The sequence below is a fragment of the Ochotona curzoniae genome, unplaced genomic scaffold, assembly GCF_017591425.1.
Source record: "Ochotona curzoniae isolate NIBS_2020 unplaced genomic scaffold, NIBS_Ocur_1.0 contig_2723, whole genome shotgun sequence".
In the NCBI taxonomy this organism is placed as follows: Eukaryota; Metazoa; Chordata; class Mammalia; order Lagomorpha; family Ochotonidae; genus Ochotona; species Ochotona curzoniae.
In genome coordinates, this window is record NW_024465573.1 from 23395880 (window position 1) to 23684237 (window position 288358).

At 43.4% G+C, this 288358-nt stretch overlaps 6 protein-coding genes and 2 pseudogenes across 8 annotated transcripts; 4 read left to right on the top strand and 4 right to left on the bottom strand.

Moving 5' to 3' along the window:
- Positions 1 to 1517: 1517 nt before the first annotated feature.
- Positions 1518 to 3926, bottom strand: APOA4 (apolipoprotein A4). The gene is made up of 3 exons (XM_040977282.1): positions 3770 to 3926; positions 3299 to 3425; positions 1518 to 2665 (listed from the first exon to the last, which is right to left on the bottom strand). Exons 1-3 carry the CDS (start codon positions 3816 to 3818, stop codon positions 1675 to 1677), a joined length of 1167 nt encoding a protein of 388 aa, XP_040833216.1. The 5' UTR covers positions 3819 to 3926; the 3' UTR covers positions 1518 to 1674.
- Positions 3927 to 9045: 5119 nt separating this feature from the next.
- On the top strand, positions 9046 to 10621 carry APOC3 (apolipoprotein C3). 2 transcript variants are annotated; one of them, XM_040977283.1, is made up of 4 exons: positions 9046 to 9212; positions 9646 to 9716; positions 9867 to 9990; positions 10315 to 10621. In XM_040977283.1, the coding sequence occupies exons 2-4, from the start codon at positions 9662 to 9664 to the stop codon at positions 10436 to 10438; spliced, it is 303 nt and encodes a 100-aa protein (XP_040833217.1). In that variant the 5' UTR covers positions 9046 to 9212; positions 9646 to 9661; the 3' UTR covers positions 10439 to 10621. The 2 variants fall into 2 exon arrangements, with proteins under 2 accessions (XP_040833217.1, XP_040833220.1); XM_040977286.1 differs by having other exon boundaries at positions 9649 to 9716.
- Positions 10622 to 13458: 2837 nt separating this feature from the next.
- APOA1 (apolipoprotein A1) lies at positions 13459 to 14911 on the bottom strand. The gene is made up of 3 exons (XM_040977287.1): positions 14869 to 14911; positions 14572 to 14725; positions 13459 to 14062 (listed from the first exon to the last, which is right to left on the bottom strand). The coding sequence occupies exons 1-3, from the start codon at positions 14909 to 14911 to the stop codon at positions 13468 to 13470; spliced, it is 792 nt and encodes a 263-aa protein (XP_040833221.1). The 3' UTR covers positions 13459 to 13467.
- Positions 14912 to 20002: 5091 nt separating this feature from the next.
- On the bottom strand, positions 20003 to 234002 carry SIK3 (SIK family kinase 3). 2 transcript variants are annotated; one of them, XM_040976992.1, is made up of 25 exons: positions 233689 to 234002; positions 116075 to 116191; positions 112920 to 112983; positions 94064 to 94225; positions 72604 to 72728; positions 71959 to 72082; positions 53535 to 53653; positions 52882 to 52992; positions 52486 to 52629; positions 52049 to 52126; positions 51828 to 51937; positions 49770 to 49923; positions 49362 to 49517; positions 46267 to 46337; positions 43931 to 44074; positions 40090 to 40240; positions 39253 to 39378; positions 38894 to 38979; positions 38399 to 38508; positions 37094 to 37433; positions 35570 to 36474; positions 24784 to 24947; positions 24347 to 24479; positions 22431 to 22594; positions 20003 to 21745 (listed from the first exon to the last, which is right to left on the bottom strand). In XM_040976992.1, the coding sequence occupies exons 1-24, from the start codon at positions 233962 to 233964 to the stop codon at positions 22446 to 22448; spliced, it is 4119 nt and encodes a 1372-aa protein (XP_040832926.1). In that variant the 5' UTR covers positions 233965 to 234002; the 3' UTR covers positions 20003 to 21745; positions 22431 to 22445. The 2 variants fall into 2 exon arrangements, with proteins under 2 accessions (XP_040832926.1, XP_040832927.1); XM_040976993.1 differs by lacking the exon at positions 52486 to 52629 and having other exon boundaries at positions 35570 to 36294; positions 233689 to 233857.
- On the top strand, positions 70659 to 71452 carry LOC121154132 (nascent polypeptide-associated complex subunit alpha-like). The gene has a single exon (XM_040976994.1). It carries the CDS (start codon positions 70694 to 70696, stop codon positions 71339 to 71341), a length of 648 nt encoding a protein of 215 aa, XP_040832928.1. The 5' UTR covers positions 70659 to 70693; the 3' UTR covers positions 71342 to 71452.
- A 6170-nt stretch (positions 234003 to 240172) lies between the features above and the next one.
- LOC121154134 (60S ribosomal protein L21-like) lies at positions 240173 to 240958 on the top strand. The gene is made up of 2 exons (XM_040976995.1): positions 240173 to 240470; positions 240638 to 240958. The coding sequence occupies exons 1-2, from the start codon at positions 240173 to 240175 to the stop codon at positions 240820 to 240822; spliced, it is 483 nt and encodes a 160-aa protein (XP_040832929.1). The 3' UTR covers positions 240823 to 240958.
- A 27525-nt stretch (positions 240959 to 268483) lies between these two features.
- Positions 268484 to 268972, bottom strand: LOC121153986 (annotated as a pseudogene).
- On the top strand, positions 268941 to 272894 carry LOC121153987 (annotated as a pseudogene).
- Positions 272895 to 288358: the final 15464 nt, after the last annotated feature.

Here is a 288358-nt window from a genome sequence, read left to right on the forward strand (position 1 = left end):
TCAAACCCCCGGAACAGACTTCTGGGCTGAGGATTGACCTTGACCCTGTCTTCCAAAGGAGGCTCAGTTACCTACCACAAATCTCTCAGGAGTCAGCCAGGAAGCCAGGATTCAAATCCAGATCTGATGGGCACCTTGGGGTAGCAGATTGGGCCGCCCAAGAGGGCACCGGATCGATCCCGGCTGCTCTGCTTTCAATCCAGCTCCCTGCCAATGTACCTGACAGCCTAGGTGCTTGGGGCCTTTGACAACTTCATGGGGGCCCCAAATGGGATTTCTGGCTCCTAACCTCACTCTGGTCCAACCCCAGTCATTGTGACCATTTGGGGAGTGCAGCAGCAGTTAGAAAATAGATCTCTTTCTTGCTTTCTTGTGCGTGCTCTCTTTTTCTCTTTCTCGGTAATTTCCACCTTTTAAATAAATAAATAAGTAAATCTTCCTTTTTTTTTTCTTTAAAAAAAAGCAGGTCTGTCTAATTCCCAAGCATCATATATCCTTCCCTATAGACAGATGTTTAATAAGCAGGTGGCTTGATGAGCAGGTGCTGGGTCTGGCACTAGGGGCCAGCATGAGAGAGACCTGGGCCAGACTCTCCTACAGGGATATCACCCTGCAAGCACCTTGGGAGGAAGGGAGAATGCCCCAGGGGCCTGCCCTGTACCACCTGCCTCCCCCCACCAGCCCATTCCCAACTTCTTCCAGGAAAGCCTGAAGACCTGTGTTCCACTCTGGGGGAGAAACGGGTGACCCCTGGAAACCTGGAGTCATGGTCAGTAGCCAAGAGGTTGAGTCCTGAGGGGGGGGGGGGGGAGGCTTGATCTGTCTCTTTTCCCAGGTGCCTCCTGTGGGAGGCAGGTGATCCAGTGTCTCTGAGAATGCACAGTGGGACAAGGGTAGGTGGGGAGTGTGTGCTGCTCTAGAAGCTGCCACTGCCCACAGCCGTTGCCAGGTGCCTAGCAGGAGGTTTCTGGGCAGAACACTCCAGGGTCCTGTAGGTTCTGGCACCTGTCCACCCCTCTTGCCTAGACTCATTTATGCTCGGAAGTCTCATTGCTGAGCACCAGAGAACATGGATCCAGCAGCCCAGACATTTCTGAACTGTGAAGTGGGTGGGGCTAAACTACACTTGATGTAACTAAAGGCTCAGAACTTCATAGATAAGGAGTGACAGTGTCCTCCCCGCTGGATGGTGAGTTGTCCAACACCATGTCTTGCTCACCTCTGGGCATCCCTTCTGTGGGAAGGCACAGGGTCAGACATATGGCTTTACAAAAGCCATGTGCTTGTTGTCCAGTGCCTCAAACAGCCATTGGCACGTGGAGGGAAAAGGGTTTCAGTGATTATTTCTTAGGTAAAGGAGCACCAGTGTTACCTACTCTGTCTTTGGATAGTGTATGTCCAATCCCCCATCCCCTCCCCAGCACCATTTCCCCCAGCCTCCAGGTTCCCCCAGAGCTTTGCCAAACATTGGTCTTCTGCCCATTTCAGGACACAAGGATTCCCGCAGCAGCCCAGGCTAGTGTTCCAGGAGCTTTATTGAATGAGAGGGGTCATCACCCGCCACAGGACATGTGCCCTCAAGCTCATACAAGAAGTGCTTTGGGACAGATGGACAGACAGGTGGCAGGGCAGGGCAGGTGCTGGGAGGGCCAGTGCTAGGGGCCCAGTGGTAGCTCAGCTCTCTACGGGGGCAGCGGGCAGAACCTGCACCTGTTCCTGCTGGGGGAGGAGGGGGAGCAGGGCTGGGATCTGGCTCTCTTTCTCCTTCAAGGTGCTGAAGAAGGAGTAGACCTTGTCTCTCAGTTCCTTCTCCAAGAAACTCAGGTGGCTTTCCGCTTCCCCCGCATAGGGGCCCAGCTTCTGCCGGAGCTGCTCCACCTGCTGCACCAAGACCTTGTTGAAGGTCTCCCCGTAGGGCTCCACATTGCGACGGAACTCCTCCACCTGCCTGTCCAGGTGGCCACTCAGCTCCGCCAGCGACTTCTGCAGGCCCTCGCTGTCGCCGGGCAGTTTGCTGCGCACATTCTCTGCCACGGGTGCCAGCTTCTGCCGCAGCTCCTCGGCACTGGCGGAGATCTTGGCCTTGAGCTCCTCGGCGTTCTTCTTCATCTGGAAGGCCAGGCCCTCGAGTTGGTGGTTGAGCTTCTCCTGCACGTCTTGCGCGTAAGGGGCCAGGCTGCGCCGCAGGTCCTCCACGCTCTGGTCAATCTTGGCTTTGAGGTCGTCAGCGTAGGGCATGAGGTGTCCCTTAATCTCTTCCACGTTCTGGTTGATCTTGGCCTTGAGCTCGTCGGTGTAGGGCGTCAAGGAGACCTGCAGGTTGTCGGCATTCTCCTGGAACACGCGCTGCATGCGTTGTGCGTAAGGGACCAGCTGGCGCCGCAGCTGCTCGGCCTGATTGTTGACCTTGGTGCGTAGTTCGGTGGCGTAGGGCCCCAGGCGCTCCTGCAGTTGCTGCATGTTGTCTCCGATGGTCTGGCTCACCTCCTGGGCGTGGGGCAGCAGCCGGGCACGCAGATCCTCCAGCTCCTTCTGAATCTCCTCCTTCATCTTCGCGGAGTCCTGGGTCAGGCGCTGCTGCAGCTCTGTGGCAAAGGGCACCAGCTTTTTCTGCAGGTCTTCCGTGTATGCGTTCACCTCCCCGAGTTTGTCCTGGAAGAGGGTGCTGCAGACGAAAGGCGTAAGAGGGCCGGGTTTAGACTTGGCGGTGGGCCCAGGGCCCAAGAGCCCAGGCCGCTGGCACTGCGGCCAGAGACAGGCAAGCAAGCAGGGGCTCTGGCTTCCCCCTCCTTTTCCTGTGGCCTGCCCCCAAGTGGATCATGTCGTCAGAGAATGGCGGCAATGAACTACAGCAAGGAATGAGCCTGGACCCATCTCTGATCACATGACTTCCAGTACTGTGTAAAGTGTTAGGATTAGACTTTGAGGTCCTTCCCAGCTCGGGAGTGCTGCGACCTGGGATCCCACTGTGTGGCAGAAGCTTTAGGCCAACGGATAGGCTCCCTAAGTGTGTGCCCAGACACTGCCTTACTTTCCCCACCTCCTCTCCTTTCACAGTGTCTCTCCTTCTGGAGGTATCAGTACCCAGCTCAGGTGACATCTGCCTCGTGTCCCTTCCCCACTTAACCTTGAGCTTCAGTGTAGGGCAGGTGCCATCTTGCAACACTCTGGGAGGAGACCTTTGGGATTATCCAGTCTGGCCTCCCTGCTTCCCTGTGTGGCTACCCAGTCCAGTGCACAGTGTGACCTTTAAGAAGCCCCCACTCCTCCTCCTCTGTCCCCCAGTGCTGCCTCTTACTTGAGCTGCTGGGTGAGCTCTGACTTCTGCAGCTGTTCCACAGCCTCCTTGGCATTGTTGCTCAGCTGGGTGAAGTAATCCCACATCACAGTGGCCACCTGGTCCGCATTGACCTCCGCCTGGGCGCCTGGGTAGGGAGCAGAAAACAGCTGGAGCTGGGGAGCCGGCCAGCCTCCCTCCGGGGCCCTCCACGCTGGCTCCAGGCTGCAGGCTGGTTGTTGATAGGGAAAGTCCCATCCGATGTCTCCCTCCTCGGACTTCATTCATGGCAAATCTCAGGCACAGGGGATCGTGCAGCAAAGCTGGTAACTCTACTGCTAGGAAACTGATGAGCCAGCTGGTGCCTGGGCAGCCCCAAGTCTACCTGCAGCTGGGGGTAGTGACTACATTCCTGGGCCTGACCCAGCCTCCCTACTCTGCCCACCCATCATAGTCCATCCAGAAGTCCCTTCAAAGACAGTTCCTACTTACTGGTGAAAGCCACCAGGGCCAGGGTCAGGGCTACAGCCTTCAGGAACATGCTGGGCTCCTCACTGGGCAGCAAGGCTCTTGCTCTGTGTTGGATCTTTCCTAGAATCAGAGGGAGCCCGAGGCGAGGGCCTTGGACTGTGCACCTGTGCCGCTGAGCTGATTGACTGGAGTTCAGAGCCAGCCAACCCTTAAAAGCCCCTGCAGGTGACTCCCCGCCTCCCTTCCCTGGTGTGACTCCACGCTGGAAGGTGACGCGTTCCCAGGAGGCCCCTTGGACTTTAGTGACTCCTCGGCGACGTGGAAGCTGACGGCAGACTGGGGCTTAGGCAGGAGCAGCCAGAGTAGTCCTGCGGCTCTGCCCCACCCAGCATGCAAGGGCAGGAAAGGGCAGCTGATGGTTACAGGGGCTACATGGTCTTTGTAGCCCCCTTGGGCCAGGGTGACAACTCTGACTCTGTGCCAGCCTGGATACAGGATAAAGTCCACATCTCTGTCTGCCCAAGTGGAGAAAAACTCCCTTCCCCAACCCCACACCTGCCACCAACCCTGACTCCATACCAAGGGAACTAGATGCTGGACTGTGCCCGCACCTGGCTGCAGTTGGGGCAGTGAGTTTGGATCTAGGTACAGCCGGGAGGTAGGGCCCCCTTTGGGTAAGGGTGCCACGCTATGCCACCATGAGCCTCAGCTTCTCCTCTGTACAGTGGAGTGATTTGGCACACTAAATGAGATATTGCTTATGAATGGGATCATAGAGTGCTGAAAAATTAGCTGTTTTTATTATGCTTATCACTGCTTGCTTTAGACATGGAGTGTACTAGAGGAACAGTAGCAGAGTAAGATCCCAGCTGCTGACAATTGCCAAGGGGATTCAAGGTGAGTGACAGCCTGAGGTCTGATGGCTACCCACTGGCATCAGCCACACCCTCTGCCCGGGCAGAAACAGCCAGCTCATGTGGTCTGGCAGTCCCTGGGGGCCCTCCTTGCCTAGGCATGGAGGGGGAAGAGCTGGTGCCCGAGGTTTCCTTCTTGGACTTCTAGTAGTGTCCCCAGTTGAGGCTACGTGCACAAGCTGAAAGGATCACGCCCTGCGGTCAGCTCAGGTCACTCTGCAGGAGTGCATGCTTGTCTGACAGCTCATTGTTCTGGGCTTCGGTTACATGATCACATGACAACCAGCAGTGTGGTCCCCAGCTGTGCTGACCCTGACTCACTGCCTCATCCTTTATCAGATCCTGCAGGTGGCTCACTGTCTCACCAGCTTAAAGATGGCTAAAAGGTCTCAGCCCCCTTGCTACCGGGTGTCCGCCCTGCCCTGTGCTTGGCTGCCTCTGGGGTCCGTAAGCTCACTCCCGTCTCAGCAGCCCAGACAATGTCTCAGGGGCTGTTGCGTTCAGACTCCCTGGGTCCACACCTGTGTGGTGTCCTGGTAGCCTCTGTGGGACATGACGCAGCCCCGTTTCATGGGCTCTGAAGACGACGGGATGCCATATGTGTGATGCTTGCAACCGGGCCTGGCCAGGCCGTAGTAGGTGTTCATTACATGGTGAGTTTCACACCAGAAAGGCTTACTACCCTGCTGTACCACTGACTCACCAATCTTTAAGATTTATTTATTTTTATTTGAAAGACAGAGTTAAGCAAGAAAGGAAGAGAGGGAGAATAAGGAGAGAGTAAGAGAGAGACAGGAGAGAGAGACTGATTTTCCATCTGCTGGTTCACTCCTCAAATGGCTGCCATGGCCAGAGCTGGGTTGATACAAAGCCAGGAGCTTCTTCTGGGTCTCCCACATGGATGCAGGAGCCCAAGGCTTTGGGCCATCCTCTGCTGCTTTCCCAGACCATAAGCAGGGGACTGGATCAGGAGTGGAACTGCCAGGATTTGAACTGATACCCTTATGGAATGGCAGTGCCAACAGGTAGAGGTTTAACTTGCTATGCCCTGGCACCAGGCCCAACTCATCCATCTCACTCTCACTCCACAGTCCAGCCTGGGGTGGCAGCAAAGGCCGGTTCTGAATGCCAGGCTCCTTCCCCAGGGCCTGGGCTGAGGAGAATGAGTCACAGGGGACACCTCAGCTGTAGTTTGACCTCCCGGGACCTTGCAGTCTGAGCAGCAGGTGCTCTCAGCATGGACAGACATTCCAACTAGCTGACCCACCCAGGCACAGCCACCCCAGGGGAGCACCTGCATCGTGTGCGCATGCCCGAGACTGTCTGCCAGGCGGTGAGCCGAATGGCAAAGAATGCCCCTTGCTTGCACCATGTCTGGGCCCAGAGCTCAGGCCAAGAGAAAAAGCCTGACCTGCACCTACGCTTGCCCTAAGGCCAGGGATACTGGGCATGGTGGGGCCGGGTTGCCATTCTCTGAGCCTCTAACTCTTTGGCTGACCAATAATGCCTGGGGGGCGCTGATTGAAGACCACCTGTAGCTTCCCCTGTCCTTCTACCCAAGGGACCAAGCAGGGGTGCCCAGCCCAGGCCTAGCAGAGGACAGGCTCAGTCAGAGGACAGGCAGGCTTGTTCCCCCAAACAGCCTGTGCTGTCACAGGAAAGGGACTGGGTAAGACACAGGAGTAGGCAGTGTCGGGGGGCAAAGCAGACAAGGGCTTGTGGTGGCTGCCTGACCACGTGGTTGGTGGGGGGCAGGACACCACAGCGGCTGGCTTGTGACCTGAGGATCCCTGCCTATAAGCAGATCAGCCCCATCCCTGGGGACAATTTGCAGCCCTGACTGGCCAAGCCCCTTTTTGCTCCTCTGTCCACTGCTTTACACCTATAGCAGGGTCTGCAGGCCAGTAGTAGCTGCCTCTGTGGGGGGGAGTCATGGAGGAGCAGGGGCAGCCACTGGGAGGGTACCCAGCCCAGCCCAGGGCTGCTGACTGTGACATCCACATTTACAAGGTACCAAGTCGGTGGAAAGAGTGAGGTCCTGGGCCTTGTGGCTGCCTGCTGGATCCCAGCTGTGTAGGCCTGTGCCCTGGGCTTCTCCAACCATTGCCCAGGAGACAGGAGACCAGTTACTCCCGACACTCCCCATGGATGGAAAAAGCACTAGAGAACCTGGGGCCCAGTGGCCCAACAGCCCATTCTGGCACCTACCCGGCACAGCTCCCTGCTGTGCCCCTCACCCCCAAGGGCTAAGGAGCAGGCTGCAGCAGGAGAGAAGGTGGGCCCAGTGGGTCCCTGCCTTCCCCAGAGCCCCAGACCCTCAGGGCTCTCTCAGTCACACACCTGCCCTGCCTGGCCCAGCTCAGAGGTGCAGGTGCCTGGGAGTCCCTAAGGGTCTGGGGCCCCGAGTGTTGGAAGAGCTGGGTTCAGGTCCCCATCTGTCATTTATTTTATTTTTATTTGAAAGGCAGAGTTTACCGAGAGAAGGACATCTGGAACCAGAGATCTTTGGCTCCCCAAGTGGTCACAATGGCTGGAGTTGAGCCAATCTTAAACCAGGAGCTTATTCTGGGTCTTCCACATGAGGGTAGGGGCCCAAGGACTTGGGTCTTCCTAAGCTGTTTTCCCAGGCCATAAGCAGGGAGCTGCATTAGAAATGGAGCAACTGGGGCTCAAACTGGCACTTAAGTGGGTTACCAGCACTACAGGAGGAGGCTTGACCTACTATGTCATGGGGGCCAGCCCCAGAGCTTCAGTTTTCTTACCTATGCATACAGGCCTATATAGTCTACTGGATTCTAAGTGTGTTCTTAAAAAAGAAAAAAAAAAAAAGAATATTCTCATCTTCTTGAAAGGCAGAGTGACAAGTAGCAAGTGGAGGATGGGGAGTTATCTGGTCCATTCCCAAATGCCTCCAGCAGTTGGCTGGGCTTAGCTGTGTGGGCTGAAGCTTAGAGCCTGGACCTCTACCCTGGTCTCCCACAGGGGTAGGAAAGAAAGCACTCAAGCTATCCATCACCTACCACCTCACAGGATTTACTAGCAGGACGCTGGATGGGATGCAGAGTAGCGGGAACCTGAACCAGATATTCAGATCTGGGATGTGGGCATCCCCAAGCCTTGGTTTGACCAGCTGTGCTACCATGCTCTGCTCCTGATCATTTGCATTTTAACAGACATAGGCTAGTCTGAGGAGTGAATGTCTGATGCAGACAATTCAAGTGTCTGCCCCAGATAAAGAATGCCAAGGTGTGAGGCCAGGCCTCTGGCTGCAGGGACTCCGGCCTTCAGATAGGATGGGAATGGGGTGCAGCATACCGGAGAATAGAAGAAAGATTTGCCCGGTCCTCTCCTGGACCAGCCTCTCGGTCTACAGCTTGCGTATTCCTCACCACAACTCTCACAAATCCATGTTCTGTCCCCATTTGACAGCAGACAAAGTTGAGGCTGGCTCTGGCCTTGGGTCACATGAGTAAGGCCAAGGTGATATTTCAGCGTAGGATTTCTTGGCTCCAAAGTCCCAGCATCCGGAAGCTCGAAGCCCCAGTCCCTCGGTGCCAGTGTGAGCCCAGCAGGCAGGTTGGCTCCGAGAAGGGCTGGTGGCCTCTCCTGGCCAATGGCTGCCCTGCAGAACTCACCAGCCTGACCTCCCCACCCCTTGTTCCTTCCGGGCGCCCACACAGCTGGAGCTGAGAGGGGAGGGCTCCTGGTTCGAGGGGAGGGCTGGGGGAGAGTGGGTGGCAGGTATGAGCTGAGCTCCTCTCCCGGGACTGTTATCAGTGGGTCCAGAGGGCAAGGTGAGATGTGACGGGGGAGGGGGATGGAGGCCTTGGGTTCACAGTGGCCTTTGCTCTTCTCTTGCCAACCCCTGACCTGACCCGGGGGGGGGGGCAGGGGGTGGTGGTAACAGGGCAAGCAGTACCTGTAGTGGCTGCCTCAAGGCAGATGTGCTGGGTAGGGTGGTAAGCTGGTGGCAGGCAGGGGGCAGTAGCCGTATTATCACCCCTTATCCCCTTGGCTATACACCTTTCGCTGGATACCCACCAAAGCCTGCGCAGTCCCCCACCCCACGTCCGCCTTCCCACCCAGGCTGTTTGCCAGGTTCAAGGGACATTGGGGGGAAGGGCCAGAAAATTCAAAGTATGAACGGCTGAGATGCGCTCCAGGTCTCGGACTTGGTCCTCTTTGCCTACCTCTAACTCCCTAGCCTTTCCCTGAGTGTGTGTATTTTGGGGGGCAGGAGAGAAGCCGGTCAGACAGAAAGGAATAGGATCTTCCCCAGGCCAACATCCACCTGCTGAGCCCACCTGTGTTGCCCACAGGGCTAGTGGCACCAAGCAGCGTGGGCACATTCACTCAAGGATTTCTCAATTTTCCTGGCAGTTGGACACTCCAAACCTTCCTGGCTCAGGCCCCAGCCACCTCCGCTGGTCAGCAGGTGACCTTTGCCCGGCTAGCTGGGCCCTCAGTGCCCAGTGTCCTAGGGACATATAAACCAGAGCCACAGCCTGGGGCCTGACAGCTTTGTTCCTCCCTGAAGGCAGCGGCTCCAGGTAATGCCCCTGGGCAGGAGGAGGCCAGAGAGAGGGACTGGAGGCTCCCTGGTCACCAAGCCTGGTAGAACAGCCTGCAGGAGCTAAGGAAGCTGCCAGATCCGATGAACAGCCCCCTGCCATGGCATCCTGGGGGAAACTGAGGCATGGGAAGGGGTAACCAGTTGTGTGAAGCCAGGCAGAGGGTCGGGGCAGAGCTAGATCTGGAGCTGCTTGCATGCCCACCTGCTTTCCTTGGGCTCTACGTGCTGAGGGCTCTAGACACCCAGAGCGGAAACCTGAGGCCAGGAGAGGAACTGCCTGCCACTCAATCACACAGCATGCTAGCAGCAGGGCCGGGGCTGGTCTCCTGAGGGGCCACAGCTTGCCAGAAAAGGGTCCACAAGTCGTGGGGGAGGGGCTGGCAGTACCCCATGGGATGCTTTCCTTCCAGCAGGAACACAGGTGCCATGCGTCCCTGGGTGCTGTTGGCTGTGGCCCTCGTGGTGCTCCTGGCTTCTGCCCGTAAGCCCTCATGTGGGGGACTGGGCTGGGGGTGGTGTGGAGAGAGGCTATGATGGGGAGGAGGGATCCCAGGCCTTGGGGATGACCAGGCAGGAACTGAGGGCTGAGCCCGGGGATCAAGTCACCTGCTCAGCCCCCATCTCCCTGTAGAAGCCATGGAGGCCGAGGACACCTCCCTTCTCAGCGTCATGCAGGAGTACATGCAGCAGGCCACCAAGACGGCCCAGGATGCACTGAGCAGCATGCAGAAATCCCAGGTGGCCCAGCAGGCCAGGTATGCCCTCCAGCCCTGCCCCTGCCCCCTCTGGGCTGGCTACCTACAGGCTATATAACCCCAGGATCTCGCACAGTAACCCCTCCTAGAACTTTGTGCCTTCCTCCCCCAGCCTGGCAGGACATGGGAGGTTAGGCTTGGGCTGGGGTTCCCTCCCTTCCCTGCTTATGTCTTCTCTTCTGCCTGGGGTGCCAGCATTGAAGGCCTCTATGTGAGACCCAACAGAGAACATGGAGGGGACATTTCAGGGTAATGTAGACCAGGGGCCATGCCTTGAACGAGCCCTCATGCCCACCTCTGCTGCTTTCTCTTCCCACATCCCAGAGGCTGGATGGATGTTGGCATCAGCTCCCTGAAAGACTACTTCAGCACGGTTGCAGGCAAACTCTCCGAATTCTGGGATTTGACCACTGAGGCTGCAACCACTCCGACTCCTGGGGCTGCCTGAGACATCAATTCCCCCCAGTCTGCCTGCCCAGCCACCCTGTTGGTGCCATGGCTCCTGTGGGCTGCAGAGCTGTCCCCCAAGGACAGTTTGAAGGGACAGTATCCTAGGCAGCCCCTCGCCCCTTCCCAGCCCCAGTCCTGGCTCTCCCACAGGCATGCTGCCTCCCAATAAAGCTGAATTAGACGCTACTGAGTGCAGGTGTTCCACGTGTGTAGTGTATGCTTGGCCCGTGAAAGGACTGGGCTGTTCTGTGGGAGGACCTGGACCAGGGCTCCATCCTCCTCTCACTGACCAGTGGTCTTGAGGCTGGCTTCTTCCTGGTGTAAGATAGGGGTGATAATTCAACGTTACTTTGCCTGCCTCGATGGACTTGGCTGGCAATGGGCTTGGGGACACTTTGCCAAACCATCAAGTGCTATGACCTGAGGACTATGACCTGAGCATGTACCCCAAGTGGGCATTGTACCTGGCATTTCTGTTTGTTTTTTATTTTTACATCATCAGCGCTGGCATTATGGACTCACCAGAACTATGAGGCTGACCTACACTTTGCAAGCTGAGGGTCCTCTTAAGCACATGTGAGGAGGCTGGATGGGATAGTGGCTGGGCTATGGTCATGTCACCACCACTGTACACTGGTCTCCATTACCTATGTGTAAAGTGGGTATAGTAATCACCCTCCCACCCCCCTCTCCCTGCCGCCACCACTGCTGCAGATTTGCTTGAAGAATGAAATGAACCAGTGTTTGCATGCCTGGACAGAAAAACCTGCACCTCAGTAACAGCTGGGCCATGGCCGCTTTGTTGGCTCCTTGGAACCAGGCCTGGAGAAGATCTGAGAAGGACAAGGTCACCCCCAAAGGGGCTACTGCCCTTGTGTCACCTGCACACAGCAGATACTCACACTCAGAGAGTTCTAGATGGTTCTAGAAACATAGAACACTCCCACTCCTGTCTTCAGATGCAAAGGCAGAAGCTCAGAGAAACGATAGTGCTTGTGTGATGTCACAGAGATGGCAATCGGAAGGGCCAGACCTCAAGCCTGTGTCAGCTGCCCACGTTCTGTTCAGTTGGCACAACAAACAGCTTTGCCATCTGGATGCTGGGCACTGGATGTACCAGTGGCAGCAGAATGTCCAGCCCCATGGAGGGATGGATTTCTCTCTGCAGATCCACATGGGCTTCTCTTCTGGTCTCCCTGGAGCAGGGAGTCCCAGTACCCACACCTGTAAAATGTTCCCACCCTTGGCACCTCTTATTTAGGACAGCTAGGGAACTGGAGAGCTCACTCCTTTAGTCAAGGGATTGTTGAGAAGCCCAGGAGATGGGGGAGGGGCAGATGGTCTGGGGGGCTGCAGGGAGAGGGTAGGGAGGGCTGCAGGGATGTAGTGCCTGACACGCACAGGTGTGCACGTGGAGCTGAGTGGGAAGAGAAGGTGTGCACATCTGCACCGACTCGAGTGCCTGGCCATGCACATTAAAACTGATCATCGCGGGTGTTCAAGGGCAGATGAGTCTACAAGGGTAGGAGGGTCCACGCTGCCTTTCACTTGGTGAGCAACTTCACAGCTGTGGTTGCACCACCCATGACCGGGGTGTGATGGCCACTCACCCAGGATTTGAAGAAGGAGGCACAGGAACAAAAGAGAGCATCATGGAAGTAAGATGTACTGGCCACCTGCAAGAGGCAGAGAATTTTTTTTTTTTTTTTTTTTTTTTTTTTTTTTTTTTTACTGTGGTCAGAGCTGGCAGGACGCCATTGGGGCAGGCAGGCTGGCTGGCTGGCTGCCATACCTGTGCCTGTTTCTAGGTAGGGCCAGGGGATACTGACCTCGTGCAATGGAAGAAGGAAGTGTTTGCTGAGACATTTTTTTTTTTAATGTATTTATTGGGTCTGGCACTGTGGCCTAGCGGCTAAAGTCCTCACCTTGAACGTGCTGGGATTCCATTTGGGTGCCGGTTCTAACCCCGGCAGCCCCGCTTCCCACCCAGCTCCCTGTCTGTGGTCTGGGAAAGCAGTCGAGGACGGCCCAAAGCTTTGGGATCCTGCACCCATGTGGGAGACCTGGAAGAAATTCCTGGATCCTGGCTTCGAATTGGCGCAGCACTGGTCATTGCGGCCACTTGGGGAGTGAATCATCAGACGGAAGATCTTCCTCTCTGTATATCTGACTTTGCAATAAAAATTTTTCAAAAATCTTTTAAAAAAGTATTTATTTATTTGGAAGACAGAAAGAAAGAGAAATCTTCCACCCACTGGCTCACTCCCCAAATGACTGCAAGCCAGAAGCCAGAAGCTTCTTCGAGTCTCCCACATGGATACAGGGACCCAAGTCCTTAGGCCATCCTCTGCTGCTTTCCCAGGCATGTTAGCAGAGTGTTCTGTTGGAAGTGGAGCAGCCAGGACTCCATCTAATGCCTGTATGGGCTGTCCACATTGTGGTAGGCAGCAGCTTCGTTCGATGCCAATGCAGCCCCTTAAGCATGTCTTCAATTAATAAAGGAGGAAGCAACACGCTGAGCATGCTGCAAGCAGCTCATTTAAATGTGCCAGAACCCTCCCTGTTCCAACGGCTTCTTAAGGCCCGCCCCATCCAGCTTAGAGCCAGAGAGCTGGCAAAGGCTCCTGCCTTCGGCCCAGGTAGGCACACAGCTTCACGTGCCCAGCTTGCATCCGGGAACATCTCCAGGAACAGGGAATCTACTCCTGGCAGAGCTCTCCCTGCTTCCCGACCCTCAGGCAGGGCTGTAGCACCCGCTGTTACGGCCTCCCTACTCCCCACCCCGCGCTTGATCTTGGACTGTCGCTTCCACCGGGCCCTCCTCCATTAGGCCAGAGACTCCTCTGTCACCCCCAAAGCAGAGCCCCGGTTCCACGCCCACACCCCAGGGTTGTCCAGGACTGTCCCTTCCAGCACCATCTCACCCCGCTTCCATTTCCCCCCAAAGAAAAACGCTGTTCCATTGTTGGAAACGATTTTATTTTAGGAAACTGAACGCTGGAGCGCAGGGCGGCGTCGGCAGGCCCCTCACTGGCTGCTCTTGGCGGACTCCAGTAGATTCATGAAAGTGGCCTTGACGCTCTCCAGCACCGGCAATAGGCCCTGGCGGAGGTCCTCCAGCGCAGGCTTGGCCTTCTCGCTCCACACGCTCAGGTGCTCACTGGCCTTGGTGTGGTACTCGGCCAGGCTGGCGCCGCCACCCTCCTTGATGGCCTGGAGGCGCTTGACCATGCGGTCGTACATCTCGTCGCTGTAGGGCGCCAGCTGCGTGCGCAGTGCATCCACGTGGGAGCGCGCGCGGTCGCGCAGGTCCTCGACCAAGGGGCTCAGCTTCTCCCGCAGCTCGCTCAGCTTCTGGCGCGCGCTCTCCTGCAGGTCGGCGCTCAGCGGCTCGACGTGCTGACGGTAGCGCTCCACCTCCTCGTGCAACTTCCTCTGGAAGTCGTCCAGGTAGGGCTGCACCTTCTGCTTCACCTCTTGCAGGTCCTTGTTCATCTCCTGCCTCAGTCCCTCTGTCTCCTTCTCCAGTTTATCCCAGAACTCCTGGGTCACGGGGCCGAGTTGTTCGCGCAGGTTCGTCATTGTGGTGCCCAGGGAGTCCCAGTTTTCCAGGAGATTCAGGCTGGGGGCGGACACAAGGGGGCTGAGAGATGCTGGCTTTCCAGGCACCTGGCACCTGACTACCTAGGTGAGCCCTGGGCTCCACCTGTCGGCCAATGTGCGGTGGTTGTGTGGCTCAGCTTCCACACCAGGTGGCAAGAGGGCAACCATCGCATTTGTTGCTCCCTTTCTTCCCCCACACCCCAATCCCATTGTACAGATAAGCAACGGGCTGACCAGAGAAGACCCAGGAGGGGACACGGCTGAGACAGGTGCCCTTGAGGACCCTTGCCTGTCTATGCCTTGTCCATTGTCCTGAACAAAGACAGACACTGCTGGACAGAAGCAGAGGTGGGACATGGGCAGCACTGGGCTGTCCTGTCCTGGAGGGCTGTCACCCTGCCAGGGAACCCAGTGCCCATTCTCCCATCTAGGCCTGGGGTGGGGCGGCAGCAGTCTGGCCCCCACATCTTCTTCCAGGCCTGTGTGTCCACCCCCACCCCTGTCCCAGGTGGCAGACCACATGCTTACTTCAGCTGTTTTCCCAAGGTGGAGGCTTCAAACTGGTTCACATAGTCTCTGCCGCTTTCTTTGACAGCATCCACATACACAGTGGCAAAATCCTTGAATCTGTCCCATGAGGATTGGGGCTCATCTTGCTGCCAGAAATGCCGAGCCTGGCTCCCTGGGGGTGGTGGCAAGGGAGGCCCCGGATTAGACCAGCTCCGAGCTGGAATTTAAACTGGGGAGGTGGGAAGGGCACTTGCCTGGGGCCCCAGGAGGGTGGGGCCACAGGGTTTTAGGGATCCCCGGGCCAGAGGCTCCTACCTGTCAGGAAGAGCACAGCCAAGGTGAACACCACGGCTTTCATCCTGCAGTAGTGTGTGACCTGCGGAAGAGGAGCCTGCCTGAGAACCGGGCTTTCTGTGCGAAGGAGTCAGGTGCTGCTCTCCGGCTCCCTCCAGCCAGGTACCCAGAGCCCAGGGTGGGGCAGGTCCTGCACTTACCTCCCTCACCTGCTGTGGGCTGTCTGACAGTGTCTGGCAGCCAGCTCTTCCAGGGCCTATTTATGTCTCCAGGCACAGGGGTTGGGCTGGGAGGCTGATAAGCCCAGCCAGGCCCCGGCCAAGTCACCGCTCACTGGTCCTGGCCATGTGGAACTTAGAGTTCAAGGATCAGCTCTGTCCCTTGGGCTTGGCAAATAGAGTGGGCAAACAGGAAGCTGTGGGGGCTGCAGGGCCGGGGGTCAAGGGTTCAGAGAGGGATGGGAGGGGAGTGGTTGCTAGACTCCTAGGCCCCAGGGTTGGTGGGAAGGGGAGAGGTTGAATGCCTACCATTGTCTTTGATGCTTATGCTGAAGGGGGAGGGCAGGGCAAGGATGCAGGGACTCCCTGGACTGTCCTGTGCCCACCTCAGGCTGCCACAGTTCCTCCGTGGTACCCATAAGCACCGCCCACACTCTGCAGAGACCTTCCAACTTGTGCCAATTGTGCCTTTGGGAACCTGCACTGTCAGGGAGTTGCCTGGAGAGACTGTAAGAGAGACTCAGTGGTGCCCAGATTGAGATTCCGGAACCTTCTGGCACTCCCAGACCAATTCTGGAGACCCACAGGGAACTACCAATGTTCAGTTTTGTCACATAAAGGTAGCACCCCCTCCAAAACAATGGAATTCTCCCCGTCTCTCCGGGTCATCCCTTTAAGACACTAAGCTGGACTTCACAACATCAGAGGAGAGTCACTAGAGCTACACTAGAGCTGCAGGCCCTTATGCTGGAGGTGTGTAACTTTGTGCTATTGACGTGCACCTGGGCGCACACACAGGTGACAGCACATCAGCCGTTTGCCAGGGAGAAGGGCCCCCGGACTAGCAGGTGGCAAGAGGGCAGCTTTTCACCTCACTTTGTCCACATCTCACCAGCAGAGGCTCACAAGCTTACCCAGCCTTGGTTTCTTATCTACACAAGGGGGCAGAATAGTCAGCGATGGCGGAGGCTGCAGAGGTAGCCTGCACACGTATGTGGCTGTATGTTCACCCACTGTCTGCAGGGCCACCTTGTGAGGGTTCTCTTGGAAGGGCCAGGCCCTTCCACCCAGGTCACAGAGGGCACCCAAGGTACGGAGGTTGTCAGTGTCCAATGGAGAGGCAATGTGGGGCTGACCAACCTCTTCCCACTCCACCATCTTCCCAGCAAGGATCTGAGGAGTGAGGTCCATCACATCTCTCAGAGATTCAGAAACTGGGCTTTCCAGATTCAGAGCTCTGGATTTGGGACCTAGGGCACAAGGGTGTTCTCTAGGAAACCTTTCTAACGTTCTTAAAGCCACAGTTCCATTCTGCCGGGCCTGGGAGTGGCTGGCTCCAAGCTTCTTCCACTTTAGCCAGCCTCATGCTTCCTGCCTTAAAAAGGCTTTGGGGCCAGAAAACTTTAAGGTTGTACCTCAGCCCTACCCACCTCTTCCCAGCTGCGTGGGACTATGGTCGTTACATAACTTCCCCACACCTCAGTGTCTTATCTGTGACATAGAGTGACAGAACACAGCGCCTCGGGTTACAGTCAGGGTTACTGCGTGGGAGGCAGACATCCCTCCCTGGGAAGTCTGCCTGTGTTGTCCTACGTGGCACAGGGGTTCTGCAGGGGTGGTGCAGGCCCTGGCAATGGGGTGAGGATGACTCAGGTGGACCAGATGTCGTCACAGGAATCCTTAGGTACACCTGGGGTCACAGGCAGGGAACCCCGGGGAGGAAAAGGAATGTGGTTGTTGCATGGGGGCCATGAGTTGAAGCATGAGGGTAGCTTCTCCCTAGATACTGGGAAAGGTGAGGCATACCTTCCCCTACCCCAGGAGCCTCCACAGAGAACTCAGCTGTGCTGACGCTTGCTTTTCAGCTTGTGTGATCTACTTTGGATTTCTGATCCGTCCAGAGCTAGAAGATGCTAAATTTCTTTTGCTTTAAGCACAACATCTGAACAGGTTTGTGAAACTGCTAGAAAGGTAACTGTAGCTATTCTGCAGCCCCTGATCACAGTCTCTGCTCTGCTATATGCGTAATTCCCAGAAACACACTTGCATCGTCAGCTCAAGACCTCAACTTCTGGCAGCAGAAGTGGAAGGCGGCAGGGACTTCCTGTTTCTCTACACAGTCTTTGATGTGAGGATGCCAAGGTGTGGGACGTTTGATTGAAGACTGCACTGGGCCTAGATACCCATGAAGCTGTGCAGAGAAGGCGGTGGCCGGGGTGAACAGTCTTCCAGGGCTGAACCTGGTCATCCCAGCTGTCCGAGGTTTAGACAGGGATGCAGGTCAACTGCTTTGTGTGGAGCAGGCCAAAATAAGGTTTTTTTTTCGGGAGGGGGAGGTTGTTGGCACTCAGCTCTGCTGGCATGTGGGATTCTCAGCAGTTTACTAGTTAGTCCACTAAGATTATTATTCCTCTGATTGCTTTATTACTGAAAAAAATTATGGCTCACAGTGGGATCTAGCATTTGTACAGTTCTTCAGTGGTCAGAACACCTGCACAGTCCATGCAGCCTGTTCCTGTACACCTAGCAGTTAGGTTTTACCTTTGTTTTTCTGCCTGTGAGAAAGCCCAGAGATGTTGCAATCTGCCCTGCATCCCTCCTCAGCTTTTAGCACTGAGTGCTAGCAGAGCTGGGAAGCAAGAGGTCTGATCCTTTGATGGTGGTCTCCATCGGGAGCTTATTGGCTTTCTGTCTTAAGGACTTTAGGCATCAAGGCAGGAGCATGTGACCAAGAATGTGGTTGCCTTTTTGCATGTACTGATTTGCCAAGGTCGACTCTATTCCATTGTAAGACAGCTGGTTTCCGCTGGTCCAAACACCTGCACTATTATTCTGGAGAGGAAGTCTTTCTGGACAGAAGCCCAGAGACACCAACAAAAAACCGTGGGACTCTGTATAGTGCCAGGCTTCTGCTAGAGATGCAAGTACCCGTGGACTGGACTAGTGCTAGGGGAGATAAGAGCCCTGTTCCCACTGCCTGCATCCCTGACCCCCAATGCTGGGGTCTCCAAAGCAGCTAGCTGTTTCTGAACTAGGTCATCAAGTGCCAGCCCTGATGTGCAGAATGCAGCTCAGAAGTGGATTTTGCTCTGAATTATTGTTTCACAGTCCACGTCTCAGCTACTGTGATCAGTCAGCCTTGGGAGGACTCTGTCCCTTGGCAGGCCTGGCATTTACCAGATACTCATCAAATGCTTGCTCGATGAGTGACACAGGTACAAGGAAGGACAGGTCACCAGACTGGCAAAGGGTGAGCTTGCAGGCCTTAGGGGAGGAGGCTCAGGAAACTCGCTGAACCTTGGAGCAGCCCCTGCTCAGGACATTATGCTGGAGAGCACCTGCTGAGGACCAGGATGCGAGGTGAGCCGGAGACTCTGACAGAGCAGGGGAGAAAAAGATGCTCCCCACTCACTATTTCCTGGATGACAATTTTGTTGCTGCTCTTGTGACAGAAGGCTAGAGCAGAGCCTGAGACAGAATGTTCTAATATAGTGGGCATGCTTCTCTCCTACACTCCACTTAAGAGACAAAGGCCAAGACACAGCTCATATTTGATCCTCAAGAGGGAGGCACAGCAGCTCCCTGAGCTCTTATCTTTGCAGTTGCAGTGGGGGTGGGGCCTGGCCACGAGTCAGAAAACTCTCAGAAGGCTCCGTCAACATGGCCTCTGTGATCCTCAGCTCAGACATGGCCAGGTTTGCACAGAGACAGTGGACTGCAGTCTCAGGGCAGCTCCCCTACTTCTAACCCAGAGGTTATGCTGGCTGACCAGGACGGGGTGGGACCCAATGCAGCAGCAATGCCAAGCTACTGGAAGGATTCTCCCTGAATCCACAGGCTCACCTGGTCCTGCATCGGGGCGTGTAAGCACAGGATTTCTAGAAGGCTCTGAGAAGGATCTTTTCTGTCCCCTGCGGACTCAAAGCTTTTAAAATCCACCCTCTCAACTTCCGGTGTTGCAATCCATTTGTTCTTCCTACAACAACAGCCACTGGCTACCTCTTTGGCCATGCTTGAGACTTTGCCTGAAATCCTACCCTGCCCTTTGGAGTCCAGGGAAAAAGGAGAAACAACAGGAAACATTCCCCTGCTACCTTACCATTTCTTTGTGTGCATCACATCACCGGGCTCAACAGGGCCGCTGCAGAGAGGCCCCATCGCCCTGTGCTTTCAGCATCTCTTTCCCTCTACTTGTTCCCAGGTAGCCTTTCAAGGAATGTTTCCTCTCCAGCTCAGCAAACTCAGACGCACCCTTCCGGGGCTAGAGTCCATGCTGGCTGTCCAGCAGCACAGGGTGATGCTAAGTCCAGGTTTCTACCGACAGCCAAGACGTGATCGTGAACCCTCTGGACCCAACCCTTAGGCCCGGGATTGCTTCAGTCTCCAGGGCTCCAGTTCCTGCCTGCCTGGATCAGTCGCTGAACTAGACTCTTTACCACAAGGCAGATACATCAACCTAAGAACATAATCTGGTGTGGATTCTCACAGGATCCCACTGCCTGACTCCGTTACTAAGTCTTCAGACTCAGTTACCATTCCTTCCCCCCAAATATAACAAAAGCTCATAGCAACTGGAATCTGTAGTTTTTTAATCTTTTTCAGTTCAACATAAATGAGAAAGGAAAAAAATATTTCTGACAACTTCGAAGAACAGAAATAGGAAAGTATAGTATATTCATATACATTCAACATATACTGCGCATTTTGGTTACTACAATACAAAGCAATGTTTTTTGTTTTGTTTTTTTAAAGTGTAGTTCGCAAGATGGCACGGTTAACAGGCTCGCTGGCTTTCATCTGCGCAGTTGCTGGAGGGTGGCAAGCTGCTGCTTCACACGCCCAGGACCACGTCAACAGATCAGGCTGAGCCTGTGGCAGCGGCAGGGCGAGTTGGGAGGCACCAGCTTTGGAACCAGCCCGAGAAGTCTAACAGTAGCTTTTAGGGTTTTCTTGGTATGCCCCCTTCCGGTGAGTAGCTGGTGGCCTCCCTCCCCACACCAGTGGAGGGGATGAGGGCCCTGCTGACAGGCCCCTGCACTGCACAAGCCCACCTGAGGGCTACGGGGTCCAAAAACCAAGCTGCCATGGTCAGGGAAGCAAGGACAAGGCGCATGGGGATCCTGCCAGCAACCTCAGGATGGCCATGCCGGACACCCGCTTTCTTCTGTGCAAATTCAGGACGAGAGACGAGGAAGGATGAGGGGCCTTTCACTCTCCGTTCCCAGAAAGGAAAGTCGAGAGTCACAATGTGTAACGTCTCTCTTTTGTTTCTGAAAATGAGAAAGGGATGAGCCAGATCCTCTCTCAGCCCCCAGCCAGCAGAGAAGACTTTGGTTTCTAACAGTGAAATCAAGATCATGACAAAAGCGAGAACTAGTGCAGAGGCGCCGCTTCAGCCGGGGCGAGGGGACGGCCGCGTCGGCCGCTGGCGAGGGGAGGAGCGCAACTACGATGCCTAAAGAAAACATTCTGAACAAAAGGTGCAAGTCACAATGCAAACACAACAGAATCTGCTTCAACAGTTCTCTTGGAAATAAAAACTCCTTTTGTCTTTATTACTAATAATAACAATAATATCCGCATTTATTAAAAAAAATTCCTACATGATCAAGAATTAAAATGTAGGGGCTGAAGATGCGCAGAGGGGGAGCAGTTTAGGAGAGAGGCAGGACCCAAGACAATCTATTTTTGCCCGTAACAAAGAGACCAGAAGGGGACAGCAAGAGTGTCTGTGTGTCTGTGCACACGCACACACACAGAGAAAGCAATCCTCTTTATAGCACAATATAAAAATGAGAATGCAAGGTGACAGAGAGCACAGTGCGCCACATGTGGGTCTTCAGTCCGCATGTAGAACCAGGACGGGAAAGGCAATGGGTTTCCCAGGCCACAAGGGGGAAGCTGTGCTAGACACCAATGAGACGCTCAAACTGAGCCATTCTGTCTGGAGACCCAACGGCTCCAGATCATTCTCAGCCTCTGTGCTAAGGGACTGAGATCATCGGGGCTGAGCCACACATTTCCCCCATGGATTTCTGCATTCCACACCTGCCTGGGTTCGAGGCCTAGGGTTTCTCTTTCTCTGCCAATGCCAGAGGCCATGACCACCACCTCTCTCCGCTCCCCAGCCACTGAGATCCAACAGGCTGTTTTCCTTTACTATCTTCCTCTGCAGGAGATGAGCCACGGACACGCAAGCTACTCTGTGGATACAGGCTGGGAAGGGGGTTGGAGCTGATCCCCTGGCCTCTAAACTCCTAACTGCTCAGTTATCCTGTCCAAGAAAAGGGAAGGAGGTGGAAAGAGTGGGGGGAAAGACAAAGAAAGAAAAACACTTCCAAAGCAAAACATGCCCCCCCAAAAAGTACAAACAAATCCAAAAATTAAACAACGACAACAAAAAAAACCCATCAACATCAACTCAAATACACTAAATACACTTTCACAAAAGATGGAGAACATGGATTTCCTGTTTATTTCCTTCGTGTCTTGGTCATACAAGCAAATATGGCAATACCGCCTCAGAACCCAAAAGAACAAAGAGCACACTGTGAACCAAATGTGAGGAAATGAACCATGATATTCTGGGTGAAGAGAAACACAAGGGCAATTTGGCGCAACGCTGCTAGATACTGTTGGTTTAAAAATCAACCTTTTCATTCCCGAGCTGTACACAAAACCTGCAACAAAGCAGAGAGGACAGTTAGTGTGTAGAGGGAAAGACTCAAACACTCCGGCAGGCTCCCTTCCACCTTGGGTCACTGAAAAGCCTAGCATTGCTGAAGCCCGGAGATGCACCTGCCAGACGGCTTCTAATTATTAAGCCTTTTTAGGCAGAGGTTTTTCAGAGGCAGAATTAACAGTCCCTATATAGGCACCCTATACATGACTCCAGCCAAACCAGTCAGCTTACCCCTTTCTACCACTGGCCTCTCATCACATATTTCCTCTGTCTGGACTAGCCCACCATTTGCTTCAGTAGTCTTAAAAATATGGCTGGCCAAGCATTCTTGCTGGGTTTCATCCTTCAGGTCCATGCCTTATTATGCTGGTCAGAGGTCAGTCACCTCTGTCCTTTGGTGCTACAGCTCACTAGTCTCAATGAGGGTGACAGTACCTGTAATACAACGTGGCAGGTCACACGTCTGAGCCCAGGAATGAAACCTAGGGACCAAGTCATTAGTTCTAAACCCACTATGCTCATATCCCAAAACTAGCATCGGACCAGTTGGTGATAAGAAGGGAAGATGTAAATGCCGTGCCAAGGGACCACTGCACTGCCACCACACGAGGATTGAAGCTGCTCACTGGCCCGGCTGCGGGTGCTGGACCACGTGGCTGGTGTGGCCCTGGTGTGGGCGACACTCACTCTGTTCCTTGCTACACGCCTGCCTGCTCCATGCTGAAGGAGAGCTCGGGGTGCTTGTAGCTGAGCAGAATGTCTGTCATGCACGTGGATGGGTAACAAGAGGAGTTTACGTGCTGGCTGCCGTCACTCTGTTCGTGAGCCCCCAGACTCACTGCACATTCTGGAAAACCAAAGAGAACATGTGAGATGGGCAGGGAGCAGAGCAGGGGTGTGAGGGGATGGGGGATGAGGAAAGAGGGGGCAGAGTCTCTGAGCACCTACAGCCCTCAATTCCAGCAAACAACGGACGATCCTCAAGGGGTTTAGTGACTAAGGCTGGGGCCCAGGAGTCTTTCCTTATTCTCTAAATGGCTCATTTCGTCATTTCTTCTTCTTTTTTTTTTAAAGTGCATATTTGAAAAGCTGAGTGACAGACAAACAGAGGCCTTCCATCCACTAGTTCACAAATGCCTGCAACACTGCTGTCAGGCCAGGCAGGAGCCAGAAGTGAGACATTGCATTTGGGTCTCCCAAGTTGGTGACTGGGACTCAAAGTAGTTAAGCCATCATTTGAGATCTCCCAGGCATATTAGCAGGAAGCCAGATGGGAAGCAGAGTAGCTGGGACTTCAACTCAGGTGCTCTGATATGGGCTGTGGACACCCCAGGCAGCAACCTAGCCAGCCGCGCTGTTAACACTTACCCCCCAGTTTCCCTCTTTTCCTTATTCTTTAGCACCTTTAAGCAGGATCAGTTGCAGCACAGAGGTAAGAAAGAAGAACCTGTTCCTTCAGAACAGCCTATTTCTTGGAGTTGGTGTTGTAGTGCAGCAGGTGAAGACACTACCTGTGATGCTGGCATCCCATATGGGCTCAGGTTCATGTCCTCCAATCACATCCCTACTAATGTACCTGGGAAAGCAGTGGATTGTCCCAGTGCTTGGATCCCTGCGCCTAAGTGGAAGATTTCCATGAAGCTCCAGGCTTCTGGCTCTAGCCTGGTCCAATCCTGGCTGTTGTGGCCATTTGGGGAATAAACCACTGAATGAAACATTTCTCTCCTCTTTTTTCTCTCTCTTTCTAACTCTGCCTTTCAAATAAACATTTTTTTTAAAAAAAAATTAAAGAATATTTCACCTTCCTTAGGCTGAAAGACACAGTAACTTCAGGGTTGGGAAGGGCCCACTCCCGGGCACTGAGTGTTCTAGTTATGTGTTAAGCACTTTATCCTCAGCAGGATACTTGACCCCCTCATGGCACAATTTAGGATGCAGTCACTATTACTTTTGCCTCCTTATAGACGAGGAACTTGGGGTCCAGAAAAGTTAAGTGCCTTATGTGTAGGGCTTATAAGGAGTCGTGTCCAGGGCCCGACGCAATAGTGTAATGGTTAAGGCCCTTGCCTTGAACGTGCCGGGATCCTATATAGTCGCCGGTTCCAATCCCTGCAGCCCTGCTTCCCATCCAGCTCCCTGCTTGTGGCCAGGGAAAAGCAGTTGAGGATGGCTCAAAGTCTTGGGACCCTGCACCTACGTGGGAGATTCGAAAGAGCTCCTGGCTCCTGGCTTTGGAATGGCTCAGCTCTGGCCATTGCGGCCGCTTGAGGAGTGAATCATCGGATGGAAGATCTTCCTCTCTGTCTCTCCTCTCTGCACATCTGCCTTTCCAATAAAATAAATAAATCTTTTTTTTTTTTTCAAAAGTGGTGTCCATGTTTTACCATTTTGGCCCGCACCTTTGGACTAGCTCTCAGGAGAGCAAAAATGCTCCATTAGAACATAATGCCTTCTAATTAGAGGCAGTCACGAAAGAGCCCGCTGGGGCTCTGCTTCTCCCTGAACTCTCTGTACAGAACAGGGAACAGTTGTGGACCTACACAGCAGGAAAGCCCTCTCGCTGACTTCTCTAGTGTCCTCTGTCCCTAAGGTCGCTTACCCTCACTCTCCCCTTCTGGAAGCTGCTGGCTGCCCATGAGTGAGGACTGACTGAGAACAGCATCTGACATCCGGGCAGAACTAAGGGCTTTTCCAGCCACGAGACTCATTCCTGGCAGGTTATCCAGCTGCACCTAGAAAACAATTAAAGAAAGACATATAAAGAAAGGCTCCAGAGAATGTGCCAAGCTCAGGTGCCCCTTAGTTGTTTTCCTCTAGAAGAGTCCTGACAATGGGTGAAATAAGAAAACACCCCAGGCTCCTTCTGAAGTACCAAAGGGGTATGCTGTGCTTTGTGTTTTAGACACACATATATATATATGACCCACTTCGGTGCTGTTGGTGCTCTGAGAGGAGCTGAGGGACACGACTAAACTGCGTTTTCAAGTTGAGATTGGCAGGATCCCACCTCGGAAGGGCAGCAGGGCACCAACATACATAAGCGTCGTCGCTGTTCTGGATTGTGTGGTGTCTCTGGAGGGTCCGGGGCCGGTGGTGCTCGCTGACTGAGGGCCGTGTTGGGTATCCAAGTCCGTTGTGGTCTGGCAGCTCCATGGCTTGTCCTGGAGAACTTCTATCCATGCAGTTCCCTAGGACAGACTCTGAGGAGACAGGGTAGAACAGGGTCAGCGGGGTAGAGCCTTCCAACACTGCAAGCTCCCATCAAAGAAAACACGTCTGGCAAGGGGGCAATAAGTGAGGGTGAGGACCAGCACCTGCTTGTTTTCACCCAACTCATGCTCAGAGGTGCCTGGCCTGGTCCGATTTCTTTTCTTTTTTTAAAAATTTATTTTACTTTCATTAGAAAGTCAGACATACAGAGAGGAGGAGAAACAGAGGAAGATCTTCCGTCCAATGGTTCATTCCCCAAATGGCCACAATCACCAGAGCTGCGCTGATCCAAAGCCAAGAGACCAGAACCTCTTCTCTTTCTTCTGCATGGGTGCAGGGTCCCTAGATTTTGGGCCATTCTTGACTGCTTTCCCAGGCTATAAGCAGAGAGCTCTGGAAGTGGGGCAGCTTGGATTAGAACCAGTGCTCAAATGGGATCCTGGCATGTGCAAGGCGAGGACTTTAGCCGCTAGGTCTCTGAACAGATTTCTACAGGAAAATGCGAGTCCCTTTATAAAAGGAGGCTGGCTGGATCACACAGAATCTTTTTTTTTGTTTATTCCTCTGGAGACTTGGCTAGGCTCTATTCCCAAACCCAGATTCACAGAAGGATGGGTCTCTTGAGCTGTTAGAAACCTCTTGCCCATGAGGATGGCTGGCTTCCATTCTGTAGACACCCCTTCTCTCCTTTCTTGGCTGCTACTTCTGTGTTACATCGTGCTCCTCTCCTTTCTACCCTTTTAACTGTTGCTTTCAAATCCTTTCTAAGCGAGATCTCTTCTCACTTCTGTCCATGACCTTCCCTCCTTCCACACATTCTTGGACAGTATCTTTCTACATCCAAGTCCCCAACTATACTGCCTTTTAAGTTTCAGATTCCCAATTCCAACGATTTCCTACAAATCCTTTTTTGGTTATCCAACAGGCACATGATTCTTCCCATGTCTAATTGCACACCCACTAACTTTCCCTACAGCCTGCTATTCCTTCAGATATTGTGGTTTGGGTGCCTCATTTTCTTAAGTGTCTAGATAAAAACTGTCAGTCACTACTGGTCTTGTACTCTTGTCCACAACAGCCTGAAGTCTATAAGCAATCTAACAAAGCTTGTCATTTTGGCCCTTCTTTTCAATCTAACTGAAGCCCTATTACCTCTTGCCTGGACTACCATACTTGTCCCCTAACTGCCCCCTTACGACTACCCAACCAAGATTAATCTTTCCATAATCAATACACTTCCTTTCACAACATGTCACTGGATATCTTCCAATCAGTATTGCACATTCCATATTTTAAGTTCTACTCAAATGGAACCACTTATGATTCTTCCCCACCCATCTACAATTCTGTACACTTGCTCTCATTATTCCTTCTACCTTGGAAATGCCTGATTTTGCTACTTGTATCCATGACAACTCAAATCAACTCATCCTACGAGGCTTACCTCAAATGTTGTCATCTTTACAAAACTTTGTGGCATACAGAAATTGTTTCCTCCTTTAAACTTCAGAAGACTTCAGTAGTCTGACAACTTTAACGTTATAGCATTAAGGCTGGTATGAGTTCTCTGAGGGAAGGAAAGGACTGAATCTTGCGCATGTCTGTGAAGCATCCATGTTCTAGAATGTTGCCCTTTATCCAATATTTAATCATTTTTAGAACTGCTGTTAATAAATGCTCTCTTACTCTGGGTTAGGAGTGGAGCTTGAAGAGAAAGCAGTTTAAGAATGGGTATTCTTGATTAAGTATGATTGAGAAGAATCTTGGAATCAACACCTGGGACGGTAGGATCCTCTTGATAAGTAGCACTTTTGAGTCAAGAAAACTTGTGTCTTGGACACGTTATGCTGGACTGGTTCTTGAGTAAAAGGTCCTTGGGCTTATCTCTAAATGAACCAGTCCACGGCAAGTCCAAACTTAAGAATTCTTAATAAGACATCCAGCTCTGATGCTAACTGTGCTGTTTCAATAGCTGTTTGAACACTCAAAGTCAGACAGCCTGCCTGAGTGAGTAAAGAGTTGTCTGTCTTTACATTCAACGGATCTCCTGGGAGGATCAAATTCTGGCCCAGACTTAGGGGTTGAGGTAGGACTGGAAGGAGAAGAGAACTGCCTGACATGCACACTGCTATTAATGCAAGGCATTTCAGTGCAAGGGGAAAAAAGCAGAGGATGGGAGAGCTTCCCAGCTACCAAGGATAAAGACAAGTGAGAAATCTTTCGAAAATTCCCTGAGCAGTGAGGTCAATGGAACAAACAGAAGCCAGCTATTTTGCTACTGAAAGCCAAAAGCCAAAAGCCTGTGGAGAAAGGAGGATAAAAGAAAACCTACACCAAGAGTTGCTTATTGAAATTAGCTCACCCATCTTACCCACTCAGCCCAATTTCTGAAAGTGGGCACAGCTCACATGTTGGCCTCAGGGCCAACCAAAACCACTGGCAGGAAGTGGTGCAACACTGGCTCTGTGGGAGTGAGGAGGTATTGATTCTCTCTGCTAGGCCAAGAAGCCACATGAGGAGTGGCTTCTTACTCAAAAATACTTTCCAGTTCCTACATTCTAAGCCCGAGTAAAGATAAATGCAAAATTTCACAGCTGCCTCTCCTTTTTGTTCTCTCAAAGACAAACATAAGCACTGTCCTGTTTCAATATTTTTTTAAAAGGATCATTGTCAAACAGGAGGGGATGGCAAAATTAACAAGATGTATGCACCTGGTGTGAAAGCTCAATGGCTAAATCCTCACATTACAAGCACCAGGTTCCCATATGGTCACCGGTTCTAATCCCGGCAGCTCCACTTCCCTTCCAGCTCCCTGCTTGTGGCCTGGGAAAGCAGTCGAGAACAGCCCAAAGCCTTGGGACCCTGCACCCGTGTGGGACACCCAGAGGAAACTTCCTGGCTCCTGGCTTTGGATCAGTTCAGCTTCAGCCACTGTGGTCACTTGGGGAGTGAACCAGCAGATGGAAGAATCTTTCTTTCTCCTTCTTTCTGGAAATTGGCTCTGCCTTTCAAAAAAAAAAAAATTGAACAAATCTTAAAAGAAAATTTATACAGTCCTGGCTCTTTCCCTTCTGGAGACCTCAAGTGCTTTTATTTTTCTATCATGTAGCTAAGTCTCACTCTCCCTCCCTATTTCTGAATTTGTTTTTATTACTGAGAATGGGATTTTTCTTCAAACTCAAACACCTACCCTCCTTGTGGCTCTGCCTTTGGGAAAGTCACATAGATCTGACCCTCCCTGTGTATTTGCTTCTTAGTCTTCAGGTCACACACCCACAGAACTGAAAGTAACACTAAGACATAGGAAGTTCTCACTTTACAAATTGCATGCTGAGCCTGCCTGACCAGCCCCTCTTATCCCTCAGCCCAGCTCTGGGCTCGGGGAGACTTCCCACGGAAGCAAAGTTCTCTAGCTCCCCTGGATCTCAACCTGTGGATTTAGAAGCCACTCTGCAGCTGTGTAGATAGCTTAAAAAGAACTTAGTATTCTGTAAAAGTTCAACAGACCTAAATTATGTCTACTCATTTCAGAAATGTTCCTTTTACGTGGATGATGGCCTAACATGCTAAAAACAAATAAGGAAATTGGTTTCATCACAGAACCCTACTTATAGAATGATGGGGACAACTGACCACACATTAATAAACAAATGAGTCACTAGAACTTTATTTTCAGAGAAACCTCTGATTTAGGAGAGAAAAAATGTGATTTAAAAACCAGAAGTTAAAGTAGTACATGAGCAGGAGCTGGGAGGCTGTCTGTGCAGGTTTCAGTATAACCAATGGGTCAGAGACATGGAACAGACATGCTCAGAAGGTACAAAGCAGCGGCAAGGAGACACAAGGAATGTAAGCCTAAGAAATCAGAATTCTGAGGTCAGGATGCAGCCCCGTCACCACCAGAGTGAATGGACTTGGGTCACATTTAACCTCTCCTGGCCCTGAGGTTCCATGTCTAAAAAATGAGGGTTATTAGGAGCTCAAAAAAGAATACATATAAAGGAGCATTTAATAAACTGTGAAGGCACATGCAAGAAAGGTCTCAAAGAGTTTATGAATATGTGTATTATGAAAAAAAAATTATACATGCAATTAAAATGTTTAGCATTTAAAAATCTTTGCTTCATTTTCCACAACTTCTAAAAATATCCTTGGGCCTACTGCGATAGTGTAGTGGTTAAGGTCCTCGCCTTGTATGCGCCGGGATCCCATATGGGCACTGGTTCTAATCCCAGCGGCCTTGCTTCCATCCAGCTCCCTGCTTGTGGCTTGGGAAAAGCAGTCAAGGATGGCCCAAAGCCTTGGAACCCTGCACCTGCGTGGGAGACCCAGAAGAGCTCCTGGCTTTGCGGCCACTTGGGGAGTGAACCATCTTGGGGAGTGAGGATCTTCCTCTCTGTCTCTCCTCCTCTGCATATCTGCCTTTCCAATAAAAATAAATAAATCTTAAAAAAAAATCCTTAATAAAATAAAGTATTACTTTTAGTCAGAATGTTGAGTCTCATTCTAGAGGTTCTTGTAATATGTTATGTGTGAGATCTACTGATCCCTGGGGGTATTAAGTAGACCAGTCCATTGACCAAGCAGCATGAGTTTTCACTGTAATTTTGGCATCCCTTATGCCAACTTAGCAGCCAGAAGAACTGTCAGGCTCACGGAAGGACATATAAATAATGAGAGGAAAGATGACCTGTAAGAGCCCCAGTATTTACTCAAGTAAATACTTGAGTATTTACAAAGTAAAGCTATGAGTGAGAGGATCCTCTGATCATGCAAGGGGAAAAAAATGCACAGATAAAGACAATACACAATGGCTGCCCAGTGTGGGGAACTGCAGGGCAGCTTGCACAACTCTACTGAGTCTGTCAATGTTGACTCACCTTACCCATTTACTGGATTTTAAGAGAAATGACATGTTGCCACAGACCTTTGAAAGGCTCTGAGAAGTGATCCCAGTCTGTTAGCGTGCTCCCCACCCCTCTGTGAGGCTGGATAACACAGGCTGAGTGAGCTCAGAGGGGACATGGGTTCGCTTCATGAGTGCAGTTGGCACTGTCACTGTGAGAACTGGCTGGGCTGCACTCATTTATTTGCAAAGTCAGAAAATTGAGCCTGCGTTAACACTACAGAAGGAAAGCAAATGGATACTTTGCAAGCAGCAGAGGGGGAGATTTTAGGGATGTAGGTAGCTCTGTTATGTTCAAAGCAAACCTTCTGACTAAACGCTCTGGCAGTGTCCAGCCTCATGGCTGCTGGCTAACAGCTGCTAACAAAATGGGTAACACCGATACGATGGCATCTGACTCCCATCGGCTGCCACCAGCTATCCCTGTTCATCCACCCTTGAGAGATTCCACACTAGCTTTCCTCTTAGGAAATGATGCTGCTGCACAGAGCACTTCTTGTTAGAGCCCTTTGGGAGCAAGTCCTCTTTCCTGCAGTGGAGTACAAGCTCCGTGGGGGCAGGCTGATCTTTCCGTCTCTGCATTTTCCACTGCATCTACAATATAATCTTGGGCAATATAGTGATGTGACAAATTGTGCTGTGCTTGTTCTACCAGGGAAGTAACAGCTGAGGTATTTGGGGACCAGAGTGCAAGTGCACAAGGATGAAGGGATCATTAAAGGAGACCATGGGCACAAACATACATGAGGGTGAGCATCCACAGGGTTCCCACAGGGCGATAGGGCACAGCATGGTAATTCCTGCTTGGGAAAAGTGACATAAAATTGTCCAATGAGTCTTTGAAAAAGCAGAAATGTATAGCCCTCCTGATTAAGAGAACAGGATGAGACCAAGTTAATGCAGCAAAAGATCGTGAATTCTTCCTTACTACTGTCATAGGGGGATCTTAACAAAGACTTCCCAGGGCAGTGTTGAAAAATAAATATGCAACTGAGCTGAAAGCACTAAGCATGGTACAGGCATTATACAAACATTAACTCAAGGCTCCTCCTCAGGGAGCCATTCAACACCCCTCATTACACAGATGAAAAATGGAAGACCGGTTACATGACAGATCCATGAGCATCTAGTTAGTTCACACTGTTCAGGGAAAGAAAACAGGAATGCCCTGGCATAAGAAATCATTTTCAACACGTAGATGTACATCCCCAAAGGGAATTTTAACTAGAGCAGCAGGCACTGAGCTTTCCTTGGTCATCTGATGTTTCTAATGCATTATTTCACTATATTGAATTCAAAACACATATCTTCATAAACATGCAATTTTATTTGCTAAAGATAGTTATATGCATATGTGGTTCTCAAAATGTCAAGAATGATTAGATTCTAGAATGAGGTAGGAAGAATTTCAGCAATAAAGCAAGAAAAGGTTACTCTATGGTTAAGTTAAAGAGTTCAGAGTAAACTGGGTAAAAAGAAGGCAAACATTACTATACTGCACTGATAATCAAGGCTAGAGTGAAGATGACAGCTTTTAGAAGGGCTCATATTGGCCGGCAAGATAGCGTAGTAGTTAAAAGTCCCTGCCTTGAATGCACCAGGATCCCATATGGGCACCAGTTCTAATCCAGCTCCCTGCCTGTGGCCTGGGAAAAGCAGTCAAGGACAGCCCAAAGCCTTGGGATCCTGCACCCACGTGGGAGACCCAGAAGAAGTTCCTGGCTTCTGGCATCAGATTGGCTCAGCTCTAGCTGTTGCGGCCCTTGGGGAGTGAACCATTGGATAGAAGACCTTCCTCTCTGTCTCTCCTCCTCTTTGTCTATCTGCCTTTCCAATAAAAATAAACAAATCTTAAAAAAAAAAAGTTCGTATCACAAGTCAGGAGGGGAGCCCAGCATAATGGCTCAATTGGTTATTCCTGCCTTTGCAAGCAGTAAAATCTCATGTGGGTACCAGTTCCTGTCCCTGCTATTCCACCTTCCATCCAGCTCCTTGATAGTGGCCTGGGAAAGAAAGCAGTAGAGGATGGTCCAAAGTCTTGGGACCCTGTGCCCCCATGTGAGATCTGGAAGTAGCATCTGGCTCCTGGCTCCTGATGGGCTCAGCTCCAGTAGCTGTGGCCATTAGGGAGTGAACCAGCAGTTGGAAGAGTTTTCTTTCTGTCTTTCCTCTCTGTAAATCTATCTTTCCAACTAAAAAAATAGTCAGAAGGGAAATATGAAAGTACACTGGGAGAGGAGGGGAAGACACCCCGGAGAAACTAGACTGGGTAATTTTGAACTGAAATCTTTTGGAATAATACTTATTTCCAGAAAGCAAAAACAATTTTTGCAAGGTGTAGTGGCAGTGCTGGTGATGCATGTCAGAATGCAAGGAGAAAGAAGGAGAGGGAGGCAGTCAACGGTGGGAAACCAACTAGAGGAAGGAGTAGGGCAGATTTATCATAACTACGAAGTATCGACTTGAAGTCCTTGTACTCGATAGAAAGGCACCAAGGCTGGCAGCTGATCTGAAACTCTAGCAGAACCAAGCAGTGTGCCTCTGTTGTCTAGCTAGACAATACTTGGTATTTAGAACACTTCTGCCCTTCGCTGTGTGCTCCCAGACTTCCCTGAGCCATTATCGCTGTTCTTTGCTCAGTCTGCTCCCACAAATTTCCAACAGCAAAATCCTCTTCCCCTGCCCACAGCTGTTTCACATACTAAGGCCGGAGACCTGCCCTTTTCCTCTGCTTCACAGCTAACTTCTTTCTCTTCTGATGCTTCCATCACATCTGTCCTGCCTCCCATTTTGCCTACCGTAGGTGCCAGCCAGCCCAGCACGCTTGCCTGGGGAGGGCTCCTCTGACAAGCAGGGAGCAGTGAATATGAGCTCTCTCCTTTTTTGTGTACTGCACACTGAAGGAAGCGTAAAAAGAATTACAGTAAATAATTTTTGAAAACAAGTGGTTCAAAAAGTATTTAAAACTACAGCAATCCAGGGTAGGAAGGGACAGAAAGAGGAGTGTTGCTTGCTTCAGGGTTGCTTCTTCCACAGTGCCATGCTCAGTGTGAATCTGCTGGAGTGAACTGAGTAGCTCTCAAGTTCAGCTACCATTTACTAGCTCTTGGTGTTGGAGTCAGGCTACTTATGCTCATTGTTAAATAGCGATAGCAAGAGTTATTACTGTTTAAGATTGTTGTGAGGATTCAATAAATTCACATATAAAAATGTTTGATGCCTGGTGAATGTTAGTATCCTTCTTTTTAGCCAAACCACAGCAGGCTTAATATGTCGGAACCTCTTCTGGCCACAGGAGTCTTTCCCATAGTCCCCCCAATACCGACCATCTCATCTCTGCTCCAGTGTTCCCAGAAAGGAAGTTCCTATGTGGCCGAAGGGGCAGAGCATATTCCATAAAGTTTTTATGAAAGTTTTTCTTAAGCATGGGTGTTTGATGCAGTGGTTAAAATGCTGTTTGGAATGTCCACATCCTGAGTCACAGTGCTTAGATTCAAGACCCAGCTCCATTTCCGACCCCAGCTTCCCACTAACGCTTACTCTGGGAGGCAGTGATTGCTCAGGTCACAGGACACTATCATTCATGTGAGAGACCCAAAGTCATTTCCAGGCTGACTCCTGGCTTCAGCCCAGCCCTGGCTACTGCAAGCATCTGAGGGGTGAGTCAGCAGATGGAAGATCTCTCCACATCTGATTGTCTCTCATATGTTTTTTCTTTTTTTTTTAAAAGATTTTATTTATCTTTATTTAAAAGGCAGAGTTACAGAAAGAACAGAGAGATATTCTATATACCTATATACTGGTTCACTCTCCAAATGGCTGCAGCAGTTAGAGCTAGGCCAGTCTGAAGCCAGGAGCCTCTTCCGGGTCTTCCACATAGGTTCAGGTGCTAAAGGATGTGGGCCATTTTCCCCTGCTTTCCCAAACACATCAGCAGGGAGCTGGACTAGAAGTGGAGCAGTCAGGACTTGAACCAGTGCCCACATCGAATGTTAGCACTGCAGATGGAGGATTAACATACTACCCATGGTGCAAGTCTTCCTAGGATAGTTGAAATCTGCAATTTCCCTATCCTGCCCTTAGTTCTGCCTTGCTATATAAAACCCAGAAAAGTCTAATCCTTTAGTTCTCTTTAGTTTTTTGTTTCCCAACTCTAAAACACCCCTACCCCCCATGCCTGTCATCCATTCCACATATGAACTGGTTTTGAAAACCAAGTAGACACAGCAACATGTATCCACCTGAAAATACAGTGAACTCTCTCCTGAAAATACACAACACAACTGCCTGGGGCAGATTTCTGAGCTGGATGATGCCTTCTATTCACAAGGCCAACATTTATTTGGCATTGTATGAAAACACCTTTCCCTATCAATGCATGATAGCACAACCAAGTCTTCTGCACACAGGTCACTTTAGAATAAGACATTGAATCCTGCTCTGGGCTTTAGAGTCTAACGGAGTTGAATTTTGCATGCTGACCCTGAAGGACAAGATGGGAGATTCAAGTAGTTCTGTGAGGGAATAAAAGAAGAAATGTTCAGTTTCAGGACTGCATAGTTTTTGGGTAAATTCATTTCTTCTTTTTTTTTTTTTTTAGATTTATTTATTTTTATTGGAAAGGCAGATTTACAGAGAGGAGGAGACAGAGAGAAAGCTCTTCCATCCAATGATTCACTCCTCAAGTGGCCACAAAGGCCAGAGCTGAGCCATTCTGAAGCCAGGAGCCAGGAGCTCTTTCGAATCTCCCACGTAGGTGCAGGGTCCCAAGACTTTGGGCCGTCCTCAACTGCTTTTCCCTGGCCACAAACAGGGAGCTGGATGGGAAGCAGGGCTGCAGGGATTAGAACCGGCAACCATATAGCATCCCGGCACGTTCAAGGCAGGGATTTTAACTGCTAGGCTATGCACTGGGCCAGTAAATTCATTTCTGATCTCTTGGATGGCAGTGGTGAAGAGTGATAAGCAGGAAGAACCATGATAGATACCATTCCTGTTTTTGTCTAGGGTGAAAGCTGTCATGCTAATGGAGCTACCTGTTTTGAATATCACTACTGCTGGTCATTGTGATCTCCTCCAGAACAAAAAGGAATGTATTCATTAATTACAAGGTGAAACAGCATGAATGGACATGGGCTTCATGATGTTGTATCTAGTCTGTATCTAGCTCATTAATGAAATGGCCACAATAATAGCAGTAATTCATACTTTGACATTTATAGCACATTGCTCTTTTTTTCCTTTCTTATGCAAACATACTATACAAATGCAAACATGTTTTCACCTTCCTAAGTCCTCTGTATAGGATCGTTACTCACCTCATTCATTTTCCAGAGATGAGGAAAATGGGGCTGAGAGGGCTTGACTCACAAGGGTCAGGATGAAGGCGCTCTGACTCCTTGTCCAGCACACTGCCAGTGAATCATCTTTCCTTGGTGCTGGCTCACTGTGGAAGCTAAAGGGAGCTGTCCGAATGGCAGCAGCAAGGGCTACCTGTCTTAGCACTATCACCTTATCTTGAAAATAGACCCCACGCCCACCAATATACACTCTTTCTGGGCCTCTCTCCAATAAAACCTCAAAGGGCTCCTGAGGCACTTTTCCCCCATGGGAACACGGAATACTTGTAGAAAACGAAGCAACGTTACTGAGTTACTTGAATGAGGGCACACTGGCCCGGAACTTGGACTCTGAGGGGACTCTTACCTCGGCTGGGCACCTTATTTCTACTGAATGCAGCAGTTGGCTGATGTCTGTAGGGATGCATCCCCAACTCCTGGGCGTGACTCACAGTTCCTAACAAAGATTCAGGGTCTCCAGGTCCACCGGTACTCAAGAGCAGGGGGCTGTCATGGCAACCTTTGGTCAACGGACGGGAACTCTTACTCTCTGCAAAGCCGTCCTTGGCCCCTTCACACGAGCAGTCTTCTTCCATGCTCTCTGAATGCATTAGTGCTGGCTGATGAGCATAGCCGTGGGTTGGGGTCGGGGAGGAAACCTGTGAGATACATTCTGGTGCCCTGATTTGTAGAAGATGCTGGGGGCTGGTGTGGTGGTGGTGGGGATACGAGTCAGTATGTTGGTAAGATAAAGCCTGGTGCTCTGTCATACACTGTCCCCCAAGACTGGGAGCCAGACTCCCAGCATCCCCTTGGTTCATGGCCCTGAACAATTCTTGGTACTCTTGCTGCTGCTGCTGTTGTTGTTGCTGCTGCTGCTGCTGCTGTCGTTGCTGCTGCCTTTTAATGAGCTGTGCAAACTCTGCTGGGGGCAGCCGGATGTCCGAGTGGCCGGTGAGTGAATGCCGGGGAGAGAGCAGTCCCTGAAGGATGTGGGGTACCTGCTGGTGTCTTGGATAGTCTGGCGGCGTGGGGGACAGCAGGGCCTGCTGCAGTGCCGATGTGGTATAGTGTGGCGGCTGCTGGTGTGCACTGGGAGGGAAGGTGGGGAATTGGTCAAGTGGAGGGACTTTCAGGGCTGGGGTTGGAGGGAACCCTGCTCCTGTTGTAGGGCTGTAGCTGCTGGGGGAACCCCGGGACTGGTCCGAAAACAGATGGGGGTGTAAATGCGCTTGGTCGTAGTTAGCAGGGGAGAACCGATTCACGTTCAAGCTGCAGACACAAAAGGGAGTGAGTACCAGGCATCCGCGTCACAAGAGTGCCAGAGTCCCCTGGGTAATAGCTACTACTCTTAATCAGCAGGGAGCGCCCCCACTGGTACAGAGAACTGCTGTGACAGGCAAGTGGAGGACGGATGCTTCACCCCAATCTGTCCCCTTATTCATTTATTCAGTAAGTTCTTGAACTCCACCTTGAAGGCAGCACCCTGGCCTAGCTTAAAACAGATTTTGGACTATTAGGAAACAACAATTTCTTACAAGAGTGATGGGGACAGAAAAAACATGTAAAAGAAAAAACAAACAAAACCCCAAAAAACAAAAAATAAGGAGCATCGGCATTTTTATACAACTCCTCTGATAGATGACTTCTTGACAAAGGGAAATAAAGTCAAGGTATCTGTTATTTTGTCCTTTTTCTCAGTAGCATTTTAATCTGGAGTCCATAAACAGGCTCCAATTGCACCCCTGACCCACCTCCCTGATCCTCAGAAGGAAGTTAACAAGAGGAAAGCCTAGTCAGAATCATCCTTCACTCTCTGTTTTGCTAAGGGGACTGCTCCTCCCACCTGGGTTCCCTGTGTTAAGGCTAGGTGACATCAGGTTGGCCTTACCTGTGGGCCTCCGCACTGTCGGCACTCAGCTGCTTGGACAAGGGTCGGTGCCCATAGCTAAGGGTGGCCATCAGGTTGGTGCGGTGCTGCATCTGAATCTGACTGGCACTGGGGCTAAGGGAGATGCCTCGCCCAGCAGGGCCTGCAGCTGTTCCAGGCATGTTGCTGAGCATGTCAACAGGCTCTTGTACTTGGATGGTCACCTGCTGTGACTGGCTAGGCTGCTGCATGCCCAAGCAGGTGAGTGCCATGTTAGGAGGAGGGGAGCAGCTTTCAGCCTGCTGCTGGAAGATTGTGCTGCGGGAGGGTAAGCCTTGAAACTGGGAGGGAGATGCAGCACCTAGACAGACAGGACACGAGAGTTAGCAAGAGTCTGGGTTTCCTGCCAGCCCAAAGTAATGGGAGCCAATGAGACTGCTCAAGCCATCCACTGTCTCGAGCAGAGTTTTGACTTAGCATGCGTAAGATGATCCCAGAGAACTTGTTAAAGGTCAGATTGCTGGGCCCTACCCCTACAACACTTATTCTGTAGGTCAGGGTGGGCTTCTAAGAAGTTGCATTTCTCATTAAGTTTCTCTAACCGCTGGTCCACGGATTATGCTCTGAGTGGCCAAGTAGGCAGCTCGTCCCAAACTTTAATGCACATACAAATGGCCTGGTTAAAACACAGACCCCACTTCAGCAAGTCTGGGGACTCCGCTTTGAGGAAAAAAGGATCTCAAGGCCAATTCAGACTCCTAACCATTGTCTAAGGAAATTGATAAGGGACCTGAATTATGTGGTTTACTTAACAAATTCTCAAAGTGATGGTCCCTGAAGACCCAAACTCAGCAAAACACATCACCTTAACAGACATCTAGCCAGCCACAAAAAGGGGCCCACAAGCATAGCGGACATTCAAAAGGAGGTATGACGATAAGGAAAGCTATGGTAGCAACTTCTTATTTGATAGGGTTAAAGACAGCTTTATTAAAAATATGATCAAGAGTGTGTTTTCTTTATGAAATGCTTTGTGCCAGAGACTATTCTATGTGGTTTACATGTGCCTATTGATTATTGTTGTTATTATTATTCTCATATTTGACATCCGAGAATGCTGAGGCACCCAGAAGCAACATGCCTAGGTTTCACGATTACAAAATCATTAGGAATTGGTGGCATCAATTCCAGGCAGAGCAGCTCTGCAGCTCTACACCTAAAACCTACATTATTCTGTCTGTCAAATGCTTCCTGGCACTCAAGCCTGTGAGGGGGTCATTTTGTCCACAGGACATGCAATGGATCAACCAGAATCCCTCCACTCACCGTGAGGCTGGATCATGGCACTGTTCATTGGGGGAGGACTATTACTAGGAGGCCTGAAGAGATGGTTGTTGGGGTGGTTGGGGGGAGGGCTTGAAGGCTGAATCCTTAACCTTAAAAACAATAAAACACAAAAAGAAACTTCTTGTGCTGACAATGTAATCAGCCATATGATACACAAAAAAATAGAAACTATTACTTTTGATAAGCTTCTATGGTACACATTAGCCATCTCCTACAGTCTATTAACACCCTGATACCAGGCTTCTCAAAGATGCTAAGTTCATGGTAGACCTCTCGCATTAGATGCCAGGTCACTTTAAGCTATCTGAAGTGGTCAAGGAAGTCGGGATGTCAGTAACATTGGTTTCTCTGTTTTTCCAACAGTTTCTTCCAAGATGAATACTAAAGGAACCCTGCATCTCCCATGTGAGTCAGACCCAGGACATCAAGCCAGAGGCAGTGGCTATGGCATCATAACACAGAATGATTCCTTACCTCTGCAGCTGGTGGGTGAGGAGGGCAGGCTGATTTTCACATGCAGCCTGAAGAGGTGGAGAAGGCTGGGGAGGACAGATGGAGTCCTAAAACATAGATTGGAAGTCCAAAAAGAAAAAAAAAGTTGTGAGCTTCAAGACTCATCAGAGCTATTCTCAGGAAAAGAAGAAACAGAACAGTCTGTGACTTGGATTTATGCTTCTATGGCTCACACCAAAGTCTGATTACCTTAACTCAAGACAAGTCAACCATAAAAGTAACTCCACTTTGCCCTGAGTGCTTTCCTCCAAAAGACAGAAGCAAATCAGCCCGAAAGCAGACTCCAGACAAGTCGGAGAAAGCAGAGAGTGAGGGCCTACTTGAATTTGCTGCTGGAGAATTTGGTGGTGCTGCTCCTGCTGGTATAACATATGCTGCTGCTGGGTCTTCTCCAGGGTTCTTTCATCAATCTGCCCCCCGTACATCTTCTGCAGCTGCTCACACTCCTGCAGGGGAAGCAGTTAATACAGATGGGATGCAGCCAGGCCCACCCCACACAGTGATCTCAGCCAACTCAGATCTGCCCAAAGCTCTCATAGGCAGAAACAACCGCAGAGGACAGTGTCTTTGATGACCGACTCATTTATATAGGTACCTGTATACTATATATACTCATGCTCTGTTCTGTATGAAGGGAATGAAAAACTGTGAGGGAGTGTATTTGGAGCCCAGGCTATTTGAAAGCTTGATATGATATCAGGAAGAACAAAAGGAAACTGGTTCTCTATGGAAGCCTAGAAGTACGTTGGCCCCACTCTGGGATTACCATTCCATACCAACTGGAGAATATGCCATGTGGTCAATGATGCAGAGCAGGCTCCAACATGACCCAGCACTCCACATCAGGAGAGAAGGCTAGGCTGGCTTACGAGTACCTTCCCTGGTGCTTTCCCACTGAAACTCAAGCCTAGGAACCCCTCCCCAGTGGATTATGGAGACAGAACAATTTAGTTCCTTCAAGGGGAAGTCTAGTTTGATCCTGGGAGAGGTGTACACAGTGGCAAGTAAGGAAACCGGAAGGTCGTACTTTTCTAACCTGTAAAACTGCAGTGGGGCTGATATGAACGAAGTGGGAAGTTTAGTGCCTGAGGCCTCCTGCAATACTGGTCCTCTCTTACCCATGCTTCTCCAAGGATGCATTCTATCTCATCCATTACCTGCTGCAACTGTTTGATGCTGCTGTTGTTGCCCATTTTTTCCAAGTGAGCTTTGAAGGCCTGGATGCTTGCAGCCCCATCTGAGAATCGGCGCACGGGGGAGAAACGCTCCGTAGGGAGGTGCAGGGTGTTGGAGTCCTTGTAGGGAGAGCTAAATACATGGGAAGAGAAGATTAGGGGCTGGGCTTCAGGGTTCTGACTAAGTCAAATAGGAAATGTTGTTCCAGATGAACACAAAGGTGGTTGGCTACATGTGTACCCCTGCCTTTTGGCAACTTCTGAAGGCTGTTGCTTCCCTAGCCTGTTTCCCTTTAAGAGGGCTCCTGTTAGGCATCTTCCAACTCCACTTACCTTTAGTTGATTTACATGCCATGCCTGGTCAAGTCCTGGGATCAAATATATCTATTTCTTACAAATATATTAGGCTAGAGAGAAATCAAGCTTTTCAATTATCTCTTAGCCCAGGCTACGTAGGAGCTCTCATGTTTATAATTATGTCTCTATCTAATGTGTTTAAATCTGAAATTTACCATTTAACCAGCATTTCCCCTAGGCAGGAAACTAGTCAATTTTTTGGTCAAAGGTCCGGCAAGACTCCCCGATTCTGTGCTAGAAAATGGAGGGCAGAGGTTGGGGTGGGGGATGATGGGTATTTCTGATCCTGGGATAGAGACAGCACATTCCTAAGGAATGTAGACCTCAAGATCCAGCACGTACCTGGTCAACACAAATAAGGTTACCTACTGTGAAAAATCAACTTCTCAGAGCAGCAGCACCCTCCCAAAGGCCTAATAAAAGAGGATTACCTTCAAAGACCCAATGGCTCAATCAGAACACAGCCAGTACCTCACAGAAAGAAAGAACAAGCTGTTGACAAGAAAGGCCTAAGAAAGCATCAGTGTTAGAAGCTAACACCTATGCCTGTTATTTAATCAGAAAAAGATGTTTATGGATTGAGGTAAGCAGATAAAAGACTGCCAAGGCAGCATTCCAATAGCTGATGGAAAAGGCCAGGGTCTCATGTTCAGGGCAGAGATGACAGTACACTTGACTATGGGTGAAATGATAGATCACCTTGCCAGTTACTCATTTTGGATTAAAGCAGAAGCATAGCTAAGGAAGGAGGTTAACAAGCAAGTTCAAATACAAGGCAACAGGGAGGGACTAGGAGGAATAAGGACTCTGTAGAGGTGTCAAGAGAATTCTGGCAGCAGGTGAGAGCCCTGCACCCTCTCTTCACTGATGATGCCCTCTGTTTCAGGTGCTCCCAGAGGCTGCAGAGCGCAGTGAGTGAATGAGATGAGCATGATTTCAATAACACAGAAGACAAATGATGTCAGGGCTAGGGAGAAAGGGGAGACAATCCAGAAGCAGTGATTGTGAAAGCTGATATCCAGAGCAGTTTACTCAAATTTTTCTTTTCTCTTTCTGCTTTAGACTTTAATTCTCTCCTAAAATTTAATTTGTATTTTCCAATAACAGCTACACTTTTAATTCACTCAGAAAGGTGTGTTCTCCAGGTAGTCAATACGCCTCCACAAAAAACCCCATTCTCTCCCATCACAGCAAGGATCCTTGGTCCAGGCAGTTCGCGACTTTTCCAGAGGCTCAGGTTTGATGAGACTGACATCCGGGATTGCACAGTAACTTCCCAGGAAGCATTCTGATGGTGTTGCTCATTGGGGATACACTGATAGTATCAATTGTGCTTGGTTGTCTTTTAATTAGCAATCATGTTTAAACTCAGCACAAGCTCATATTAAGTTGATATTTCCAAAATATTCTTCAAATTGGGACTTGGTTACCCACCTGGATAAAATCCATTCTGTATTCATCTCTTTGTAGTAACACTTAGAAACACAGTAAATGACAAATCACATATTTCCAGAAATGATAAGCTTAATCAAATCCATCCTTTGTCTCCATGTTGGACTTCATCTAATGGGCCCCGGAAAAACAGATGCCATTATTTATCATTTATGTTTATATATGCCATTCTTTAATGATTTCCTCCAAAAGAAAATGAAAGGAATTGGATAACCTATCAAGGATACCCATTTTCACTGTTTTATAGTCTTGGAAAGTTCCTCTTTTTCCTGTAGGCTAACTCTAATCTCCTGTGTCGTGTATTTGTACAGTAACCCCATCAAGATATGCTGAGTTTACACAAATGCCCCACCTCACACACTCTGCCACTCATAAAGCATTTATTTCCTTTCAGTTCAAATTGGCCCGACCAAAGGAAACAACTGAAACATGCTACCAAGAAAGGCCACATGAAAACAGACAGCTGACAGATTTCCAGCAGGCAGGGCCTTGAATGAAGGTAAAAGCTACATAAATGAAATTGTGGGCTAACATGGTCTTCCTTTAGTAAAAAATGTTAACAGGATATAGGGTCTAGGACAGAGCCTGACTGAGGAGATGTGCTAGCCTTCAGGTTTCCCTGAAAAGAGTAACTCCTGAGGAACACCTAGAATTAAATAAGGAAATTCAATGATACTAAGTGGAAACTGACTCTGATGATCAGGTTGAACAACTGTCAGGCTGTTGAGAAAGGGAAGATGCAGGTCAGGAGAAGGAAGTAATGACTGGTGTAGCTACAGAGTTCCAAACTATGAGAAAGCATGCAGAGTTTGCAGGAGGAAGAGAGGGCAGCTCTCACCAATAATTATGACCTTTGATGGACACTATGTGCCTCTTAAGAGATCTTCATGAGATTGTCTTTCGGTGCCATCAGAATTTTATTTGGGAATTTCCATTCTTGTCACTACTACCAACTGATCCCCTTTCTCTAGGTTATTCACAGTCATTTATAAAAAGCTTATCTTCTTTCTCTCAGAGTTCCAACGTGGCACTAATTATGTCTCAGCCTGTTCAGAGTCCACCTCTTCTGCTGATTCCATCCAGTGGGTAACAGACTAATTGCAATAAAAAAAACTTTCTATTAAGCCTGCCAGTGGCAAAATTTCACAACAACACACACAGAAACCTGATTTCCTTGGAATGTGATGACTTTTTCAACCTTCCCAAGTAAAGCTTGCTTTCCTCTGTGCTCTCAAAAAGACAAATTAAAAGGTAAGATCTGGCAATTGATGATGGTCTTGAAAGTGTGGCCCAGAAGCTTGGGGATAGCTTCAGGAGAGATGAATATTTTAGTCATCAAGGTATTCACAGAAGATAGCCATCTTCTGAATCTGGCAAAGTGGCATCCTTCCTGCTTCCAGGCTTAGTGGAGTCAGTGACGTTTTATTGGTCAAGAAGATTAAACTTTCTTTTGTTTCTTCAAGAGAATGAATTAAAATAGAGACCTAGCAGAAAGTTGCGCCATCAGGATATTGAGAATGATTTCTCAAAGCACATTATTGAAGAGGGTACAGCATCTTTGCTCTACCATCCAGAAAAGGATGTATCTTCTTCCATCTCCAAACTTGTTGTTCAATGGTCACATGATATGAAATGCTCATTCTCTGGGAGGTGATGGATTATTAAAGGTCAAGTCTATTAATGTGGCTACAAATCCTTCTATTTCCAGCTGGTCTTGGGAGAGCTTTACTTCCTTGTAGTTCTCAAGTTCAGTTTCATTTTTAAGTTAATATCCAGAGTCATGGGAATCAACTGCAGACAATACACCGGTCTGCAGGTAATGGGAAAGAATCTTGTATTGCTCCAGGGCGCAGCAGCAAACCTTTGCCCTGCGTATTGTTTAATGCCACAAGTCGAGAAGATGTGGGTTCAGGATGATAGCTGGCTTCTATTTAAAGCCTTGATGCTAATCACCATCACTGTGAGACTGTCCAATGAGCCTCAAGGAGCTCCCACAGCTCAGGTGGCTACTCACCGATGCTGATCAGGTACCAGGTGAGGAGGCCAGACCCGGGACCGGAAAGGCTGCTGTCCTAGCTGTCGTTGAAGGTCCGCTGGGATCTCAGCTGTAGGGTTGGTCATGGCCAGTGTATGTCTTTTGGACCTATTTGCCAAGTACCTGCAACAAGCAGGAGCACATTTCATAGTAAAAAAGACAGACAGGAATATTCCTCCACAAGAAGCAATAGAAGTTAATCCAAAACACTCCGTGAGACAATGCCAGAACTCCAAAAGGATTCCGTGGCACTCAGATCCCTGATGGATGGAAGGGAAAAATGTCTCAATGGCCAACAAAAGCTGGCTTAACACCGAAGCTGCCAAATTTTGAGCCTAAGAGTAGCCACTGAAGAGAAGACAGCAAGCAGATCAAGCTCAAAAGGAGGATCCATTTTCCTTACTTCATTCAACACAAGAATTTATTTTCTACATGTTTACTTCACTTTCCCTCCAAATTTCCAAAATACAAGTTAGAATAAGGGAGCCTAAGGACTATTTTTAGAGATGAGCAAAGGAACTCCTCAGAAGGATATCACATAGGAACCTTGAAATGATGGGCCCAGGTTCTGAGACTTCTTATTATGTATCACACAGATCCTTCCACGTGGGCTTAGAAGTGAGTTCCCAAACCACTTCTTTCCTCATGCTCTGTGATTGTAACTGAGACCTATCAGAGAAGAAAAAATGTCTCCAGGAACCAATGTTTTGTAGAGGATGAAGAACTAAAGCTATGTGAAAAGTCTGGAATGGCTTTTTTAGGAGGCAAAAAGGCAGACAAGAAAACAGAAGTTTTGAAAGTGAAAGAGTTCATAGAGTGATGAGCTTTTTTTTTTTTCTTCAGAAAATCTTTCAGTCAATACCACGAACAAGATTATCAGTCCCCCTCCATCTGGTTGATCACTTCCTCCACGACTGCTGCTCCTCTTGGGCATGGACAAAAGAAGTATTATACCTTTTCATCAAAACCAACAGACATTACCCACTTTAAATGCTGATCTAAGGAAGAAAAAGGTGGACTTGGAGGAACTAAAGTAGAAGACAAAGAAAAATAATATTGCTGTCTGCATTAAGGTAGGGAAGTAGTAAATTTCCTAGTTTCAATTCTTCTTGATACATGGAGGGCTCCTTTGCAACCTGACACATTCTATTATCTACATGAGGAAAAAAAAAAGGTCATCACAGTTTTCCCTCTGTTTGGCTAAGCTGTAGAAGTAGCTGGCCCACCTGCCAACACTTTTGTGTGCCACGGTCTCCTCTCCATGTGGGACCAGCTTCTTTCTGAACAGCAGCTCTCATAGAGCTACTAGAGAAAGGTAAAGTCCTAACCAGCAACTGTCAGGCAGTTCTTTAAATAGTTGCATTTCATTCTGTAACTACCGTGCCCATTTAAGCTAAAATCAGTTAACAGACTGTAGAGGAATTAGCGGTATGAAAACTTGCCAAACAGTAAGCCATTTGTGGTTTAATATCCATTTGATAAAGACACCCAGAGTTTCCTCAAGAGCCCATGAAAACCATTTTATTTCAATTCCCCTCAAGGGAAAAACATATAATCACGAAGAACACCTGTATTTCTGGGAAAATACATGCTGGATTTTGGTGAAACTCCCTCCCCAAAAACGAGAACGACAACTCCCACTGGGAGGCATGCATGGAGTTGAGGACCAGGGCTAATAGAACTGAGGTCAAATGAGCAGTAAGTACAGCATGCCTGGTGGTCATTGTCATTCTCTGTGTATTACGCATCTCTTAACAAGGCTCTGCCAACAATGGATATCTGCAATAGCCCCTGGCCCAAATCCCATATTCATTTTTCGATATCTCTTGGTTGGTACAAGGGAGTGGAAGAAGCACACAGCACACAGTACAAGAGGTATTCCTTCTCCTGGAAAGGAAGAGTCCATGCCAGAGGTCCATAGCCAGACTAGCTAGGATCACTGTCATCCCAAATCTCCAATTCCTTTTCAGTAAACAGTTCTTGGCAGGTAGGAGCAGGCTTTGTGCCTTGTGAATACTATCAGAGTTGCAATATGAAGGCAGGGGGCAAGGAAGGAAGGAGGGAGGGCAGGAAAAGTTCTTATGGTTATTGCTGTCACATAGGGAACTTCCAATGGCGCTTACAGAAATGAAATTTTCTGGGTAGTCTTCTGTTACTTCCATGTGGGGAGGAACATGCCATCTGGCTTGAGCAAAGAGACCACACAAATGTTGAAGCTGCACTGTACCACCGCCTTGGGCAGAGGTGACCATTCGTTGGTTGCAGGGAGAGCCTGCCCAAAGACGTTCTGCAAGCACTGCCAGATGTCACATTACCTCTGCACAGCTTCTTGATCTGGCTCCCCGTCTGAGCTTTCCTCGTCCACAGGGGTAACTGCTGGGACTGCCTGGAGAGACACAGGAAGGAAAAGCTCAAGGTAGCAGCTTTTTCTGAAACATTGCTTATCCCAGTGACCAGGCTGGGGGCAAGACTTTGTCACTTGCCATAGTCACCACACTTCTCAGACTCGTGGGTTATACTCACAACTTTCATACACCTATTAACCACTCTTACCATGCTCAGGTGATACTATATTTGGACTTCTCTTATTATCTTCATTCATTTACTTATTCTCAAAACAAATAGCTGGATTCCCTACTGTATTATGGGATAAAATGTGAATTTACAGACTAGTCTTAACCTCCATTTTATAGTCTAGCAGAGAATGGTGGCAAGTAAATATGCTGTTACAAAAATATGACCTTGTCCTCCAATAGGGAGTCCTGGGAATTAAGGAAGGTATCCTGGGGGAGGGTAACACCTCACCTGCAAGCTGATGGTTGCATGGGAACTAGCCAAGCAAAGAAAATGATCTTGGGTTTCAATGAAAGAGAATGTGTGTGGCTTAAGGGAGTTCATGGAAAGGAATTTAAAGAAAGAAAAAAAACTAAGCATGGACTTCAAGTTTTCTGTACCAAAATAAAAGCCTTGTCCATCAGTTCCATCACTCCATAACCTATCTGAGATTCTGAGTGGATCTGAAAATACAGAAGACTATCTGGAATGTTCATATTGGCAGTTTCATATTAAAGCTACTGCCTGAGTTTAAATGTCTTCATTCTGCGAAAAGCTACAAAAGTACATTTCAGTAAAGAACATGTAATTGTGTAGCTGTAATTCAATGCTTGAAAACCAATGTGAGAGAAATGAAAACCACCATGCCTTGCTGTGACAATGCTCCCAGCTGTATGGAGACCGGAGGCTGGTACACTCTTGATGGCTACTCACAGCTTAAGAATTGTAACAAAAGAAGCTAGGTACCTTTGCTGCAGGGTGTAAAGGGCTGCTGGTAGGGACCATGAGGCAAGACTGGAAGTAAAAAGGCCAGTTAGGAGGCCATTGTGCTATCCTAGGCAATAAGAAAAGGGCTACAAGAGACAATGCCATTGCTCAACAAGCTAATCCTCCACCCTGTAGTGCCAGTTCGTATGGGCACCAGTTCGTATCCGGGCTGCTCCACTTCCTACACAGCTTCCTGCTTATGGCAATGAGAAAGCAGTGGAGGGTGGTTCAAGACTTGGAAGCCTGCTCACACATGGCAGACCTGGAGGAGGCTCCTGGCTCTGGTCACTGTGGCCATTTGAGGGGGGAACCAGCCAATGGAAAGCCTTTTCTTATCTCTCCTTCTCTCTGTAAAATCTGTTTTTCAAGTAAAAATACATTTGAAAAAAAGAGGGAAAAAAAAAAAGAGATGGAGAGAAGAGATTTAATTCATGGGCACTAGATAACTGGTTTGGTATGGGGGCAAAGGCACATCCATACCCACAGCTTGCATAACTAGGAGAATGATAGTGCCATTCATTGTCAAGCAAGAGGAGGACCAGACTTCACAGTGTTGTGAGTTTATTCTGGGACAGGTTGAATAAAATATGTAAGTACTGTGAGATAACCAACTAAGTCTACTGACTAGACTTCCTCATACATGTATAAAGATGTGTAGAAATGAAAAGAACATTCTGGGCTGCAGAAACAGATGGTAAGTAAAACTATAGGAGTGGGCAAACTCATCCAGAGATAGTATGCAAAGTGAGATGTGGTATCACAGAAGAGGGGAAAAAGATAATATTTCAAGGAAAAAATGGTTAACAACGACTAATACTGTTGGCATGTCCAAAAAGATACATTAAAAATATTCACTGGCTTTATCAACATGAACTTGTTAAGTGATCTTGGCAGAAACAGTTATAACAAACAGAGAAGTCACTGTGCCTCCCATAACACCATTCCTGATCCCTCCTAATTTATACTGATCCTCTCCATCCCTGAATGTCTCTACTTCCTCCTGGTCTACATCATTCACTCTGGCACTTAAGAACACAGGCTTTCTTAACTGTTATTCAAATACTTCACAATTGTTGATTTTGTATTTCCAAATTATAAGCTCAATGATGCCAACAGCTATGATAAATAATTCTGTCATTTTCAAGATATCAGTGTTACTCAAGGGGAAGCCCATGGATCCATGCCAGTCTACAAACTGTTTTGTTACTAATTCATGAAAGGAAAATAACCAGAACTAAGAAGAGGTCAAAAATTACTTGACTGTGATCATAAAGCCAATATAAAAAAGATGGGACTGAGATACCACCTGACAATGTTAGGGTTTCTGAAAGAAAAGTGATCCATGTTACATCAAAATATGAGTTGATGGGGCTGGCACCATGGCCCCAGAGGTTAAACCTCTGCCTGTGGCACCAGCTTCCCTTAGGGGCACCATTTCATGTTCTGGCTACTCCCCTTCTAAGCCAGCTCCCTGCTTACAGCCTAGGAAACAGCAGAAGATAGCTCAACGCCTTGAGCCCTTGCACCCATGTGAGAGATCTAGAAGAAGCTCCAGGCCCTCGGTTTTAGATTAGCTTAGCTCTGGCCATTGCAGTCACTCAGTGGATGGAGAGCTCTCTCTCTTTTTACCTTTCTTTTCAAATAAAAAATAAATCTTGTAACGTGAGGTGTTACTATCAAAAGAGAAGGAGTTAGTGACAAGGTAACTCTGGACACCAATGTTAATTTAACTGCATTCCAGCAGGGAGACGTACCTATGAGAAGCCTTTGAGTTAGGTTACAGCTACCTGCTTCAAAACTTTCACAGAAGTAGTCCTCAGGTAGTGTGCCTATAAGTGACCCACCAAGGAGGAGTTCCTCCAGGAACAGGGTTCCACAGAGAAATGTGCTTAATAAGGTCACGAGGCAGAAATAAGAATGGAAGAGTCTACATGACTAACATGAAAAAAGAGGGAAGACATTGAGTATTGTCAGTTAATAGGAAGAAGAAATACCAACATTCAGATTGGGTCTGGATCCCCATCTCTATATATACCTGAAACCTTTTTATGATGTCTCCAGGAAAGTTGGGCTCTGCACCGCTACTCACTGGTGTCATGGTGACAAGTGGGGAAGGTCCCCGTGGGCGCTTCAGAAGCTGCTGGGCGTGCAGCTGGATGTTGGCTCCTCCATCTGATGCCCTCCGGCCAAGGGGTCCCATTCCATTCAGGAGCTGCAGGGTTGGAGGTTGTAATAGAGACTGCTCCTGGTAGGAACAGAGCAGCAAGCAGAAACCGGTGAGATAATGGAAAATAGGAGAGCAAACCAAAATACTTTATCTACCAAATTTAAGGGAACTTTTGATCGTGAGGCAGGCTAACAAAATCTTCCCTCTGCTTTGCAACAGTGATTATTCTTTCCTTAAACAAACCCTTAAATCCTGGGGTAGATCTCTCAAGGCCTCCCAAAGGAAGCTCAAAGCTTGTTCTGGGGCAAGCCCTTTCCCATAGCCAGGTACCTTGTACTCAAGCTGCCCAGTTGGTTGCAAATTCTGCATAGGCAGCAGATTATGCATGAAGTTCATGTTAGGGGCCACTTGCAGGAATGGAGTCTGTGGATTGACGCCAGGGAAGCCTGGTAGGAGCTTCTGTAGATCTTCCATGACTTCCGTGCTATTACAAAACAGCATGGTAGAGAAATCTGATTAATATTCTTACTCAAAAGTGATACCACTGCTCTGGTTAGTGCAAGCTGTCTTCTCATTATTTCTTTGCTTTTCTTCTAACTTTGTATTTCTAAGAGGCACAAGAAGTCGCCTCCTGTGCAGAATCTGACTCTCAGCCGCTTTCCTACTTGGGATTGAGGAATGCCCTTCTTGTCCAACCCTCAGGTAAAATCAGCAGCTTTGGGCTGGGAGGAAACACTGGCACCAACCTAGCACAGGTTTTCACAGCCTGCAGGTGAGCAGCAAGGTTGTGGAGAACACAGACCATCTGATGAAACAATAACTGCCTGAAGTGGCAACTGATTCACCAGGAAAGGAATGCAATTACTCTTGTCAGTGGTGACAGGACGGAGAGGTACTGGATGTACAGAGCTGTCAGGCTACAACAGTAGGTTTTACAGCATACTTTAAAATAAGAGATCTTTCCACTAACAGAGCGACTCAGAACTCCACCCCTTTGCAGCTGACAGGCTGTGGAGTCAGAATGTTCCCCCATCGCCTGTTTGGTCGTAGGCCGAGGACAAGCACTGTGAAAGCAAGCCAATCGGCAGGCATGGAGTCTTTTTGGGAAATGCATGCAGAGAAAAGAGATATTTATAAGGAAACTGGTTTTTGCCCCTAGTTGAACTCACAGGAAAACTCTTGCCTCTAATTTCTCTTCACAACTCAGCAAAGCAAAATACCCAGAAAATGGGTAAAGCTGTTTCTAATATTGAGCATTCAACGACAGAACAAACAAGGAGCATGGTGGCCTTCAGTCCATTTCCCCAGTGTGTGGGCAACAGGGAACTTCATGAAACTAATTTGGGAAATCAATATGAGTTTGGATTCTTGGTTAATTGTTTGACTATTTACTTGTTTACATAAAGAAATTGCATCAAACCATTTGTCTTTGCTTCTAAGAAGAGTTACATTGCAGCATGAGGCCAACAGAATCTCTAAAAGCTGTCAAACTCACATGAGCTTTTAAAAAAACAAGATCTATCTTACTTATTTGAAAGGCAGAGTGCCAGCAAGAGAAGGAGAGACAGAGACTGGCTGGTTCATTCCCCAAACAGCTATAACCTCTAGGGCTGAGCCTGGATGAAGTCAGGAACCTGGAACTCCATCCAAGTCTCCCACATGGATGGCAGGGGCACATAACTGTTGCTTTCCCAGGCATACTGGTGGAAATCAGAGCATATGGGGATCCAGGTGGCACGGGCGGCTGCTTAATCTACTGCCTTATGATGCCAGCCTGAGATGAATATTAAAAATCACTTTTGGGGCTGGTGGTGTGGCATAGCAGGCACTGCATGCTTCACTTCTGAGACAGGGGCTCAAACATCTGGGCCCCTGTACACATGTGGGAGACTTGGAAGATGCTCATGGGTTTTGGCTTTGGTCTGACCCAGCTCTGGCCATTGTGGTCATTTGGGGAGTGAACCAGCAGATGGCAGATCTTTCTCTCTCTCTTTATATATATATATATTTGTGTGTGTGTATGTATACATATACACACATACATATATGGACACATATGAAATTCTACTTTCAAATAAATAAAAATTTTCAAAAAAGAATCACTTTAATGTAACATCAGAAATCTTCATTCTTTGTAGGCAAAGATGATATCATACTCTCCACCGGTATTGTGATTAATTAGGATGGCAGTACTAACTATTCACTTAGAGACACTTGGCAATTTTGTAGTCAAGTCAAGTCTAATCAACAATGGTCCCTGAATGGGTTACAAACCTGTCTTGGTCACTTGTTCAGCTCTCACCTGGGGGCTACAAGGAGGTGGAGAAATCCTGTCGTGGCAGGAACCAAGAGTCAGATGGGAATTCTTGGCTTGAGCCAGATACTCACCGTGGGTCAGCCACACCTACTGTGTGCCTCCTCATTGATAAATAGCGGACCAGTGCTTCAGGGGATGGTTCTTCACCCTCATCACTGTCCAAGTTCACTGTCCCATCGGGCTGTGGTGGGAGGAAAGGCAATCAGAAAGAATAAAAAGTAGTAAAGAAAGGCAGCGTGGGTATGGGAAAGAAAATGGTTGCACTTGACAATGATCACAGGTTGCTCCTCACCTCCACAATCTGGTTCTCTGGGTTGATCAGCTGCACCTGGGGAACGCTGATGTTCATCGTGGTCCCTGACTGCTCTGTCTGGAAAACGGCACACACACACAACACATGGCTTTAACGCTAGAGGCAAGTACCAGTAATCTCTCAAAGTCCTCTTGACTGCTCAAGTTTTCAGTTCTTTTACCCTTAAAAGTCACAACAAGGGAGCATTCTTTAGAGAGGATATTTCACAGTGGTTTGCTATTTCTTAAAACAAAACTCCAACAAATAAAAACAATGAATACTGCCCATCCATCTTCTTCTCTGTCACATAAAAGCTCTAACCTTGATGGACCAAAAAAAAAAAGAACAGGAAACTCTTGGTGTGGGGTTGGGAAACAGTGGCTACCTTACCCCTCTGGTGTATTCTGCTGAACTGACGCCCTGGAGGCCTTGCTCACCTGGATATTGACTGGTGTTTGAAATGCCATAGCCCGGGGCATGCTAGGAAGGGATCCGAGACGCAGGGTTTTATGTCTCTTATGTCGGTCGCACAGCAGGCTGTAGATGGCACTATAGTGATCATAGGCATCTGATCTTAATGACTACCAAAAGAGAAAGAAAAAGAGCAAAGAAACCTGGTTGAAATGGCATGTCAATGACCAAAGCCCTTTCAATAATAACATCAGAAGACAAAGACATCTTCTTTCTTTCCTACCAAAGCCCAGGGAAGGGGCAGAAGAAGAGGAAAGACAAGGGAGACAAAAGGATCCCAATTCTTAAGAAGGTGGAAAAACAGAAAAGTCTGACAGAAGAAAGCGTGCCACAGCTCACTTTGTTCTCCAATCCATAGCTACCTGCAGCGTCCGCTCTTTGTTGAGTCCCATGTCTTCCATAGCCAAGAGAACATCCTCATTTAAGGGGTCCATCTGTCTTTCTTCCTTTAGTTGTTGGCATTCAGCTATTAACTGTAACATAAAAAGAGGGAGGCTATCAACTCCCCAAATAACTATGTCAATATGGCATGTCATATTTAATGACCAAGCTATTCTAAGCTCATTACTGTGAGAAAGTTTTTGGCCTCAAAGTATAAACAAAATAACTGCTTGAGGAGTCCAGATTTCTCTGGTTCCTGAACTCCCCAGCAGACCTGAGATGGTCAGACCAGGTTTAAATAAGTGTATGCTGTGGAATCCACTGAACAGAACCTACTGGGAGAGGAAGGAAAGATCTCAAGGAGAGTGAATGCAAGCTGTCAACTGCACTGTCTCAAAAGCCAAAAGCAAATAATGATGTAGAGATACATGGCAGGGATCTGGTATCACCATTCTCCAACAATTCACATGGTTTCACATTCCTTACCGCTTGCCTCACTTGCTACTTTACAATTTCACAACAGTTTGTTCCCAGTGCCCATCTTTGCAGGTCCATGGCTTGACGACAGTCACACTTAAAAGAAACTGGAGTAGCTCTAAGAGGAGCTGCCTGAAGCAAGTGGTACCCAGCTCACCCTGTCAAAGTTGGGATCAGCGTCGCCTAGCTTCATCCACTTGTGCTTGCAGATCTGCTCCATGGAGAGGCGCTTATTTGGGTCTAACACCAGCATGTGACGGATCAAATGTTCACATTCTGCAAGAGACAAATGTTCTGGTGAGGGAAGCACGAATAGAGCTGAGGACCCGGAGGCCAAGTTAGCAGGCAGACTCCCAAGCTCCTTGTTTCTGATTTTGTCTCTCTCATTCCTTGATCCTTATCCATTTTATTGCTTTCTTCAGAAGGGGCGAGGCAAAGGCAGAGAGCAGAGAAAAGAGAAATTCAAATGTAGTAGTCTGGCTAATATCCTCACTAAAAGTTAACCCCCCCCCACACACAAAAGTGTAACCACAAAAACTCTGGGAATGAGGGATTTGCATTTTTAAAAATAATATGAGTGAACCCATTAGCACAACTGATGAACAGTAGTAGAATGGCCATCCTATTTTAAGCATTAATATGTGCATACTAACACGCATCTAATACTTTTGGCCTAGATGTGTAATAATTGCCTTCAAAACTGAAGAAGGTATTTGAAATTTCTGATGGTATGAGGCACCTGGGCAGACAGGAACATGCACAGCTACCTCTCTTCCACACAATGGAACTCATCATCCCTTATTTATCTTTTTTTTTTTGGTGTTGTTTCAGCCTTTATAGATACCCAAAACTGGGCTATAAGCTACAATTATTCAGATCAATGGATACTTACAGATTATACTGCAGAAAGAAAAACGTATTCAAGACCAGGAAACCTGTGTTATGATTTCAAAATCACCCTTTTAGTTTTCTTACGGGAGGCATATGTATAGAAGAGATGCTGCTGCAAAAACAGCAGTGCTGTTTCTAGGCACTTTACCATTATTCCTCACTCTGCACAGTGATCTTAGAAGAGTGTACTTGCATGACTCCCAATTTAGAAATGGTAAAAATTAAGCACAGAGAACTTATGAAAATTGAGTCAAGGTCACATGATTATTAAGCCAGATGTCAAACCTGACAGTCTGACACCTCACCATCACGCTACCTGCACAGGGCTGGTGGCTGAGGCAACCCCTGAGGGCTTACCCCCTTCACCCGAACCACCATCACATCTGGCTTAGATCACCATAAAAACCTCTTAGCCTTTCAGCTTCCCATTTTACTGCATTATAATCCATGCATTATATGAAGGCAAAGGGGATTTTTTTAAAAAGCATAAATCCGAGCCTTCCACTACAGAGCCTATAATTAAACCTCCAGTCTCTTCCCACAACTCTCAAAATAAAATGCAAAGTTCCTCCCCATAAGCCCCTTCCTACGCTACAGCTTCTGCCCGCCTCTCTGACCTCAGCCCCTGCTGTCCTGACAGCGTGGAATCACCGTGTATGCGTCATGCATGCATACCCAATGCCTTTACACATCCTCTTTGCTTAAATCTTCACATGGCAGGCTCCTGGTTATTTATGTAAGTGTTTAAATGTCACTTCCTCAGAAGGCTCTTACCTGACACCTGCACTAAGCGAGGCCTCCAATTCCTTTCTATTACATCATATTCATGTTCTTCACCCAAGGTACTTCTTTGTGACATCCTGTTTCTGCAGTGACTTGCTTACTGTCTGACTCCCTTATCCTCATGTAGAGCCCGTAACTTCCTCACCATTGTGTATCTACCATTAGACTTCCAGTATCAAAAATGGTCCCTATACATCATGAATTGTATAGTTATACACTGAATGCATGAATGTTTACTGAATATTTAATCTAACCAAAATGAGGCTACATTTGCGAAATGCTTTTTAAAACAAAGTTCTCTGAAGTTATAAGCTTTTCCACTTTTATTAATCATTACAACTTTCCTGAACACAAAACTGGACAGTAGAAATAATAACAAATCATGTCAAATGTAAAAAGACTTCATATATTAAACACGGTGCTTACAAACTTCATTCAATTTTCACAATCTTCCCAAGTTAGATACTATTTTTAAATAGACAAGAAATAAGGTTCTGGAAAGCTAAATAATATACTCAAATCACAAAGCATTGGCAAAGCTAAGACTTCAGGGCTTACTATCAAGGCTGGCACCATGGTGTAGTCAGCTAAGCCTCTGCCTGTGGTGCCAGCATTACATTTGGAAATTGGTTGGAGTCCCAGATGCTCCACTTCCAATCCAGCTCCCGGTTAATGCATCTGGAAAAGCAGCATGGGATTTTCCAAGTGCTTGGGCACCTGTACCCACGTGGGAGACCAGGAAGAAGCTCTTGGCTCCCACCTTCAAACAAGCCCAGCTCTGGCTATTGTGAACATTTGAGGAGTGAACCAGCAGAAAGATCCCTGCCTCTTTTCTCTAACTCTACCTTTCAATTAAAAAATTTTTTTAGACAGCATAACTATCCCTTTTTTTTATCTCTTTCCAAGATGAATTCAATTCTGTAATTTTTAAAAAAAGATTTATTTATTTTTATTGGAAAGTCGGATTTATAGAGAGAATGAGACACAGAGAAAGCTTTTCCATCCACTGGTTCACTTCCCAAGTGTCCACAATGGCTGGAGCTGAGCCAATCCAAAGCCAATCAGGAGCCAGGAGCTCTTCCGGGTCTCTCACACAGGTGCAGGATTCCAAGGCTTTGGGCTATCCCCGACTGCTTTCCCAGGTCACAAGTAGGGAGCTGTAAGGGAAGTGGAGCAGTCGGGGATGAACTGGTGCCCATAATGGATCCCAGTGCATGCAAGGCGAGAATTTAGCCACTAGACTACTGCGCCAGTCCCCAATTCTGTGATTTTCATACCATTTGGAAAATACTACTCTATATTACCTCTTTGAGAGGAGTGGTAAGAATGATTAAAATACATTATTCTTAATTTATTCTTACTTTAAAACAAAATGTAACAAAGTCCCTATATCAGAATTGTTTTTATGGCACCTACCAATTTTTTTTTGCCTTATGATTAAAAGTATATTCAGATGAATTATAGACCTGAAAGACTACAGTGCCTTATACAAATAAATGTTATCTATATTAGCGTTATTAAATCGTTTCCAGAATAGTAAGGCTAGAATTCACAACTATATCATATGTATAGATTATGGATATCACTAGCACACACATTTGTGGTCGGAAATTACACGAGGAAAAGAAATGTTCTGTAATTCAAAAATTGCTAAAGCTAAAAGACTCAATAGGGAGAGTGCTGGGTCCTGCTTCAGAAGCTGTAAAGTTATTTACAGCCTCTAGATGGCAGTCTTCGGTTTTCTTTTGGGTTTCTGGTAAATTTATCCCTTAAAAACATTACCAAGGCCCAGTGATGTGCAAATTTCCTTAAATTAAAAAAAAAAAAAAAAAAAAAAAAAAAAAAAAAAAAGCACACACACACACAAAGTGTATCTTAAGTCCTACTTATGTTTCTAGTTCAATTTCAGGCTCTTGAAACCCCTATTCTGTTTTTCTGACCCCATTATTGGACTCAGATGCCTTGAAAACCTCCACAGAAATTCATACTGGATCTAGACACTAAGATCAGTATATAATTTTCGACTGCTCAAGGAGTCCAGGATTCCTGCCATAGACTCCCCAGATGGTTACAGGTTCCCAGTTACGCAGTCCCGGTTGCAGTCTTCATACCTTAAGGGCAAGAGCTTTTATTTTGTCTGTCCCACATAATACAAACTTGCAAAGGAACAGAAATCTAACACTTTTCATATGTTGCACAGATGGTAAAATATGACAAAATGCAAAAAAGCTACAGCATCATCAGCTTAGTCTTCCTAAGTGTCACACAGCTCATGAAATTAAATTCAAAAGAGAGCTGAACAGTATTCCACATAAAATATGAAAAGATAGACAGGAGTAAACGCTCTCAGACCTAAAGACGTGACGGACCACAGGACAATTTAAAGACTGGAAGAAGATGGGGCCTCAGATTAAAGGGCATAAAACAGCAACTTTTCCAGATGCTAAGAAGCAGTCTATTTTCATGTCTGAAACGGTTCCTTCACTTGTTCCCTCTGAAAAGGCAGGGCCTTTGATGCTGAACGAAACCAAAGCACTCTGGGCGCTGTGGCCACACGCTACGTGTGCCAGAGCGGCAGCTTCCCAAAGAGGCTGCTTTCATCTGTCCTAAGAGCCCAGCAGCTTCTGCAGTGGAAAGCACTGAGGGCCCAGGAAACCCGAGACGCCAGCAAATGCTAACCAAGGATGTGCGGCCCTGCCCTGCTGTGCTGACAGGCATCTGGGTGACTTCATGGAGACAGGGCTGCCAGAGGAGCCGGGTCCTAAAATGAGAATTAAGCAGAGATCCAGTGACTCTTGAGGAGGGCAAAATCTTTAAAACTGTTTTTTCTTTTTTGTCTTTGTTAACAATTTTCTCAAAGATGCTGAAAGCTCAAAGAGTGTGTGTGTGTGTGTGGGGGGGGCCTCAAAGACGGGAGCAGGGAAATAAGAAAACTTTAAATTCACTAAAGATAGTTTAACAGAAGTTGTGTCCAGTTTCTAGGCTAGAAAAAGAAAGAGCAGAGCTAAGGAGGAATTTCCTGAAAAAATTTTGATGGCAAGCAATCCGAAGATGAGTTAGAGGTGCTAAGGCTGATTGATGTTGGAAAAGAGGAGAGGCAGGAGGGGGCAAGCTGAGCGTTCTTCAAAGACTCAAAAGATTTTACAAAGTGATGAACTGGATTGGTACTGTGATATTCCAAGGGCCTGAATTTGCAATAATTGGAAAGTTACAAGTTCAATGTAAGAAAAAAAAAACCTTTCCAATTACCAGTGCTGATTCAGTTCACTGGATCAGAGTCCCAGGGATCCAAGAAGGGACCCCATAGGGAGATGAGAAGAGCAGTCAGAGACGGAGCAACACTTGGAGCACAGCTCATTCTATCTGATTTGTATATCAGCGTTCCAGTTACGATTTCAGTTAAAAAACTAAGTCCAGAAACAATTGGATAGTATAAATTTCTTAGTTCTCTTCAACTCCAAAAACCATGTAGCTATGAAAAAGAAATGATTTATCCTAGAAATGTGACATGGCGATGTTATTAAACATCACGGACACTGTGTTTCACAGTCTTTCAAACACGGACCCTGTGTTTCACAGAGTCACATAGCCCTTCCTCCCTGACCTACACCCAATGGGTCCTCAGGAAATGGCAGACGAAACCAGAGGGAGACCAGAGGGCTGCTACCATTCCTTCTAATATTCTAATTCCCGCAATCTACTATGGAATAGGCATTCTCCAGGGTTCAAACTGGGATAACCAAACGACCACCATTTTCTCTTAAGATTCAAATGTAGCATTGGAAGCAAGTCCAGGTTCAGACCAATTCCAAACCGTCCCCTAAAGTTTTGAGAGTTTTGGGTCTCATGCAGGCTGTATCTAATACTTTTGCTCCTGAGGCTATATAGAAGAACCTTTAAATCAGATTATCACCTGAGGAGAGACTGGCATGTGGGTCAAGATCACAATACAGTAAATTAAATCAACTCTTGGCAGATCACTCTCCACAGACCCTTTGGACTTGACGGAGAGTATTAGTATCCTTTCAGTATATTGAGAGAATAAAAAGGAGAGAAAGAGTTTAAAAGAAAAAAAGGGGGGGGCAGAAGGATAAAATAAAAAATTAGGAGATCAATTCACTAAAAACATTATTTAATAATAAAAACTAACATTTGAAATAAAAAAAAACAAGAAAAAGAACAACAACAGAGAAAAAGAACAATAAAAACTAACATTTGTTGAGTACTTTCAACAAATTACTCTCATTTGCATTTTATGGATAAAGAAATTAAAAATCAGGGATGTTAACACACGTCCCCAGAGATGGATGTTTGAGACAGTGCTCAAGGTGCTACCTGGGCTGTCCACATTCTGTATCAGAGGCCTGGGTCAAAGCTCCAGCTAAGCTTCCTGTTCTGGTTTCTCGGAATGCATTCCCTAGGAGGCAGCAAACAAAAAGCACTTGGGTCCCTTGCCGCCCACAAGGCAGGCCTGAATCGAGACCCTGATTCCTGGCTTTGGCCTGACCTGGCCCAGCCCCAGTTGTAGAGGGTATTCAGGGGCAATGAACCAGAGGATGGAAGATTTCTGTCACTTTCCCTGTGTTTCAAATAAATAAAATTAAATAGGTAAATGGTGACTAACACCCTGGGAAGTGAAGATATGTCTCAGGTAGCATCTCTGTTGCTGACCAGTCTTACTCCAGTAAGTTCCTAACTTAAAAGTAACTAAAACAACTTAATTTCTGATGCAGTGCTAGCAGGTAAAAGCTGCTGCCGGTCATGCTGACATCCTCTATGGGCACCAACTCACATCCTGGTTGCTCTATTTCTCATCCAGCTCCCTGCTGACAGTCAGGGAAAGCAGTGGAAGATGGTCCATATGATGGGCCTCTTCCACTCTAAAGAGGAGTGCAGATGAAGCTCCTGGCTCCTGGTTTCAGGCTGGCCCATCCCTGGCCATAGTGGTGACCACTTGGGGTAAGTAAGCCTGGGGAGTGAACCAGTGAATGGAGTATATTGTCTCTCCCTCTTTAACTCTGACTTTGAAACAAATAATAAATCTGTAATTAACTAACCAATAAAAATGTGGGTGGTTGTGATGCTTCCAGAATTAAGATTTAGAAATTGATACTGACTTAAAGGTTGGAAATACTAGCATTTAGTTCTGATCCAAACTTGGAAATACCCTGGGGCTTGTTACATTGTTTCACTAGAAACTGTCCACCTTACAGTTCACATTTTTGCATTATCTCAACATTATTCAAACATTTCTTGTTCTAATATCACTAATTTAAGAACAAACTAAGGCTCGGTTTTACTCCAATGTCCAATACATGTATTTCTAACTAATGCTTTAATAAGTTTTCAAGATTTAGATAACAATAACCACCCTAGAACTCTCTTGGCATTTCAAATAACTTGCCAGGTATGTATTTACTGAAAATTAAGACTCAATCAAACACGGTTAGATTGTCTCTGAGTCAGATTATTAGGGGTCAAATCTCAGTCCTGTACTTGCTAGACATGTGATTATGTGTAAGATTCCCATGTTTCCATTTTCTTAGCTTTTAAGCAATCTATCAAATAGACTGCTTCATATAGTAGCCTATCACAGAGGAATGATACATGACTCGAGTTCACATGATAATACGATAGTGTTTGGATACACAGGAAGAGTTCAATAAATACGAGCCAACTACCCACATCTCTAATCTTCCTCTTAGAACATCCTCTCATTGCATATTTTTCTATATAGGGTTTCCATTAGCCAGGGGCATAAAGGCTAATAATAAGCAGAGCAGGATTCTTACCCACTGGTTTTCTGTTACATTTAGTAAAATCAGAGAGCTAGGAGAAGTTCTTAAGGGGTCCTACCCTCCTTCTTGACATCACTCATGATTTCATGGACGCAAGAGCATTGCACAGTTATTTCTCAAGGAGTGGAGAATGGCTTTGGGGACTTTGTGCTCCTTAGCACACAGAGGCTGGCGAGAAAGAGCTACTTTAATTCCCTGCTCCAGTCTTCCTGCACAAAGTGCTTTTAGCCAAGCAAGAGGCTGCCTGGTTCTTCATGAGCAAGCCAATCAGATCAGACGCGTATGCCTCTAAGTGGAAGCTTTTTGGCAGTAGCTACAGGGTGCAATCTCTGTCAGAAGCATTATGTAAGCCTGGGTCTTGCATTTCCAGTGATAAAACACTTATGCAGTATTACAATTAATTAAGTCACATTGAAGTCTAATCAATAAAGACTCAAAAATATTGTCCACAAGAGATCTCTTTGCTATTGCCATCACTGCAGTTTTTTCACTGTAAATTAATTTTCCTTCAGCTAAATAAATGATCTTACTACATTTCACTAGCAGGTAGTATAATTGGGGAATAAGGCTTTAAGAAAGAGGCTCCTTTTTAAAAAAACAAAATTCTTTATTTTTATTGGAAAGGCAGATTTACAGAGAGAAGGGAAGAGACAAAAAGATCTTCCATCCACTGGTTCACTCCTCAAATGGTTCCAAGGACCAGAGCTGAGTTGATCTGATGCCAGAAGCCACCTCTGGATCTCCAACATGGGTGTAGGGTCCCAAAGTTTTGTGCTATCCTCTGGTGCTTTCCCAGAGCAGGGAGCTTGGTTGGGAAGTGGAGCATTCAGATCATAAACTGGCAGTCATATGGGATGCCAGCACTTGCAAGAGGAGGACTAACCAACTGAAATATTATGTCAGGCTCAAGAAACAGGCTTCTAAATATATATATAGCTTTTTTTTTTTTACTGAATGACTTAGGTGCTTAAAAAATTAAAACTTGCTGGCTTTCAATGGTGGGAGAGGAGTCAGAGGAAGTATGTGCTGACACATGAGTCAGACCATGTCTAATCTTCTGTGACAATCTAATCCTCCTACAAAGATTTTGGGATTCTGACAAGCTTAAATTAAAAAACATTAACCTGAACCAAATTATTAAGATGCAGAAAGTCGGGCCCTGTGGCGTGGCCTGGCGGTGTGGCTTAGCAGCTAAAGTCCTCGCCTTGAACATGCAGGGATCCCATATGGGAGCCGGTTCTAATCCCAGGAGTTCTACTTCCCATCCAGCTCCCTGTTTGTGGCCTGGAAAAGCAGTCGAGGACGGCCCAAAGCTTTGGGACCCTGCACCTGTGTGGGATACCCGGAAGAAGTTCCTGGATCCTGGCAACGGATCTGCATGGCATCGACCATTGCACGCACTTGCGGAGTGAATCATCCATCGGACGGAAGATCTTCCTCTCTGTCTCTCCTCCTCTCTGTATATCTGACTTTCTAATAAATAAATAAATAAATCTTTAAAAAAAAAGATGCAGAAAGTCAGCTATATAGTAGCTCAAACATCTTTTAAAAACTATCAGTTGTGGGCTGAAGCTGTGCCTCAACATGCTAATCCTCTATCTTCAAGTGCCAGCATCCTACATGGGTGCCAGTTCATGTCCCGGCAGCTCCATGTCCCTTCCAGTTTCCTACATACGGCATAGGAAAGCAATGGAGGATGCCCATTGCTCAGCTCTCTTCATTGTGGCCATTTGGGGAGTGAGCCAGAGGATGAAAGATCTTCCTCTCTGTCTCTCTTCTCTGCACACCCGTCTTTCCAATAAAAATAAATAAATCTTTAAAAAATAAAAATAATTAAATTAGTACCATCAGTTTAACACAAGAGTCTGAGATCCCATAGTTAAGTGATAGTAACTGCTTTTCATTAAAATATGCATTATCTTCATCTTACTTGGTACTGTTAGGTTTTATGGAAGATGTTGATGTACAAAATGAAATTTGACATAAAACATATATTTTGCTGTCAGAAGGCATATTTGTGGGGGCAAGGAGAGATATATACATTATGATAAATCTAGGAGTATAAACTCAACTCATCTTTAAATAGATCTTTTAAATTTACATCACCATCATTCTAACATCAAAATGTGTATCTTCAGCACATTATAGGATGCCCACAAAGGGAACTATGTATCAAACAAATAAGACCAGGCACAGCAATATCCCTTAATTGTAAAGACATTTCATTCCACACATTACTGACAATAAAGAGAAGTCCAGAATTCTTGAGCTAACTGCACTCATTTGTGGAATATGGCCTCCTACACAATTGCAGACACTCTGGAATTCATCGTGGCTAGAGGAAGTTAGATAACAGACCTCTCGCATTAATACAGAAAACCTATGCCAGCCTGCAGTGGTTTCTAGATCTCTCTGACAGGGGAAGGAAAAAAAAAAAAGACTCAAAGACAGACTCTAGCTTTCTTTCACATGAAACTTCATGATACTTGAAGGATATCAAAGCTAAAAAATACTAAATAACCTTATGAATTCATTTTCTTTTTTGTCTTATCCTCTTGGCAGTGTCTCTGCATTCAGGCCTATGTTGTAACACAATGAGAGGCACATCTATATTCCTGAAGGCGGCAGCAATCACACTACTCACCACTCATACTGGAAACGGTCTGGGTTATCCTATCTTTTCTGTACTTAAAATCTTTGAAGCACTTTTCTTTCTATTTAGGGAGTTTTAAAATTGGGATTAAATATTGGCCTAGAGCCTGGAGTGATGGCTCAATGGCTAAATCCTCCACTTTGCAAATGCCAGGATCCCATATGGGCACCAGCTGTATCTCAGCTGCTCCACTTCCCATCCAGCTTCCTGCTTGTGGCCTAAGAAAGCACCAGAGGATGGCCCAATGCCTTGGGACCCTATGCTCACATGGGAGACCCAGAAGAAGCTCCTGGAGCTGGACTGCCTCAGGTCTGACCATTGCGGCCATTTGGGGAGTGAACCAGCGATGAGAGATCTTTCTGTGTCTCCTCTCTCTCTGCAAATCTGCCTTTTCAATTAAAAATAAAGGAAAAATTACCTGCTCTTTTAAAAAAGATTAATTAATTAATTTATATTGTAAAGTTAGATACACAGAGAGGAGGAGAGACAGAAAGACTTTCTGTCAGTTGGTTCACCACCCCCCAGGTGCAATGGCCAGAGCTGAGTGATCCGAAGCCAGGAACCAGGAGATTCTTCCAGATCTCCCAAGCAGGTGCAGCTCCCCAAGACTTTGGGCGGTCTCATCTACTTTCCCAGGCCAAAAGCAAGGAGCTGGATAGGAAGCAGAGCCACTGGGATTAGAACCAGCACCCATACGGGATCCTAGAGAATGCAAGGTGAGGACTTCAGCTGCTAGACTACCGTGCCAGGCTCTGCTCTGATTCTTTAAGCTTTCATGTTAACATAAATATTAGTTCTGAGTATTTAAAAGGTTACATAGTTTATCTGTAAGTATGGATAGAAAAATGAGGTTGCCAGTACACAAAGGGATCCACTTGAGATCCACTATCAGAAGCCAATTTGAGAGAAGCTTGAGCAAGAGTCTTTCCCAAGGCTGTACAGAGGTAGAGGCAGAGGGTAGAGAAGGTCCAAGCTGCTCACAGGAAACACTGCGGACACTGGAAAAGCAGAGGAAGTGGTTTGTTTATCTTCCCCCTCCACCCTTTTTGCGAAAGTATGGAGTAGTAGAACAAATACTGATGTGAGTATTGACGTAGTCACTTATTAACTGTGTGGCTTTAGGCAAGTCAACAAGTTTCTCTAAATTTCAGCTTTCCACACTTCATTAGTAAAATGATAAAACAACATGTGCCACTACCAATTATAGAGGATAGCTATGAAGCTCAAATCAAATCACGCATAAGCTCAAAAGCCCTAAAGAAATGTAATTTCTGGAATTGATTCTTTGAGTAAGAGTGTATGCTCCGGAGGGGCTTTCACAGTGAGCATTTTAACAAACTGAGGAAGTTATTCATTCATTTACTCAATATTTACTGAGTGCCTGATAAAACCCCAGGCACTGTGCTTAATACCCCGGGGAAACACAATGAACGAGAGAGCCAAAAGCTTAAGTATGGTCAAGTGGCCATGAGGTGCGCGAGAACAAGGAAAGAAATGTACAGTGTCGGCAGCTGGGAGTACTATGATCAAATGGCAGAATTACGGAAAGGGAACGATGCAGGTAGCCAGGGAAGGCTGTGTAAAGAGACACCTGACTGTTTGAGGGAACAGGACCGTTTATTTGGCAAGTGTGAGAACAAGCCAAGGATGCTTGTGCAATGGGAGCTCAGATCTGAGGTGAAGAGGAACAGGAAAGAGATCAAGGGTGGGAGGCAGCACAGCTGAGACTTGTAGGTCATATTAATCGCGACTTTAGGAAAGCCAGTGGGGTGCAGGTGGAGTCGCAAATAATCAATAAGTTCCTAACAGATTTCCCAAGTCCTTCTGTGAGGCAGAAACTATGCTGAGTTACAGATAACTGCACAAAAGACACGCTTCACCTGCACTTCCTTCAGATACATAGTCTTGGTACAGAAAACAGTTAAGGAAATCAACTTACAGTATAAAGTTTAGTAAACATAAGAGAAAACTCAGAGACCTGAAGAATGAGTAAAAATTTTCTAGCTTCTTATTTCTTTCCAATCTAATATCTTATCCTGGATTCCAGAATACAGGAATGGGTGGAGTGAGGTATGGGAAGATATATATATATTCATTCTGGGTTGTAAGATGAAGTGTATTTTTTATTACAGTCACAGTAAAGGAAAGTTTCAAAGTTTGTACTTTAACCACATAAAGGAATACACTTTAGCTTGGAAGCAATGGTAAAACACTATGAAGCTTAAAGTTGAAAAATGCTGTGATTAGATTTTACGAAAAAGAGAATTTTTTCTATTTGTATCTGTGTTGTGAAAGATGACTTTGTGCAGCAATGTAACTGGAAGGGAACAGGACTGGAGCCAGGAATTCACATATTTGGCTACTGTTTAATCTAGGCAAAGGAGGATGATAAGAAAGCCAGTATGGTCAACAGAAGTGGCTAAAGAAACAGAGCTGAATCTATGAGATTCAATTCTGGCAATGATGACAAAGAAAGAATGAAGACTTGTTTCTGCCTTGTTCAGGTGGTGATGCCGACTGTGTTTCAAAGACAGGGAACATAAACTAGAGCAAATCTGGCGAGAGATGAAGTTCAGTCTTTAAAATATTTTCATTGATACAGCTTTAAGCCATGAAGTTAAATGCAATAGGTAACAAACGGTAGCATAGAAAGACAGGGCCCAGAGGAGAGAGGCCTGGTCCAAATAATTAATTGCAGATTGATTATCATAGTGATCACGTTAGTCATGGCAGTAAGTGAAGAACAAATAATTTAAAGGATGATCAGAGAGTGAGAAATCTGGTAGGTAATACTAAAAAGGTGCATCCAGAAGGCAAAGTGAAACCTGGGAATGTGGTGTTTCACAGAGAAAAATGTGTTTCAAAAAGTAAAGTGACTTAACAATAAGAGAACTACCAGAACGAAGAACTGAGCCTAAGACTGATAAGCTACTTCATCAAAAAATACAGAAGACAAATAAGTACATGGAAAGATATTCATTATCGTAAATCACTGAGAATTGCAAATTAAAATGGATTATGGGCCCAGTGCAGATGCCTAATAGCTGAAGTCCAGGATCCCAATAGCACCAGGATCCCATATTGGTGCTCCACTTCCCATCCAGCTCCCTGCTTGTGGCCTGGGAAAGCAGTCGAGGATGGCCCAAAGCTTTGGGACCCTGCACCTGCGTGGGAGACCTGGAAAAGCTCCTGGCTCCTGGCTTCGGATTGGCTCAGCTCCAGCCATTGCAGTCACTTAGGGAGTGAATCATCAGACGGAAGATCTTCCTCTCTGTCTCTTCTCCTCTCTGTAAATCTGCCTTTCCAGTAAAAATAAATAAATCTTAAGAAAAAAAATCAGATGGGAGTTTCTTATGAAAGTAAACATATCCTAATCATATGATCTAGCAATTGTTGTCTTTGATATTTACACAAGTGAACTGAAAATTTATGACTATGCAAAACCTGTATGAAGACGTTACAACAGTTTTATTCATAACTACCAAAACTAAGAAGCCACAAAGATTTCTATCAGTAGGTGAAACAACAAACTATGGAATATTTAAACAATGAAATATTATCCAGTCATGGCAAGAAAGGAAGGCATCTTTTATGCATATTACCAAGTGAAAAAAGCCAAAGCAACAAGGCTGCATATTTTATGTTTTCAACCAACTAGCATCCTGGAAAAGGCAAAACTTACAGAGACAGTAAAGGACCTGTGGTGGCCACGAGTGTGGAGGCAGGGAGGGGTGAAGAGGCAGAGCACAGACAACGTTCAGGACAGTGAAACTACTCTGCAGGATACTGCAATGCAAGACACGTGTTATTGCATATGTCAAACCCCATAGGATGTATAACACCAGGAATGAATCCTAATGAATCCTTGGAGTGATACCGATGTGCCAGTGTAGGTGTAAGCATCCTACCTAAGCCCATTTCTGATGGGGGATGTTGATACTGGGGAAAGATTGCTACAATGGAAATGGCAAAGTGTTCAGCGAAATTCTGTACCTTCTGTGAACCTAAAACTGCTCTAAAATATAAAGTCTAGCTTTTAAAAGAACAGAATGCTCAAGTGCTTAATACTGCTGGGTAGTTGTTGTGATAAAGATGAGGGATCCAAGCATCCCTGGTGATTCTGGCCAGAGGAATTCACTGGCCACCTCTGCTTCTATTTATAGTAAAATTGCAAAGATTTACATCTGTTTCCTTCCTCCACTTCTTTTCTGTTGTATCCACATGACTTAGGCTTTTGCTCCAGTCCCTCCACCAAAGCTCCTCTTTTCTAACTCCAACACTGTTCCTGAGGTCCTCTTAGGTGACAGCACAGCGGCAGCTCCCACCGCTCCACCACTCCTCATTCCCTCCTCCTTCGAGCAGTTTCACCACTGTTTTTCCAGAACAGCAAACTCTGGCTCACCTTCCTAACCATTCTTAAGATCCCTCTTCATCTTTTCAATCTCTAAATGTTGGTGTCTTCCAGAACTTAGTCCCTGGACCACTTTATTTCTTTAGAACCACTGCCTAAAAAGTGATCTCACCAAATAACTTTAAATATTATCTGTACACTGATGATTCCCATACGGATATCTCTACCCCCCCAATTATCTCCAAATTTCAACTAGATGTCTCATGGGCATCACAAACCTAACATAGCTAAAACATCTCTCCAAAATGTCAGTGTTCTTCATTCATCCACATCTCATCAGCCATAAATCCATCCTTCCAGCTGCTGAGGCCAAAAACACTAGAGTAATCCTTCATCAGGGATACCAACAGTAAATTCTGTCAGAGCCAGACTGCCTGGTTTCAAATTCTAGTTCAGCCAATTACTAGTTGTGTTACTTGAAAAAACTGCTTAACCTCTCTGGCTTCAGTTTTATCACCTATACAATGGAGATGACAACATTATGTATCTCCAGGGTTGAGACAATATCAATTAAATAAACTGATGTTTTTAGAGGCTTTGAGCAGTGTCCTGCCATACAGCATCTCCCACATCTGCCTAGTTCTCAGTGCTTTCACCAGTACATCCCAGTGGGAACCAGTCAGCAAGCTCAGCTGGCTGGTTATAAAAGCCTTCTACTGACTGATCTCCTTCCTTCAGCCCCTGTACCTTCAGAACACCGGCAAAACAGTAAGCACAATACTCTTGATTAAACAAAAACCACTGAGAAATTCTCTCAGCTTCTTTGTGTGTGTGAAAATTTTAATAAAACTTATGAAAAAAAAAGAGTAAAATTATGTCACCTTCTGCCCAAATCCTCCAATTGTTTATTTTTCATCCAAAGTAAGATCAAACGTCATTCTTTTAAAAGATTTATTATTTTACTTCTTTGGAAAGCTAAATTAGAGAGAGAGAGAATCTTGACCTGCTGGTTCACTCCCCAAATGGGCACAAGAGCCAGTCTGGGCCAGTCTGAAGCCAGAGTCAGGCACTTCACTGAATGTGGGTGCAGGGCAGTAAGGACTCGGATCATCCTCCACTACTATCCCAGGGGCATGAGCAGCAAGCCAGTGGGTCTGGAGCCAGCGCTCATTGGGGATGCAGCTATCACAGGCAGTGGGTAATCCATTGCGCCACAACACCAGCCTCATTATCTAAAGTGATTTTACACAGACTGCGGCTGAAATTTAAGTTCCCTCTTACCTCTCTGACCACACTTCTCTTATGCCCATGATTCCTTCCCCTGCACCCATGTGGGAGACCCGGAAGAAGTTCCTGGATCCTGGCTTTGGATTGGCGCAGTACCGGCCATTGCGCTCACTTGGGGAGTGAATCATCGGACGGAAGATCTTCCTCTCTGTCTCTCCTCCTTTCTGTATATCTGACTTTCCAATAAATAAATAAATCTTAAAAAAAGAAAAAACATAAGAACACTGGGCAATCAAGTCACTTTCCCCTGAATGTGTCTATACTTGTGGATCCTTTTGCTGGGACTCCACAGAATGCAAAGCTCACTCTTACCTTCCTTGTTCTTCCTTGCTGAAATGTCACCTTCTCAAGGAAGGGGCTCTGTACCCATTCCTTTCCAAATCACCTGCCAACCACTATCGTAAACTTTATTTTTTTTTTTTATTTTTTCACACAGCATTTATCATTATTCAATATACGAGTAAGTCACAAATTCTAAGAACACTGAAATCCAGTCCAAATTCTACCTATTCATTCTAAAATGCAATTGTTGTGGGCCTGACATGGTAGCCTAGTGGCTAAAGTCCTTGCCTTGAACACACTGGGATCCCATATGGGCTCTAGTACTAATTCCAGTGGCCCTCCTTCCCATTCAGCTCCCTGCTTGTGGCTTGGGAAAGCAGTCAAGGACTGCCCAAAGTCTTGAGAGCTTGCACTCATGTGGGAGTCCTGGAAGAAGATCCTGGCTCCTGGCTTCGGATTGGCTCAGCTCTAGCCATTACAGCTGCTTAGGGAGTGAATCATTGGACTTAAGATCTTCCTCTCTGTCTCTCCTCCTCTCTGTATATCTGACTTTCCAATAAAAATAAAATAAATTAAAAAAAAAAAAGTCATGCTTACACTTTGTAGAACCTAAGTTTTCCCTTAAAATGAAAAAGGAGCTGTGTTGTATGTGTGCCTTTCAGTAAGAGATTATATGTGCATATAAACAGTGATCAATATTACAAATTCCTGTTTTCTGCTATCTATTTTTTTCTTTCATATATATTTTTTTAATTTTGAATTTTATGGTACAATTATGTGGGGGTCTGAGATTCTCCCCCCCCCCAAATTCCCACCTCCTGGGTATGTGGTAGGGTTTTTTAACCCTACATTTTTTAACCTTACTGCTCTCTCACTTAAGAAATATTTTTGAGGGCCTGGCAGCGTGGCCTAGCGGCTAAAGTCCTTGCCTTGAACGTGCCAGGATCCCATATAGGCGCCGGTTCTAATCCTGGCAGCCCCACTTCCCATCCAGCTCCCTGCTTGTGGCCTGGGAAAGCAGTTGAGGATGGCCCAAAGCCTTGGGACCCTGCACCCATGTGGGAGACCTGGAAGAAGTTCCTGGATCCTGGCTTTGGATTGGCATAGTACCAGCCATTGCGCTCACTTGGGGAGTGGATCATCGGACGGAAGATCTTCCTCTCTGTCTCTCCTCCTCTCTGTATATCTGACTTTGTAATTAAAGAAATCTTTAAAAAATATATATTTTTGCTCTTTCTGCCGCCATCTTGGTTCCGCGTTCCCCTCACAAAATGCCCGGTGAAGCCACAGAAACGGTCCCTGCTACTGAGCAGGAGTTGCCACAGCCCCAGGCTGAGACAGGGTCTGGAACAGAATCGGACAGCGATGAGTCCGTGCCAGAGCTTGAGGAACAGGATTCCACACAGGCAATCACACAGCAGGCCCAGCTGGCTGCAGCAGCTGAAATCGATGAAGAACCTGTCAGTAAGGCTAAACAGAGTCGGAGTGAAAAGAAGGCACGGAAGGCCATGTCCAAGCTGGGCCTGCGGCAGGTTACAGGGGTCACCAGAGTTACTATCCGGAAATCTAAGAATATCCTCTTTGTCATCACAAAACCCGACGTCTACAAGAGCCCAGCCTCAGACACCTACATCGTTTTTGGGGAAGCCAAGATTGAAGACTTATCTCAGCAAGCACAACTAGCAGCAGCTGAGAAATTCAAAGTTCAAGGTGAAGCTGTCTCCAACATTCAGGAAAACACACAGACTCCAACTGTACAGGAGGAGAGTGAAGAGGAAGAGGTTGATGAAACAGGTGTGGAAGTTAAGGATATAGAGTTGGTCATGTCACAAGCAAATGTGTCCAGAGCAAAGGCAGTCCGAGCCCTGAAGATCAACAGCAATGATATTGTAAATGCTATTATGGAATTAACAATGTAACCGTCTGAAAAACAAGGACCTTTTTTTTTTTTTTTTTTTTGGTGTTTCAAAGAGTAATGCAGCTTGGTTTGAAATTTGTACTGTTTCTATCATTAATAAAGTTATGCCTTCTTGTTGGAAAAAAAATACATATATATATTTTTGAGTTTGGATGATAAACAGTATAGAAGTAAAAAATGAAGTAGTAACTTCCAATATAAAACCCATTTTATCCTTGGAACAACATCATAGCTGATTCAGAGTGAATGGAAATACTATTCTGGAAAGAAGACAGAGACAGGACAGCAATACAACAGAAGTACTCACCGCATTGCCACCTGACTCCTTACATACATTCTTTAATTTAATCCATATGGTAACAGCCTTCACAAACATTTAGCTAATTTATAGACAAGGAAACTCTACGGCTCAGATAGATGCGGGAATGTGCAGAGCCTAAATTCAAACCCAGGCGGGGCCAAAGTCTACGTCATCACTTTCAGGAGGTGCTAAGTCAGCAAACTGGTATTACGGCTGCTAATGCGCCGTTTATACTTCATTACTAAATTCCCGGGATATTTTTACATGTTTAACTTTCCACGAACCCAGTCCCAGCTGTGTACTGACAATCGCCCTACCTGTGGACATAAAAAATGGGATGCGGAACTTCCCACTCAGCACCCGGGCCCGCAGGTTCTGCAATGTGCTCCCATCAAACGGCAGGGCACCACACACCAGCACATAGAGGACAACTCCAAGGCTCTGTATCCCAAATAGAGAGTAAGAACAATTAATCACACCAGAAGAGGCCACTACGACAGACACATAAAGGTGATTCTTACACGTGGGGACAGAATAAATGGTTTCATTTTGTTTTTTGAGAAATAATATGTGGCACTGTCAAGGCCAATCACTTTTAGAATAGTTAACAAGGGTAACATACCAAATTAACTGGGGATAACATACCAAATTTCTTTCAGTACTCATCCTACATGGGAAAAGCAAATGGAAACAACAAAAAGAGTTTTTGGTCCTTGTCAAGCACACTCAGCCAGACTGGCCTTGGGGATTCTTGTGAAAATGCAAGAGGGGAGTTGGAAACCCATGGCTCAGCCTGTAAGGTAAGTGCTTAAAAAAGACTTTGTTTAAATTACTGGGAACTGGAAGAAGAGATGATCATGATCTCAATTCACAGGCAGCATCAGGTGCCTTCAAGGATGAGGGCAGTGTTATCAGCCAAGGATAACTAATGCTTTGGAACATCAGCGAAAGCAGTTACTTACCCAGATGTCCACTTTGGGTCCATCATATTCCTTTCCTTCAAAGAGTTCAGGTGCGGCATACGGGGGGCTGCCACACCAGGTCTTCAATAGCTGCCCAGGAGTGAAGAGATTACTGAAGCCAAAATCTAGAAAGGTAAATTGAAAACAATTCATTTTATCATCATGCCAATTCTGGTTTCCAGCTCCTAGAGCAAAGGATTCAAACCATAAAGTTTAAATTTCAAATTAAAAAAAAAAAAAAAGATTGTTTAGAAGTGGTTGACCTCTCACCTTGAAAAAATAATTAAAATGATACAGATGAATTGGTATGCAAAAGACGCCGGTTTCATTAACTGTAAACATGATTGGCTTATATCAGCAAAAATAGTATGATTCTCTTCTTAAACCACGGCTGACTAGGATGTGTGATATTTAAAGCTTTTAAGAACAAAAATGGGGCCCAGCATGACGGTCTAGTGGCTAAATCACTGCCTTGCACAGGCTTGGGAGCCCATAGGGGTGCCAGCTTGTGTCCCGGCTGTTCCACTTCCCAACCAGCTCCATGTTTGTGTCCTAGCAAAGCATTAGCGGACGGCCCAGTGCCTTGGGACTCTGCACCCCCAACCCCCAACCCCTGAAGACTCGGAAGAAGCTCCAGGCTCCTGGTTTCAGATTGGCTCAGCTCTGGATGTTGCGGCTACTCACGGAGTGAACCAGTGGATGTAGAATTTTTCTCTCTGTAAATCTGACTTTCCAACAAAAAATTAATCTTAAAAAAAAAATTAACTGAATGGTTGCTACTAAGACCACATCATAATCAGAAAGTACACCTAAGTATATTCAGGTAGATGTAGAATTTTCATATTATTTTTACTTTTTATATTTAAGACCACTCAAAAGTCAGACAAAGTGACAGTATTGTTAGGACAGCCGATTCAAAAAACTTTAATTAGGAATGATTGCATTTTAACTCCAACCTTTTACACTTAACTCCTTTTCCTTTTTCTCTTGTCTTATGTTTTGTTTTTTTATCTTCCTTCCACACCTCACATTCGAAGAGGAATTGGTAGGAGGGGGTGAGTCTTAAGGAAGAATATTAAGAAAATGAACAAGGATGGCAGGTCAAAGGATGGAGAGTAACTGACAGATAAATGCTGTTATTTATGAACCACACTCCCTACAACTACAGCATTCCAAAATGCTAAATCCTACCTACCCTTTGGAATCCTTTCCTCCTTTTTCTAGTTTTATTCTGCCTCTGACAATCCTGTCTCCTTTGCCATTTCTTTCCTTCCACCTTTTCCAGAAGGACTTTTTATGATTTTAACTACCCTCCTTGGTCTGTATCTTCTCAGGGCTCACTTGTTTGGAAATAATTAACCAAGTCTGTGTGTCTGGTCTTAGTACTGCCTGAAGTTTCTGGCATGAATGTTTAATACGTGCTTGGAAATACACACCTCGAACCTATTTTCCAAGCACAAATCTCCTTTTCCAGTGATGTTCCTTCCCATTCTCATCAACAGTATTACAATCTCTGTTACCAGGACCACTGCAGTTAACTTTCTTTTAATTCCTTTCTTCCTACCATTTCCCGTGTCAAGCTGATAAAACAAACTCTAACTGCTTGTACCCCTAGCAAGTGTGCCTTGAATCCATCTCCTTTCTTTTCCAATCCTACCATCTCAGCTCAATCTTTCTTACTGATGGGCTAGACCAATGCCATGATTACTCCCTATGCCTATTTCATTTCCCTCTAAGCCATCACAGCATAGTGAATGTTACACAATTCCGATCCTATTACCTCCTTGCTTAAAAACATTTGGCGGCTCCTTTCTGCTTACAGAATAATCTTAACCTCTTACACTGTTATTTAAGGTTCTTTACAACCCAGCTCCACCCAACCGTCCTAACTTATCCCGGCCATGATAGCATTACACCATTCATATCCTGTGTTTACATGCCTTTCTTTGTAATTTCCTCCCTGTGCCATGTCTTTTCCTTTCTTGTCCATTTTTAAAACATCACCCATTTTCAAGGCTCGGTCAAATATTACTTCCTGTATGAAGCCTTAACGAACAGAAAATACCTTGTCAACAGTTTCCTCCTCTGTGTCCATAGTGCGTTGTTTATAACTCTACATCCCAATGATCACTCTTCCTTATATTACACCTGCTGCATTATGTGTGTGTACTTCCAGTGAATGGAAGGAGCACAGTTTGATATAATCTTGGTTTCCACACAGTGTTTTTAATACATAGCAGTGACTTGCGAAAAGGTCATTACACTAAACTGCAATAAAATCACTAGGCCAGTCCTCATCACCTCTTGTCTACTAGAGCCTTCTCCTACTGGCAATGGCAGCTGGCCAGCTACTACTAGAGCCTCCGCCTCCCAACCATTCCGCCTAAGAATCTAAAATTAACTTACTGATCACAGAGAGCCTGGAGGTCAGGGCCACAATTAGAATCATTAGAGCTCCAAGAAACCAAGTACTCTCATTCATCAAATGAAACGAATGCTGCTTCTGTGAAGCCTTCCTGGATCTCCTGTAATAAATATCCCCTAATTTCTGCGCACTCTCCATTACTTCGTGTAATATATATGTGTATGTGGTGGCTCCGTTGCGCAATGGATAGCGTATTGGACTTCTAATATATGTGTGTATGTATATTATATGTATATATATACATAAAAGTATACATGTGTATATTTATTAAGTACCTACTGAATATATACATATATGTGACTATATGTGTATACATATACACACATGTATATATGCATATATGTAAATGGTAGTACAGTAGGCACTTAATAAATACTGGCTATGAATTAAACTGGATTTAAAACTCTATCAAGTGACCAACACTACCCAAAACACTATAATTTACCTCTAAGTCTGTATACACATGTAACACTGTTTTAGGGGTTTTTTCCTAAAAGTATAAGAATGGGCTGACAAAACTCTAAATAAATAAGACTCAGCAAAGCAGATGTCTTGGGGAACATGTGGAAAGATTTAATTATTTTTCATTAATCTGCAAAGACTTTCACTGAGTCATTTTCTATAACTGGACTTCCTCTTCTTCCACAAGGCAGATGGAAAATGCAGAGGATTCTGTTCTACCTGACAGATTTTGACACTGGTGTGTCTGAACAGCCAAGTCCAAAAGAATGAACTGTGGTGCTTCTTTGTGTCTTGAAGAAGAACATAGTAAGATAAGGAATGGTTAAAATTATCTTTTTTTTTTTTTTAAGATTTGAAAAGTCAGATATACAGAAAGGAGGAGAGACACAGAGGAAGATCTTCCCTTCGATCGTTCATTCCCCAAGTGCTCCAACAGCCAGAGCTGAACCAATCTGAAGCCAGGAGCCAGGAGCCTCTTCCAGATCTCCCATGTGGGTGCAACATCCCAAGGCTTTGGACTGTCCTTGACTGCTTTCCCAGGCCACAAGCATGGAGCTAGATGGGAAGTGGGGCCACCAGGATTAGAAACGCACCCATATGAGATTCTGGCACTTTCAAGGTGAGGACATTAGCTGCTAGGCTACTGTGTCGGGTTCCAAACCCTCTGATTTAAAATTTTCCCAACAGTACTTCAAAGTCTGCAGGCAACTGCTCATTTTGAACTCTGAATGCTATGCCTATGAGCAGTAACCTTTCCATTTTAGCAAGAAGGAGAAGGCACAAACTTAACAGCATGTGCCTGTTCACCCATCTACCTAAGAGGAAAGCTTCACAAAGAACACCAGAGCAAACTAGGTTCAGCAGCAGAGGCAGGCTGACTACTGTTAGGTTTTATATGAGAAATGAGCCTGTGTTAATCAACAATTTCACAGCTGGAGGTACACTCTGGGGAAGCAGCTGCTTCTACTGGGTATTGCAGTCAAATATCTGACTTCAAGAATTAGGCCCAATGGCCAAAATCAAAATCTCATAAATATTCCACAACAAATTGTCCTGGCTTACTCTTTTTTTATGTATTATTAAGATTTATTTTATTGTATTATAAAATCAGATATACAGAGAGAGGAGAGACAGAGAGGAAGATCTTCTGTCCAATGATTTACTCCCCAAGTGACTGCAATGGCCGGAGCTGAGCCATTCTGAAGCCAGGAACTTCTTCCGGGTCTCCCACAAGGGTGTAGGGTTCCAAGGTCCTGGGCCAGCCTTGACTGCTTTCTCAGGCTACAAGCAAGGAGCTGGATGGGAAGTGGGGCTGTTGGGATTAGAACTGGCAAACATATGGGATCCTGGCTTGTGCAAGGCAAGGACTGTAGACATTAGGTTAGTGTGCTGGGCCCCAGGCTTAGTTTTTAAAAAAGATTTATTTCCCTTTTCAAAAGGCAAAGTGACAGAGAGGAAGGAAGAGACGAGAAACAGATTCCATCTACTTGTTCCCTTCTTTGATGGGTATGACAGCCAGGGCTCGGTTAGGTGGAAGCCAGGAACCAGAAACTGTCTGGGTCTCCCTCCCACATGGGGGGCAAAGAGATGTGCCAAAGAGCCAGACTGGGAAGCAGAGCAGCACGGACTCAAACTGGTACTCTGACATGGAACGCTGGCGTCACAAGCATCAGTTGAACTGGCACACTGGCACACAAGCGCGCCAGCTGAACTCACTGTGCCACAATACCAGTTCCCCAATTGTTTCTACACTGAGCTTAACATGATCTGGGTCAGGCTCAGTTTCCATATACATATTATGAACTGAAAGTTTCACTGAAAGTGTATTACTGCTGTTTTGCCTTCCCTACTAGTGGCTCTTTAACAGTATTTCACATTTTCAATACTGCTCTACAATCTTGTAAGATAAAATTCTGGTCAGGTCACTGTCCATTTAGCTTAAAAAATTTACATCCCTGCAGAGAAACCCAAATTACTAACAATCTCTTTCAATCAAACTTCAGAGACTGGATAACTGGGATGGGGGAATATCTCCTCTTTATTCTTTTAGTTGTTTGAATTTTGCTACACATTGTAAGAGAAGTGGAAGGAAAACCTAGAATGAATAGAAACACAAAATACTCTATTTGGGGCTTGTTGGAAGTTTTGGGAGGCACTAGGGCAATGCTGGGATATGTGGTAGTAAGGGCAGGGTGCATGGGGAACAGGCAGATATGGAATAGCATACTAAGATTTTGGTTAATTTAAGTTACCTACATGTAAATACAAAAGAAAAATGACCCAACTTGGGAGAGATAATCTCATAACAAAAATTAGTATAATTTACCCCTCAGAATGTTTATATGTTTTAAAAACTGGCTAAAATAGCCATTGCAGCAGTAAGTTAGGCCAATACTCGGGACACCTGCATTCCACACAGGAGGGCCTCACTGTGCTTTGGACTCAGCTTCCTGCTGGTGCATTCTGGGTAACAGCAGATAACAGCTCAAGTGCTTGAGACCCTGCCACCCAACTGGGAGAACTGCATCAAGTCCTGGGCTCTTCGTGTCAGGTTGGACCAACTAAGCTCTTGCAGGGATTTGCAAAGTACAATGGCAAATGGACAATCTTCCTCTTTTACTCTGCCTTTCAAGCAGGTGAAAATAAACATTACAAAAAAGTAATAAAAAGTGCCTAAGTCGCAGGAATGAACCACAAACATATTCCAGATCCACACTAAACCATTTAAAATGAATCATCTGAGAAAAAGCACTTGTTTTCCAAGCTTGAGGACAATCAATAAATAAGAAACTTAGATTATCAGTTGAGCGGCTCCTGCAGGAGGGAGCTGGTATCCTAAGACGATCAAGGATCACACTGCCCTTGACTCATCTCTCCCACTGCAATAGTTTTCCATTAGTTCAACAACTTAAATTATGAGAGATACAATTTAAAAAGTAGTTTTAAAGGACTTTCTTTCAAGTGCTACAGTCTAGCACCTTGTATTTATTAGCTGATTGAGACAAGCATTATTTTTACTTTACGTCTGGCAAGGCACAGTTCAAAGTTTATAAGGTTTCTAAAAATCAGTACGAATTATGTGCCAAGGCTGTGGTGTAGTGGATAAAGTTGCAGCCACTTGTGATATCAGCATCCCATATGGGTATGGGTCCTTGTTGTGGCTGCTCCACTTCTGATCCAACTCGCTAATGTCCAGGGAAAGCAGTGGAAGATGACCAAGAGACTGGGTCCCTGACACCCATGGGAGACCCAGAAAAGGCTCCTGGCTCCTTGTTTCTGGCCCAGTCCTGGCTATTACAGCTACCTGGGAGTGAACCAGTGTATGGAAAATCTTTCTCTTTCAAATAAAATAAATAAACTCTTTTAAAAAATCAGCAAGAATTAAATACAATCTATAATGCTAACCTTGGTGTCCTCGAAGTTTATGTCCGCATTGCATATTCAGCTTATTTATGTTTATGCTTAAATTTCAATAAACAGACGTCTCATAATTATTTCTACTATAGCTTTCAAATTGTTTGGGTTACAAAAATCTACTTAATCTTTCATTTTGCTATTAACAGTCAATCATTTGCTCTGCTTACATAGTTTCAAAAGGTATACAAAACTTGAAACTTGAGGACTTGAGAACTTTCATTTTATTTGAAAGGCAGAGTCATAGAGAGAGCTCTCTCAACCACTGGCACACTTCCCAAATACCCGCAACGCTGGAACTAGGCCGGGTCAAAGCCAGGAACCCGAAACGGAATCCAGGTCTCCTGTGCGGGTGGCAGGGACCCAACTATTTGACACATCACCTGCTGCCTTCCAGGGTGTGCTTTAGCAGGAAGCTCCAATTGGAAGCTGGATTGGGTTCAAATCTAAGTACTCCAATAAGAAATGTTGCTATCACAAGCAGCATATCCCCCTTTAAGTCAAATACCAACTCCTACACTTCTTTAAAACTTATGTGTAGGGTAGGCATTTGGCCTAGTGGAGCGGAGAGCAGAGTGCATGGGCTTGAGCTATTATAGCTCCACACTAATACCTCCTACAAGCTAATATAGACCTCGGGAGGCAGCAGGTAATGATGGCTCAAGGAACTGGATTCCTATCACCCATGAGGGAGAACTGATCAGATGTTCCTGGTTCCAGCTTGGCCTGGCCTACTTCTGGTCCCTGTGAGCATTCAATAGATGAGAGCCCTCTTATCCAGCTCTGCCTCTTAAAGGGGAAAAAAAATAAGGAAGCAAAAAACTCATAAAACTCGAAACAGCAAAATGCTATGAGCTTATTTAAGAATACAGGTTTTAAATGGTGACTGAGACAAAAACAGAAAGAGTAAAAATTATAACCACAAGATAACCGTTATATATGTGTCAAAATGACACAGAAACTAGGGAGAAAGACACTTTATTTGCAAGCTGCTGTTTCGAATGCCTACAGAAGCTGAACCTGGGCACAGTAGAAACCAGAAGACAGAAAATCACCCTGGCCTCTCACAAGGGTGGCAAGAACACTAGCACTTGGGCCTTCCTAAGCATCTAAGCCAGAAGCCGGATCAGAAGCCGAGGAGCTGGTACGTATCTGGTACTCTGATACCGGATTGTGCATGAATAAAATGATGGCTTAATCCACTAATCCATAACACCTGCCTCACAATTAAAGCTTAAATACAGACTTTAAAACATTATCCTGCAGAATAAGACCTACAATACTGAGAAGTCATGATTTTTAAATAATTTTCAGGTATTAACACTAACACAAATACTTTGTATCTTTTACTCTTTGTTTATTATCAATGGCAAAGTTTTACTACCTACAGATTTAACATCTACATGATGAACATCCTGGGACAGGTATTTAGTATTTTTAAAGGGCCAACACAATGGCTCAACTGGGTAATGCTCCCCTTGCAAGTGCCAGCATCCCATATAAGCACAGGCTCATGTCTCAGCTGCTCTACTTCCCATCCAGCTCCCTGTTTGTGGCCTGGAAAGGCAGTAAAGGACGGCCCAAAGCTTTGGAACCCTGCACCTGTGTGGGAGACCTAGAAGAAGTTCCTGGCTCCTAGGTTCAAATCGGCTGGCTCAGCTCCCAAATGGTTGTGATCATTTGAGAAATGAACCAGCAGATGGAACATTTTTCTCTCTGGCTCTCCTCTCTGCAAATCTTCAAATTTCAACAAAAATAAATCTTAAAAAAAAAAAAACACCTAAAACCTAACCATGTTTTAAAAGCATATTTTAGTAGCTGTGTTCATGTCCTGGCTCCAGCCTCACTCCAGCTTTCTGCCAGGGCACACTCTGAGTGGCAGCAGGTGAGGATGCTTCAAGTAGCTGAGTCCTTGCCACTCAGGTGGGAGACCTGATTTAAGTTCTGGCTCTTAGTCTAACCCTAGCTATTGTGGACACTGGGGAAGTGAGCCGGTGGATGGAAGATCTCTTCCTCTGCCTTTCGAATAAACAAAAATAAATGAATAAAAATTAAATGACAAGTATTCTAAAGAGTTACAGGGCGGGGGTGGAAGGAGAAACCACACAAGAAACTAGTTACAAGGATACTCAAACCCACACAGCAGAAGCCAAATGGGTGGAGCTGTTCTCTTCATGTGGCCTATGGTCATTTATTTCTCCATTTATAAGTGGCTCTTAACATAATTTGCTAAGTCTCTTTTCCAGTCCCCAACACCCTGGTTGGTTAGCATTTGTCTGTAAGCTAAAATGGCAACTTAAATCCCTTTCTCTAATCCAGAGCAGCACACTTTAATTTGAACCATATGTCTGTTTCCTAGGACAGTTGAAATGCTAGAGCTTATTACTGATTTTAAAACTTGAAAATTTTTGTTTTAGGCAAGCCCAAAAGTTTGGAGCTCTATAAGGTAGTAATATTGTATTCCTAAACATGACTATACCAGCAACCGAACAGAAGAAGAGGCCAAGGAGAGAGAAGAATGAATGAGCAGCACTGATGTAAGAGTTGGGACAACTGCTACCAAGGAATTCTCTTATTCGGTCCACCACTTCAGAGAAATATCCCTGACTTCATTTTGGCTGACCAAAGAATGATCCAAAGCAGATGTAAACAGACTAGGCACAAGCCTTGGCCAGCTCCAGCATTCTCAGTGTCCATTAGACTGCAACTGGCAGCCAACCACGCCAAGGGGATCTATGGTTTCTTTTCCTTGCGAAGTCAACAGCTTGGAAGCCGGGAGCTGAGAGCAAAAGTCAAGTGGCAAGGTAGGATTCTGAAATGAACCCCTCAGCAGAAAACACAAGCTCTTCCATTTTCCCAAATCAGAAAGCTTCTGAGGATTCACAATCCCAATGCTGCAAACTGCAATCAGAGAAGATTCAGAACAGATATAATTTTGACTCCAATTATTTCACAATGGACTTTTACAAAAGGAGTTGGGGGGAAGCTGTTAGATGTTCTAGCTAGAACCAAAGAGCAACATTACTATAAAGACAGTACACAAATAGCATTCAGACTGCAACATCAACTGTTACAATGGAACATGACACAGATAAGGAACTAATTCTACCTTTCTTAGCCAATATTCTAGCAACCATGTGACTCAAAGGCTTTATCTGAAATTGAATAACAGTCAACTGTGTGGATCTCAGAATTTTGGCAGACAGGAGAGATGAATTTCAAACTTCTCAGGAGTGACAGTATTAGTTCAGTCTTTAAAAAAAAAAAAAAAAAAAACAGGTTTTGGGAAGTCCTGAGTATTTAGCAATCTCTCCAACCCCTGGCTGAACTTTCTGCCTAGGACTTAAAAAACAAGTAATGCCAAAACTTACTGACTCACAGCCTACGCATACATACACAAAGAAAAATTCCTTTATGAAGAAAAATAAGTCTAGCAATATGCTTCTTTGCGGACAGGGAAGAGACAGATTCGTACCTGCATTAGAATGACACTTCCACTGAGTGTCACATTATTTTACACTTATTTGTTTGTTTTACATTTATTTATCTTAACGGAAGAGTAAGAGAAAGAGAAAAAAGTTGATGAAGAGATATGTTCCATCTGCTAGTTCATTCCCCAAATTGCTAAAATGACAGAGACCGGGTTAGGCAGAAGTCAGAAGGAATTCCATGGGGATATCCCATGTGAGGGGCAGAGGCCCAAGTGTTAGAGCCATCTTCTGCTTTCCAGGGCAAAATAACAAGACACTAAATGGGAAGTTAAGCAGGGAAACAAACTGGCATTCCAACCGGAGATGCCAACATCACAGGCAGCAGCTCAAACAGCTGAGCCACCCATGTCAGCCCCTCATTGAAATTCTTGAAAATAAGCACTGCTTTTTTAAAAAAGATTTTATTTTTACTTGAAAGGCAGAGAAAAGAACAGCAGACAGAGGTCTTTCATCTGATGGTTCACTACCCAAATGGCCACAACAGACAAAACTAGGCTCATCTGAAGCTAAGAAAATGGTGCTTCTTTCTGGTTTCTCAAGTGGGTGCAGGGCCCCAAGGATTGGGACCTCCTCTGCCTTTCCAGGCCATTAGCAGGGAGTCAGATCAGAAGTGCAGCAGGCATGACATGAACTGGCATCTATATGGAATGCTGGCACTGCAGGTGTAGGCTTAGCCTACAAGCCCACAGCGCCAGCCCCAATTGAAGACTAACATAGTCAGGATTCTAAACTGTATCAATTAGGACCACAACAACAAAAAACTGTCAACCATTTAATTAGGTAAAGCGTTTGTGGTTTTATTTATTTATTTATTTTAACATTTAGTTATCTATTTTCAGTCAGAACTGCAGAGATGAGGAGAGAAAAGAGATCTCTCATCTACTGGTTCACTCCCAGATAGCTGCAATGGCCAGCATTGGGCCAGCCTGAGGCCATGAACCAGGAGCTTCTTCCAAGTCTCCACCATGGGTCACAGGGGCCCAACACTTAGGTGATTCTCCTCTGCCTTTCTCAGGCCATCAGCAGGGAGCTGGTTTAGAAGTGGGGCAAGCCCAACTCAACAGCTGTTAGTGGCTAAATCCTTGCTTTCCAGGGGCCAGGATCCTCTATCGGCGCTAGTTTGTATCCTGCCTGCTCTACTTCCCGTCTGCCTCCCTGCTTGTGGCATGAAAAAGCAGTAGAGGATGGCCCAAGGCCTTGGGACTCTGCAGCCACGTAGGAGACTCAGAAGAAGCTTCCTGGCTCCTGGCTTGGGATCAGCTCAGCTCTGGCCATTACGGCCACTTGAGGAGTAAACCAGTGGGTGGAAGATCTTTCTCTCTGTATCTCCTTCTCTCTATATATCTAGCTTTCAAAAAAAAATCTTAAAAAAAAAAAAAAAAGAAGTGGGGCATCCAGGACTATAATCGGTGCCCTTTTGGGACAGCAGCAACACAGGTAGCTTTACTAACTACACCACAATGCTGGCCCCGATAGGTATGTTTTTAATACTGACTGGTAAACGTCCCAAACAAAATTTTACTGTGTTTTTTATAGACTGCAATGAATAAAAATTCCCTTAAGTTCTCAAAAGACTCAGAGATACTAATTAGAAATACAGTATATTGGCAAAATAGCAGTATTTTCCAAATTAAAAATACGTATGGTCTAATAAGAAAAAGCCTACTTTTTGGAGAAAGGCCAGTGTAAACTATTATTTAAGGACCTCTATGTTACTTATACCTAGAATTAAAAGTAGTTATGAAAATGTTTCCTTAAATCAAGACTAAAGAATGCACACAATTAAAATGGGAGCAGGCAGGCCTGGCACGGTAGCCTAGTGGCTACAGACCTCATCTTGCATATGCTTGGATCCCATATTGGTGCCAGTGTTTATCCCAGCTCCCTGCTTGTGGCCTTTGAAAGCAGACAAGGACAGCCCAAAGCCTTGAGATACTGCACTCATGTGGATGACCTGGAAGAAGCTCCTGGCTCCTGGTTTCAGATAGGTGCAGCTCTGGCCACTGCAGCCACTTAGGGAGTGAATCAGCAGATGGAAGCTCTTCCTCTCTGCCTCTCTGAATATCTTTCCGATAAAAATAAATAAATCTTAAAAAGGGAAGGGGGGGGGAGCATACACCCAAAAAGCAAATCATCTCTAAACTAATCAGAAAATGTAACATGAGTAGGAGCTCCTTAAATTTCCAATGGATCCCAAGGTGTGTCAGTACAAGGTGAACAAGACAGACACGGTTCCATCCCTCAAGGGTGTACTGATGCAAGTGGAAGAGAAACATATGAAACAATTGCACATTTAACTATATAACTAAAATCATTCTATAGATTTTAAGGCAAGTTCGGGGCAACTGGCATATAACATAAAGATTCTATCAGGAGTTCAGACAATTTTTCAGTATGAGAAAGAAAACCGAAGTTACACTTGCAGTGGAATATAGTGAGAGCTTTAACTGCATTTCCCACTTTTTAGTATTTCCACTTATGTGACTCATGAATTCCTTTCAGTGGAATGAATCAGGGGGTGGGTGCCTGGCACTGTGTTAAGCTGCCTCTTGGGATATGCTGGCATCCCATTATCAGAGTGTCCTGTTCAACTCCCAGTGACTTTGCTTCTGATTCAGCTATTATTGCCTAGCCTGGGAGGCAACGATGAGAGCTGAAGTACTTGGTGGTCCCCACCACTCACCTGGCACACCCAGATAGTGTTGTGGGCTCCTGGTTTGGGCCTGATCCAGCTCTGGCTATCATGGGCATTTGGGGGAGTGAACAAGCAATTAGAAGAGCTCTCACTCTGCCCCTCTTCCCTTTAAATTCAAATTTTAAAAACCAATGGAGATTCTGAAAAACTTAATAAAGAAATTTTTTAAATAATTGTCATTTTCCATGATTTATGATAAAGTGACTTAGGGTTTACAAAAAAAAAAAAAAGGTTTTTTTCTAACATTAGTATGTTATTTTAGGACTGATTTCAAAAGCCTTTGTGAATTTCATGGCAGACTCATATTTTCCCATTTTACACGTGATTCACAATTTTTAATTACATGGTATTAAGAAAAGCATTAATTTCAAGTTTATACATCCTGTATATATTGGAAAAAGCCACTGGCTCCTTTAGTTCCAATCCAGCTCCCTGCTAATGGCTGGGATAAAGCATTGGAATACGGCCCAAGTGTTTGAACCTCTGCACCCATGTGGGAAACTAGGATGGGGTCCTTGACTCTTGGTTTTGGTCTGGCCCAACCCTAACTTTTATAGCCATTTGGGCAGTAATTTCAGCAGACTGAAGATCTCTCTTTATCTCTCTCTCTCTCTCCTCATTCCATTACCCCCTGCAACTCTGCCTTTTAAATAAATTAAATATTTTTTAAAAAGCATAGCTTGAGCAAAGAAATCCAAAGATCATACATCTGACTGTTTTCTTAAAGAAAACTATGCCTTCTACTATAGCAAATTAATTTTGTTTCAGTTTGGCATTAACATTTTTTTTGGCATTAACATTTAAAAACATTATAGTCACTCTCTTAAGATTATATTCACGATTCATAAAAATGAGAACCAGAGGGCCCGGCGTGGTGGCACAGTGGTTAAGGTCCTCGCCTTGCACACCCGGGATCCCATATGGGCGCCGGTTCTATCCCGGCAGCCCCGCTTCCCTTCCAGCTCCCTGCCTGTGGCCCGGGAAAGCAGTCGAGGACGGCCCAAAGCTTTGGGACCCTGCACCCACGTGGGAGACCCGGAAGAGGCTCCTGGCTTCGGATCGGCATAGCATCGACCATTGCGCTCACTTGGGGAGTGAATCATTGGACAGATCTTCCTCCCTGTCTCTCCTCTCTGTATATCCGCCTTTCCAATAAAAAAATAATAAAAATAAATCTTTTAAAAAAAATGAGAACCAGATTGTGAACTAGTGGAGATTCAAACAATATTTGCTACTTACTGAGAACCTACTGAAGTAATAAGCCTCATTCCTTTTGACAACCCTTTAATTTTTAAGTTTCTAGTCACAACACAAGGAAGATTTTTTCAGAGACAAAGTGAAGAAAAACACTCGGTAATTTGTCTGTCCCTCCCCAACAGCAATTTTCCAATGAGCAGCTTAAGAAAAAAGAACATAGGGAATCAAAGTCTTAGGAAAAACATTTTCACACTTTCTATACCTACTAATAAAATTCAAACAACACTCTAAATGGACAAAACAGTCTTCTTTTATAAGCATCTTAAATCAGAAAAGACAGGTAAGAGTAACTAATTTCCATCAATTATCCCTTGCTTGCCTGAGATTTTTTTTAAAACTGTCATTTTTGGGTCCAGTGCGGTAGCCCAATGGCAAAAGTCCACACCTTGCACACATCGCAATCCCATATGACCAACAGTTCTAATTCTGGCCACCTCGATTCCCATCTAGCTCCCTGCTTGTGGCCTGGGAAAGCAGTCGAAGACAGCCCTATAACAGCCTTGCACCCACGTGGGAGACCTGGGAGAAGCTTCTGACTTCAGATGAGCTCAGCTCCAGACACTGTGGCCACTTGGGAAGTGAATCAACGGAACTGAGATTTTCCTCCCTGTCCCTTCTCCTCTGTATATCTGACTTTCTAATAAAAGTAAATAAATCTTTTAAAAAAAAAAACTTGCCATTTTCTGCAGCTTAAGTAAAAAGTTGAGAAATTCCTTTTCCTTTGTTCCAGATATTATTTAACTTGAGATATAATTTTTACCTTATTTGTCAATTATTCTCATTGTTTCTATTTTAATTGAGAAGAGTGTACATATTTATGGTCACAATGTGATACTCCAATGCACATCTACATTGTAAGACAACAAAATCAAGCTAATTATCATTACATCACCTTATATACTGGTCAACCCACATTTTATTAAGCTGTATCCAAAGTGGTCCTGAGACAAAGAGCAGTCTGAATGTTTGTGACTTGATGGCGGGTGGAAAGCTCATGCATCCACTCCTCTTCACGCAATTCAGTTCAGCTGCCTTCTTCCCACAGGTGCGGGAGGCAGGTTCCCAGGGGTCCTTTCCCATGGCTGCATGTCTATTGCCTAAAGCCTCAAAGCAAAGTTTCCATTTCCACTCTGCCCTCTGCTTCTCTCTTTCCTCTTTCCCTCTTTTTAAAGGTATTTATTTACTTGGGAGGCAGAGAGAAGGAAGGGAGAGACAGGGGTGGGCGAGGGAGAGAGTAAGAGAGAGAGAAATACTCCCTTCCATCTGTTGATTCCCTAACTGCCACTGAGCCAAAACTGGTATCTGGGAATTCAGTCCAGGGTGGCAGGAACCCAACTATCTGAGCCATCATCACTGCCTCCCAGGGTCTGCATCAGCAGGGAGTTGGAGCTAGAAGCCAGAAGCCAGAGGTATCAAAGTCAGGAAGCCCTTCCTGTGACAAAAGCATCTTAACCACTAGGACAAATGCTCACCCCTTTCCTTCCTTTTCTGCTGTTAATCCCATCTTTTGCAAACTATCTACAAAATAACTGATTTTGCAATTCATTTCTACTGATGTGGAAAACTTTAAGGTTGGGGGAAAGTAACAGAGAAGTCTATGGATGCAAATCAGAAGTTTGTGGAACAGCAGTCTATGGTTAGGGAAGAAACACTCCTTATTCTCAGCTTCTCAAACTGGCATATGTTGACATAACTTCAGGCATAATGCTTCGGTGTGCCAAGAGTTATGTGAAATTACTGGCTAAACAGAGTGCATCTTCCTGGAACATTGACCTTTATAAAAACAATCTTAATATTAAAACAAATATAGACATAACACTGAGTAGAACACAAATGTGTCTTAAAGCATGTGATTAAAAAAGTATTAAAAGTGGGCCATTTTGGACTATGTAATGAATCAAACCCCCAATGTGCCCCACCCACCCTGCATGAATGCATTCCCCTCTGCTGCTAGGGAAGCCACAGTGGGAAAATCTGAGAGGCAAAGATTCTGTATTGACAGCAAAGATACTGTGCTGGAACCCCAGCATATTAGAACTCCAGCATTTTTTCATATAAAAATCAATCAGCTATATCCTTGAAAAGGCTTTTGAATAAAGCTACATTAATTTTTCATTTGTAAAGCTCCCATTTTAGGAAAAAGATTTGAAGAGATGATTTTTCAAATTTTATTTCCTCAAAGGTCAAAATACATGAAGTTTTGTTTAGTGGTTTCTAGTTGGGGATCATGTGACACTTCAGAGTAAGAACACAGAGTGAGCCATTAAAATTCCTAGACTCCGAGATGACCTGAATGCAAGAGAACCACAGCAGCCTCTTACTATTTGTCAGCCAGGAAGGCATGCTGAATAATCATCCAAATAAGTAGTTTAAGGATCATTAAATAAAAGTTGTGTTAATCAGTTTTGGGTCTGGCATGGTGGCCTAGTGGCTAAATCATTGCCTTGCATGTGCCAGGACCCCATATGGGTGTTGGTTGGTGTCCTCCTGGGTGCTCCATTTATCATTCAGTTCCCTGCCTGTGGCCTGGGAAAGCAGTCAAGGATGGCCCAAAACCTTAGGGTCCACACCCATGAGGGACTTCTAGAACAAGCTTCTGACTTCAGATTGGCTTCTGGCTTCAGATTGGCTCAGCTCTGGCTGTTGTGGCTACTTGGGGAGTGAACTGGTAGATGAAAGATCTTTCTCTCTGGCTCTCCTTCTCTGTAAATCTGACTTTCCAATCAAAATAAATATTAAAACAATTTTAGTGAATTTTGCATAACTACTTTCCTGCAACCAGTCATGAATATTCTCAACTACCATATTGTAGGAGGAGTCTCAGAAATAAAGGTTTCCAACATTCCTTCTTTTTTTTTTTTTTGCCTTACATGATAGTATCTTAACATATTTATAATGAGTATAACAGGTCAATGGCTTAGGAAAACGTTTTGATTATTTACTTTAACAAAAATGAAATAGCCTAGTTCTCACTGCATTAAGGTCAAAATTTTCCATAGTACCTTAAATCTATGCACTCCAAAACTCTTTCCAAAATGTTGGCTTTTCTGTAGTTGCACTTCAGATCTTTACTGTCCATGCACTGCCAACTAAAACAATAACACAGGAGTGGAAACTATCTCATGGAGACCATTCTGGGAGTCGACATTTAAAGAGAAAAGTTTCCAACTTCCTTAGGTTAAAAAAAGTTTCCACAATTTTTAAAACATTCTCATAACTTCTCAGTATTTGAAAGAACTTTTCTTTCAGGGAGTAAGCCAGCTACATGCTTTTTCCTTGGGCAATCTTTTTAAATGCAGAAAGGTCTGTGCTTAATCTTTGGGGATAAGAACTAAAATTATTTCTTAACAGCAACACATCAACCACTTAAAAATAAGACAGTATAACTTAATATAGCTCATCAATAAGAAGATCTGATTTCTCTAGTTTTAAATGCTCTGAAAGCTTCCTTCTGCGGGCCCAGAGGGCTAACTGGTTATCTGGTCTTAAAACTTCTCTTGCATTTGTCACCAGTTTCTTCCTTCCCACGTCTAGGTCTTCCTGTTATGTTCATGTTCCTTTTCCTTCCTATCTGTCCTGAATCTGATTTATTAATCCATGTATTAGAGTCTTCCCTCCAGTCAATTTCATCTTTTTTTCCCTCCCCAAATATATCACATGTCTTCCACTGCCACTCATGCTTCCCCAGTCTGGCTTCCCATTGGAACCAAAATAAAATCTCAAAGTCTCACCAAGTACAACTAGTCCTTGCCCTCCAGCTCACTCCAACGCCTTCCATTTCCCCTCTGGTCGGTTATCTCTGGTCATACTGATCCTTCTCCTATCTCTCAGCTATACAAGAGTCTTTATGTGCTAGAACCTTATCTATCATACCTCTGCCTTGCTCTTCTTCCTGTCTGTGAAGGTCGACTCTCCTGGTTAAAAGCAGTATCCCAACCACAAGTTATTCTATCACATCTCTTGATTTAATTTTTTCATAGTGCTTATTATGAAAGTTTATTTGTCTGCTATCCATTTTCCCTCCTCCTCCCCCATCAGAATGTTAGCACCGAGGAACTATTTTATTGGTTGTGATATTCATAATACTAGATCAGTGTCCAGTGTCTGCACACATAGCAGGTGTTTTATATCAATATTTGCTGACTGCAATTCTCCCTTGCATACTTAGTGATTCTATTTTAAGACTCACCTCAAAAGTTATATTCTCAATAGGATACTAATATTTTCATCAGCACTGCCTAAAGTTCCAGCTAATAAAGTTATACAGTATCTACTACAGAACAAGTATGTGCTAGTCAGTGTAAAAACCACCAGGATAGAATGCAGACTACAAAATTTACAATCTAATAGAATTGTACAGAATAAAATGATTTCTCCATCCTCTGAACTCCAATGGCAGTCAAAATGTGCAATAACATGATGATGAATGATGATGTACCTTGTAATATCTTTCCTATTACATGAAACTGACTCGGTAGCTCTGCAGCAGGCTGCCTGTCTGCGGAGGGAGCCATGCCATGCCTCCCTAGTCCTGCATCTGCCCCTAAATGGGGCAAAATGGAAGGCATAAAAGTGAAAGTTAGAAGCTAAGAATTCTGTTGTTTTCTGGCTTTGGGATTCTCTACATGAAAAAAGTCCACTTAGGTACTCTTGAAAAGATTGAAAACTGGGGCTGGCACCATTGCTTAACAGGGCACTTGTGGCACCAGCATCACAAACAGGTGTCAGTTTGTGCCCTGGCTGCTCCACTTCAGATCCTGTTCCTTGCTTATTGCCTGAGAGAGCAGCAGAGGATGGCTCATGTTCTTGGGCCCCTGCCTTCGGGTCGGCTCAGCTTTGGTCAGTGCTGCCAACTGGGGAATGAACCAGTGGATGTGAAACATTGTTTTCAGTCTTTCCTTCTCTCTGTAACACTGCCTTCAAATTAAAATTAAATCTTAAGACAAAACAAACAAAAAAGTTGGAAATTTACATGTTCCAAAGATAGAAGAAAGGATTTAATCATTTCCTGATAAGTCGTATCTATATGCCAATTATGATGGAATTAAGTGATCCCTAGTAAAAAAAATGCTTGGTGAATTTAAACACACACACACCTCCAAACTTTAGGATAATGACCTTAAATATCTAGCCACAGTATATGTGTGCACACACAGAGAGCCAAGGGTGAAAACCAGCTCCTCCAGGAGCCTGAAATTACCTACCAGAACGAAGAGACCCTTGGTGTGATTATCTGGACTTCTTCTAAATATTACCCAAGGAAAGAACTGAAAAATTTCCTTACTCAGATATTTCTTAAGTGTCTCCCATTTCAATTCTCAGTGCTCTGTTTTCACTCTTGATTTCTCAGTGCAAAAACTAAGGGACAGAAACACTTTCTTAACTGAACCCCAATGGTCTCGAATTTAAAAATCCAGAATCAAGGAAACATTATAAAATGTTGCATCTTGGATCAGTGGAAGTAGAAGAAAACTCTGGAATACAAACAGTGCCTTCTTTTAACTCACTACTCTGATAACCCAAAGATTCCTTACAATACCATTGGTGGTAGGCTAAATACTGGACCCCCAAATAGATTTGTGCCCTCATCTTCTCACATTGGTGAATGAACTGCCTTTTATAAGTAAAGGAAACTTCAGCAGAGATGGTTAAATAAAAAAGTTTGACAATGACACTATGTTGGAGGATCTGAGAGATTCCAGCTTTCGAGTCTAAGAGTTCTAAGAAGAAAACAGGGCTGAAGGGTAGATATGACACTTGAAACAAGGAGTTGAGGGATGTGAGCAAATGGCCTCTTCCAGGTGAAAGTGCTAAGGAAACGGACCTTCCCCTCAGAACCTTTAGAAAGAACCAGTCCTACTAACATCTTGATTTTAGCCTTGTAACATTTATTTCAGATATCCAACCTCTAGAATTCCAAGTGAAAATTTTGCGTTGCTTTATGCCTCTACTTTTCTGGCAACTTGTTCCAGCAATAAGAAATACACATATTTTATTACATTCTTCAGAATTATGAAGTTTAGTAAGTATTATTACTATCAATTTAATTGCAGTAGCAATAAATAATTATAAATGAAGTTTAAAAATTGGTAGATCTTTCCATGCCACCCACCTCTGTGGAAACTACCAACATGCAGGCAGATTTGGAGAAAATAAAACAGTTGTAAGGGTAAAGGAAAAATACTATTATATGTAAAACAAAGAAAGCTTTTAATTCTTGTCTTCTATGGAGTAAGCTAATGGTACATTCAAGCGTTTACAAACTGTGTGAAAGTTCTGAACAGTGATGAGCCCAACTGAGATAAAAAGCTAGGTGATGTTCCAAGGATGTAAAAAGTGAACAGGCGGCTTATCGCCACAAAATAAACGGTTGGAAGGATCACCAGCCTGCACAGGCACAGTTAGGTACTTTAATCCATTATGCGATTATAAAACTGAACTCTGTGCTACTAAGAAGGGGACTTTAAACACCTGCTCTCCACCTTAGCTTTCTGAGGACATCACATTCAGGCTGTACTTCAACTTTCTGAATAAGAAACCTTCTTCTTTATCTGGGAGGCAGCACACACACAGTGCAATACTGGAAACTGCCATAAAGCAGAAATACTTATTTTCACATTTATCATTTCTAAACAGACTACAGTCATTTTCTTATATCTACAGGTGGTAAGCTTATGTTTATTAGGCAAACTGAAGCATAAGCACACTGATGCAATGAAAAGCAGCATTTAAATACTGTTAGATGAGTGGACTGCTAAAATTGGAGGAGATAAAACGGGTGGAAAAAAACTGTGTTAAAATTACCTATCATCTAGGCACAGCTCTGGCTGTTGTGGTCACTTGGGGAGTGAATTATCAGATGGAAGATCTTTCTCTCTGTCTCTCCTCCTCTAATATATCTAACTTTGCAATAAAAATAAATAAATCTTTAGAAAATGAAAGAAATAATCATTCCACACAAAAAAAAAAAAAAAAAAAAAAAAATAAAATTACCTATCATCATATACTTACAAAATATAGACACATATGACTGGATATGTAAAAGTGAAAGTAAGAGATGAGTTTATTTTCACATACAAAATAACAGGAATTCATTCATAGTTTGTTCATAGTATACCATTTCATGGGCTTTCTGAAGATTCCTCCTTTATTTATGTAAAAGAAAAAAAAAAACTCAGAGAAGCCTTCAGAGGTCCAAAATCCACATCATTTTAGAGATGAAACAGCTTTTAATAAAATATTAAATTTGAAAACAAAAATAAAAACGCTGGCCTGCCCGTAAGCCACTGTAAGATCTATTCTTAGAAAATTATCATAAAACTACAGCCAGGAGAACCAGCATGCTGGATGCCAACAGGAACAAAAGTCAACTGTCCCAGCGGAAGCTGAGGGGATGCATGCAGTTGTAGCAGTTCTCTTGCCTATTTTATTCCATAACTTATTTCTTTTATTTACAAAGAACCTATAATATTATAAATAAGATCTTAAGTATCAAGTTTTCCTTTCATCCCTGGCTTAGTACTAGCTGATACTACAGTTTTCAAGATGCATTTCCAAAGTTTATCCATTTTCAGGCTTTGTTTAAAAAAAAACATTCCAAATACTTTTCCTTTTTCCTTTTTTTTTTTTTGAACAAATGGGAATAATATGTTGACTTTAAATACCCAAAAGAATAGCTCCTTTGTCATGACTTCATAGCCTTATCATAGTTCTCACCTGCTATTTTGATATTTAGATTAGCATCCAGAAGTAAATTTTCAGCTTTTAAATCACGATGAACAATATTCCGACAGTGACAAAAGTAGACAGCTGTCACGATCTGCTTGAACTTCCGCCGGGCCTCTTTTTCTGCCATTCTGCCATGGGCCACCAGGTGGTCTGCGGTGAGGAAGAGCACAGTCAGTTCTCAATTTGAGACAGTGGTGCTATTTCAAAGGGAATGAAGGAGTTAGAAGGGAGAGTAGCACACATTAACCTGTTGTGCTACTATAAAAATTCATTAGTAACAAGTATCAAAACCATTTAACCACTTTAAGTCTAACTCCTGTTATGCAGAAACATGCATAGCAATACACTTGCTCTATTATAACCCCCAAAAAAGGAGTCCGGAGAGTGGTAATTGCATATTGGCATTTCTTGGGGCTTATAACTAACTCATCATTTTTTCTTTGCCTATTCCATTGCAAAAGATTATATACACGTAAGCAAACACACGCATAAAGATAAGTAAGAGAAATATTCTTGTGTTTAAAAAAATAGGGTCTAGCGCGATAGCATAATGGTTAAGGTCCTTGGCCTTGCAAGCACCAAAATCCCATATGGGCGCCGGTTCTAATCTCTGCAGCCCCGCTAGTCATCCAGCTCCCTCCTTGTGGCCTGGGAATGCAGTGGAGGATGGCTCAAAGCTTTGGGACCCTGCATCCACATGGATGACATGGAAGAAGCTCTTGGCTCTTGGCTTTGGATTGGCGCAGCTCTGCCCATTGAGGCCGCTTGGGGAGTGAATCACTGGATGGAAGCTCTTCCTCTCTGTATATCTGACTTTGCAATAAAAATAAATCTTTTTTTAAAAGGATTAGAAATGATCAACTCTACAACATTATAAAACAAGCATTCCTGATACCCAAACAGGATATCAATCTAATAAGCTATTTAAGTGCTAATCAATAATGGCAGTAGGTTTACACTGAACCAGGGACAATCATCTTTCTTACCCAGCTGACCAAACCAATAACACACATAAGTCATGCATGACATCTTATGGTGTGCGGGATAGTAAAGTAAACCGTTTACAATTTCTGATCATCTCAACGGCAGTTTTCTTTATATGCTCCAGCTTGGAAAAGGCATACTTGGTATTACAAGCAACTTGAACTAGCAAAAAAAAAAAAGTAGTAAATGGATTTATACAATGGCTAAATGAATTCTTTATTTATCAATAGTACTTTCACTGGCAGTACCCACACAGTTTGGTAATACTTCAATCAGGTATATTTCTCTATGATCAAAGGGAAGTTTAAGATAAAACACTGCAACTAGAAATGACAGCCAAGAGTGAGAACCTGGGGTAAGACACGGAGCACGGGGGAAGGGTAAAGACAGGGAGCCCAATGCAATCCGTGCAGATCTTGAAATAAATTGCTTTCTGACCATAAAGATCATAAAATTCTGAGATGTATACTCTATAGCAACTGTAAGAACATGTCTTACTGATAGATAATATAAATGATTAGGAAAGACTCTTCAAAGGAATTGTTATAATTGTGTTTGACATGTATCTTTGAAGCATTTTCTCCAAAAACAATCACATACAGCCAAGATTACCAATTTAATGGGGAAAAAAAAAAGAATAAAATGAGAAGTCTTGAGCTTAGAAGTTAAAAGGACTAGAACACGAGCGCAGCTTTCTACGGGAGTTCGGAGGCAGTGATAAACGAGCTCACACTCAAGTGTGTTTAGGCTTCTGGTGAGATCTGTCATGTGAATTTTAAACAACACAACGTCCTTAACCAGGGGTAGTAACTCAACACAAGCTGTTAAGGAACTGGATGTCCATCAGATGTAGAACACTGTTTTATTTTAACAGACCATTCTCTAACTTATCTGTTCCTTTGACATCCTATTTCACTTAAAGAGGGACCTCATTATTCTAATAATATGTTTTACTTGCTAAACTTTGTCTAATTAAAGAGCTTTGAAGAGACAGCTATTCTTGAGAAACATAAAAATAAACCCTTATGAAGGTTTACCATCAGAGAAGCCCATTTGGCCAAGCCACCCATTAATTAAAATGCCCAAGAGACATTCATCTGGCGGTAAATACTAATTACCAGAACACATCAAAGGGCTTCTTGAATACGACAGAATGATTAATTTCATGATTTCCAAAATAAGTGATTTTCTTTTATTAAAAAAAAAGCTCTTTATACATTTCTAAGTACCTTGTTTTCCCAAAATGATTGGAAAGTTCTCAAAACTGTGACAAGGCCAGGAGCTGGTGGAATGCAGCCTAGTTCTGTATTATCTTTACCATGATACATGGGTTGTCTCCGGACAGATTATTTATACTGCCTCTATCTCTACCTCTTGATCTGCTAAATAGAAATAAACTCTGTAAGCTGCAGCCAAAACAAGGATAGTATATTTGGGAATGAACTTATATTTTGGCTAAGTTACACACAGAAACGAACTTTCAAAGACACTGAAAAGGTTCCTTAATAAAGAGAATATTTATGCATGCCACTAATAGAAAAGTTCTTCACAATTCTGCAGTGTTTACTTGAAGGTGACTATTCCTTACAAGTGCCACTGTTAATGGTTCTGGCTCAAAGATATTTGTGGTAGTACTTTGAGTAAAACAGCTGAAACTGACAGTTTCGCCAGTCACTTACAGTACCCTCTACACTTCGTATATATATTAAAAATACAAACAACTCTTTAAAAAGTGTTAAGGACAATCACTTGAAACTTTATCCTTTCTGCTAGCCACTGAGCTTGGGCTTCAGGCGTTCTCATATGCACTCTGGCTCAGTGAGTCGATCAGATCTCAACCTCAGCTTTTATTTCCCTTCCTGCCCCCTCCCAGAGTTACTTTACTTTCAGTATAAAGCTACAGTGGCTTAGTGGGTGTGCCAGGAAGCCAGCAGCCTACAGTGGTTTTCAGTTGCTGCTGAAAAATGGTTGCATTTTATCTTTATATGCTCCAAAAAGTAGGCAGTGACAATTCTTCAAGCTCAAGTGTGATATTTAACTTATGGTGAGGAAACCCCGAACAGCAGCTCAGCCTGGACATAACACAGAGCCGCAGCAACTGAATAAATACTTTTGTAATGAAAATGGCACCTGAATTCACTCAATATCCAGAGTAAAATATATTATAAACTGTGTTAGGATAAACTCCAGTTGCAGGAAACTCCAATGGGTTGTTCCGCTGGGTTAGAGGAAATTCTGTGAGCTAGCTCCTAAAATAAATACAAATAGCACACCTACCCTCAGTCCAATCACCTGACTCCGCAGGCGCAATCCTCTGGAGAGTCCAGATTTCCCCTTGTCTCTAAATCGAGACAAACCTGCTGCATAACATCCACCATACAAAGCCCTTTCTTATGAGCAAAAATGTAGCCTTGTGCCACCACCTGAACTAGACAGGGAACGACTGTTGGCGAAAGAGAGAAAAATAGTTCTCCTTTTCACTCTTTGTCACTCTTCAATGATCACAATGACTCAGCATCAGATTTTCATCCTTTATCTGCCCTTCCTCATGAACGAAAAGATGCTAGTAAGCCTAATGGATTTATTCTCATATACCCCAAGAGAAGAATGAGAGCTAAATTCTGATGTTTCAAAAATATTACAGCACCAGTACTTAAAGTTTCTTTGAGAATTCAACATTCGTAATTTTGTCCTAATCTTACTCAGGAAGAACCATCTAGTGTACATTTAGCATCTAACCTTTCAAAGAGTAAAAATACACATGAATCAGTGTTTGCTTCCCCAGAGCAGATTCACTGCAGTGTCTAAGGTATGCCACTAATGGGATTGTGGTGGGGAGCCAGCAATTCTTAAAATAAGTCACTTTTCCACTCTGAGCAGACAGTGCCTCCATTTGTCTGCTAAGTCTATAACTCATGGTTGAAGCAAAACACTAGCTGAGAAAGCACCTACCAGTCGGCAGGTCAAGCAGCAGGCAGAAATTTTGCATTTCTCATGATGAAGAATGAACCCAGCCTTGAAAGGGAAAGTCAGCCCGTGTGCTAGCTCATTTTAGGTGGCTACCTGAAAAAATTTCTGCCAATTCCAAGCTAACCACAGCTAGCTCTGCAACTCAGTTCTATCATTTCTTCTTCCTATACCCATGGAAACGACTTCCTGTTTATCAAACAAATGCTTCTTTCCAAAAAGCCAGGGTGAGGCCCAGATAACTGAGCTGCCTGTGAGCAAGTTAACAAGAGTGTACTCGCTTTAATATCCTATTGTCCTCTACTTGTAGGCCCAGGCTACCAATGACCAGAGGAAGAAGGTTTGTCATTTTGTCTTCCTTGTCAAGAATCCAACTACCTCAAACCAGGCTTCCCGACTCACCGCTGCTTCTTGCCACCATTTCTTTCCTTCAGTCTTCCAGCTGACAAGGCTAAAAAACATGTGTCATCTTTCATTCTTCATTTTCCTTCATACCATCAGCTAATTCTATTAATCCCATCTCCAATCTGTTAGCAAACCTATTAACACCCAATCCTTCAGCAAACTCAATCAAGTCTACCTATAAAACATGCCCAGAAATCAGCCATTCTCCATTCCTCCGTTGCCTTGTCTGTAATGTAACTGACCAGGACGACTGCAATCACTTCCTACCATTACCCCTGATTAGTGCCCCCACTACTGCCCTTGGCCTGTTGCATCTGCTCTCACAATAGAAACCATGGTCAGATTTTAAAACAACTTTGTATTTTGAATTAATGGCACATTCACAGAAAGTTGCAAAGATCATACACAGACGTATCATGTACTCTTCACTCAGTTTACCTGGGTGGTTAGACCTTACCTAATTACAGAACATATCAAAATACAAAACTGCACATGGGAACTACCACTGCAATCAAGATACACAACTAACTGGAGTCACTCATCATGAAGTGCTCACACACAGATATGTGTGCAGATGCAGATAAATCTCGTCTCTATTAAAAAGGGGGGAGGGATAAAGAAATATTCCATCACTATGAGGATTACGAAGACCTCCCTTGTACTACCTCTTTATCGGCATGCTTGTTTCTCCATCGCTAACTCCTAGAAATCACGATTCTATTTTCCATTTATGTAATTCGGTATAAAATCAAACAGCTGGCCTTTTGAAGCTGTTTTTTTTTTTTCATTAATCTCGATGGTCTTAAGATCTAAGTTGCACTGATATTATCCTTTCTTCCTTTTTATTGCTGAGTAGAATAGCATGGTACAGATGTGTAGTAGCTTGGTTACCCATCACCCGCCTAAGGACATTTTGGTTGTTTCCATATTTTAGACATTACAAAGAAAGCCACTACAAAAAACTGTACAAGCTTTTCTACGAATTAAGGTTGCACTCTTATGCAGACTGGGTAATTCTCTTAAACTCTAAATAAGATCATACAATTTTTCTTCAAATCTTCCAGGGAATCCCCAAGTCACAGTTTTTGAAATCATCACCCTCTGTGTCACTGGCTCATTCATTCTACTCTAGCCACATCTGCCTCCAACACATTTCTCAAACACAACAGAAATGCTCTCACCCTAAAGGGCCTTTCTTCTTTCATTTCTTCTTCCTTTTAAGATATTATTTATTTTGAATAAGTTACAGAGGAAGGAGAGGCAGATTTTTCAACTACTGATTCACTCTCAAATGGTTACCAAGGCCAGTACTGAGCCAGGCAGATGCCAGGAGCTTTATCAAGGTGTCTCATCTAGGTATCAGGGTCCCAAAAACTTGGGCCATTTCCTGCTGCTCATCCCAAGCATTTGCAGGGAGCCAGATCAGAAGTAGAGCAGCTGAGACACAAGCCAGCTTCCACAGGGCAAGCCAGCATTGCAGGCAGCAGCTTTACTCACTATGTCATAATACTGGTCCTGCTTTCATTCTACCAAAAATATTCTTCCCCAATATTTGCAAGTTCTTGGAATAAAAGATAAGCTTCCCAGTAGGCCTTCCCTGACCACCCAATCTCTACTGCCAACCTTCCCACAACAGTTCATATTCACTTCTGCTTTGTGTTTTATCATTTTCTGAGAAATTATACATTAGCCCTTTGTAACATATATACTGTCTTCTTTCCACTAGCTGGTAAGCCTAAAAACAAAAGCATCTCATATGAATGCTGATTTGTGTTCTGCCTACTCCACTTCTCATCCAACTCCCCGCTTGTGGTCTGGGAGAATAGTAGAGAACGGCCCTAAGTCTTAGGAGTCTGTAACTGCAGGGGAGAACTGGGAGAGGCTCTTGGCTACAACCAATTCAGCTCTGGCTGTTGTAGCCATTTGCTGAATGACCTTTCTGTCTCTCCTTGTCTCTGTAAATCTGACTTCCCAAGAAAATAAATATTAAGTAATAGTTTTATTTGAAAAGGAGAGTGACAGAGAGAGGAAGAGAAACAAAGGAATCTTCCATCTGTTAGTTTATTCCCTAAATGCCTGCAACAGGCAGAGCCGGGTCATGCTGAAGAAAGGAACATGGGGGCTTAACTTGCTGAACAACGCCATTGAGCTATCCTCAATGACAGGGCACTATACTAAATAGGGACAAAAAGAGTATGCTAAATTTTGTTCTGTCTTCCCCTTAACTTTTTTGCTCAAGAGGTTTGAGAAATCTGAGAAAATATAGCATGAAATTTTTGAATTAGAGGACTGTTTTTTCCTTCTGTAAAAAAAAATATTAAAAATATCAATAAAAGAAAATAAAAATAAGCTTTTACAAAACCATTTTTTGGATTCTTCATTTAGCCATAAAGCAGGGTTTATAAATCAGATACTTTAGATATTTATGAAAAAACATGCTATCCTGCGTGCAAGTATGTGACCCCATGATTAGGCCACTGGGTAGGACACCCATGCCCCATGTCAAAGAATCTGGCTTCACCTTCTGATTCCAGTTTCCTAGTGATGTAGATGAATTTGGGAAAGCAGCAGGTGGCGGCCTGAGTGGCTGGACCCCTGCCTTCCATTCAGGAGACCTGGACTGGATTCCCAACTTCTGGCTTTGGCCCCTTTTAATCCCAGCTCTGATGAGCATTTGGGGGCCAGCATATGCTCTTGCTTGCTCCCTTTCTTCTTTCTCATTTCAAGTTAAAAAGAAACATCATGCTATCCTTTGGCTAACAAGTCCATTCACAAGAATGCATCAAGAAAATATTTGTTTTCCTATAGCCTCTCCATAAATATTTCTAGACTAAACATAAGGTCCAGGCAGCCTGCGAAACAGGATTCTGCATATTGTACAATGCTTTCCAGGAATGTTACTCAAATTTTTCTGATGTACTGTGAGTGTCCCTCATGCTGCACCAATGCATTCGCAATGGTTGAATATGCAACACAGGCCCATCCTAGATACCTGGTATAATGTGCAGGCTCCACATTATATCAGAGGTACCTTTGGTTCTTCATATTTCCTGTCACGATGTGGCAACCCTAGCTTTAACAATCTTCCAAAGAGAAGAGCCCAACTACATGTCTCCAGGCAGATTTACCCAGCACGAGATTGTAACTAACACCAACATATAAAGCTGAGGGTTCCCAAATTATTTCACATTCATCTCCTGAACTCTAAATTCACATTTTCATATATCTGCTAGAAAACTTCATCCAGATATCATAAAGCCAGCTACATTTGGGATCAACATTGTGATATGTCACCATGTGATATATCACCATCACCTGCAATCCTGGAATCCCATATGACAGCTGGCTCAAGGCCTACTAATTAACTTCCTGCTAATATGCCTGAGAAACAGTGGAGGTTTTTCAGACATTCTAGACAGACATCCTAAGTGCTTGAGCCCTTGCACTCATATGAGAGACCAGATGAAGATCCTGGATCCTGGCTTTGGTCTGGCCCAGCCCCAGCTGTTGCAGTCATTTGGGGAGAGAACCAATAAACGGAAGATCTCTCCTATCCTATTCCTGTTCTCTCTCTCTTTCTCTGTATGTATCTTTATGTAATTCTGCCTTTGAAACAAATCGTGAGGGCCTGGCATGATAGCCTAGTAGCTAAAGTCCTTGCTTTGAAAATGCCAATGAGCACCAGTTCTAATCTCAGCAGCTCCCCTTCCCATCCAGCTCCCTGCTTGTGGCCTGGACAAACAGTCAAAGATGGCCCAAAGCCTTGGGATCCTGCACCTGCGTGGGAGACCTGGAAGAAGTTCCTGGCTTCTGGCTACAGATTGGCTCAGCTCCAGCCCTGGCAATCACTTGCAGAGTAAATCATCAGATGGAAGATCTTCCTCTCTATCTCTCCTCCTCTCTGTATAACTGACTTTCCAATAAAAATAAAATTGAAAAAAAAAATCTTGAAAGGAAGACAGAAAAAAAACTGACACTTTAAGAAAAAAGACAACTAAATTTAACAGTGACCAAACTGAACAATTTCTTTCTAATTCTTCTTGTAATCCAGTTTTCCTCCTGTATCCGTATGATAATCAGAAAAAGGATTTTAGAATCATTTTAAATTCCTAATAACTAATCATTCATAAATTATGGCTAATTTTTCTGCTTAAATTAGAAAAAGTCTGTCCCTTCCTTCCATTTCTTTTAAATCAATCCTTAAGCTAGGCTTTATAATGCTTTACATGAGCTACAAACAGGGTTATCTTACAAACTTCCTTTTTATATCCTGTCACCTCCCCCCTTCCTCCCGTCATCCTTCATATTGTAACTTAGGTTTCTAAAGCATAACTTTGTTCACATAATTTCTCTACTTACAACTATCCAGCCTACAAAATTTCGCTACAATTCATAAATGTGTTCATTTACAAGAATTCTTGCTGTTTCTCCAATATGCTGTATCCTTTGCTCAGACTATGTGTTCTCTGAAATGCCTGGATTTTTTTTTTTTTAAGATTTATTTTTGAGCCTGGCACAATAACGTAGCGGCTAAAGTCCTTCACCTTGAATGCGCCGGGATCTGACATGGATGCCAGTTCTAATCCCAAGAGCCCCACTTCCCATCCAACTCCCTGCTTGTGGCCTGGGAAAGCAGTCGAGGACAGCCCAAAGCACTGGGATCCTGCACCCACGTGGCATACCTAGAAGAAGCTCCTGGCTTCGGATTGGTTCAGCTCCAGCCATTGTGGCTGCTTGGGGAGTGAACCATTAGACAAAGATTCTTCCTCTCTGTCTGTCCTCCTCTCTGTATATCTGCCTTTGCAATATAAATAAATAAATAAAATATAAATATAAATCAAATAAAAATTTTAAAAATTTAATAAAAATAAAATAAAAATAAAAATAAACAAATCTTTATTTTAAAAAAGATTTATTTTTATTGGAAAGGCAGATATACAGAGAGAAGGAGATAAAGAGAAAAACATCTTCTATCTGCTAGTTCATGCTCCAAGTGGCTGTAACAGCTAGAGCTGAGCTGATCCTAAACCAGAACCCAGAAGTTTCTTCCAGGTCTCCCACTTGGGCACAAGGTTCCAAGGCTTTAGTCATGTTCTACTGCTTTCCCAGGCCATAGATAGGGAGCTGGAAGGGAAGTGGAGCAGCCAGGACACGAATTGGTGCCCATATGGGATCCCAGTGGTGCATGCAAGGCAAGGACTGTAGCCACTTGGCTACCACACAGGGACCTGGTTCCAATTCTCATTTCCCTCTCCACTTACACCTGAAATCTCAGAGATTTCTACCTATGAGACTGCAAGTTGTGGGAAAAAAAATACGGTGTATTTCACTACATAAAAGGGGAACTACAAATATATACTGTATGTATGTATGTATGTATATATATATACTATTTCATATTTGTGTATATATATAAATTCCAAAAGAAATAATGTTACAGAAAAACAACTCCAGAAATAGTTACTTTTAAGTGTGGGAAAGGAAAAGAAGCAATACTTCTCTTATTACACCACCACATCTTATAACTTTGACTTCAAAAACATGGGATATCTTAGGTATCTGAAATAATACAGAACAACTGAATCCAAGCAGAAGAAAAAGGAATTTTTAAAAGTTTAAAGTAAGCTTTAAACAATGAACCTGCGAGAAGTCATGAGACAATCCGAGATGATTCCTAAGCGATCATTAAAATACTAGTTTGCTTATTACACTCATGCTGTGATCTGACCATTTGTGCCTCTCAAAAATCCACTTGAAGCTTAACCCCCCCTAATGTAACTGTATTAAGATGAGGAGGACTTTGACATGTGATTCCACCAAAAGAACTCTGTCCTCAAGATGAGATTAGTCTCCTCTAAAGGGGCTGGTGGGCTGAGTTTCTCCCCTCACTCCCCTCCCGACCACAGGAGGATGCAGCATTGAGGCATCAGCCAAAAGCAGAGTGAGCCTTTGCAAGACATGCTCTGTACATGCCTTGAACTTGGGACAGCCTCACAGTTCTCCAGAGCTCTGAGAAATAAGCTCGTACTTTGCATAAATTTATACTTGTATAAAAGGACTTCTACTACTCTAACCTATTTTGTTAGACCAAATGGACTAAGATAACTCTCTATATATGGGATAGATCCAAAAAAGAGAAAGAGCCAATAATCTTGTTATACATATCATTTTCAGTCAGTCTGTTCTCTCTCATATAAAGCAATTATGCTAGAGTCATCTGAACCACAATTTTCAACATAAAAGATACAAAGATATGATATTTAAGAAATTAAGTAGGGTCCAGCATGACAGCCTCGTGGCTAAACCCTCAACTTGCAATTGCTGGGATTTCATATGGGTGCTGGTTCGTGTCCCGACTGCTCCACTTCCCATCCAGTTCCCTGCTTGTGACCTGGGAAAGCAGTCGAGGACAGCCCAAAGCCTTGGGACACTGCACCAGCATGAGTGACCCAGAAAAATCCCCAGGCTCCTGGCTGGATCTGCTCACCTCCAGGCGTTGAGCACACTAGGGGAGGGAACTAACAGATGGAAGATCTTTTTCTCTGTCTCCTTCTCTCTGTATATTTACCTTTTCAATAAAAATCAATAAATTTCAAAAAAAATATATTAAGTATTAGCATTGTGGTATACCAAGTTAAGCTTCTACATGTGATGCTAACATTCCAGTTGCTCCCCATCTGATCAAACTCCCTGCTAATGTGGGTGTGAAAGAAGCTGAAGATGGCCCAAGTGTTTGGTCCTCTGCACCCACATATCCACATGGCAGACACAGAAGAAACTCCTGGTTTCTAGCTTTGGACAGGCCCAGCTTCAGCTGTTGTAGCCATGTGGGGAGCTAACCAGCAGATGGAAGATCTCTCTCTGTCTCCTCCCCCTCTCTCTACAACTATGCCTTTCAAATAAATAATCTTAAACAATTTTAAGTAAAAATTTTGAACTATTTAATGTTAATATTATATTCTCTGAAAAAGCTTCTAAATAGTGACAACCAGAATCCCTACTGGGCATCCATATGACCATACCCTGATCTCTTAACTATTTTTCAGTGGAACAAACTAGAGCTCCTAGGAAAAATTTTTCTATTACAGATCTGATTCTGAAATATTCAAGAAAAGCCTGGGACATTGTGTCTAAAATCAAAGAGGATATAATGACAACTGAGGCCTCACAGAAAGGAGGCAACAATGATAGCCAAGTGACTGAGCCCCTGGCACCCATGTTGAAGACTTAGACTGCATTCCTGCCTCCCAGGGTGAGCTCCTAGGCCCCGTCTGAGCTGTGTAGGCATTTAGGGAGTAGACCAATAGTAGATGCAGAGTTCTCTCCTCTCTTTCTTTCTCTCTGCTTCTCAAATCAATATTTGATAGGATATATATTGCAGTCTTGTTTTTTAGCACTAAATTATTCAAAATCCAGTGTGTATTTTACACCTATATTACAACTGAGATGCTAAATTATCTATAGCCAAAGTGAAACGTAGTCTTTATGAAAATAAAAGCTGTGGTTAATAAAAAAAAAATATTTTACTCTGTGTAAAATGAAGAAATAGCCCTTGCCCAAAAAGAAGGTCTGGTCTTCCGTGGCTTCTGGGAGATGATGCCTAGGTTCCTGGAATATATGCCTGCTTGCTTGGAAGTCTCAGGACATGCATGTCAAAGTCTGACAATACGATTCAGGTGGGACCTCTCATTTCCAGATAGTCTTAGGATAGAGACTGCTTATATAAGAAAGATCACCAAGTTTAGTGTTGAAGCTTTGGGTCATCTATAAGAGTTGACTTGACAAAAAGATCAATCATGATCATGTATGGAATCAATCATAAAATAGAAGTGAACATAGGATCTTAGCTGAGCACTTGGGATGAACAATATTCTGCATATTGTCCCACACCGAACCCAGGACTGCAACGCAACCTGTCTCCAGAGAGAGAGGACAAGGAAAACTGCATTTAAGTATTATCCCGGACTCTGCACTTATGCCTATCAGCTTCTTTTAATCTGTATCTTTTGCCTGTAACAAACCACAACTGTGAATATATTAGCTTTCAGTGAGTTCTGTGAGTCTTCCTCAAATCTTATCAAACCAGGAGGTGGTTTTGGGGATTTCCCAAGCTGGCAGCTGCTGCCAGAGAAAGGGTGATTGTTGGAGCCTATGCTCTCTAACTCTGTGGTTGCTTAAGTCTCGAAGCTCTCTTTAAAAGTGCTTACACAATGCCACAGTGGTTAAATATAAATGCAAATTACATTCTTAACTCAGTTTCTATTAACTGTTCAACTGTGCAATGGTAAAATTTGGCTCGTGATTGCGGCACTGAGGTGTATTTTATACTTCTACCTCTCTGATCTTCTTATGCCCAAAACATTTTTGTTCCAATTTAATCGAGACCTCTAATTTTTTTTAACTATTAAAAGCATTCATCCTAGTCTCACTTGAGTACTCTGCCACGTTCCAGCCTAAGCCCAATCACCCATTACTATGAGTGGCTTTAAATGTCTTCACCACGTATCTCTTCTATTCATTCGTTTATTTGCATTTTGCAAAGCTTAGGACTGGATCAGTCCAATTGCCCATCTTATCCCATTTAGTAAGTTACATTAGGACGAGTTAGCAAAAAACCACACCTCATTCAACGCTGTATAATAAAACAAACTCATGGTTTCTTAACTCTAGGGCCTCTATTCAACTCTTTTCAGCTATCTCTTTGTTATACTGGCTCTCATATCTCTCAGGAATTAATTTTACCTTCTCAACTTTTGTCCAGGTCCCTAAGCTCTCAATCAATGACCTCACCTCCTACTACAAACAGAAAATTAGACTACGATGTTCCTTAATTCACATTCTTCTATCTTAAAAATTCACCTACAAGCATGTTTTTACCTTTGTTCTTGCTTAAGAACAATTCCTTGCAACCATCCTCATGACTGAACTACCTCTCATTTCTCATCAATCTAGGAGAACAGATAATGCTTTTCATATCATTTTTTGCAAATTCTTTTTTCTTACTAGTGCATTTTCAATCTTGACTTATAGTCAAGTTGTACAATTAAGCTAACAGACATGCAAAAGACTCTCCTTTATTTTTTGTGAAGCACCAAGAGGGGCTGAGATTTTACCCAACTCACAAAAACAACTGAACTTGCTAGTTTCATGGACATTGGCAGAAGACAAAATCTCCCCTCCAGCCAGATCAGAGACAGAGCTCTTTGTTATTTAGGAGACAGAAAGCAGCACCAGCATCAACATATTTGCTCTAGTTCCCCAAGCTAAAATTCCCACAGGGCAAAGGAAAAGAAGGCAAGCACCACCTGCACACACAGTTGAGTGCACTATAGGGAAGACCACACTAAGCTCCGGATACAAAAACTTACAGAATGGGTAACAAACAAACAAACCTATTTTTTTAAAGATTTATTTTTATTATTTTTTTCATTGGAAAGGCGGATATACAGAGAGGAGAGACAGAGAAGAAGATCTTATGTCTGATGATTCACTCCTCAAGTGAGTGCAACGGCCAATGCCATGCCAATCCGAAGCCAGGAGCCTCCTCCGGATCTCCCACACGGGTGCAAGGGTCCCAAAGCTTTGGGCCATCCTCGACTGCTTTCCCAGGCCACAGGCAGGGAGCTGGATGGAAAGCGGGGCTACCGGGATAGAACCGGCACCCATATGGGATCCCGGGCGTGCAAGGCGAGGACCTTAACCACTTGCGCCACTGCGCCGGGCCCAAACAAACCTATTTTTAAGCTTTGGAGAAATACATTACTCAATCTTCTAAGGTTATTAATGTAGAAACTTTTTCTTAAAGACAGCCAGTAAGGAAGTCATTCCTTGCTTAAGTTTTATAAGTTTTAAATTTTTGCTTTGTTCCTTTTATTAACTTCTCTTTACTGATATTCTCTAAGCAATCTTATGTTCTTTCATTATTTTAAAGGTGAACTCTGTTATTTTGTTTTTCTTCTGATAAACCTGACTTCTGGTCTGTCAGAGACACTGTTTCAAATGCTTGATTTTTGTTTGGTGCACAGTTCATTCTTTCTTGCTTCTTCTAGCACTATAGATTTTTGTTGTAGAAATGCACTGTTGTACAGTGCATTTTTTTTTTAGTTACTACATTAAAACCCTTCTAAGGTACTGGTATATCTCTACCTTCCTACATGAAGTTTGTTATTATTATTTGTATATTCATTTGTTTCCTGACAAGCTCGTTGCTTCATTGCCTCCACACACACAGTGTTCAACTTCTGAAGTCATTCTTCTGGCAGACACAGTTACTCTGGGATCTTAATGGTTTCGTTAAGACTCGTTTCCTCTCTTGTTCTGACCACAACCAATTATTTTATTTAACTCCACTAACAGTTGGCTGATTTCTCTAATGTTTGGAACAATAACCTGAATGCAAATTGGTTTATAAACAATATACCGAAACTCTGGCTCTTTTGAGGAAATAGTTACTTAAATGAACATTTTACTTTATTTTGACCCCAGGAAAGCTCTTTCCGAACCTCTTATTCCGTCTACGACCATACCACCCTGAACGCGCCCGATCTCATCAGATCTCCGAAGCTAAGCAGGGTCAGGCCTGGTTAGTATTTGGATGGGAGACCAAATGTCTTATTCCCTAGTTCTTCCTATGAATAATCAGATTTGGGCCTGTGTTATGAATTAGAAGTAACAGGTTTCATGGTCTCTTTTTTCTCCCCAGGTAAAATCACTGAGTCAGGCCTCGGGAGCTGGGAAGGAAGACAGCAGCAACTTTCTCTCTGAGTGAGATGGAAGAGAGAGGACAGCAGCTTGGAGGGCCTCTTGGGTTGCGTCTCTTGGCAGGGCATCACTACTGTGCTATTACCCCAGATAAGAGTCATCTGATCCCAGTAACCTAACACACTGCAGCCCCTCAGGTGAGGAATGCACTGAAGAAGGGAACAACTGCTTCTCAACTGCTTCCTCTCAGGATTTAGCCTCCATAACCAGTAGCTGGGGACAGAAGGATCAATGCTGATTTACTGCTCTTCCAGGAAAGAAAGCTGTCTGCCCAGTGCTGGGTGGGGGAAGGGGAGGCCCTGTGTTCTTGGTTGAAGCAGTCTGCACTGAAATTTCCACCTCACGGAAACAGAGAAAGGTGGGAGTACCATTGACTGAAACACTCAGCACTCTTGCTGAATTCCACAGACATTCTTGAGTAATGCTTCATTTGCTGCTTGCTTCAAGAACCATTTCCAGAGACTTTCAATGACTATTTATTGCACTTGGTTTTCACCAGTTAAACCAGGCATCAGGTTAGCAAAGCCTCACACAACCAAGTCAAAAGTCAATCTATTACTCCTGAGGCTATGCATCCTGCTATTTCACCATCTCCATGATGAGGCAAATAGTATAGAGCCTATCTTTCACAAACATCAAAACTGAGTCACAGAATGATTTCGTAAACTTCTTGCAGGTAAAACAGCACCTAGATGGCAAAGATGCGATTCAAACACAGATCTAACCACCTTCAAAACTCATGTTCTAGACTGAACCTCTCGTCTCACATTGTACAGAGATTTTTTTTAATGAGACTTCATGAGAAATTTTATCTTGTATAGTCTCAATCATTTCTTAGGAAATATACTATTTTTTAAAGATATTTTATTTTTATTGGAAAGTAGATAAACAAAGAACAGGAGAGACAGAGAGGATGATTTTCCGTCTGCAGTTCATTCCCCAAGTGGATGCGACGGCCGGAGCTGAGCTGAGTTGAACCAGGAGCCTGGCACTTCTTCTGGGTCTCCCATGTGGGTGCAGGGTCCCAAGGTTTTGGGCCGTCTTCGACTGCCTTCCCAGGCCACAAGCAGGGAGCTGGATGGGAAGCGGGGCTGCTGGGACACAAACTGGTGCCCATATGGGATCCCAGCGTGTTTAAGGTGGGGACTTTAGGCACTAAGCCACCACGCTGGGCCTGGAAATATACTATTTTTTATGTAACTCTTTTATAACAATAATAATGTACTTAAATATTTTATAATGGTGTCAGTATAACAATTTTTTGCACTTTTTAAAAAATATTATTTTTACTAAAAAATAACATACATAGAGAGGAGGAGAGATAGAGAGGAAGATCTTCTGTCCACTGATAAACTCCCCAAGTGCCAGCAATGGCCAGAGCTGAGCCAATCCGAAGCTAGGAACCTGGAGTCTCTTACAGGTCTCCCTTGTGGGTATAGCGTCCCAAAGCTTTGGGCCGTCCTCAACTGCATTCCCAGGCCACAAGCGGGGACCTGGATGGGAAGCAGGGCTGCTGGAATCAGAACCAGCACCCATACGGGATCCCGATGCATTCAAGGCAAGGACTTTAGCCACTAGGCTACTATGCTGGGCCCATGACATATATTTTTAAAATATGTCATTTATTTATCTAAAAGGTACAATTACAGAGACCTAGGAAGAGACACAGAGAGACACATCTTTCATCTGCTCACTCATAACCCAAATGGCTGCCATGGCCAGAGATGGCCAGGAGACAGACACTCTGTCAGGTGTCCCATGTGGGTACAGGGACTTAAGTGCTTAGGCCATGTTTTGCTTCTTTTCCAGACTCATTAACAGAAAGCTGGATCAGAAACAGTGGGACGTGATGAGGCCCTCTATGGGATGTGAGCATCTCAGTGACTTAACCTTGTGGCACAATGCTAGCCCAAAACACTTGTATGTTTAAGTCAGTGTCATCAAAAGGGCAGCCCTGTTTGCTTTGCCTTGAACTACATTACCACAAGGAGTTTATGACCAGAGAACCGTCCTGTCTCTATTTTAAAAATCTGCTTTCTCAAACAGCAAGGCATATGTAACGTGTACTACATTTCATTCTTAGGTCATTAGGAACATTAAAATGACGCGGTCTCTTTTCTCCCAAGATTCCCATGGCTTCTCCACAAAGTTCCATGTGACAAGACAGCCAATGAGCAGCCCAAGCGTTTGGGAGATGTTCTGCTGTATTTACAGAATGAAAGGCATCCAGATAACAAAGTTGTCTCCTTGCTTTTGCGTACACTGGTGGTTTGAATGAAGGCCGTTTTATAACATGTACTTGTTAGATCATAGTGTACTTCCCGCTGAAATTATTGCTATTTTACTCTCTCTAAATGCTTCTTATCCGACTTCTATTTCCTGGTTTATGGACTTGCATATAACCACGGGGAAAGACTTTCATGATCTCCACTTGCGCTACAGTTCTCACCTATACAGAATTCCACAGTTTCAGCTTTTGTGATGTAATCAATATTGATTCCCATGTCTGTTTTCTACCAGATTTCTTTGTGAAAGGTAAAACGAACATCTTAAAAGAGTCAGCATTTCCAAAGTACTAGACTGGCATATAATTATACATATTAAAAGCCTATTATATCCTCTTGGCAGACCATGCTGCTCTTTAATTCCTGCTATGGTCTAATCTCTTTGAAATAGAGCATCTTCACCAACACTCTGTTGTGATTACCCATATCATTCCATTACCATAGTGTTAGCATTGACATGCATACATGAAGCCAATTAAAGAATTTAAAAATTAATAAGGATACCTCTTAAAAACAACTAGTACTTTTCGTAAAGATACATAGGTACAAAAAACATTAGCTTGCAAGATATGATTTAACACACACACATACAATCTCCATGCTGCCACAAATCTCCAACTGAAAGTTCTATTTTTAAAGTGATTATGTACTTTAAATACATTTTAAATTATCAAGTATTCCAATTTACTTTTCAATCAAAAAATGAAGAAATTAGGTAAGTCTAAAATATGTAGGAAAAAAAAAAACAAGCCTGGCAAACTAGTATGTTGTCAAAAAGAAGGGATGACACATGTCAATTTAGATTTAAAAGTTCATCCTTTACCTCTGCTTGGCCCCATTTATCATTATTACCAAAAGAAAACAAACAATACCACCAGGTTTTATTACTTGAAAAAGTCAGATTTGCTAGCAACAAATTCTACTGATTAAGGTAAGTTAAGTCTTAAGAGAGAAAAAAAGTAGCTACTAAAGGCAAAATCTGAAAGTTACAAAAATCATGGAATGCAAATAGGAACACACAGTAAGGGACACAGTTACAAGTCATATTTAAACAAAGTGTAAGGAAAGCACTACGGTGATGGTGCTTTCTCTCACAGAAGAGGCCCACACACTTGGGGGAATTCTGCCCTACTGGGTAACCTCAGTTAAAACTCAGCAATGGGAAAGAATTCTAGCCACAAGTGCATAACGAATATTTGTGTTTTGGGGAATCTTCACCTCAATCCTCAACTGAAACAAACGAAATACCTTGGCTAAGGAAATAAAGATGTTAGAGGGATTTTATTAGGTGAATCAAAAATTACTCTGTCAAGTGGAAAATGACAGTACTGAAGGGCAGCATCAAGTGACAGCTGTTCAAGTGACAAAGGCACAGAACAGCTATTTTAGGTGTGCCATACTGTGCTCAATAGCTGTTTAAAGAATGCAATAAATGTACTTACCAAATATTTCCCCTCCACTAGCATATTCTGTCACCAGATAAATCATCCGTTCTGTCTCCATAACCTGGTGCAAAGGCAGGAAATTGACAGACAGTGACACAAATGACAGGCTGATATCATAGGAAGAGAAACGAATAACTCCTCTCTTTGTCATTGAAATATTAATAATCACTACTGCTCAAAGGAAATTTAAAATATTTTAGGGGGAACAGAAATACATGTTAAGAAAAAAAGGGAGAATACATATTCCCCAAGTTCTGAAGTACAGAACATTTCCAAACTGAAGGGCACAGTCCTCTTTTGTTGTCGGTCTCTGCAATCTGTTAAGCTGAGAAGCAAAGGAGCTGCCAACAACCAGAAAAAGCTCACATTCAACATCAATCACTTGCAGTTCAAAAATACCCCCCAAAATACCCAAGGAAAACAAACAAAAAGCCTTAGGGAAACTAATGGGAATCACTTAAGAAAGGCACAGAAATCACAGAAAGCTTTTTTTTTTAATGCAAGTAACAACTTTCCAACTCATTACCATTTTATTCAAACAAGGAGGAACCACAATTTTAATTAGTCACTTAGATTTTGTCTTGGTACCTGATTCTAGTTTCCTGTTAATCTAGATGGGAGAAAGCAGTGATGGGTCAAGTAATTAGGGTCCTGCCACCCACATGGATTCCCAACTCCAGCTCCAGCCTAGCCTTGGCTGCTGGTGAGCATTAGGGAAATGAACTACAGTCGGGAGTGTACTCAACGCTCGTTCTCTCGCTCGCTCGCTCCCTCTCTTTCTCTGTCTCTAGCCTTTTCTCACTCTCTACTTCCCAAATAAATAATTTTAAATTAAAATAATATAAATGCATATACATTATGATTATCTCAAATACCTAGTATAAAAACAAAAGAGAAAAGCTTTTCCTCTAGCTTTCTCCATTTCACTCACCAGGGAAAAACTGTCAACAACCTATTATATATTTTTCTAGAGCAGGGATGTCCAAAAAATATGTGAGCTGAATATACCATTTCAAATATTTCAGCAGCCACATAACAAAATTTCCCTCAAACAAAAAATTATCTTAATGATAAATTTTATTTACCCCCAATATCCAAAATACTATTATTTCAACAGTGTTTACATTAATTCAAATTAAATATATGTTAGCATTTATGATGCCATCCTCCCGCTACTTTCCTTTATACATTAATCATGTATTAATATCACAGAGTAGTATTATGTGCAAAATTAAACTGCAATATTAAAATACAGCTCTACTTTTCAGTGGCTTCACAGTATTTCACTATTTGAGTGCACATTAAGTTTTCGATTCAGTAGTTTCGCTTTTCTGTTCCTTTTTTCTTTTAAGAACACTCTCTATACTGATGACACTAGTCCACTGTTTGTTACTTATATTGGCCTCAAGCTCCCTTCATATATTGCCTTATCTGACCAAAACAACAACAAAAAAATCATATATGCAAGGGTTTAGAAAAGAAAAAATATGTCATCCTTTGTACTCCAAAGCTTTTGTTAATTATTAATGTTCTTTTTGTTATTAAAACTTTTTAGGAGCTCCAAAAGTGCTCTTTTCTATACAGTTATCTGTATTTGTTCATATTATACATTTGAGCAGACTGACCTGAAAACTACCCTGATACCATACAATTCACCAGCTAATCACTCTGGGCAGTTTAGAATATCTCATTTATAATACTAGTTGCGAGAAAGCAAAATTCAAGCGTAAAAAAAGCCAGGGCTAGAAAGACAAAGATTCTTATAGATTAACAAAGCCCTGAGTAACAAAGGTAAATTTGTGGAATTCAGTTGTAACATTCATATCTATAAATTTATCCCTTCAGATTAGTAAGCCTCAGCCCCTCCACACATGACTTACTATAAAAGAGGATATCAAGCTCATGCAGTCTACCAAGCTAAGAAAGAAGCCAAGGGACAGATACAGGCCTTCAGGCAACACCAGGAAGCCTTCAGAAACTTGTTCCTGGGGTAGGTATTTTCAACTTTCAGTTTGAGAAATTTCACAGATCTGCTCTTGCTGACTTAATTCACTTCATTAATGTGAGCAGCAGATGCCAGAGAAGATGCTAAAGCTGTAGCTTTAACCACACATCCTAAAACCCCAACATGTTTCCCCTCCTGCTGTAAAAGTAAAAGGCTACGGGAGCTTGCCCACTGTACTTTGAGTATGCTTTCTCTACTCCTACACATGGTCCCATGTCTGGACCAGAAACAATTTACTCCAAACTAGTAACAGTAAATGCAGAGTGGGTGGCCACTTCCTTCATGAGGAGGATATGGCTGTTCTAGTAGAAAGCAGTGAGCAGAGTGGGCCCTGGACAGGAGCAGAACTCCCTGCTGCCAATGCACTGCAATTTGAGAGGCACACAGCCCTAATCTCTCCCAAAAGATTTCTCCTACTAGCTTGCTAAAGCAAGGTCCCCATCCCTGCTATCTGGCTTGAAATTTCAGTCCTTAGATTTATTGCTTCTGTAGTAAACTAGGGAATCATTTTGTGACGACATGAAATATACAAGTATCTAGCGATGGTAAGAAAGTTAAAATCGAAATCTCTACAATAGTGTAGAATTCATCTGTTGATGATCAAAATAATTAAATGCTACCTTGGAAAAGACAAGGGCTCTACAAGACTAAAAAAGTAGTTTTAACTAAGAAGTTATACTTAAAATATTAGAATTAAAATATTGTAATTCATAATGTTATTACAGAAATTAATATAAATACATATTTAATGTAAATAACATTATATTCATCTTGAGCTTTTTGTCTCGCAATAGTCTCTTGTTCTTTGGGTTTCAATCCTGATTAAGAATCTGACCTAAATAAATTTCACCATCTTCTGAATAATTTTTCTGTGAAATTCTTGCTATCAGAAGCATCAAATTTAAGCTCTAACTTGGTATGGCAGACCTCACTAGGAAATAGCCAGGGAAAACATGAAAACACTACCAGGTACTAAGCATGAATATAGAAGGGTGAGGAAGAAATGTGGACCAAAATATACACACACAAACAAACACACAAAAAGTTGCATTGTTCATCCATCCTCATTTTCTTCCACAGCAGCCAGAGACACAGCAGACCATTCTGAGTCCCTTTTAGCCAATTACCACACAGCTAGTAACCCTACCTGGTATAGCCTGATGATATGGGGGTGGCAAAGCATCTTCATAATTTGAACTTCCCGAAAAATCTTCTTCAAGTTTTCTTCATCCAGTTGGGTTTTATCTATGATCTTGATAGCGACCTGACAAAAGAAGAAGAAAATTTACTCTAATGCATTACTAATAGAAATTTAAGGAGGAAAATTAAAATCGCTTGAAAGCATATTCTACAAAATACAAGCTGCCAGCATTTTATTTATAAAACATCAATGAAGAAAACAAATTTACTCTCTTAAATAGCTAAAAAATGGACTCAAAGCAAGTTACCCATCTTCGAGGAAAAGACTTCCATAGCTAATGGGTCTCTACCACTTCTTTTCTTTTTGCCATTTCTTAAATTGCTTATATAGTAAAACCCTGCATGACAAAACACTTCATTATTCCCTAGATGTGGTTACTGTCTGGGTCAAATCATGCTCCAATGCAGAGAATGAGTACAGGAACTTTCATAAACATGAAGCTTATACCCTAAGCACATGATTTTTAGTAAGCCTCTACTAGAACTTTCAATGAGGTCTCCCACATCTCACGACATGCTTGAAGAGCTCAGTAAACAATTGGTGAAGCAGCAGCAGTGGCAGCTACTATATAGTACATGCTTATTATGTGGCAAGTATAATAATAATGCTTTGTGGGCACTAACTCATTTGAACCTCGCAACACCCGCCTTATTACTACACCAACCTTGTTTTATATATAAAAACAGAGGGACACATGTGACAGATCCAACATTGAAAGATCCAAGTAGTCTAGCTTTGCAGTCAAATTCTTAATAGTGATGTTAACAAACGTACACTGCTGAAGCATAAAACACAGCCTTCCATTTTGCCCACATGAAGATACCCAGTAACACATATATTTTAAAACACAAAAAAGAAAGCAGTTAGTCTATGAAATCTAAACTGCCTAACCATTCTCAGTGAAATGTTCAAAACATTTGTTTTATCTCAAAGTACCTCTAAAATTCAGTTTCATCTTTTTAATCAGTGTACAACTGACATTGGTTAGATGAAGGAAACTTTTGTCATCTTTGACTGCTAAAGTTCTAAGACTCCACTCATAGAAGAAAAGAAAACTTACTGAGGAAAAAGAAAAACTGGGGAGAAATTTTTAATGCTGAATATGTTTATTTAGAGAAAGATTACACTGAATCACACAAGTTAGGTGATTCAAATGTATGAATAATTACTATCCATTAACTTTATTAAGGGGCAAGCATTTGATGGTAACATTTGATGTTACCATGTGGGATGGCCACATCTTATGCAGGACTTTTTGTGAGTCCCAGCCCCTCTGCTGGAGGCAGCAGATGACAGCTCAGCACTTGGGCTCCTGTCACCTAAGGGAAATCTGGATAACAGGCTCCTGGCTTTGGCCTGGCCTGCCCCTGGCTATCATGGGCGTTTTGGGAGAAGGACCAGTCAAGGCTCAAAGATCTCTGTCTCTTAGCCTCTCAAATTTTTTTTAAATGAAAAAGCATAAATAAATTTTAAAGAACTTTGAGCTGTTTCAGGTGAGGGGTAATGAGAGAAAGGCACATGAAAATAAATTCCGCTCCATTCAAAAAGTGTTTAGCCCTGCCTAACAATAGAGAGATGAGACGAAGAGTAGGCCATGCCTAATAACAGAGATGAAATGATGTAGGTATATCCAGAACAACAAAGATTAATCAGGCACAGTCTTAATTTCAGAGTTTATAATCCAGTAGGGGAACGAGATGCATAGAACAGATAACAACACAGTTCCAGATGTGTAATCCATCAAAGTACAGAGGCTGAAGTCCAACCTTCTCCCAGAAGAAAAGACACAGACATAAGGAAAGACCCTGCAAAGAAAGCACAATTCAACAACTTAAAAAAATTGCGGATAGGCAGAAAAGAGGATTGAGAATTTAGTGAGGGGTACCAGTGAAATCGCTAAGAAATCAACTGCTTATTTCTTTTTCCTAACTTTTGAACCACATGACCACTGACCACACTACCAATTCCATTTCTCGTCATTCCGGTGCCAGATCACATGTAGGACTTCAAATCTTTCTACTGGTCGGGCATCTGCTCTTCTCGAGGGACAGCTCACAAAACAACACAAAACAGTTGTGGTGCACGATGTTTCTTTACAGAAGGATACATGAATCTTATTTATTATTATTAACATCTTACATAGAAATGTATGCAGTGTACAGAATGCGTTCATATCCACAACAAGCTTTGAACACTTGGAGACATATGACCAAAGTGGAACTTTCAAACAGGTGTGCTGGAAATGGGCTATGACTGATAGAGCTCATCTCCTGTCTCAAGAAGCTTCATTTGTTTAGAACAAAGGAACTATGTCATGCTGGTGGAAAATTTGGAAAGCCCCGTCTAATACTGAAGGCAGAGGTGGGGCAGGGGAGGAAGGGGCACAAGGGGACAGAGAGCAAAAACTAAGGATTGTGCCCAACATCCTTTCCCCTCACCCATGCTCTAGTAATTGATGGTTTATACACAGTTCAGGGTATAGGAAAGCAGACTTCATACAACTGACCAATTAATTTTTAAATTTGCATCTTTTCACCCCTAAGACAAGAATATGTCCATACTTTAACTGGGAGAATCCCTGATTGCCACTGACGCACTCTCACTCTCACATGTACTCTAAAGCAATCAACATTTGACAACAGTAAAAAGAAAGTTAAACCAACCATCTATGAGAACCAAGTCGGTTACTAAGATCTTATACTATATACCATGTAACTAATAAGTCTATTAAATTTAATAAAGATACAAAGGTACACTATTGATTTTACAGTATGCATATCTGATTTCACATAAACAAAATGTGATCCCACATACCAATTCTTATCTTTTCAGAGAAAATTGCATTAAGAATTAACTTCTTCATACAAGGTGATACAGAATTGGAATAGATTAACATCAAGCGAGGCATTTAACCTAGTGATGCAGATGCCACATTCCATATTAGAGTCCCTGGTTTCAGGTCCTGTGCTCCAGACTCTATGAGGTTCCTGCTACTACACACTCTAGGAGGCAGCAGGTGATGGCTCAAGTGGTAGGGGTCCCTGCAACAACATGGGAGACCTAGACAGAGTTCTAAGCTTCTGGTGTGGTCCTGATTTCAGCCTTTGCAAGTACTTGGGGAATGAAGCTGTAGGTAGGTAGGATACTTGCCGTTTATTCCCCTCATCCAACCAATCAATCAATCGCTTCTCTCTCCTTCAAAAATAAAAATCTATTTTCTATCTATCTGTCAGTGATTCTTCAGATACCAAAAGACACTCAAAGGAGCAGTTGTATAAAGCAACTAAAAGACATCACCAGGGCCCAGCACCGTAGCCCAGTGGCTAAAGTCCTCGCCTTGATAGCGTCAGGAACCCATATGGGTGCTGGTTTTAATCCCAGCAGCCCTGCTTCCCATTCAGCTCCCTGCTTGTGGCCTGGAAAAGCAGTTGAGGACGGCCCAAAGCCTTGGGACTTTGCACCCCCGTGGAAGACCTAGAAAAGCATCCGGGCTCCTGGCTTCAGATTGGCACAGCACTGGCTGTTGCAGTCACCTAGGGAGTAAATCATCGGATGGAAGATCTTTCTTTCTCTCTTCTTTCCTCCTCTCTGTATATCTAACTTTCCAATAAAAAACAAAAATAAATCTGAAAGGAAGGAAGGAAAGAAGGAAGGAAGGAAGGAGGACAGGACAGGACAGGACAGGACAGGACAGGACAGGACTGGAAAGGAAAGGAAAGGAAAGGAAAGGAAAGGAAAGGAAAGGAAAGGAAAGGAAAGGAAAGGAAAGGAAAGGAAAGGAAAGGAAAGGAAAAGGAAAAGAACACTGCCAAAGCAAGGGCTCTGGAGTGAAGTTGCTTGGTCTCAAAATCTTCCAACTATCACTTAGTGTGTAACTTTGAACCAGTTACTGAATTTTTCTGTGGCTCTTTATTTACAAAATGCAGGCAAAAACAGAACCTAGTATAAAGGACTATTGGGAATCAACTAAGCTAATGCATGTAGCCTGCATAGAACAACGCTTGGGATACGGTGAACAGGCAGTACAATATTCTCTTCTCCAATGATTCCTATTTCAAATTTTTTCAAAGGTATGATGTGCAGGAAAATCGACTGTGCACAGAGTTGGTGCTATCCAGTTCCAGGCATCCACCGGGATTCTTGGAACACATTCCCTGTGGACTGGCGGGTAGTGATGGGGAGAACTACTGCATTCATTAATTACAGGTACTCCTGCTATTCTGTTTTTTCTGGAATCAAGTTTAAGCATGCTTTAGCAAGAACTAGATTTGCTTCATGAAGCAATATAATACAGGCCCTGAAACACATCAATTCATATTCCAGGGGCAAGTCGGGGGGCCAAGAAACAAAATAGCTAACAATTTGTGGGCAGATTTCAGAACCAACTGGTTGCTGCCAGCTGATGTGGGAAGAACATGGAAGGAACAGAGCTTTATGGAAAAAAGAAACGCATTCCATTGAAAAAAGTCACACTGAGCCACAGAATGGAACCCACAGCTAGGCTTATGAGCTGTGCCAGACAGAGAACAGCCTGCCTCTTCCCAGCCCATCCCTACCCCAGGCAGTAGCACCACTGCCTAATATACCACTGAACAAGGAAGAGAAGTTCCTATGGATGAGCTGCAAACTGGACAGTGGAAGTTTTCTAAAAAGGGAGAATACCAGTGGAACAGAGAGACTGCTAAATAACAGAGCAGGTAACTGGCACAAAGAATTGCTTTGAGAACACTGAAGAGATTACAGAGCCTGACTCACACTGACAGACTACTGGGGCTACATGATCAAGGTTTAGACTAAAGTAAGCACTGGTTTCTTGAAAAGTTACATCTGTTCATAGCACAGGTAAACTAGGAGACAGACAGAAGCTCTCCAAGTATGTTTTAGATTGGGCCTGAGAATTCGTGAATCACAAAATTGTACTTACACATGAAAATTTTAACAAGCAAGCAATTCCAACACATTATCAAGAGATGATGTATTTTCTAGATTTGCTTCTACTTAGAATTAGTTTATCTTACAAAGACCATGATTTTTTTAACAGACACTCTAATATTAACCAAGCATGACATTGTTTTAAATATGTTGAAAATAGGTAAGCTATGAAAGTTCTTAACAATGTCCCTACAGAAGACACTTCCATTTGATAAATTCTTGTTAAATTATCATATGGTAAACAAAAATTACATTCAGATTAAGCCAAAATGAAAGCCACAGTTCTTCACTATTCATTCTAGAAGGGGGAAAGAGCCATTTTCCCCTTTAGTTCTCACTTCTAAAAACTGTAGTTCCTTTAATTCATACATCAATATTTTTTTTTGCAAGCATAGCAAGGTTTATAGGGAATGAAATGAAAAAAACTAGTGACTTTTTTTCACAACAGGCAATAATTCATTGACATATTCTAATAGCACATTCATGGACAAGATAAGGTGATAGAATAAAACCTAACAAATCAGGGAAAGTTCAGCACTGAGATCTAAACAAATTACCCTTCTTCCTCACCATTTCCCATTAAAAATAAGTACTCAAAGTGGGGACTCGAGGATATGCTTTGACAAATCTACAGTTTTATACATACATACTCACAATCTAGAAAGAAAACAGAGACCACGAGTGCTAAAACTCTCACCAAAATAGAAGCAGCATTCCTTTACACTGGTATGCATATGCATGTCTAGTAATTTCATTGAATAGAGTAAATGGATATATTCTTTTAAGAAACAAAGAAAAAACATTCGGATAGTTTGGGTGAAAGTTTACTTTTTCAATATACTCTCAGGAGAAAAAAGCAATGTCCTTAAATTTAGAGATAAACATTTTGCCATTGTGCATTTTTCAGCAAACTTATGTTCTTATATTAAATTTCTGTTGCAAAATGCTTAATCTCTATTACAAAGCTTATCTACTTTAGATAGTCACCTCAGCTCTGGAAGCATTTTACAGTTTCAATTTCAGTGACTACTGATCACTTGAAATGTGGCCAACCCTCCTCCTCCCTTACATAACACTCAATATGAAACATTTGCTAGTGACCAATTCCCTGAAATGACAGATCCTTTGGGAAGTGCACAAAAGAAGACAATCTTGTGACTTTCTTTTTGGTTGCACACAAAAATACAGTCTGAGAATCAGGCACCAGCACTTGTATAAGAGCATGAACAGAAAGTCCTTAAAGACTATCCAACTTCACACTACAGAACTTCTATCAAGGTTCTGGTATTTGGAAACTTAATGTTGGTTCATATGTTCGGAGGCTGCTTCACTTACACCCTCTTACATGCCCACTTTCCCTGTAACATCCACTGAATAGCTTAGCACGGACCCAACATGGAATTAAAGCCCCCAATTGAACAGAGTAACATGTATCAGGACAGTGGCTGCCAGTTGAATCTGCTAGCCCAGTCTCATGTATTTAGGGACTATCTAGATCTGAATTCAAGTCAGAAGTACCCAACATTTTGTCTTTTAGAATCCAATAAAAGCTTCAATGTACATTTAAAACAGTCATACATAAGAATCTTTGATTTCAAAAAATGAAATCCAATGGAGGAAACAACTGAGAAGGCTGCAATGAGGGGCAGAAATGATGGACTTCCTGTCCCTGGTTTGTAAATGAGGAGTGTGAGCCAGCAGATCTCCAGGGTTCCACCCAGGTGATACCCAAGACTCCATCCTGAAGTTCACTTCTACACAGGCTAGGCGGCCTGACCTGGATGAAGCTTCCTCACTACTTTGTGTCAACAATTTGAAGTGGAACATACTTCTATGATGCAGGCTAATTCTACACTAATGTACCATAAATGTGAAACAAACATTAGATCTAGAAGACACAGTTCTTTAAAAAGAACATAAACTATTTCACTGATTTATTTTATATTAATTACTGAGAAAATGATGCAGTTCGGACATACTAAGCTAAATAAAATGTCATTTGAATTAATTTCACATGTTTCTTTTTACATTTTAAAATATGACTACCAGGTCGGGCATTGTGGTGTTAACAGATAAAAAGCTATTGCATGTAACACCAGTATACCATGTGGGTCTAGTTCATGTTCTGACTGCTCCACTTCCCTTCCTTGCTAATGGTCTGGGAAAAGCAACAGAAGATCAAGTACTTAGGCTCCTGCCACACTTGTGGATGACCCAGAAGAAGCTCCTGGCTCTGGCTTCTGCCTGGAACAATCCTGACTGTTGTGGCCAGCTGGGGAGTGAATCAATAGACGGAAGATCTCGATCTCTTCTCTCTCTCCCTCTCTTGTTTCGCCCGTCCACCTTTCAAATAAGTAAATCTAAAACTATCTTAGACAACGAAGTACCCGGCATTTTATAGGTGGGCAGCTGCGATTTATCTTTACTTCTCTGGGCTGCTTTGAATGATCAACATGAAATAGTACAAGCAGCTACAATGTCTATGGAATAAAGAGTGAAGATCCTACTCAAGAAAATACACCACGAAAAATACATTAGTTTTGCAAATATTTCTAAGTTGGAACATGGCATATTACACATAATTAATAAATGGTATCTGAAACAAAGGAAATTTTCTGGTAATTACTTGAAATTCAAGGCACAAAAGGGAAGTTTTACAGACAGAAAGGAAATGGCCTCTCAGTTCCAATAATTCCCATCTAGTTAACATTCACCCTCTCAGAAAACAGAAGTCCCAGGGCTGTCTCTAATAGCACAGGCAGACAGCTCAGGCGAAGCAAGATTATCATTGCTGCTAACTTGAACAAAGCGCCAAAAACATTTTATATGGTTTATAGAATATTAAACCAAGCAAACCAAGCCTCATTCTGTAGATTTATGGCTTAAATGACTCAGGTTAAAAATGTGTAATTTTTTAAGAAGAAAGAGCAAAAGAAAGGTAGAAATCAACTATTTATAAAATATTGCAAAATAACACTATTCTATTTTCCATTTCAGTTATTCATTTTAGATTGACAGTACTGCAGAAGATATTTAGAGATATTTAGAATAAGATATTTAGAATGGGATTGATGGCTTAATTCTAATGTTAGAGAAAAATATTGGAGAAAGTATTAAATCACAAAATAATAACTGCTACAGAAATATTTTCAAATAAAAGTAAAATAAGTAGAAGCCATTAGTCCACAGAACAATTTAAAAGTTACCACGAAAAGTTAAGCTATCAAGGATGTAGATACGTAGCGAGAGAACTTGACAATGGGGCCTGCCGTGAAGAAAGCTGAATGAATTTCAAGATGAATGTTCTTAATGAAGTACATACTATCCTTTCCTGGGGTGTCAACTCAGGTCAAAAAAACACAGACTCACAGAAGGACTGTGCTCTTCCCAAGGACAGCCTTTAGGAAGCAGCTTGTGTACAGTTAAGTACATTTACTTATAGCAGCACTTAGAACACTCAACAATTTTTAAGGCATAGATAACAGTTGCCATTTTAAATTACTTTTACTTATATGAACACACTCCTAGGAACTAACAATACACATGCCGTAGCAGGAGGTTGAGTGAACCGAGGAATCATAACAATTGAAAAACTACCCTCGGTTTCTCTTTTTTCAGCATCTCCCAACTACTTGACAAAAAGATAAAAAACAAAACAAAACAAAACAAAAAAAAACAAGAAGTAATCTCCATTTTTAGATAGCATCTTAACCTCCTTGTTTCTCAACATTTACTTGTCATGCTTCCCTAGATGCCAGGAATGGGAGCTGCCTGTCAACACAAGCACCTTTGTCAAACTGTGTCTTTCATCTGAATTACTGTGACAAGGATGATCTTTGCACAAGTCAGCCTTCCAGCACCCATCAGGAACACACCAGCTAGCTTCAGAAGAGCTTTCCTAACTACAGCTGCATGCCACCAGAGCTGCTAGTTTCCCCTTTGGAATTCCACTGAAATGGGAAATTTTGTGTAATACATTTTTGTGTTACTCTGGCTTCAGTGACCTTTTTACATGTAGTAATCATCACATTTTCAAGTTAAATACATTTTATTTCATGATGCTGATGCGTGCTTGTATTTCAGTGGAGACTAGTTCAATTCTACAAGTTAACGATCAAATTCCTCATATTTGTGTTAAAAGAAGCAGGGGCATTGTTGGAAAGGCAATATTACTATAGAAAAAAATTGATAAATTACTATTATTAATTAGACATAACCACATTACACATTTGAAAGTGTCAGGCCCAGCGGCGTGGCCTAGTGCCTAAAGCCCTCGCCTTGAATGCGCCAGGATCCCATATGGGTGCCGGTTCTATCCCGGCTGCTCCACTTCCCATCCAGGTCCCTCCTTGTGGCCTGGGAAAGCAGTTGATGACGGCCCAAAGCCTTGGGACCCTGCACCCACATGGGAGACCTGGAGGAGGTTCCTGGCTCCTGGCTCCAGATAGGCACAGCATCAGCCGGTGCGCTCACTTGGGGAGTGAATCAACGGACAGAACATCTTCCTCTCTGTATATCTGTTTTTGTAATAAAAATAAATAAATCTTTCTTTTAAAAAAGTGTCTACATGAAGTATAATAACTGAAGACGACTGCGGTTTCCTTTTGCAAGATTACACACATCCTAAATAATGCCTTTGTCTGACAGTCCTAAGTTGACAATGGAGAATCTCAAAAAGCTGCTACTGCCATAGTTTCAAGGATTTTTAAACTATTATAACCAAGTCAATTCACTAAAATATTAAATGCAATTAATGACAGTTTAAAAGGTTTGGATTTTTTTGTTTTTATAGATTTCTTTATGTAAAAGGAGAAAGAGAAACTTCCAGAACAGTGGGGGGCCAGGCCAGGGGGAAGCCAGAAGCCAGGAACTCCACTCAGGATGCCCACATGGGTGAGAGACACAGTCCACAGGTCATCACATGCTACCCTTCAGAGTGGATAAGAAACAAAGCAGGCTCCAACTCCAGCACTTCAGACGGAACATGGGTATCCCAAGCACGGGCTTAACTATTATGGCATAACACCCACCCTATGCTTGTCTGTTTCTAAATCTCCATTACAAACACAATTTAGGCAAACAGCAACCTATTACACTATCTATGGGGCCTCTGTTTCTTCTCATGATAATACTGTTTAGAAGCAAAGTGATAGGACTGTTAATTCACTGCCAAAGAATCTCAATCTGAAAACATCAGAAAACATTTCAGTTAATATAGCCATGGCCCATGTCTATGTTTTTTATTTTATTTTAAATAAATAACAAACCAGAATCAGTGTGTTGATGCAGCAGACTAACCCCATGCGCTGTTGGCCCCAGCATTCCACATGGGCAGCAGTTAGTGTCCAGTGCTCCACGTGTGGTCCAGCGGTTTATGACCTGGGAAAGGAGTGGAAGCTGGCCCAAGTCCATGAGACCCTGCACCTATGCAGGAGATGTGAAAAAAGCTCCTAGCTCCCAGCTTTGGATCAGCTCAGCTCTGGCTGTTGCAGCCATCTGGGGAGCGAACCAAAGGATCGGAAAGGCCTTTTCTGTCTTTGTCTGTAACATATTTCAAAAAAATGAATAATTAAAAAAAAAGTAACTGACCACTGAGTTATGTCATCCTGAAAAATCACAAAGAGCAAGTTATGAAATGAGAAAATGGAGTGAGGATGTAGCGAGCCGGAAGGAAGTAAAATATTAATTGGTAATAACACTAATGAAAACAGTTCTTTTTTAAAGTATTTGTGAATTTTCCTGGGGACTCTGGGTCACAGATTTCATTAGAGATGCAGCTAGCACGCTTTGAAACAAAGAAGAAACTCCTCAAACATTCTCAAAGCACAAGGCTAGCACTGTGGCACAAAGGTGCATTTAGGTAAGCTGCTGCCTGCACCGCCATGAAACTCACCCACCAGACTGTCAGTGTGAGGCCCGCTGCTGAAACACCACGGAGAGCAATGCAAGGCGGCCAGCGTGTCCGAGTCCCTGCACCCACGTCCCCGTGTGAGTGACCCAGATACAGTGCCTGCATTGTGACTGTCTAGGGAGAGAAACAACAGGAGAAAGATTCGCTCTCCCCTTCTCTCTCTCTTTTTCTCTGCCTCTCCCTCTCTATAACTTTGCCAGATAGATAGATAGATAGATAGATAGATAGATAGATAGATAGATAGATAGATAGATAGAGTTCGAGTAAAAAATGAACATGTAATAAGGAGTTCAAGGTAAGAAGGATGCAAAAGCTATCATAAACCAGGATTTTTTCATTCCTAAACAAAATCACATAAAAACTCTAAGACATGGCGGGGGGCAGGGAGGATTGGTTCTGTTTAAACTTGAGAAGTAGGTTCACAGAGGGGCAAAATTTCAAAACTTAGGGCTCTAGCAAATACGTTGGAACTCACTGGGAAAGCAAAAAACGCAGTGCAGGAGGAGCTGGGACCCCAGAGTTTCTGTCTGAGAAACGTCTATGACCTTCAACAAGCCACTTTTTATCTCTCCAGTCCTCAATGTTCTGACCTAATAAATAAAGTATGCCTGTACATGAATTGAAGGCAGAGTAACCAAACAGGGTTCTCACCCTGCCAGGTGCTGAAGAGAACTCTGGCAGATTCTTGTTTTTCATTTTTTAAAAAATTATTTAGTTACTGATTTTTAAATTCCAGGTTCATTCACTGGAAATAAATCAGAACTGTTGGTTAAATAATTCAATCCTGAGCAATTCAAGCCACTTAGGTTTTACAGTTCTAATACCTGACCAATCATAAAATAACAAACAAAACGATATATCCATCACTTCTGAAATAATCTCAGTAAACAGGTGTGATTTTCTTACTTAAACAATAAACACATTGATGTAAAGCAAAATACCACTGCTTACCTAAGAAGGCCTTAGCATTTGCCACTAACATTGTTCACCAGTGGGAAAGTCGGTGCTAAGATCACTACACAGCAAATTGCATCAATATGAATTTCCAACCCAACAGAACAATAATGGAGGCGGAATTAAATGGAATGTGATACAGATTACAATAAAATCAAACTTATATTAACCATAAATACAACTTAACTAGAAGGATACTAAAACAGAAATCAAATTCAAAAAACATCCCAATTTGACTATTTCCATCATTTCCATCACTAGAAGCAACTGAGAAATGAGAAAGCTGAAGTCTCCATTTTCATTTAATATCTTTATAAAATATATTTTTTAAGATTTACTTATTTTTATTGGAAAGGAGATTCACAAAGAGAAAAGCCCTCTGTCCATGAATTCGCTCCCCAAGTGGCTGCAATGGCCGGAACTGAGCTGATCCGAAGCCAGAATCCAGGAGCCAAGAACTTCTTCCATGTCACCCATATAGGTGCAGAGTCCCAAAGCCCCGGGCCATCCTCAACTGCTTTCCCAGGTCACAAACAAGGAGCTGGATAGGAAGTGGCGCAGCCGGGATTAGAACTGACACCCATAGGGAATCCTGGCACATGCAAGACAAGGACTTTAGCCACTAGGTTACTGTGCTGGGCCTTAAAATATATATATGTAATTATTATTAGATCAGTTAATTTCAGCAGGTCAAACACAAACATAGTAAGAATGGCCAAAATATATTGAAGTCTTACTTGTGCCAGTACAATGTTTGCTTTTTAAACCTTTTGTAATGAAAAATTTTAAATATGTGTAAAAAGAGAAATATTAGCTTCAACAATGATTAACATATAATCATGTAACTATTTCAAAATGTAGCTCAAAAGCTGTGCTGTTTTTGAAAATATAACCTATCATACCATTACCACACCTGAAAAAAAAGGCACTCAGTTCTTTTCTTAAGATTTTATTTTTATTATTTTTTCATTGGAAAGGCGGATATACAGAGAGGAGAGACAGAGAGGAAGATCCTCCGTCCGATGATTCACTCCCCAAGTGAGTGCAACGGCCGATGCTATGCCAATCCGAAGCCAGGAGCCTCTTCCAGGTCTCCCACACAGGTGCAGGGACCCAAAGCTCTGTGCCATCCTCGACTGCCTCCCCGGGCCACAGGCAGGGAGCTGGATGGGAAGCAGGGCTGCCGGGATAGAACCAGCGCCCATATGGGATCCCTGGTGTGCAAGGCGAGGACCTTAACCACTGCGCCACTGCGCCGGGCCCAAAAGCACTCACTTCTAATCCATATGTTATCAAGTAGATATTATTATTATTAATATTATTCATATATTTTATGTTTTCTGAGTCACAACCAATTATGTAATTTGGCTAGTGTTATAAAGTTCAAAGCATCAGAGGCAGAATTTGAGCATGGGTCGTACAGCTCTGGAACGTAAGCTTTTAATCACACTACGCTTTCCTGCTTCTCAGGACTAGGCTTTATGGTAATGACTTCTCAAATGTAAACACACATAAGTGGCTAATAAAGGAATGAATAATAGCATCAACTTCAGCAAAATTTTAACACAGGGAAAATCTATCATAAAATCCCATATTATCCTAATGCTTTCTTTATCCTCTGCTGGTAGACTCTGTTGAACATCTCTACCCATCTTCATTTAACCTAATGACAATTACTATAATGTTTGTTCTTTTCAAGACAACCAGTGCTATTGGGTTAAACTGATATTTGAATTCTAGTCTTTAATTTTCATCAAGATAGACTCAATGGATGAATCCTTCTCGGAATTAAATATTCTCGACAGAAGCAATATTATGTGTGGCATACAGACCCTAAGGTGACTGGCTTACAATGATTCCCACACACACGTAATGACACATGACTTTGCAGGACACTCTTCTTCCCCTCCAAGCAGAGCTGGAGGGCTGGGTGAACGAAGCAGCACATTCAGAGACCGCTCTCAGGAAAAGGAACTTTGGATGGTCTCAAAGACCTGCAAGCAGCCCCTCTAACAAAAGAAAGGAGCTGGAGCAAAAGCTGGAATCGTCAACCCTAAAGCCATATGAAAATGAACTCTGCCTCTACCTGGAATGATCTTAGAAGTGAATTCTTTCCCATTTGAAGCTCCAAATGAAAATACAGTCTACCCAACATTTTGAGTACAAGGAACTTGGCTATGCCATTCCAGGACTCATGGCACAAGGAAATTGCGAAAAAACAAATATATTTTTTTAAAAGATTTATTTATTTATTTATTTATTTATTTATTTATTTATTTATTTATTTTTATTACAAAGTCAGATATACAGAGAAGAGGAAAGACAGAGAGGAAGATCTTCCGTCCAGTGATTCACTCCCCAAGTGACTGCAATGGCCAGATCTGTGCTGATCCAAAGCCGGGAACCCGGAACCTCTTCCAGGTCTCCCACACAGGGTGCAGGGTCCCAAAGCTTTGGGGTGTCCTCCGCTGCTTTCCCAGGCCACAAGCAGGCAGCTGGATGGGAAGTGGGGCTGCCGGGATAGAACCAGCACCCATGTGGGATCCCGGTGCATTCAAGGAGAGGACTTTAGCCACTAGACCATGCCGCCAGGCCCACAAATACATTTTTTTTAAAGCTGTTTAGTTTGTGTTAAGTTGTTACACAGTAACAGAAAAGAGAGCCCTTATGGTTTCTTATGATGCAGATAACTCACCTCCTAGAGATTTTAGATGAAAGAAATATCTTCCATAATTTATGGCTCAGATTCTAGAAGTTTCAAGCAGGAGTTCATGACATGTGAACGGAACTGAACTCTTTTCTGAGAAAAAAATTTGCCCTACTTAGCAGTATTCGGCCACACCTTTTCTGTGTAAACATAGGTAAGCACTCTAAAAAAGGAAAAAGTGAACATGTCAAGTTTGTTAGTTTATAGGACAAAAAGTTAACTTCTGTCAACTTCAGGGAGAAAAAAGAAACTGTTGAAAGTATGTGCATCTAATGAATTCCTTCCAGGATAGTACAGGAGAGGAGAAAAGAGTAACTTTTTGGTGGAAAAACCTGACAAACATTACCTCAACCAAGCAATCAAGGTGAAATCTACAGTAATAAAAGCCTGTTGACAGTGTATGCCCTTGGTCTGATGTGATAAGAATGGCTCTTTACCTCTGTGGTGTTATTTTATGACATCAGCCCAATCATGACAGACATCAGACAAGTTGCAACTGACAAACATTCCACAAAAATGCATTACCAGCACTTCTCAAAACTATCAAGATCCTTAAAAACATGGAAAGCCTAAGAAACTGCCATCACCAAGAAAAGCCTATGGAAACATATATATTATATCCTGGAAAAGATCTTGAAACAAAAAAAGTAAATTAGGGGAAACAAAACTTAGAAATATGAATTTTAGTTAATAGCATCAGTACTACTCTGTTAATTATGACTTTTAAATTAGCATATTAACACAGCAATAACAAGGAAAACTACATGTCGAGGATCTGTGAAATCTATTGTATCTGCAACTTATCTGTAAATATAATGCAATTACAAAAATAAAAAGTGCTTGGCACAACAGTTAACATGCTACTCAGGATCAGACTGGAGTTCATGGGTTGGAGTGTCTTGGCTTACCTCCTGACTCCAGCTTCCTGCTAACGCACAGCCTGGGAGGCAGCATGTGATGGCTCAAGCACCTGGGTCCCTGCCACCTGTCACACTTTTGTATGTGGATAACAACTTTTTCCTGCACTGCTTGTTAAAAAGACAGTTCTGGGCCCCAGCTCGATAACCCAGTGGCTACAGTCCTCGCCTTGCACAGGCTGGGATCCCATAGGGGCGCAAGTTGGTATCCTGGCTGCTCTACTTCTCTTCCAGATTCCTGCTGTGGCCTAGAAAAGTACCAGAGGATGGCTCAAAGCTTTGGCACCTAGCACCCATGTAGGAGACCCAGAATAAGCTCCTGCCTCCTGGCTTTGGATCAGCTCAGCTTAGGCCATTGCGGACATTTGGGGAATGAACCAGCAGATGACAGAACTTTCTCTGTCTCTTTTCTCTGCTAAATCTGACTTTCCAATAAAAAATAAATAAACAAATAAAATCTTTCTTTAAAAAGGAAAGAAAAAAAGACAGTTCTTTCTCCGTTGAATTGTCTTGGCATCCTTGTCAAAAATCAAACAATCAAAAGTGTATAAAGTTATTTTTTTCTGAATTCTCGAATCTATTGTATGCAGGCCTCTTCTTTTCCCAATACCACACCATCTCTTCTGTTTCTTCATGCTCCAGCTAGTGACAATCATCCTTATTCCTCAAGGAAGGTTGGCATTCCTTGCACAAAATAATGGGCTTAGGAAAGTCATAAGCAAGAACCAAACACAGGATCAGGACCCGAAAATGCGAATTCATTGTGGAGTTTTAGCAACTGTTTATCAACAGAATTAGAACAATTTCTGTATAGGAGGAATTTTTAATTTTGTTAGCTATTGCATAAACTGAATATCAAAAGCTAATTTTGCATAATCAAGAACAATTTGGGAAAAAACAACACAGAAGAATAGAATTAAATATAACTGGCACAATAACTAAATAGGACGCCCAGCATTCCTATCCCAACTACTACTCTATAAAAAGGACAGGTTTTAAAAATCAAACAGGGCCCCCATGTTGTGGTGTTGCAGGTTAAGCTGTCATCCCAGATTACAAAGTCAGATATACAGAGAGGAGGAGAGACAGAGAGAAAGATCTTCCGTTCAATGATTCACTCCCCAAGTGACTGCAACGGCCAGTGCTGCACCAATCAGAAGCTGGGAACCAGGAACCTCTTCCAGGTCTCCCACATGGGTGCAGGATCCCAAAGCTTTGGGGTGTCCTCCACTGCTTTCCCAGGCCACAAGCAGGCAGCTGGAAGGGAAGTGGAGCTGCCGGGATAGAACCGGCGCCTATATGGAATCCTGGCACGTTCAAGGTGAGGATTTTAGCCACTAGGCCACGCCGGGCCTGGCTCCTCTGCTTTCAATCCAATCCCCTCCTAATGTGCCAGGGAAGGCAGCAGAAGACAGCCAAGTGCTTAGGCCACCACCCTCACCCCATATGAGAGACCTGGAAGTAGTTTCACGCTCCTAGCTTTGCCCAGGCCCAATGCAAACCACTGTGGCCCTTTTGGGCATGAACCAGCAGATGGAAGATCTCTTTCTCTATCTTTCCCTTTCTAATAAATAAGTCTTTTTTAAAAATATTAAACACATAAAGTGAAACAATTAAAAATAAAAACCAGCCATCATGACAGTATAACAGGTTAAGTTACAGCTTCTAATGCCCACATCCCACATCTGTGTGCTCCCTAGTGTTACATCTTAGATAGGCAAACTACTGGGTTCCTACCACCAACATGGGAGAGCTGCTGACGTTTTGGGCTTTGGCCTGGCCCAGTGTGGCTGCTGTGGCCATCTGAAGTGGGACTAATGGATAGAAAATCTTTCTCTGTTTCTCTCTGTCTGCTTTTCAAATACATAAAATAAACCTCAGAACACCACACACAGATATTTTTTTTCTTTATTTTCCCAAAGCCATAGTGTTTTGGGATATGGCCAAACATTTCCAGATCAGCAAACATGCAAAGATTTCAAGTAAGTTCAAGTCTGTCCATCTATAAGCGGCTCAACCGTGAAGAAGCTTCTTACATATGTAAGATGGATGAACTATAAATGACGCTTCAGGGAAGAATACAGGGAGTTCTGGCCCATGTATACCAAAGGTCCTGTTTTTTAACCAAAAAGGGGTGAAGAAAGCTGAAGTTTCTTTTTCCTCTGGGGTGTCCTCCAAAAGTAGGTCAGATCCATGTGTAATCACTGGGTTTCATATTCCTTCATAAAATGAAGAGATGTCAAGACATGGAGGTTTTTCACTAACAGCAGATTGAGGCTAGGGTAGAGGCAAGAAGAGAGACTCTGCTGTTGATCAAAAATAAGGAAAGCCTGAAAATATCTTAGACTTAACAGTAAGTCAATGGAACAATAGGATAAGAGGCCTATTTCTCATGCTAAGGCTACAATCAGGGAACTTCAGCTTGTGGCTGAATTTCCCTAACTCCCTTTTCTTCCTAGACATATTCCTTACTAAGCAAGATTCATAAAAGGAAACTCTGGAATGGAGGGCAATTCAAAATATATTTGCTGAATATATTTTGAACACACGCCAAAAGGTTAATTAGGAACTAGCATTTACATCACCAAATTTGTTTCCTTAGAAAGAGACTCACTGCATGGCTCCCCTTCCAGCAAAACACTTGTAAAAAATTTATTGTGAAAAAGTCACACACAAATCCACAGTGTGAATATCCGAGGAAAACCATCACTCTACAGTTATCCCTTTGTATGTTAAATAATTTTGTCATATACGTATCTTCAAACAACATATCTCTTACATTTGCCCATTTAAAAGCAATATACAATACTTCCAACATTTTGATTTAATATTTACAGTAGTTCTCTGTGAAGATGTGCATAGTGGTATTCACTCTGATAGTCAACCTTATATGAATACAATTGTATGTATTCCTTTACAATTGCCAGACACTTGAACAGTTTAGATTTTATTTATTATAACTAGTCTTTCAAATATTCATACAGAAGACACTAGAGACTTGAAAACAGCAGTGTCACTTATATATCACTTGATGAAGTGAAAAATTTTTTTCCAAACTAACTGTAACCAACAGTGGGACTGTTCTTATTGGCCCATATTTCCTCCCAATAGTTGTTATTTTAATTTTTCACAGTCTATTAGGGTAGGAGAGGATCAAATATTTTCTCACTCTTTTAACTTCCTTATTAGTTAATAAAAAAAAGTTGAGGATCTCTCCCCATATCTATGGACCATGTGTGTCTGCTGTGAAAAACTTCATGATTTTTCTATTTGCATTTAAAAATTATTTTTTTTAATTTGAAGTCATTTTAAATTTTGAATAAAAAATTGTCAGTACATCTTTATTCAAATGTGACTTTTATTTGTTCACGTTCTTTATGGTTCTTCCTTGATTCAAGATAAGCCTTTTTTTGTTTTTTTGAAAGGCAGAGAGACAAAGACATACACAGAGAAAAATGGAGATCTCCCATCAGCTGGTTCACTATCCAAACGTTCACAACAACCAGGACTGGGCCAAGCTGAAAGCAGAAGCACACAATTTAATTCAGGTCTCCGAAATGCATGACAGAGCCCCAGACACTTGAGACACTGTCTTCTGTTTCACAAAGTACATGCACATTGATGGAATCCAGAATCAGAAGCAGAGCAAGGATTCAAACCCAGACACTAATTTTGGGATTTGGATTCCCCAAGTGGTTTCCTAACTGTATCAGTGTCTACACCTTTATTTTTAGGTAAACTTTTATTGAACTATGATATGCAAACAATCTGAAGAACTTTATGCAACTGAAGTTCTTGATTTTTACGATTGTAAAGGGATCCCAGATAAAAAGAATGAAAACCACTAAATCAAGCATATGTGGTACTTTCTCATAGTTACTACCCTTAAATCTCTCACATGATCCATCTACATCTTTAACTGAACCAAATTCTGTAAGTTCATTCCAAATCTACTTACCATGCAATTCATTATAATTCACTCTTGCATCCTATCTAGTCAGTATCTGTCCAATGCTCTTCAATTATGATTTTTATTTATGTAAGTTCTACTGGAACTAAGTTCCTTTGCAATTTCCTCATAAATTTTGAGTCTCTTCATCATAGTCTTAATTCCTTCTTCTATTTGTTTAATCATCTGAGGGTGTGTATTTGGCACAGTTGTTAACTCACTACTTCAAGTCCTGCACTCCATATCAGTGTATCTGGTTCAAGTCCTGACTCTTCTACTTCCGACTGAGCTTCCTACAACAATTCACCCAGAAAAGCAGCAGGTGATGGATGCCCACAAACTTCCCAAATGGCTGCAGCAGCTGAGGCTGGGCCGGGACTCCCATGTGGCCAAAGCACCCCAAGGACTTATGCTATCTGCCACTGCTTTCCCAGGCCATCAGCAGAAAACTAAATCAGAAGTAGAACAGCAGGAAATCAAATCAGTACCCACATGGCATACTGGTGTTGCAGATGGCAGCTTAATCAGCTATACCACAATGTCGAACCCTTAAAAGATTAAAAACAAAACAAAACAAAAAAAAATTTGCAGAGGCCAGCATCATGGAGCAGCAGGGAAACCTACCAGCTGCAATACCAGTATTTTTCATGGGCGCTGTGGAATCAGTATTTTTCATGGGCACTTCTGAATCAGAAGTGGAGCCAGCTACTCTAGTTCAGTTACATGCTGATGGTCTGGGAAAAGCCATGAAAGATGATACAAGTGTTTGGGCCCCTTACTACTCATGAGACCCAAGATAAAGCTCCTGGCTCCCATCTTCAGCCTGGCACAGCTCTGTCCATTCTGATCATCTGGGGAATGCACCAGCAAATGAAAGGTATCTTTCTTTCAAAGTAAATAAATGTTTGAAATATCTGCACTATTTATGAGTCTGATGGTTGCCACTGCTGTTCTATTTATCTGACACTGTGTAAAAACTACCACAGGGTGGCCCAACAGCAGTGGCCTAGCAGCTAAAGTGTTTGCCTTGAACACACTGGGATCCCATATGGACGCCGGTTCTAATCCCAGAAGACTGGCTTCCCATCGAGCTCCCTACTTGTAGCCTGGAAAAGCAGTTGAGGACAACCCAAAGCCTTGGGATCTTGCACTCATGTGGGAGACACAGAGGAGATTCCATGTTCCTGGCTTCAGATTGGCGCAGCTCTGGCTGTTGTGATCACTTGGGGAGTAAATCATCAGAAAGATATTTTTCTCTGTCTCTTCTCCTCCTCTCTGTATATCTGACTTTGCTAATAAAAACAAATAAATCTTAAACACACACACACACACACACACAACCACAGGGGCCAGCGTGGTGGCTCAATAAGCTAATCCTCTGTCTCCAAGTATCAGCTCTCCTCACCTCGCCTCACCTCGCCTCCCCTCCCCTCTCTTTTCCTCTCCCTCCCTCTCAACTCTCTTCTTTGTACATCTGCCTTTCAACTAAAAACAAAAATTTCAAAAACTACCACAAAACTTAGCGGAGGAACACAAGAATCATTTATTTTACTCAGAAATTAGCGATTTGTTTAAGCCTTTGAGCAAGTTTCTGCTGGCTCCCCGTGGTGTTAAACCCAGTTCCTTTCCGTAGGGCTCTCTCTCCTTAAACCCAGTTCCTTTCCATAGGGCTCTCTCTCCATGGGCTTCTTCATAGCATGGCAAAGATACTAGGAATAGGTATCCCGACAGAATTGTGAAGAAATATGTGGTATTTTTATGGCTTAGCCTCATAAGTCACATATCATTTTTGTCACATTCTTTTGGTCAAAGCAGTCACAGAGGTCTGCCCAGGTTCAATGGAAGGAGACAGAGACTCTTTCTTAAATGGTACAACCGCAGTGTTCTAGAAGAAGCCAATATGTAGTCATATTTAAAGATATAATCTGTCATCTCTGACTTAGCTGCCTATTTTCTTGAAGAAGCTCACATCTCTTGTAATTTCATTTATAAAAGTCCTTTATACAATATGTTCCTACAGAGACAGCAATCCATTCCTCCCAGCTGCTGGAGATCACAAGCAAACAGGAATACTTCAAATAAGTTTCAGCTTACAGATTTTTCTAAGTAATTTTTTGGGACACTTTTCCCCTACCTCAATCCAGATCTAAGATGCCAAATAGGCAAAACTCTGAGCTTAGGAAACTTTCCCTCAACTTATCCACTAAGGAATTTGTCCCTCTAAACTATTTGTTTTAAAGATTTATTTGGTTATTTTTATTGGGAGGGCATATACACAGAGACAAGGAAAGAAACAGAGAGAGATCTTCCATCTGCTGGAAGTTTCCCAAATGGCTGCAGTGACCAGAGCTGAGCTGATCCAAAGCCAGGAGCCAAGAGCTTCTTCCAGGTCTCCCATGTGGGTGCAGGGTGCCAGGGTATTGGGCCGACTGCTTTCCAAAGCCACTGGCAGGAAGCTGGATGGGAAGCGGAGCATCTGGGACGTGAACTGGCATCCGTATGGGATCCTAGCACAAGCCAAGGTGAATGCTTAGCCACTAGGCATTTGCATAGAGTCTACAATTTGTTGCTCCAGGGTCCCAGTTCTATCTGAAGCAGTCTCCAATTCAACACCCCAAAGCTTTGGGCTTTGTCTTACAAGAGCAAAATTTTATATATACTTTATATGCAGTTACATATTTACATATTTTTCCCTTACCTAGCTTCAGTAAATGTTCTGATCAGAAGATATTCCTCTGCATATCTGATCTACCATATTACTAAAAAATAAATTACTCATCATTCAATTAAAAAAAAAATTACTTACTTGAAAGCCAAAGCTGGAAAAACAGAAATAGGGAAAGGGCCAGGAGGGAGGGAGGGAGAGAGGGGGAGAGGAAGGGACTGGTAAGAGAGAGCGCAAGCACACACTCCCATCCACTGGTTCATTCTCTCTATATCTGCAATGGCTGGGTTGAGCCAAGTCAGAGCCATAAGCCTGGAACTCCATCCAGGTCATGCACTATGGTGGCAGTACCTAAGCACTCGGGCCATCTTCCCACTGCTTTCCCTGGCACATTAGCAGGGCACTATAGCTGAGGCAGAACAACTGCAATTGGCACCTGCACTCATATAGGATGCCAGCATCATAGGTGGCAGCTTATCCCTCTGTGCCACAATGTTCACTCCTCATCATTCTGTTTAAGGTATTTCATTTTATTAAAAAAATAAAGGAGGAATAATCTGAGAAATGCACTGGTATTTTTAATAGGTATGTACAAAAATATTGTCACTCAGAATGAAATGCTTTGGAAATATCCTGAATTAATATACCCTTTAAGTAAATTTACAGAAATTCATACTTATTAGTGACAATAACTTCTATCTAAGATCTTATTTTTTAAATACTTTTGAGATTAGTGACCCTATGCACATGTTAAATGTGATTTGATCCTACCAACAGTCCTGCCTCCAAAACAAGAGAAAATGTCCTTAATTTAAAGAAAACACAAAGGTAAAACCCTAACAAGCCGCTTCTGGAACCACTGCCCATCATTTTTTAAAAATAATAATAAGTGGAAGGCAAAGTCAATATAGCATAAAAACAGATAAATTCATATTCTGCTTGGTAAAGTGAAATTAAGTATATCTAATATCCACACACATTTCTTCAAAATAGATACTCTTACTGTAGGTTTTTTTTTTAATTAATCCACAGTAGCATTCAAGAAAAAGCTGAAAACTGCTAGAATAAGACCCTGTAAATGTAATAGCTCCTTGCGTGCTAAAAAGCAATGGCTACAAATTACCACATTCCCCAAAAGATGACAGCCAAGTTTTTATATCCCAGGGGAGAAATAGCTCTAACGGCTAATAGTTGGCACTGCTGGGAAGCTTACCAACAAGTTACTGAACAGACCATGCATTGTTCTTCATCTCATGTAATATGACCTTTCCAGCTCAGCCTGCTGAACATCACAGTGGTCCATGAGGAGGGAAAATCCACATGGAAGCAAATTTCAAAATGTGATTTACCCTATAGGCAGTCTGCTATTTCTAGATTCTTCATCCTACTTTGCTCCACCCCTTTCTTGGTCATAACAGAACTTGGCAGATGTTAGAATTTGCTATGTATAAACTCTGGAGCCCAGATTAGAAAGCTCAGCAAAGTATGCATTTAGAGCTGACAAAAACGGCTGCTTTGTGTACTGGCTTGGATTTGCTAACTTAGGATATGCATGTTTTCAAGAATGTGTCTAAGACCATTGAAATTTACAATTTCATATCACACACATCTTAACTAAGGCTTGCAAGTATTCTGAGATCATCCATCTCTCCATACCAACAAAATATCAAGGCTATTATGCAATTTGTGGCTTCTTCTAATAATTGAAGGAATTAATGGCTTTGGTTACAAACGTTAGATGGTTTTTACCCTGAAATATTCTCCCAATCTTGGATCTTTGTGTGTAGAATTCTCAAGTACCAGTTACCACAATTTCAAATAGACACCTGCAAAAGGGTCTCTTCATTTTTGTTTATAGGAAAACTTTGAAAAGGTATTCTGTGAAAGAGCCTGCAACAAAATTCTCCTATTGCATTTCTCAAACTAATAGGATTCGTTCATTCTATATTTAACTTCATACCTTATTGCAAGTTGTTTTTCTTATATGAAACCAAGTGTTAGGTATCACAATGAGGTGGAATACATTCAGCTTAATGAGATATTACCAAGTTTAAAAAGTTAAATCTGCAGGAAGTAATTGCTTGACCCTAATTTTTAGCAATCTTAACATGCAGATTTGGGAAACAAAGTTACATCCTCCCATTTAGGCAATGTAAATCTAACCCATAAGATAGTAATAAAGTTTTCCATTTGGATAATGAGGTTATTCATACAAATTAATTATAGCCTAGAAGTTAATTTATCATATTAGTTGAGTTTACCCTTTTAAATCAATATTATGCTTGCTGTCCATTACTTAACCTGCTTTAGTCTGTTTCTTAGACCTCCATTTGTTCACTTGAATCTTTGAGAAAAACTTTAATGCATGTCAAATAAAAAACAAATAAGAGACTTAACCTTGTATTTATAAAAACAAGAAAACTAGGTTTTTCTTGTTCAAGAGTTCACATTTACTTAGGGCAATAATAAACAAGCATAAAGAGAAGCTACTACTTTTTGTAACTTACTGTGTTTTTTTAAACCGAATAACACAATCTTTCAATACAGATTATACAACAAATACCTATTCAACAAACAAAATGATGATATAAGGATAAAAGAATGTTGTCATCTCTCCCTTCATAGAAATTGAAAAACTGACCAGTATTACCCACAATCTCATCTTGCAGACTAAGGATTTAAGAAGAAGACCAGTTTATCATTTCAGATACCTTTAACTGCTGAGGTCCCCTAGTGAGATGTGGGTTCTCTCTGGGCTGGGTGCATCACTCTACTGACACAACCAATCAAGGGCATCAACCATTCTGGTGAGGGGTAAGAAAGTATCAACATATTGGTTAGAGTATAGACTTTTTTCATTCCATTCTTCCTTCTTCCTTAAGAAAAAGACTTTTTTAAAGAAATCACACCCTAAAATCCCCACTTGCAATGTCAGGTGAAATGTCCAATGTTATTAACAGTGCAGAAAGAGAAAAGGATTCGAGTTTGGGGAAAACAAGGGAAACTGGAATCCTAAATCTGTTGTTTAAGTTTCTTATCTGGTTAAGAACCATTTCTACAAGGCTGCTGTAAAGGCTAATTCATCAAAGAGAACAGAACAACAGCTGGTATAGACCAAATAATGACTGGATAGTAGCTGTTCTTAATTGTTGTTATTACTATTCTTACTATAACTAATACTATTATCACACTACATATGTTTGATCAGGTCTCTACCCCAATTCCTGTTCATGTCAAATGTCAGTTTCTTCTTGAAGCCTTTTTAACCAACCTCAGACTATTAATTTTCAACAGATGACCTAGCTCTGTGCTTAACAGCGAAAATGGATAGGAAAAACTCCTTCCTTTGTGTCCCCTAAACACCTTCAGGCACCAAGATTTCTTCTCTTCCAACCCAGTCTTTGCTTTATACTCAGGCATGTACTAAGTGCCCAGTACGTGTTATCATCAGTTGTTATTACCTACCTTAAAAAAAAGAAAGAAAAAAGGAAAGAAAGGAACAGCAATTTCCAAACTCTGCATTACAGAAGATGACTGAGATAACCATTTCAGTGATGGCAACTGCTAATACTCATGTAAGTATGAAAAGTGAATACTGGTTTCACTGGATTACTCTGTTGCATGGGCTCAAAATCTTTTTAGTTGGCTTAAAAGACAAGAGTTCAAAAAGTAAATACCGGTCAATCTCATACAAAGTAAAAAGATACATGCCAGGGGATGGAAAGTGTTATTTAATGGTGAGGAGTCTTAGTTTTGCAAGATCAAGAATTTCTGGAGGTTAACTGCATAACAATGTAAAGGCACACTGGACATATGACTGTTCATGAACAACTATACTACAGTAAAAATATAGAGGAATTCAGTGAGTAGGAGGAAGAGAGAATTGGGAAGGGAATAAGAGAAATCCCAGGGCCTATGGAACTGCATCATAACATTATAATAATAATAAACAAAATTAAAAAAAAAAAACTACGGTCAAAACTCACTTATCCTTTCAATTTATTCAAATTCCTGGGCAGCAACTAAGAGGAGTGTTTGTTTCGTATATCTTTATATAAAGATACAAATGGGAGCTTATATTGTGGCACAGCAAGTTAAGCCACCACCTATGACACTGCATCATGCCATATGGACACAGGTTAAGTCCCAGCTGCTCAACTTCTGACCCAGTTCCCAGCTACTGTGCTGGGAAAGCAGTGGAAATGGCACAAGTGCTTGGACTCCTGCCCCTACATGAAAGACATGGAAGAAGCTCCAAGCTCCTGGTTTCACCTGGCATAGTCCTGACCAGTGCAGCCATTTGGGGAGTGAAGCAGATGAAAGTGCGCTCTCTCTCTCGCTCTCTCACTTTCCTAACACTGTCTATCAAATAAATAAATAAAAATCTTTAAGAAAAAAAAAAGACACAAATTTTTAGAACAGAAGTTAAGTCATGGCTTGGGACTCCCACATTACCTACCATTAAACCTGGTTTTGTTTCCAATTCCAGCTTCCTGCTAATAAACACCTTGGGAAGCAAGATTATGGCTCCAGTAATTAAGTCCCTCCCTACACATGGAGACCCAGACTGTTTCTCACTTAGGGCTTCAACCTGGCCAAATTTGGCTGTTGCAGGCATCAGGACAGAGCAGCAGCAGATAGCAGAGATGACTCTCTCACTCTCTCTCTCTCTCTGCCATTTAAATAAGTAAACATACAAGATCCAAAGGATATTTAATTTAAGTAAGTAAATACATAAGATACAAAGGATAGCCTGTTGCTGAGGCACATTTATGGCTTGAATTAAATGTATTCTCAGAGATAACAAACACACCTACTTCCTTCCTCGACAATACCACTCAAGACTCCCAATGGTATACCCTGATATCTGTACACATCACCCTTAGGGCAGGGTGTGGAAGAGAATATGATCGTATTAAGAAGCCCTCTTAACATAATCTGCTCTAATGAAACTCACCAGATGACATCTCTGTGGTAGGAAACATTTTACTTGAGATGCGAATATTTATAAAAAGCTATGGTTTACACAAAGATCGTCTATTTTTAGAAGAGAAAATACGCAATAAAACTGGTGTAGCAACAAACTAATACGCAAAGAGAGGAAATAATAGTAAACCTTTTTATTCAGAATAAGAAACCAGACTTTTAAGTATTATACTTTAAAATGCTAAGCATGGAGGCTAGGTGCAGTAGGCTAGTGGCTAAAGCTCTTGCCTTGCATACGCCAAGATGCAGTATGGGCACCAGTTCACATCCCGACTACTCCACTTCCCTTCCAGCTCCCTGCTTATGGCCTGGGAAAGCAGTCGAGGATGACCCAAAGCCTTGGGACCCTGCACCCACATGGGAGACCCAGAAGAAGTTCCTGGCTCCTGGCTTTGTATTAGCTCACCTCTGACTGTTGCAGTTACTTGGGGAGTAAACCAGTGAATGGAAGTTTCGGTCATTGTGGCCACTTAGAAAGTGAATCAGTGGATGGAAGATCTTCCTCTCTGTCCCTCCTTCTCTCTATAAATCTGAATTTCCAATAAAAATTAATAAATCTTTTTAAAATGCTTAACATTCACTCTTTAAGATGTTACAGAATCACTATGCAGAAACTTCAATATTTTAAAACATGTGCAAACACATTAGCACAGGCTCTTTGACCATTTTCATGGAATGCACCCAGCGGCCAGCATTGTGACGCTGGGCAGAGTAAAGGTACAGTTTTCAATGCTAGCATCACATCTATGTGCCAGTACATGTTGGCTGCTCTACTTCTGATTCATCTCCCTGCGAATGAAAAAACATCAGAAACTTGTTCAACTTCTTTGGCCTCTTCTACCCATGTGGGAAACCTAGACAAGGTTCTTGGCTCTTAGCTTCAGCCCAGACCAAGTCTATGCTGTGTAGTCATCTGGGGAGTAAACCAGAGAATGGAAATTTGCTCATTCTCTCTTGTTCTCTCTGGTTTGCCCTACGCCTTGCCCCTCTTCCTGTAACTCTGACTTTCCAATAAAAATAAATAAATCTCTGCCCCACACACACTAAAAAAACACACCTGTGATTTTTTAAAAGGATTTATTTTTATTGGGAAGTCAGACTTAAAGAAGAAGAGAGACAGAGGGAAAGATCTCCCATCCAATGATTGACTTCCCAAGTGGCTAGAGCTGAGCTAATCTGAAGCCAGGAGCCGGGAGCCTCCTCCAGGTTTCCCATGCAGGTGCAGGGTCCCACGGTTTTGGCTGTCCTTAATTGCCCTCCCAGGCCACAAGCAGCGAGCTGGAAGGGAGGTAGAGCAGCCGGGATACAAACTGGTACCCCCTATGGGACTCCGGCTCATGCTAGGTGAGGACTTTAGCCATCAGGCTACCACATCAGGCCCAGGTGATGCAAATCTTCACTTTATTAAATATAAAGATAGAACCATGTAATGTTAGATAGAAAGACTCTTGGAAGCAGTTTTTTTCTCACCAAATCCTTTTGTTTGGTAGAGGGTAAAATGTAAACACAGAGGGCTAAGTAAGTAAAAGCAGACTATGAAGTAAATTCTGAGACACGAGAATATAAAAATTCCAGAATTTCTAATATAACATTAGTTACAAGAATATGTGATAGTTCTTAAAAGAACACATCCAGAATAGCCAAACAATCAGAAACCTGGTAGAAAAAGAACATTAAAATGTGTGAGGATTTTTATGGGAAAAATATAAAATGTTACTAGCTCATCTCAAAGAACACATACGTTGTGTCCACAGATAGAACAAACACTGAAAATATACCTCACCTCCTCCCTTCTCCTCTAAATAATCCATATTTTCTTCCAAATAAGAATTCAGCAAATAAAATAATATTTTCCTTTGTTCTTAGTAATAACGGGAAGATGACAAAGGGGGGGGAAAGGAGTTTAAACTGTAAGCAGTTTAAACTGTAACTACAGATTTGTAGTTTATGATGCTCAGACAACTACACCTTTCCTTCTATATTCATTGTTTCCCCAAGTTTCAGTGTCAACTTGAATGTTGTTAAAGATTTATTTTTATTATTTTTTTCATTGGAAAGGCGGATATACAGAGAGGAGAGACAGAGAGGAAGATCTTCTGTCCGATGATTCACTCCCCAAGTGAGCGCAACAGGCCGATACTATGCCAATCCGAAGCCAGGAGCCTCTTCTGGGTCTCCCACGTGGGTGCAGGTTCCCAAAGCTTTGGGCCGTCCTCGACTGCCTTCCCAGGCCACAGGCAGGGAGCTGGAAGGGAAGCGGGGCTGCCGGGATTAGAACCGGCGCCCATATGGGATCCCGGGCGTGCAAGGCGAGGACCTTTAACCACTTGCGCCACTGCGCCGGGCCCCAACTTGGATGTTACATGTTTCCATATAGTTCTCTGCATTTCCATTCAAAACAGGGTAGGCCTTTTAAAACATTAATTCAGCTTTGGAAACAAGGTAGGCAGGCCAGAAACTAATTTATCATTATAATTTAAAAGTTTATCATACACTTATTTAACATAGCCTCATTGTTGCAACTCACTTTTCCACCACTGTGCCTAGAAACAGGCAGAATGTCACTGGTTCAACATCAACACAAATTGTTCTACCAAATCCCAAGGATGACCAAGAAGCTCCTGGCTCAGGACCTGCCCAGCTCTGGCCACTGCTGCCATTTGGGGAATGAACCACAGAATGGAAATTTCTCTCACTGTGTCTCTTCCTCACTGTAACTCTGAATTTCGAGTAAAATAAATAAATATTAATTTAAAAAAGTAAAGAAAAACATCTGAAAGTCTTCTTCCCCCCAAACTGGATTTTGGCTGTAAATAGAAAGAAACTCTTGAAATTTCAGTTTTATCATGCAGAATCCAGAACATTAACCAATATCTCACAGATAAAGAGGGGGAAAAAACTGGCAGGAAAAAGCATGGCTTTCATCCTTTGGTCAACAAACCTCAGCACGTAAAGCTTCAGAAAGCCCCAGGTAGGGCCTGGCACACAGGGTTTCAGTTAACCTTGCGTTTTGCTTTTTCTACAGCTTTTAAAATCACAAGGATTCCCAGGCATAGTTACAAAATCATAAAACAAATTTGTTGTTACATGAACTTTTTTTTCAATACAGAAGTACAAACTGTTAGCCATACAAAAATAGAAATTCAGTCATAATTTCAACTTCAAAAGTTGTTCTTAAAAGGCACATTGAAGTAACTATACAAAGTGACTGATTTTGAACAAGTCAAAAGAAAATACAACCACTACAATTTTAAGAAGACAGACATACAAAACCAGGTACATTCCAAATCAGATGCTAAATTTATGTACTTAATATCAGGACTTGGCTTTGACTTCAGAAGAGTAAAATAATAAAACACAGGAGAACCCGACTTGCCTAGAGCTTGATTTTATAATTTAATATGTTATATCAATCCTGGAATCATGTGTTCCAATCCAGTATTTTCAGCATTTTCTGTTCCTTACTGGTAAATACAACACAGTTTACTTTTCACCTTCAGTCACAGTAACAGCACAGATATATTAAATCATTAAATGTACCTAGATGGAGACAGATCTTCTAACAGCTCTTCCCCTTGTCTGCAACAGTGAGTGGTGGTAATAGAAGGGCAGCCAGGAGCCAGGTGTCTTACCCAGTAGCAGAGACACAAACACTTGATTCATCACGGGTTGCCTCCCAAGTGTAAGTCAGCAGAAAGCTGGATCGGAGGCGGGGGCTTGACCCGGGTGCACTCCACTATGCAATGCAGATGCCCTCTGGGCCAGCTTAACCCACTGAGCCACAACTCCCTCGCTAAGAATGTAATTATAACTGGCAATTCTTTGATTCTGAGACATATGAGTATATAAAATATCTACCTAATATTACATCTGTATATTAGATCATTGTGGAGCTTCTATTATTGTTGTTAAAAAATATCCATCAGGTTACAGCTCAAAGCCATCTTAGCCAACCTCTAAACTTTAGCATATTTGCATAAAGGGGAAAAGTGAAAGTATGGTATGAAATTGCACTATTAGGTATGCCCATCTTGGAAACTATTCGCCCAAGCCTAATGCAAGAGAAAATAATAGTTCCAGGCTTGTGCTTTGATGCAGTAAGTGAGTTTAAACTACACTCTGCAGAGCCATCATCCACACGGATGCCGTTTGAGTCCCTGTTGCTCCTATTCCAATCCAACTCTCTGCTAATGTACAGAAAAGGCAGTGGAACATGGCCCAAATCTTTGGGCCTCTGCCACCCAAGTGGGAGACCTAGAGGAAGCTCTTGGCTGCTGGCTTCAACCTGGCCCTATCTGGGTTGTCGTGGCTATTTCAGTGAGTAAATCAGCAGATGGAAGAGATCTCAATCTTTGTTTAGCTCTTTCAAATAAATAAATGAATCTTTAAAAAAGGGAAAACAAAAGATAACATCTCCACTATTTGTGCTCCGATATAAAAGGCATACATAGAAGAGCTGACACACTATCTTGAATAATAAAATTTACATGTAATTAACTACTCAATGTTAGCAGTTTATAAGCTAGAGCAACTCACTTGGCTTTGTTTGTTTTTTAATTACTTTCTTAGATATCCCTTTTAAAGTCTTAAATACGTTTTTATGGGCCCGGCGCAGTGGCGCAAGTGGTTAAGTCCTCGCCTTGCACGCCTGGGATCCCATATGGGCGCTGGTTCTAATCCCGGCAGCCCGTTTCCCTTCCAGTTGCCTGCCTGTGGCCTGGAAAAGCAGCAGAGGACGGCCCAAAGCTTTGGGAACCTGCACCCACGTGGGAGACCCAGAAGAGGCTCCTGGCTTCGGATCGGCATAGTATCGGCCCGTTGCATTCACTTGGGGAGTGAATCATCGGACAGAAGATCTTCCTCTCTGTCTCTCCTCTCTGTATATCCGCCTTTCCAATGAAAAAATAATAAAAATAAATCTTTAAAGTCTTAAATACATTTTAATATAGTTCATTTTAATGCCAAAAAATAATAGAGAGGATATCAAGTCTCTTTAATGCTGTCAGATTACTAAAACATTAACGACAAAGTATCATATTACAGAGGTATATCTTATAAAAGTAATATCAGATTGCATTAAATTACAACTGATTCATCCTTTTGTTACCTTGCCCAACCCAACCTGAAAGGTGGAATAGTATTCAGGCTCAAGATTTTCCTTAGCTTGTGCAACTCCTTCCAACATTGCCAAGCCCAGCTACAAAATGATTACCTGGATTTTAATGAATGTGTTTCTTACAGATTACTAATATGCTTGTTGATGCCAGCATAGCTGGAGGGAAGATAACTAGCCCAATGAGATCACTGACACTAGATTATAGTAACACTAGAAATGACAACAGGTTGCTTAGCCACAGATGTTCAAATGCCTTCACACAAAAAGAATTGACAACAATCTCCACATAGAACCATAGATGAAATTTATGCAAAATCCTCACCTCACAAGCACCGGGATCCCATTTGGGTGCCGGTTCACGTCCCACTGCTCCACTTTCCATCCAATTCCCTGCTTACGGCCTAGGAAAGCACCAGAGGACAGCCCAAAGTCTGTAACTTTGACCTCGCTACTGAAGACCTTGGCCTCCAGTACTTTACTATCTTAATTCCATTCCTGAATTAGTCATCATCTGTAACTATTCCAGTCTTGACACCTTAAATACTCAATTTGTTTTCTCTATTCCTTTCTCTCCCTTCCTGCCATTTTTTCCTGCTCTTACACCAAGTTTTTTCTAGTTTCCAACAATGATAACATGTGTCCTATAAAATTCTGAGAAACTTCCCCATAGCCATGAAAAGTAGTCTTTGTGCTGCATCCTTATCAAACATTCTACAATGCAATGGAATCTACCCTCCGTGCCTGGCATTCCACTGAAACTTTATCCCATACAGTCACCAACTTACCCACCAGTATCAAATCAGTAGTTATTTCTCAGTCCCTATCATAATGACTTTCCCGCAAAATTCAACAGAACTGACCAATCCTTTCTAAAAAAAAAACACTTCCTCCTGCTTCCAGGAAACCACTGCTAGCTTCTCCAGTATCTCCTCTATTCTCCCCTGTCCCTCTTCTTCCAATTCCCTATTCAGCAGCCAGAAATTTTTCCTGAAGGTTTAATTTTGGTCATGGTACTCTCCAAATTACAACAGTTTATTTTCTCCTAAGCAAACTTCTTACAGTTTATAAGGTAACTGCTTCATTTCTTTGATCCCACATATTTCAACCCACTTCTTTCTCTCCACAAGCTAGCCATACCAAAAGACCTGTAATTCCAGAAATAAGCCACATTCTTTCTTTCTTCTCATCTAGCCATTTTCAAATACTTATTTCCTCACACACCCTGGACCTTACCTCTATTCCCTATATTGCACAACTTTACTTCACTGATCTTATCTAGGCTTCCCCAAAAAGCTTCTCCTATCCCCTAAGACTTGGTTAAAATTTACATGTCATCATAAATGTCCTATTACAGCACTCAGCAAATGTAACTGCCTGTTACTTGTCTAATCTCCCACTAAACTGTACACTCCCTGAAGGCAGTAAAGGTATTATGTACACCTTGGCCACCCAGCCTATAATTCTGAGCTGGACACACAATATGAATTTATAATAAACATTTTTCAAATGCATGAATGAAGTATATCCTTTTCTTCATCTTCAGAACAATGTCCATATGCAGGTCATTATTTCTTACTTTAGTGATTATAATAGATTACTATAATAATTATAATAGACTACTATTAATAATGAATCTGCTAAATAGCGTCTCTAACTTCAACATACCCTCAATTTCATCAAATGAAGCAATAAAACTAAAGCTGATTCTCAAGGACAGTCAAGTTTCTCCTCTGGCAACAGGAACAAATCCAAACTCCTTAGCATAAAACACAACATTCCTTCGTTATCCAGCCTCTGCTGACCTATTCATTATCATCTCCTGCCACTTTCCTATGGTGTCACGGGGCTCTGACCTTTAAAAACCATTTATAGTTTCCTGAACTTGCCACGCTTTTTCAAACCCATCTTCTTACCTATTCTAAACTCTTTCCTCACTATTCTGAAGCTTGCTTTATGAACAGTATAGTAGCATCTAGAAAGCTTCTAGACTCCAACTGACTGTAACCTGCAAATACTGGGATAAAGTACTAGTCTGTCTCACACCCTCAAAAAAAAAAGCCTACCTTACATCATTTCCCCAAACAGAAGTACAATCTATTTTTCTGCTCAAATTACTGTCACTAAACTCACTGTGGGCAACAGCTTCTCCTCCTATATAATATTCCTGCATTTTTTTAGCCTACAACCTAGAAAAAAAATGTCATATTCTGGAAGGAAAAAAAGAACTTTTCACAATATTGGCTTCATAAGAAAATACACTTTGGGTCCAGCGCAATAGCGTAGTGGTTAAAGTCCTCGCCTTGAACACACTGGGATCCCATATGGGCACCGGTTCTAATCCCAGCGGCCCCACTTCCCATCCAGCTGCCTGCTTGTGGCCTGGGAAAGCAGTGGAGGACGGCCCAAAGCCTTGGGACCCTGCACCCACATGGGAGACCCGGAGGAAACTCCTGGCTCCTGTCTTCGGATTGGCTCAGCTCCAGCCATTGCGGCCGCTCGGAGAGTGGACCATCAGATGAAAGACCTTCCTCTCTGTCTCTCCTCCTCTCTGTATATCTGCCTTTCCAATAAAAAATAAGAGAAGAAAAGGAGAGGAGAGGGGAGGGGAGGGGAGGGGAGGGGAGGGGAGGAGAGGGGAGGAGAGGGGAGGAGAGGGGAGGGGAGGAGAGGAGAGGAGAGGAGAGGAGAGGAGAGGAGAGGAGAGGAGAGGAGAGGAGAGGAGAGGAGAGGAGAGGAGAGGAGAGGAGAGGAGAGGAGAGGAGAGGAGAGGAGAGGAGAGGAGAGGAGAGGAGAGGAGAGGAGAGGAGAGGAGAGGAGAGGAGAGGAGAGGAGAGGAGAGGAGAGGAGAGGAGAGGAGAGGAGAGAAGAAAAAAGAGAAGAGAAAATACACTTTAACCTCAACAGTATCAAGCAAAATTCTCAATGTAATAAAACTCCTGTCACTAGCAGTTCTTTTACATAGACAATATAGGAGGAAAGCTTGTGATCTGACAATACCTACCAGGTTAGCATCATGCAAATATCAGAATTAAGAAGCAGAACGTAAGTTACTGTCACCAACAAGTTTATATCCTTAAATGAACTCTACTCTGAGATGAAAGAGAGGATGTGTTTTTCCTGCTCTGAAATTCACCACGCTTACTTCTTACAGGTAGCCAGTAATGGTGAAGCATGGATATACCAGCATGAAAAGCAACAGTGTTCTACCTGAAGCATACATCACCTGCCAAGTAAATGTAGCCTTTGTAATTGCCAGAGCAACAATAACATCAACAAACATAAATGAGGCCAGAGAGAGCAGGCTGCCTGCCATATAACACTCCCTTTTCTATGACACTGATTTTTGCTACATTCAGTCTCTTACAATGAGAAATTCACTGTTCTACTTCTTGAAAACCGGCAGGATTTATACACTGCATGTGTCCAATATTCATTTCTGTTCAAGGAATCCTTAGTGAACATAAAAGTGGGTTTGACTGAGGGCAGATTTGGCTTGGGATTCAAGCCCCACTATTTATTAGTTTACACTGTGGATAATTTGTTTAATGTCTCTAAGAATAATTTTTTCTAATAGAAAATGAAGGTAATTGAGTTAAAAATAGCTCACAAAATTTTCTCTGGATTAAATAATACAGTCAATACAATGCCAAGCACACAGTAAAAACTGTTTCAATTTTGCTGCTATAGCAATTCTATTTACTTTAGGCAGAATCAAGATCACAGGTTATAAACATACAGAAAAGAACAATTTGAACTGAGAATTTAAAGTCAGGGTATCCTGTTTATTGAATAGATAGTAAGATATATTTATTGACAGATAAGTGAAAAGCACAGATTAGTCTTCATTTCAGAAGTAGGGCGTAAATATATAACTTTTTTCTTTAATGAAAATACACTTCAGGGGGAAGGATTTAGCCTAAAAGTTAAGATATTGGTTAGGAAGCCCGTGTCCTGGGGCCAGTGTTGTAGCATAACAGGTTAAACCACTTTCTATGACACCAGCATCTTATGAGTACAGGTCCCTGTCCTGGGCCCCTAGCACCCATATGAGAAACCTAAATTGAATTCCAGGCTCCTGTTTCAATCTGGCTGAGGTACAACCACTGCAGCCATTTATGTGCAGAGTGAACGAATGGATAGAATTTCTGTCTCACTTCTCCATCTCCACTGCAACACTGCCTTCAAATAAATAAATTTTAAAACAGAGGACTGCATTCTATATTGGAGTTAGGTTCAACGCTCAGCTCTGGCTCCTGACTCCTAATAATGCAGATCCTAGGAGGTAGCAGTGATGCCTTAAGTGACTGGATCCCTGCCTCCTACATGGGAGACATAGGGTGAGTTCAGAGCTCCCAGTTTCAACCCAGGTTAGCTCTAATCATCGTGAATATCTGGGCATTGAACCAGTGGCTGGGAATATTCTCTCTTGATCTATTTCCCTCTCTTATTTTCTCTCTCTCAAATCAATAAAAATAAGAAATCTAAAAGCACTGTTTAAAAAAAACTATAACTATTTTAAAATTTTTGTTTATTTACTTACTCACTTACTGATTTCAAAGATTTATCAAGACAGGACATGGGAGAGAGAACTCTAACCACAACAGTCAGGCCTGAGCCAGGCCAAAGCCAAGAGCCAGGAACTCCATCCAGGTCCTCCACATAGATGGGCAGGACACAGGTTTTGGGAAATGTTCAGTTGCTCTTCCAGACAGGTTGGCAGGGAGCTGGACTGGAAGTGGAGCAGCCAGGATACTAGCCAGTGTCTATACAGCATGCTGCCAACACTGGAACTGGCTTAGCTCATTATGCCTCAACTCTGGTCCCAATACCTAGCGCCAGTATTCCTTATAGTTCCAGCCCTGCTCCTCCACTTCCATTTGGTCCCTGCCAATGTGCCTGGGAAAGCAGCAGAAGACGATTCAAGCGCTTGGGAGACTTGGACAAAGCTCCTGGCCTTTGCTTCAGCCTGGGCCACTGCAGCCACTGGGGAGTGAACCAGGGGATAGAAGATTTCTTCCTTTGTCTCTTCCTCTCTTTTACTCTTCATTTGAAATAAATAAATAAATCTCTTTTTTTAAAGTGGAAATGTTATTAGTAGCAGCCATGCCAAACCCCAACTGTAAGGCATGCCACCCTACACACATTAATCCTCATTATCCAACAGTGGAGGTCAGGAACTATAGTCTGGCCAAGCTACATAATAAAATGGGATTAGAATTAAAAATCCCTTTATATATATATATATATATATATATATCCCTTTAATATATATATATATCCCTATATATATCCCTTTATGTATAAATATATATACATATATAAATATAAAATGATCTGAATTTTAAAACTCCATTATGTGAGGGAAAGAGGTGATGAAAGTGATTATCATTGTTGTCTTAAAAGAAATTTATGATTAATTAGGCTGCTTTAAAAATCCTATGCTCGAGACCTGTTACATGAATAACCCTGAAAAACCATGAAGTTACTGTTTCCTTAAGGAAACACAGTGCATACCAGGTGAAGTATCACTTCACAGAAGTATAAAAACCATGCTCAATGAAACTGGAGTGAGAAGAGGAAGAACAAGCAATGTGTGAAAAAAGGAATCCTCCTTAATTCAGAAATAGCAACTTCAAGTCTGAGATTAATATGAGAAAATTTTTCAGCTGTATCCCCTTCCTAACTAAAAACTTCATGATACAGGAATTGATCTACAAAGTTAAAGAATTCTGACACATGGGTCCAACACAATGGCTTGACTGGCTAATCCTCCCCTTGCAGGAGCTGAGGTCCTGTATGAGAACCGGTTCATATCCTGGCTACTGCATTCCCCATCCAGCTCCCTGCTAGTGCCCCAGGAAAGCAGTAGAGGATAGTGCCCACATCGGATATCCAGAAAAAAATCCTGCTTTTGGATTAGCTCAGCTCCAGCTCTTGTGGTCATTTGGGGAATGAAACAGCAGATTAAAGATCCCTTTCTTTGTCTCTCCTTCTTCCTATAAATCTATCTGTCAAATAAAAATAAATAAATTATTAAAAAACACAAGAATTCAGATACAACATCTAATCCTACTTTTATGAAAATTTAACAACTAGGTCTAACAAATATGCCTCTAAAACTATTTGTAAGGTATTTCAAATAACCTGTCTACATACTCAAGATTATAAGGAAACTGAATAATCTATGCTTTCTTTCGCTAATATTTTTTGGTATGATCCCGTAACAATCTGTGTTTATAAGGAATTTAATGTGTATGTGTGTGTGTGTGCGCACACACACCCACATGCAAGACCAAATAGAGTACTGTCTCCAAGGAGGTTCACAAATTTCTAGCTTTTAGTTTTCTTGAAATTTTTCTACCAAAGTCATCCTCAATACTGGGAGAGATTCTTTCTTTCTTTTTTTTTTTAATAGGTTTACTATGGGGCTGGCACCATGGCATAGCATGCTAAACCTCCACCTGTAGCACCTGTGCCCCAAACGGATGCTGGCTCAAGTCCTGGCTGCTTCACTTCTGATCTAGCTCTCTGCTGGTGGCCTGAGAAAACAGCAGAGGATGATTCAAGTCCTCAGGTCCCCACCCCCACACAGGAGACCTGGAAGAAGATCCTAGATCCTGTCTTCGAATCAGCTCAACTCCAACCTTATGACCATCTGGGAAGTGAACCCGTGAATGGGATATCAATTTCTCTCTTTCTCCTTTCTTCTCTCTGTAATTTTACCTTTCAAAAACAAACCTTATATAGATTTATCAAAGGTAGAGACAAAGAAAGATCTTCCATCTGCTGGTTCATTCCCAAAATGGCCACAAGAGCCCTAAGTCAGGAGTATGAAATTAATTTCCAGCCGGGTCTTGCACGTGGGTGCAGGGGTCCAAGTTCTTAAGCCATCTTCCACTGTTTTCACAGACGTGTCATCAGCTGGTTGGTCTGGAAGTAGAACAATCAACTATGGAATAGTCAGGGCTGAAATCAGCATCCATGTGGAAATGCTAGAGTTGCAGGCAGCTATTTACAATGCTACACCACTATTCCAGCCACAAGAAGATACTCATTTTCAACTACGAATGCCCAAAGCATTAGACGCTTTATTAATATTACATTAATACCAAGAACTAGTGTCAATACCATAATCTGTGAATGACAAACCAAGGCAACAAGTGGTTTAGAAATGAATCCTATTCTACAGCCATATCACCCTGAATGCGCCCAATCTCGTCTGATCTCGGAAGCTAAGCAGGGTCGGGCCTGGTTAGTACTTGGATGGGAGAAATGAATCCTAAATAACACAGGACAGCCCCGGCACGATGGCTTGGTGGCTAAATCCTCGCCTTCCAAATGCTGGGATCCCATATGGATGCGAGATTGTGTCCCGTCTGCTCCACTTCCCTTCTAGCTCCCTGCTTGTGGCCTGGGAGGGTAGCAGAGGATAGCCCAAAGCCTTGGACCCTGCACCTGCATGGCAGAGCTGGAAGAAGCTCCTGGCTCCTGGCTTCAGATCACTCAGCACCAGCCACTGTGGTCACTTGGGAAATGAGCCAGAAGAGGAAAGATCTTTCTCTCTGTCTCTTCTCTCTAAATCTGTCTTTCCAATATAAATAAATAAATAAATAAATATATTTTTAATGACACAAGTCCTGAATCTTTCTCAGAAACAGACCAGTGCTTAGTTTACTGGATTAGAGTCATAAATTCATTGAAGGTCAAGGCACTGATTTTTAAGTCTGGCCCTCTTAAGGATGAATTCAGCTATGTTGTTTACTAAGAGATTTTATGTTCTAACCATTCTCTTAATTTATAGATCTCCAAAAATAGCATGTACTTTATTAACTGCAAATAATTAACAAAAAATAGTATTCCTATTTGATCTGCTACCTACCAAATTCTTGTTTATTACACATGATTACTATCTTTTACTGCTTTTGATAAAATAAAATATCACAAATCCCAAGTATATGGCTCTTATATAAGCAGCAAGTCAAAATGACTTCAGAAAAGAGGCTTTATGGAAAGGACAGGATATATGACATGCTAAGCATTCCATTCAAGGGAAGGAAAATGAAGGTTGGCCCATTGAAATAGACACCACCTAACCTGCTGATAAACACACAGACATCCCTTATAGGGCTAAAGTAAGTCACTGGGTGAAGAACGATCAATATAGAAAAAAGGACTCAGGAAGGGGGCCATTAAACAAAAGCTAATGAATGAACATAATGTTCCTTAAATGTCATCAACTTGAAATAAAAATAATCAGCTCTACATTTTTATTTAAAGTTGACTACTGTTTGTTTGTTTATTTATTTAAGCTGCAAATCAACAAGTTGGAATACAAAGCATTCTCTCAGTCTTTGGCATAGTCAACCTAGCATCTATAAAAAAAATCATAAAGCTAAAAAGGAAAATCACAAGATCTCTCCCAAAACCTGAACCTAAATGTAGTTTATTACGCAAAAACAAAAAAAGATGGTGCAATAGATGTTTCCTCACGGGCTGCAATATTGATCTTGTGGGGCAGAGGTGCCACGCATGGCCATAGCTAATCAAAAGCAAAATCCATGTAGACTCAATGACCCAGTGTTGCAATGAGCCTTGAGTTTAAGTTTTATTAAAAGTCATTCTTAAGCACTCCTCTCAGAGATTCGAGACAAAGGCTCTTTCTACCAACCCAGGAAGAATAGAGAGTGAAAGTGGGAAGTAATAAAGGAAAGTACAGTTAACAGACCAGAACTTAAGATCTACCCAAGCAATTTGAAACTGTGAAATGTATGGCATGAGTGAGGGTGGCTGCCGCAAAGGTAGGTTTAACACAAGCTATCTTAACCCCTCACTGGCTTAGGGACAGGATCACAAAATTACACACTTGGCATTCTGTTCTATTTTCCTTCCAGAATAAAAACAACTTTCACAGAAAAGCCCTTGTCCTAGATTAATTTTGTCATGAAATATTTCACAATTATAAAAGGAAATGTGCTGATTTGAAAGTGGTCCTAGCAATGCCATCTGAAACAGGGTCCCTATTCACTCAAACAATCTGGAATTGGGAACTAAGCACCGTTTATTCATGACTATCCCCCCCAAAGCCACAGTGTTCCCTTTGGCATATGCTCATGCTTAAAACAGCAGCTTTTCTAAGAAAAACAAAGGCTCAAAACACTATTTTGGCAAACTAAGTATCCATATTACACTTAAATTTTAGCAAAGCCCAGTTTGCTCTCTCTTTTCCCTAAAAAGTAGTCTCCTTCCCACTCCTCACCAACTCAAATCATTGACAAGAGAGACAGAGAACACATACATAAGAATAGGCATGAAGGCCCAATCACAGGTGCTTGTATAAGGTGGATAATCTCAAATTCCACTGCATCCTTATGGCCATCCTTCCAGGGGTTCACAGTTATGTTATCCCATATAAAAACTTCAGATTTAGATAATTCTTTCCCTAGAAAATTAGCATTAGGAAAACTCTACAAAGTTTAGAACATACAACCACCGTACTGTCAAACCATTCAACTTTCCTCACTAACAAATGCATACCTCTTTCCTTGTGGTACACTTTTATATCTGGCAGTATCAGTCTTGGAAAACACAACATTTATAAATGGAAAACTCAGTGTTAGGGCCATTGCGGTGGCTCAACAGCAAACTCTATGCCTGCAATGCCAACATCCCTTATGTGTGCCAGTTCCTATCCTGGCTGCTCCACAATGGAATCTAGCTCCTTGTTAATAGCCTGGGAAAGTAGCTGAAGATGGCTAAAATCCTTTGGCATCTTCCCAAACCTGGAAGACCAGGAAAAGCTCCTGGCTTCTGGCTTTGTATTGGCTCAATTCCAGCCTTGTGGCCATTTAAGGAGTGAACCAACAGATGAATGATATCTCTCTCTCTTTCTCTCTATAAATCTGCCTTGCCAATAAAAGTAAATCTTTTTTTAAAAAAAAGTGTTAAAAATTAAAATGCAGGAAAATGTGACAAAAACCCAAACTCTGAATTTATTCCAAACCAAATAGGCAATTTGTTCCTAAAGCATACATGATTGTCAAAGAAATATAAATTAACATGTATAAGCAATGCAAAGTACTTTTTCTGATTAATCCCCATCAAAAATAAAAACCCACAGATCCCACTTCTAAGCCAAGACCCATAAGGCTTAGAAACTTGAAGTAACTTGCTCAACATCAAGCTAGAATTTTAACCTAAAACTTTTCTATTCCCAACTTCTATATTTTGCCATTAAAAGCTTGCAAGCTCACAAATTCATTAACATATAAGCAAAGAATGAAACAGAGAAAAGGGAAAATTCTAAACTAGGGGACAAAAATTTTAAATTAAGCACATATTCAACGAAAAGCTTTATTTTGTTAAGCCATTATTTTAAAACTCAGTGGAGGGACTGCTGCCATGACTCAACAAGCTAATCCTCCACCCACAAGCGCCAGCATCCAATACAGGCACGGATGGTGTTCCAGCTGCTCCACTTTCCTCCCATCCAGCTACCTGCTTGTGGCCTGGGAAGATAGCAAAGGTTGGCCTAAGTCCTTGGGACCCTGCATCTATATAGGAGACCTGGAAGAGGCTCTGGCTTCAGGTCAGCCATTTGGGGAGTGAACCAGTGAATAAAGATATTTCTGTCTTTCCTTCTCTGTAAATCTGCCTTTCCAATAAAAATAAATATTTTTAAGAAAAAAGGAAAGCTTTGCCTACAGAAAATGAAAATGTTGTAAAACCCTAAAGATGCATTGGAACAGTTGGGCAGGCATGACACTGCAGTTAAGACAATGCTTAGAACCCACAACCCCCACATCAGAGTGACTGGGTTGGAAGCATGGCTCCATATTCCCAATTCAGCTTCCTGTTGATTGATACTCTAGGAGGCAGCTGATAATGGTCCAAGTACCTAGGTCCTTGCCACCACCATGTGGGAGTTCCAAACAGTTTCCATCCAGGCTCCTGGACACAGCCCCAGCTGCTGCAGCCATTAAGGGAATGAACCAGGAGACGAACGATCTCTTTCTGTCTCTATCTCTCTGCCTTTCAAAAAAAAAATTACAAAGACAAAAGAAAAAAAGTTGGCTAACTAAGTGGAAAAATCAAATCCAGCAAAAACAGGGTACTGTTCTTAAAAATGGGCTGCGTCTGGCAGTGTGGCCTAGCAGCTAAAGTCTTCTCCTTGAACGCGCCGGGATCTCATGTGGGTGCCGGTTCTGGTCCCGGCAGCTCCACTTCCCATCCAGCTCCCTGCTTGTGCCCTGGGAGGGCAGTCGAGGATGGCCCAGGGCTTTGGGACCCTGCATCCACGTGGGAGAACCGGAAGAAGTTCCTGGCTCCTGGCTTCAGATTGGCACAGCACCGGCCATTGTGCTCACTTGGGGAGTGAATCATCAGACGGAGAATCTTACTCTCTGTCTCTCCTCCTCTCTGTATATCTGACTTTCCAATAAATAAATAAATCTTTTTTAAAAATAAACTAAAAAAAAATAAAAAGGGGCTTATAATACCAGCATCCCCTACAGGCACCTGTTTGATCATCAGCTGATCCACTTCCAATTTATCACCCTGCTAACATGCCTAGGAGTGGAAGACGGCCCAAGTAGTCGGACCCTCACACACGTCGGGAACTGCAGATGTTACTGTCTCCTGGTTCCTGGCAGCCCAGGCCCAGCCATTACAGTCATTTGGGAAGTAAACCAGCAGATAGAAGATCAATCCTTGTCTCTCTCACACTCTCTCTTTCTCTCCCTTTGTTTAACTTTGCCTTTCAAATAAAAATAATTTTTTGTAAAAAGTTAATGGAAAAAAATAAATTTTCTTCTTTTCTGACAAAAGTCCCCCTATATGAAGATGAGAAAGAGAAAGAAGATAGCAAAGCAAACCTCCACCACACTCATAACTTCCCTTTCACCCATTCCAAATTACCAACAACACCCTCTGCTTCGGTATGGGAGATTTTAGAAAAGTATGGGTAGGGTGGGCAGGTAAGGGAAAAATTTTCCATTTTAGAATAAAGACTATGACAGTTACCCCTGACATAAAGAGAAGCAAGTTGCTGCATTCTCACATGTATTGGGATGAGCAATGCAAGACCTTTTAAGGATACCACAACATGACTTGTTTTTTTTCCTCTGCTGAACAACCTTCCTAGATTCTACACACCAAATCTTTTACATCGCCAAAGTTCTCCCTGATTACCTTCTGGCTCTTTTCTGCTGATTTACTAAATCACATGCAAACCACATTCCTATTCCCTGTCTGCAAGGCCACTGTCTCCTTTAATCTTTCCTCCATGAACTTTTTTAATTTAGTGGGTTTTTTAAAAAAAGATTTGTTTATTTTTATTGGAAAGGCAGATACACAAAAGAAGGAGAGACAGAAAGATCTTCCATCCATTTGATCACTCTCCAAGTGGCCACAATGGCTGGAGCTGAGCCGATCTGAAGTCATGGGCCAGGAGCTTCCCCTGGGTCTCCCACACAGGTACAGGGCCTAAGGCTTAGGGCCATTGTTTACTACCTTCCCAGGACATAATCAGGGAACTGGAAGGGAAGTGGAGCAGATGGAACATGAACCAGTGCCCATATGGGATCCCAGCATATGCAAAAGAGCACTTAGCCACTAGGCTATCACACCGAGCCCTATTTAGTTCTTTTTAAAGTGTGAGAGGCAAACCGATGGGAAGCTCTTACATGCTAGGGTTCTCTCCCCAATTACTCACTATGGTCAGGACTGGGCCTGGCCAAAGCCAGAAACTGGGAACTCAATCTGGATCTCCATGTCAGCAGCAGGGACCCAATTGCTGGAGCCACGACTGCTGCCACACAAAAACAGAAACCAGAGCCAGGTGAGGAGCCCAGCTACTCAGACATCTTCACTCCTAAGCTAAATGCCTGCTCCCCTTCCAGCATTTAAACGTTATTCCTCTACAGGAAGCCCAAGGTAGACCACACTTCATTTAAATGACATTTAAATGAATGGGTATTTGGCCTAGCAGTTAAGATGATGGTTAAGATACCTGCATGGAAAGTGGCTCTGGCTCCTGACTGTATCTTCCCAACATGTAGTTCCTGGAGGACAGAAGGAATGACTCAAGTAACTGGATCCCTATCACCTATGTGGATGAACTGGACAGTCTTCTCAGATCCCAGGTTCAAACCATCGTAATCCTAATTAATAGGGCCCCACTGACACATCTGGGCATCTCCCTCTCTCTCTCTGGCTCTGTCTCTCTCTTCCTCTTAAATAACGTTAATTGTTTTAAAATTAAGTCAACCAAAACTGATTTTTTAAGAACACACACACAAGATTTAGATTAAGAAATGCTATCAGAGATGAAATCTAAAATATGAACAGCCCTCCTGTTTATTCCCTTCAAATAGAAACTGGAAAACTTCTACACAAGGAATGTTGATGAGTTTCAATTAGATTAGTCAGGCTAAACCACAGTGGGGTGAGGAGCCTTAATAAAAAGGAAGGCAAAGAGGGATTGTCTGAGCCTGTACCTACCAGTAGTAAGAGGGCATTATGATTACATTCTTAGGTTTTCGATGAGTCATTGTTTTGTAACATAGAGAAAAATATCTCTGCCAATTATTACACCTAATAATCAACTATTCTCAAGCAGTTATTTTCTATTGAAATTAAACAGAGAAAATAGTCTTTCCCCAAAAACCAGAAATCTGTCATGATTGGTTAGGTTTACAAAAAAAATACAACAGTACTTATCAGCCAGTTTTTAACCACTGAGAGAAGCTGCCCGGGATTTACCAAAAAGTCACTCATATAAAATTCTATACGGTACTGCTGCACAACTACCCTAAAACAAGGCTTCCTGCTTGGTAGGATGTCAATACAATTTCATTCTGTTTATCTCTCAAACACTTGAGAACATTAAAGATGTTTTCAAGCACAAGTTTGTAACCATTACCCTTGAGGCCTAGAGGACATACTCAAACTGAGTCAATGAACTTTGCACAGAACTGGAACCTTCGTTGCACCGTCACACTGCTAGCTGTTAACTTTTCCTAAGTGGTTATATTTCGCCTTGTATTTAAAGGCCTTCACACATTCACCTCAAATTACTTTCTCACCATCTTCTAATACTGAGCTGATTTATTTACTGTCCCTAAAATTGACTTGCACTACCATAGTTTCATATCCACTTACACTACTCTGTCCAGAGTGGTATCTTTCACAGTTTTCTACCCACATAAATACTCTTTCTTTAATCAATTTTTTTCACCCTGTTGGTCTTCCTCCTCTACCTGCTCTAGCCACTCAAAGCCTGTCTGTCCCTGCATATCACCTCTGTAACAGTCACTCACCAGAAGGTTCATTTTTAGTAAAACAAAGCAACAAATGCTATCTTTTTCATTGACCCAAAATATTCTGCAACTAAGAAAATCCTTTAAACTCACTGGACTAGTGGGTCCCCCAATTTTTTTTTTAATCACCAAGGAGACTTTTGTTACTTAATTTATATTCCCCCTACTCCAGCCTATCACTTTTTGGCCTTTACATTAAAGTCTGAAGGCAAAGCTTTTAAAATTTTTGTGTATTAAACTATGTTTACCAATAAATAGAGTTTACTTCAAAGACCAAAAAAGGGGAGGAGGGGCAGAGTTAAGACCTCTTGTAAATTATAGCTGTTCAAACCTAGTTCTGAAACATGAAGGACACACCTTCAGTCAACAGCAAAGATATCTGGACTTTTCATCAACCTGGTTATCATGACTGAAAATGCATAATTACTTTCAGATTTAGGAAAACAAAACAAAATACAATTTCCATTGCTATCTACTCAAACCCTTATCCTATTTTCTTGAGAAACCAAAATCAAAAATTACTAAATTCGGCTGATCTCTTTGTTTTACAAGTAAGTTAAAGCTTAAATCCAATGAGGGCAGTTTGTCTACAGTCACAAGATGTTACGAGCTGGGAGTGCCTCTGGACTGTGCATGTGAGTCTCCGGATTCTTAGCGCAGTGCTCTGCACACCAACAGAACGCTGACTGCTTTAGGGAAGGAGCCATGTCTGACAGCTCTCCCGATTCTTCCCCATAACCAGAGTTCCAAGAAACTGTACCATAAAACCAACCAATACCTAGTTGTTTAGAAATTTTCAGTCTGTAACAAATCTAAATGGAAAGGCAAACTTTTGGAAAATAATTAAATTAACTTCAAGACCATCAAAAATATGACTCAGAAAGTACTTACTATGTAGGAAAAAAATGTTTTTAGATTTCATTACATTAAAATTTAGAACATGGTGATGGGTACTTGGTACACTAGTTGAAGACACCACTTGAGATTGCCACACCTCATATCAGAGTGCACAGGATTAAGCCCTGTCTCCACAGTGGAGTCTAGCTAACTGCTGCAGCACACCCCGAGGTACAGCAAGGGACCCTGCACTCCACTGGGAGGCCCAGACTGAGTTCTTAGCAACTGGCTTCAGCCTGGTCCAGCACCCGGAGTTGTAGGCATTTGGAAGGCAAACCAGCAGGAAGTACACAGTCTATCTTCGTCTTTCTTTCAGTCTGCCATAAATTAATCTCACATTTATTTTGATTTTATTCATAAAGGTTTTTCCTTCATAAAGATTTTAATCTTAAAGGTTTCACTTTAGGTGAACCGATAGCAAATCCTATAGCTAGAAAGCTTTCTAAATCATAACAGCAGATTATGAAAATGACATTTTGCAAATAAAGGTAATGCTTTAGTCATTAAGGCTCAAAAGGAGGATTACATTAAGAAACAATATTCTGAGGTTGGCTGATAGGGCAACCTATCAAATGGGGGATGGATGAAACTAATTTTATCAAATATTACACATAAAACTGCCTGTAACTTCAAGGATGAGAAGCTAATAAAATGACTGAGACAGCTTTATTAATTTCTTTAGATTTGACTAATCCAAACAATAAGCAACTGAATAGTAAGTACTGAAGTTGACATTATGCCATGTACGCTTAAGACTAAACAAATGGGTTTAAGATATTGAAAGACGGGCATAATGGGGCAGTGAGTTAAGCCACCACTTAAGATACCACCATTCCATATCACAGTGCCTGGTTCAAGTCCTAACTACTCCATCTCTAATCTAGCTTCCTGTTAATGCCTCTGCAAAGCAGCAGATAATGGTTCAAGTACTAAGATTATAGTTTACCCATGATCCAGGTGGAATTCCCAGCTTCTCGCTTCAGCTTGGTCCAATCCTGACTACTGCAGACATCTGGGGCATCAACAGGTAGGTCAAAGATTTTTCTGTGTGTGTAATTGTCCCCTCTCTCTCTATCACTCTGCTTTTCAAATATATTTTTTTAAATGTTTAAAACAAATACATAAATCACTGAAGCAGTATTTTAAAAGATAACTACCACTTGATTAAGCTCTCTTCAAAGAAAAAAAAATAAGTTTAAATGCTATTTTGCTGTCCAATGAACTGAACAATTAAATAAAAGCTTAAAATGGCCACACAATTTCAAGAGCACTGAAACGGCAGACTAGTTATCCCATACAGGCACGATGAGGTTAAGTTCCATCTCTCTGACCTAACACAGGGACAAATGAAGCAGGAGTCTCAACCACATCTCTATCCTCTATACTCATTCCTCTGTATTATATTCCTGAAATCTTGCTTTGCAGAGCCATGTATTACTACTACCAAACGTGTCATACCCATTAGCTTGAAACTCAACTATTAACAAAACATTAGGCTTAGATTAGTAAAGGGTAGTTGTTCTTTCCGTCCTTAATAAACATAATTTTTCCAAATGTATATGGAGAATGTTAAATGTATAAACATTATGTTTAACATTAGGGGAAAAAAAAAACCTCAGGAAATCATTTTTAACAATCAAAACCAGGGCCACAAAAATCACTTGTTGTCCCTGAATTTTCCTCAATAAAAGAAGAAATAAAACAATTACTAATACCAATGAGCAATAACGGGCTATACAACTTCTATTTGAAAAGTAAAGCAAGTTCAAAGCTGTACCTTTCCCAAGGAAAAGTCCCAACTTAACCACATCAAATACTTATAGCTAAAACAAAAACAAACACACATGAACAAACAACCTCCCAAAGCAGGAGTTTGGCTAGTAGGCTGGATGGAAATACGCATTTACTCAGAAAAAAAAAGTGTAAAAGCTAACTTAGCCTGTTTCCATAAAGCACATGCCCTTGAGAAGAGGTCATTCATGGCCATTTGGGCAATTTATACACAAGAAGAGAATGCTTACTGCATTTGTACAGCAAAATAAACATTAAACCTTCAGAACTGTTTGCACAAAAGAAAAATGGAATCACAAGTCAGACTGGGGGAGGACTGGTATTTATCAAAGTTCAACCACTCAGTACAAATTTGCTCAATCACCCCGGTCACAGCTCATGGACAAACCCACTCTTTACACAGAATTTTCCAAACATTAACCAATGTCCATAACAGCTAGGTGAGATAAATGATGTTTTACAAATTAGGGGATTCACCCTTAGAATACCAAAACTGAGGAACTGGTTGAGTCAGTGTATACAGACCACAGAAAATACTACTTGCTGCCTCTGTTGGCCGCTTTATTAATGAAAGACACTCTCAAGGTCACCTGAATAGGACTGCGTTCTCATGTGTAAAACTCCACAGCAAGAGCAGCACGGGTGCTCTGCATACCACTGTCTTTTTAACAATTACAAGAAATTCCATTCATAAGTTAAGAAATTGGCTTCTGAGTAACCTACTACCTATAATTACAAACTATCTACAAAGTAAACTTTAGTTTTACACAGATTTTTATATTATTTATAACAGAAGTTGCTACAGAAATAAAGGTATAATTATAATTATTTTGTATGTGGGTATGTCAAAATTGTTTTATCATACAAATAAATGTGCTTGGGGACTGGCTGGAGTTACAAAATAACTACCTGAGTCACAATTTTCTCTATCTTGAATAAGATAAGAGCTACTGTTGATTCACCAAACCTTACTAAACCATAGACTTAATATTTGTACACTGTTTGGTATGTAAGTTTTACCTAAAAATTTTAAGAGTCAGAAACAATTTTTAATAGCCAAACGCTGAGTTAGGAAGTACTAAGAGTAAGCCACATCTCAGTCAAAAAAAGATAAGGTGCCCAACTAAAAAAATAAGTTCCCTTTTTCATTTTGTCTGCACTTGCAGTTTTTACATACTAATTAAATCTTGAAGAATCAAATACTCATGGGCTTTGATAGCCTGCACTAAGCAGAAAGAAAATGGTCTCAAGGGTAGTGGAGACACACCTGTGAGCCTGAGATGCTCCATGTTCCAGCAAAAGCTAAACAAATCATCCCTGTAACAAAGGAATCATAGGAAGTCATCCTGTGATGCCTGCTGAAATAGATCCAGAGATGAAGAAATGAACTGAAGTTTTACTGATAATCGCAAGACCCAAATAAGCCTCTCACAGTCTTCAAGGAGTTTTAGCTAACACATTGCGGAGGGCAAAGGAGGAATGTAAAGTACAAATGTAAATAATATTAATGGAAACTCTCAGACCAGCTTTATTGAATAGCAGGTTTAAGGTGCCCCTTGCAACACTACCATCACATAGTTGTCAGATTTGAGTCCCAGATGCTCCACTTCAAATCCAGTTCCTTGCTAATGTGCCTGGGAAAGCAACAGAGGATGGCTCAGGTGTTTGTTCACCTGTACCCACTTGGGAAGAAGCTACTGGCTCTGATCTGGCCCTATCTTGGCTGTTGTGTCCTTTAAGGGAGTGAAACAATGGATAAAAACACATTCTCTCTCTCCCCCCACCTTCTGCTTTTCAAATAAATAATCTTTTAGGGCGCAGTGTCTCAATTTGGCTAATCCTCCCCCTTCAAGCAATGGGATCCCATATGGATGCAGCAGTTGGTATCTTGGTTTCTCTACTTCCCATCCAGCTCCCTGCATGTGCCCTGAGAAAGCAGTAGAGGATAGTCCAAAGCCTTAGACTTGGAAGAAGCTCCAAGTTCCTGGCTTCGAATCAGCTCAGCTCCAGCAGCTGAAGCCACTTGGGGAATGAACCAGTAGATGGAAGATCTTTCAATCTCTCCTTCTTTTTGGAAATCTGTCTTTCCAATAAAAATAAGTATTTAAAAACTACATAATCACTTAAATAAAAAATAATACAGGACATTGTCACTATCATTTGCAGATAGAGAAATAATTTGGCCAAACAATTCTATTTTGTTCAGAAGCAGACACAGAGTTTCTTAAAAGGGTTAATAAAAATGCATTCACATGGAAAGCAGAGATTCTGCTTGACAGTAATGCCAGGTTTAACCATTGGCACATTTTAGAAAACATAAAAGCCACCCAAGTCAACTAATTCAGGTTAAAGTACAAACTTATTCATGTTTAAACTAACTCCAGTATAACTCCAAAGTCAACCATTCTTACCTACAATCTTTAAAAAAAAAAAAAAAGCATTACACTGACTGCTTACACATTGCTATCCATTGCTCATTTCTGAAATTTTGTCTCTCTTCCCCTAAAGACTACTAAAAACAGAGACTTAGACAATAAGAAGAAAAAAGACTATCAAGGAAGACAGAAAGGGCTTTGATAATGTTCTGTAATTGTAAACTGATAATAGAGTTGCAACAATCTATAAAATCACACACTGGAAAATACCAACAAATAAAGGCTATAATAATTTACATATTCTTAGTGTTAAATATTTCTTGGAAATCATCTAATGTAACAGTTTTAAAACTTTTTAAAGATCATATTGATTTACTGGGCCCAACCCAATAGCACAGTGGTTTAAGTCCTCGCCTTGAGCGTGTCAGGATCCCATATGGACGTGGTTTAATCCCAGCAGCTCCACTTCCCATCTAGCTCGCTACTTGTGGTCTGGAAAAGCAGTTGAGGATGGCCCAAAGCCTTGGGACCACGCACCTGCATGGGAGACCCAGAAAAGGCTCCTGGCTTCGGATTGGTCAATTGGGGAGTGAACCAATGGACGGAATATCTGTCTCTCTGTCTCTCCTCCTCTCTGTATATCTGCCTTTCCAATAAAAAGAATCTTTTTAAAAAATCATATTAATTTATTGATTTGAAAGGCATAATTGGTGAGGGGGTAGAGGCAGAAGGAGACAAAGATGGGTATCTTCCATCCACTGCTTCACTCTCCATACAGCTCCAATGCCAGGGCTGGGCCAGGATGAAGGTAGTAGCCAGAAACCCCATCAGGGTCTCAAGCGGTCCAAGTACTTGAATCATATTCTATTGCCTTCCCAGGCAAATCAGCAGAGAGCTGGATTGGAAATGTAGCACCCAGAGCTTCAAATGAGATACCAGCATTGCAGGCAGAAGCTTGACCTTCTGTGCCAGATAAGCAGCTTCTCAAAGATTTTTTAAGTAGCTTATGGATAGCTGGCTGCAGAAGACACAAGACCCCCACCTGTCACCTTATACAAAACTCAACTCTAAATGGATCAAAAACCTAAATCTGCATGCAGAAGCAATCAAACTATTAGAGGAAAACACAGGAAGCTCTCTCCAAGATGTAGGCATTGGGAAAGACTTCTTGAACCAAAAGTAGTCAAAGTCAAAACAAACAAATGGGACTACATCAAATTAAGTTTCTGTAGAGCAAAGGAAATGATCAATAAAGTGTAGATGCTCCAACCAACATAGGAGCAAGTTTTTATACACTACACAACTGATAGCATACTAATATCTACGATTTACAGAGCTTCAAAAACTCAGTGAGACAGCCAAACAACCCTGAGAAGAAATGGGCAAAGGAAATGAACATTTTTCAAGTAACAAATTCAAAATGGCTAATACACATATGAAAGAATGCTCAGGTTCCCTAGCCATCAGGGAAGTACAAATGAAAACCACACTGAGGTTCTACCTAACTCCAGTGAGACTGCCCTACATCCAGAACTCTACTAACATCACCTGCTGGCATGGATGTGGGGAGAAAAGTACCCTCCTTCACTGCTGGTAGGAGTGTAGGCTAGCGCAACCTTCACCCACTGCTTCAAGTTATCACACTAAATCATCCACCAGTAATAAGTGATATAGAAAACAATCTTCAGTCATTTGAAAATAACTAACCACCACCTTACCAACATGTATACTCCAGCTAGTGCCCAGGCTAACCTGAAAGCCATGTTGACCTATCATTTTAAAATCGATACAAGAGTCAGTTCCGTAGGACTGAAAAGGCAACAATGGAGTAAGAATTTATTCAGATCCTGGTTTTTGACAGGTATGTGACATAAAGAAAATCTCTTTATGATTTCTCACATCATAAAATAGGAATAATCATAGTCAAACCTAAGATGACTAAATCTATAATGTCACCATCATTTTCTGTGAAAGTGCTTTGCACACTTAAGTGGTATAATGTTTATTGCTAGATTATCATAGGGGATTATGAATCAAGTACACACGCCTATGTTGCACACTAAGCCACGGGCAGCAGCTTCTCAGACTTGGGTGGTCTTTTGTTTGTTTGTTTGGTTTTGGTTTTTTGGGGTTTGTTTTATTTTGTTTTTTTTAAGACTTGAATTTTATGGTAACCATTTTTATCAGCCAAAAAGATGTTCCAGGTATAAAAGAAAATCTCTATTATGAGAGGTAGGGATCCAAGTACTTAAGTCATCATACACTGCTTTCACAGGAAGCTGGATCAAAAAGCCAAGTAGCCGAGACTCAGTATGACAATATGGGAACTGTACCACGATGTCCACTCTGCAATCATGATTTTTAACAGGATTAGCCAGGTGGTTATGATACATCACATCACACTTCGAACTATATCTACGTTTGAATCATTGCTCTGACTTCTCAGATCCATTTCACACTTACCTTTCAATGCAGACACAGGAAGGCAGCAATTATGACTGAGTTAACTGAGTCACTGCCAACCACATTATGGCTTTGAATTACATTCCTGCCTCCCAGCTTCTGCCCCAGGCTCCAAACCCAACCTTTGCCTGGTCCTGACCAATACAGGCATGTGGGTAGTAAAGTAGCAAATGGGAGTTCTGTCTGCACATAGCACACATGCACATGTACATATTTCTGTCTCTTAGTCTCTCAAATAAGTAATTCTTAAAAAAAAAAAAAAAAAGAGGGAAGAGGGTGGATCCCACACAATAGCTAGTGACTAAATCCTCACCTTCCATGTGCTAGGATCCCATATGGGCACTGGTTCGTATCCTGGCTGATCCACTTCCCTTCCAGCTCCCTGTTTGCAGCCTGGGAAAGTAGTAGAGAATGACCTAAAGCCTTCAGATCCTGCACCCACATGGGAGACCTGGAAGAAGCTCCTTGCTCTTGGCTTCAGATCAGCTCTGCTCCAGCTGTTGCAGCCACTTGGGGAATGAGCCAGGACATGGAAGGTCTTTTTCTCTGTCTCCTCCTCTCTCTGTAAATCTGGTTTTCCAATATAAAAAACTAAATCTTAAAAAAAAAAAAATAAGGGGGGCAGGGCCAGTACTGTGATGTAGCAGGGAAACCATCCTCTGCAACATCAGCAAGTCATATGTGTAATGTTTGTGCCCCGGTTATTCCACTTTGAATCCAGATAATGGCCTAGGAAAAGCAATGGAAGATGGCCCAACTGCTTGGGCCCCTGTTACCAATATGAAAAAACTAAAGGAAGTTGCTTGCTCCTAGTTTTGGCATGGCCCAGGCCCGGCCATTGTGGCCATCTGGGAAGTAAACCAGTGAATGGAAGATCCTTCTGTGTCTCTTCATTTCTCTCTGTAACTTTCAAATAAATAAATAAACACATCTTTAAAAAAAAATGACGACCAAGCCCAAAGTAGTAGCCTAGCGGCTAGAATTCTCGCCTTGCACATGCCAGGATCCCATGTGGGCGCCAATTTTAATTCCGGTGGCCGGACTCCTCATCTAGGTTCCTGCTTGTGGCCTGGGAAGGCAGTCAAGGATGGCCCAAAGCCTTGGAACCCTGCACCCACATGGCCCAGAAAAGGCTCCTGGCTTTGTATTGGCTCAGCTCTGGCTGTTGTGGCCATTTGTGGGGGTGAATCAGTGGACGGAGGATCTTCCTCTCTGTCTCTCCTCCTCTCTGTATATCTGAGTTACCAATAGAAATAGAATAAATCTTTTTTTAAAAAAGATCAAAAAATAAATAAATAAAATAAAGATTCCAAAGAGGAGCCAGTACTGGTGGAGATTAAGCCATTGTCTGTGACATCCCATATAAGAAGAATGAAAAATGGCCAAAGTGCTTCGGCCTTTGTCCCCAACAAGCTTCTGGCTTCCGCCTGGCCCAGCCCCAGCCATGTGGTCACTTGCGGAGTGAAACAGCGGAAACTGTTCTATTTCTCCCCCCACTTCCCTTTCCTTCTTTTCTCCCTCCTTCACCCTCACTCTCAAATTCTGCCTATCAAATATAAAAATCTGAAGAAAGGAAAAAAAAAAGAATTCAAAGAAAAACATTGAGAGATCTCCACATCAATTAGAAATACAATCTGATCATAACCTACATATATATATTAAAACACTAAATGGGGCATTCATTTGGTGCTATGGCTTAAGTTGCTTCTTGGGATGCCTGCATTCATATCAGACCCAGTCTGCATCATGGCTTCCTTGCTTCCAACGAAGCTTCCTGCTGAAGCGCATCCTTGGAGGCTTCAGATGATGACTCTGTAACTTGAATCCCCACAGCTCCAAGCTCCTGTCTTTGGCCTGGTTCAATACTAGCTGTTGTGGGCATTTGGGGAATAAAGTAGAAATGCAAGATCGTTTGTGTGTGTGTGTGTGTGTGTGTGTGTGTGTGTGTGTGTGTGGCTGCATTTCAATTTTTTAAAAAGTAAATATCTCTTAATTTGAGGGCCCCGCACTGTGGCCTAGCAGCTAAGGTCCTGGCCTTGAACACCAGGATCTCATATGGGCACCGGTTCTAACCCTGGCAGCCCCACTTCCCATCCAGCTCCCTGCTTGTGGCCTGGGAAGGCAGTTGAGGACAGGCCAAGGACTTGGGACCCTGCACCCATGTGAGAGACCTGGAGGAGGTTCCTGGCTCCTGGCTTCGGATTGGCGCAGCACTGCCCGTTGTGCTCACTTGGGGAAAGAATCATCGGACAGAAGATCTTCCTTTCTGTCTCTCCTCCTCTCTGTATATCTGACTTTGTAATGAAAATAAAATAAATCTTTTTTTAAAAAAAGTAAACATATCTTAATTTGAAAATTTTAAATAGGGTCAATTGACTGATCCTCCATCTGTAAGTGCTGGGGCCTCATATAGATGCCAGTTCATGTCGCAGCTGCTCCATTTCTGATACAGCTCCTTGCTTATGGCCTGGGAAAGCAGTGGAGACATCCCAAAGCCTTGGGACCGTGCACCTATGTAGAGACCTGGAAGATACTCCTGGCTCCTGGCTTTGGATCAGCTCAGCTCCAGCCACTGCAGCCACTTGGGGAATGAAGCAGTAGATGGAAGGAAGTTCTTTCTCTTGGTCTCCCCTTAATTCCATAAATCTGACATTCCAGTAAAAATAAAATGATCTTCTAAAAAACTTTAAATAACTGAATGGGCACATCTCTTTCACCAGGCTTACAAAGACAATAAAGAGAACACTGATGACAGAAATTTAGTATTCTAGTGTCTGCCAAGTCCACAGCTGCTGAGCTGCCTCTTTCATCAATCTAAAATGAGTCATCTTATCCATCAAAGGGTGAGGCAAAAACAATGAGCTTAGAAATCACATGAAGAAAATAAAGCCAGAGATGTCACTAAAATGTAGTATGACTAGTAGAAAAGAAAAACATGTTATTCAAAGAAATTCTAGGGCAACTGGAATGCTTCTCACTTGGAAAACACTTTCAATGCAATTGTGTTTCAAAACATAAGAACTTCTTATAAAAAAAATCTGCTTATAAACTCATGCATATTCATAAAAGTGATTCATTTGTACAGTCATCCAGATGTAGAGAAAAAGTTACTGCTTTAAATGCTCAATCTACCCATCAGACTTAAAGGTTATAGCATCATTTCTTAAAAACATATTAGTCATCACAGCTCAACTATACATCTCTATAGAGAAAATACACAGAAAACAGGGCAAATTAGTAGTACACAAGTTTGTCACTGACAACAGTTACAAAAGTCAAACCACATTAGAAAATAACAGAACTCTGTTAACATCTGCATGTTTCATCATCCTGGAAATTTTACATCATAGACCATAAGCATTATGAAGTATTTTCTGAGAAGGCTGTGTTCTACACTGACTCATCCTAAACCATCTTTGTTATCTGAACATGTGACAAGACAATGCAACAGTAAAGCAATGGGTGGATAAGGCTAACAAATTACACAAAGCCCCTTAAGCTGATCTTGTATCTTATATGCATAGCTGCCCAAAGTCCTCTTACTTTAATGAAAACAATATATTAAATGTGGGTAAACTATACATATACATAGGCTTTTTTTGACAATACAAGATTTATTTTATTACATATTGAAAGGCAGTTAGAGAGACAAGAGCAGGTATAGGGATCACCCATCCACTGGTTACTTTCCAAGTGGCCACAATGGCCAAGTCTCAGCCAGTCAGCAGCCAGAGCTTTTTCCAGGCCTCCCACATGGAGGGTCAGGGGTCCAGGACTTGGGTCATTCTTTGCAGCTTTCCCAGCCACATTACCAGAAACATGGATCGGAAATAGAGCAATTAGGACTCAAACCGGTGGGATGGGATGCAGCCGTTGCAGGTGGAAGCTTTGCTCACTACGATAGTATTGGATCTAGGATTTTTTTTTAACTAAAAACAAAATCAACCAACATTTACAGATTTTTGCTATATAAACATGCTTTATTTGTAATGCTACTAATGTAACTATTACTGCTACTGTTACCTCTACTTTGCAAAGGAACTTAAGTTCAGAAAAGAAAATGCCTCGCCTAAAGTTATACAGACATTGAAATATGATGCTCAGCCCATGGCCACCCCCAGCTCGCAAGCTAACCTGCGGGACTGGTATTTCTACAGGATTGGGCCCACACATCCCCCACAGGGTCTACACCAAGACCTAATTCTCTCGTGAGTTGCTTAGTGTCGTGACCCTGCCAAGTGCGACCAGTCCACTATTCCACCACCTAGTCAGGTACTGGTACCTAGCCACACAGCTTACCTAGCCACACAGCTTTGGCAGTCAGTGATGCTCTATGCTAACAGCCCAATCACCTGAGCCATCACCATTGCTTCTCAGGGTCTGCAGCAGCAGAGAGCTCAAGCCAGGAGCTGGTGCCAAGACGTTAAATCAGACATCCATCTCAGATAAGTCCTTTATAATTCTACTGAAGATAAACAGAATACTCAACACAAGAAATAAAATAAAATCCTGATAGAAGCAGTAAAATGTCCCTGGACCAAGAAGCAGAAAAGTAATCCTTCGGGGTCCAACAAAAGGGTTCAACGGGCTAATCCTCCAGGACCTCCAAGTGCAGGCATCCCACATGGGGCCGGTTCCTGTCCTGGCTGTAACACTTTCTGTCCAGCTCCCAGTCTCTATCTTGGGAAAAGCAGAGTAGGATAGACCAAAGCTTTGGAACCCTGTACCCACATGGGAGACCTGGAAGATTCTCCAGGCTCCAGCTTCAGATTGACTCAAATCTTTTTTGAAAAAGTAACCATCCTTCTGTTTATGAGTTGAAGCTCCTGACACAGACATTTAGAAGATTTTTTTACCCAAAAGAGGATCGTTTCCATTCACGTCCATTATTGCTGAGTGCACCTACATATTCTCATCAGTGTCTTCAATGCTAGTTTATAGAGCAAAACACTTTTTATGGGATGGGAGTAAGGGGCAAGTTTAAGAAATTTATCTATTTAATCATTTTAATTTATTTAGTGATATTGACAACCAAAATTCACACCCTGGTTGATAAAAATAATACAATCTACCACAAGATAACTACACTCTAATTGAACCCAGGGCAGAGATTATCCATCACTGGGGAAGATCTTATCTTCTCTGAACTGAGAAAATGACTAGGCATGAAATCTTAAAGTTTTCGAGCAAGCTGGCCCAGTGGCTAAGGTCCTTGCCTTGAACGCACAGGGATCCCATATGGGCGCAGATTCTAATCCCAGCAGCACTACTTCCCATCAAGCTCCCTGCTTGTGGCCTGGGAAAGCAGTCAAGGACGGCCCAAGACCTTGGGACCCTGCACCTGTGTGGGAGACCTGGCAGAGGCTCCAGGCTCCTAGTTTCAGATCAGCGCAATTCTAGTCATTGTGGGCACTTGGGAAGTGAATCAGTGGATGGAAGATCTTTTTCTCTCTGTATATATCTCTCCTCCTCTCTGTATATCTGATTTTGCAATAAAAAAGAGAAACTTTATTTTATACAGGCAACATAATATGCACACTGTACAAAAAAAAAGATAAAGCTTTTTCAAATTGTTTTCAAAAAATTAGGTGTTACGGTTATTACCTACTATGTTCAACTTCTTAGTGTATCTTTAACACTTCAGCAATGAAGACTATGTTGACTATGAAGACTATGCATATAATTTATTATTCACCAATTTTTATACAATAACAGAAGGCAGATTCCCTCTACCTCATTAACCTGCCCTTTTTCCGGAAAAATATAGCTTTTCCTGCTATTTCGATCCATTTACACAACGGGAAATTGCTTAAATGTGTCCTAATTAGGAAGCTGTCACAGTGCACTAGTGCTTGCTCTTCTATTACACATTTATTTGAAAAGCAAAGAGAAGATGAAAGAGCGACACAGATGAGAAGATTCTCCGTGTTCACTTTTCCAACATTCCCAACAGCAGAGAAGAGGTGGCCCAGGCTGAAGGTCTGGGCTGAGAACTCAATCCAATCTCCAACAGGAGTGACAGGCGGAACCTGATGAGTCCAGCCATCACTACTGCCTCCAGGGTGTGCATTTCATCAGGAAGTTGGAAAGCGCACGTAGGACTTGAACCCAAGCACTCAGCCATGAAATGCAGGCATTCTAAACAGTATCTTAACCACTACACCGCGACACCAACACCCTTCTTCACTACAAGGCTGAATATGGCCTGTCACAAAGCACAGCACAAGCACGGATCTACAGCTTAGTATTGAGGTTCAGCCACACTTCCCCAGCAACTGCTTTAGATGACACAGCGTTGCTGTCCATGACAAAACACGTGAATTTAGTTTGGATCCTTCTTGCCCAACTTACGTACTTAAAAGAGTTTATCATAAGACTTCAATAATCTTCAATAACTTACATGTGATTAGTATGAAAAAATTACATCAAAATGTCACTGAAATTATCAATTTTTTTAAAAATCAGGTAACAGATACAACAGGACTCAAGGAAAATCAAGACTAAGCATAAGAAAGCAGCATCACTGATTCTTCAATATCCAACACACTGATAACAGTTTACAAAATGAACACATAGCATATAAATAATTAACTATTTGTCACTGGAGGTCACATTTTATGGCAAGCAAAAATATCTCATATTCCTCATATGTTCAAAAAAACTGACTTTTGCCAAGTATATTCATGATTCCTGCAAGTTGCAACATCATTTTGGAAAGAAATAAAGGGGGTGGGGCGCGGACCATAAAAAGAAACACTGGGGGATGATGTTGTGGCACAGTGAGTTAAGTTGCCACTTGCAGTATCAGCATGCCATCTGGGTACCAGTTCAAGTTCCAGCTACTTCATTTCAATTCAGCTTCTTGCTAACGGCCTGGGAAATGATCCAAGTGTCTGGCCCCCGTACCCACACAGCAGACTTTGTCTTGGTCCCACTCATGCCTTTGGGCTATCTGAGGAAGGGACCAACAGCTGAAAAGATGTCTCCCTCTCTTTCACAATCTAAAATTCTCCATTTCAAGTAAATAATTCTTAAAAAAAAAAAAAGTCTAAGGATATTGGAAAGAAATAAGTATGCAAACAAAACTTTAACAACAAAAAATAATAACAACATTGTCCACAGTAATTTATTACATGCAGAACTAGGACATGCTCTGGAAGCTTCTTATATTCTTTTTTAATATTTATTACTTAATATTTATTTATTTATTTGAAAGGCAGATCTACAGAGAGAAGGGGAGACACAGAGAAAGATCTTCCCATCCACTGATTCATTTTCCTATTGGCTATAATGGCCAAAATTAAGCCAATCTGAAGCCAGGAGCCAGAAGCCTCCTCAGGGTCTCCCACATGGGTGCAGTCAAGGCTTTGGGCCGTTCTCCGTTGCTTTCCAAGGCCACAAGCAGGGAGCTGAAAGGGAAGTGGAGCAGCCAGGATACAAACCAGCACATGCAAACTGAGGACGTTAGCCACTAGGCTAGCACGCCAGGCCCAGCTTATTATATTCTTGCTATTAACACTTTAACAATTATAGGACTGAACACATTATTGCCTAAACATAATAAACAAGGTTTACAAACAGAAATGAGAAAGTAGCAGGTACAGATAAAAATGTTTATTCACTAAACTTCAAATCGTATGTTCCCAGGTGAAACCAATTTCAAAAATAAAAGCCTTTCAAAGACCATTCTAAATAAAAGACAATGGGTTATTTTCCTGTGGGTAACCACAGCATCCTAATAAGGAAACTATGAGGACTAGAAATGAAGGAATCATTCTCAGCAAGAAAACAAAAATGATAAGGAAAAATGCAATGTTAAGAGGGAAATTTTAAATTAAAATTTTATGTATACTTAGTCATAATTTAATTTTTCTATTTCATTATTCCTTTCCTGCATATAACATAAGCTTTCCTAAAATCCAAGATGCAGCATTTTTGGAAAGAAATAAAAAAAGGCAAAACATTTTTGGCAAGGTGGGAAACATTTATCAAATCCAGTTGTAAACACAGAATGATCTGAAAAAATTTAAAATATTTTACAACTTCTTAAGAAATGCTGTAGGAGCCAGCATTACAGTACAGGGGTTAAAGCCTCTGCCTGCAACCAGAGCATCCCACACAGGCACTGGTTAGTCTCCTGGCTGCTCCACTTCTGATTCAGCTTCCTGTTAATGGCCTGGGGAAAGCAGCAGAAGATGGTCCAAGTTTGAGCCCCTGCTACATCTCTCACAAGGGAGGAGCCAGCTGAAGTTCCTGGCTTCCTGGCTCTGACCTGGCCTAGACCTGGCCTTTCCAGTCACATGGGGAATAAACCAACACATGGAAGCTCTTGCTCTCTCTCCCGCTCCCTGTCTCTGCATAACTCTGTTTTCAAATAATAAATCACTTTTTCAAACAGGTATGTTGTAAAGGAGCCTCTAGTTTTTGTTTGTTTAAAAGATAGAGGGGCACCATTTGCAACAAAATGAGTCCAACTAGAGACCATTATGCTCAGAGAAATAAACCAATCCCAAAAGGACAAATATCGTAAGTTCTCTCTGATACAAGGCAACCTTCATGTAAAATACAATATAAATAATTACATAGGTAAACATGTAAGTACATATATTCTCACAGATGAACTGTATACTGGAGACTAACACACCAGGAAGTGAAAGATAAAGATACAATGAAACCGTTAAATATATCTTGACACTATAATACTAGATTTTCTACCACTGTCTATACCTACAGTGCCATGATACACTGTAACAGCACAATGTTGGACTCCTGGCTGATGCTGAAGGAAATTTAGAGGAAAATGGGGAGGAGGTGAAAAGGAGCATCCCTGTGCCATGAAAAATAATAAAAACAATACATAACAATTTAATTAAATTTTTAAGATAAACCTTAAAAAGGAAAAAAGAAAACAGGGAAAGGAGATGAAGGGAGAGACAGAGAAAAATCTCCCCTCACTGGGTTTACTTCCCAAGTGCCTGCAACAGCTGGACCTGGGTCAAAAATTGAAGCCAACAGCCTGGATGTTGCCTTGTAACACATGTCTCCTCCAAGGTTGTCAGGGACCTATCTACTTGAGCCCCACCTGCTGTCTTCTAGGGTCTGCCCTACCTGGAAGCCGGACTTGAACCCAGGCATTCTGATAAGGAACGTGGGCATTCCAAGCAGCAGTTCAACAGCTATTCCAAACAACCACATTTTGACATGAAATTCTTCCAAGGTAAATCCAAGGAAAAATGAAGTCACTACAAAATGCACAGGGATACTCCATAACAACAGCCTTGCCCTCTAGCAGCTTCCATTAACAATAAAGTCAACTCTGGGAGTTATCACAAAGCAAAACAAGATGAATGGCCACATGACTCAGACACTGAGTTCAAAGGAGGAAATCATCACCCTAGCACAGAAAGGCTGATATGGCTTCACCGGTGCTGAGAAGCACAGTGGGCAAGGCTGGCAGGAATGGGTAGTAGCGCTTAGGACGAAAGAGAGCACCTTGGCCCGACATGTATCATACTCCTGCCCTCACTGTCCTGACCCTTCCATAAGACAACTATGGGGGGTAAAAAAATGTGAACCTGACACCTCCTATCAGCATTAAGCAACTAAGAGAAGTAAGATGGTATTTTCCATTGCGACAGAATTACAAGTACCTGTCACTCTCAAATAATAAAGCAAGCACACATGAAAACTTAAACTGAGTGAAATAAATTTCAATAACTTCAGGTTAGGACCAGCTGTAAATGCAAGTTTTGCTTTAAGGAGACAGAGTAAACAAACCGGGCCTTGAAGGCATGTCCTGTGTAAAAACAGACATAGGGGGTGGGGAGGAGTGACAACAAGGCAGAAGAAAAAACACATATACATAGAAACCAACAGGAAGACCTCTGCTAAATGCTTTTCCTCAGTTTTCCCATGGATTTTCAAGTGCTGAAGATATCAACAAATCATAAGATCACATCAAATCAGAAGTTCTGAAAGTTCTGTCTCTTTCACTGTGCATTCTAACAGTCCTATGCCTGAATCAAAACAAGCAAAAACCTCACCCGGAATCATTTACGACAGATATGTGAATTTATATAACAGACAATATTTTTAAAAGCAGAAACATCCCATCTGGGGACTTTCCAGATAGAATTACTGACCTGCACTGGCCAAACTACAACCTTCTCCCTTTCCAATGTACAATTTCCTGTGTTTTCAGTCTCATCTGAACCCATTCAACCAAACAAAAAACCACCAAAGAAAATTTTACAGAATACTAACGTTAACAATGTATAGTCAGGAAGCTGGCTCAATCAAGCAGCAGGTTGGACTGCCACCTGTGTGGCATCAGCATGTCATGTGGGTACCAGCAGGCTCCTGGCAAGCTCCACTTCCAATCCAGCCGCATGCTAAATGCACTTGGAAGGGCAGAGGAGGAAGCCCAGATACCTGGGCCCCTGCACTCACGTCAGAGACCCAGAGGAGATTCCTGGATCTGAGCTGGCCTGGCCCTATCTCCAGCCACTGAAGTCATGTGGCGAGTAAACCAACAAACAGAAGAGATCCATTCATTCATTCTCTCTTTTTGTTTCTCTCTTCTCTCACCTGACTCTACCCCATAACTCTGCTTTTTATATAAACAAGTAAATCTTTTTTAAAAAATTATCTTTTTAAAGATTTACTTATTTTTATTGGAAAGCCAGATTTACAGAGAGAAAGAGAGACAAAGACCTTCCATACATTGCTTCATTCTCCAAATGGCCACAATGGCCAGAGCTGAGTCAACCTGAAGCCAGGAGCCCGGAGTATCTTCCAGGTCTGGCACATGGGTGCAGGGTCCCAAAGCTTTGGGCTGTCCTCTACTGCTTCCCAGGCCACAAGCAGGGAACTGGATGAGAAGCAGAGCAGCAGGAATATGAACTGGCACCCATATGAGATTCTGGTGGATGCAAAGCCAGAATTAAGCCTTTAGACTATCATACTGAGCCCAAAAATGATTATCTTTTAAAAATGAAAAAAAATTTATAGCCAAATCAACTCAGTCCTGGCTATTAATTTAGAATAAATTACAGGATTTTTTTTTTTACTTTGCAATAACACTCTTAACCTGTTACCTTTGTTACTTATCTCATATTTGTTACCTCAAGATTAATCAAAGCTTTTTCTTTTTTTTAAGATTGATTTTTTTTTATTGGATAGTCAGATTTACATAGAGAAGGAGAGAGAAAGATCTTCCATTCATGGGTTCATTCCCCAAACAGTATAAGGGCTGGAGCTGAGATAATCCAAAGCCAGGAGGAAGCAGCCAGGACCCAGAACCTTCTTCTGGGTCTCCCACATGGTTGCAGGGTCCCAGTGCTCTGGGCCATCCTCTACTGCTTCCCCAGGCCACAGGCACAGAGCTAAAGGGAAGTGCAGCATCACGGACACAAATCACCCTCAACATGGGATCACTGCATTTGCAAGAGGAGAATGAACCAACTGAGCCATCACACAGGACCCCAAAGTCTTTTTCAAAATAGCCTGTCTCCATGCAAGATCTCAAAGATTAGAATTTGGCTCAACATTGTAACTAGAGCAAAATCAGCCAGGGAAAGGTAGGATCTAAGCATAATTAATACATAAACCTTACTTGATTAATAAAAATATCTACCATTTTCACATTATAAATTCCAAAAAAAAGCTGAATAAGCAAATATCTCGGATCCTCCAATTACTTCTGTTCACTGACCAATTTGTTAATAATACACTATACTGTACTATAATGTACACTCGAATTCTTGGTATATTTCATAAGTAGGCTTTTAAAAAAAGTTCTTCAATCTACTGGTTCACGCCCCAAACGACTGAAACAGCCAGAGCTGAGCTTTCTCCTGGTCTCTAACACTCACACTTGGATCCAGGCACTTGAAAGGGAAGGATTAGCCATTTCAACCATCATGCCAGGGCCATCAAATGTATACTTTAATGTTCTCAAATTAAGTAACTTGCTTTATTTAAAGAACACTAATCAATATGTTATCTTAAAAATAATTGGTAATTGGGCCCGGCACGATAGCACAATGGTTAAAGTCCTCGCCTTGCACGCGCCAGAATCCCATATGGGCGCCGGTTCAAATCCCAGCTGCTCCACTTCCCATCCAGCTCCCTGCCTGTGGCCTGGGAAAGCAATAGAGGATGGCCCAAAGCCTTGGGATCCTGCACCTGCGTGGGATACCCAGAAGTGTTCCTGGCTCCAGATCGGTGAGAACCGGTAGTTGTGGTCACTTGGGGAGTGAATCATCAGACAGAAGATCTGATCTTCCTCTCTGTCTCTCTTCCTCCCTGTATATCTGGCTTTTCCAATAAAAAAAAATAATAAATCTTTTTTAAAAAATGGTAATTATAATAGGCCCAGCGGCATGGCCTAGCGGCTGAAGTCCTTGCCTTGAACGCGCCAGGATCCCATATGGGCGCTGGTTCTAATCCGGCCGCTCCACTTCCCACCCTGCTCCCTGCCTGTGGCATGGGAAAGCAGTCAAGGACGGCCCAAGGCTTGGGACCCCGCACCCGTGTGGGAGATCCAGAAGAAGTTCCTCGATCCTGGCTTCGGATTGGCATAGCATCGGCCATTGCAGCTCACTTGGGGAGTGAATCATCAGACGGAGGATCTTACTCTCTGTCTCTCCTCCTCTCTGTATATCTGACTTTCCAATAAATAAATAAATCTTAAAAAAATGGTAATTATTTCAAAATATCACAAAAAAATGATAACCATGAGATTTTTGTGTTTATCCACACGGTGATTAAAGCACTAAAAATCACAACTGTTAATTTTAAAAGCCACAAGCTAAGGAAAGCATCCAGAAATGTTACTGACCAAGAAAAAAATGTTAGATCTAGCTTTGGGCCCTTATTTCCTGTGAAATAGAGAACAAATAAACTGATTTTTGGACCACATTCTTGCCTAAAATAGAAATACTGAGAAATAAAGAGAAAAAGAAAATCATAAATATGTAACATATCAATGCTTCAGCTGAGTAAAACTTGAAGACCCAATGTCAAAGGGCATATTTTTTTAAAAAGATAAAGAATAAATTTCACATTAATTAAAATCTATTATACAAAATGTAAGTTATCAGCTGCTTAATACGCAATTAAGCACTATATTCAAGGTTTTATATGACTACATAATTTAGTCCACACAAGGACACTATATGAAGTTTTTATCATTCTACAGAGGACAAAAATGAGGCTTGGAACTTAAGAAACTTGTCCATACAACTAATAAATGAAGGGGCTAAAATCCCCATATAAGACTTTCTGAGTCCAAAACCTGGAGCATCCCTTCAACAGGGTTAAACAGCAGTTTCAAGCATAGTAAAGAACCAAACACAGTAACTAAACATATTATAACTCAATGAAAATTTATTACATAGCTGGCTCAATGTCAACTTTGAAAGGTGAAAATAAAGCCCCCTACAACCTTGAACTATCACCGATAGGCCTCCTTTCCAAACAAAGCCTAGTTTGCTCATTTGCTCACTCACTCAGTAAGCAACTGCTACAGAAAGCAGTCCTGCATAGCAATAAAGAACAGGAGGCTGCTTAGGTTCAAATCCTGGCTCCATCATCAAATATGTGATATTAAGTAAGTTATTCTAATGCACACTACATTAATCAGCACTTATCAAACTATAAATGTCAGCTAATATTATTACTTTATGTAAGGCAATAGTTAAGATAGGAGCTATGTAGGCAATAGGGCCTGGTATTCTCCCTCTTCTGAAACTTAAGACATACAAGTAACACTACAAACGGCAGTAAGTGCTACATATGAGATAAAGAAAAGAGAGCTTAATTCTAGGATTAAAAAGAAAGAAAAAGCAACAGAAAAGGTCTCAGGGAAAAGGTACACCTGAGCTACTCCCTAATCTAAAGGAGGAAAGGACATTCCATGTAACCATGAAATACAAAGTACTCATTAAAAACCAAAAACCACCATGAAAGAGTGGTGTGAACCACTTGGGCAGAACCCTCAGAATATGCATATATCAGGACCCTGGGTTAATATCAGGTGGCAATTCCCAATCCCTGGGTACCGGGACATTTGGAAAAATCAGATGTGGCTTCCCCCTTTTTTTCTCCCCTTCCCCTCCAGAAACAAAAAGAAACAGCAAATTTAGAAACAATGAGTTCACCAATTTTTCCCTAAACTTGCATCCTTCCCAGCCTGATCAACCATGTAATCACTATAAAAATAAAACAATCACTAAAAAACAAGTGGTGTGAGAGGGTTGGGGTTGTTGTGCAGCTATCACCTGCAATGCTAGCATCCTGTACAAGTGTGGGTTTGAATCCCAACTGTTTCGCTTCTGATCTCTCTGTTGGTGCACCTAGGAGGCAGCAGAAGATGGCCCAACGCTTAGTCCCCTGCCACCCAAGGGGCAGACTCAGCTTGAGTTCTAGTCCTGGCTCAGTAACAGCTATTGCGGCCATTTGAGGAGTGAACCACTGAATGGATGATATATCTCTCTCTTCCTCTTTGTCTCTCCCTCTCTTCTCTCTCTCTCTTCCTTCCTTTCTTCCTCCCTCCTTCTCTCATCCTGTGACTCTGTCTTTCAAACAAATAAGTTTTTTTTTAAAGGATGTGATAAATCCAGAAATGCAGGTAAGATTAATCTCTAGACTGCCAAGAAACCAAGAGGTCCAAATACAGTTCAGCTATATTGGGCCTGGCGCGATAGCATAGTGGTTGGAGTCATCATCTTGCATGCCCGGGAACCCATATGGTCACTGGTTCTAATCCAGGCAGCCCCACTTCCCATCCAGCTCCCTGCCTGTGGCTTGGGACAGTGGTGTAGGATGGCCCAAAGCTTTGGGACCCTGCACCCGCATAGGAGACCCAGAAGAGCTCCTGTCTCCGGACTGGCGCAGCACCTGCCATTGTGCTCACTTGGAGAGTGAATCATCGGATGGAAGATCTTTCTCTGTCTCTCCTCCTCTCTGTATATCTGCCTTTCCAATAAAAATAAATAAATCCTTCAAAAAACAAAAAAAAAGTTCAGCTATTTATCATAATCATGTAATATTTTGGTTTTGCTTTTTAATTATATATATTTAAGTATATAAACATATTATTTTGGATTTTTTTGGTTACTGCAGTCAAGCAAATTAACAGATCCATCATCTCCTTTACTTGCCTTCTTCCACCTTCCTTTTGTGATAAGAGCACTTCAAAAGCTATCCTTAGCAAAAATCTTTGCATTGTTCATATCTATAAAATATCATATTTTAAAATATAAGCTGGTATTGACATTTCTCCAAGTAGAATGTACTGATGGAAATGAGAAAACAGAATTTCCCAATTGGCCCAAAGGTAAGAGAAGGAAAAAAATAACAAGTAAGAGGAAATGCAGTCAGGCTCTGCAAGTATTGTAACAGTATGCCAACTTTTCCCAAACTGTATGGTAGGCAAACAAATTCAAGAAGGCGACCTATCCAATCCCCATCTATCCTTTCATGTTATATTAAAACCTCTAACATATCCTATAGTAAAGAAGTTAATTTTAGATGCCCTATCAAGTTTCCAAACTTATTTAATCTTTAAAAATCGTTTTTCTCCTACAACATATATTTAAACACTGAGGGATACTAACTTATTCTACTGAAACGTTAACATTTGAAAAATATAGAAGAAGTGGAGCCGGCATTATATCACTGGCTTCAGCCACCTCCTGAAATGCCAGTATCCCATATCTAATTCTGTTACTCCACTTCCAAACCAGCTCCCTGCTAAAATATCTGGAAAAGCAGTGGAAGATGGTCCAAGTACTGTGGCACTAATGAAGTTCCAGGCTCAGGTCTCAGTATGAAACAGCCAAAAGTTATTGGCGGACTTTTGGGGAGTGAACCAGTACATGGAAGAGCAATCTCTCTCTGTCTCTGTCTCCTTCTCTCCCCCCGCCCCTTTCTTTTTCCTTCTACCTCCTCCTATCACACTGTATTTCAAATAAATAAATCAAACCTTTTTTCAAAGGGAGGGGGTCATAGCGCGATAGCCTAAAGACTAGAGTCCTCACCTTGCACGTGCTGGGATCCCATATGGGCGCCAGTTCTAATCCTGGCAGTCCCACTTCCCATCCAGCTCCCTGCCTGTGGCCTGGGAATGCAGTTGAAGATGGCCCAAAGCCTTGGGATCCTGCACCCGTGTGGCAGACCCAGAGGAGGCTCCAGGCTCCTGGTTCTGGAATGGCTCAGCTTCATCCGTTGTGGCTGCTTGGGGAGTGAATCATCAGACGGAAGATCTTCCTCTCTGTCCCTCCTCTCTGTATATCTGACTTTCCAATAAAAATAACAAATTTTTTTTTAAAAAAAGGAGAAATATGATTCCACATAACATGATAGAGACTTTTATCTTGTAGTTCCACAATATTTTTCAAAGAGACTTTTTGAAGATCATGAACTACTTTGCAAGTTCCTCTTATTTTATCCTAAATGGCAAATAACCAACCAATACAGAAGTATCAGGCTTTCTTTTCAATCTTGACCACAAACCATTTCAGACTATATTCTGACAACAATGCACCTTGAATTAACTTACGATTTCCTTGTCCAAAGTCACCCAAGAACATCAACCGAAAATTCTCCTTTGCTAATCAGACAAGGAAGCTGGTAGAGCCTATTTAGTTTTACTCTCTTCTTCACATCTTTTTTTTTTTTTTTGGTCTTTTTTCTTCCAATGGTATTTTTTACTCATTACACTTCCATTCACATGTGGTCTTCCCTTATTGGCACACTCCTATCTTATGCACTCATATCCCAAGTATCTCTTCCAGCTCTCTGCTCAAATCACTACCCTGAGTCTGTGGAATGTCATTCTGACCAGCAAAACATGTTCAACTACTAATAGTTCATGTCTAGGAGGACAGAAAGAATATATGCTATAGTTACATTTTTTTCCTTCCTATTGTAGATTCTTAATCACAAAAGCATCCATGCCAACCAAACTTACAGTGTTCTCAGCAGTTACTTCCAATCTTGGAAAGTAAAAACCTAGTCACAGACAAGTTCTGCATGTCCTCACTTGTATCCTTTACATTCTGCTGGTTGAAACATGAAATACACTAGCAAACACAACTTGCATGTTAGAAAGAAAACACGCTGAAGAGCTGTGGAATCTCCTGCCGCACCTCCACGTGTATTGCTTGTTTGTTTGTTTTTAATATCAGGATCTGCATGAGTAGCTCCAGCACTTGGGATACAGCACAGGCCTTTGCCAGATTACCAGTACCTCAACCAAAAATCTTCACATAGTAAACACACATCAGGAGCAGTAAAAACAATGAGGATCAACTAAATTAATCTTGAATCCTTTTACCTTCCACAAATCCTGCCTATACTCACTAGGTGACTGTTTTAACAAGCATCTCACTGTGATTTCTTCCTAAATTGGATTTCATCTAAATATGAGTAACCATCCTAATTAAGGAAAGCCAACTGGCTAAAATGCTGTAAAATCAATCCCTTTCTTAAAATAACTCTGTTCAACTAAGAATGTGCAGTATAGCAGAATGAAGGAAAATGCAAGACTCATTCAGTGATGGCACATAACTAAGCTAATTAAGATAAATTTTTTAAATTGTTTACTTAGTACCCGCCAAATTCCATAAGGAAAATAACTGTTGGTGTAATTATGCAGTTTTGTATCTCATTAGCTACCATAGTGGAAGATTATGTATTGTGCAACAATGATATTTGTTGAGCCAATAAAATCTAAAGCTGCTTTCAAAAGTTTCCACACCCCTTAGAACAGTTAATCCTTTTCTCCCTTAAAAGCAGGACAGGCCCACAACAGTTCTTAACACAGCTTTCACAGTCACACTAAAAATTATTTACTTGGTCTCTCTCCCTAACCTATAGGGTCAGAAAAACACAGTTATCTATCATTCTTTCTTTCTTTTTTTAAGATTTATTTATTTTTCTTGGAAAGGCAGATCAAATTTATGGAGAGAAGGAAAGACAAAGTGGAAGATTTTTTTTAAAAAAATTACTCATTTTTAGTACAAAGTCAGATACAACAGAGAGGAGGAGAGACAGAGAGGAAGATCTTCCATCCAATGATTCACTCCCCAAGTGAACACAACGGCCGGTGCTGAGCTGATTTGAAGCCAGGAGCTTCTTCTAGGTCTCCCACACAGGTGCAGAGTCCCAAGACTTTGGGCCATCCTCTACTGCTCTCCTAGGCCACAAGCAGGGAGCTGGATGGGAAGTAAAGTAGCTGGGACACAAACTGGTGCCAATATGGGATCCAGGAGCTAGCAAGGTAAGAATTTACCAATTGAGCCATCAAGCAGACCCCCACAGTCGTCTTTCATTCAGATAAGGACATCCCACCCAGTCCCCCAAGATGCCATGAAATAACTCTAGATACCAAGGATAGGAAAAGCTTGCTAACTAAAAAAGAGACAGAGAAAAGAGAATGCAAAACCAAGTCCTAAACAAATTCAGAGCAGATGTCTGGCACAGCAGTCAAGATACCAGCTGGGACATTGGATAGCATCTTGAAGTCTCTGGGTTCAACACTCAGCTCCAATTCTGATCCAACTTCTGCCTAATGTACACCCTTGGTGGCCATGATTATGGCTCAAATAATTGGGTTCCTACCAGCCAAGTAGGCTCCTGGCTGCAGCCTGACCAGCCGTGGCTATTTCAGACATTTGGGAAATGGAAAACACCTGTTTCTCTAGTGCTCGCTCTCTCTCTCTCTCTTGCTCTCTCTCTCTTGCTCACTCTCTTTCTTTGAAATAAAATGAAATTTAAAATGTAATTCAGTTATACTTCTTCCATCTAAAAATTAGAATCCATTCTTACTATGCAAACAAACATCCATTTCCACAAAAATTTTTTGACTCAAAGTTCAGGTCTCAGTCTTCATACTACACTGATGCCTTACTTGAATAGGTTTAAATAGGACAGTAGTAATAATATTGAAATTCACACATACAGGCCCAGCACAATAGCATAGTGGTTAAAGTCCTTGCCTTGACCGCACTGGAATCCCATATGGGTACTGGTTCTAATCCAGGCTGCTTTTCTTCCCATCAAGCTCCCTGCTTGTGGCCTGGGAAAACAGTCAAGAATGGCCCAAAGTCTTGGGACCCTACACCCCCATTGGAGACCTGGAAGTAGCTCCTGGCTCTTAGCTTTGGATTGGCTCAGCTCCAGCCATTGTGGCCACTTGGGGAGTGAATCAGTGGACGGAATATCTTCTTCTCTGTCTCTCCTCCTCTCTGTATATCTGCCTTTCCAATAAAAATAAACAAATCTTTCAAAAAGAGAGAGAGAAAAAAAATTCACACATCCTAGGGGGCATTAGATGATGGCTCAGGTACATGAGTTCCTGCCATCCACGTGGGAGATGTTCATGGAGTTCCAAGCTCCTGCCTTGGGCCTGGCCCAACCCTAGCTGTTCTGGGCAACTGGAAACAATCGATGAGATGTCTTTGTCTTCTCTATGTCATTCTGCCTTCCAAATAAATAAATAAATTTCTCAAGAAATAATGAATACTGAATTCCATCTGATGAATATTTAATTCACATAACAGCAAAAGCACTATCATCTACAAAACCAATTCAAGATACTTTGAGTTCCTGAAAAATGTCTGAATTCTTTATAATTGTACCAAATATATTAGTCATGCCTTAACACAGACTGAACATCACAAAATTTAGCTATTCTTTCATATCACTACAAAATGAACGTTAACCTAAGCTATTCAGCCACTGAGTTCATGGTTATTCAACTATATAACAGATTCCAAATATAGTCTATATTTCTCCTGGCTTTGAACTTTAGCTATATTTTACAATATTACTATGTTTGCTTTCTATCAGCCACCTCAAATCCTGTGCGGAACAAAACAGTTAAAGTTTTATTCACTTTTGTACCCTCAACATTTAGTGTAGTGACTGGTGTAAGCTCTCAATTTATGTTTAACTGGCTTGAAGGCTCCTGTCCTTCAAGTAAGTATTTGACCACAGCAAATATTAGCAATGTTAGTTACTAAGAAGGATTAGAAGTGATACGCCCTGAATCAACAATTCCATCAATGTTTTTATCAATGAACACAGGATTGCCATGAACTACATCTAAAACTGTTCTATTTCTTGAATTTTTACTGAAGACACAAACCAATCACTATTTTTCACAATACAAAAACAAAAGTAGATGAAAGGAATTTGCAGGTAAAACTCAAATACTACTAATTTTTTTAACTTTTTTATTTACATTTTCTAAGCTTCTTTTGACAGGTGATAAAGAAACTTAGTGAAACTTTTCTATAGGAACTTAGTACTTATAAGAAGGAATTTCAGTGATCAGAGCAAACCTGTACCAGTCTAATCCTTTATATGCATGACAAGGCATACTATGTCTATACTATAATTCCTGTTTAGACAAGTATATGAATCTCAGTGACTAATTTTAATTATGACTCATTCTAACAAGCTATGACACACTACTCAACAAAAAGTAAACTGCTGACTTTGAGATTTCAGTAATAGAAAAACACAATAAAGTCTGCCAGAAAATAATGCCTCGACCTTCAGCATCAAAAGGCACCAAACCTGGCTGGCCTCTTGGAAGACAGACCTCTCCACCCACATTCTCACATTCTGCTTCCCACTGAGGCAGACCTGTGGGAGGCAATGCTAATGGCTCAATGACTAGAATCCTGGTACCCATGTGGGAGGCCACGACTGCATTCCTTGCCCTTAGCTTTGGCCTGTCATGGAACATATCTGGGAAGTGAGCCAGCAGATGGGAGCCTTTTCTCTCGCTCTCCGATACTCCACTGCCCCTGAGAGTGGATGAAATCAGGACTGTATCTGCAAACCAGCCATAGAATGAATTTCAATCATCTTTCTTGGCCTGCAATATTGAAGAAAGCATTTAAGAACAGGAGATGAAGACTGGTTACATCAGTAATGTTTGTATAAATTTAACTACCACAAGCTAATTTTACACTCTTCAACAATCCCTACAGCCTTTAACACAACAAAACAGAGTTGTCTGTTCTAAAAATTGTTTAGAGAGGGGCCAGGCACGGTGGTCTAGCAGCTAAAGTCCCTGCCTTGAACATGCCAGTTCTAATCTCGGCAGCTCCATTTCCCTTCCAGTTCCCTGCTTGTGGTCTGGGAAAGCAGTCTGAGGACGTCCAAGACCTGCACCCACGTGGGAGACCCAGAAGAAAAGCCAGGCTCCTGGCTTCGGATCGGCACAGTACCAGCCATTGCAGCCACCTGGGGAGTGAATTATTGGACAGAATATCTTCCTCTCTGTCTTTCCTCCTCTCTGTATATCTGTTCTACCAATAAAAATATATCTTTACAAAAAAAATTGTTTAGAGAGGACAGGTCGATACATAATCAAATATCTCCTTACTGATGAAGGAAATCTGTTCACAAGCCAAGGGCCCTGGGAGAATGAGAAGTGCATACGGCATCCCCCCCTCTCTGGTTCCATCAGTTTGTAGTTATTCTTGTACTACAAGAGTATCAGTTTCACAGAGTAAGCCTCATAAGCCCCCAGGAAAGCCATTCTGCTGGAACTGTTCCAGAGAGCTTCAGGTCAGCTCCATGAAGAACCTAAGAGGTTCCATCCACAACAGCAGTGAACATAATGGCTCTATTAGCTTCCAACTCTGACCTATAAAGACCAAAGCCTGCGGCTATCTGTAACTCATAAGCCAATTTAATAATGTCCAGAAATATTGCAAAAATGTGGCTTTAGTTATTCATCCTGCATATAATTTACTCTAATTCTCTAAAAAGCAGAGGAAATATTTTTTCTCCTTCTCTCTCTCTCATATGTGCAATGATGAGACAATGCTTTGATGACAGGATACAACAGAATATCCTAATTACACTTCAGATAAAGAGTTGTAAGCTATTCTTCTCCACACATCACATCACTAAGTAGTCAACTTCATGATTCTGGTACCTATTTCATAATGTTTGTTTCAAATAACCCTTCTAGAAATAGTATGCTGGGTTAAAAAAAAAATGTAAAAATCTCAAAGAACAGATTCCAAACTTCAGAAATAGTAGATTACCCAGCTTAATTTTTTTTATGTGAAGAAAGGACAGTTTCCCTATGTTAAGGGATTCAGCCAAGGTCACATGGCCTGTGGTACACTCGGACAATAATTAGGGTGTCCTGGTTCCAGCCTCACATTCATTAAAACCACAAGAACCAGACAATGAGAGAAAGCACTATTATTCATTGGTAGTAAGTGCAGCAGGCACTTTTTCTATCCATCTGTCTTTTAAAATATACAATCCCTTTCTGTATTCCACAATAGTCTATGTGCTAACAAAACACATATGAGCTACATCACTATGCAAGGGTCATTTTAAACAAACTCAACACAACACTGAGGCACAATGCCCATGTTAAGTAAGCAGCAAAATACTCTGACACAATCAAAACTTTATTTAAGCTGAAACTATCTTTTCCCAACCCAAAGAGCTTAGCTCATGAGCCCACTACATCAGGGGGAGGTACCACCTTGAATATTTTCAGATTGACCCCTAAAATTTTTCATCGTAACTTTGAATCACCACACAGACCATATTTTTATTCATACAAAATTATTCAAAAGGTCTACGATTAACTGAATTAAAAGGTAAGCGTACTGAGTGGGTACTGGCATAGTAGTTCAAATGCCCATTAGGACACCCATATCCCACATCAGAGTGCTTTGTTTCAAGTTCCAGCTCCTGATCCCAGTTTCCTTCTAATGCAAACCCTAGGGGGCAGCGGGTGATGGCTCAAGTAATCAGGAGACTTGAACTGAGTTCCTGACTTGAGCCCTGGCTGAGCTGGGATTGCTGCACTGTTCCAGGTGTTGGGAAGTGGATCAGCAACCAATGGATGAGAGTGTGTTTTGTGTGTATTTGTCAGGTAGTGGGAGAGGAGAAAAACTGTCTCTCAGATAATTTTTTTTAAATGTAGTATTTCAAGAATTGGTATTGTGGTAAAATGAGTTAAGTCATCACCTGTGATGCTAGCATCTCATTCATGTGTCTAACCCAGCTTCCTGCTAATGTACCTGAAGAAGACGATCCAAGTATTTGGACATGGGAGATTTGGATGGAGTTCCAAATTCCTGGCTTCAGGATGTCCCAGCCCTGGCCACTGAGGCCATAAGGGAGGGAGCCACCAGGCTATCTGTCTCTCCTCTATCTTCCCCTTCTCTGTAACTCTGCCTTTCAATAAATAAATCTTAAAAAAAAAAAAAAGTTTGTAAACCCGCTGGATGAATAAATTTACTAAGAACCTGAAAGATCTTTTTTAGAATTATCAACTACTTCATTAGATATTTATAAAATATAAATTCCAATCATCCCCATTTAGACTTTATTCTGAAGGATAAATTCTACAGAGGTGTATAAAGTTAATTATATTTCTGAGGTCTGATGACCAATCTTCCCAAACAGCAGGTTCCATTTTATATTTATGCCAATTCCATCCTTATCTGATCTGTTGCTTTTACTCTACCCACCAGGGTAACAGGGTACTGAACAGTCAGAAGTCTAACAGTTACTCCTCTCACTAATCTTTGCCCCACTTGGAGCTAAATGTAAGCAGTGTTCTACACATGTTCCATCATGCCAGAAAAGCAATGTAGTTTGGAACCACAGAACAGTGTCATAAAAGGCAATTTTAGAATTAAAAAAAAATTGGGCCTGGCGCAGTGGCGTAGAGACTAAAGTCCTCTTCTTGCACCCACCAGGATCCCATATGGGCGCCGGTTCTAATCCCGGCACCCTACTTTCCATCCAGCTCCCTGCTTGTGACCTAGGAAAGCAGTTGAGGACAGCCCAAAGCTTTGGGAACTTGCACCCACGTGGGAGACCCAGAAGAAGCTCCTGGCTCTTGGCTTCAGATCAGCTCAGCTCCAACTGTTGCAGTCACTTGGGGAGTGAATCATCGGATGGAAGATCTCCCTCTCTGTCTTTCCTCCTCTCTGTATATCTGCCTTTCCAATAAAAATAAATCTTTAAAAAAATTTTTTTTCAGAGCTACAATTCACATACTATAAAATTTTTCCCTTAAAAGTATGTAATTCAGTAGCATTTGCATCACCAAACAGTTGTAGATTTTCATCACACCAAAAAGAAGTCCTGTACCTACCAGCAATCCCTCGCCATTCCCTCCTCCCTCCAGTCCCTAACTCAAGTACTTGAGCCATTGTATGTTTTCTCCCAAACGCTTGAAACTGAAGCAGTCAAAACTTGAACCGGTCCAGCACTTCAAAATTAGATGAAGGTATCACAAGCAGTAGGGAGGCTTAACTCTATTTCCACAATGTCTACACCACATGTCCAACTTCTGGGATAATGGTGAAACTGTTTTTCAAACTAACTGAACCACTTTGTAGTCCCACTAGCAATGTATGAAGTTTCCAATTTGGAGAATAATTAGTATTTTCTCAAATCTTTTCCTTTACAAACCTTCTGTCCTCCTTTTAAAAATAAGCATGAATCAAATAAATTTCTTCCCACAAACTGGATATCTAGCTTATTGTATGAAAACATATTCTAGGAAGATGTATTAAAAGAAAATATAAATGGTATGGTTCAAAAATATCAAGACCAGCTACCCCAACACACTGGAATAGTCACATCCAAGTAGGCACTGCTTCATTTAATCACTTAAGGAGATTTATACCCAATCTGCCTTTTAGAAACTGTTGTTTTGAAATTATGTTCAAGGCCAGGTCTGAAAAGACTGATTGGACCTAGCAGCTAAAGCCCTCACCTTGAATGTGTCAGGATCCCATATGGGTGCCAATTCTAAATCTCAGAGGCCCCACCTCCCATCAAGCTCCCTGCTTGTGGCCCGGGAAAGCAGTCGAAGACAGCCCAAAGCCTTGGGACCCTGCACCTGCGTTGGAGACCTGGAAGAAGTTCTAGGTTCCTGGCTACGGATTGGCGCAACATCGGCTATTGCAGTCACTTGGGGAGTGAATCATCAGACGGAAGATCTTCCTCTCCGTGTTTCCTCCTCTCTGTATATCTGACTTTGCAATAAAAATAAAATAAATTTGAAAAAAAAAAGACTGATAAAAGTCAGTCTAAACAATGTCATACTGTTCTCATTTTAGAACCACACATCAGCCTATGGTGCAGTGGGATAAACCACAGTCTGTAACACTGGCCAGCTGAAGTCCCAGATGTTCCACTTCTATTCCAGCTCCCTGCTACTATTCCTGGGAAAATAGTAAAAGGTCGTCTAAGTATTTGGGCCTGTGCAAACAAGGGAAGATCTGGATGGAGTTCCAGGCTCCTGGTTTTGGCATGGCCCACCCCCCAGCCATAGTAGCCATTTGGGGAGTGACCCTCCAGAGAGAAGATATATAATGTGGGTATGTGTGCATGTGTTCTATATAATGCATAAAACAAAATCACAGCAGGATTCAGAAAGATTTATATGGCAGTAGTAGATGGACAGACCAGAGGTAAGAGCCTACGGAGTAGAAAGACCAGTTACCATCACAACAGACCAGACAAAATTCAAAGTAAGGGGCTAACAGTAAACCAGTCCATCCAGGAATCAATGCAATAGTCTGGAATCATCTATAAAAATCTGTACCTAGCATTCATTCCGAGTTCTATATCAAGTTTACAATGAGGAAATCTCTCCTCTGAATTACTAAAAGGGAACAAATTTTAACATATCAGGTTTATGTAAAAATAAAGTCCAGGAGCTGGCACTTGGCATAGTAAATGAAGTCACCACCCATAGTGCTGGTGCCCCACATGCACACTTGTTTAATACCCCGGATGCTCCACTTCTGATCCAGTTCCCTGCTAATGGCCTGAGAAAAACAGCACAGCATGGCCTAAGTGCTTGGGCACCTACCACTCATGTGGAAGACACAAATGAAGTCCAGCCCAGAGCTGGCCATCACAGGTATCTGAGGAGTAAGCCAGAGGATAAAAAGATCTCTCTTTCTCTCTCTTTCTATACCTCTGACTTCCAAAACAAATACTAAATATGAAAGAATAAAGACCAGAAGGCAGAAATAACTCTATGTATACAAGACAAAAAGATCTGACAGACTTTCTAGCCTTGAAATGTGTACCTGTTTAAGCAAAAAACATGAAAAATTTTCTTATGGGCACAGCATGATAGCCTAGTGGCTGAAGTCCTCATCTTGCATGCACCAGGATTCCATATGTGTGCCGGGTCGTATCCCAGCTGCTCCACTTCCCTTCCAGCTCTTTGGTTGTGGCCTGGGAATGCAGTAGAAAATGGCCCAAAGCCTTGAGACCCTGCACCCATGTGGGAGACCTAGAAGAAGCTCCTGGCTTCTGGCTTCGGATCTACTCAGCTTCAGCCATTGTGGCCACTTGGGGAGTAAACCAGCAGATGGAAGACCTGTCTCTCTGGTATCTCCTTCTCTCTGTATATCTTTCTCCCTAATAAAAATAAATAAATCTTTTTAAAAACAAACTTTGCTTTAAAAAAAAAAAAGTTTCTCATGTTCTGGGAGTAACTTCTTGCTGGCATCTACCTTCAGGCTACCACCTATCATAATAGCAAATTTCTGGATGTCTGTAGAAGTCTAGTCCCAAACAATCTGGAGTCCCTAATGACATACTTTCAGGAGGCAATGATTTCCTGGAGACACAAGAGGAAGAGCTGTGATGCAAGAGAATCTAGCACTTTATTATGGGGTAAGCAAATAGCACAACTGCCTGAATGCTTGTATACTAGACACAAAGCTGATTAGACAGTTACATTAGCATTTGGCCTTGTGCTTAAAACACAGTTGGGATGCCCCCATCTCACATGGGAGTGGCTGGGTATGATCCCAGCTCCAGCTTCTGATTCAACAGTTTCTTTAGATCTCACTTTCCAGCTCTGCCTTTAGCAATACGAATGAACTACTAGATGAAGCCTTCAGGTCCTGGGGCCTCAGTCATCACATAACCAAGATGCTATTCCAGATTCCTGGCCTCAGCATGATCTAGCCCCAGCTGCTGCAGGCATATGGGGACTGAAAAAGTGGATAGATTTCTCTCTTTATCTCTCTACACATATGCCTCCACTCTCAGCTGGTTACTCTGCCTTCCAAATCAATTTAATTTAAAAACAAAATAAAACAGTCCCATCTTCAAAGAAAGCAAAATCTACCAGAAAATACACAAAAAAGTAACAGTTATAGCAAATGCTATTATAGAACTATCGAAGAAATACTTTTGTCAATAATACAGAGTACCCACTATATGCAAGTGCTTTTCAAAGGATTTTCCTACATTCATTCACTTAACTCTCACAATCACTGTTCATACTTGACTAAAGTACAAAAAGGTTAAACAGTTTTATGGCTACCTTATTAACCTAGGCAATTTGGCTCCAAACTCAAGAATTTTAACTGCCCGACATATTGCTTCTTAATAAAGGATAAATTAATCTTGTCTTGAAGGGCAGTTAAAACTGAAGAGAGAAAAAGAAGGGCAGGCATATGGTATAGCAGGTTAAGCCACCACTTGGAATACACACATCCCACTTTACAGTGCCAGTTGGAATCCCCACAGTATTCACCAGAATGCGACAGAACCAGAACTGGGGGCTGATTCTATAGGGGATTTGTGGACTCATCTCTGTGAGATTACAGCACCCGTCTTTCTGCACAGAGAACTGGGGTAGTGACAGGTTGAACCAGACTGGACCCCAGAACTTACCTGACACTCACAGGAGCTGGGGCTGATAGGAGGCCAGACAGGGCCAAGCTGCAACACCAGCAAGCACATACAAAGGAAGGACTGAGGACAGACCATGCCAAGCAAGGCTATGGCACTCACCAAAATGTGAGATCTAGGACTTGGGGCAGGGCAGGGCAGGCCAGACAGGGCTGAGGGCTGTAGCACTCATTAGCATTTGTGGGGCCATGTCTGGAGGCAGGCCAAGCCAGGCCAAGCCACAGTACCCACTGCCACTCATGAGAGCTAGAACAGGATGTGTGCCACACCTGGCTGGGCTAGGCTGTAATACCAGATGGCAAGAGCTGAGACTGTGGGTGGGCCATGCCAGGCTGGGTGGAAGTACCCGCCAGTGTGGTCAAGATCCAGGGCTAAGTACATCCTAACAGGGTAACTCTGGGGACTGCCCAGCTAGGCTGCAGCTCCCATGGTGAGTATGAGAGCCAGAGCTAGGGATGGACCAGTATGAGTAAGACTGCAGCACCTGCTGCTGCTCACAAGAGCCATAATTAATGTGGACAGGGTGGGCAAAGTCACGGCACACACTACACCCAGGGCTGAGAGCAGACCTGGTAGGGGAACCTCATGGACTCCCTTGCTGGGCCACTGCTTCCACAGGTAAGCGTGAGAGCTGAGAATGAGGGAGATCAGTATGGGGGAAGGCCAGACTGGGCTAGGCTGTTGCGCCTGCCAGCATACACAAGAACCAGAATGGTTCATCTATGCCAGCAGGGGGCATAGACTGCCTCATCAGAGGACAGAAAACAGAACAGGATGGACAGTTCTCCTGCCCAACCTTTGCAGCATGTCCTGGGTTTGTAGAGGCACTAAGGTGGACTTGGTCAGTCAACAGACCTTAGAAAAATTTTCTCAACCCTGGAGCAACGGAACAATGTCTCAGGGCTGCTATCAAAACCATTCAAGTAACACCCTCAGAATATTCTTCCCATAGGGCCACTAAGGCATCATCCCTAGGACTATCCCTTATCTCCAGGTGCCAATGTAGTTTGACAGCAAGGAGTTGGTTCCTACCTCTTGAACCACCACCACCACCACCACCACCACCATCACCACTACCACCCCTCCTGGCAGACACAAAAAATTTGAACCATTTGTCCCACCCACCTTCCTCCATACCTAAACCCTCCCCACCCTAACCTTCAGCCATCTGCTGCCTCCTAAGGTGTGTATTAGCAGGAAGCTAGCCTGGAAGCAGAGGAGCCAGAACTCAAAACAGGCACCATGGAATGTGAGCATCCAAACCAGTGTCTAAACCACCACACCAAGAGCTGTTCCAGAAAACAAAACATTCTAAAGAGAAAACAGATAGCAGATTTTAAACTAGGTACCGGGATTACCAAACAAGCACTGGTAGCCCTTCCAGCACAGCTTTAGTGACACTGCTGAGATAGATTACATAAGCATAAAAGTAAGGGAAGCAAAGAATGAAAAGTTTGGTGTAAAAAAGAGACACAGCAGCAGGACTCTGTGAACATTTTCTCCAGGTTGTGACAGTCATATCCTGTTTCATATGATCCTTTTTCTTTTGACATCCTTTTAAAACTGTGAAGGTATTTTTAGCTGGGGATGGAAGTAGACAAAAACAAGAAGGCAAGCAAATTCGAACAACTGGCAATCATTTGCTAATACCTTTGTAGAGCATGGTGGTCAAGAGTACAGACATTCAGGACAGACTAAGTAAATTAATATGTAGCTATTCATTATCTGGAGAGCCTGGAATAAGTCACTCATCTTCTGTACACCTCTGCACTCACCAGGTAAGACTAAGTGAATGTATGCAAAGTACTTGGTGAATGTCACAACATGAGCCATGTAACTCTGAAATGATTCCAAACACACAGGTTGCTCTGTGATGTCTTTGAGACTCCATTACCAGTTCCTTTAAAGGGAAAGAAATCTAATCAGATCCCACAGGATAGAATTTGAAATGATTTCCCTCTCTTTTTGAGAGTATGACTACCTCTACCAGACTCTTTAAGCCAGAACTGAGTGAAGTCTGCTGCCACCAGAGTATGTTACATAAAATGCTATAAGCACCCCCACATGTAAGTTTCTGACCTACTTACTGACCTCGACTACTAGACTTCAAAATACATATAAACTCAGAAGTTTGACTGACACTTTAAGAACTTGGGTCATGGCTGGACTATACTCTGGTGGCTGCCTTTCCAAACACAAACTGCACAGGCAGGAACTGAGTGACAACATCTTGTTAGCCTTGGAGTTAATCTCCAAAGCTACATTTGCCAATTCTAGGACCAACCTCTAGTGCCCAGTGACCATAGGGATGGTCAGGCCAGTTCCCCAAGAACTGCCCAAAAAAAAGCACACTTTCAGTTTTCCTTAGCCTTTACTTTCTAGAAAAGCCTGCTACCTTTCTAATTAGACAGCTAATTAGACTTGAGTAATTTTGGAACTCACCATGTACTTCAAGTACTCTATTTCCCCAGGAAGCCTGTTCATGTTATTTCCTTCTCTTTAAGCAATGTGAGTCTAAGAACAAGTTCTCACTGAATAACAATAAATTGTGTGGTTTATGAAATTATACTCCAATCATCTATTTCTACCATATGCAACAGTTACAATGCGTGAGCTCTGCCAGCATGATGGCATTAACTGGCACTTTTAAGGCAGAATTAGATCATGACCCTTCATCCCTTCATGAATGGATTTAGGTCCCCTTTTATAGGGGCTTGATGGAGGGAATCTTTTTACCCTTCCACCTTCAGTCATGTGAGAGCACACAGCACTCCTTTCTAAGAGATAAAAAGTGTTCAAGGCACTATTTCCAAAGCAGATTAAACTCTGATTAAGCAACAAACCTGCTGTCACCTTGGATGTCGTCTTCTCAACCCCAAAATGTGAGAAAATAAATTTCTGTTCTGTGTTAATGGCCCAATCTCGGGTATTTGGTGAAAGCGACACAAATGGACGAAAGCACCTACTACAGGAAAGGAATATGTAAGTAGGGAGGATCTGTTAGAGGATGGGCAGACAGAGGACACCAATGGAGAAGGAAAACTATTAAATGGAAAAGAATTAATAAAACAAACGCCTGGGGCCAGAGTTGTAACACAACAGGTTAAGCCATTTGTGATACTGACATAAGAGCACCAGTTTGAATCTTGGCTGCTCCATTTATATTCCAGGCCTCTGCTAATACACCTGGGAAAGCAGCAGAAGATGGTTCAAACACCCAGACTCCTGTGACCCATAGGGGAGACTTGGATGGATTCCAAGCTCCTTGGCTTCTGCCTGGCCCAGTCTTACCCATAAATCCATTTGGGGAATGAATCAGTAGATGGGAAAAATCAATCGTCTCTTTCATTTTTCTTCCTTCCTTCCTTCCTTTCTTTCTTCCTGTTACTCTCTCTGCCTACCACCCCATAATTCCTTAATAATTTTCTTAATTTTTAATGAAAATTTTAAGATAATAACAAAATGAAACAACAGAAATAAAAGCAAACTCACAGGAAAGAGGTGAATCAAAGCAACGCATATTCACACAATTAAATATGTATAGTCTTTTAAAAGAAAGAAATACGCATGCCAACGCGGGAAGGTTTCTAGAACTCTTTTTTGGTTAGACACAGACAACTTCAGTGTCCCAAGTAACTGCATCCAGAGTTGCGCAGAGAAACTTTCTGGACTTTGTCTGTTTGCCCTCAATGTGACATCTTGCAAAACTACAGATTGATATCATAATTTTTAATCTGAAAAGCTTATAATAGCACTCATATTATATACACTCTAACTTTTATATTCTTTTCTTTTTAAAGATTTATTTATTTTTATTGGAAAGGCAGATCAGATTTACAGAAAGACATAAAGATCTTCTATCCGCTGGCTCACTCCCCAGATGGTCACAGCAACCAGAGCTGAGCTGATTGATCAAAGCTAGGAACCAGGAGTTTCTTCTGGGTCTCCCACATGGGTCCAGGATCCCAAGGCTTTGAGCCATCCTCTACTGCTTTCCCAGGCCACAAGCAGAGACCTGGCTGGGAAGCAGAGCAGCCGGGACACAAACTGACACTCATATGAGATCTCAGCCTGGATAAAGCAATGCAAGATGGCCCAGTTTTTGGCCCTTGTCACCCACATGGAGTACTGGGATAAAGCTGCAGGCTTCTGGTTTCAGCCACTGTGGCCATCTGGGGAGTAAATCAGCAGATGGAAATTCTGTCTAGGGGTTGAAACTTCCTGCAGCCTACTGGCTGCTGGTGTGTGCCAGGCCAGGGCGTCTCCATGCTCGGGTCCCTGACTTCAGCCACCGCATACATGTGGTGAGCTGTCCCCAGGTGGCCAATGCGCCATTTGGCACCAGGCTCCGCCTGCTAGCCGCCCGTCGAGAGCTCTGGGGTTTTGGTTTTTTGAATCGCTGCTTAGGTACCTCTATGATGAACCCACTGTGCTTCTGGAATGCAAAGCATTCGTAAAGATTCCAAACGGTAGAGTAACTTTTCCTTTGAAGAACTTGTAATCACTGAACAATGCTGACCACCAAACACCAGTCCATGCTAAAGCTAAGGCTCGGGGCTTGTACAGCAAGATCATATCCTGTTACCTGACATGATGATGGATCAGGAAATGGGTCACATTAGGCAGCGCCATGACATTAACTAGCACAAAAGAGAACCATATACGGGGGTAAATTCTGTGGGGGATGTGTGGGCCAACCCCTGTGAAAATTCTAGCCCCACTGGTTAGCTCAAGAGTTGGGGTGGTGATGGACTAAGCTAGGTGTGACCAAGGAGCCTTCCATCAATCACAGGTAAAGGAACCGACCACAGTCTGGACTGGTCAAGGCAGTAGCACCCAAATGTGCATCCTGAATAGGATATTGGGTAGGCCGGGCTGCAACGTTCACCACTCATACGAGGCCAAATGGAAGGCCAGACTTCGCCGGGCACTGGCCTAAAACCCAATGGCATGTATGAGAACTGGGTTTCGGAGTGGATCAAGTGGAAGAAGTTGGAAAACTCCCCTGGCGAGCCATAGCTCCCACTGGCGAATGTGGACCAGACCTGGGGGTCGGACAAACTGGGAAAAGTAGCTCCAATGGCTGCCCAATGTGTGAATTGGTAATGGGACGGGGTATACCGGGCAGGACTGAGCAAACCTTAGCCCACAAACAAAACTAGAAACCAGGATGGAGTACAGGTCATGCTGAGCTAGGCTCTTGCACCTACTGGTCTGCGTGAGCCAGAGACGCTAAGCCACAGTGTCTAAGGCAGGGGTCGGGACAGATAAGGGGCTGAGCCAGGCTGAGTCAGAGCAACCACTGGCACATGCGCGATCTATGGCTGGGAACAGGCCCGGCTGGGGAGCTAAGGGGACACCCTAGCTGGGTTGAGGTTCCCACCAAGGGGCGCGTTGGCTGGAATGGGGGCTGCGTTCTGGTCTGGATATGGCTGCAGTCTCACTTGGCACAAGTGTGGACTGGGACTGGACACAACACCATCTCGTGCTCTGGAGGACCAGGGCAGATGTGGGACAGACTAGGCAAGGTCTCAACCCCAACTGAGCCATGTGTGAGCTGTATGTGGGTATGGACAAGCCGTGGTTGGGCTGAAACATCTAACAGTAAGAACCAGCTTGGGTTGAAGGCCAGCAAGAAAAAGCCAGTGTTCCTGCTAGGACAGAAAGTGAACTGAGTAGGGCTGGCTCATGGAACCCTGGTATACATGAAAGTGGCATTGGGAGGGGTTCTGATGGAGGAGCCTGGGCAACTCCTCTGGCAGGACACAGACCCTGTAGGCAAGCGCAAGAAGCATGATAGGAAACAGCCCAGAACAGGCCATGGAAAGTTCCCACTGGCATACATTTGGATGGGTCAGCGGGAGACCAGGCAGTATCAGTTCACGGCATCCACTGGCAAATCCGAATACCAGAACAGAGTGTGGGTCAAGCCAGGTTCAGTCACAACAAAAACTAGTGCACAATACGGAATGCTAAGGTGAGGTTACCTGTACCAGATGAGACCGCAACTCCCCACCAGCACATGTGAGAACCAGGGTGGAGCCGACAGGGAAATATGGGGGTGGTTCCCTTGCTGGACAACTACTCCCACTGGAGAGCGTGAGCTGGGATGGGGGCAGACCAGACTAAGCAGGGTGACAACACCTGTGGGCCTCATGTGGACTAGATCAGGAAAAAGTCAGGTTGGGCTGATTGTTCCGACTGGTGCAAACAAAATTAGAGTGGGTGAGAATTGTTTGGGCTTAGCTCAGCATCAGCTGGCAGAAGTTGGCACTGGGGGCTAATTCTGACAAGTCAAACCACAGAATCACCAGGAGAGTGTATAATCTAGTGTGCGAGTGGCTTGGGAGGGAAATAATGGGCTCCTCCCTCTTGGATTACCACTCCCACGGGAGGGCATGAAAACTAGGACAGGGGCTGGAGTGGCTAGACAGAGAGGCACCCAACAACATCCATGAGGGCTGAATAGTGGAGCTGCTTAGATGGAACTAAGCTTCAATACGTATCAACATGTATGAGAGCCGAATGGGATGTGGGACAGGCTGGACTAGTCTGCTACACATATTGGCAAACCAGGGCAGGGGGCGGACCTGGCCGGGGGTTTTTGTGGGTCGCTCCAACTAGGCTGCAGCTCCCACTGGTTTATGCGAGGGCTGAGTATGTGCTGGGCAGAACCAGGCTGGACAGCAATACCCATTGGTTCCAGTGGAAGTCAGGGCTGAAAACAGTACCGACCCAGCAATTGCAGCAACCATCAGCTGATTGGGGTGATGGACTGTGCCGGGCCCTGTACTTGCTAGTACATATAAGAATCTGGTCTGGGAACACCTCAGACAAAATTTCTTTGGGGATATCCCTAATCAAACTGCCAGACTCAGAACCCTAACCAAGAAAAGACAGAGGACAGAACAAGTCAACCACCTCAGCTATATGTTGGCAGTGAAAAACTGGGCAAATGGAGACTATATGATGGACTATGTCAATCAGTAGATTCTTCAACGACCTCATTGTGCTTAGAGTGATGAGACTGGCAGCAATTCATAACTGTTGAACTATCAAAACCACTTGAGCAAGAATCTCGGAGCATGCCGCACATCTGGGACCTGGGGTGGATGGGAGACTGGGTGGGGCTTCTCCCTTAATATCCCCCTTTACCTCAGATACATGAAGGAAACAATATGGAAATAATAGTCTTACCCACTTTCCTGTAGCCCTTTAACCTTTTTACCCTAATTAACTATGTAAAGATTGTCAAAAATATAATTTAAAAAATGGAAAAAGCTAAAAAAAAAAAAGAAAATTCTCTCTCCCCTACCTTGTCCCCATTTTTCCCTAACTCTTTTAAAATAAATCTTTTTAAAATGCTTAGAACAGTATCTGATGCACAACAAAAACTTAAATGCTCACTGTTCTAATTCTTATTACTATTAATTATTTGAGGGGAATTTAATCTGCCTTCAATGGAAAGTTACCTAAACCTCTCATAAGAAAATAACATATAACTAAATCCCAAAGAGGAACACAAACGAAACACACTAAGAGAAAAAGCGTCTATCAGCAGAGAATATATCAAACCCTACGTTGACCATGAGTTTGGCATGTTAAGAATCTTAAAAAAAAAAAAAAGGTCAGGGAAGCTGGGACACTAATCAGAAAAAGACAAGGTTGGATAAAAACAGAAAAGGACACATTAAACTTAACAGCTTTATCTTCATCTGAATAATGAAACGTATTATAAAAAAAAACAGTAGGGTAGATTTGCTATTTTTCCTTTCTTCAAAGGTCTCTCTGCTGAAACGTGGAATCAGTTATGATGGAGGAAGGTGGCATGAGCCTAAGAAAAATGGATAAAGATTAAAGAACATTTTGGTGACACAGAAATGAAGTCAAGAACAAAAACAAGAAGACTGTACAAGAGAGTAACAGGCACAGATGAGGCTAGAACTCATGAATTAGTAATAGAACAAATTAATATGATTAAATCATTTTGTGAGGCCCTAGAGCAGGAACACACAAAAAGGGCAGCATTGTTCATACACAGCTGGAGATCTGCATGGCATGTGGGAAAGAACAAAAAGGCAGGGAAACTGAGGATATTTATGGCTCATTGAAAATGACCAACTATGGTGTCCATATGGCACAAAGCGATGCCAGGAAAAATGTCACAAACTGGGAGACAAGGAAGATTTAAGGGGTGGTAGGCTTTGGTGAACTCGAAAAATGGATTCAAAACATGGCAGCACCAAAACAACAAAAAATTAAGCTCAGAGAACAGAACGTCTGGGCTGATGATACGAGAAGTATAGGATCTAAATGGCTATGAAATTAGACTACTACGGGAAAGACAAACAGCTGAAAAAAAAAAGGATCAAGTCAAACTGAGATTAGACTGTTAGATGAGGAAAATACATAGGTACTGAACATACATGAATGGAAGCAATAAACTTCAGGGTTTTTTTTAATAAAGATTAGGAATTCAATTTTCAGTTACACTCTTAAATTATAACACCATAAGGAATGTGCTTTAAGACGTCAGAGATAAAACAGAATGCCTTACTAAGACCAAAGTATAGGGTCTGGTGTAGTAGCCTAGTAGTTGAAGTCCTTGTCTTGCACGCACCAGGATCCCATATGGGCACCAGTTCATGTCCTGGCCGCCCTTTTTTCTTTCCAGTTCCCTGCTTGTGGCCTGGGAAAGCAGTTGATGACGGCCCAAAACCTTGGGACCCTGCACCTGTGTGGGAGACCCAGCAGAAGCTCCTGGCTCCTGGCTTTGGATCGGTTCAGCTCCAGGCATTGCAGTCACTTGGGGTGGGAACCAGCAGATGGAAGATCTTTCTCTCTGTCTTTCCTACACTCTGTAAATCTGACTTTCCGATAAAAATAAATAAATCTTTAAGGAAAAAAAAAAAGAAGAAGAACAAAGTATGGGAGGGTATCATGGTAATTCAATTGTTTAATTTTCCCCCTCCAATTGCTAGTACCCTATATGGGCACCAGTACATGTCCCAGCTGCTCTACTTCTGATCCAGCTGCCTGCTTGTGGCCTGGGAAAGCAGTTGAGGATGGCCTAAAGCCCTGCACCAATGTGGGAGATCCAGGAGAAGCCCCTGACTTCAGATCAGATCAGTTCCAGCCACTGCGGACATTTAGGGAGTGAACCAGTGGATGGAAGACCTTTCTCTGTCTTTCCTTTCCTCTCTACAAATCTGCCTTTGAAATAAAAGTATAAAGCTTTAAAAGAGTTTAAAAAAAAAAAACAAAAAAGATACCTTGAAACAGAAGTCAACTAAATTTAAATTCTTTCCAGAGTAAAAAGGCAGGATAATTAGCAACTAAATGACTTAATAAATTAAGTGCTCTTGAACCATTTAAAAGATTACTTAAAGCAATATCTGAACTATAATTGACTTTAAATTGCAAAAAATCTTGGATAAAATTCAGGAATTGATCCTTAGAAAATAATTTTTCCCCCAGTGATTCTCACCCAATTTAAAATAGAAGAATGTGGTTTGGCTTCCTGCCCTGCTCTGATAAATTCCAAGGTACTTCATCACTTTAAATAATGGAAAAAGGGGAATGAGCTTTTAGGGTAGAGGCTGACACATGGAGTGCCTGGGTTCCAGTTCCAGGCTCTGACTCCTGACTCTAGCTTCCTACTAATACAGATCCTGTGAAGCAGGAGTGATGGCTCAAGTAACTGGATTCTTGCCATCTATGACCTGAATGGAGTTCACAGTTCCCAGCTTTAGCCTCTTCTTAACCTACTGAAAACACTGGGAAGTGAACTAACTGATGAAGAGTGCTGGCGCTCTCACTCTCGCTCACTCTCTCTCAACTTCTAAACAGCTCAACGAAGTAACAACTGAATTATTAATTTTTAGAAGAGTTAATTATTATTTAAAAGGCAGAATTACAGAGAAAGGTATCTCACATTACAGAGAAATTACAGAGAAAGAGATCTCACATCCACTGGTTCACTCTCCACATGGTCACAACAGCTGGAAATGGGCAAGTCAGAAGCCAAGAGCTAGAAGCCCCATACTGATATCCCTCACAAATGCAGAAGCCCAGACTTGGACCATCCTCCACTGTTTTGTCAGGCCATTAGCAGGGAACTGGGCTGGAAGTGCAGCAGCCAGACTCAAACAGGCACCCACAAGCAATGCTGGAACTACAGACACGGCTCCACCTGATTCAACACAGCACCAGATCCTGAATTCTTCATTTTAACTGTAAACCTTTTAAATCAGCAAAACGATCACCTCTGACAGCAGCCTCCCATATGAGCACTGGACAAGTCCCAGGAGCTCCATTTCCGATGCAACTGGCAAAGAAACAAAATGGCTCAAGTATTCATGTCCCTGTCGCCCTTAGTGGGGGTAGAGGGATGGAGTTCCAGGATCTATATCTTAATTACTAAATTATTACAGATTTATTAAATCTAAATTGCATGCTTAAAATGGTTGAGTATATTTGCTGGCATACACATATGACACAGAGGGTTAAACCGTCGCTGTAAATCAGTATCCCCACCCAAGTGTCAGTTCAAGTTCCTGATACTCTTCCTCCAAGGTAGCTTCCTGCTATGCAACCCGGAAAAACAGCAGAAATGACCCAAGTGCTTGAGCCCTGCCACCCATGGGGAAGACCAGGATGTAGTTCCTGGCTCCTGGCTTCAACCTGGCTCAGCAATGATGGCTGCAGTGACTGAATTCCTGTCACACATAAATGAGAACTAGATTGAAGTTTCAAGCTTCCAGCTTTAGACTCGTCCACTTTCAACCATCTCAGGGTATGGAGCCAGCAGACAGGGTGTGTGTGTATGTGTGTGTGTGTTTAAAATACACACATGCTCACATATATGTGTAAGTTTTAAGTTCACCAACACTGGGTTTTTTTTAAGATTTATTTATGTTTATTGGAAAGGCAGATATACAGAAAGGAGGAGAGACAGGGAGAAAGATCTTCCATTCGATGGTTCACTCCCCAAGCGACTGCAACAGCTGGAGCTGAACTGATCAGAAGTCAGGAGCCAGGAGCTCCTTCCAGGTCTCCCACATGGGTGCAGGGTCCCAAGGCTTTGGGCCATCCTCAACTGCTTTCCCAGACCACAAGCAGGGAGCTGGATGAGAAGTGGTGCTGCCGGGATTAGAACAGGTGCCCATATGGGATCCCGGCACATCCAAGATGAGGACTTTAACCACTATGCTATCGCACCAGGCCCAACACCAACACTGTTTTATTAGCAAAAGATTTCAAATAACTAAATGACAAAAAGAAAAGCATGGTACAACCTCTTACTGGAACACTGCAGAATTTGTTTTCTCAGAAAGGTTTTTATGCACTTACACGCAATAATTCTCAGGATAAAATAGTGAAAAAGATGTAGTGACAGTCAATGAAAACTGGAGTTTTTAACAAGATTTATTTATTTTTAGGAAAGACAATTTACAAAGAGGAGAGAGACAGGAATCAGCTGCTTCACTTCCTAATCAGCCAGAACAGCCAAAGCTGAGCTGATCCAAAGCCAAGAACCAAGAGCTTCTTCCAGGTCAACCACATGGGTACAAGGTCCCAAGGTTTTAAGCCAATCCCCTCTGCCTCCCCAAGCCACAAGCAGCAAGCCAGGTAGATGGGAAGTAGAACAGCTGGAACACAAACTAGAAATATGGGAATCCGGGTGCTTAAAGGGGAACGACTCGCCAAATGAGCCATTGTACTGGGCCATACAATTTGTTTTTAAAAAGATAGTACAGTGGTTAAAATGCTCATTTACTTCTTTATAAATGCATACCATAGCTCGGATGGATTAGACACTGATAACACCAACTGCCAATGAAAGGAGGAACCTGGATGGTGACAAAAATAAACGAGGGCAGAATATTTTCCGCTACATTTTATTCTTCCGCTGCTTTTGAAATTGTGAACTGCTATTCCTCTAAATGGCTTTCAAATCATCTTTTCAAACAACGATGCACCTGAGAAATAGGGTGAACCATTAATGAATACAACAGCCTATCTGACCACTCATTTCCTGGGCCAGTTTCAACACCACCAAAATAGCCACCTCCTAAATCAAACGATGTTCCCTTTCACAATCTGACTCCATCAAGTGACTAGAGGTAATCCATTCCTTCTAGTCGAGCATCCTCACTTGCTAACCACATGTATGTGCTGCATATATTCACGTTCGATATTTGTAACTCTTGAAACTTAACTGTTTTACATTTCTACTAAGAAGTCTTTTTTTTTAAGATTTAATTATTTTTATTGGAAAGGCAGATATACAGCTGCAACAGCTGGAGCGGAACTGATCAGAAGTCAGGAGCCAGGAGCTCCTTCCAGGTCTCCCACACAGATGCAGGGTCCCAAGGCTTTGGGCCTTCCTCAACTGCTTTCCCAGGCCACAAGCAGGGAGCTGGATTAGAACTGGCGCCCATATGAGATCCCGGCGCATCCAAGACAAGGACTTTAACCACTATGCTATCAAGCCAGGCCCTACTATGAAGTCTTAAAAGGGCTCCTTGAACCATAGTATTGTGTACCTTTAGTGCATGTTGCAAAATCCATTCCAAAGCTAACCTTCCAAGCTAAGGACAGTTCTGCCTCTAACACACAATATTCACCCAAAGGACCCAAACCAATACCTACTTTGAACATCAACCATCAGGTGGCTATAATACAAACATCTTACTATTTTGAAAAGCTAACTTCTTCCAATCTTGCAGATATTCTTCCCAAATCTTCCAGATAAACTCATCCTGAAGTTTTAACCAAGGCAACATTCTCCCACATCTAAATTTTAACTATCACCTGTAACATGAGCTTAATAAGGCTGGCGAATGGGCATTTGGCCTAGTGTTAAGATACCCACAGCCCACACCAGAGTGCCTCGGTTCAACGCCTTGCTCCATTCCTGACTCAGTATCCTGCTGGTGCAAACCTGGGAGGCCCTGATAACGGCTGGGGTGACACGGTTCCTGCCCACCAATGTGAGCACCCAGATTGAGTTACTATTTCCAGCTACTGGCTTTAGCACCAGCTGTGGGTTACTGCCTACATCTAGAGAGTAAGCCAGCACATAAATGAGGAAGGGTGTTGTGTGTGTGTGTGTGTGTGTGTGTGTGTGTGTGTGTGTGTGTGTGTGTGTGTGTGTGTGTGAAATAAATAAAAATTTAAAAATCAATAAATATTGGGATGACAGGGTATGAAACAACTCTAAACAGGAGTCAATACCACCTCCATTCTTGAATCCCTTTGGCAGGAGGTTATTTTTGGACCTCGCTTATGAAGAAGTACTTTGTTGACGACAAGCTCCAGCCTCTGAATGAATATTCCTTTCACATTCAACCTTCATCTTTGCTTTCTGGCACAGAGCTCTGAAACCTCAAAGGGAATACATAATGAAATGCCAGGCTACTTCAGGGCAAAAAGGTTATATCTAAAAAGACCTTCTAATTGGGAAATCTCTTCCATGAAAGCATACAGAAATTCGCTGACTCTCTCATTTCCCTCTTCTACTTTTCCAACAGCTGTCTGCTTTCTTTGGAGCAAATCTAAAGTCAAACACGAAAGTCAATCACCTAGAAAACTTCAAATACAGACAGGTGTCTTGCAAGCACAGGAAATTTCAAAAGTAACAAATCAACATGAGATAACATCCACTGCTTATGGGTATGCTGGGACACTTAGCTGCCTGGGGGAAAAAAATCCCTTAATTAAGACTAAAACCATGAAAATTTGTTAAAGAAAAAAAGCCCATTTCCCACCAATAGAAACTTGCAAAACCCATGTAAGAGAACTAGTCTGCTACACAAAAACCCTTTATTCCAGAGTTATTTCCAGTGGCACTAAATTCCAGGGTGGAGACTAAGGGTCTCAAACAAGTCTATTTGAGTATTTTTCTACTTTAATAAATTCTAAAACTCAAAGTTAGGCTTATTCTGGAAAAGTCTGAAACAGCTGGACAAAAATCCTTTCTTTTTTTTTAAGAAAACGGGTCAATATGTGAAAATACACTATAAATTTACAGTTAAAATTAGCAATTTCAGGGAAGTATGCTAGAACATCCCAAGCATAAGTATGGCCTATTACTTCTGTTCCCTACATATTAAACTGTTTTAAATTTCTCTAATGCAAAATCCTGACACTGACTCTTAAGACATTACAGAAAATTCCAAGAAATTGTTCTATTTTGAAGTTAAAGCATTCCCATGTTACAAAGATAAGAAAGATATTCCATTCCAGTGGTGGCTCAACAAACTAATTCTTTGCCAGCAGCATTGGCATTCCATATGGGCACTGGGTCAAGTTCCAACTGCTCAACTTCTGACCCAGCTCTCTGCTTACAGACTGGGAAAGCAGCAGAGGATGGCTCAAGTCCATAAGACGCTGCACCCAGATGGGAGTCCCAGAAGAAGCTTCCAGTTCCTGGCTTCAGATTAGCTTGGCTCTGATCATTGTGGCCATTTGAGAAGTGAACCAGCATACAAAAGACCAGTCTCTTTCTCTTTCTCCCTCTCCCCCTCCCCATTCCTCTGTCTTCCTTTTATCTATAAATCTGCCCTCCAAATAAAAATAAATCTCTATTAAAAAAAGAAATGATATACCAAAGAAAAAGGAAGTGATTATTCTAGTCATAATCCCTAAACTTCATTTGACTGATCCAATGACTCAATCAAATCTTGCATGCCACAGAGAAATAATATGTCAGGCAAACTATGAGGAATAAAAATTGTTAAACTGAATGCTATGCAACACTTTTTATAAGACTGATTGATATGTTAGAATTACAGAAATTGGCAAGGGAGAAGGGAGACAAAGAATCTTCCACCAACTGGTTCAATTCCTAGAGTTGAAACCACGCTGAGGAAAGGAGCAAAGAACTTTATCTGTGTCTCATGAGTGGGAGAGGCCCAAACCCTTAGTCACCTTCTGCTATTTTTCCCAGGCCATTAGCAAGGAGCAGGATCAGGGCAAGCAATGAAGCAGTTGGGCCTGATAGCCTAGTGGCTAAATCCTCGCTTTGCATGTGCCAGAATCCCATACAGGTGTCAGCTCATATCCGGCTGCTCCACTTCCCATCCAGCTCCCTGCTTGTGGCCTGGGAAAGCAGTAGAGAATGCCCCAGGGCCTTGGGACCCTGCACCAGCATGGGAGATCTGGAAGAACCTCCTTGATTCTGGCTTCAAATCAGCTTAGCACCGGCCACTGCAGCCACTTGGGGAGTGAACCAGCGGATTAAAAATCTTTCTGTCTGTCCTTCTCTCCATAAATCTGACCTGTCTTTCTAACAAAAATAAATAAATCTTTAAAAAAAAAAAAAGAAGAAGAGAAGAAGTAGTAGAGTGGTTATGTCACAAACCAGTGCTCATATGAGATATGGGCTTTACAAGTGGTGGCTTCACCCAATTCCAGCAAATTTCACTCTATTTAAAAAAAAAAAAAAGATTTATTTATTTATTGGAAAGCCAGATATACAGAGAGGAGGAGAGACAGAGAGGAAGATCTTCCGTCGGATGGCTCACTCCCCAAGTGATCACAATGGCCAATGCTATGCCCATCCGGAGCCAGGATCCAGGAACTTCTTCCAGGTATCCCACACAGGTGCAGGGTCCCAAAGCTTTGGGCCGTCCTCAACTGCTTTACCAGGCTACAAGCAGGGAGCTGGATGGGAAGTGGGACTGCCGGGATTACAACCAGCGCCCATATGGGATCCTAGGCACGTTAAAGGCAAGGACCTTAGCCGCTAGGCCACGCCGCCAGGCCCAAATTTCACTCTTTTTTTTTTTTAAAGATGTATTTATTTTTTAATTTCATTATTATTATTTTTAATTGGAAAGGTGGATATACAGAGAGGAGAGACAGAGAGGAAGATCTTCCGTCCGATGATTCACTCCCCAAGTGAGCACAACAGCCGATGCTATGCTGATCCGAAGCCAGGAGCCTCTTCCAGGTCTCCCACGCAGGTGCAGGATCCCAAAGCTTTGGGCCGTCCTCGACTGCTTTCCCAGGCCACAGGCAGGGAGCTGGAAGGGAAGAGGGGCTGCCGGGGTTAGAACCGGCGCCCATATGGGATCCCGGGTGTGCAAGGCGAGGACCTTAACCACTGCGCCACCGCGCTGGGCCCCCCAAATTTCACTCTTAAAGTAATAACTTTTACACTATCTGCTTTAATATAGTGCTTTTTTTTTACACTATCTGCTTTATTATCGTTGAACACATAATTACCTTGACACCTAGTGCAACGCATACCTTCTCTGTGTGTTCCACATCAAAAATTTTTCAAAAACATTCTCAGAATATTCAAAATTATAAAATGAGATTTTTGAAATACAAATTTTAAAAGCTAGAACTAAGAATGATCTAACCTAGAAAAACTCTTCAGGAAGTAAGACCCTCAAAATCATCTCTACTTTTCAGGTGATGCATAGAACAGATACATGTTTAATCATTAAGTTAAATAAGTATTTCCTACAGCAAGATGTTTATGTAGGGCCAGACTATAATAATTAGAGCTGTACTGTATCAAAGTGAAAGTAAAGTCAATCTAGCAACAGAAGAAGGAGTATAGAAGTAGACACAGCAGCCAACATTCTGGTATAGTGAATTAAGCTTCCACCTGCTATACTGGCATCTATATAGGTACTGGTCAATTGCAACATGCTCCACTTCCAATTCAACTTGCTACTAAAGCATCTGAGAAAGTTATGCCAGTACAAAAAGTTAGACATTCTGAGAGAAACATATATTCACTCACAAGATAAAAGAAGGGCTTATCATGAGTTATGTACTACGTTTCACACCAAAAATGAGAGGGGAAAAAAAAATCACACTCAATTGCCCTCATGCAGCTAACAGACAGGTGGGTGGGAAAGTCATTCATTAGCAACAACAAGAAAAGTAAAAATTACAACTACAACAAAACTCACAACTGATCCATATCTCATTTGGTTCATATCAAAATATATTTCTCATAAGGCAGAAATTTAGATCTAAGAACAAAACCACAGAATTACTGAAGAAGGTTATAGGTAGGAATCTTCATAAAAAAAAAAAAAACAAGAAATCATTAAGAAGCAACAGGAAAGCATCACTGTAAACCCAAACATGCTCCCATTCTGTATTATACACACACAAAGACAAGCTTAGGACACTATGCAATACACTTTAAAAGATAACTTTCAAAATATTCAAAAAGCCATTACAATTCATGAGAAAAAGCCAAAAGTCCAATGAAAGTAAATACAAAAAAAAAAAACCAACAAACCAAATGATGCCTAAATGTAGTTTAAAAAAAAAATGATCTGCTTTTTTCCAACCCATCAGATGAACACCCAAAGTTACTGGCTGCCAGAGTAAAAGAAAACAGAAAAGCCGGCCATGCACGGTGCGGTGAACCCAGCATGGCCCTTTCCGATGGGAAAGTTGGCGGCATCTACCAAGCGTCAAGCACTTACTCATTCTTGGATCCAGGCATTCCTTTTCTAGTCAATTAGTCTACAATTACTGAGAAAATAAAGAATCTAGCTTCAAAGAGGTGCTAATATGGTATATATCATGACAGAAAAGAATATATTACACATGAGCTTTACTCTTGTTCAGACATACTAAAACTCTTTGTCTTCTTGGAAAGTTCAGTAAGTCTGACTTAAGGGACTTCCAAATAGGAAATAGTTCCGTAAGGAATAAATGCAATAGAAAAGAAACACTGGCACCAGTGTGCAAATACAAGTGTGTGGAAACATTCACTGCCATACATTTGTAATTTGAAAAAACCTGGAACAAATATAAAGTTTATCACAAGTAATAATTAAATACATGTATTACTCCCATAAATATGAATCCTCCACAGCAATTAAAATTGTCCAGACCTAGGGGGTCAGCATTGTGGCAAAGGGGGTTGTGCTACTGTCAGACTTTCTGGTTTGGTCAGCCTCTCCTTTCTACACTTTCAACACTACTGCCTACTGACAGACCCTGAAAAGCAGCGATGGTGGCTCAGAAGTCAGGATCCCTGGCCAAGCACTGGCTGTTGCAGGCATTTGGGAAATAAACCAATACACACATGCAATCACTCCCTTGCTCTCTTTCACTCTCTCTCTCTCTTCTTCTTCATTCTGCCTTTTATATAAAGAAAATAACAATTTATGAGAGAGGGAGAGATAGAGATCTTCCATTCAGTGGTTCACTCCCCACATAACTGCAGCTAGGATCCTGGAACTCCATCGAGAGGGCCTAGTACTTGGGCCACGTCCCACAGCCTTCCCAAGGCACACTAGTAGGAAGAACCTGAAAAGCACAGCAGCCAGGTCCTCGTCCTGTAAAGCACAGGGATCCCATACAGGCAGCAGTTCATGTCCTAGCTGCTCCACTTCCCTTCCAGCTCCCCACTTGTGGCCTGGGAAAGCAGTCAAGGACGGCCCAAAGCCTTGGGACCCTGCACTCACACAAGAGACTCGGAAGAGGTCCCTGGCTCCTGGCTTCAGATCAGCTAATCTCCAGCTGTTGCAGCCACTTGGAGAGTGGACCAGGAAGATCTTCCTCTCTGTCTATTCTTCTCTCTGTGTATCTGCCTTTCCAATAAAAATAGATAAATCTTTAAAAAAACAAAAGGGGGGGCAGCAAAGCAGCCAGACCTCAAACCAACACTCAGATATAGGATGTAGGATGCCTGCATTGCAGGCAGAAACTGAGACTCAACTCGCTGTGACACAGTGCATGTCCCTAAACAAATAAATACAAACTATGGTCCAGACTAAGGCAAAATGCACTGGAAGAAAGCTGGTTATACGCTAAGTAAAAAATAAGCAAAACAGATGTATGGCGTCATCCTTCATTAATGCGCAACATGAAATGTTAACATAAGAATTGGAAATTTTCTGGTTATAAAATGTTAACAGCTTTTTACTGACAAAAGGGAGCTTTCATTTTCTTTGATAAATATTTTATTAGTTTATTTTGTAAGGCATATGTATCAGAAATAGATAGATAGATAGATAGATAGATAGATAAATAGATAGATAGATGCTTTTAGAGTCTTTGAAACTAGAAAATGTCCTTAGAAAGGGAGAAATTCCTGAAAATTAGAGAAAGTCACCAAATGAGCAAGCAGAACAAACAAAAGATCATATATTTCAGAGCTACTCTAAATGCACAAATTTAGAAACTATACAATTAAAATTTTAAAATTTTGTGCCACAAACAGAACCACAAGAAAATGAAAGGACAAATCATAGAGTGGACGAAAATATTTGTGATTGTATATTTAATCAGGAGTCCAAAGCATAAAGAACTTTTACAACTCAAAATGAATAACCCAATTTTTTAAAAAAAATATTTATTTATTTTTATTTGGAAGGCAGATTTTACAGAGAGAGAGGTTGTCCAGCTGCTGGTTCACTCTCCAAATGGCCAGAACAGCGAGGGCTGAGCTGATCCAAGCTGGAAGCCAGGAGCGTCTCAGGATCCTGCTAGGGTAGCAGAGACCCAGTTAGTTGAGCCACCATCTGCTATTTCCCAGGGTCCACATGAACAGAAGGCTGGAGTCAGAAACCAGAGGCAGCTATCAAACCCAAGCACTCCGGGTAGGGACACTAATGTCTCAACTATGAACTTAACCCAACCTAACCACCGGACAAGCTCCCACCCATAATGTTCCCTTTAAGATGAATAAAAAACATCCCCCAAATTAATTGTGCTTGTATCTACATAACTCTGAACATGTTACAGAAAATTAAGCAGGGTGAATTACATGGTTTGTGAGCTGTACCTCAAGGGAGCCGTTGAAAAGCATATAAAGAAACTGAGAGCAACACAAATGATCTACACCAGCCAAACTGCTAAACTGTAAATACTAGAACTGGAAACACATCCCCTGGCTCCTTACAATGCTTAGTCACAGCTGCAGTTTGTCTCAGCAACTATGATGCATCCCACAAGAGCCAGCACTAAATCCTCTCCTTAAATGTGCCTGGACCCCAAAAAGGCACCAGTTTTAATCCCTGCTGCTCCACTTCCCATCCAGCTCCCTGCCTGTGGTCTGGTAAAGCAGTTGAGGATGGCCCAAAGTCTTGGGACCCTGCATCCACTAGGGAGACCCAAAAGAAGCTCCTGGCTTCAGATCAACTGAGCCCTGGCCATTGCAGCCGCTTGGGGAGTACACCAGCAGGTGGAAGATCTTTCTATCTCTCCTTCTCTCTGTAAATCTGACTTTCCAATAAAAATAGATAAATCTTTAAAATAAAAAAAATAAAAGGTTCCCACAAAGAGGTAGAAAAGCAAAATACCCTAGCAAAAGCATAAGAACATGAAATTTAGGTAACACCACTGGATGTAGTTTAAAATTTAGTGTGACTCCAAAGCGGATTCTTAGCCTCAAAGTCTGATACCCACTGAACTGCTGCTATAAGAAGCTGTGACTCAGTACTAACAGTACCCCTTTTACTGAGAGCTCAATAAGAGCAGGCACTGGATGCAGCTGTTGACTGAAAAGCCAGTGGGAAAAGGAGGTTCAAAAAGGCAGGAGTCTGAAATCACAGGCCATTCTCCTGCATATGCCAGAGTAACACGCTTCAGACGAGTCACTCAACTCCTAAACGTTACAAAAACCCTTTAAAGAGATTCTGAAGTACCAGTCCAGCACCTACTTATGCCCTAAACTAAACACATAGATGCTTGGGCAGAATATTCAAAGCACTGCTTCTGCAGCTGCCTTGAACACAAAGATCATTACCAGGATACAACTACCCCATTTGACTAGAATAACAATATCACTGTTGATGCAGAAATGGAAAGTAAGCCAAGACCATACAATCACTAAAAACATTATTTTGTGGGTTTAAAAGAATGAGCTACTAAAAAACTCATCCTAATGTTCTGACAGAAGGAAAGGGCAGCAGGAGGCAGGAAGCAAGAACAGAGAACAAATCCTGCAGGTGCCCCTCCAGCCCCACCTGGAAACACACAGCTATGGTCCTGCCTTCCACAACAAAAACAATGCTGTTTCTCATTGGCAGAAGACTGCTTCTGCCAAAAAGAGAAAACAATTTACTACATGAAAACATCAGCTTGTTCCACGGAACGGCAATACTGGCAGTGAGCTGACAAGCCTTTTAAACTAGAGTTTGTGCTGCTTCCGCTTACTCCCTCACCAAGTTTTTTTTTTTTAAGATTTATTTATTTTTTATTACAAAGTCAGATATACAGAGAGGAGGAGAGACAGAGAAGAAGATCTTCCGTCCAATAATTCACTCCCCAAGTGAGCTCAACAGCTGGTGCTGCGCCAATCTGAAGCCAGGAACCAGGAACTTCTTCCAGGTCTCCCTAGTGGGTGCAGGGTCCCAAAACTTTGGGCCGTCCTCAACTGCTTTCCCAGGCCACAAGCAGGGAGCTGGATGGAAAGTGGGACTGCTGGGATTAGAACCAGCGCCCATATGGGATCCAGGTGCGTTCAGGGCGAGGACCTTAGCCGCCAGGCCATGCTGCCGGGCCCCTCACCAAGTTTTAACATCACTGACTCCACTATTAAATTCAATTCAGTTCATGCAGAAATACCACCCTAAAGTAAGAAATAATAAGAAGTAAGAAATAAAGACTACAAAATACCTTGCCCTTAAATTTCTAACCACTCGGGCTTATTCATCATGTTAAATTAATGCAGCACCTCTCTTCCCCACCACTGCTCAAGCAACCTGCCAAAATAATCAATACTTTCCCTTCTCTCTTTGAAACAACTGACATGCCAAACATGAAGGCTGCTCCCAAGTAATAGCTACTGGCTCTTAGTCCTGGAAACTTCTGTTCCCATGACTACATTGCATGCTAATTATTTTCCAAATCTATTTATGCTAGTTGCTCTCACTATTCTTATTACATAATTAAATACCATGTAAACTTATGAAAATCAGAAAAAAAAAGAGGGACACATGTCCGTGAAAATTAAACTGAATGATTACAAAGGCTTGGTAAGTCAAATTAGATGTGGAAGAGACAAGTGGAAAAGACTCAGAGGAAAAGGATCATAAAAATGAAGGATTCCAAATTCATACTGCTTCTCAAATGTCATTAAATTCCTCTTTTGCTTTATGTTAAAACTTTTCACGTATTTGAAAGGCACAGAGTGACAGAGATCTTCCATCTACTGGCAGACTCACCTAACAGCCACAACCCGGCAAAGCCAGGAGCCAGGAACTCTATCTGGGTCTCCCACGAGTGTCATGGGCTCAGGTCATTGAGCCAGCTTCCTCTGCTTTCCGGGCACATCGGTAGGGAGCAGACCTGGAATCAGAGCAGCCAGCACTCCAACTGGAGCTCTGATGTGGGAATGCTAGCATGGCCAACGGTGGCATCATGCTAGCCCACTCTTCTGCTTTAAAAAAAAAAAAAAGCAAAACAAAACTAGAAATTATAATGAATTGTAGGTGTCTTTAGTGAAAACAAGATGAAGAAATTTCAAACAAGGCATACAAAGAAACAGTCTTGGCCCTACATCAAAATACTGGTCATATGTTTCTTCAACAAATTTAAAGGAAAAGACAAAAGGCAAAATCTATAGATTGAAAACACATATTTAGGGCCTGGGGTGATAGCGTAGCAGCTAAAGTCCTCGCCTTGAATGATCCAGGATCCCATATGAGCACCAGTTCTAGTCCCAGCAGTCCCACTTCCCATCCAGCTCCCTGCCTGTGGCCTGGTAAAGCAGTTGAGGACGGCCCAAAGCCTTAGGACCCTGCACCCACTAGGGAGACCTGGAAGAAGCTCCTGGCTCCTGGCTTCAGATCAACTGAGCCCTGGCCATTGCGGCCACTTTTGGGGAGTAAACCAGCAGGTGGAAGATCTTTCTCTCTCTCCTTCTCTCTGTAAATCTGACTTTGCAATATAAATAAATAAATCTTTAAAAAAAACACACACATACTTTAAAAAATTCTTCAAGGCATCAATTATGACAGACAGGCTTTAATATGAATAAATAAATGATTAAAGCATAAATATGACTACCAAGAAAATTTTAACACTGACATTTAACAATATTAAGGTATTACCATTAAGTGATTCAGGTGGGAGTCTGTGCTACGGCACAGTAGGTCAATCCACCATCTAAAGCAGCAGCATTCCAGCTGCTCCATTTCTGACACAGCTCCCTGCTGATGTGCCTGGGAGAGCACTGCAGGACAGCCAAGTCATGGGGCCCCTGCACACCCATGGGAGACCCAGAGGAAGTTCCTGACTCCCGGTTTCACACTGGCCATCTGAGGAGTGAACCAGCAGATGGAAAACATCTCTCCTTCTTTACCAGCTCCCTCTGTAACTCTTTCAAGTAAAATAAATCTTTTAAAATAATGTTTTAGGGACTAAAGTCCTTGTCTTGCATTTGCTGGAATCCCATATGGGCATCAGTTCCTGTCCTGGCCACCCTGTTTCCTTTCCAGCTCCCTGCTTGTGGCCTGAGAAAGCAGTGAAGGATGGCCCAAAGCCTTGGAACCCTACACTCGCGTGGGGGACCCAGAAGAAGCTCCTGGCTCCTGGTTTTGGATTGGCTCAGCTCTGGCCATTGAGGCTACTTGGGAAGTGAGTCATCAGAGACCTTCCCCTCTGTCTCTCTTTTTTTTTTTTTTTTTTAGATTTATTTTTATTATTTTTTCATTGGAAAGGCGGATATACAGAGAGGAGAGACAGAGAGGAAGATCTTCCGTCCGGTGATTCACTCCCCAAGTGAGCGCAACGGGCCGATATTATGCCGATCCGAAGCCAGGAGCCTCTTCCGGGTCTCCCACGCGGGTGCAGGGTCCCAAAGCTTTGGGCTGTCCTCGACTGCTTTCCCAGGCCACAGGCAGGGAGCTGGAAGGGAAGCGGGGCTGCCGGGATTAGAACCGGCGCCTGGGCGTGCAAGGCGAGGACCTTTAACCACTTGCGCCACAGCGCCGGGCCCTCTCTTTTTTTTTTTTAACAAGGTTTAAAATTTACTTTAAAAAAGAAATAAAACACTACAACTGTCTAGGCAGGGTAATAGGTTGACAGGGCTCACTGTACTATTTTTCCTACTTTTGTTTATGTTTAAACTTCCTATAAACAACACTTTTAAAAGATTAAAAGTACAGAGGTGGGATTTGGCCTGTTGGTTACTATTAGAGCACCTTGTTGCAATTCCTGACTCCAGCTTCCTGCTAATACAACTAATGCGAAGCAGTGCTTTCCTGCCACACACAGGGACACCTGGATTGGGTTCTCAGCTCTCAGCTTTGGCCCAGACCCCTGGTACTTGTGCTAATTTGGAGAGTAAGCCAGCAATTAAGAACTCTGTCACTCCACTTCTCAGTAAATAAACAATTCTTTTTTAAACACTGAATGGTAATTCTTCAGCTTCATCAGTTTTTACCCCAGTTAACTAAGCAAACAGCCAGTTTATTCAGGTTTCTACTAGAGATAAAAGAGAGTACCATCAGATATCCAAAACACAGTTAACCTCACAGAACCTTTATTTTGAGAACAGTATCCCAAGTGGCCCAGTTGACCTTGAAAATTCATTAAGAAGGAGCCCAGCATGATAGTCCAGCAACTAAATCCTTGCCTTGCACGTACCAGGACCCCATATGGGCACTGCTTCATGTCCTGACTGCTCCACTTCCCTTCCAGCTCTCTCCTTACGACCTAGGAAAGCAGTGGAGAATGGCTTAACGCCTTGGCACTCTGCACCCACGTGGCAGACCTGGAAGAAACCCCTGGCTCCCAGCTTCAGGTCGGCTCTCCTCCAGTTGTTGCAGCCACTTGGGAACTAAACCAGCAGACAGAAGATTTTTCTCTCTGTATCTCCTTGTCTCTGTAAAATCTGCCTTTCCAAGAAAAACAAATCTTTAAAAACAAACCAAAAAAAGAAAACCTATTATGCCATCAAATATAGTGCATAAAGCTAATCCAAACATAACTGGGATACATTACACTAATAATTCACACAATTATCACCTTCACTGTCTTTTAACCATTAAAAAAAACAAGTGGGAGGGGCTGCCACCTGTGGTACCAGCATCCCATGTGGGCACCAGTTCAAATCCTGGATGCTCCACTCCCAAGACAGTTCCCTGCTAGTGTCGCTGAGAAGGCGATGATGGCTGGCCCTGCACCCACATGAGAGACCTGGAAGAAACTATAGGCTTCTGGCTTTGGACAGGTCCAGCTCTGGCCATTGTGACCATTGGGGGAGTGAACCAGCACTTGGGACAGTCTGTATCTCTTTAACTCTGCTTTTCAAATAAAACAAATAATAAATCTTTGGGAGGAGAAAAAGTAGGAGGAGCAATTTACAATCTTCATTTATCTCTGAAATCCTCAAGGTGATTTACCAAAGTCTAATTATTTAAAATGCAAATGTTCAGATCCTAAGGTTCTACCTGTCATTAACCTTCTTTCTTCCAGCAATTTCTCCTCACTAGGCTTAAATTTCTTTATGAAGGATTAGATTTAAATCTTATTTAGGTCTGGCTCAAAGAAGGATAGATTAGGCAGCTTTTATGAACTCTCCTTCCCTGCCCCCCCTCCTTTTTTTTCATTTGTTTTATTTATTTAAGAGACAAATGGAGCTGCCTGATAACCAGTTCTGGCTTGAGGCTGAGCCATGCTGATACCAATGCCAGGCCTTTTTCTACTTCTTGAAACTTCCCTGAATTCTCCAAAGTTTCTTCCATAAACACAAGTTATTTATTTTTATTCTCAAAAAACATATATAGAAGTGGCATTGAGGCCAGTACAATGGCTCAACTGGCTAATTCTCCACATGCAAATGTTTTTATATCACATGGGCACCAGTTCCACCTCCCATTCAGTTCCCTACTTGTAGCCTGGGAAAGTGGTGAAGGGCGGCGCAAGTCCTGGGGACCCTTCGTCCATGTGGGAGAACTGAAAGAAATTCCTGGTTCCAGGCTTCAGATCAGGTCAACTCCAGCTGTTACAGTCATTTGGGGGAGTGAGGCAGCAGATGAAAGATCTTTCTCTCTGTGTCTCCTTCTCTCTGTAAAACGGTGTTTCCATTAAAAATAAATATTTTTAAATTAAAAGTGAAAAAAGTATCAGTAATAACATAGAATGGCTTCCCTGACAAGAATAAAATCTGTCTCCTTTTCTTTTAGTACCAATTATTCCCACCTTTTGCATACAGATGACCCAACAAATACTAACCAAATTAAACCTTTCAAAATGTTAAGTGAGCCACCAAAAATAATCACTAATGACAGATAAGTTTGGGGGCTGTCTTTCATTTTGCTGTTTTGTTGGTTTAATTACCTTATACCTGGTATAAGGAGGGGAATAAGAAGCATCTCAACAAATAACTCAAAGTTATTTCAAGAAGTACCAGCAGTCCAATACAGTATGATGGGGCGTCAAGTTAAGAGAGGCTCCTAGGCAAAAGGAGGACAAAGTGCAGGCACTGGCCAGCTGAGTGTGGAATTATCTCAGAGAAGAATCTACATGAAGACAGATAAGGAAGAAACTCCCATATAAAGTAAGGAACTTGAGTTGTCACCTGTAATACCAGCATCCTACACAGGTGCACCAGTTGCAATGCAGGCTGCTCCACTTCTGATCCAGCTCCCTGCTAATGCTCTGGGAAGACAGCAGAAGATAGCCCGATCTTTATGCCCTAGTTACCCACATGGGAGACCCAGATGAAGTTCCTGGCTCCTGGGTTGGACCTGACCCAGCCTTGACTATTACAGCCTTTTGGCTATAAAACAGAAGATATCTCTATCTCCTTTAAACTGCAGAACTTAATATACTGAACTTCCTAATAATGAAAGTTTGATACAGTAAAAATTACTTTCTCAGAAATGTGAAATATTTCTTAGAGAACTGTGAGAAGAGTAGAAAATTATTATTATTTTTAATTTGAAAGGCAGATTTACAGAGAGAATGAGAGACAAAGAGAGAAAGATCTTCCATCCATTGGTTCACTCCCCAAACGGCTGCTACAGCTAGTGCTGACCTGACCTAAAGTCAGGAGCCAGGACCTTCTTTTGGGTCTCCCACATGGCCGCAGGATCTCAACCTTAGAACACCATCCCCTGTCTTCCCAAGCCAGAAACAGAGAGCCAGATCAGAAGTGGAGAAGCCAGGACACGAACCCACACCCATATGCGATGCCAGTGTCATAGTTGGAGGATTCGCCTGTGAGCCACAGCACCAGCCCCCAACCAGTATCTCACCCACTAGGTGAAATGCCCACACCTAATTCTATTTTTACGAATTTTTCAAAGCCTAATGGGTGGGTAGCTGGACAGATGGTTGGAATGAATGAAAATTTTCTTCTCCAAAAAAACACTGTTTCAAGAAATTTGAATAACTAACTCAAATTTTCACCTTTGTTTCTTCTAGATAGAGCTCTAAAGAAGGAAAGGATACCGTGGGTAAGCATGTGCTAGAGATAAAACTAGGCAAAAATTTGATGATTTCTCAAAGGTTCCTAATCAAAACCAAAATTGAGTTTAAAATAATTAGCCAAAAGTATCCAACTGAGTAAACCCAGCACATGTAGACCAGCTTAAGCAGCCAACAGGTTTGCTTCTCCTTTCTTTTCCATTTCCAGGAAATCTGGTAAGTATTCAAATGGGACACCTACTCCTTTGAAAAACCTTATGCTGAAATGAAAGCATTTCCCTGCGTCCAGAAAGTCCTTGTCTACTGTGGATCACACACCTGCCAAACAAAAAACATGTTCCTAACATAACTTCATGATGGCTCATTCCGTAATTCTGTACTAGCTCATGGGATTCTATTCTTAACAGATCCAAAAGGCCTTTCAAAGTAGCATGGCCAAGGCTGCCGAGGCTTCTCCAAGACACTAGCCACTCATTTAGCAATGATTTATTCTATTAGGACAAAAGCCCGTAAGAATATATGTGATTCCTAAACTCCGAACGTTATCAGTTAACCACATGACAATATGATTACACTCTTATGCCAGTGAGGTACCAAACTACTATTAGGAGGAGCCAGGGACTCATTTGATAGAGGAGGCTCTTTATCTGGAGAATGAGTGCAGTTCTCAGATAAGAAATTTAAACCAAATTTAGAGGAAGCCTACACAAGTGGTTCTCTCTGTTCTCAACCATGTTATCAAGGTATATATCTAGGTATCAGGTTCTTTTAATGAGTTATAAAAAGACACCATCCCTAGAAACTGGTAGGGATCCAGTAAGCAAAAAGCCCACTTAAGAAAGCTAGTGCCTTCAAAGGTAGATCAGATCAAGCCAACAGAGTGAAAGTACAATTATCTACATTCCCGGGAGCAAGCTGGATATAGCCACATGAGAAAATTATATAAGGCAGACTGTTCTTATGGTCACTGCATTTTGTTTATTTCATCTCCTTCTTTACTTACTCCATATCTCAGTCATGTCAAGCGAGCATCAAAGGCAATTTGGGTAGGAAATTTAAAGACAAAACAGTGAGATCATAGAAGATGGTGGGTTGGTGGCAGAGAAAACAGAGTGACATAACGCGAAGCGGCAAGTGAAACACAGTATTGCCATAGTTACCCTTTTTCACTAAGAAGTGTTTCCCCTTACCATGGTATCTCACTTGTGGAGTTTGCCTTAATAGAAAGAATAAATATGTCATCCTTTATTGGTAGGTTTACCTTGTTTCTCTAATAAAAGAACAAGGTTATTTTCTGTGACTAAAGAATCATGATAGAGTTAATTAGAAGCAGATACACCTATAATCTCATTCTAGCATCTCTACTAACTAGCTACAAAGGACTCCAGGAAAATTAGGCTGGAAGGAGACATCCAAGAAAACCATGACTCTAGTAAATAGCTGATCTAAATGATTTCAATAATCCCTTAAAACCTGAGATTCTAAATTCACATTTTAATTTAGGTGCAAAATGAATGACATTTTCTTATCCTGTGAAAGAATGTCAGTTGTCAAAATCAAACACATCCCTTCTTAGCATATGCATCAGAAAAAGGTTACCCATCCTTTATCATAAAGAATCAGCGCAATAGCATAGCAGCTAAAGTCCTCGCCTTGAACGAGTTAGGATCCCATATGGGCGCTGGTTTATATCCTGACTGCTCCATTTCCCATCCAGTTCCCTGACTGTGGCCTGGGAAAGCAGTGAAGGATGACCCAAAGCCTTGGAACCCTGCACCTGCTTAGGAGACCCAGAAGAAGCTCCTGGCTCCTGGCTTTGGATTGGCTCAGCTGCAGCTTGGGGAGTGAACCATTAGACAGAAGATCTTCCTCTTCCTCTCTGTCTCTTCTCCTCTCAGTATATCTGCCTTTCCAATAAAAATAAAATAAAATAAATCTTTAAAAAAATCTGCCTGAACCTTATTTTTTATTTTATTCAGTTATTTATCTGAAAGAGAAAGAGAGAAATCCGATCCACTGGTTCATTTCTTCAAATGCCCACAGCAGCCAGGAATGAAAGCCACAAGTCAGGGAGGCAATTCAGGTTTTCTTGGTGGATTGCAGGAATCCAACTCTTGGAGCTATCACCACCACCTCCCAGGGTCCGCTTTGGCAGGCAGCTGGAGTTAGGAGCTGAACACAGATATTCAGACCCACACCCAGCTGTGAATACATACATCAGACGATGCCAGCGTTCTACTCTGATGATCTCTGACGTCAGTCTCATTTCATAGCTAATACTATAAAAAGGTCTATAAGATCTACAAATCTGGCCCCCTAAATGTCTGCCTTCACCCTTAGCTTACTCCCTCTAGCTCACTAAAGCACCAAGGCACCATGACCTTGGGTTTAATCTTTTCATAAACCAAGCTCGTTTCTGCCCCCAAGGCCTTTGCACTCACCATTCAGACAGAATGTTCTGTTTTCCAAATCTCAGCATGAATTGTTCTCATCATTGAGGCAGTAAATCAAACATTACCACCTTAGAAGGTCTTTAGACTACCTTATCTGAATCAGTACCCTCTCCAGACATTCTCTGGCCCACTTATCTCCTTCATAGTAACTCTCACTGTCTGAAGTTAGTGGCGGCTGTTTCTGGCCTATCCGTTCCTATTAGAAAGGAAGCTCTGGAATGCCAGGTGCTTGGTGTCTCTTTTGTTCATCAGTGTACTGGAGAACCTAGAATAAAATCTGACAAAACAGGGCAGGGCACAGCAGCCTGGTGGCTGAAGTCCTTGCCTTGCATGCGCCAGGATCCCATATGGGTACCGGTTCTAATCCTGGCTGTTCTACTTGCTTTCCAGCTCCTTGCTTGTGGCCTGGGAAAGCAGGAAAGATGGCCCAAAGACTTGGGGTCCTGCACCTGTGTGGGAGATCTGAACGAGGCTCCTGGCTCCTGGCTTGAGATCAGCTCAACTCTTGACACTGCAGCTCCTTGGGGAGTGAAGCAGCAGATGGAGGATTTTTCTTTCCGTTTCCCCTTCTTTCTGTAAAACAGCCTTTCTAATAAAAATAAATCTCTTCAAAAAAATCTGACAAAATAGGACCCAGTGTGATGGCTCAATGGCTAAATCCTCACCTTGTAAGCCCTGGGATCCCATATGAACACTGGTTCATGTCCCGGCGCTCCATTTCCCATCCCACTGTCTGCTTTCGGGCCTTAGAAACCAGCAGAGGATGGCCCAAAGCCTGGGGACTCTGCACCAGCAGAGAGACCCAAAAGAAACTCCTGGCTCCTGGCTTTGGGTTGGTCAGCTCTGGCCATTGCAGCCATTTGGGGAGTGACCCAATGGATGAAAGATCTTTCTGTCTCCCTTTCTCTCCATAAATTTGATCTGCCTTTCCAATAAAAATGATTAAGTCTTTTTTAAAAATCTAAATACACACACTCAGTATATATATGTTAAATGAATGAATGGAATAAGGGAAAGGTTCCAGGTTCCATTTCTGGAGATGTTCTGGGTGCTTTCAATAATTACAAAGGCACTGCTAGGTAGACAGCATTTCTTTTGAATTTCAATTGATAATTGGAAAATGAAAACAACACTTCTGGCACAGAAATAACTAGTATGGGCACCTCTGGCTTGAGCCAGATCTACGACTTTCGAGGGAGCTGGCACTAAAGTCAGAATGTTAAAAGAAACACCTTTGATACTGAAAGGGGACTGCTGGTCAGGCCTGGCTCTTTAAGTTTACACAAAGTTAGCAAACCCATCACCACTGCATCAAAACAAATCTGCTCATCTTTTTTAAAGTCACTTCCAGCTGGACTAGGGATAGGATTATCTTCCTCAAATTGTCTCTAATATAAAGATTTGTTTTCAATTTCTTTATTATGTAATTCTCTATCAATGAATCTTGTTTTCAGCTTTCTAAAGGGTACAAGCATCACCTCATCTCTTCTATATCATTAAACTCTTCCTTTGAGATACAAATGCTTTCAGTTCATTTTGAGGTGGTCTTTCCATGAAAATGAGTTTGCACAAAAACTAGACAGTACACAGATGTGTCCTAAACTGATCAATATTTGGAACAGGGTCATATGGCAAAACGTTTGTTCCACGCAATACTCAAAGTTGAGAATCCTGACCTTGGTCTTCTAGGAAGCACTCTGCATGTAAACACAAATGTGCTCTTGTACTCGAGCTCCATATTCCCCACTGGATTTAAATGATTCTCTGGAGAAGACTGCTCAAACAAGCTCTGATCCATCATCAACGTGGCGAAGATGAGTTAACACAAAACACTGAAAACTCCAAGCAGCTGAATGGAAAAGCCAGGGTTAGTCACAATTTTCATTAGATAAGGTTCAAGACTTTTTTTCAGGGGAGGGGAGGAGTCTAAACCATGAAAAGCTATGTTTTAAAATGCCAATTTCATGAGATGAGCTGGCCTATACCCCACAGGAATTAAACCCAACCACCTCCAAGTAACACCTGAAATAGTGGCAAACTACTTTTCTTTTTTGTAACCATGAAAACACAATCAAGATGGAAGCCATCTACACAAAACCAATGTATTATACATTAATGAACTATTCCTAGGAGGCAAGAGGCAAAAAAGAGGTACGATGTCTTACTTATCTTTCTTACTACAATCACTGATGAAGATGATAACATGTATTCCATGTTTTACTACATGCCTGGCACTGCTCTTAAAGCATTAAGTGTTTAATCTTATGTAACTTTCCTACGACTCAAATCTGTGACATAAGAACTTCTGTCATCCTATTTCACAGGTGAGGAAGTGCAAGTACAGAGACGTTAAATAATTTCTCATGGTCCAAGATCAACCAACTATGAAACAGCAGAGGATTCAACAAACCCAGGCAGTCTTATCCAAAGCGACAGCTATTACCACAAACCAGTAGCAGTCAAATAAAATACGTCTGCTGAAATACAATTTTAACAATTTGACTTTTGTAGTCATGCACACTTTATAAAATGCATGCAAAATACACACACATATGTCCTTTCTCTGTTTCCATTCAGCCACTAATGAAGGTTTAATTGGGTACAGTCAACAGAGTATAACCCCAGAGGAGAGCAGAAAACCCTATATTTAAAATACCTTTAATACGTTATATTGCTATTCGAAAATAATAGGGCCCAAAAGTCTCAAGCTAAGACTTCTCCAGAAGAAAAGGCAAATGAAACAGGTAGAACAAAGGCAGGGTGACTTGCTGACCAAAGGATGTGTCAGATGACGGCTCTCCCCTGCTCCCCGATCTGCAGTGACGCTCCGCTCTGCAGTGCGGCCGGTATGAAGCCTGAGCTCATGAACGCTGCGCTGCAGAAACCAAATGAGAAAACAGAGCCTTTTCTCTGCTGAGCTTATTATTCCTAACAGGGTCCTTCCACAGCAGGTTGGAGAGTGATCAGAACTTGGGTAAGAGCCAGTTAGACCACTTCTTGGATGGAGCGCAACAACTTTGTCAATAAAGGAAGTTTATTTTAGCCTCTTAGTCCTTGGAACGGATGGTGTGTGCAAGGAAAAGGTGATCACAAGTACTTCTCTGATGCTGAGAAGAATATCTATTCCTTAACCTTTTGGTCAACGCAAACATCTGAATTACCTGAGTCTGATTGTTATATATGATTACAAGAAAAATTCAGACAATTCAGTGACCTAGACGGAGATGGGGAGTTGGGGGGTGGGAAGAGAGAGCTTAAAAAAAAAAGCATACCCTTATAATAGACAAAAAAATTTGTGAAATAACATTCTGGAAAGAGGGTTAAGGGGAAAAAAAAAAAACACCTCTGTGCTGCCAGTGAACATGAACTGCAGATGAATGCTGCAGTACAGTGGTAGAAAAATCCATGTACCTGAAGAACGGAAGCAGCGGCTTCTGCAACTTCCAGTACCTCTGCACCTCTCCACCGTTATATAACCAAACCATGGCCTTAATAGGACATCGAACAGTCTGTCAACAACCATCAGGCACATCTCCATTATCAGCATTTGAGCACCCCTTCCAAAGTGGATTCAGATAAGCAGGGAGCAGGCCAAAATGTGCTCATCTTTCACCCAGAGCCCATGACAACTCCTTGTGAATTAGGCTTCACTCATGTCCTCGGAGTAATTTCGAGAGCAAAGGATAGGGCACTTGTAACTGTAATTAGGAAATTGCACACTATGACAAAAACACAAATGAATGTTGGTCTTCACACATGCAACTCATCGTCCAAGTCACTGCAGGCTTATTCAAGACAGAATTTTTCCATACATAGGAATTGCACAACTGCACACCACAAACGATCAAAGATAAAAACCAACATAAGCAGTGACACCCATTTAGAAATAAGCCAATGTTTAAAATGTTGCAGTCCTAAAGGATATCAAAGTCTTTGAGAAGAAAATATGCCTTCCCCACCCCAACACCCCCCCCACACACACACACAGGAAAATTAGAAAGCGGGCAAGCCAGCCATAATTAGGCACTGGCTTTGCTGACTACTGAAGACAGAAATGTCTCTTTTGTATATAAAGCCAAGAATCAACTGTTTGCAATTACATTTACAAAAACATTCAACCCTGTCTGCCACAGATTTTTCCATCAATATTTTGGTGTTTCCAAGGGCTGGAAGATTCAAAACTCTTTAAAATCACTGACACTATCAACCGTGCAACCAATTAGACTCACAGAGTCCAAACCCCTAGAGGTCAGAAGCAAATAATCCCAGGAGCACAATGTGATTACAGAGTGGAGGGGGAGGGAGCAGAAAGAAATACCAAAACAAGGAACAAGGCGCACTGTTTGTAAATACAAGTTTGGCTTGGCTAACAGTAAAACAGGACTAGAGTGAGGAGATACACCCACCCATCTCAGCTCAGTCAGCTCCCCCTTGGGGTGGTCAGAGAGGCCTTGGGATCTCCTTCAGCTCCAACCTGCAAACTTGAGACCTTCTGATAAAAACTGACCAAAAAAATTTTAAAAAGGGAAAAAAACCTGAAGGGGCCCTCCAGAGGAAGTGAAACTGACCAATCAATTTGCCACAGCCACCTTGGTTTAAAAAAAAAAAAAAAAAAAAAGCCCCCTTGTAGTCTCTGACAGAAGGAGCAGAATGAAACTTCAGGTCGGGAGAGCAGGAGAGAGAGGGCCTCCACAAGCTGCAGGCTTCTCCAAACAACCGACTGCCATAAAAGCCAAAACAAGGTAGGTCATGATAACCAGAGACCAGGCTGAGGGCAACTGCTGTGGCTTGGGGTAGGAAACAGCAGCAGCCATGGGGTTCTTTATCCGTCAGGTTGAGGGAAAACAGAAAACTGCAGTTTTAAATAGATGAATGACTACATGAGAAGTATTCATTCAAGTCAGATTCCCAGCAAAGAAAATTGGGAGTTAAAAGAGGCTGCGTGGGTTCCACCAAAAACGCAAAGATGCCTCCCCATCTCAACAGCACCCACAAAGACAGTATTGGCAGCGTTTCCATCAAAACCAGGATTTCAGGTGTATACATGTATACATCGCTTCCTAACTGACCTTGGCCAATTTCACTACCCTGGCTCCTCCAATCCCTGGGGAACCTAAGGGCCCACAGCCTGGGATCCTCCTGCGGCTGGCCTCCTCCTGTCACAAGCTTTTTTCCTCGCCACTGAAAGCCCACCCTGGGTTCCACAAAGCACACAGTTCCCGACCCTCCAACAACTAAAAATAACCAGCAACCCAGCTCTCCCCAATGGTTTAACCCCTAATTACCTGGGGCCACTACAGACCTACCTGCCCTCCTTCCTCTCCCGCGCCCCCCATCCCCGCCCCCCATCCCTCTCTCTCCTGCTACCCTTCCCCCGGACCCCTTCCTAAGGACAAGAAAATAATTTTCCTCTCCTCTTGCCCCCTTTTCCTTCACGGTTTCCTGCAACAGCCAAGCGTCTGTGCAGATCTCCACGAGCCCCTTCTCTGCAGCCTTGGAGGAACCAACGTGCGTTCCCACCTCCGTCACCAGGTGCCTGGCTCCGGGTCGCAGGCAGGACCCTGCACCGCTACGCGGCCGTCCCCACTCCCTTGCGAGCAGGGTCTGCCCGTCGGCCCCTGGCCACGCTTGGCATGCCCCTTGCCCTCACCCCATACACACACACACACACACACACACACACACACACGATTTCCTAATTGCTGGTTCCACACTCCTCTGGGCTCCCAGGCACTCAGCCCCGGAGAGTTCCAGCCCCTGCTTTCCAATCAGCCTCCCAGCGCCCCCCACAGCGCCCGGGGCTCGCAGGCCCCCCGGCGCCCTCCGCCTCGGACTTTTCCCCGGGTGCTCGGGGCTCCCGGAACCTCGCACAGCCCCGAGCCGTGCCCCGGCTCCTCAACGCTCCCCGGCACGCCGAGCCCGGCTCGCGGCGCCCGACGCTCAGCCGGGGGTCGCGGGCTGACCTCGACCCGTCCCGGGCCGCGCCGTCCCTCAGCCGCCCCCGGTCCCGCGGCGCCGGTACCTTGGCCTTGGTGACGAGGTGCGTGGCCCGCTTGACCACGGCGAAGTTGCCCTTGCCGATGGTGCGGTCGATCTCGTAGTAGCCGATGCGAGCGGGCATCGGCCCGCGGGAGGCCGGGGCTGAGGGACGCGGCGGGCCGGCCGCCGGGGGCACAGCGGCGGGGGCGGCCGGGGGACCCGGGGCCGGCGGAGGCAGCAGGCGGCCCGCCGGCCCGGGTCCCCCCGCTCCGGCCCCGGCAGCCCCGCCAGCTCCGCTCGCCGCCGCCGCCGCCGCCATCTTGTTGTGCAGTGAAACCTCCGGGGCCGCGGGGAGCCGGCTGCGGGGGGAGGGGGCACGGGGGGCGGGAAAAGGAGGGGGGCCCGACGGACGTCACTCCGGGAGGCGGAGCGCCCGCGCCGCCGGGCGCCCGGCGCCATGGCAACCGCGCGTCACGTGCCGACGCGCGTCACTGCCCAGAGCCATGGCAACCGTGACCTCACCGGGGAGCTCGACCTTCCCGCGTGGGCCCTGGTTCCTTGGGCGTCGGCTCCAGGGTGCCCCCCTCCGGGGAACGGGCAATGGAAACCTCAGCCTGGAGGCTTCCTCCGCGCCTCGCGCCTTTGGCTGGAGGGGGGACCTGATGCTCGACCTCAAAGTCGAGCCCCTTAGTGCCTGGACGGGCCAGTGTGACCCCCTGCAAATGACCTCTGTCCCACTTCACCGGCAGCCAGCCTCCCTTAAAACAAAATACTTCCTCATCACCGAAAATACCAGCCTTGTCCCACTTTAGCCCTTGAGGCCACAAAAGCAGGAATAGCTACAGTCTTTAAGCAAATGTAACCAAGTTGGGAGCAAGGCAGGGGAATTGTTCAGTAAAATTCCTTGCTCTTACAAAATCCAGCTCATCCTGTACAATCAATCCCGTTATCACCAAATATAGGGGAATGGGGAAAGCAGGCTTTGCATTTTCCAGGGCGGAGCAACCAACCCAAATACGCATTCCAGTCGTTGGGTGGATGAGGGCCGGGGAGTGTGTACGTCATTTGCCTCCCTGCCACCCCCGTCTCTGAGCAATTCTATAGCTAGTTGTCTGTCAGCGGCTGCAGGCTCCTTCTGTTGCTTGTGTAACCCTGATGAAGCAGTGGTGCATTGTCCAGTAAGCCACGTCACCATTACAGACCAACACCGTCTGTATAACAAAAATATCCATCCAGACCAGTAAATCTCCAAGGACATTAAAGGTGATCAACTTCCTAGCTTCAGCAATACAGCCCATGCCCCATTCTCTTCCCCTCCCACATTCCGGGCCCTGCAGCTCGCTCCTGGCTGTCTCCTCCCCTCTGCCCCCACCTCCCTTTTTGAAGACTGACTTAGCTGCTTTAAGGTGGGAGTGAAGGGCTGGGGAAGTGGGCTGTGCTAATGAAGATGCTCTTTGGCAGGCTCAGTAGAACTATACTGTCAGGTGCGTTGCATGTACCCTGTTAAAAACTGACGCTCACTGTATAGCAAAGGAAGCATTTCCTAGTGTTCTGATCCCCCCATCGATAGTGGAGCCAGGGTAAGACAGGAGGGTCAGCCCACAGCCATCTACTGCAGTGGCTGTTCCAAATCGCCAATACAATTATCATTAATTCAACTGACCTTTTTTTAAACGACGTCTTTATTTGAAAAAGCAGAATTACAGAGAGAGAAGGAGAGAAAGAGAGATCTTCCGTTGTTGGTTCACTACCCAAATGGCCGAAACAGCCAGGAGCCAAAGCCAGGCCAAAGCCAGGAGCTTCATCCAGGTCTCCCATGTTGGTACAGAAACCCAAACACTTGGGCCAGCCTCTGCGACTTTCTCAGGCTTATTAGCAGGGAGCTGGAGCAGAAGTGAAGTGGCTAGGACTCCTACCGGTGCTCATATGGAATGCAGGTGGTGGCTTAACTGACGACACCACAGCACAGCCTCCTAATTGACTTCTTTATTAGCAAATAAGGATGAGGTTGAAGTATCTACTTCCTACACTGATTAAGCTGAGCTCACTTGCTACCAGGTAAATGGGGTGTGGCCGGCCACACTTATCCATGTTTGGGTCTCACCTGGTCCTGTCAGGGATTACAACGTTGGTGTCCCAGGCCCCAGTCTTGCCATCTCAGAGAAGAATCAGGGGGCTGCGGATCAGTCAACAGAAACCTTACCTTTCACTAGCTGCAGGGGCAGAACGAAAGCCATGCTCCCTAGTGAGTGTACACTCAGAGTCCTCCTCTACTCCCAGAGATATCTGAACATCAAGTACGACTTTTGCCTCTGTCTCATCGAAAATAAAATGAGAACCTAGAAAATACAACAATTGCCTAATTTCCAAAGAGAAGAATCTCATTCCTTAACAATGACCACAGTGCTGTGCAATATGTCATTTATGCTCCTAGCCTCCATGGGTCCAGATTAGTAGCTGGGGCATCCAGGTGTGGGCTTCCCAAGGATCTCACTAAAGAGTCTGCTTTGATGGGAAAGCTATATATACATAGGACACTGGAAAGGAGACTGATCAGAGACCATTGTGAGGAAAAGGAAAATAACTTAGAGGTATACAATTTAATTTTTATGCATCCCATACACTGGTTCATTTCCCAGTTGCCTCCAGTCTCCCGAGTTGGGGCACCAAGAACCAGAAACGTAATACAGGCCTCCTGTATGGGGAGCAGAAGCACAACCACTTGAGCCATCACTGCTGCTTCTCAAGACTTACATTAGCAGGAAGCTGGAGTCAGAGCCAGGACTCAAACCCAGCACTCCAATATGGAATATAGGCATTTTAACGCAGTGTCTTAGCTGCTAGGCTATATGCCGATCCTGGATGTATATATTTAACAAGGATTTATTGAATACCAAGGGTTAAATGAAGTTTGAGAGGAAGTCCTAGTCAGTAACAATGCTGAACAGTTTCCATACAATAACTCACATAAACCCTCACCACAATGCAATGAGACGGATGACACAGAGAAAGGCAGAGTTCAAGGAAAATATCCCCAAGTGGCTGCAAAGGCAGGATTAAGCCAGGCTAAAGTCAGGATTCTGAAATACCATCCAGCATCTTAGGTAGCAGGGTCCCAAGCACTCAAGGCATCTTCTGCTGTTTTCTCATGGATATTAGCAGGGAGTTGGATTGAAAATAGAGCAGCCAGGACTTGCACCTGAACTCAGATGGGATGTCAGCATCGTACTTGATGGCTTAACCTGCTGTACCACAATGCCAGCCCCCAAGGTGGATTTTTATTATTGTACAATCATTGTGCTGATTAGAAAAATCAGAAAGGAAAGGGGCCAAAGGAGTTGGCTAAGGCTGTGGAGCTAGACGGTGATAGAACTGAGCTTTGAGCCCCGGGAGTCTTCATCTGGAGCCTGAAATCCACCCACACCTCCCCAACCTCCCACATCGGTATCAAGATTCCTGCCAAGGTAGGAGTCAGTAGAAAAAGTGGTTTCTCCAAAAGCCCAGATAGCTGAGCTCAGTTTGGATCCAGGGAAGAAGAGCACTGTTTCTTAAAAGCAGGTAACCGAAGCATGTGAAGAGAAAAACAGATTGCAACACTGAAGGAAGTAGCTGTGATCACTTTAGTGGCCCTAAAGAGACTCTATGCTTATTAGGTAGGAAAATCACAACCTTCAGAAAACAGACTGGCAAATGTGTTCCTATGCCACTGCAAGGCAGTGGCTTGGGAACTGAATTCCTGGAGTCTTTGAAGTCCAATATAATCAGAGACAACTAGCCACCAGCTTCCCAGTCAGCCACTATCTTGAACACCTCTCTTCAGAAAAAAAAAAATAGATTCAAAGAAGAAAAGGGGACATTTTCCAGGATAATAGTATTGTGTCATGTTTCCAGAACTGGAAAATGGCCAAGACATCTTGGATGGAGAGGATAGAATCTCGGGAACTTCTAGAAGTGATATAAAAACCACTTCGGACCTCAGTTCTGACCTGAGAGTGATGTAAGCAGTTGGGTGGAGCTCTTGGATTATATCAAAGGCCTGTTCAGCCTGCCATCGCCACAGAGTGGTCTACATAGAAAACTGCAGCCTCCCCACCAGATCTCCCCACAGACCCTCAGAGACGTGAGGACCCTGAAGAAGCTCCAGCCCCTCACTTAACCAAGGTCTGAGTCAATCCTACTCTGAAAGAAACTGACATCACACCAGCATTCGCTTGGTAGGGAAACATGCAGAATCTCTGTGTGCCATTAAGACAACATCATAGGGTGTTTACTTGTTTTCCAAACCAGGGCGTTATTACTAGCTGCTTATAAATTCTGCTGTCCAGTAAGCCATCAGGGAGCTAGTGATCACACACCGTCTGAACACTCCAAATGCCCTGGTTTGCTCTGTGAGCTGGATGTGCACCTCTCTGTCAAGGCTGTTTTATTCGATACTGCCTCAGCCATGTGGTTTTTGCCTTCCTTCTTCCGCTGTCCCAGGCTCACCTAGTCAGGTATACATGCTTCCACAGGGCCTCTGGGCATACAAAGACAAGTATCTAGACCAATGTTATAAATATCTTGGTGAGGGGACTTATGAGAAGCTAAATACATGTTTAGTCAAGAATTTTCTGTTTAGCTTGTTCATATTTTTATTTGTCCCTTAAAAAAAATTCAGAGACAGATGGAGAGAGATATCATCCACTGGTTCATCCCCCAGATGCCCACAGTGGCCTGAACTTGACCCTGCTGGGCCAAAGCTAGGAGCCAGGAACTCAATCCACATCTCCCAAGTGAGTGGCAGAGACAGCAATCACTTGCGTCTTCGCCTGCTGCCTCCCAGGGTCTGGGAGGAGAGAGCCAGAAGCTGGGCATCAAGCCCACTTTGATAAGACACACGGGCATTTTATCTGGTATCTTCATGGCCAGGCCAAATGCCCATCCCTGCATTTATCTCATTCACTCAACCATTCAAGCTGTTACATTAAGCATAGAAATCATTCACTTTGTACATATTCTACGGTAAGGTTTAAGCACTTTCAGCTTGCCATTAAATATTCTTTAAAGTATCCAACACATCTTTAAGTATGATTTTTTTTAAGATTTTCTGCATTTTTTTTTAAATTTATCTATTTTACTGAAAAGGCAGATTAACAAAGAGAAGCAGAGAAAGAGAGAAAGATCTTCCATTTGCTGGTTTACTTCCCAAATGGTCACAATGGCTGGAACTGAGCCGATCTGAAACCAGGAGCCAGGAGCTTCTTCCAGGTCTTCCACATGGGTGTAGGATCCCAAGGCTTTGGACCATCTTCTATTGCTTTCCCAGGCTACAAATAGGGAGCTGGATGGGAAGAAGAGCAGCCGGGCAAGAGCCAGCATCCATATAGGATCCCTGCACTTGTAAGGGAGAGATTAACAGTTGAGCCATAGTGCCGGATCAAAAGTTTTCTCTGTTCTTAAATATGACTGCATCATCATTGAGGATCAATACCAGGCTTGGTGAAAACACCTTTGGTTTTATAAGGCAAATCAATGGGGAAATACGCTTAGTAGAGAAAAACGCCCTTTGAGAGCTCCTTTCACAAAAGAATGTGTTCCTTAAGGTGAGATATCCCTTGTGACCCTGGGGTTAACTTTTAATATTTATGCTAATAAAATCTTCCTCTTGCAATTGACTTCCTTTCCCCAAGTTTAAGTGTTGTATTTAACAAACACTAATTAGGATTTAGAGATATTTGAATCCTTTTCTTCCACTCCTTGAAAACAAAGTAGTAGCTAAGACTCCAGGAAGTCACAACACCGCAAAGCGCAGCCTAGGGTGGGAATCCCCTTTATTCACCTCCACATCTTTGTTCTTTTCCCCTTTGTCTGCACATCTCTCTGACGACAGAGCCAACTCTCTGCAGCACTTGCTCTGTTTCTCAGGCTCTTCTTGCAAACAACCTCTGACATCTGAGTGGCACAGCGGCTGGACTTTTACAGCAGCAGGAAGAGCAGGCTTTGCTTAGGTCTTCTTTCAGCCTTCCCAGCCCTTGGCCAAGAACAACTCATCCTTCCGGGATTGGTTGCTCCAGGCAGCCGACCCACCTTGACTTGCCTCATTTCCAGGACAATTCTCAAACTAGGAAATCCATCCTCTACCTTTTGAAACCTCAAGAAAAACTCTCCCTTGTCTGCAGAGACATCTGCTGGTCAAAATCCTAAAGTACATAGTGCCTAATTCCCTTTCTGTCCTGCTCGGGGCTTCTAGGCCTTTCTATTGAAACTGCAGGCAACTGAAAACCACAAAGCTGTGTCCCCAGCCAGAAGGCTGGAACTGAAATCGAAACTGGCTCCAAGAAGCTGGATTCCATTATGACCAAATAGGAGGCACGGTGGGGTAAGCCCACAGTGTTGCTCTAGGCTTAGGTTCATGCTCTAGTTTTAAAGCGCCCAAGAATGTCGTCCAGTGTACTTATGGCAAAAAAAAAAAAAAAGCATAACATTATTTCCTTTTTGAAAAACTTATTCTTTCAGTCAGAGCCGCCATCTTCCAGTAATTGGCCAAGATGATGGACACAACAGGAAAGAGGAGAAGCACCCGTTCCATGTTCTCCAGGCCTTTTAGGCAACACGGAGTTGTTCCCTTGGCCACATGCATGTGCATTTACAAGCAGAGTGACGTTGTAGACAGCAAGGGAATGGGTACTGTTCAAAAAGGAATGCCCCATAAATGTTACCATGGCAAAACTGGAAGAGTCTACAGTGTTACCCAACATGCTGCTGGCATTGCTGTAAACAAACAAGACCAAGAAAACACATGTTTCCTCATCCCTGGGTACTGGGACATGTGGAAAGTCATGAGTGGTTTTCCCCTTTGTTTCTCCCCTTCCCTCAGGAACAACAACAACAAAAAAAAATAGCAAATTTGGAAGCAATTAATTCACCCAATTTTCCCTAAACCTCAATCCTTCCTACCCTGATCAACCATGTTGTCGTTATTTTTAAAATAAATTTTTAATTTTTTTTAGAAGAGAGAATACATGTACATATTGAGCATATTAAACACTCTAAGAGCCAAGAAAGCTCCCTGAAACAGGTGAAGGTAAATGATCAGAAAAAGAAAGAAGCCAAAGAGAAAGGTACTTGGGTACAGCTGAAGTGCCAGCCTGCTCCACCGAGAAGCCCACTTCGTCGGAACCAACGGGAAGGAACCTGAGCTACTGGAACCCATTCCCTATGAATTCATGGCATATCAAGTGTAAAAGAAAATGAAAGACCTTTGGACCCTTAACAAAAAGTTTATTTGACTTAATTGAAAGAGAAAGAAATCTTCCATCCAGTGGATTAATTCCGAATGGCCTACTACAGCCAGGACTGGATCAGGCAGATACCAGGCGCCTGGCACTCCCTTTGGTTCCCCTGTGTGGGAAAGGCCCAACCACTCAGGCCATCACCCACTGCCTCCCAGGAGCACAGTGGATGCAAGCTGCACTCACGGAGCAGGCTGGGACTCAACGCAGGCACAGACACAGCAAGCAGACATTCTCCCACAGTGGCACAGAGCCACGTGCCAGGCCTCATTTCCATTTCTTTTTATTTTAAAGACAGTTTCAGAAGTAGGCGCTTGGCTTTGCAGCTACGATGCCCACATCCCAGTGACAGTGCCCATGTTTGATTCCCGACTCCAGTTGCCTGATACTGCAGATTCTGGGAGGCAATAGGTGGTGGCTCAGTGATTAGGTCCCTGTCACCCCCAAGGGAGACTTGGATTTGGTGCTAACTCCTTGGCTGTTGCAGGTATTTGCAAGTAAACTGGATGGGAGTTCCGTGTATATATGTATGTAAGAGAGAAAATGACTTTAAAAAAAGGGCCCAGCTTGGTAACCTAGTGGCTAAAGTTGTCATCTTGCTTGCACTGAATCCTATATAGGCACTGGTTCTAATCCCAGATGCTCCACTTCCTTCCAGCTCCCTGCTTGTGGCCTGGAAAAGCAGTAGAGGACAGCCCAGAGCCTTGGGACCCTGCACCCACATGGGAGACCTGGAAGAAGTTCCAGGATCCTGGCTTCAGATTGGCTGAGCTCTTGCTGTTGCAGCCACTTAGGGAGTAGACCAGTGGAGAGAACATCTTTCTCTCTGTACATCAGACCTTCCAACAGAAATAAATCTTTTTTAAAAAAAAAATTGAGGGTGAGTGGGTGGGAACAGTATTGTGGCACAGTGGATTAAGCCACTGGCTGCAGTACCAGCATCCTAAGTGATAGCCATTCCCTTCTGACCCTGCTCCCTGCTAATTAACTGGGAAAACAACAGACCAGGAAACAAGTGTCTGAGGCTCTGCCACCCTTGTGGGAAATCAGATGAAGTTCCTGGCTCCTAGCTCCAGCCTAGCCCAGCCTCCATCATTGTAGCCTTTTAGAGAATTAAAATCATTGATGGAAGATCTCTCTCTTGCTTATTGTCTCTCATTCTGTGTGTGTTTATATGTATCCTTTTCTCCATAACTCTGCCAAGTAAAATAAATAAATCCTTAAATTTTTTTTTCTTTTCAGAAATGGGCCTTGTAGTATACAGGGTCAAGCCACCACTTGGGACAACTGCATCCCATAGCCAAGTACTGGGTCAAATCCAGGCTACTCTGCACTCTGCCTGTTTTCTTGCTATTGCAGCCTGGAAGGCAGCAGGGAGAACCCAAGTGCTTGGGTCCCTGCCACCCACATAGGATGCCAAGATGGAATCCCAGGTTCTGGCTTTGAGTTGGTCCAGCCTGAGATATTCCAAAATGCCTGTAATAGCTGAGACTAAGCCAAGCCAAAATTAAGAGCTGGGAACGCCTTCAAGGCATTCCACATGCGCAGCAGAAACCCAGTTAGTGCTGCAGTGACCACTGCCACCCAACATTTATAGGCAACTGGGGATCGAACCAACAGATGACACTTCTCTGTCTCATTCTATCACTCTGCCTTTCAAGCAGATGGAAAGAAAGAAAGGTTGAAAGAAAGAAAAAAATTAAAGATTTAGCATGTTTTTATTTATTCTGCGTGCTTAAGAGGAAGTCTGGCATAGCAAGTTAAAAAGAATGAAGATTTTTCTAGTGACATGTGACTTTTCTTAAGCATTCCCTCTTTCACAGTCAGCTCTGTGTCTCAATTCCCTCCCTCGGAAAATCATTCCCACCCAGGAGGCTGCTAGCATTACCTGCCATAAATACATAAAAAGACATAGATGAGTTAGGTCCATTATACACACTAAGGGCTAGTTTTCTCTCTATAGTTTGCCAAAGCAAGTCAACAGTGCCATGTTGCTTTCCAAAACACTTTCCTAAGATTAGGAATGCCTCAGAATACAAATTAGGGCTGTGGTGCCCAGCGTAGTGACCTAGCAGCTAAAGTCCTCGCCTTAAACACACTGGGATCCCTGGGATCAGCGCAGTTCCAGCCATTGCAGTCAGTTGGAGAGTGAATCATCAGACGGAAGATCTTCCTCTCTGTCTCTCCTCCTCTCTGTATATGTGACTTTGCAATAAAAGAATGACATAAATCTTAAAAAAAAAATTAAGGCTGTGAAAATGAATTGACTTCAGAGTTGAAAGAAGAAAGTCATAGTATTGAGTGTTTTGGTATGCTTATTAAATGTATATAATTCCTACAAGAGACCATACTCGAAGCTATTTAGAAGAATAAAAGTCAAGCTGGGAAAAAAATGTACATGGTTCCATGTTTGGAAGCTAGATATATTTGTATTTGTGGTGCAATTTTGCAAGTACCGTAAAAGCATTCTCAAGGCTTCCCAAAGCAGTCGAGCTACTTGCCCCGATGACCGGTTATCCAGCCAGTAAGCATGAGTCTGAGGAAACAGAACACCTGTCTCCTAAGCCCTTTGTCTTCGCAAACTGAGAACAGATGTATCAGTGTTTGTGGCCTGTTGAAAAACAAAACAAATTTGGTTTTGTTCCTTCTAAGTTTTCTTTAAAATATGTTCAGCAGAGCTGGTGCAATGGCTCAACAGGCTAAATCCTTACCTTCCAAGCACTGGGATCCCATATGGGTGCTGGTTAATGTCTCAGCTGCTCTACTGTTCATCCAGCTCCATGTTTATGGCTTGGGAGAGAAGTAGAAGATGGACAAAAGCTTTGGGACCCTGCACCTGTGCAGGAGAACTAGAGGCTCCTGGCTCCTGGCTTCAGGCCTGCTCAACTAGAGCCATTGCCACCATTTGGGGAGTGAACCAGTGAATGAAAGATCTTTTTCTCTGTCTCTACTTCTCTTGGTAAATTTAATCTGTCTTTCCAATAAAATAAGTACATCTTTTTTTTTTTTAAATCTGTATAATATACTTCAAAGGGTTCACAGAAAATTGAATCAAAAATTTTCTGTTCAGTGCAAAAAAGCAGAGTTACATAGATTTTTCTAAATACTTGCATCAGGGATCTCCAAAACTTCATAGAAATGAGTATGTATATTTCTTTCATTGTTAGGTAGCACTCTGCCTAAGAAACTTATTGCAGAGAGCACCAGCTGGCAAGTGCCAGGACAGGGTGTGAGTCATGTCAGGCACCATGGTAGGTGCAAGTTCCCAGTTTCAGAACATGCCTGACAGGGGGATTGTGGGAACTCACACACTAGGCTGTACCTCCCATGGGTAAGCATGGAAATCAGGGATTGGGGTCAGGCCTGGCTGGGCTAGGTTGCAATACCTGCCAGCCCACACAAGCTGTGGGGCTGGGAATGAATTTGGTAGGAGAATTCTAGAGGAAAAAAAAAATCACAGGATGTGTGGTCAGACCTCGGAGTGTGTGTATTGGGACTTGGCTTCCTCAAGGGCTAATGCCTGTGTGATGGACAACACGCCCAGATGTACACAAAGGACATAACAGCCAGTTCATCTAGGACAGCAGGAGAAGCCACCTGCTTCGTCAGAGGATGGAAAGCAGAACACATTGGACAGTTCTCCTGGCCAAGTTTTGCAGCATGTTCCTGGGTCTGTGGATGCACTGAAGTGGTCTTTGTCAACCAATAGAGCGTGGAAGGATTTTCTCAACCTTGGAGCAATGAAACCAGGGTTGAAAAACAACTTCTCAGAACTGTCAAAATCACTCAGGTAACAATATCAGAGCATTCTTCCCCATATCAAAAGCTCCAGCATCATTAAAAGTCCATCTGCTATCCCACTGTACTAATATAGTTTGACAACAAGGAGCAGCCCCCTTCCATGCCTTCCCTGCAGACACAGGAGGAAAAAAAAAACTGAAACATTTGTCCCAACCACCTTCTTCCATACCTGACCCTCCCATGCTAATTAGAAGCTCGCATGGGTGTCCATCCCTTTTAATTATGTAAACACTATTAAAAAGGAAATAATTTTTTTTAAAAAAAAGAAACTGGCTGAGGGGCTGGTATGGTATAACAGATGAAGCTATAGCTTGCAAAGTCAACATCTTTTATACATGCCAGTTTGCATTCCAGTTGCTCCACTTTGATCCAGTTCCCTGCAAGGCGCCTGGGAACAGCACTGAGAGAAGGCTCAAGGACTGGGGCCTCTGATATCCGTGTGAAGGACCTGGATGAAAAGTCCTGGCTCCTGGCTGTAGCACCCATCTGGGGAATAAACCAGCAGATGGACGATCTCTGCTGTTCCTTCTGTAATTCTTTCAAATAAACAAATATTCATTTTTAAAAATAGATTATTTCCTCAATTTTTCTGCAGAATGCAAGTACTCTATGAGAATTTTTTTCTTAAAGATTTATTTATTTTTATTGGAAAATCAGATATACAGAGAGGAGGAGAGACAGAGAGGAAGATCTTCCATCCGATGATTCACTCCCCAAGTGACTGCAATGGCTAGCACTGGGCTGATCTGAAGCCAGGAACCGGGAGCTTCTTCCAGGTCTCCTACACAGGCGCAGGGTCCCAAGCCTTTAGGCCATCTTCAAATGCTTTCCCATGCCACAAGCAGGGAGCTGGATGGGAAGTAGGGGTGGCCAGGATTAGAATTGGCACGTATATAGGATCCTGGTGCATGTGTAAGGTGAGGACTTTAGCCACTAGGCCAAGTGCCAGGCCTTCTGTGAGAATGCCATATGAACTCTATAAAAAAGAACAATTTAGGCCTGGTACTATAGTTCAGTGACTAAATCTTCACCTTGCATGTGCCGGGATCTCATATGGCATCAGTTCATGTCCCAGCTGCTCCACTTCCCTTCCACCTCCCTGCATGTGACTTGGGAAAGTAGCAGAGAATTGCCCAAAGCCTTGGGACCCTGCACTCAAGTAGGAGACTTAGAAGAAGCCCCTGGCTCCTGGCTTCAGACTGACTCAGCTCTGGCCATTGCAGGTATTTGGGGAGTGAATTGTCAGATGGAAGACCTCTCTGTGTGTGTCTCTCTCCATAAATCTGCCTTTCCAAAAAAAAAGAAAGAGAATTAATTAAAAAAATAATATAATATGTGGAACAAATGTTTAGTCTACCTGTTAAAATGCTTGTTAAGGTACCCACATCTGAGTTCAGTTCTGGTTCCTGACTCCAGGAACTCCAGCTTCTCCTTCATGCAGATTGCAGGTATCAGCAAGGGATGGCTCAGGTTCCTGCTACATGGGAGACTTGGAATAGGTCCTGGCTCCTAGCTTTGGCCCGTCCCAGCCCTGGACATTGCAAGTATTTGGGAGGTAAGCCTGTGAATGGTTGCTCTTTGTCCCTTTCTATTTCTCTCCACCTCTCAAATAAATGAACAAGAAAAAAAAAAAACTAAAACAATGAACCTATTGTTAAAAATCATCAGTATTTATCTTATTGTATTGATTAATCCACTAATCTTTTAAGAAACTGAGCATCCATATGTGATCCTTAAGTCTTTTTCAAAATTCAATGAAAATGCTCTCCTTTATTTTTAATTAAATTTAGAGCACTCAGATGTTAAATTAGCCATGGGGGCAGGACACAATGAGACTGGGTCATAGGATCTGAGCCAAATCCCAGAGCGCTGACTGGCTTCTCCCCATCCAGAAATCTCAGGAGAGAAGAGCCACTATCTGATCAAGCCCGGCTGTACAATCGGAAATAACCATCAAATATTCCACCTTCACTATTCACACCAACTTTAGTGACAGTGTTGAGTTCTCTTGGGGACTTTCTTCTGATGATCACAAGCACCAAGCATTTGTGGATTCTCTGTGGACAGTCCAGCTCTTCTATAACCTAGCCCCAACCTACTGGTTCAACCTGTCAAGGTCACTGACTTTCTTTTCTTCCCCATCTGGCACAGGCGTCTTTGCTACCAAAACGCATCCTCTGGTTGTCCCTTAACCTTGGCTGCCTCACCCAACCCTTCTTTGAAATTCTACAATTCCTTCAAGGTAGGCTCAGTTGAGGATTTTTATAATCCATGGAAAATTCCCTAAGCATTTGGTTGATTCAGAACAGATTAACTGGCTTCCAATCCTGACTTCATAGCTTATTACCTGTGTGTTTTTAACAAAAGCAATTAACCTCTCTGGGCTAAGTTCAGTGCTTCAACTGCAAAATAGGTATAATAGCTCCTATTTCCTAGGAGTGCTATAAGGAGTAAATAAATGACTATGTGTAAATTACTATATGGATAGTACATATAATACTGCCTGGAACAACATTTGTGCTCTATAAAATGATAGCTAAGATCATTAGTACAACATCTTAACAGACCAGGTGAAATGCATGACTGCCTAACTAGAAAATCCCCAAATAGCCATGAACTGCATTTGTTTAATTTACTGCTGAACACTTAACACTATACCTGGCACATAATGATTGCTCAAGAAATAATTTATTTTTTGATTTCTTTCCTTATATTTTATTAAGATTTATTTTCTTGAAAGGCAGAGGGAGAGATAGAGGGTAAGAAAGAGAAACAAAATCTTCCAGGCGCAGCACGATGACTCAATTGTCTAATCTGCCTACAAACACCAGAGTCCCATATGGGCACTGGTTCATGTCCCAGGTTCTCCAATTCCCATGCAGTTCCCTGCCTACAGCCTGGGAAAGTGGTAGTGAATAGCTCAAAACCTTGGGACCCTACACCCACATGGCACATCCAGAAGAAACTCTTGGCTCCTGGCTTTGGATCAACTCAGCTCCAGCTGTTGCAGCCATTTGGACAGCAAACCAGCAGATGGAGGATCTTACTCTGTGTCTCTCCTTCTCTCTGTAAAGTTGTGTTTCCAATAAAAATAAATAAATACTTCCAAAAAAAGAAGAAAAGGAAAGGAAAGAAAGAGATCTTCCCTCTGCTGGTTCTCTACCCAAACAGCCAAGACAAGTTGAAACCAGGAGCCTGGAACACCATCCAGGTCTCCCAAGTAGGCGCCAGGGGCTTAAGAACTGGGTTTTTCCAGAGATAAGAAGTGGAGAAGCTAGGACTCAAATCTGTGCTCAGATGAGATGGCAGTGCTGCAGGTGGCAACGTAGCCCTCTATGCCACAGCACTAGTCCCACTCCTTTGGTTCTACATGCTCAGAGCCTAATACAATGCCTGCACATTGTAGCAAGCAGTATATCCCCACCAATACAAGACAAGAAAGATGGATTGTATATTTTCCTTTCTAAAGGTTCAGATAGGCATGACAGAAACTCAGGAATTGCCATCCAGAAAATCTAAAATTGACCTGAACCTTTTACGTGGCAGAATAGAGCCCTGACGATCCCCAGACGCTTCTGAAGAAGTCAAGGGACAAGTGGGCCATCAGGCCCTCTCCAGAGGAGAAAAAGGCAGCAAGGGGCACTGCGGGAGACTCCAGTCCAGACTCAGACACCAAGGGAAGGACAGACCCCAGGGGCCTTTCAACTGCTACTAAGACCTGACGTCAAAACCACAGAGAAGCCAGAAATAGTATCTTTCCCCCAAAATACCTTTCCCAAAAAGATAACGAAATGTCTTTCAATCTCCAGGACAAGAAGAAAGCTTTATCTGTTTTACTGCCATTACTTATTCAACCCTTCCTAACCGGGGCTCAGGCAAACAAAGCCTTTTAAGGACTCCTCTACCAGCTCTGCTTTTGCCACTTCTGTTTGAAGTTGTCCTGAAACAGTAAGACAATAAAACAGAGAATGAGTTTGCAGTGGTACAGCAAGTTAAACTGCCAGCTAATATGGATGCAGGTTTAAGTCTTAGCCACTCCACTTCCAATACAGAAACTTGCTAATGCAACAGGGAAAGCAGTGGAGGATGGTCCAAGTATTTGGGCCCCTGCACTCATGTGAGATACAAGAAGCTCCCAGTTTCTGCCTTCAGATCAGCACAGCTCTGATCTTTGCAGCCATTTCAGGAATGAAGCAAGGGATAAAATTATGAAATATCTCTCTCTCTATTACTCACTTCTCTCTGTAACTCTGCCTTTCAAATAAATAAGTAAATGCTGGGCCCGGTGGCGTGGCCTAGCAGCTAAAGTCTTCGCCTTGAATGATCCATGATCCCATATGGGCGTCGGTTCTAATCCCGGCAGCACCACTTCCCATCCAGCTCCCTGCTTGTGACCTGGGAAAGCAGTCGAGGACGGCCCAAAGCTTTGGGACCCTGCACCTGTGTGGGAGACTGGAAAGAGGTTCCTGGTTCCTGGCTTCGGATCGGCATAGCATCGGCCGTTGCGCTCACTTGGGGAGTGAATCATAGGACAGAAGATCTTCCTCTCTGTCTCTCCTCTTCTCTGTATATCTGACTTTCCAATAAATAAATAAATCTTAAAAAAAAATAAATGTTTAGGAGAAAGAAAGAGAGAGAAGAAAAGAGAAAGAACAAAAGAAAGAGAAAGAAAGAAAAACAAAGGGAAGAAAGGAAGGAGGAAGGGGAAAAAGAAAAAAAAAAGGACATCCAAACTGAAAAGGAAGAAGTAAGCCTATATCTCTTCTTATACTTGATCTTTTTCTGAAATTCTTACTTTTTTTAATTGTTACTTTTGATGACTTTTACATAGTTGATTAGGGTGGAAATGATGGAGCATTAGGGGAAAGTGGAGAGATCATTGTATCTGGGGGAAGTGGGGAGACAAGAGGAGAAGCCACACCCAGCCACCCAACTGCCTCAGTACACAGGGATGGGGAACTGCCACCCAATGTCATCCCAGGGTCCCCGATGTGGAGCATGATCCAAGGGCTCCACTCAAGTGGTCTTGATAGTCCTAAAATGTTGTGGATCTCACCCATCCAAGAATGAAGAAATCCTTCCAAGATCCATTGACCAACATAGTCCTTCCTAGAGTCTCCATTCACCCAGATATTTGCTGTCAACACTTGGCTGAGGAAGTTGATCAGTCTATTTTGCTCTTCCTCCTCTGCCATGGCACCAGATGTCCTCTGCAGGCTCCAATAGACTGCCATATCCTCCATGTGCATCTGGGTACGCTGTGCAACACTCCATCTAAGCCACTAAGGAGGCCTAGTTCTGACACATGCAGACCATAGTCACATCCCAGATCCTGTGATTCTCTCCATGGTTGGAGCTCTGAGTCCAGCAGCTCAGTTTGGGGGATCCCTGAAGAAATCTCATCTAAAGGGGTCACAGATCTAACCTGTATGTGCTAGCCAGTACAGGGTCCAGCCCAGTTTATCACCTACATCAGTGGTTGCAGTTACTGGGTCAATTCTGTCTCCAGTCCCATCTGATACCCAAGCCTATGGATGCTGCAGTCCAACCCAACCCTGCCCACCACACACTCAGCCCTCATTCATACCAGTGGGAAATACAGCCTCATTGGATTAACCCTCTCTAATTCCCACTAGTTAATTCCCCAGTCCTGGTTCTGTGCTTGCCAGTATGTACAGCAGACTGGTCCAATCTGGTCCACATCCCATTTAGTTCTCATATATATCAACTGGGCATTAAAGTCTAGAACTGGCTCCACTATCCAGCCCACACTCATGCTGGCAGGTGCCATTGTTGCTTAGCCAGGCCTGCCCCCAATCCTGGTTGGTTCTCATGCTCACCAGGGGAGTTGCAACCCATCAGAGAGATGCCCATAGCTTCCTCCTGAACCCATTCCCTATCCTGGATCTTGCACCCTGCAGACGGTGCTTCAGTCTAGCTTGACAGGACTTGCCTCCCGGTCCCAACACTTGCCAGTTGATGCTGTAGCAAAGCCCTACCAGCCTGCATTTACTCTGGCTCATGCACGCACCAGTGCATACAGTCAGTTAGCTCAGCCTGGCTCTACTCTTTACCCAGCTCACATGCAGGCCAACAGGTGTTGCAGTCCTCTGCCTGGACTGACATTCCCTTAGTCCAAGTTCTCATGCTCAGCAGTGGTAGCAATGTCCCAGCAGAGGAGCCCACCACAATCCCTCTACTGGGTTTGCACCCTACACCCCAGGTCTCATGTGTGCTAGTGGGTGCTGCAGCCCTGTCTGGCATGGCCCACCTCAGCTCTTTATTTGCCAGCAGGTGCTGTAACCTGGGCCAGCCTGGTTTGCCCTCACTTCCAACTCATGCTGGTGGATGCTACAGCCTAGCCCATCCTAGTCCCTAGTCCTAACCCTAATGTGAATTGGCTGGTGTTGCAGCCTGACTTGGTCTGTCCTACACCCTGTCCTAGTTCTCAGAACTGCCAAACCTGACCCACCCCCAAAGCTGAACCCCAATAATGCCAGTTGGCACCATAACCTGGCCTGGTCTGAACTGCTTCCAGCTTTGGTTCTTGTGTTCACCTATAGGGACTGCATCTTAACAGAGTTCCCCAAACTCCTCTAGCAGATCTTATGCCAGTGGCAGATCTCACACACACCAGTGGATCTTTGGCCCAGACTGACTTAAACCACCTCTTGTCCTGACAGGAACAGTGGCCTTGCTCCACTGGCCCACACCCATTCTGGTTCTTACTGTTGGGTCTTATAGCCCAGCCACACCTGGTCCACACCCAGACACAGCTCTCATACGGTTCAGCGGGTGCCAAAACCTAACCCAGCCCGTCCTACACCCACCCTGGCTCTCACTAGCACCAGTGAGAGTTGGAGTCTAGCCCAGTCTGGCACAACCCAGACCCAATCCACACTTGTGCCAAAGTATACTGCAGTCATCTAGCCCAGACTGTCACCTCCATTCCAACTCTCGTGCTTACCAGTGGAAGCCACAATCCAGCTGGAACATACTCTTAGCTCATCAATCAGCCCTATTCCCTGCCACAGGTGTTTCATGTGCCAGTGATTATTCTGACCCAGCTCAGCATAGCCCATCCCCGTCTTGGCCTTTGCCATCAGATACTGCAGCAAGGCCTGGCCTACCCATTCCCAGTCCCAACTCTCACTGGCAGGTGTGTAGCATAGCCCTGCCCAGTAAGCTCCCATCCCTGGCTCAATCAAACCAATAGGTGTTATAGCCTAGCCTGGCATGACCCGTGCTCCAGCATGGCTCCTGCACATGCCAGTGGGCTAAGGCTTGGCCCAGCCCTGCCTGGTCCACCCCTGCTCCAGAACTAATCCACACACTTGCTGACAAGAGTAGCAGCCCTGCCAGGCCTGACCAACACCCAGGCCTGAATCACATGCTCACCAGCAGAAGCTTTGGCCCATCAGGGGAGTTTCCCAAGTTCCTTTACCAGGCCCACTCTCAGACCCACCCAGATCTCACATGTGCCAGCTAGTGCTAGGCCCTTACCCAGCAGAGTCTGCTCCCTCTAGCACGACCTTTGTATGAGCTGGTGGATGTTGTGGCCCAGCTCACCTCATACTCTAATCTTGGGTGCGCCTGTGGATGCTCCAGCCTGGACCAGCCTGGCATGTTTCCAACCCAGTACCATAAATGTCAGAGGTTCCATGGTCATGCCTAGTTCAGCCCATCACTTAAACAAACCAGTGGAAATTTCAGTTCCACAGGGATGAGCCCACATATCCTACAGAGAATCTGCCCCCAAAACTGGTTCTCTCATATGCTGGTTAGTGTCATGGCCCAATCTAATATCACCCATTCCCTGTTCCAACTCTCACTAGTGGATACTGTGATTTAGCCCTGCTAGATAGGATGCCAGCCCTAGCTTTAGTGTACACTGGTGAGTGGCAGTCAGTGTTGTTCCATGCTAACTAGCCCAACTCAGGTCTCCCATGTGGGTTGGTGCCTATAAAGGTTTTCCAGCATCCCTCTTCCAAACTGCTTGAGTCTCAGCCCTCTTACTTACCTGCAAGTACAGTGGCCATGTTGATGAAGTCCCTCAAAAGTCACTCCTCACCTGCAACATACTCCCTCAGCAGTCCTTCCTCCCACCCATCCTCTTACCCACTTCCCTGATCAATCCACAGTCTCTGCACCCAGGAGTGCATGGGTTCCCTAGCCCAGCCTTCCTAAGCCCAGCCTTCTAGATGGGTGGTGTGCTGGCCTGGAGTTCTGCCTGCCCACTTGAGTCCTAAGTTCCTGGCACATGCACTGACCTGGGATTTACCTCTATGCGCACTTGAGATCCAGGCCTATTCAAAGTTCCCCAGCACACCAAGTCCACCAGCACACCAGGCCAGCATGCTAACCTAGGGCTCTCCTCTCTCCTCCCCTCACCCCACCCAGGACCAAGCACATGGGGAACCACAGTTCATGCCTTGGTTGCTCAATTTGTTATCCACCTTCCCACTGATGGCCTGTCAAAAGCAGTGGAAGATGGCCCAAGTGTTTGAACCCCTGTCCCACTTGGGATATCTGACAGAAGTTCCCAGCTCCTGGCTTCCAGCTAACTCAGCGGTCACCTGCAACGTGACTCAGCAGGCAGATGGAAAATTTCCCTCTGTGTGTGTGTGTGTGTTCATTCTTGTCCCCATCTCTCTATTAATTTTACTTTCTTTTTTTGAAAGATTTATTTATTTTTATTACAAAGTCAGATATACAGAGAGGAGGAGAAACAGAGAGAGGAAGATCTTCCATCCTATGATTCACTCCCCAAGTGAGCACAATGGCCGATGCTGCGCCAATCTGAAGCCAGGAGCAAGGAACTTCCTCCAGGTCTCCCACACAGGTGTAAGGTCCCAAAGCATTGGGCCATCCTCAACTGCTTTCCCAGACCACAAGCAGAGAGTTGGATGGGAAGTGGAGCTGCCGGGATTAGAACCGGCGCCCATATGGGATCCCGGTGCAGTGGGTTCAAGGTGAAGACTTTAGCTGCTAGGCCACACCGCCGGGCCCAATTGGACTTTCAAACAAGTAAATAAATCTTCAAGAAAAAGGACACAGGCAAGTTGATTCTAAAACTCATACATGAAAAACCCAGCTAAAACAGTATTTTGAAAAGAACATAGTTGAGAGGAATTATGCTTCCCAACTTAATAATTCATTGCAAATACACAGTAATTAAGCAGTGTGGTACGAGCACTGGGATAAAAGTCAAAGTCCAGAAATAAACTCTTAAATGTATAGTTAATTGATCTTTGACAAGGTTGCCAAGATAGTTCAATGGGAAAAGAACAGTCTGTTTAACAAATGGTGCTGGGACACCTGGATACATACGTGCAAAAGAATACCATTTGGACTCTACTTCACACTATGCATAAAATTAACCTAAAATGGATTACAGATCAAAATATAAGAGATAAAACTTTAAAAAGATTATACAGGAATAAATCTTAATTATTTTGGTTTGGACAATGATTTTTTAGTTATGACATCAAAAGCATAATGGATAAAGCAAATACTAGGTAAATAAGACCACCTCAAGGGCCCGGAGTAGTGGCCTAGTGGCTGAAATCCTCACCTTGCATGTGCCAGGATCCCATATGCGCACCAGTTCTAATCCCGGTGGCCCCGTTTCCCATCCTGCTCCTGCCTGTGGGCTAGGAAAGCAGTCAAGGATGGCCCAAAGCCTTGGGAACCTGTACTCGCATTGGAGACCCAGAAGAGCTCCTGGCTCATGGCAGCTCCAGCCGTTGTGGTCACTTGAGGAGTGAACCATTGTATGGAAAATCTTCCTCTCTGTTTCTCCTCTTCTCTGTATACCTGCCTTTCCAATAAAAATAAATAAATATTTTTTTTTAAAAAAAGACACCGTTTGGGATGCAAGTATGCTGTATCAGAGTGGCTGGATTCAAGTTTCTGCTGCATATCCAATTCCAACTTCCTGCAAATGTACACCCTATAACAGTGTGGCTTGACTGTTTTTGGGATCCTGAGTTCATAGATTGCTGGTGCTGGAGACCAAAGTCAAACTCAGTGGATAAAGGTGCACGAGAAGCATAAGTCCAAGACCAAAGTCAAGGCCTGTGGGCAAGGGTCCACAGTTGGACAATGGTCCAAGGCCACAGAATTGTTACTTTCAAATATCCTTGAGACAGTCAAATGCTGACTTCTGTACTTGGGTCACACTGTTGCTTCCTGATCATCAAGCAGTAAGTGAGAGGAGATGTATTTATCTGAAAGATAAAAAGACAGACAATAAAACAGAGGAAAACCTTCCATCTGCTGGTTCACTATCTAGATGTTTGCAAAAGCTATGGCCATGCCAGGCTGAAGACAGGCACCTGGAACTTTTGGTGTCATAATTTAAAAATCAATTTTAAAAGACTTATTTGAAACGTAGAAACACCTGGGGCTGGGTCAGGTCAAAGCCAAGAGCCAGCAGGAGACTGCATTTGTGGCACAGCAGTTTAAGCTGCTGCTTGGGACGCCTCATCCCACTTAGAGTACTGGTTTGAGTTCCAACTGCTCTACTTCCGATCCAGCTCCCTGTTAATGGGCCTGGGAAGAAGTGGACAATGTTTCAAGTAATGTAATCCCTGCCAATCAAGTGAAAGACCAAAGCGAAAATCCTAGCTCCTAGCTGATGCAAGTATTTGAAGAGGAGCAAGTGGATGGAAGAGATCCCTTTCATTCTGTATCTTTCCTTCTTTCTGTGTCACTCTGCCCCTCAAATAAACGAATAAAATCTTTATACATGTGTAAATAACAGTGAATAACATTATTAATATTATTAGTCAATTATTAATAAATAATAAAAATGCACTGCAAACAAAACAGCAAGGAGATAAAAACACACCGAATGAAAGAAAATATTTATATGTAAATACGTGATTTGTATACAGAATAAAAATCATACAACTTAATAATAAAAAACACAACCCAAAGTAAAAGTGAGCAAAAGATTTAAATGAACATTTCTCCAGGGAAGACACATAAATGGCCCATTAGCATGTAAAAAAATAGCCAACTCTGATTCATCAGAGCAATGCGGACCAAAACCACAGCAGGAAAACACTGCACATCAACCAGGCTAATTAAATACAAAAGATGCTGATAAATAACGGGGAACATAAAAATGTGGGAAGACCTTAGAGATTGCTGATTGGAACATAAAAGGCTTTCAGTGAGTGAAAAAAATGCGTTAGCAGTTTCTCAGAGTGTTAAATATGGGATCAGAGTGTGACCCAGAAATTCTACTTTCAGGTATATGTCCTGGAGAACTGAAACTATATGATCATGCCAACTCTGTTCATAGCAGTGTTAGTCACAGGAGCCGAAAAGCAGAAACAACTCAAATGTGCATCAGCTAATGCCCACTGGCGGGATAATTACACAGCAATGGTGCTACAACATGGAGGAACCCCTGAAGACACTATGCTGAGTGAATCAAGCCAGACACATGAGTCACCATGTGTACAATTCTATTTCCATGAGACACCCAGAGTAGGTAAATCCATCAAAAACAAAGGAGATTAGTAATGCCCTAGGGCCAGCAGTGTTGGATGTGGGAAAGGATGGAAAGTGATTATCAATGGATAAATCATTCCATTTAGGGTGATCATGCGTTTACTTCCCAATCTGGGGATATACTAAAACCAATAAATTGTACAGTTCAAGTAAGAAAAGACATTTTAAAAACCTTTTAATTGGGCCCAGCGCGGTGCAAGTGGTTAAGGTCTTCGCCTTGCACGCCCGGGATCCCATATGGGCGCTGGTTCTATCCCGGCAGCCCCGCTTCCCTTCCAGCTCCCTGCCTGTGGTCCGGGAAAGCAGTCGAGGACGGCCCAAAGCTCTGGGACCCTGCACCTGAGTGGGAGACCGGGAAGAGACTCCTGGCTCCGGTCCGGCAATGCATCGGCCGTTGTGCTCACTTGGGGAGTGAATCATCGGACGGAAGATCTTCCTCTCTGTATAGCCGCCTTTCCAATAAAAAAATAATAAAAATAAATCTTTAAAAAAAACCTTTCAATTTAAAAAAAAAAACTCATAAGGAAAGAAAATTCTCTTCGTTATATAGGCAGACTTGGCTCTAAGGAGTTCAATAAAAGGAGGACAAAAAAAGAACAAAAATATTACCAAATGTTTTATTTAAACACCCAGGGAAGCCAGGGGCAAAGACCTGGACACTGTGCTACTTATTGACACGGAAAATCCTGACATGGAATCAGTTTCCTTTGTAAAAAGACTACAGGCTACCGGGAAAGAGGGGCGAGTGGGAAGCATCTCAGGGAAGGAACCCTTCCCAGAGGAAGAAATCCAAAGTCTCCCCTTTCCCATTCAGCCATTCCACTGAGCAAGAGCTCTCCAAAGTTACCTACTCCTTACACAGTGATGCCACGGGCCATGCAGCTGATCCCACTTTCTCCTAGGAAAAGCAGCCACTGTGTCCTGGAGTCCCTGAAGGAGCAGCCCAGGTGGTTCACTGACAGAGCTGTGCCTGGCCTCAGGGGCTGTCGATTGCAGGCTCCTTTCGGAGCAGTCTCTTGGGCTGAGTTATTTCCAGCTACTATGTGTTTACAGAGCTTCCCTGTTGACCTGGGGAAGATGGACAGGTGAATGTGTATGCAGCAAAAGCTATGTAGGACAGCTGCAGAGCTGCAGCTTCAAAACCAGCTGTTCACAGGATGGGGCACAGCCAATGGGAGGCCATGATGGACATCTCATCCAGGATGGGGTTTGAAATATGAATTAGGGAAAGAACCAGAATGTGGCGTTTTTGCTTAGTTCCTCACCTCTGAAGGAGCCTGAGCTAGAAACACAATGGAAAGGGATTATCAGGATTTCCATAATGGTCAGTACAGCCTGGCTGTGCCCAGTGCACTGAAAATAAAGAGCTAAAGGAAAAGACCTAAACACAACAAAACATATCGCTTAACCTGAAGCTATACAAACATACCAACCAGAATTGCTTCCTACATGGACTCCGCCAAACTGAATCGCTGGACTCAGGACCCCAACCATGGAAAGAACTGCAGGTTCCGTGATCTGACCGTGGAGCGCATGTGTTAGAGCTGGACCTCCTCAGTGGCTTAGGCAGAGCAGAGGACAGCATATCCAGGTGCACATGGAGGATATGGCAGTACGTTGCAACCTGCAGAAGACACCTGGTACCACAACAGAGGATGGAGGACAAATTGATCAACTACCCCATTCAAGTATTGGCAGTGAATACCTGGGCAAATGGAGACTTTAACGTGGACTGTGTCAGCCAGATGGATTCTGGAGAGATCTTGTCATGCTTGGAGTAGTGAGATCGGTAGTAATTCAGAACCGTTGAACTATCAAAACCTCTTGAACAGGACCATCAGAACATGCCCCACATCGGGGACTTTGGGGTGATATCAGGTGGCTGCCCCCCATCCAGGGGTGCAGAAGTGTTTGGAAGTCTGGGTGTGGCTTTTCTCCTTGTCTCCCCCTTTCCCCCAGATACAGGAAGGAAAAAAGAGAGAATGTGGAAATGGTGATCTCACACAGCTTCCTGCAGCCCTTGACCCTTATCACCCTAATCAATGTAAAAATCATCACAAAAACAATTAATAAAAAAGCAAATAAAAAAACTTGCAAAAGACAATAACATGAAGTGTTTGGTCCTGGAGCAACAAATTCCCACTTTGGGAAAATAGCCCATTTAGGATGCTTGTCCTTTTTTCCAACAATAGGAAATAAAGGCAGGGTCTTCATGAAGTTCATGGAAGTGAGTATTACAAAGAAAAAACTGGCCTCTCTGATGTAAGCCATCCTTATGCATCGCTATCCTTACCCAATAAGACACTTAGGTAAACATGTGTATATATATTCACCTAGATAAAATGTATAATGGAGATTCGCATACAGAGAAGTGAAGATGCATTGTTTTGCAGTTTGCATCTCTACTCCTGAATCAAAGAAGGACTCCCACTGAAACTATTAAATAATTCTTGACAATCGGATCCTGGGCTTCCTGCCATTGTCTATACCTACAATGTCATGATACACTTAAATAATAAGATGATGGACTTGTGGCTGTTGCTGAATGACTATACTATTGTAATAATTTGGGGGAAAACAGTGGAGGAGAGGGAATGAAGAGGGTGGAATGGGAAATCCCTAAGCCAATGGAACTATATAAAAAATAAAACTATATATGGATTTCAAAAATATTTATTACAATATAAATTTATCTTCTAATTCCATTTTTCCATAAAGTTTTTTACTTAGGAAGACAGAGCATACAATTGAATTGGTGACTGACAAGGAAGAAATGTTAGATAGCTATGGCACTGAAAGCAGCAGAGAAAGGACCCAGATGGCAACTAAGAACAAGACAGTTCCAAACATAGGCTGGTAAGTGAGGGGCCATTGTTGTGGTACAGAGGATAAAACCACTGCTTGGGACGCCAGCATTCCATCTCAGAGTACTAGTTCAAGTTCTGACAGCTGCTTTGCTTCCCATCTAGCTTCCTGCTTGTACAGGAACAGAGAGAGACCAAATTGGGCCTCCACTACCCATGAGGGATTATGGGGTGGAAGTAAATTCTTGGCCCATAGCCTCAGCCTGGCTTAGATTTGCCCATTGCAGCTTTCTGGGATATGAGCTAAGAGGTGGAAGATCTCTCTCTCTTCCTCTGTATTTCACCACTCTTGATAACTCTCTGCCTTTCAAATAAACTATTTTTTAGTTATGAGAATATGGAAATGCTAATTACTATAATTTGATCAGCATATGTTATATAAATATCTTGGCATACCACACTATATGAGACCAGTGCATCATGAACAGAATTGGAGAGAGAGGTGACATGCAATGGAGAAAATAAGAAATGAGACAGAAGATAAAGACCATGAAAGTGACCAGCCAGAGGGAAGCCCCCTTTTCTAAGGAGGTCACCTAGACAACTTGTTGCCTCAATCTTTTTTTTTAAAGATTTTATTTATTTTTATTGGAAAGGCAGATATACAGAGAGAAGGAGAGACAGAAAGATCTTTTATCCAGTGGTTCACTCCCCAAGCAGCCACAATGGCTGAAGCTGAGCCAATCCAAAGCCAGGAGCCAGGAGCTTCTTCCTGGTCTTCCACATAGGTGCAGAGTCTCAAAGCTCTGGGCCGTCCTCGGTTGCTTTCCCAGTCCACAAGCAGGGAGCTGGATGGGAAGCGGGGCCTCCAAGTTTAAAACTGGTGCCCATATGGGATCTCAGCGTGTGCAAGACGAGGACTTTAGCTGCTACACTATCACTCTGGGCCCCCTCAATCTTTTTTTGAACTGCTTGGGGAGTCAAATTACAGGAATTGATGTAACACAAACATTGATAGTGAGCCCAGCACAATGGTTCAGTGGCTAAAACCTCACCTTGCAAGTGCTGGGATGCTGTATGGGTGCTGGTTCGTGTTCCAGCTGCTCTACTTCCCATTCATCTTCCTAATTGTGATCTGGGAAACCAGTAGAGGATGGCCCAAAACCTTGGGGTCCTGCACCAGCATGGGAGACCCAGAAGAAGCTTCTGGCTCTTGGCTTCAGATCAGCTTAGTTCTGGATGTAGTGGCCGCTTGCAGAGTGAATCAGCAGATAAAAGAGCTTTATTTCTGTCTCTCCTTTTCTCTGTTAATCTTTCCAATAAAAATAAATAAATCCTTTAAAAATTGATAGCTGCATCCCATATTGATGTTACTGTAACATCAAGGCAATGCTTGATGATCAGGAAGCAACAGTGTGACCCAAGTACAGAAGTCAGCATTTGACTGTCTCAAGGATATTTGAAAGTAACAATTCTGTGGCCTTGGACCATTGTCCAACTGTGGACCCTTGCCCACAGGCCTTGACTTTGGTCTTGGACTTATGCTTCTCGTGCACCTTTATCCACTGAGTTTGACTTTGGTCTCCAGCACCAGCAATCTATGAACTCAGGATCCCAAAAACAGTCAAGCCACACTGTTATATTTTTTACAAATTACCTGTGGCAGTATACACAATAAATATTAGCTATTGCATGATAATAAAATGTATGTATAAGACTCTTATGGAATGTAAAATAATTAATTAAAATGGATTTCTAGGGCCCGGCGCGGTGGCCTAGCAGCTAAAGTCCTCACCTTCAATGTGCCAGGATCCTATATATGGCACGTTGTAACTAGTAACTCCACTTTCAATCCAGCTCCCCGCTTGTGGCCTGGGAAGGTAGTCAAGGACAGCCCAAGGCTTTGAGACCCTGCATCCGTGTGGGAGACCTGGAGGAGGTTCCTGGCTCCTGGTTCCTGGCTTCTGATTGACACAGTACCAGCTGTTGTGCTCACTTAGGGGAGTGAATCATCGGATGGAAGATCTTCCTCTCTGTCTCTCCTCCCCTATATATATCTGAATTTCCAATAAAAATAAATAAATCTTTTAAAAATAAAAAATAAAATAGATTTTTAAATATTTATTTGTTTGAAGGTCAGAGTCACAAAGAGAAAGAGACAGGGAAATGTCTTCCATCCACTGACTCACTCCCTAACTGACTGCAATCTAGGAGCTTCATCCAGTTCTCCCATGTGGGTGGTAAAGGCCCTAGCACTTGGGTCATATTCTGGTATTTTTCCCAACCATTAACAAGGAGTTACAATGAAGTGAAGCAGCCACGACATGAATGAGCACCCCTATGAGAGGCAGGCAGTGCCTTTGCCAAATATGCCACAGTACTGGCCCCTAGTTTTAATTATTTTTCTAAAACTCAGAAGACAATACCATAACATCAGGCGATTTTATGTCTGACAGTGTCCTAGATGGTGTACAGCCCCTCTGTTGTAGAATGAGAAAACGGAGCCTTCAAGAAATCATGCCACCTGGCTGGGTGGTGCAGACACACAGGGACTTGTGGTCTGGGTTTGGTTTCCCTGCCTACAAAGTTAGCGATCTCATCTCTGCCCCTTTTCTTTCCAGGAACAAGGAAAACAAAGGCAAGAACCCAGGAGACCAGAGCAGCAACAAGAAATCTTCATCTTTCCCGACTACAGCAGGTCAGGGCTCTGGGAGTCAGAGGTGAAGAAAGATAGGGCTGCGAATGAGTTGTGTCTGAGCTGTGGCAAAGTACCATGGTCAAAGCGGCTTAGGCAGCAGAAGGAGATGCTGGCTTAGTCGATGCCCTGGTGAGAGAGCCCTCTTCTTGTCCTGTGTGGTAAAACAGAGAGTTCTGGTCCCTCTTCTCTTTAGGACATTCATCATATGTCACTAATCACTCATCACCACATGACCCCATCTACACGCAATTGTCTCCCCACACCCTTCTCTCTAAACTCCAACCTATTGGGGGTTGGGGCTTCAAAACTGGAATTTGGGATGAGTTATATTCAGTCCATAAAAAGGACTCAGAGGTCCAAGCCGAGAAAGACCTTAAATACAAGCTGAAACAAGGAAGCATTAAAGTAAAAGCAAACTGACTCCCATCCTCTATTGCTGCCATGAGGTTTGGGGCATGAGAAGGGGTCGACAGAGTGAGGATGCTGCAGCAACTAGGTCTAGACTATAAACACTTCAGCTGGGGAGCTCATAATGGTAGCAATGGGGCAGTGGAGAGAAACCTGAATGCTGTCAGTTGACAGGGGTTGGGTTATCCCATCTCAAGATGAAAATAGTAACAGACAGCTGGGTTGTAAAACCTCAGTGAGATCTATTTACAAAAGCACTTTGTAAATGGCGAAGGCATTTATGGATTTATTTTGCTGAATGGTAGGATAGGTTGGGGGCCATCCTAGTATGACAGGGATAAGAGGAGTGGAGGATGCCTCCAATTCTGAGGCTCTCATGATTTGGTAAAGCTTGTAAACCCTGGGGCCTTTAGGAAAGTGCCTGGCTGTACAGCGATGGAGACAAGCTTTCATCTATTCTACTGAAGATGACTTGGGCACGGTGGGCTATGTCTGGATACTTGGAGAAATGAGAAGTTTATCAGAGGATGATTGGGCACCTCAGGTAAGAGACTTCCATCCAGAAGAGCATGATGTCTGACAACAGTCACCAAGAGTCAGTGCCACATTCATGAGAATGGGGTGTGGTTGCTGTTCTCAAATGCAGCACTGTCTTAGCCCTTAGCTGAAGATTCAGGCCCGTAAAAAAGTTTGACAGTAATATTGAAAGAGCTCGAATGACAGTCAACATGTTCTGGCTGTATAGCACAAAGCATGATGGAAATGATTATTGACTCTGCTAAGACCATGTATTCCTTAGGCACCCAGAAGACTCCTCATGGAGCAGTGGGGAAGGGTGAGGAGGGGACCCAGAGCACGCAGGAGAAAGAGCCATCATGCGTCGCCAGCCTACAGAAGCCTACATCCTGCTGGGACCATTCGGCGCTTCCTGAACGCAGTAGTGCACATTGCTCCCGTCAGGCAATGACAGAGGCAGAAGCTGCCAGGTCTGTAGTGTTAGATCAGGGAGGTCATGGGAACAGAACCATTCAGAGAAGCAGCGGTTCTTGGAAGAGTACTGTGCATATTCGGGGAATCCAGGCTGTTCGATAAAGGCTGGTGTTGTGTTAAAGCAGTGACACCAGCATCCCATATCTAAACGTCATTTCAAGTCCCAGCTACTCTACTTCTGATCCAGATCCCTGCTGATGTGCTTGATAGCCCAGGACCAACCTTGGCTATTGCATTCACTTGTGGAGGAGTGAACAGCACATGAAAGAGCTCTCTTGTTTTCTCTCCTTCTCTAATTATCTTCCAAATAAAGAAATAAATGCTTTTTGAAAACATATTAGATTGGGCCTGACGCAGTAACCTAGTGGCTAGGGTACTCGCCTTACACACGCCAAGATCCCATATGGGTGCCAATTCTAATCCTGGCAGCTCCACTTCCCATCCAGCTCCCTGCTTGTGGCCTGGGAAAGCAGTAGAGGACAGCCCAAAGCCTTGGGACCCTGTATCCACATGGGAAACCTGGAAGAAGCTCCTGGCTCCTGGCTTTAGATCATCGCAGCACCGGCTGTTGCGGCTGCCTGGGGAGTGAATCAATGCACAGAAGATCTTCCTCTCTGCTTCTCCTCCTTTCTGTATATCTGATTTTCCAATAATAAAATAAAATAAATATTTTTTTTAAAGAAACAACATGCTAGATCATCTGTGAGACTGCTAGGAATGTGGAAGAAAGAGACTCCCACGTTTGTAAGTGGATACTGAAAAATTCACAAAAGTTTATGTAACCCAGCATCCTTTCAGATAACAAAAGGGTCAGTAGACTGAAATAACCAACATCACAATGTGGTAACTGGACCTTGAAGTTGATCTCTTGGAGCCAGCGATATGCCATAGTAGGCGAATCTGCTGCCTGCAACAGCACCAGCATCCCATATGGGCACTGGTTCGAGCCCTGCTGCTCCACTTCTCACCCCGCTCCCTTTTAATGTCCTTAGAGAGATAGCAGAAGGTGGGCAAAGTGCCTGGACCACTGCCACCACACAGAAGACTGCTGTGGTAAATCGCCTGGCTCCCTGGGCTTCAGTCTGGGCCATCTGAATGAAAGACTGATTTTCTCTCTCCCTCTTTTTGTATAACTCTGACTTTCAAACAGTTAAGTACATTTTATTTTTTAAGAGAAAGTTGTTCTGTTGGGAGCAGGTATTTGATGCAGAAGACACAACTTGGGACACATTCTGTATCACAGAGCCTGATGTCAAGTCAAAGTTCTTTCCATTCCAGCTTCCTGCTAATGTGTACCCTGGGAGGCAGCAAGTTATAGTTTAAGTACTTAAGTCTCTGTCTTCTCCCAAAAGAACTAGATTGAGTTGGACTCCTGGCTTTAATCTGGCCTGCTCAGCCCCCCTATTGGGATCATTTGGGAAGCAAAGTTTCAGGCAGAAGATTGCTGTCTAGCTCTCTTTCAAATACATATAAATGAATACCTTTAATTAAAAAAAAAATGTTGGCAGGGCCCGGCGCAGTGGCGCAAGTGGTTAAAGGTCCTCGCCTCGCACGCCTGGGATCCCATATGGGCGCCGGTTCTAATCCCGGCAGCCCCGCTTCCCTTCCAGCTCCCTGCCTGTGGCCTGGGAAAGCAGTTGAGGACGGCCCAAAGCTTTGGGACCCTGCACCCACGCGGGAGACCCGGAAGAGGCTCCTGGCTTCGGATCGGCATAGTATCGGCCCGTTGCGCTCACTTGGGGAGTGAATCATCGGACGGAAGATCTTCCTCTCTGTCTCTCCTCTCTGTATATCCGCCTTTCCAATGAAAAAATAATTAAAAAAATAAATCTTTAAAAAAAAAAATGTTGGGTCCCATTGCAATGGCTTAATGGTTAAATCCTCTTCTTGCATGCCCTGGGCTCCCATACAGGTGTTGGTTCATGTCCTGCTGCTCCACTTCCCTTCCAGCTCCCTGTCTATAACCTGGGAATGCAATTGAGGAGAGCCTAAAGCCTTGGCATCCTACACCTGCGTGGGAAACCTGGATGAAGCTCTTGGCTTCTGGCTTCGAATTGGCTCAGCTCCAGCTGTTGCAGCCAATTGGAGAGTGAACCAGCAGACAGAAGATCTTTCTTTCTGTCTCTCCTCTCTGTAAATCTGCCTTTCTAATAAGAATAAATAAATCTTTTTTTTTTTTAGTTGATCTCTGATTACACTATGTGTTAGTTAAGTTTATGTACCGGCTTCATTGGAGTACAGGATATCCTGATAGTTGATTAAACATTTAATCTGGGTGCATTTGTGAAGATTTCCAGATGATATTAAAATTTGAATCAGCAGACTGAATCAAGAAAATTGCCCTCACTGGCCCTCATGGTCCTCAGGACTTTGTTTATGCATTAGAATTCTGGGAATACCAAGATTTCCCAACTTCCAACCTGCAGATTCCAGCTAAATCCTTCTCAGTGTCTAGAACCTCCTGAGCCAATCTCATCAAGTTTGCAGAGAAGCAGAGTTACAGGATCGTGTTTAGCTCAAAAGGCACGAGTTGAGACACCTATGTGTGTACGTGTGTGTGCCCACATGTCTGCCTCTCCAATAATTTAATTTAAAATGCAATTAAAGAATTTTATTTTGATGCAAATAAACCTTGAAGTCCATGCAGTTTTTTATATATATATATAACATTTTCCATGAAATTTTTAAAGAGATGTTACACGTGTATGTATGTATTAGGAAGGCAAAGTGAGTGGGAGTAGTGTGGCTAGGCTGGCTAAACAGCTGCCCGAGATGCCAGCATTCCATTTAAGTGCCAGTTTGAGAACCAGATGCTTCATTTCCAATCCAATTCCATGCTAGTATGTGAGGGAAAACAGCAGAAGATGCTCCAAATACTTGGACCTTGCCATGCATATGGGAGATCCAATTAAACTCTGAACTCCTGGCTTCGGCTTGACCCAACTCCAGCCATTAGAGCCATTTAGAAAGTTAAGCAGCAGGTGAAAGAGCTCTGTCTCTATTATTTTGTGCTTCAAATAAATTTTACATATAATATATATTTATATTTGTTACTCTATGTCTTTCAAATATATATTTTTTTTGTAAGAATTTTAAAAAGAAAGAAAGGAGGAGTGACAGAGTGAGATCTATTAGTTCAGTTTCCAATGTCTACAACAGCCATGGTGGTTGGGCCAGGCCAAAAGCAGAAACCAGGAACTCAGACTGGGTCTCCCATGTGGGTGGCAGGTAACTCAAATACTTGAACCATCATCTGTTGCCTCCCAGGCATATTAGCAGGGAGCTTTACAGGAAGTAGAGAATCTGGGACTCAAACCAGCACTCTAGTATGGGATGTGAGCATTGTAAACAGGGAATGAACCCACTGTGCCATATGCCCACCTCTCTATAAGTTTTTAGAAGATCCTTGTATGTATCCTTTCAGTGGTATTTTTCTGGAAACAACAGCAATACTCAACAGTCATCATGCACACCCAAGTATTGAAAGACGCTTCCAACTCCACCGGTGTTAGAAAAAATATTCCACTATGAATTCTCTAATATCCAGAAGCAACAACAGAGTTTGAAAGGAGCTTTTTTCACACCACCGTGACAGGCCACAGATTGGGCAGCATGTCTCCTGGGCAAAAAGTTCTTGCAATTTGCCTGTACCCAGAGCAGCTGCAGCCTCTGCTTTTTTTTCAAAAGAAAGCTTTCTCTGTGTTCTGTCTCACTCCAGGGGCTGAACAAAGTATTCCTGACTCTGCCCCTGGTGAATAGGTTGTTTAGAGTCGCTTGGGCCACACAAGAAAAGTCAGAACCAAGTGCTAGCTGTGAACACGACAGAACTTGCTCCTCTATAACCTGCGCTCACTGGAGATTCTTCACCAAGGTGGTTGCCACGGTTGCTTAGGGAACCCACAGGAGTCAATCTCAAGTGGCCCAGTGGTTGCCATAGGCAACGCTCTGTCTTCCCAAAAAGCCAGTGACAAGTGCACTCCACATCTTTAATATACACAGGATGAAGGAGTGAGGGTAGGGAAAAACACAGACTATTCCTAATTCTGACTTTATTTTAAAGATGACTTTCACCCAATAAACCAGAAACTGAATCCCTTTTCAGATTTCCTAGGGTGGAAAAAGATTCCATTCTGCTTTAGGGGAAGAGGCATTGTTAGCAATGTAAGTTACAAATTAGTAAAACAAACAAACAAACCACTCCAGGTCCAGGGTGGAGGAGCATTGTGTTGGGTTAGTCTGTCATCTGAAACACCTGACTCCCATATGAGAGCACCTGGTTTGAGTTCCCATTACTCTGCATCCAACCCAGCTTTGTGCTAATGCACCTCAGAGGCAGGAGATGATACTCAAATGCCACACATATGAGAAGGAGTTCCTGGTTCCTGGGTTCAAATTGCCTAACTCCTACTGTTGTGGACATCTGGCGCGTAAACCAGTGGGTGGAAGATTTTGGTATCCCCAGAATCAACTGAAATGCCTACTTCCTGCCACAGTCAAGGTCACAGTGGCTTCTCGTATAGGAAGTATCCAGGTGCCCATTTGGGGGAACTCAGTCTGAGCTCTAGTGTAATAGGGAGGTTCTTTTTTTAAAAGATGTAGTTACATCATGTCCTAATTATATTAAGTGGAACAAAATTAGCTAGGTCACAGAGGAAATAAAGCCATAGAAACTGGAAGAAGAGACGGAGGAGGCTAGAAGTCTTTATTTTTTGTATTATTTTATTTGGAAAGCAGAGAGAGATTTCATCTACTAGTTCACTCTCCCAGTGCCTGAAAGAAGTAAGAGCTGAAGCTGACAAAAGCTGGGAGCCAAGATGTAGGGCAGGTCTCACACATGACTGGCTGGAACCAGTGATTTGAGCCACCATTGCCAAAGCAGGGACTTGGACCCAGGCACTCAGACATGACAAAAGAGCATCCTAATCACTGAGTTCAAAATGACTAAGAAAAGAACTACAATAACTATGGGGACCCTCCTGTAGAGCAACATTTAGTATGTTGAAAGTTATCCTGGTAGCAAATTGTATGTCTTTCATATCAGAATGGGAGCTCATCCTCAATAAATCCTCAAAAAACATACCTTTTGGGGCTGGAACCATAGTATAGTATGCTAAGCCTCTGCCTTCAACACTGACATCCCATATGGGCACTGGTTTGAGTACCAGGTGCTCCACTTCCCATCCAGTTCCCTGCTTATAGCCTGAGAAAGTAACAGAAGATGGTCCAGGACCTTGGACCTCCACCCCCATGAAGGAGACCTAGAGGAGGCTCCTGGTTCATGGCTGTGTGTGTTTTTTATTTTCCCCTCACAATATAAACTATTAACAGAAAAGGCCTGCTGAATCATGTCCTTTTGAACACACCCACAGTGCGGCCCGGTGGCCAGTGGTCTTGGTGTGCTGGCCCCGGACACGGAGGCCCCAGAGGTGGCTGCTCTCTATGTGCCCAATCTTCTTCAGCCACTCCAGGTGCTCAGGGAGCTTGTTATCCAGACCGTTCGCCAGAACCTGACTGTATTTGCCATCTTTCCCATCCTTCTGTCTGTTCCAGAACCAGGCAGGGATCCTGTACTGTACTGTCTGGGATTCTGCATGATGGTGATCACCCCTCCACCTCATCCTCAGTGAGTTCTCCTGCCCTCTTGGTGAGGTCAATGTCTGCTTTTCTCAGCACCACGCGGGCGTACCTTCGCCCCACACCCTTAATGGCCATGATGGCAAGGGCTATTTTGCGCCGCCCATCGATATTTGTGTTGAGGACTCACAGAATGTGCTGGAACTTCTCAGGGATCACTAGAGACATGGCGGTGCTGAAGGCGGCGGCGTGTAGGCCTCCTGTGGAATCCATAAATAAGTTTTTAAGAAAGAAAAAAGTAGACTATTTAAGCATGAAAAGGCACAGAGGAAGAATTAGCACTGTGGTGCAAGTGGGCTCAGCTCCAACCTGCAATGCCAACATCCCATACTGAAGAGATGGATTGTAGATCCAGCTGCTCTACATCAGATCCAGCCCCCTGTAATCGCACCTGGGAATCACATAGGAGTCACACAGGAGATCCAGATGGAGTTTCAGGCTCCCGATGTCATCCTGGTCCAACCTTGGTGATTGAGGCCTCTTGGGGAGTGAATCAACTGATGGAAGATCACATTTCCTCTTTGTCTTTCAAATAAAGTCAATCTTGAGAAAAAGGCATGGAAGAAACTTTGAAATGCATCTTATAAAGTGAAAGAAATGCAGTGTGAAAAGGCTGTGTATTGTATCATTCCAACTCTAAGACATTCTAGAAAAGTTGAAACTAAAGAGACAGTAAAAACAATCAGGGGTGAAGTGGACAGGTGGGATGGGTAAGTAAGGGCGGTGAAGCTATACTGCAGGGTGCTGCAATAGTGGATGCTTGACCTTATGCATTTGTCAAATCCCAAAGAAATGTACAATACCATGAACCCTAATGTTAACAATTAACTAGTTTATAATGAAGTATCACTATAGATTCATCAATTGTAAAAAAAAAAATTAATTGTACCATATACTAATAATCAGGAAAAGTGGGAAGAGGAGGAATTTTTTTGGTATTTTTTGTTTGTAAGGAATTTCATTATGCTTATATTGTCCTTTAAATTTATTTATTTCTGGACCTGAAGCAGTAGCCTAGTGGCTAAAGTTCTGTATCCTGGCTGCTCCGCTTCCCATCTAGGTCCCTGCCTATGGTCTGGGAAAGCAGCCAATGACATCCCAAAGCACCCACTGGGAGACTTGGAAGAAGCTCTTGGCTCCTGACTTTGGATGAGGTCAACTCCAGCTGTTGTGGCCAATTAGGGAATGAGCCAATGGGTGGAAGATTTTTTTCTCTGTTGTCTCTGCTTCCCTCCGTAAATCTGCCTTTCCAATAAAAACAAATAAATCTTTGCTTTAAAAAAGGCGGGGGATGGGGGAATACTATGGTGACAAGTGGAGGCTTAGCCTGCTGCTCCACAGTGCTGGCACATAAATTTACTTATATTTGTTTCAGAAAGACAGAGCTGGACAGAGAAAGAGAGAGCTCTATTTTCCATCCTCTGATTCCCTTCCCGGATGCTCAGAACAGCTCAGGGGGGGACGAGGCTGAAGCTGGGTGCACAGGACTCAATCTAGGTCGCTCCTGTGACCAGCAGGGACTCATGTATGTGAGCCATCACTATGGCTTCCCAAGGTGCACATGACCAGGCAGCTGGAATCACAGACAGAGCCAGGACTGAGCCCAGGCACGCGATAAGGGAGTTTGAGTGGTCCAGTGTCGTAACTGCTGCACCAAACACTGGCCCCGGGGGCTTTGTCTTTGCCCTTTAGTTTTTTTTAAGCCCAAGATTGCTCACAAAGAAAGTAGTCTGAGAAAATGAACAAATCCCCTGAGACTCAGTCTTTTTACTTACATATGCTGGTCACACAAGCTTTGTGAAAGTTACAAAACACAACAGGGTCTTGGTTATGCGGTGATGATGAAAATGGGAAGGCGGCTCAACAGACAGAACTTTGAGCAAATGCATGAACATAAAACTCCACGTCCCAAGCCAAAAACATATCCAGCCAAACAGGGTGAGAAGAAGCCTGGTGCAGCACACAGAAGGCCAGGTGAAGCTACAGCCAAGGCTACAGCCAAGCTGCTCCGCTGGCCACCATGATTGAGGGTTCTGATACCAGAACCATTCTGTACATTTTCCGTTGAGCTCTGAGTTCATATGCACTGTGGAGTATGCATGAAAAACAAGATCAACTCAAATATACAACACAAGGACTGCTACTGAGGAATGCCCTGTCTGCATCTGCTAAGGGCCTCCCATCTTTTTTTTTTTTTAAGTTTATTTATTTTATTGGAAAGGCAGATTTACAGAAAGGAGAGACAGAAAGAAGGATCTTCCATCTGCTGGTTCACTCCCCAAATGGCTGCAACAGCCAGAGCTGAACTGATCTGAAGCCCGAAGCCTGAAGCCAGGAGTTTCTTCTGGGTCTCCCATATTGGTGCAGGTTCCCAAGGCTTTGGGCTACCCTCTACTGCTTTCCCAGGCCACAAGCAGGGAGCTGGATGGGAAGCGGGGCAGTCAGGGCATAATGGGGTCCTAGCACTTGAAAAAAGAGGATTAGCCAGTTGAGACATTGTGCTGGCCCCCTCTTTTTTCTAAGATTTTCTTTTTATGAAAGTCAGAGTTACAGAGAGAAAGAAAGATAGAGACAGAGAGAGAGAAATTTTTCATCTGCTGCTTTGCTTCCTAGATGACTGCCATGGTCAAGGATAGACCAGGCCAAAGCTGGGAGGCAGGAGCTTCTTTTAAGTATCTTAGGTGGAACAGAGGTTTGGAATGGAAGTTGAGCACTTGTGCCTTCCTTCATTGTTTTTCCCAGGGCATCAGTAAGGAGCTGGATTAGAATCAGAGCACATGGGACACATAAACTCGAGCCCAAAGGTGATGCTGGCATTGCATGTGGTGGCTTTACATGCTATGCTACACCACCATCCCCTGTGCCTGCCTACCCTGACCACATTTCAAGGTTTAGTTGGATTGTCCATTTCCTCAAAACTTCCCCAATCATGTCAGCTGAAAGAAAGCTTTCTGCTTATTCTGAGTTTCCATAATACTTCAGTTTGTCTTGTATACACCTTATTATGTTTACACAAGTACTTTTCTTAGTGCTGTGTGGGGAAAACTTGACAGAAATAAGCCTGGTAAAAGACCTTTTTTTTTCAGAAAAAATTTTTAAGAAAATATTTATTTTATTTTTACTGGAAAGTCATATATACAGAGAGAAGGAGAGACAGAGAGGAAAATCTTTCATCCGTTGATTCACTCCGCAACCGACCGCAAAAGCTGGAGCTGAGTCAATCTGAAGTCAGGATCCAGGGTCCTCCTCTGGGTCTTCCACATGGATGTAGGGTTCCAAGGCTTTGGGCCATCCTTGACTGCTTTCCCAGGCCACTGCAGGGAACTGGATGGGAAGTGGGGCTGCCAGGATTAGAACTGACGTCCAAATAGGATCCCAGGTCTTGTAAGGTGAGGACTTTAGCCGCTAGGCTACCACACTGGGTCCTTTTCAGAAATTCTTAAAAAGATTTATTTTATTTTTATGTTAAAAACATAGTTACAGAGAGAAGGAGAGAGAGAGAGAAAGAGAGAGAGATCCTTCAGCTGTTAGTTCACTCCTCAAATGTTTGCGATGGCCGGAGCTGAGCTGATTCAAACCCGGGAGCCGCTTCCACAAGAGGCCTCGCACGCCACTGCCTTTCCCACCACCATGTGATCCCTGAGAAGTTTCAGCACGTTCTGCGAGCCCTTTACACTAATGTCAATGAGCTGCGCAAAATAGCCCTTGCCATCACGGCCATTAAGGGTGTGGGGCGAAGGTACGCCCGCGTGGTGCTGAGAAAAGTAGACATTGACCTCACCAAGAGGGCAGGAGAACTCACTGAGGATGAGGTGGAGGGGTGATCACCATCATGCAGAATCCCAGACAGTACAGTACAGGATCCCTGCCTGGTTCTGGAACAGACAGAAGGATGGGAAAGATGGCAAATACAGTCAGGTTCTGGCGAACGGTCTGGATAACAAGCTCCCTGAGCACCTGGAGTGGCTGAAGAAGATTGGGCACATAGAGAGCAGCCACCTCTGGGGCCTCCGTGTCCAGGGCCAGCACACCAAGACCACTGGCCACCGGGCCGCACTGTGGGTGTGTCCAAGAAGAAATGAGTCGGCAGGCCTTTTCTGTTAATAAATAGTTTATATGCTGTGAAAAAAAAAAAACTTATTTATGGGAGGGCCCGCATGATGACTTTATTGGCTAATCCTCCACCTGCAAGCATTGGCATTCCATATGGGCACAGTTACATGCCTCGGCTGCTCCACTTCCAATCCAGCTTTTTGACTGTGATCTGGGAAAGCAGTAGAGGATGGCCCAAAGTCTTGAGACCCTGCAACCACATGGAAAGCCCGGGGGAAGCTCCTGGCTTCTGACTTCAGATCAGCTCAGTTCTTTCTGCTGCAGTTATTTGGGGGAGTGAACCAGATCTTCCTATCTCCCCTTTTCTGTATAAATCTGCCTCTCCAATGAACATAAATCTTTTTAAAATTGTATTTATGGGGCCCGGCACGATGGCGCAGCGGTTAAGGTCTTCACCTTGCATGCCTGGGATCCCATATGGGCGCTGGTTCTATCCCGGCAGCCCCGCTTCCCATCCAACTCCCTGCCTGTGGCCTGGGAAAGCAGTTGAGGACGGCCCAAGGCTTTGGGACCCTGCACCCACAAGGGAGACCTGGAAGAGGCTCCTGGCTTCAGATTGGCATAGCATTGGCCATTGTGCTCCCTTGGGAGTGAATCATCAGATGGAAGATCTTCCTCTCTGTCTCTCCTCCTCTCTGTATATCCGCCTTTCCAATACAAATAAAATAAATCTTAAAAAAAATTGTATTTATGGGACCAACCTACTGGCATAACAGATAATGCCCTTGCCTGCAATGCTAACATCACATTTTGGCATCTGTTTGTGTCCCAGATGCTCGGTTTCTGAGCCAGACCCCTGCTAATGGCCTGGGAGAAGTAGTGGAAGATGACCTATGCCGGAGTCCAGTTTCAGCCGAGTTTGGAGCTCGAGAAGGGTGCGTGGAGTCGGCGATAAGAAAAGACATGGACACTGTCACTTGGTGCCCTCTTGCTACAGCTCAAGATGACACTGTCCTTTTATTTACTCAGACCCATTACAAGCCTCTGCACAATCATTTGATTGTTTTATTTTTTCTTCATGACTAAGTGGGTATGCACAGATGTTTGATTATTTTATCTTTTATTTCATGGTCAACTAGGTGTTCTTTTTTTTTTAAGATTCATTTATTTTTTTAATTGGAAAGGCAGATTACAGAGAGGAGGAGAAACAGAGAGGATCTTCTGTTTGATGATTCACTCCCCAAGCAGCCGCAACAGCCGGTGCTGAGCCAGGAATTTCTTTCTGGGTCTCCCACATGGGTGCAGGGTCCCAAGGCTTTGAGTTGTCCTCGACTGCTTTCCCAGGCCACAAGCAGGGAGCTGGATGGGAAGTGGAGCTTCCAGGAATAGAACCAGCATCCATATGGGATCCTGGCGCGTTTAAGGTGAGGACCTTAACCGTTATGCGATTGCACTGGGCCCCCAACCAGGTGTTCTCAAAGATAATTCTGTAAGTTACTATAATTAGTTTCTTTAAAGCAAGCCATTTTTCATTCTTCAAAAGTAGCCATTAGGTGACAGCCGGAACTCCAAGGCCAAAGCACAGATGGTGGCCTACTAATCAGTAAAACATTCCTACTAAATTTTATTTTCACAACTTAGCTATCACTTAGTGGGAGAAATTCATTAAAAGGGAAAAAAAGTAACGATCTAGGACAAAAAGTTTCAAAGATTAAATCCCCCTACAATTGCAGGCTCTACAACCTCATAAACAATCAAGCAATAATCAAAAATATATATCTCTATGATGTTGATAACATCACCCTACAATTCCTGTACTTAAAAAATTATAAAAGCAGCTAAAACAGCTACATTTTCTATGCTCTAAAGAGTTGCAAGGACAGGCTAAATTTTAGGGTCCCAGTAACTAGATTTATTGCCATAGCAGTTTCAGTTCTCACTCCCATCACTTGCATTAATATTTAGGATCTTTATCAAGCCATTTCCCAGGACGCATGCTATATGACTGGGCCCAATTTCAGGGCAATGGGTAGGCACACAATAAGTTGTCCAGAAACAGCATGGGTTTAATTGTACTCCTGTGTGCAGTTAAAGGCCCACTCACCAAGACTTCATCAATAACATTAGCTCTCAAGCTCATGTTGGTTGCAAAAGCCATCTCACAGGGGCAAACAATGCCTCAATAGATTACAGAATTCTTAGTGGGGTGCTTGAGTGTCCATGCAACAAGGGGGTAAAACTATGTCAAGGTGGTCAGAGAGAAATCCGCCAGGCCCTGCCAAACAGCTGGAAGCTCCCCGGGCCCTGCCAAGCAGGGGAGCTGTTCTCTTCACACCTTCGTGTTATTCACACCTACTGCATGGACCCCAGCAGGCCTAAGTGTTTAGGCCCTGCCACCCAAGAGTGTGATCCGGTGTGATCCGGGTGAAGCTCCTGGCTACTGGCGTCCATATCACCCTGACTACTGTGGCCATCCAGGGGGTGAACCAGTACATAGAAGATCTCTCCCTTCCTCTGTCACTTGCTCTGTTTAACTCCACTTTAAAATAAATCAATCTCTTTTAAAAATATATTTGACAGGCAGAGAGAGAGACCAACAGGGAGTCCCTATGTGTCACTTCTCTCCCCAAATGCTCAAAAGTGCAGCGGTTGGCCCAAGATTGTTGCTGGGAACCAGGAAATCAATATAAATCTCCCATGTGAGTGGCAGGAACAGAGCTGCTGGACCCATCACACTGCCCCCTAGCGTCTGCCTTAGTAGGCAGCTGAGACCGGAGACCGAACCTAGCTGGGCACTCCCATGTGGGATGCAGGCCTGTTAACCAATGTCATTCACTGTGCTTGACACCTACCCGTTGCCCAATTTTTAAATAGATTGGTTTCATATGGTTGAGAAATTTTTGTTTTTGTTTTTATCAAAAAAGATCGCATTGCTTATGTTTATCTCTAGTTTGCTTTTCTCATAACAGTATGCTGCAGAAATCCTTCAACACAAACAGAAAGTCTTGGTTTTGATTAATATTTTGTGGCATGAATGGTCCCAGGCTGTCCAACGGTTTCTGCGGTTGTTCACCGCCCTTGCATCTGGTTTTTGCCATCCCAGACAATGCCACTGTGTGTACCCGGGAGCTGTAGGAAGCAAGCTGTGCTTCCTGTATGCTCCCCCCACACACTGACTCTTTGATTTCTGTTAGAAAGAAGGACTTAGTGGGGGGGGGGGCAAGCGAAGGATTCAGCCTCAATTTAAAACCTATTTCATTGTGTGCATCACCTGGAATAAATCATCCAACACTCTGTGCCACAGGCTTTTCATTATTTCCAGTAAAACAATGATGATCATAATTCCCCAAAGGATTGTTGCAAGAATTAAGTGACATATGATGGTGTGTGCAACAGAAACTGGCACAAAACAAACAATAATTACCACACTTAAATATCAGATAGATTTCTAGTCAGGGTAATCTTTGATTGAAGGGCATATGCATTCTGAATTCTTTTTTAAAATTAATATATTTATTTGAAAGTCAGTGATACAGAGAGAGATTTTCCACCTGCTGCGTCACTCCTCAAATGGCTGCAACTTCCAGTGCTGAGGCCAGCTAAACCAAAAGCCAGGGGCTTCATTCAGATCTCTCACGTGATTGGCAGCGGCTCAAACACTTGCGGGACCTTTCGCTGCTTTTCCCAGGCCGTCAGCAGGGAGTTAAAAGTGGAGCAGCCAAGGCAAAAACATGCTCATATGAGATGGATGCCTGCATTTCATTTGGCTGCTTTTCCTGCTATGCGACAATGCCAGCCCTGGCATTCTCAATTCTAATAAATATTTCTAGATTGCATTAAAAAAATGTCAAATGACTGCATTGTACTGGATTTTCATTTCTGCAGCTGCTAAGGTCAGTGTCTACATCCTGTTTTCTTGCCTCTTGCATATTCTGTTCTATGAATTGTCCAGTCACCTTTCTTGTCCACTTTTCTATAGGTTATACTTTTGTTACTGCTTATCAAAGCTCTATATAGCAGGCTCAATGCAGTAGCATAATACTAAAAATCCTTGCCTTGCATGCACCAACATACCATATGGGTGCCAGTTCTAATCCCGGCGCCTGACTTCCCATAAAGCTCCCTGCTTGTGGCCTGAAAAAGCAGTTGAGGATGGCTCAAAGTCTTGGGACCCTGCATCAGCATGGGAGACCTGAAAAGGCACCTGGCTCCTGGCTTCAGATTAGCTCAGCTCTGGCCGTTGCAGACCCTTGGGGAGTGAATCATCGGAAAGATGGATGGATAGAAGATCTTCCTTTCTGTATATCTGACTTTCCCATAAAAATAAATAAATTTAAAAATAAAAACGTCGGGCTCGGTGCGGTGGTGCAAGTGGTTAAGGTCCTCGCCTTGCACGCCCGGGATCCCATATGGGCGCCGGTTCTGTCCCAGCAGCCCCGCTTTCCTTCCAGCTCCCTGCCTGTGGCCCGGGAAAGCAGTTGAGGACGGCCCAAGGCTTTGGGACCCTGCACCCACATGGGAGACCTGGAAGAGGCTCCTGGCTTCAGACCGGCATAGCGTTGTGCTCACTTGGGGAGTGAATCATCAGACGGAAGATCTTCCTCTCTGTCTCTCCTCTCTGTATATCCGCCTTTCCAATAAAAAAATAATAAAAATAAATCTTAAAAAAAATAAAATAAAAAATGTCTTTATAGCTTATAACTCCAGTTGGTCTTCACATGGCCTTTGTATTGCAAAATTTTGACTGGAAATTTTATCACACACAAGATAATTTTTTTTTAAGATTTATTTTATTTTTATCGCAGTCAGATATACAGAGAGGAGGAGAGACAGAAAGGAAGATCTTCCATCCACTGATTCACTCCCCAAGTGACTGCAACAGCTGATATCTGTGCTGATCTGAAGCCAGGAGCCAGAAACTTCTTCTGGTCTCCCACACAGGTGCAGAGTCCCAAGGCTTTGGGCCATCCTCTACTGCTTTCCCAGGCCACAAGCAGGGAGCTGGATGGAAAGGGGGCTGTCATGGTTAGAACTGGTATCCATATGAGATCCTGATGCTTTCTTTATATATATATATATATATATTATAATCTTACATAGTTGATTAGGGCACAAAGGGTCAAATGTCACAGGAAAGTGGGTAAGACCATTGTTTGCACACTAATACCAGGTTTTTTTTTCTGTATCCAGGCTAAGGGGAGAGATAAAGGGAAAAGTCCCACGCAGCCTCCCACCCACCCCAGGGCCCAGATGTAGGACATACTCCGAGGGTCCTGCTCAAGCAGTTTTTATAGTTCAGCAGTTATGAATTGCTGCCAATCTCGCTGTTCCAAGCACGATGAAATATATTCAGAATTCACTGGCTAACATCGTCTCTTCATGATTGGGGTTCTGAGATCAACAGTTCAGTTGGAGGGATCTCCAAAGTAACTTTGTCTGAGGTGATCCCAGACCTGATTCTGTGTGTTCTTGCCAGTACAGGGTCCGGCACTGTCTGTCGCCCCAATCAGCTTATGCATATGTTGGTGGTTGCAATTGCTGGGTCAGTTCTGTCTCCAGCCTTGTCTTCCATGTGAACCAATGGGTGTTGCAGTCCAGCCCAATCCTGCCCACTTCATACTCGGCCCTCATGCAAACCAGTGGGAGCTGCAGCCTAGTCGGGGCGACTCCCCATAACCCCCACCAAGCCTGTCCCCTACCCTTGTTCCCATGCTTGCCACTATGTACCATAGTCTTGTTCAGTCTGTCCCACATCCCATTTAGCTCTCGTGCACGTCAATGGACATTGAAGCCTAGTTTAACCCGACCTGCCCTACTATCCAGCCCACACACATACTGGCAGGTGCTATTCTGTCTAGCCATGCCTGCTCCAATCCTGGTTTTCATGCTCTCCTGTGGGAGTGGTAACTCACAAGGGAGGTGACCTCTATTTCCCTACTAGGCTACTCCCACTCCCAGATTATGCACTCTCCTGGTAATTCTGGAGTTTAACTTCACAGAATTAGTCCTTGGTGCCAGCCTCTGCCAGTTGATGCTATGAAAAACAGATTTAAAAATATTTTTTAAAATTAATCTTGGGCCTTCTCTTTCACTCCCTTATCCCAGCCGAGTGCCTGGCAACTAGCAGATTTTAATAGGTACCTACTGAATTACATAGAAATTGACTGCACCTTTATGAATATCTGACTATTTGGAGCCAGCAAGAGAGCAGAAGGCTGAGGCTTCTGTGTATCCCACGTGGACGCTGCTTCGTGTTCCGGCTACTCCACTTCCCATCCACATCCCTGCTTGTGGCCTGGGAAAGCACCAGAATTGGTGATTTAATTAAGGCGCACATTTGAATGAAAGTATCCTCAGGGTTCTTAGAGAAGGAAGAAAGCCCCTGAGCCAGTAGGTGAGGCCCAGATGCCTAGACTGTGTGTGTATTTTGGCCCATCAGTGGGTTCTTTACTCCTAGTCAAGCACACTGTTGCATTCATTAAAGATGAAGTGAGTGCTTAAAATTTTCCAGTACATTTCAATGGAAAATTGTATAAAATGGGACTGGCATTGTGGCATAGTAAATAATTAAAGTCACTGCATGTTATTCTCCCTAGCCTCCTCCAACAATCCTTTCCCGCTTTAAAAAATTCTCCTGGGCTGGCACATTGGCTCCACAAGCATCCCTTCACCTCCAAGTGCTGTATTCCTATGGGTTCTGGCTCATGTGAGCTAACAGAGGAGCTTGGGAAACTCTGTTAGGATGCAGTTTCTATAGGTGAGTGCAGAACCAAGGCTGGGAGCAGCCCAGACCAGGTCAGGTTACGGTACCTGCTTACATGGAGTTCAGATCTTGGAGTGAGTCAGGCTGGACCAGTTCATTTCACCCACTGGCAGAACTGAGAACTAGGATGGGGTGCAGGACAGGCTGAGTTGGACCACAACACCAGCCAGTTCACATTAGGGTTAGGACTAGAGGTTGGCTGGGATGGGTCAGGCTAGGCTGTAGCATCCTCCAGCATGAGCAGGAACTAAAGAGATTGCGCTGGGCCATGACACAGCAGCTGCTGGCAAATAAACAGCTGAGATGGGTCATGCCAGACAGGGTTGCAGCACCCACCAGAACATGTGAGACCTGAGGCGTGGGGTGCAAGCCCAGTAGAGGGGTTGTGGTGGGATCCTCTGCAGGGCCATTGCTACCACTGCTGAGCATGAGAACTTGGACTGGGGAAATGTCAGTCCAGGCAGAGGGCTGCAATTCTTGTAGGCCTGCATGTGAGCTGGGTAAAGAGTAGAGCCATGCTGGGCTAAATGACTGTATGCACTGGTGCGTGCATGAGCCAGAGTAAGTGCAGGCTGGTAGGGCATTGCTACAGCATCAACTGGCAAATGCTGGGCCTGGAAGGCAAGTCCTGTCAAGCTAGACTGAAGCACCACCTGCAGGGTGCAAGATCCGGGATAGGGAATGGGCTCAGGAGGAAGTTATGGGCATCTCTCTGATTGGCTGCCACTCCCCTGGTGAGCATGAGAACCAACCAGGATTGGGGGCAGGCCTGGCTAAGCAACAATGGCACCTGCCAGCATGAGTGTGGGCTGGATAGTGGGGCCAGTTCTAGACTTTAATGCCCAGTTGATGTATATGAGAACTAAATGGAATGTGGACCAGATTGGACCAGTCTGCTGTACATACTGGCAAGCACAGGAACCAGGACTGGGGAATTAACTAGTGGGAATTAGAGAGGGTTAATCCAATGAGGCTGTATTTCCCACTGGTATGAATGAGGGCTGAGTGTGTGGTGGGCAGGGTTGGGTTGGACTGCAGCATCCATAGGCTTGGGTATCAGATGGGACTGGAGACAGAATTGACCCAGTAACTGCAACCACTGATGTAGGTGATAAACTGGGCTGGACCCTGTACTGGCTAGCACATATAGGTTAGATCTGTGACCCCTTTAGATGAGATTTCTTCAGGGATCCCCCAAACTGAGCTGCTGGACTCAGAGCTCCAACCATGGGGAGGATCACAGGATCTGGGATGTGACTATGGTCTGCATGTGTCAGAACTAGGCCTCCTTAGTGGCTTAGATGGAGTGTTACACAGCATACCCAGATGCACATGGAGGATATGGCAGTCTATTGGAGCCTGCAGAGGACATCTGGTGCCATGGCAGAGGAGGAAGGGCAAAATAGACTGATCAACTTCCTCAGCCAAGTGTTGACAGCAAATATCTGGGTGAATGGAGACTCTAGGAAGGACTATGTTGGTCAATGGATCTTGGAAGGATTTCTTCATTCTTGGATGGGTGAGATCCACAACATTTTAGGACTATCAAGACCACTTGAGTGGAGCTCTTGGATCATGCTCCACATCAGGGACCCTGGGATGACATTGGGTGGCAGTTCCCCATCCCTGTGTACTGAGGCAGTTGGGTGGCTGGGTGTGGCTTCTCCTCTTGTCTCCCCACTTCCCCCAGATACAAGAAGAGGAAAAGGAGAATTTGGAAACAATGGTCTCACCCACTTTCCCCTAATCCTTGACCCTTCGTGCTCTGGTCAACTGTGCAGACATCATCAAGAAAAGAATTGAAAAAAATAAATAAAGTTCTTTGGGCCCGGTGGCGTGGCCTAGCAGCTAAAGTCCTCACCTTGAACACGCCAGGATCCCATATGGGTGCCGGTTCTAATCCTGGCAGCTCCACTTCCCATTCAGCTCCCTGTCTGTGGCCTGGGAAAGCAGTCTAGGACGGCCCAGAGCATTGGGACCCTGCACCCACATGGGAGACCCGGAAGAGCTCCTGGCTCCTGGCTCCTGGCTTTGGATCGGCATAGCACTGGCCGTTGAGGTCACTTGGGGAGTGAATCAATGGACGGAAGATCTTCCTCTCTGTCTCTCATCTTCTCTGTATATCTGCCTTTCCAATAAAAATAAATAAATCCTTTTAAAAAATTTTTAAAAATAATAAATTTCTCCTTCCTGGAACTTTAGCCCATAAGGACAACAGCTTAAGTCCTGGTTGATCTATTCTAATAGATATATGTGTGTTTGTATCTCATATATATTTGTAACATAATATAAAATATTAATAAGTATTTATATTATCATATATTACATAATCATTTATATAATTATATTGTAATTATTATATATTATATTACATATTATATCAGTATGTTTTATTGTTATTATAGTATGTTATATGATATGTAATATATAATAGAATATATTTTATAGCTTCATCATATTATAGAAAATACTGTATTTCTAATATATAGTATAAATATATTCATAAATGTAAATTTATTGATATTATACATTTATAATGTATGATACAATATAAACGTATTTGTTATATATACTTCATTTTTAAAAAAGAAAAAAGAATTGTGGGTGGTGTGGTTGGTGATTTGGCACAGCATGTTGAGTGACCTGCAGTGCTGGCATCCTATATATGTTTCAGTTCAAGTTTTGGTTGCTCCACTTGCAGTCCGTCTCTCTACTAATGTGTTTGGGAAAGCAGTGGAAGAAGGTACAAGTACTTGGGCCGCTGCATCCACCTGGGAGGGTTGTGCGAAGTTCCTGGCTATGATCTACCCCACTCCTAGCCATCGTGGCCATTTGGGGAGTGAACCGGCAGATATAAACTCTCTTTTTCTGTGTCATTCTGCCTTTCCAATAAATTAATAAATCTTGATTTACAAATGTAACTTGTGGGCCTGGCAAGGTGGCCGAGCAGTTAAAGTTCTCACCTTGCACAAGCAGGGATCCCATATAGGCACCAGTTCTAATCCCAGCAGCTCCACTTCCCATCCAGCTCCCTGCTTGTGGCCTGGGAAAACAGTCGAGGATAACCTAAAACCTTGGGACCCTGCACCCTCATGTGAGACCCAGAAGAAGCTCCTGGCTCTTGGCTTTGGAACAGCTTAACTCTAGCTGTTGCAGTCACTTGGGGAGTGAATCTTCAGGCCCAAGATCTTCCTCTCTGTCTCTCTGCATATCTGATTTTACAATTAAAATAAACATAAATTGGGCCCGGCGGCATGGCCTAGCAGCTAAAGTCCTCGCCTTGAACACGCCAGGATCCCATATGGGTGCTGGTTCTAATCCCGGCCGCTCCACTTCCCATCCAGCTCCCTGCTTGTGTCCTGGGAAGGCAGTCGAGGATGGTCCAAAGCTTTAGGACCCTGTACCTGTGTGGGATGCCTGGAAGACATTCCTGGCTCCTGGCTTTGGATCGGCATAGCACCGGCCGTTGAGGTCACTTGGGGAGTGAATCAATGGATGGAAGATGTTCCTCTCTTTCTCTCCTCCTCTCTGTATATCTGACTTTCCAATAAATAAATAAATAAATAAATCTTTTTTAAAATTAACATAAATCTTTTTTAAAATGTAACTTGTGCTAATGGCAGACCTTGACATTGTTAAGGTATCAGAAGTTAAGGTATCAGAACGAGGATTCAAAGGGAAGCCTGGAAACCAGGCAGAACTTTTATTGCCAAGTCAAAGTTCCTGCAGGGAATCCCTAATAAGATGATGCTGTGGGAGTAAAACCAAAACGGAAATGCCAGAGAGACAGAGAAAACAGAAATGCATATCACCTACTGGAAAAGCTGCAAGCAGCCTGCTGTATGAACCATGAAAAGTTGCAGGCATTAGCATGTAGCCCATGAGAGCCATCATGTGAACCAACAAAGCTGTGTGAGTGGGATAGCTGCTGAGAACCAAGAACTGCAAAGTTACCAACATGCAACACCAGCCTAAGAGACCTGCAGGCCTGAGACCATAAACTCCAAGAACTGAGGCACAGGCTGAGCCCAGGGAAGCCACGGGGCAGGGTTGTCCAAGACAGGGCCCAAGCTCCAAGCCAGTGTGCTCACAGTGCCAGACACATACTCCTTTCTCTCTTTTCTTTTCCACCAGTATATTCCTGCTAATTATTATTATCATTTTCCATGATATGGTTTTGTAAATATAGGATTCCCCCTCCACCTTACCATTCTCTCCCACTTATTACTTAGCCCTGTAATAGTACAATAGCATAGTCTTTTAGCAGTGTATTTTTTTTTTGGTAGGTAATTCTGCCCTGCTGAGTTTGGGTATTGCTTTTGGAGAGGGAAAGAGAGAGAGATCTTTCATTTGCTGTTCCTGGGTCCAAGTGCAATGGTCTGAGCAGGGTTAGGCTGAATCCAGGAGTCAGAAGCTTTTTCTGGTCTCCTACATGGGTGAAGGGGCCAAACCTTTGAGCTGTCTTGTGCTGTTTCCCAGACCATTGACACGGAGCTGGTTTGGGAGTGGAGCAGCCAGTACTTGAATGGGCGCTCAAATGAGATGCTGGTAGTCTTTCAAGTGGCAGCTTTCCCTGATGCACTGTTAGGCTAGCTCCTTGTTTTTCATGTTACAGGAGCTCACAGCAGAAAGAGTTGGACTTGAGTCACAGATTAGATCTGTTGGACTGAAGTTAAGACTTTGGAACAATGATGAAATGATTTCATGTGAGAAGCGAAAAGGGACTTTGGAAAGCCAGGGATGGAATGCTGTGGTTTAAATAACTGTCTACTCTGACTCATGCAAGGGCTTAATTCCCAAAGACTTGTTAATGATACTGGGGGTGGACATTTAATTCAGTGATGATGTTTATATGTAGGATCTCAGGAAGTGGTTAGACTGAGTTAGGTCAATAGAGTAGCACCCCCAGGACTGAAGTCTGGTGACTTTATAAGGAAAGAAACGGATCCTATAGACATGGCCAGACAACCACATGATACAGACAGACAACTGGATGTCCTCATCACGGCCTCAATCATGCTTAGAACCTACAGAATCCCAGGCCAAATTATCCGTTTCCGTTATGACATAAACAAACAAAAACTTTATGTATTATAAAAATATTTTGTATATATTTTTATAATCATTTGACTTATTTGAAAGGAAAATTTACAAAGACAAGGAGAAACAGAGATTTTCTGTTCATTTGTTCACTCTCCAAATAGACCCAACATTTAGTGCTGGGCCATACCAAAGCCAGGAGCCAGAAACTCCGTTCAGTCTCCACATGGATGGTAGAGGCCTCAGCAACTGGGCCATCACCTTCAGCTTTCTCATGCACGTGAGACTGGAAGCTGAGAGGCCAAGGTTTGAAACAGCATCCAAAAGAGATGCTGGTACTACTGGAAGCATCTTAACCCCTTGTGCCAAAATTACTGCTCCTATCTTATTATGATTTTTATACATGGTACATATATGTGTTGTATATGTGTGTGTCATGCCAATCAAAACATGCTGTACAAGATAAATATACATCATTTTATCTGTTAAGGTAAATAAGTAAATTCTGTAGTTTACATGTGGCCTTCAGAGTTCATGCATTGGAAACTTAATCTCCAAGGTTCTGAGAGGTTGTACTCTGAAGAGAGGAGTGAATTACAAGGGCTCGGTCCTCCTGGGGCGATTACAATAGTCTCCCCTGTACTGTGGTTTCACTTTCCAAGCTTTGGGGTTACCTGTGGTCAGTTGCAATCTGAAAATATTACAGGGAAAATTCCAGAATTTGAATCATTCCTGTTCTAAGTTGCATACCATCCTGGGTAGCATGATGAACTCTCATCTTCCAGTTTCTGTATGTGAATCACCCCTTTGTCTGATATATCCATGATCTGTACATACTCATTCATTAGATGCTTACTAGGAAAAACATAGCACACATAGAGAAAGTTAAGTAGTATGTGCAGTTTCAGGCATCCACTAGGCATCTTGGAATGGGATAAGGAGGGTTTACAATAGTGAAATTTTCTTGGTAGGGTCCCAGGCCAGCACGAGGGCATGGGCCTAGGACTCATGCATGTGCTTGGGTTCTGTGTCGGTAGAGGGGTAGGGGCCTGGCTGGGCTGGGCTGGCCTAAGTTTATAGCATCCACTGGCAGCTATGAGAACCAGGATGGGGTGAAGATAGGTTGGGTTGGCCCTCATCATCGGCCAGCTCACAATTAGGGCCAGGACTGGGGCAGACTGGGTCATGCCAGCTGCAGTATTCACTGACAAATGCCAGTGTGAGGTGGGTCATGCCAAACTGGGCCATGGCACCCACCAGCACATGTAAGGCATTGAAAGAGGGGAGCAGACCCGGGCCATGGCTTCCACTGATGAGCATGAGCGCTTGGATAGGGGAGGACCAGGTAGGGCAAGATTACAAAACCCACTGGCCTGCATGTGAGCTGGATTAAGGGAGAGTCAGGTCATATCCACTGGTGCATACATGAACCAGAGTAAGTGCAGGCAAGTCAGGCTTTGCTATAACATCATTAGCTGGCAGATGTTGGACTGACAGCAAGTCCTGTCAGGCTAGACCACAGAACCACCTGGAAAGTGCAAAATCTGGGGCTGGGAGTAGGTCTAGTTTAGAAACCCTGGGCACCTCTCTGATGGACTTCAATTCCCATTGGTGAATATGAAAACCAGGGCTGGGGGTGGGCCTGGTTAAACAGGCTGTAGCACCTGCCAGCTTAAGTGTGGGCTGGATTGCAGGGTTGGTTGGGCTGAGGTAGGCTGCAGCACTCATTGATGTTCACAAGAGCCAAATGGGATATGAAAAAGACCAGACCAGTCTGTTGCACATACTGGCATGTACAGGAACCAGGGCTCTTGGCAGGCCTTGTGGAGGTTACTGGGGGTTTGCTCTGACTAGGCTGAAGTTCTTGGTGTTGTGCATGGGTGCTAAGTGTGTCAAGGGCAGGGTTGAGCTGGGCCACAGCATCCATTTGTTTGCATACAAGAGATACAAGACGGGGCTAGGAACAGAACTGACTGGGCAACTGCAACCACCGATGTGTGTGTAGGCTGATGTGAGTGATGGACTGAGCCAGACCCTACACTGCTGTCACACACAGGAGTCAGATCTAGGGTCACCTATGGTGAGGTTTCTTTGGGGATCCCACCAACTGGACCACTGGACTCAAAATTCCAACCATAGGGGAAATCATAGATCTGCTGTCTGACTGTTGGTTGCATGTCTCAGAACTGGGCCTCCTCAGATGCTGAAGCCTGTGGAGTAGACAGTATGCCCAGATACACATAGGGGACATGACAGTTCATTGAGGCCTGCAGAGGACTTCCGCTACTATGGCAGATGATGGAGGGCATAACACTGGACAACTCTCCTGGCCAAGTGTTGACAGCCAGTATCTGAGCAAGTACAGGCTAAGGTGGACTATGTCAGCCATCGACTTTGGAAAGATTTCCTCAACATTGGAGCAATTAAGTCAACGGTACATAAGAACTATCAAAAGCACTTAAGCTGAACCCCTGGAACGTGTTCCACACTGGGGACTCTAGGATGACACTGGATGCCTGGGTACTGATGTGGTTAGGCTGGTGGGAGCAACCGTCTCCCCTTCTCGCCCGCCTACCCCTAAAAACAGGAAGAAAAAAAATGGAAGCAATTGTCTCATCCACCTTCCCCCATTCCTCAGTCCTTCCCAGTCCTAATCAGTGGTCCACATGGACATATATCCTTCTTAACTATATAAACATAATCAAAAATAAAATAAATTTATTTAAAAAGAAGGCTGTAGCAATAGAAAAGTATGGAACTCTTTGTAAACCCCTAGACATTATGACCTACCCACAGAAATTCCCTGAACCCACACTGCATGCTCATTGTCAGTCAACAGATTCTTCCTCCCTGCTTTCACGTTTGAAATGCCAGACCCTCTGAAATCCTCCAGCTTCATTACAGTGTCACGCAGTCGCCAATTGGATGGTGTTTCAAAAACTTCTCATTGCCAAAGTCCCAAGTTTATACCTGATCAACTTTGCGCTGGCTTCTGTGAAGAAGCCAATCGGTCCAGAGACATTGTCAAATTTTGATATTTTCTTCCTTCAGCTTGGCATTTGGTCCTGAGGGAAACCAGATTGAAGAATCCAGAAGGGGTTATGAAGCCCATCATCATTAGGAAGGACAACCTGCAGGGCAGGGTCTACCGGTCACTTCCAATTAGTCTCATTGTCAAAAAACAGATACTTACACATAGCTTGGTGGAAAGCTCAGACTCTGAATGACTTCTGGCAGTTAGGAAAGGTGTGTGTGGAAAGCAAGAATGAGCAGTAAGACCATGTGTGAGTGGCTCACCTGCCAGCAGAACTGTTTTACATGTAAATGAGGGAGTGTGGAAATTTACTCTTAATTTTTTGAAGATATATTTTATTTTTATTGGAAAGGCAGATTTACAGAGAGAAGGAGTGACAGAGAGAGATCTTCCATCTGCTGGTTCATTTCCCAAATGTCCACAACAGCTGGGACATGATTTGGCAGCCCTTATGGTATGCCGGCGCTACGGGAAGAAGCTTAGCCTACTAAACCACAGTGCCAGACCCAGGGTGGAATTTTAGAGATCGAAAACTTAGGAGTCATCAAATATATCATTTTGGGGGCCCAACGGCGGCATGGCCTAGCGGCTAAAGTCCTTGCCTTGAATGCACTGGGATCCCATATGGGCGCTGGTTCTAATCCCAGCAGTCCCACTTCCCATCCAGCTCCCTGCTTGTGGCCTGGTAAAGCAG

What these genes read in the sequence shown, in the direction of transcription:
- SIK3 (XM_040976992.1), bottom strand. Translation starts at nt 233,964, where the DNA reads ATGGCGGCGGCGGCGGCGGCGAGCGGAGCTGGCGGGGCTGCCGGGGCC. An exon ending in CCCATTTTTTATGTCCACAG is followed by an intron (nt 53,654 to 71,958) that starts GTAGGGCGATTG and finishes TGTCTCTTGCAG; the next exon opens with AATGTGAACATTTGATCCGT. An exon ending in CACTTGTCACCATGACACCA is followed by an intron (nt 46,338 to 49,361) that starts GTGAGTAGCGGT and finishes GTGTCTCTCCAG; the next exon opens with GCAGTCCCAGCAGTTACCCC.
- LOC121154132 (XM_040976994.1), top strand. Translation starts at nt 70,694, where the DNA reads ATGCCCGGTGAAGCCACAGAAACGGTCCCTGCTACTGAGCAGGAGTTG.
- APOA4 (XM_040977282.1), bottom strand. Translation starts at nt 3,818, where the DNA reads ATGTTCCTGAAGGCTGTAGCCCTGACCCTGGCCCTGGTGGCTTTCACC. An exon ending in GGCCCTGGTGGCTTTCACCA is followed by an intron (nt 3,426 to 3,769) that starts GTAAGTAGGAAC and finishes CTCCCTACCCAG; the next exon opens with GCGCCCAGGCGGAGGTCAAT. An exon ending in GAGCTCACCCAGCAGCTCAA is followed by an intron (nt 2,666 to 3,298) that starts GTAAGAGGCAGC and finishes TTTCGTCTGCAG; the next exon opens with CACCCTCTTCCAGGACAAAC.
- APOA1 (XM_040977287.1), bottom strand. Translation starts at nt 14,911, where the DNA reads ATGAAAGCCGTGGTGTTCACCTTGGCTGTGCTCTTCCTGACAG. An exon ending in GGCTGTGCTCTTCCTGACAG is followed by an intron (nt 14,726 to 14,868) that starts GTAGGAGCCTCT and finishes CACCACCCCCAG; the next exon opens with GGAGCCAGGCTCGGCATTTC. An exon ending in ACCTTGGGAAAACAGCTGAA is followed by an intron (nt 14,063 to 14,571) that starts GTAAGCATGTGG and finishes GTCCGCCCCCAG; the next exon opens with CCTGAATCTCCTGGAAAACT.
- APOC3 (XM_040977283.1), top strand. Translation starts at nt 9,662, where the DNA reads ATGCGTCCCTGGGTGCTGTTGGCTGTGGCCCTCGTGGTGCTCCTGGCT. An exon ending in GGTGCTCCTGGCTTCTGCCC is followed by an intron (nt 9,717 to 9,866) that starts GTAAGCCCTCAT and finishes ATCTCCCTGTAG; the next exon opens with AAGCCATGGAGGCCGAGGAC. An exon ending in CAGGTGGCCCAGCAGGCCAG is followed by an intron (nt 9,991 to 10,314) that starts GTATGCCCTCCA and finishes CCCACATCCCAG; the next exon opens with AGGCTGGATGGATGTTGGCA.
- LOC121154134 (XM_040976995.1), top strand. Translation starts at nt 240,173, where the DNA reads ATGATGGACACAACAGGAAAGAGGAGAAGCACCCGTTCCATGTTCTCC. An exon ending in CATGTGGAAAGTCATGAGTG is followed by an intron (nt 240,471 to 240,637) that starts GTTTTCCCCTTT and finishes TTTTTTTAGAAG; the next exon opens with AGAGAATACATGTACATATT.